The following is a 282,826-nucleotide window of genomic DNA, read 5'->3' on the forward strand; positions in this document are numbered from 1 at the left end:
TTGCGCTGACCTGGCCGGACCCGGGGCATCGCCACGTCACATATTTTGGACATGGCGTCCTGGAGCCATCTTGCTTCCTCGTCGATGTCGGCAGGCCTGTCCGGTGGTATCACCCAGGCCTGCACGATTGCGGCTTCCAGGAAAAGCTCCCGGTCCAGCTGTCTCAGCGCCCAACGCGGGCCATATGGGGCCTGTCTGGCTGGCGGGTTCGCGGCCTCGGTGGAGACGTCAAACCGGATGTACCGGTGGTCCGAGAACGTCTCCACCTCCTCCATAACGCGCCAGTCAACGACACGAGGTGACAGAGCAGGGCTGGCGAACGATATGTCCACCACCGATTCGCCCTGCATCCGCACGCACGTGGGGACAGAACCCCGGTTCAGGACGACTAGGCCTGTCTCCAGAGCCCAGTCTTCCACCATCCTACCCCGAACGTCAGTGAGCCGGGAACCCCAAGCCAAGTTTTTGGCATTGAAGTCCCCGAGGACAAGCACGGGGAGGGAACGGAACCCGACGACGACGGCGACCAACTCCCTCAGGGAGTTGTGGAACTCGGCGAGAGTTCGGTTCGGAGAGAAATACACGCCCACCACAGCGATCTCTCCGAACCGTGCTGCGACACAACCCCGGCCTCTCCGAGCATTCTCGAGAGTCGGGGTACCGGCGGCGGCCGACGAGATGATGGTCACCGAGCCGTCCAAGTCCGCAACCCAGTGATCCCTGGGCGGGACGAAATACGGCTCGGAGACCACAGCGACATTTATTGACCACTGCGCCATGCTCTGGAGTAGAAGGTCCTGAGCGGCGGCGCAGTGGTTGATATTCGCCTGGAGGAGGCGGAATGGAGTCATTACTGACAATCCATCACAACCTCCTCCCTGGCGGCATTACGGCCGGCGGAGACCGCGGCGGCGGTAGCAGTGGCGACTGCGGCGGCGGTGGCGGAAACGACGGGGGCGGCGGAGGGCCTACCCTTATCCCTGGGTTTGGTAGGGGGAGCAGGCCTTGCTCCCGACCCGGTGATTGGCCGGCTTGCCGGCCGCTGCACATGCGTCGCAGTGCAGCGGGGCGGTACACGTACCGGCCTTGTGACCGGGCTGACCGCAGCGGAAGCAGCGGTCGCTGCGGTCAACCTCCGAGGTGCATTTAACGCTCACGTGGTGGCCCACGTGGCAGCGGTAGCACCTCAGAGGCCGGACCTCGAGCAGCTTGACCTGCGCCGAGACCCACCCCACCAGGAGCCTTCTGCCCTCCTTAATCTTTTTGGCCGCTGTCACGGGGCAGCTTACCACCACCGTGCGCAGCCCCGAGTTGTCCGGACGGATGGTGCCTGCCTTGACCTGGTCAACAGGGCACCCTCCCGTCCTGGCGACAGCGGCCACCACTTCGTGCTCCGTCACGGAGTCGTCCAGACCCAATATACGCAAGTCAAGGCACTTGGTGGGCCTGGACACGCGAACCTCTTCCGCACCGAGACACGCCCTAATCCTTTCGGCTAGGGCGTCGGCGGATGAACCACTGGCCGCGCCGGGGACCTCAAGTAGACGGGCTCCTGTTGCCGTCACCTTCATTGAGAACCCGTCAGGGGCCCCGAACTCCGCGGGAGTCACCGCCCCCTTCAATTTGGCGAGAACGTCGCCATACGTTACACCCCTCTGGACTGCATCGGGCTGTAGCGTAATAACTACAGCCGCGGTCTTAGGGGCGAGAAGCAAGGCCGCAGCGCGCTTCTCCTTGCGCTGCTGCTGACGCCGCTGCCGCTGCGCTTTTTGCGGCGCTTCCTCGCCTCTTTGGCGACTCTCCTCGCCTCGCCAACTACTTGCCAGTCACCACTTGCCGGCAGGGTGGGCTCGCTTGTGACTGGGGCAGCTTGTTGAGCCGCTGCACCCCTCCTCCCTCTTCTGCGTCCGGTAGACGCATTTACCGCCTGCCCGCCAGCCGGAGCCTGCACCACTGGAGGAGCTGGGGCCCTTGTTGGGGGAGCCGCTCGTGGCCTTGCCACCGGTTGAGTATCGCGGCTAGTCCGACCAGAGGAGGTCGAGGGCCTGGCCGCAACGGCCGCGTATGACCTCGAGGTCGCTGAACTCGAGGCCGCTAGCGGGGGACGGAGGAGTTTGCTCTCCAGCACATTAAAACGTTGCTGGAAAGCAGCCATCTCCCTGCGAAGTAGCTCCACCAAATCAGGTTCCGCCGGAGGCTGAGGTTGACGTCCTCGGCAAACGGCAAGCTCAGCCTTAGTGGTCCGGAGCTCGGCCTCCAGCGCCGCATTGGAGGCCGACAAGCGCGACAGCTCCCGCCGCATGTCGGCCAGCTCCCGATGTACTTTTCCCGCCGAGGGAACCCTACATATATCGAAGGCCGCCGCCATAATTTCGGCCTCCACCGACTTCAGCTGAGCGGCTCCGGCAGGCTGGGATTTCTTTCCTGCTATCTGGCGAAGTCCCTCCCTGACAGCTTGACGAAGGGTCTCAGAGCCACGCTCACCATTCAAGCTCTCGGCATCCACAACCTCCATCACGGAGGAGTCCGAGTGGACGGCACTGATTAGAGCGCTACCCTCTGCGGCAGGGCGCTCAGCCGGCTTGGATCGGACAGTACCTGCCAACCTCTTGCCCTTCCCCTGCCTCCACCCCGCGCGGCCGTGGGGATTTTAGGGGGGGCCGGGGCCTCCTGCGCGTTGGAGGACGAGGACAATCCCCGACCCTCCTCCGTCCTGGGGCGCTTGAAAGCCGCCCTTGTCTGTCGCTGAGAGCTCACGCTCGCGGCAAACACTGATGAGGAGTCGGACTCCGAGTCCGACGCCTTCCAGCTTGGGACCCGTGTGTGGGACTTGCTGGACGAGTCCAGCGCCTCCCCACGGGTATCAGAGCCATTAAGGCTCTCTGCCACAACAACTGCAGGCGAGCTAAGCTCACCTGCCCTCTCCTCCTCTGGTGGTTTTATTGATTTTGTTTTCTTTCCCATACAGTTCCCACGAGTGTGGGGGAAATATTCAGTCCACCCAGGCAGTGCCCCCTGTACCTGGGTAAGTGTATATTTGTATCCCAACTAGAGGGTCCACCGGTCCCCTAGCTGGGGGTGCGCTCGAGACTGACACTACTCCTCAGCCACGCATACCCTCGCCGCGCACCAGAACTTGGTATTGGAGGAATTTTTTATAGAGGTTAACTTCCTCGCGGTCCGGGCGATCAAGCCAAGACCCTCGTCCCGTTCAGAGTCATAAAACATGACCATGACCTCTTCACGGATTACGATATCAACGGTTGCAGTCAGGAACAACTTGTGCCCCGATGCTGCTCGTTGGCAGGGTGAGTGCACAACGAGCACCGTCCTTGCCTCTCCGCCACGCTCTCTGCTAAGTCAGAGAGACGGGTGGAAAGACGCTCCCTCGGAGGCGCAGGCCATGTGTCAGCACAGAGCCTGCCGCCTTTGGAACCCATCTCGGGTCCTTCCGCTTCGTCCAGAAGTTCGCTACAGGCAATAGCCACTCCAACCCTATCACCCCCGTTAGGGGGACTATTACCTGTACCCAGGGTGCACCACGGGGAGGTCTTCTGGCACCGCACCCCAGACTTGAGGCCCTGGGTGTCTTCAAAGCCCGGGTGAATAGATTGCTTATGGGCAGACGTGCTCCATCGTAGGCCGCATCATCACTTACCATCAGGCGAGATAGCGGCCAAACGTCGGCCCATTTAACATAAAAAAAATAAGGAATATTTCTATTTTCAAATGAAGCAGTTTATTAAACATTTGATTATATTAAAGTTGAAAACTTCTCAATTTTCCTTATAAAGGAACATCTATTCAGACAAACAAACGAACAAAGACGCCATTTTGTATAAAGTTTTTGTGAACCTGTTCTTTCAATCCTAAACAAACCCGTTGAGGCATCATCTGTCATTGGAATTTATTAAAAACTAGTTTTAAACTCGATAGGTTTATAGTTCAAAATCCTTTGTTTCCTTCACCATGACTTCCTTGACCCCTGACATATTATTTGTAATATCTTTTGAAAACATTTGTGTGTACGAAACGACCGAGGGCGACCGCGTCTGTTGATGATCGATAAAAAGCAAAAATAGTTCTTATTGTTCGTGGCATAAGTTTAAAATAAAATGAAGAAAATGGTGATTGGAATAAAGGTATTCAATCTCTTTGTGTTGTGTATTGTGTGTAAGACTAAATCAGATCAGTGTAATATGAAAACAATAGGTTCTGTTAAAATAGGAAACAGTATACTTTGAATAACTGATACTACTACTATTATATAAAATAATAGGACTAATTTTATTTATACAAACACTTCGTACTGCCTCAAACATTTTTTCTCCCTGTTTTAAACCTTCCCTGGACTTCCCCAAATAATTTAAGAGCATTAGCTAAATCGGTCCAGCCGTTCTTAAGTTTTAGTAAGACTAGCGAACACTAATTGAGTTTTAGATATACAGACTCACACATAACTCTAGATGAATGTCTTTTTAGGAGAGATTTAAAAGACGTAATGAATGATGAAGTTTTGAACTAAAAATACGTGTGCAAACATACATAACACACTGCTAATCATCATTACTTAAACCAAAATAACTTGACCTTTAAAATAACATTTCTGTCAACAGATTGCAGTTCTTATCCTTCTGGTGATTATATCAGTATCATATGAACAGGACACCCCAGTGTATCCGTCACCATGCCCACGTATCTATGAGTATGAACCACCAGAGACTGAGCCAGACCTCTGGTCAGCCGTTGTCCTGATATCGACAGATAGCCTTTTGTACTATTTATGGCTAAACATTGTCTTGGATCGACCAGCCTTGCATTTGAGGGTAAGATACTTTTAACACATAAGTAAAGATTAATTGAGTTTCAATGAGTGTGTATGATACCAGTCTTAGAGCTAATAGTGGAACAGTAGGTACCTACAGTTTTAACTAAAGATTCAAACCTACGAATTAATGGTGATTTCCCAGCAGAGATGTGCTATGTAGCTATGCTACGAAGATGTAATAGCTAGGCTGTAAAACTATGTGACCGTTCCTACTTAGCTGTTGCGAGGAATATGCGATGTGTCATAACAGGGAAGCCATCGATAGCACGCATTTTTCCATATAAAAACAATACATATACAATGTGATAGGGGCGAGACTTCTAACCCGTTAAGGCTGAGTACTACATCTAATTTTATCTACAAAAAAAATAATATGGGCGGTTGAACCCCTAATTGAAAATATTGAAAAATAGTGATTTTTTCGGTAAAAATAATTCACAAATGATTTTTTTTCTCACCAAAACATTATCAAACATATGAAAAAAGTAATGAATTAGTTAGCCAAGGTTATTAGCTACCGTTTGTTGTTTTTTTTTTGTTTCTACGACGCATACAACCTTTGATATCAAAAAAAGTAAAAAAAATATTAAAATAGCCATAACTTTTAGGGGAGGGGATTCGGCCACTTCGACCCCCAACTTTTGTCGATAAAATTAGGTGTAGAACTCAGCCTTAACGGGTTAGAAGTCTCGCCCCTATCACATTGTATAACATCACCCATAACCATCACACCTTAGCTAAATGCGTTTCCACCGCTGCTAAGATATATGTACCAATGAATCTGATTGGTGGAAGCCAAACGCATCTATAGCAACGTAGCATATCATATACTGGAGTTGAGGACTACCCAGCGGGTTTACCGGGGTTCCGGCTCGAAAAGCAGGAGTAGGAGCGGGATGGTTTTTAGTCAGTAGGAGTCTGACACTCCCTTATCGTCCGTTGAAGGCGGGAAAAGTCATTGGCATTTCCCCCTCAAAAAAAGCATATCATATATCTGGTGGTAAAGCACCTGTGCAGTAAAATTACGAAGTTAAGATGTGTAGCCTGTATTACAAAATTGGTGACGGTGAATTATTTTAATGCAATAAAATATTTCTTTCTGTTTGCAGAATCCAATAGGAAAAGTGGTCACAAAAAACAACATTGATTTCAGAATTGAGAGTGACATACGCGTATTCCCTGGTCAACCTATCCCACTGCGCTTCTCAATTAAATATGATCCTACCAATGGTGTCCCAAAATTAAAGGCTATAAGGCTCAATGGGAAGGTGATTTGCAAAGATGACACATTGGAAAATACTGCAATCAAACCTGCTAAGATAATGGAAGAGACCACTGTGTCGACCACAACCTCTGCTACTATCTCGAATATAAATACTGGTCCCGATTCAAATTATTTTATGCCTTTTGAAGAAACTCCTATTGAAACTTTCAAGTTTAACAAAACTTTCCTAGAAATGACGGGAAACCTCAACCTACCGTGAGTATCAATAACAATTTTGTGCCAATTTTCATCAAGATCCCATCAAACGATATTTTTCTTTCAGCTGGGTTCAGTCATTTGGAAGTGAAGTCGGTGGAGTCCTTACAACAACCCAACGGAATCCTTGGACAACAATGAGATCTGATACAGACGAGGTCGAAGACTATAGAGGGTAAGTAAGGCCTGGGGCCTTAGTCTGCTATTACAATTGTGTCGAATGGTCGATCATTGAGGAATGCAAGAGGAGCTATGTAGGTTGTATAGCTCCGTCTCTCTTGCACTGCTCAATGATCGATCATTCTGACACAATTGTAATAGCAGACTAAGGCCCCTGGACTAGAGGCTCAGAGCCAAATATCACTTAGCACTTGTCCACAAAGAGAGTAGAGAATAAAATTATATGGGATTGTCGTAAATTTTAACTCTTGTCAGTGTCATCCCCATACATTGAGTTTTCTAATCTCTGGGTAGACAATCCAAATGCCACTAGGGTATTATGAGTTGAGTTTGCGTGTTGAGTTTATTATGCTATCGTACGTAAAAATTTTCCGCTCTTTCGAATGCGTTTACTCTAATGGCTCTACGATGATATTTTTGGCGTTTATACATTTTCCTAGTATTCTTTCGACGACCGACGAGTTTAAACGGCTCTCCTGAACATTTCATTTTTTGTCGCTTATACCCTATTTCCTTTTAACCGTCGATATGCAATCGATAGTACTCTTATTAGTACCAATGCAAAGCCTTCTATTCAAATGTAACATAGACTCCTATTTAATTATATTTGCAGTTACCGTGTTGATGAATTACATAGTTCAGAGACATATCCAAATGGCGGAGACAGTTATTTTATGTACAACCCTCAAGGCAGCTACACACAGGCGCCACAACCAGGAGTCGTAGAACCGGTGAGATTAACACTCATAGTAACTGACCACGCAACGTCACGCCTTTTATCCCCGAAAGGGTAGGCAGAGGTGCACATTACGCCATACACCCACTTTTCACCATTTGTGTTATAAGTCCCATGTAATAGGGGGTGAGCTTATTGCCATATACCGGGCATAATTCCGTGCTACTACTGGAAAATTTTTCGAAAAACCGAAAAGTCCCCAGAAACTGACAAATTCATAGAAAATATAATTTTAACGTTTAACATACAAATGGCGAGCTATAGAGGGTCTTTTTTTGATGAGGGAAAATCATCCAATGACATTTCCCGTCTTGAGCGGAAAAGAATGTTGTGGCGTACACTCTAACAAGTGACAGATGACAGAAGTCGCACAATAGAGTCTATCGACGAGCATAGTTAATGGATGACGTCACAAATATCCTGCATCGCACATTTGAACGTTTACATGCGAATTAATACGGATAGAAAATCCCAACGGACAACAGTTGGGCAGAAAGGCCAGGCTGATCACCTCGCCTGTTCGGAAGATCCTCTTTTTCTTAGGGAACTTCTCTGTTCCCTAAAATGTCAAAGCACCGCATTCGTACTCCTACTTCTAGCCGGAGCTCGAACTCGCTAAGTTATCCAGGTTCTTGGGCATCAGCCCCACTGGGCTCCATTTGTGTTGGGCTAAACTAAAGGGTTACGCATACTCAGTGTTTCTTTGCGAGATCGAATCAGGGGCCTTAATGACTATTACAATTGTGTCAGAATGGTCGAAACTGAAGTGCGAGAAAAGCTGAACAACCTACACAGCTCCGTCCCTCTCGCACTGCTCAGTGATCGCTAAGTTCTGACCAATTGTTAGCAGACTAAGCCCCCTGGGCTCCATTTGTGTTGGGCTAAACTAAAGGGTTACGCATACTCAGTGTTTCTTTGCGAGATCGAATCAGGAATGACGAGATTCTCAAACGAATAAAAAGCATTAACCAGATGAGCAAATAACAGCACGGTTGGTGCGGTGGCTGGGCAACTGGCTGCCGTGCAACGGGTAGCGGGTTCGATTCTCGCACGGAGCAACTCTTGGTGTGATCCACAAATTGTTGTTTCGGATCTGGGTGTCATGTGCATGTGAACTTGTATGTTTGTAAATGCACCCACGACACAGGAGAAAATCCTAATGTGGGGCAAAGTTTAAAAAAAAAAAAAAAAAAAAAAATTGAAGGGGCAGCCGGTGGGGCACACTTGCATCTATGTTTATAGATACTGATGATGACGTATTCAATCTTGCAGCCATGTGGTACTCCGACAACAAAGAGCCAATGGCCGTGGAGGGCAGCGATTTATAAACTTGAGGTACGTAAAGAACTTCAAACAACAAAACACTGAATTTTTGCGGACATATTACATATGTGTAATAAAAATTATAGATATTGTACTAAGCATACTTAACAGTAATACATTGAACGCCGTGGTGGTCACCGGTGACCGACGTTAGCGGAGGATTTGCCTTCAACAGTTTTCTATTGGCAGTTAAAGACCTAGTGGACTCGGTAGACGAAAATGTCAACTTAAAAATTGTCAAATTAACTTTTGAACCATTTTTAAATGTAATTTTATTATTACTTTCGTGAGATATACTAAATTAATTATAATGTTATCGGCTTATTCACGTAACTGTTTGACGAGGAACTTAACTAGTTTCAAGCCATGCTAGAGGCTCATATTCATGAGCAGCATTCCGCGATACACGACGCGGCGATTGTCGCGCTGCTACTGGTGACTCGAGTTTCGCGCCTATCGCGCCCTCTGCCTGGAATGTATGAATATGAGCCTCTAGCATGGTTTGAAACTAGACGAGTTCCTCGTCAAACAGTTACGTGAGTAAGCCGATAACATAATAATTATGTTTAAAATGTGTTCTTCTATTTTATAGGGAGAGAACCACTTTTACGGGTGTGGGGGGTCCCTAATTTCCCATAGACATGTCATCACTGCAGCACATTGCGTTCTTATATACGGAGAAACCAACGTAAAGAGTCTCTTCAAGGTCTATCTTGGAATACAGAATTTGCTAACTTCAATAGAGGGAGCGCAGAGTGGGCTAGTAAGTAAGGACTTTGTTTAATTGACAGGGCGGTAAACGTGCAGACGGATCGCCAGATGGTAAACCAACAGCGCTGTTCATGGTGTACACCCGCCAAACCAACAACAGAGGAGTTGTAAGTGCGCTGCTAGCTTTGAGGAGTTTTAGGTCGCCGAGACCTACAGAATGCAGGTCGCATCTCTGTCAATAAGTTATAGAGAAAGGCTTATGTTCAGCAGTAGAAGGTTTGTTGCTGAAATGGTTTGTTGATTTGTTTTTATGGTACAATCCGGTAACGAGCTTGCGGATCACCTGCTAGTCAGCAATCGCCGCTGTCCATGGACACCCGAAACACCATTGACATTACAAGTGCCGTTGCCGGCCTTTTGAAGGTAAGGAATTTAAGGGTTGTTGGGGAATCGGGGATTGGGAAGGGGGTAATTGGGCCTTCGATAACCTCACTTACACAACGCAAGCGTTGTTTCACGTCGGTTTTCTGTTAGTTAGGCCTATTCGTGCCGAAGCATGGCTTTCCCACACTTGTCATCAATTATCTACAGTTGTAAGTAGATGTGTTACGTAGAAGTTGCAGTCATATGGACCCATAACATAATTATAATAATTATGTATGCAATCTGACCTTAAAAGGGGCCATCCATTAATTAAGTCACACGTTAAGGGGGGAGGCTTAAATTTCGTGACGTCACATTTCAATTATTATAATCGAACTGTTAAAACACGAACTTGGAACTATTATCGAAAATTTAAAAAAAATCTAGATGTAATTTTTTTAAATGTGACGTCACACTAGGTAGGCGGAGGTCTCACAGATGTGAACAATTGTGACAAGGACGGGGAGGGGGGGGGGGTCATTCGTGTGACGTAAGCTATGGCCCTAAATGTCTCATTAATTTCAGGTACAAAGAATTATAAAGCATCCAGAAATTTCTTTGACCGACAATATACATAGGGATAACGTGGCGATTCTGGAACTTTCTGAACCCGTGAAGTATACAGAGTGGGTGAGACGTGTTTGCCTCTGGCCTAGACAATTCACAGAGCTAGAAAGCGTTGTTGGAAAGACGGGATGGGTACGTATAATACGTTTCAAAACTGCCTAATTAAGGATTAATTGAAATAAATGACTGACTAAAAGAAATAAATTAAATGTATATTGTCAAGTCTTTTATCCCCGAAGGGGTAGGCAGAGGTTCACATTATAGCACTATACAATGACAACCCCCTTTTCACATTTTATATTTTAAGTCCCATGTAATAGGGGTGAGCCTATTGCCATATACCGGGCACATTTCCAGACTCCGTGCTACTACTGAGAAATTTTCGAAATATCGAAAAAAGCCCAGCAATACTTTGCCCGAGTGTTACTACTGAGAAATTTTTCAAAAACCGAAAATAGTACCCAGTACTACTTCCACGAAACGAACTCGAGATCTCTTGCCCGGCAGTTGCACTTGCAACCACTCGGCCAACGAGGCAGTCAATATAATTTAATTATAATAAAATTAAGGCATTATTAAGGGCGGCCGTACACGGACTGCTCGAGCAGTTAGCGGCTGTGCGAAATACACAGACCGCTCGAGCGGTCGGCGTCGACTGCTTGAGCCGTCGGTTGTTGACTGCTCGAGCAGTTGGGTAGCGTGTACTCAACTGCTCGAGCAGCGAATGAATGGCTATAGTTCATCGCGCAGTCGCGGTTTCAAGCAGTCGGTTATAACTGCTTGAAGCAGTCCGTGTACGGCTGGCCTAAGATTTAATTTCTTATTTTTTACTATTTTAGTTGTTAGGTTGGGGTTTCACAGAGAAGTATGACGTGACAGGAAATGCTCACGCAGTCGAGATGACGGTACTGAGTACTGAGGACTGTGTTCGGTCCAATCCGGTTGCAAGACAATTAATCCCAAGTAATAGTAGCAAATTCTGCGCAGCAAGTAACGCAGGTGAGTTTTTAGTAATCTACAGTTTATAAATATACAGTATGGAGATCACTCATATAACTTAAACTAGCTACTTCCGCGCGGTTTCACCCGCTCTGCTCGGCTCCTATTGGTCATAGCGTGATGTTTTAGCCTATAGCCTTCCTCGATAAATGCACTATCCAACACAAAAAGAATTATTCAATTCGGTCAAGTAGTTCTGGAGATTAGCGCGTTCAAACAAACAATCAAACAAACAAACTCTTCAGCTTTACAATATTAATATTATAATCTTTATATATATAATTTTTCTGTAAGTGTGTATATCACTGAACTTCTCTTAAACGAGTGGACCGATTTTGATGAACTTTTTTGTGTGTGTTCAAGGGATCTGAGAATGGTTTAGATTCACAATTTTGTCCGCTGGACAATGTTTTTTTAATTAGTTTTTAATTTATTAATTTATTAGTAGTTGTTGATTTTGAAATGTTTTACATTGGATCCGACAGACGGCGCTACCATCGCAGTGTCAAATATTAATGACGTTAGATATTGTCATAACATTTGAATAACAATTTTCATCAAAAAGGTCCAGAATGTTTTAGCTTATTAAAAAAAGTTTAAAATTTTCAAATTAAAGACGTGTAGACAGGACAACGTCTGTCGGGTCCGCTAGTAATATAATATAAAAATATGTCGGGTTTTCCTTCCTGACGCTATAACTCCAGAACGCACGAACCGATTTCCACGATTTTGCATTCGTTGGAAAGGTCTTGGACTCCGTGAGGTTTATAGCAAGAAAATTCAAGAGAAAAGCAGGAAAACAGGGAAAATCATTGGTGGCGAAACGGAGTTCGCCGGGTTTGGCTAGTATAGTATAGATGAAACTACAAGTATTACTAGTCTGCAGAAGCATAAACCAACTAAATATTTCAACGAAAACAGAAATGAAATTTTCAAGCAAAATAAATAAATTAATTAATCAAGTATTAAATTCTGTATCCATGTTCCTTGTTCACAGAAGAGCTGTAATGTTGTAGGTTGTCTAGAAATGTTACGGACATGTGACGCGGCTGTTGCAATGCCGTATTTGTAGAGTGTTGAAATTAGTTCAAAGAGAAGAATGCACTTTTTGGATTATCTACTGGGCCTATTTCACTCACTTTTCGTATAATGTTAGCCAAGATGATAACAAATATGTGGTTTTAAATTAAGTTAAGAGGTCTCCCCGTACGGTATAAAGCTGAAAATTTTTGGTTTGTTTGTTTGATCGCGCTAATCTCTGGAATTTCTGTCTGTATTGTATCTGTATCCATAGATTATTTATCTGTCTGAATCTGAATGGTCATAGAATTAATGACGTTGCATCGCTAACTCCTATTCTTAAATTTTTATTTTCTTTTACGACATATTATTAATATTTTTTCATTACTAAACTGACGAATTAAATCGATTTTTAAATTTCATACCCCTATTTATGATTTACTAGCTACTTCCGCGCGGTTTCACTCGCTCTGCTCGGCTCCTATTGGTCATAGCGTGATGTTTTATAGCCTATAGCCTTCCTCGATAAATGCACTATCCAACACAAAAATAATTATTCAATTCGGACCAGTAGTTCCGGAGATTAACGCGTTCAAACAAACAAACAATCAAACAAACAAACTCTTCAGCTTTATAATATTAGTATAGATGATATTTTCCACTTATAGGCTGTTGATGTGGTATTTTCTAGATTCGGTATGCTGGGCGGCGAGTACCGGCAGTGGACTGTACTTCAAGCTGGGCCAGAGGTGGCACGTACGAGGTGCCGTGAGCCACGCAGTCAAATCCAAAGATCCTGCAAAGGAAATGTTAAGATGTGATCCCACACAAAACTTCATATTTACGGATTACGCGAAATATTTACCGTGGATTCGTTTGTTTACTTTTGATTTGTAATTTTATTTCGTCAAATATACGAGTAAATTGTTTACAGACCTTTTAGTTTTTATTTGCATGCAACATCACACCTTTTATTTTTTTGAGGGGGAAAATCATCTAATGCCTTCTCCCGCCTTGGGCGAGGCGAGAGAAAGTGTCAGACTCTTACTGACTAAAAACCACCCCGTTCCTACTCCTGCTTTTCGAGCCGGAGCCCCGGTAGGTAACCCACTAGGTAGTCCGCAGCTCCGGGGTAGTCCGAACGCTTCGCCTCTAAGAGCTCGCTATGTCCAGGTTTGTATAATAATATGAATATACAATGTGATAGGGATAGGATAGATAACCCCCCATATAATTTTTTTTGTTGATAAAATTAAATGTAGTACTCAGCCTTAACGGGTTAGCAGTCCCACCCCTATCACATTGTATAATAATATTTGTTAGGGCACGGATCATATGATGCTAAGCAATCGGGACGCCGCCCATGGACCCTGTAACACTAGACCCTTTGGTGTTTAAGAATTTGAGGATTCAGGATGTGTATTATTTGCTAATCGTAACGGATTACTAGAAATGTACTTAGGTATTCCTGTACTGTTCTAAAAAATAAAAATGATAAAACATTCCAAACTATTTTAGCTAATAATTATTTTACTCAAATAGGTATGCTTGCGTTGTGTTTCGGTGTGTGAGTGAGGTTACCGGAGGCCCAATTCCCCCTTCCCAATCTTCCCCATCCCCATTCCCGAACAATAACCCTTAAATTCCTAACTCCCAAAAAGCCGGTAACGCACTTGTAAAGCCTCTGGTGTTTCAAGTGTCCATGGGCGGCGGCGATTGCTTACCATCAGGTAATACGTCTGATCGATTACCGGCAAGTCCCATAAAAAAAAAAATGTATGCAAGTATTTTAAAGTTCAAAAAGTATCGTCATTTTTCTCTTTTCAGCCAATAAGAACTTATTTCACAACAAAATTACTTCGCTTAACTGAACTGAGAAGCTTCTTGCTAGTGTTATCCGTCGACACTAGGGATGTGGCGATTTACTTATCGAATTTATCGACATTTTGTTAACCATTATTATCGATACCTATTATTATTTCGTTTCATGTTAAATGTGTTATAGAACATTTTTTTTATTTCAAACTCCAGTTCAAAAAAGTGTGTTTTATTTTTATAAATTTTACGACTTAAAATACTCAACAGTTCTTACCATCTTGAAAGGTTTCAAAATAAATTTCTTTGGCAAAAATGTCGAGAATTTTGCAAAGGATGTGATCACTAAATGTAATATCGAAACCTTTTGCCTGGCGAACAGAGGTGTACGAACGGAATCCATTGTATGTGGCTGACAAGTTGACGGGTCCATCGGAAATGCAATTTTCACGTACTCGCGTACTTGGATTCTATAGCTGTGGCCTGCCGGTGTTGTGGATCCACTGTTCACCTGCCAAACCTTCATAAACTACGATTTAGTTTTACACAATTTTGACGTGGCCCAAATTGTGAGGTTAAAATCTGTTTTTTATATTTTTTTGTGACAATATGAATATACGGGGTGTAAACGGAACGCTCTTAAAACCGCATACGGGAGACGAAAAAAAGTAGTTTATTTTTTTTATTAAAGAATTCAATGTTTATTTTATGTAATAATAGTTGTAATCAACTGCTTAAGATTTATGTTGCATGAATAACACGAAAACTAAAACGATTAAATTATATATAAAAAAAACATTTTTTGGGAGAATTCCGATTACAGTCTGTGTGTGTTTTATTAGGCAGTGGTAAGCGGAAGTGTTTCTATTAAATGTAATATTATATAACTTGTTCTGACTTTTAAAATCGTGTGATTTTGAAAGTTACGTTATACCTATATGTATGGTGAGTTATCCCAAATTTGTATACTATTGATAATTTAAAAATTATAATTATAATTTGCCAACCCGAATATCAAACCGCTATATCCCTTACAACACACCCTATTCAAAAACTATGAAATAATTCACCAATAAATATCGATAATCGATTTCATTGCATCAGTAACATCACTAATCTTTCGCAGCTAATCTTCCATCGACATTCTGAGACGGATGGAAAGCGTCTGATCAGAACGATTAGCGACCGCACTCTCTAAAACAACACACACATCAATAAAGAACCTTATCACACTAGAAATAAAACCTAATATCTATTGTTCCAGACTTCAAGAAATATACTGCTAAAAACTATTACAACCATTCAAGTTAGAACTCTAAAGTTTAAGTTATAAGGTTGAAAGTTCTTTGATCTCAACACAAAGAACAGACTCAAAGCTCAGGATACGATTTTCTTATAAGTTGTCCAGTATAAAATGGTCTCTGTATCGTAAACAGATTCTTTGAAAAGTTGTTAATTCAGTGGATCTAGATAAGCTGGAAAGTCTTTCAGTATTAATTACTATAGTTTTAATAATTTAAACCGCCTTTCTTCCATTAATGGGAGGGATCAATGTTTTTATTTAATACTGGGACTAGTTTTAATTAGTTAGCTTTTAATATAACGACGATATTTCTCGAAGAGGTTAGATTATTGAATATTTGTTACGAATCTTACTTTAAAGATTTGGTAAGTATAATTAAATAGAAAGGTGTCCCACACCAGGATTTTCTCCTGTGTCGTGGGTGCGTTTACAAACATACAATTTCACTTGCACATGACTCTTAGACCCGAAACAACAATTTGTGGATCACACAAAGGTTGCTCCGTGCGGAAATCGAACCTGCTACAAGTTTCGCGGCAGCCAGATGCCTAGCCACCGCGCCAACCGTGCAGTCAGATACAATATAGGTATATCTACTTAAATTGTTTTAGGGGTGAAAAGGTTGAGGGGGCCTAAAAATGTAAAAGGCATTGGGTGAAACAGGATAATTACCTAAACCACCATAAAATGGTAACAATAAAATATAAAACACCAGCGGCGCAAGAATCGAACCCGCGACACGTTGCACAGCAGCCGGTCGCTCAACTATTGCGCCAACTGTGCAGTCACCAAGTCCCTACTTAGCTTTCCTTACCTTTCTCATTAATTGTTTTATTAGCAGGCATTTTGTGTAAGATCCGACCTACCAAATCCCAATGAAATGTTACCAAATCCGTTATTTTTGACGGTAAAACAAGAAAATAAATAAAATAGTCATCTTAACCTTAAGCCCATCACCATCGGAGTAATCCTAAAAGGTTCGACACAAGATTCTTATTATTTTCTACATATTTCTACATTTTCATGAAAAAACGTTACTTATTTGAGAAACATTTTGGATAAATAGGTAAGTATTTAAGGTATTAAACTGAATCTAATCCCCGTACTCAGAGTAATTTAATGGTTACTTAACCCACTCGTTAGCAATTGTTTTTGGAACAAATTAGTTACTCAGGAATAGTTTAAGTAATCATTAAATGTCTCTGAGTACGGCAGTTAGTCTTTGATTATAGTTAAACTGTTTAAAATACGATTTTGCAGCAGTTTAGAACACTTTCCGTGGGTATCGTCAGAGCGTAATCTACCAGCTTCTGCCAGCAGCTAAGCCCGCGATTTCATGGGATAAAAGTGTCCTATGTGCTAATCCAGACCATAATAATGCTACTATTCCAAATTTCATTCCGATCCCTTCAGCCATTTTGACGTGATTGAGTACAAAATATACAAAAACATTCGCATTTATAATATTAGTAAGACTAGCTTCTGCAAGCGGTTTCGCCCTCGTTCTCGTAGCATAAAAAGTATTCACCCAAGTCAGCTCATAAAATTAAATCATCATGATCATCATCAAAATCCGTTTAGTATTTTCAGCGTGATTGACGGACAAACATCCAAACAGATAAACTTTCAACGTCACGCCTTTTATCCCCAAAGGGGTAAGCAGAGGTGTACATTCACCATTTGTGTTATAAGTCCCATAGCTTTCATATTTATAATATTTATAATATTAATGTGATTTATAATATCAATGTGATGTACGTAGCTCCCTATTACAACAGTTGGTCCATAAATATTCAGTAGCAACTAGCAACGAAACTGAGCACAATTTGTCTCCTAAGTTTGAACCAGTATCTCAGTCAATTTGCTATTTGACAGCTAATAAAGCTTATCAGTAGAAAACAGTGGTCGGTCGCTCCGACCCAAATGTATGGAGTGTTGACGGATTGTGATCGATCATGGAAACACTGCTGTAATAGTAGGACGTTCACCTTTATCTTGGTACTTTGGTAATGTTAAGGAATTAGGGATTTGTTGGTTAATAATATAGACTATGTAGATATGCAAGTCATTTTTCTGTTATAATACAAGGTGTAAACGGAACGCTCTCAAACCATTCAAACGCTGAAAACAGGTGATGGTAATAAATGAGTTTTATTTAAAAAAAAAGGAATTCAATGTTTATTTTGTGTAATAATAGTTGTAAACTGCTGATGTTGCATGAATAAACGAAAACAAAAACGATTAAAATTAAAAAATATTGTATAGGTATATACACCAAAAAATGGTAGCGTCTTTCGCTTCCGTTTACAACACTGTTTTTTTGTCTGGTATAAAAGGATTGACCATAATATTATACCATGTATGAATTTCCAAAATTTACATTGATGGCATGGATTGATACGCTTGCTACATCAATAGCAAGCGTGTCACTCCATGCCACACTGTCCACACTCCACACTGTCACGGAACACAACATCTTGAAACACGACCACAACCTAAAATTATGATTATTTTAAGGAACAGTGAGTAAGAAAAGGAATATTCTAAGAAAAGGAATATCCTCCGACTAGGCGAGGTGATAGTGGGAATTGTCTATCCATATTTATTCGCATGTAAACTTCATATTGTGCGATGTAGGATTTATGACGTCATCTGTTCTTCGATGACTCGACGACTTCAATACACATTTCTTCAAAGTAATTGGCACGGTATTGTGTAAAGGTTCGTTATCACTGGTCTAGTCCATTGTGAAATACTACTCTGATCTCGATGCTCCACAATCAGATGCATTGCGTCTCTCGGAAATTGAAATTATACTGACATGCTCCATGCTTTCAGAGATTTGTACGGACAGTCTCGTTTTGAGAAATTTAATGGTGAATAAGATTACTAAGGTTTTTGTTTAATATAAAACTAGGTGTAGCAGACGGGTCAGAAATAGTATAAATTGTGGTATAAATAGTACTCAAAAAGGATGATGACGGGGTGTGAACATTAAAAATATATTTAGTCCGTCAGTTAGGTAATCTCAAAAATATTAGACACGCAATTCCATGTCGTATAAAACGAATCAAAGGAGATTCTAGGAGTGGAAGCAATGGGAGCACGTTACGTCATACTTCTAGGTACAATTTTCGTACTTAGAAGTTTGACGTGATACGACAAATATTTAAAATCAACATATCTCCGAAAGTATTTGTTTCCCTGTGAAAATAAAAAATACGTGTCTAATATGTATTTTAAAATAATCTACAAGACGGACATTAAAATATAAATTAGTCATCTACCCTATTTGAGTCTTTCACTGCCAACAGAAAACTGTTGAAGGCAAATCCTCCGCTAATGTCGGTGACCACGACGGCGTTTAATGTGTTAAGATTTTTACATAAAGGTCCCTAAAAAGTCTCAACTTTTCCAAAAACTATAGTCGTATCTCCAATAAAGGCTGTGCTCGCACTGGTGTTTGGTGTTTACCTGCAAGCGTTTCGCTGACGCTCTCTATCGATGTTTGCACCTCTCTATTCATATACAGCGCACCTTTATCGAATTAGTGTTTATGTGGCACAACCCTAATTTGTGCAATCCCTGTTGGAATTGATTCGATGGTAGGAAATTGAATACTAGAGTGCGTTTTGAATGTGACCGATTAGCGTGATACATCGTCCATAGAACGTGATAGTTTGCTATTCCAGAGCTAAGCTATTCTGTAACTATCAATTTAATTTTCGAAGTGGGCTTGATCGCATTCTCGCCCGTCATTGGTCGAGATTATTCTTACAATCAATGACATGGGGGTGGCGATAGAGTGCATTTCTATCTTTCGAGTTGAATGTTACACAGTAGTCTTGCAGGACTCGGAGTCCTATCAAAATACAAGGGTTTGCCATAATTTCCACGATTTTATTTTAAGTGGTGAAAAACATCCAATGACTTCTCCCATCTTGGGCGAGGCGAGAGGCAGTATTAGACTCTTACTGACTAAAATCCATCCCATTCCTACTCCTGCTCTTCGATCCGGAGTCCCTGTAACCCGCTAGGTAGTCCGCAGCTCCGGATCAGGCATCAGCGCTACTAGGCCTCATCTGATAATTTCCACACTTGGTGCCTGGACTGGAAAACAAGGACGTTGAAAAAAAAGTTTGAAATTGGTAAATCATTTACCAAAGAGGATTTATTATAAAAAAAAATCTGGATCTCAAAACGATGGCTTGACTTTTTCTTCCTCAAAATGTAGGTAATATTTTTTTATTAGAAAAAGATCAGCTGTCAATCTACAGTTAGTGTCAAAAATTGTACATTATATTTTCAATATTGTTTACAAAATGCCGAAAAGTACAACGGAGGATTATACGAGATCCAGTGAGAAACAGAGGAGTTTAAGCAGGAGTACTGCAGGATTTCAGGTCCTGAAACAATATTATTTACTTGTATTTATTGGTTACTGACTTTTACTTGCCAAGTTCAGTACTTCTACTCCAAGGTTCAGAAGGTGTTGCGTAAAAAGCAATCAGTAAACCAAATTGTTATTTTTTTGTAGATTTGGAATTCGGTCTACAAAAATCATTATATATTTTCTTTTTGTCTTAAACTGATACCGTATGAGAAAAACTCATACGATTTAATTTAAACCACATATCTTGGTTGATGATATACGAAAAATGAGTGAAATTGGCCCAGTAGTTAAGATAAAATGTTCATTTTTCTTTTTGAGTTCTCTCTCTCTATATACCCTTTACACATACGGCATTACAGCTCTTCTGTGGACAAAGATTTTAATATTTGATTCATTTAATTATATAATTTCTTTATTGTTTTTTATTTTGAAGAGCTGTAATGCCGTATTTGTAAAGGGTTTCGTTTAAGTCATATCAGTATCAGTCATGTATTAATCATGATGTCCAAACTCTATTAGTCAATACGATAGTGCAAAATACTTCAACACATAACATTACTCCTTGTTGCACGTCACACGTTAAATGTAGCCCCCATACAATAGCGAAGAACTTATTACCGCACTCTGAACACAATTACAGGCTCCATGCTAGCTAGTTCACGCTACAATAGAATTTTTCAAAGTTCAATCCAAAACGCTTGTTAAAACCACGGTAACTTCATTACCTTACCTTAGGTACCAACGTCTTTTTACGTCTTTGAAGTTACGAACTAAGGTAAAGGCGGTTTTAAACGGGTAACATAACTTGATTGTACGGTGATGGTAGGTGTTCCCATTTCTACATCGTGTTGCGGGTGTCGTTAAAGCTAATTAAGGGATGTTTGACAGAGACATAAGCGGTTTCTGATAAACTTGAAAGTCAAAGTCAAAGTCAAAGTCAAAATCATTTATTTCAAATAGACCAGGAAGGCACTTTTGAACGTCAAAGCAAATATAATAATATTAATAACGTCTGTCTGTCGGTCAGTCCTCTAGTGAAGCTATTTGCTCGTTCCAAAGTGTAGATTCCTATGGAGAAGAACGAGCAAGAAACTCCATAGGTTACTCTTTTTCAATCAGATTTACAATACAATTCTTGGTTACATTGTTTCGATTACTTCAACTATGTGAGAACAATGTAAAACTAATATACAGTCGAAGCGACAGAAAAAGAAAATAACCTAGAGGACAATAAAAATTAATGCAGTCCGGAGCTGACCAGTCCCAGTTGACAGCGCCCGTTCACGAACATGACACGTACACCAGCACCGCCCAACTCAACCATGTTGCAGGGAATCGAGCGATCCAATGCCCGTGCCACCGCCAATGAGACCTTTGAGTGAGCATGACAACTCCAAGCTGACATAAATGCATTCTACTAGTCTAATTTGATTTTAGTTAATTACAGGGCTCTCACATTTACAATGATTGTATAAAGTAGAGAACACATCGAAATAACATGGTTATATTACAAAAAATTTTCGTTATCCTGTGGAGCCGGACCAGCTTGCCTCCAAGCATTTTTATCTTCTATGTAATCATTTACTTTGTAGTATGCTTGTCTACATAACGTTTTTTTAATACAAAGTTTAAATTTTGATTCATTCAGATTCTGTATTTCCATTGGAACTTTATTATAACATTTAACACAGAATCCCATAAATGACTTACTTATTTTTGACAATCTAAAAAATGGTTGACTTAATCTATCCTTATGCCTAGTTTGATAGTTGTGTCTGTCAGATACTTTCGCAAACAAATGTAGGTTTTTTCTAACATACATAAGATTTTCATAAATAAATTGACATGGAACGGTCATAATATTGATCTCCTTAAACTTTTCTCTGAGAGATTCGCGACGACCTAGGTTGTAAATAGCTCTGACGGCTCGCTTTTGTAGGATAAAGATAGACTCAACATCAGCAGCCTGTCCCCACAGCAAAATACCATACGACATGATGCTATGGAAGTAACTGAAATATACTAGTCTTGCCGTGTCTATGTCAGTTAGCTGTCTGATCTTCCAGACAGCATAAGCTGCAGAGCTCAATCGTCCTGAGCTCGTCGTCGCTAGCGATGTAATGTGAGGACCCCATTGCAATTTGTCATCTACAGTGATTCCTAGGAAAGTAGTCTCTTTTACAAATTCTAATTTCTGACTATTTAATAATACATCGCATTGGTTAGTCTTAACATTTGGCAAAACAAATCTAATACATTTTGTCTTTTTATCATTTAATACTAGGTTATTTGATGTAAACCAATTTTGAACCTTCATTAGAGCATTATTTACGTCGTCATAATTATTTTTTCGTCTATTTATTTTAAAAACTAATGATGTGTCATCAGCAAATAATACCATCTGAGGTTCATTCTGAAATAAATGGGGCAAGTCGTTTATATATGCCAAAAATAGGAATGGGCCTAGTATTGAACCCTGCGGTACGCCCATAGACATGCTAGCACCCGGTGAGTTTATTTTATTTACTTGTACTTTAAGTTGCCTATCCCGAAGGTACGACTTCAATAGATTTAGTGATATACCCCGAATACCATAATGTTCCAGCTTCAGCAATAGAGTCTCGTGTTCAACGCAGTCAAATGCCCTCGAAAGATCACAAAATATTCCGATAGCATCCTGTGCGTCTTCCCACGAGGCGAACACCCGCTTAATTAGAGCTACTCCAGCGTCAGTTGTACAGCGTCCCTTGGTGAACCTGTATTGTTGATTGTGAAAGATAGAGTTTGTGTTGAAGTGATGCAGCATTTGAGTAAGCATCAGTTTTTCAAACACTTTACTGAGCACTGGTAAGATAGAAACCGGCCTATAGTTATTGGGCTCCGCACTATCACCGGATTTAAACAATGGAACAACTTTACTATGTTTCATTAAGTCTGGGAAGACTCCTTGATCTACACTTTTATTAAAAATTAAAGCTAAGTAAGGTGCTATAGTCTCTATAAAAGACTTACACACCTTAACCGACATTCCCCAGAGATCTTCAGTTGACTTAACTTTAATATCTTTGAACGCTTTTATCACTGTTTGGGGGTTTGTGTGTTGAAATCGAAACTTTTAAACTACAATCTTTAATCCGCTTGCGAAGTTCTACTTCTAAACTAGAATATATCCTGGACGATCTAGCCGTTCACACGGGGTTCCCGCTCAAAGCAGGAATAGAAACAGGGGGATTTTTAGTGTTTTCACTCAAGGCAAGAGAAGTCATAGGAAAATTATCACAAACCCCTAAAAAAAAATATTATGTTATCGGCTAACTCACATAATTGTTTGACGACCACCTTCAAGCCATGCTAGAGGCTCATATTCATGAGCAGCATTCCGTAACACACGACGCGGCGACTGTCGCGATGTTGCTACAGCGCTGATAATAATTAATTTAGTATGTCTCACGAAAGTTAGAATAAAATTATGATGGAAATTATAGCAGATGAGGCCTATAGTCTAGCAGGAAATTACTTAGTTCTTTTGAGCTAAACGAACAAAATTACAGAAACATAATTGCCTTATAGAGGCACCTTAAGAATTTCAAGTCAAAGGAACAAGCTTCGTGGCCACAACTTGCAAAGGCTTTAGACATAGTACGCGGTAACTTCGCAGTGAGGTAGTTCTGTACAAATGTGATGTATTGTGCTAGAAGAATGAGTGCACGCTGTATTCTTCTGGCTTCGTCTGTGTGTAGTAAAGGAACAAGGAATGCTTCTTGTGCCTTTTAGTTAGCAGCAAATGTTTGTTGATTTGTGTTTTCTTGCTCGTAGTTTTGCTTAAGGTCTAAAATAGGAAAGTGTTTGTTATTGTTAAGTTTGTTTTCACATTTTCTGTTTATCCCAATCTTCCCTATACCCGATACCCCAACAACCCTTAAATTTCTAACCCCCAAAAGGCCGGCAACGCCCTGCCTTGTAACGCCTATGGTATTTTGGGTGTCCATGGGCGACGGCCGTTGTTTACCACAAGGTGATGCGCGTTTACCGGCTTATACCATAAAAAATCTTACAAGTCATGAATTTGAAGTTAAAAAATGTTCTTAAGTGAGCGGTTAGCAATTAGGACATTTATTTTTTATATCAAATGCCAATTTTGTTAGTCGTTTCAGTAAGAAGAATTAGCAAACATTTCAATTGTATTAAAATAACTTATCAAACACGTTGTAATTTATAGGTATTCAGGAGTTTAGTATATTTTCGCTTAAATACCATCTAATTTATTTTTGTCTCTTTCACACAGGTCCCTCTACACTTCGCAATCCACAAGCCAGGATGTCACTTCGAGAGCTGCTGCGGCATCTGCAACCTGTTCCCAGGAGTACTCCTGATAGCCTTCACCCAAGTCCTGGTAGGCTCCATCCTACTGACCCTCATCCTGACACACGGACCACAGTATGATGAGATGCATATGACGCCTACTACACAGTGTAAGTGTTTTATACTGCTATCATTATGACAATGATGATGATTGATCTTTTTTTGTGGTATAGGTAGGGAAGGGAGTAGGCGAATGATGGTTAGTAATTTTTTTTTAAAACGTTGCCCCACATTATGATTTTCTCCTGTGTCGTGGGTGTGTTTACAAACATACAATTTCACATGCACATGACACCCAGACCCGAAACAACAATTTGTGGATCACACAAAGAGTTGCTCCGTGCAGGAATCGAACCCGCTACACGTTGCAGCCAGTTGCCCAGCCACCGCGCCAACCGCACACACAATTGACGTCGGCCATGGATACCTGCAACACCAGTGCGTTGCTGACCTTTAAAAAGCTGCAAATATCCCATGTATTTGGAGCTTGAGTATTGAGCATTAGGGATTAGTTCTAGGGATTGGGTCTTCTGCGGTTGCTTAATGATAAGCGGGTACAGTACATTTACAATACCAAAGGTTATTCAAGTGTGGGAGAGCCATGCTTCGGCTCGAATGGGCCGTTTCGACCGGAGTAATACTACGATCTCACACAAAACCGACGTGAAACAACGCTTGCGTTGTGTCTCGTTGTGTGAGTGCAATTTACCGGAGGCCCAACCCCCTTCCCAATCTTCCCCATCCCCATTCCCGAACAACAACCCTTATATTCCTAACTCCCAAAAAGCCGGCAACGCACTTGTAAAGCCTCTGGTGTTTCAAGTGTCCATGGGCGACGACGATTGCTTACCATCAGGTGATACGTCTGCTCGATTACCGGCATGTCTCATAAAAAAGGTGTCACAAATGCGTTGCGGCCATGTCTAAATTGTTTCATTGTGTCATCATTTTTGAACGAACTCTAATTCTTACACCTCTAAATCCGTTTTTTTTATTATTCTCTTATTCTCTCTCTTTTTATTACATGCAGTTATAAGTCTCGCAACAGGAATTGTTCTTAGCGGCATCACTGGTGCAGGACTACTACTCATAGTGGTTGCATTGACGGAAAATAATGCTGGTATGTACACATTATTGGATCTCGTCTTTGTACTTGCTTCAGTTTCCGACCACTGTTGGATCCTCATGGCGACCAAACCCCATTGAAAGTACAATTACTAATGAATCTTTTTTTTATGGAATAGGAGGCAAACGAGCAAAAGAGTCACCTGATGGTAAGCGATCAGCGCCGCCCATGGACACCCGCAACACCAGAGGATCTCGTATACTCTTGTAGAATAAAACTCTTCATAAAACTATTTTATCTTTAATCCAGGTGTACCTACTTGTGGCCACGATAGTCTGGTTGGGTCTGGTGTCGTTAGGCGTCACCAAGATCGGACGAGCTTGCGTCAGGTTCCAAGATGGTAAGTTGTTATTCTTCTCCGTGTCAGAAGAGGTCTTTGCTTAGGCAGTGGGCACTTATAGGCTGCTGCTGATGATAATGTTGATGAGTTTGATATCATTACTTCATAGAAGAATATTAATATACGTATGGCTATTTCACCATCACATGGGCGATCGTAACTCAGTTGTTTTGGGACCAACTGGTATTTGGAACTGTCTAATTCTAGGATGGCCAACCATTGGCACGCAGCACAATATTTTGGGCACGTTTTTGATCACAAAATCTGTCCTATGCTTGAGTCATTTTAGCCCCAAAAATGGGAACTGCCTAAACTAGGGATTGTGAACCATTGGCACGCGTGCTATTGATGGCATGCAGCACAATATTCTGGGCACGTTATTGATCACAAAATCTGTCCTATGCCTGTCATTATTATCAGATGTAAATTACCTAAGTTACCACTACCAGAAAACTTGCATAAGTTTATTCGTATGTCCATAAATGGCAATGTAGCACTGGGAAACATTTCCTTTAAATGGTTCTTTGTAATTGTACTTCGTACCATGTGTTTGCCTCAATCATTCATCTTCATCATCAGTCATCATCAGCCGAGAAAGTCCATTGCTGAACAAAGGCCTCCACCGTGTCCCTCGATACGTAAGAATTTGACAATCTTATACCATCTGCCAAGCCAAAACTAAATTCTACTATTTCCCATACTTATAAATTACACAAATTGAAAGGAGTCAGATGGTATGTACTCTACGTTATTTGCACCGATGTAAAGCCCTTTTTAAGGTCGGGGTCCCAAAATATCGGAAACAATGCGGTAAATTTTATTGTGTCTGTAGGAAGTCCTCATAATATATTTACTTGTACAAAAGTTTTCGTTTTCATATACGACAGCGATTCTAAAAGTTAACTAAAAATCAAGATTTAACCACGTGCATTAATGGTGAAAAACTCTACTAGTTTTGAGTCACTGAGGAAGCAGCGTGCGTGCGTGAGTTACCGTGATTTTTAATTAAATTAGTATGTCTCACGATAATTATTACAAAACGATTCTCAAAGTAATTTGAAATTGAACAGAATGTTGTCTTGTCTTAAGGCAAATCTTTTTTTTTATTCTTACTATTTTTTAGGGACTTTGATAACGCTCAGCGTATGTCAGACGGCAAATCATTAAAATTCTTGTCAAAGAAATTACTCAGTTGAAGTATGGGATATTCCGTACTCATGTATGTTTAGCAGAAAGTTACTTTTATTACAGGTGCCATAGTACAAATTTTTGGTTACATACTTTCTTGGTGTTCTTTTTTTCTTGCTCCTATATCTACTTCTTCAATTTTCCGCAGTTACGTTACTAACTAACTCTCTGTCTTTGTCACACATCCCTTCCATGTCTATTTTATTATAGTCAATATAGCCATCTCTCTTTTTATGCTCCCGCAAACAGAAACTTCAAAATTATTCATCTCCATTCGAAGCTACACTTTGGAACGACCACCTAGCTTCACTGACAAAATATCTAATGTAGGATTAATTGAAATAAATACTTTGATTTTGACTTTGACTATTAAGAAACTTTGAGCACCACAATCCAACAGTGTTCTTTATAACCGTTTTACATTACGCAATCGTTCCGAGCGGCCTTCACAAACATTTCCCGTATAGTAAGAGCCATTTACATAAATTCGCCGTGTCTTCCCCACTGGTCGTATCGGTTTTCGATATGTAATTGAGTATGGAACAAACGGATTCCTCTAGTCTTAATGTAAATGTAAGGGTTCTCTGCTACACGCGACTTCAGTTCAAGCTACACAAAACTAGTATAAATTGACCTTTGAGTGTGTGGAAAGATCATATAAAGTGGGACCATGATAAACTGGTTTGTGTAGCTTGGTGTGTGCGCTACAGATTCTGACGAGAATTGTCTCAGAAGGTTTGGTTTTTATGCGAATGGTGAATGTGATGGTTCTGTTCAGTGTGTTGGAGTATATTTTGACTTGTTTGCGGTATTTGTTGTCTGTATCTGAGGTATCAAGTTCGTTTTGTGAACCGAGAAAGTTAGTTTTGGGGTTTTTTTGGAATGGGAATGTCGAATGCCACCAGCTGATCAGGAAGTACTTCGGACAGGCAATATATTATTAAGCAGTAGATTAGCAATACAATGAATTTTCAGTTTTTAAATAAAACGAGAATTATGATTCTTTGAATTGACAAAATTTTCGATTTATTCGAGCTGCGGGAGCAACTTCATCAACAACTCCTGAAGATGGAGGAGCGAAACATATGTCAAGTGTTTCGTTGCGTCTCGTGTGTGTGTTTATATGTTGCACCTCTGCTGCATGATCATTTCATTACGGGCAGGAGGGTGGTGTTCCACACCGTATGCTGAAAAATCCATCTACAAGCGGAATAAAAACAAAAAAAAAAATGTATTGTTAGTGTATTAGCCAATATATGGATTTCCGCAAAGTAACGCCTGATTCTATTTTATATATCAGCAGTAGATGTCTTGTGGCATGAAAGTAACAACAAAACTAACAGGATTATCTCCTGCCGACCCTTGCCAACCGATACAGTGATACAACAAGCATGTTTATAATCCCTTACCTCAAGAAACGCTGACCACTACTGCCCTCTATTTATGGGAACACCACCGGGTATTTATTGGTGATCATCCTACGTAAACAGTCCGATACTGCAGGGGTTCCCAAGCATTTCTTGCTCAAGGACTGCTTTTATCTTGTTCTTGTAAGCTTACGGATCATTATTATTGCTACTGCCTTGTTGATCGATTAGTTGTAAGTGCAACTGCCTGGCATGGGGTCTCGGATTCGATTACCGGGTTGGACAAAGCATTGCTGGGCTTTTTTCGAAAATTTCATAGTAATAGCATGAAGTTTGAAATTGTGCTCAGTATATGCCAATATATGGGACTTATAACACAAATGGTAAAAAGTGATAAAAATTGTGGACTGTAGGAATCTGTTGCTCTTTCAGTTCTCATAGTCTCCTTTGATTTAAGTTTGATTCGAGCTCTAGAATATAGTCATTTGTTTGCATTGAATGTACGTCCTAAATAAAAGTTCTTACACAAATATTTCGTTCCTCCTACATTTTTATACTTAAAGCTAAACAAAACTTTGACTATTGGACAGAAATGTTGTCTTTGTACCTATTTTATGACTGCGGATCTCCAGTTGGGAACCACTGGGACTGTGATACAGGGTGGAATATTAATGCAACTAGCTGATGGAAGGACCCGGCTCATGTTTATATCCTAGCTGTACCTAATTGGAAACATGGAACGTTACTTGTGAACATACTTGCTTTAGCCAGCGGTTTTGACTGAGCTGCGGATACCTACCTAGCGGCTCCGGTGGCTTCCCTACTATCGATACATTGCATACGATCGAGTTGCGCATCTTTCTCGCACAGCTACATAGCTTAGTATCAGTTGAAACGGTCACATAGTTTCACAGCTAGTTTTTGAGGGGGGGGCAATCAGCAAATGACTTCTCCCGCCTTAGGCGAGGCAAGAGAGAGTGTCAGACTCTTACTGACTAATAACCATCCCGTTCCTACTTCTGCTCTTTGAGCCGAACTCTATTACATCTTCGTAGCTTAGATAGCACAGCTCTGGAGGTAAAGCAACCAAAGTTGAGTGTCGAATATCCTTTAAAAATTTTGCACTTCATTAAGAATTAATATGTTTATTTGGTTTCAGCTCCCAAGATAAAAGCTGAAGAGCACAGACTTGCAAACTTGGCTTGTGTCAGTGGACTCCTAACGTTCCTGGGTGCCGGTAAGATATAATAAAATAATTTGTTTATTTTTGGATAAGTATATTAATAATTTAAGCCGGTAAACGAGCAGACGGGTCACCTGGTGGTAAACAATCACCGCCGCCCATTGATACCCGGAACACCAGAGGTGTTACAAGTGTGTTGCCGGCCTTTTGTGGGTTAGGAATTTAAGAATTGTTGGGGAATGGGAAGATGGAAGGTTACAAGCGTTGTTTTACGTGGGTTTTCACGTTATCAAATATTATGTAGAGTATTTTATTTTAATGTCCGTCTAGTATTTTTTCTAAATATTAGACATGTTTTTTGTACGGAAACAAAAACTTTTGTCGATATATTGATTTGAAATATCGCGTGACGTCGCTTCTAAGTACATTTTATACGTAGAAATGACTGTAATTAGCTTCCACTCCTAAGCTTTGATTCAGTTTAGCATAGGAAGTGATGAAATAAACCCTACGAGATTAATAAGCAAATAACAAAGCTTATAACAAATTGTCGAGGGAAATATGGCGCGATTCACGCGATACAAACAGCTAATTAACATATTATTTTAACAACAATGTATCAGAAGATGAGTGAATAAATAATGTTCAATTATGAGGTACCTACCATCGTGCATTATATAAACCCTTGTATTCACTACGCAACAATAGACTGCACAGTTGGCGCGGTGGCTGGGCAACTGGCTGTCGTGCAACGGGTAGAGCGTTCGATCCCCGCACGGAGCAATTCTTTGTTCTTGCTTTATGGCTCACCCTCTATTAGATGGGACTTATAATACAACTGGTGAAAGTGAACGTACATTGTACAGTATGTACCTACCTCTTCGGGGATACATATTGTTGTTTTAGGTCTGGGTGTTACGTGTATGTGAAATTGTATATTTGTAGTGTGGGGCAACGTTTAAAAATAAAGTAGAGCACGTATCTTTCCATATAAAAGACATAGCTGAGTCGGTTTAGTACTAAGCTATGTGTAAAAAAATATGATTAATGGAAGCCAAACGCATCCATAGCAAAGTAGCATAGCACGTCTCTGTTGGAAAAACAGCGTTATGATGTCCTTTCGCATGTTTACAAAATTTTGTAAGAAGGGAAAGCTATTATTAGTTGTAATTCACATAACTTGTTATAAATTATAAGTCATGCTGTTGGTTTTCTAAATAAATAATTAATAAAAGATTCGCATTAGTTTGAGCATATAGAGCAACATATCCGACATATCGCGTCAAATATTGCTTAGTGTATACGAGGCTTTATTCAGACGTTTATAATGAAAGTGGATGGGGTGTACCGGCAAACTAATTATCATGATTGTACGCACGCCAGCATATAAAGCTATACCAATTTGTCAATCCCCCTTTAATGGACTTTCAACCTTATCTTTATAGTAATAAGGTTGGTTTCTGTATGAAAGTTCGACAGTGTAGTGTAGTTTGAACTGCTGGTCTGTACCTCCCTTCAAACCTCCCTCTTCTTCGTTTTTGCCCCCCCTGTCCCCCTTTTCCGCTTGATTACTTAAATATTATGTTAATTCAATTATAACGGTGACGATGCCATGCCCTGATTGGCTTATGAGCTGTGACGTGTTGCAAGTTTTTTAATTTTATTAATTTTCGCTCGCACTGACGCCATTTCATTTCGTGGGTAGTATAAAATTTAATGCAATATTGGTTGATTGTAAAGTAAATTTTAATGTAGTATTATATTAATGCTGTGAACTTTGTGCCTGGAAAAGTCAATTGTCGATTGAAGCGCGACTGGTTTCATTAATATAGTCATTATTTTACTAATTCCATTAATTAACGATATCTGAAACCACCATAAGACATTAGGAATTCAATAACAAATCTATTTAACATTTGGAAAATGCTTTCCAAACACCAGTATAACTGGTGTAGTTAATATCATGTTCAATAATGAAATAGTATTGGCGCCCAACGTGGGACCAGTAGGTACTAAACATAACGCACGTCTCCTTAGGGATTTACCGTAACAGGAGTTGCACCGTGGGGACTCCTGAGCAGATCTTCTGAGAGGACTCGGTGTCCCTGTGGTTTCAGTTAGGTAAAAATCCCACACACCCAAGTCCTTTATTCCCAAAAAGTTGGGCGCCTTTTGAAGGTTTTCCCCTGTCATCAAAAAAAAGGTACTAAATATGTTATCTGTTACGCGTGAAACCTGGTGTTTGACTTTGCGTAAACAATAAGGTTCAAATTCGTATGATAATGTGTTATTTTTTTATTTTACAGTTCTTTACTTCTTCTCGATCGTGGTGGTGTTCAGTTTCTACCACTTCAGATATGTCCGAAGAGCCATACTTCTGCACGAGAACGAATGCGAATGATTTCGGCTTTCGGGTCTCGGCCTCGGCCTCCCAACTGGCCGAACGTTCCGAAATTAATTATATTAAATGGATTTTTTATGACCTTTATAAAAAGTAAACGCTGAAAATGGCTAAGTGACTTTATGCGAAATGAAACATTAAATAAATGAGTTTTGATATCATTTTAGTTTATTATGGAGTTTATTTTAATTTTGTTTTCTATTAAAGTTTAAACGGAATATTTAAACTTATTAAATTTTGTTGTTGTTATTTTATGGTGTTTGTGTTTGGTAAATGAAGGATTTCGAGAGATTGATAAACAAGTGAGTAAACTGTGAAAGTTTCATGAATACAAGTCTACAATAGGTGACTGACGTAACAAAGATACTGAGACAAGCGTTACAGACGATACGGTAAGTTTCGCTATAATATGAAAAACAAAGTATATTTTGCTGTGCCCGACAGGGTCCATAATTGTGACTAAATACTGTATTTTTCAATGTGTACATTATGGATGCAATAAATACTTGAATATTTGAAAGTAATGCATCTTCCATTACAACAAACATCAGATGCGATTTTTATTTATTTAAGCAGTATACTGTAACATTAAATTCACCGAGAGAAGTGGAAACTATCGTTTTCTTTTTCTTCTCCCTTAATAAACTTCTAATTTATTTTGTTACGGGATCCTAGACAGTCAATCATGTCCCTGGGGCGCGCCGGACTTCAGTGTTCCGGTGTTTTCATGGTTGTATTTACTGTAGATCCTGGCTTACAGCACATATCATACTACTATTACAAAATTTAAAAATTTATGTGAATGTTTGTTACTCAATCTCGTTAAAACGGCTGAAGGGATCAAGATGGTATTTGGAATAGGGGTAGATTATGTTCTGGAATAACATACAGGCTATTTTTTATCTCACGGGAATTCGGGTGAAGCCGCTAGTAGAAATTAGTCAATCATATTTTCTTAAAGACAGCCGTAGCCAAAACCTAGTAGGTACAAACAAATGTGTTTCTACTAAACAGCACTTACCAAGCAACCTCCAAGAGTAGCAGAACTAAATTATTCTCTATGTTTTGATTTCTTAAAAACTTTTCTCCCATTTTGGGTAACGCGTCAAATAGTTTCGTAGTTTCGTAACTAGAATTGTGAACCGAAACGGAATTGGTTACGTTTTTGTCGAAACAATTCTTTAGCGACTTGGAAAGGTTTTTGTTTGGAATTCCGGTGTTACTTACATTTTGTTTTTGAGCTAAAAACACGACAAAGAAACTGTTTTACTTGAACGCTTTTATTGCTTGTGTTTTCTATTTGCGAACACGGTTTTGGATATAAAATACTGATCCTATTTTGGTATTTCTATTTATAAAATGTTCTGTTTTATTTTCTTTTTAGGATTTCTCTGATAGTTTAGTGGACGTCTTCAATCTTTAATAATTTGCTATAATAAAATTGCCTATGATCAAATTGACTGCACGGTTGGCGCGGAGGATGGGCAACTGGCTGCCGTGCAACATGTAGAGGGTTCGATTCCTGCACGGAACTCTTTGTGTGATCCTTAAATTGTTGTTTCGGATCTGGTTGTCATGTGCATGTGAACTTGTATGTTTGTAAACGCACCCACGACACAGGAGAAAATCCTAGGGTGCGAGACGCAATGTGTTTTCTATGATGTCTCATATATATAGGTACCAGCAGACGAAAGGTTAAAGATCATGCTAACGTATAAGATCAGAGCCATTACTATTACTGATAATAGAATGACAACGATTTCCTCTGAAATTTCCGAGGGATAATTTACTCGTAACTTAGTTAGTACATACTATGGATCGTGTGGTATAATATAATAATGTATGGAGTCTTTTGTAATGGTAATCGTATTATATCAACGAAATTATGCTTCACAGACTTTCACATTTTATAAAGGGTGGCTTTAAAATGGGTTCCGGGACATTGGGGTGGCATTTTAGACTTATTATACTGCCTGGTTGGTTGAGTGGTAAGCCCGACTGCTGAAAAAAGGGTTTCGGGTTTTATTCCCGGGTCGGGCAAAGGATTATTGGAATTTTCGGTTTTTGAAATATTTCTCAGTAGTAGCACGGTGTTTGGAATTGTGCCCAGTATATGGCAATAGGAAATATATCATTTTTGGGCGTACTATAAGCTACTCGCTGCATGCTCGATTCTTGGATCTCAACCAGTTTCAGGAGTTGAGTTCAGGAGGAGGTATCACTAGTAGATTTTTTCAAAGTTCTTTATTTATAATAGAAAAGAGAGAGATAAAGAGGGTGAGTATCATTGCTAACCGCTAAAACTACCTACGACAGGCAACAAAACGAAAGTAAGACCAAACAATATCTTCAACATAAATCGTAAATCTTCTAACAACGTCCTACACACACAGCAAAAAGCGAGCAGTACAATAATTTGTAAATTAAATCGTGTTTCATCCAACAAATCTTATAGGGTAAATCGTGGGTTAAGAACTAGAGTAGCGTAAGGGCAAAATGACAACTTCTCAGGAGAGCCGAAAAACAACTCAAATTTACCTACCGTCAACTTGTAGGTCTTTTATGGCAAAATCTATAGTATCTGTATATCTGGTTTTTACTTAAAATAAAGCTTTATTTATTGGCTACAGAATACTGTAAATTTATGGTAAAAAAACGGTTAAATTTAAAAAAAATATATTTTTTTTTCTAAAACTGGTTGACATACGTCATAATAACGGACTGCATTACTTTAATTATTTAGTGCCATAGTAGCGTAACCCACCCTTACGTTTTTTTGGCACGGAGAAAAATTACAGACGCGTACAAAACAAGGACCCATAAGCAGTAACGGCTCCTTACGTTTATTTGGCACGAAACAAATTTAGGCTACACAATCATAATTCGGTGTCCTATCCGCTCGTAAGTCGAGTTACGATCGTTGTGCTCATAATTTTATTGACAAAATAATGTCAAGATTATTGTAAGTAGAAACACTTCCTTTTGGCAATAAACAAACTTCTTTTTTTCTTATGCGTTGTTATTGTACTAAGCAATCTACATACTACATCGTTCCAGTTTTTCGGCACATACAAATATGGGGATTGAAAAAGCGAATGGTGAAAAAAAAAAAATTTTGAGTTTTTGCCCTTACGCTACTCTAGTTCTTAACCCACGAAATGCACACGTATGTGGAATATAAATCACAATTCGGACCGTCGATAAAGATTTGTGACTGGCCTCTGTAGCCTCCACCCTAATCCCTATTTTCTTTTATTGATAAACGTTGTTATTATAAGATTTTTACTCGAGTTTTCGCTTACAATGGGGATTCATGGAATGGTGACGGTTTTTATGTGTTCTCTGATATCATCGGAGATAATGGTTTTATTCTCTTGAGGGTGAGTGTTTCTGTGAAAATGTTCTTTTGAAGGTTAGTGATAGAATTTGTCATTTTTATTTCTTTTAAAGAGTTTTAAGGAGTAAGTAATCTTTGAGGGCATTATACTAAGAGTCTATAGGAGTAAATAATATTGACATTGTGTATGTTTTTTATAATTTTTTGCTTGATGTGGCCTCTTCATAGTTGAGGAAGCACATAGTTTTAATATTGATTGTATTTTTCTTGTGTTTTGTGTGCGTGTGCAAGTTTTCCATGTGTATTCATTGTTGAAGACCCTTATTATGTTAATAAATAAATAATACCAAGAGTCTAAAGGAGTATCTTTTGGGGTATTTATTATACTATAGTTACTATAGTTATAGTTCTAATTGGGAACGATGCGATTGTGTGAGCAAACGATGCATTCTTGTCACAAAATGAGATTACACTCACTGATTTCTTTGTTCCCGCACGATAATTTGAGGATATACTAAAGGTTTTCAATCGAAACGATGCCTCATCATTCTTCGCTCAAGAACTTCACAATAAGTCACGAATTCATTTTATTTTCCCTCTACTGCAAAAACATGGCCATATTTTCTTCACATAAATCGCACATTCGCTAAAATAAATAATGTTATCATTCGACATAATATATGTAGGTAGGTAGGTTACATAAAAAATATTTCACAAGTACTCATGAAATAGAAACTATTGTCATAAAAACCCGGGTTGGCCGACACGTGCTGGGTGCTGGTTTATGACGTCATAAACACGACGAAAGCGCTTTGAAAAGCGGCTCAAAAGTTTCTGCAACAGATTGTATTAAGCGCTTTACGCTTTAAGTTGTAGTAATGTACTTGTTGGCTGTAGGCGGATTGTGATCTTTGTGGTTTTTGGCGCTTGATATGAAGATTAACTGTAGGAAATAAATTTTTCCTTACGGCTTTTGTAGGACAACTGAGTATGACAGTAGTTTTGGATTAGATTCGGTCGGGAAAAGAGCTATTCGAATTTTTGATCCCTTTTTACTTTTACATGTGTAGAGAATAGTTCACATGTATCACTCCTCCTTCCATGGTGTTCGAAAAACTAAGGGACTATACTTATAAGTACATTGATAGGAGCCGAGAAGCAGCGCTCCCTGATAAACCTGAATTGCGAACTTGAACCTGCCTTATCCATGCTACACACCTCACAATTTAACTGTACAGTCTAACTGTACAAGTCAATTGTTTGCTCTATACACTTTACGATTTAACGGATCGAGTCAACGAGACGACTCGAACTGTGCAGATTTAACTGCACAGTTAAATCGTAAGGTGTGATAGCGGCTATAAGCGCAGAGATTATGGCAAAACCTCTTTCATAGAGTAGTCTATTGCAGTATTGGTAATTTTTAGTCATGAGTTACTGATGTTCTGCTAAACAGTGAGTGTTCAACAACTCTTACCAACATTTAATAAATGAAACACAGTTGAAAATTTACATAATATCGTCGTATAAAAACTCGTGTTAATCCGTTGTTTGACAAAAACATGTGAATTTATGTTCCCGACATGTGTAAATGTGTACCACTCGTATGAGAACTGTGTCAGGTATACTCCAATGTAAATGAGTTTTTACAACCCTCCGTAAACCGTAAAAAGGGTTGTGTATCACATATGTGTGCCTAATATGTTCTATGGCATGTTTTGTCAAATAAAAGTTTTAATTTTGTGGTTTCCTTTTCGCTGACTCCTTTTTTTTAGTGGTTAATTTACGTTTCTATAGGCCGGTTTAATTTCATGTTCAGGCCATTATTTTTGTGTGTACTGCCCACTCGATAGGCAGGTTATTTTTGTGTGTCCGTACGATCGATAGGAATAAAATACCATCTTAAATAATAAAGCCTTTCATCTAGCACCCAGCACAAATACAGATAAGTAAATGTTTCAAAAACAACAGTTTATTTAAATTACGTTTACCGATTTGTTACCTTATTTGTTAAATTGGTGTTTCCGACATAACCTAAAGGATTAGCAAGCTGAAGTGGCAGTGGACCGGTCCATTCGTCGAAAAACCGATGACCGTTGGGGTAAACGTGTTATAGAGTGGAGATCGCGTCTAGGCAAGCGTGCCCTTCAGCTAGGTCACTTCCAGCTAGAGACGAGACGACGAGGCTGGAGTGACGTGATCCACAAGATAGTGGATACAGGCAGGCTGGTAGTGGTTGAATGCGTAGAGCTAAAGATCGAGCTCAGTAACATGCAACTGGAGAGGCTTATGTCCAACAGTGGACAAGAACAGGCTGACGATGATGGAGACCAAGATCCTCCTACGCTCGTTGAGTCAACAGCATGAGTGTATAAGGCACTACCTATTTTGGGAAGCGAAAAACCATAATTTTAACAAATAATTCATGTTTAAAACTCCCGCTTAAGCCGCAACAGGACAATTAGTTAGGAATGTAAACACAATAAGTTTTAAACTTTGTCCCACAGTAAAATAGTGCGGAATAAACTCCAACTACCACCTACGCACATCAAGCTATAAAAACCAGTTTACCATGGTCTCGCTTTGTACGATCTTTTCGCACATTCGACGGTCAGTTTATACTGGTTTTGTATAGTATGAAGTGGAGCCATGTATACATATGGCAGTAAATAATTACTCACACATGTGTCGCGGTCAGTCGACTGAAGTTAGTTTATATGCTCTATAACCACGACTATCTGGACATGAGATGAATTCTGAACTGCGATAATAATATTATGTTATGGTTGTATTTGACTTTTGTTGAAGTGGTCGGTAAAAGAGTCAAGTGGTCGGTAATTGGTAAGTATTGAACAATGGACTTCACATCATCATTACAGATCATCAGTTTATAAGTAGCCACTACTGACCAAAGGCCTCTTCTCACACAGAAGGTTTGAGCATTACAACTATATTATTATATACTTACTAGCTTGCCTGGCAAAGTTCGTACCGCTTCAAACATTTTTTTTCTCACTATTTAAACCTTCCCTGGACTTGTACAAATAATTCAAGACCAAAATTTGCCATATCGGTCCAGCTGTTCTGCAGTTTTAGTGAGACTAAAGAACAGCAATTGTTTTCTTATATATAATTGTAACTTTCGTGAGACATACTAAATTAATTATTATGTTATCGGCTTACTCACGTAGTATAGACTATAATTATATACTTACAATGTTATTTCAGCTTTTCACCGGTAATGTTATGCATCTGCCTTGTTTGTCGAGTGACTTTTTTACTACAAATCCAACTGACCCTATTAAAAATTAATTACCGATTCGATCTGGATGTAAAGGTTATAGTTTAATCCGGTAACGCTGATCCCAATTTATGAAGCCAATAATGACTTCATTTTATTAACAGCGCGTATTAACGTGAATGTTTATTTTGTTGTTAATTTTTACGTGTTATTGGTTGATTGTATAACATAATTAACACAAATATATCATTACCTTTTAATCCTCGATAGAGCGTGCAGCTATACGTATTGAATATTGTACTAAAATTTTTATTCGATACATTTAAGAAATGCCAAATTAAAAGTACCCTTATCCCACGAGCATGCATGAAAATGCTAATGACTGTTGATGAAGCGAAAGAGGTATATAAGATTCGTAACAATTGGCGTTCCATAGTCTCTGCCTACCTACATGGGAAACAGGCGTGAAGTTATGCATGTATGTATGTGAAAATGTCGTTCATTACCAGTTATGTTATAACTATACCATTATGTTATTGACCACATACCATCCATAACTACATGGCATTCCATACAATTCCATACCCATCGTTTTTACTATGAATTTTCGACCCCTTACCAAAGCAACAGCCAATCAACCCATCAACCATTATACCTAAAATACTAAAAGCTAATGGCCTTTACACAGAAATTCATTTACCCATCACTCCTTCGACAGGGGTACAAAATTAAAGCCTACATTTTGAGTTTTGACCCCACATCTGTTGATTGGAAATGACCCCAGTTTGACCCACATTTCCAATCACGGGACTGCGGGACTGAATGTGAGCCTATTGCCGAAATTAGGGACCGGAGCTTATTTCGATTGCTGCGATCGCTGTATTTTTGGCTGATTAGTCTCTCTGTAGTTTCGAATAGTTGATGGATTCTGTTTTGAACAGAAAGGGTTTGGCCATTTATTGTGGGTCCTTGCTTTAGACGTTTGCATAATTATTGAATTCAATTTATAATTTAGTCACAAGAACTTCGGTGTTGAAAAGTACTAGGGAATTGAACTCGACGTTTTGTTTTCTTGCATTTTGATCACAAGTTATGCAACGTCACGCCTTTTATCCCCGAAGTGGTAGGCAGAGGTGCACCTGCACATTACGGCACTTAATGCCACTGTATAATGTAAATTCACTTTTCACCATTTCTTTTAATGAACAATACTGTACTTAAAGTATTCATTAGCAACGTTTTTGTATTAAAAACAACTGCTAAGGACTTCGTTAAGTAACCAGTAAATGACTCTGAGTTTGGCGGCTAGTCCAATTCGAGATCAAAGAGAATCTTAGTACCTACTCAACAACATACGACTATCACTTAGATTACGATAAATTTTCTACACACCCACTGGGTAACTGCTGACCCCAAAAAGGAATTGAGAAAGAAGGATTAACGATACTGATATGGTCTGCAAACCTCGTTTTGTTTCAGCTCGATTAAGATTTTGAATTCTCTTTAGTTAGTTGCTAGTAGTCTGATACAAGAACTCACTCATTATGCTTACTCATGGTGCCTGATATTATAATCTATGACATAAGTTGCGGTGAGATGAAACCACGGTTTGAAAGCTACGCATCTATATATATATATATATATATATATATATATATATATATCGCGCATTTTCATCCGCTCTGCGCGATGTTTTATAGCCTTATAACCTTTTTCGATAAGTAAACTATACAACTATTGGGAATACAAAAATAACTATTCAATTTGGACCAGTAGTTACAGTGATTAGCGTGTTCAAACAAACAAACAAACTTTTCAGCTTTACATATAATGTAGATTTCACAAATTTTAAAATCCGCGTTACCTTTCCCCGGAAAACAAGTTGATCAAATCAAACTTTTACGTAGGTATTTCTCTAGAGATCTAAGAAAATAAAAAAAGTATGATGTTTATCCATCTCTACCTTTGCAAGTCGTTTTTCTTCTCAAGAATTGTAAACTGGAGTTTTACGGTAAACTTTTTTAATAAAGCAATACAGGGTTCTAATGAAAAAACTAAGGTAAGGTAAGTACCTACTGTAGGAAGATTCTTACCTTAAATTGAGCAACACTGAAAGCAATGAAATATCTAAAAAAAATATATATAAAAACAACGAGCAAATATTTTGATTACAGCAGGTTGATGTGATGTAGTGGCTGGGCACCTAACTGTAGGACTCTTTTGTATTTTTTTTAAACTTAGCTCTACACTTGGATTTTCTCCTGTGTCGTGGTTGCGTTTACAAACATACAAGTTCACATACACATGACACCCAAGCCCGTAACAATAATTTGTGGCTCACACAAGGAGTTGCACCGGTTAGCGTAGTGGTTGGGCAACCAACCTGCAACACGCTGCGGGTTCGATTCCCGCACGGTACAAGTCTTTATGCGATCCACAGATTGTTGTTCTGGATCAGGATGTGAACTTGTAATTATGTTTCTAAACGCACTCATAACACAGGAGAAAATTCTAGTGTGGGCCAACGTTTCTTTTTATTTATCAAACTTAAATTTTATTTACCAATCAAATTCAAAATCTCATGATTACTTGGACCCACTGGACACTCCGATTTTCCCTTACACATTAGAAACACAATTGTTTTAATAAATTCCTCTAAATTGGTGACCCTGTATTGTTTGGGTCGCTCCTGAGGGAACTATAATTATTAATTACTTACTCGTTAGCTTTATTGTTGGTCTGTTATGTAAGTGGTGTAGACGCCATTTTGCTCTCCACCACTGTCTAAAAATATGTTATTTGTTGCTTGTTATGAATGATTTAGGGAGCGGCTTTTCTTCAGCAAAGGACGTCCAGTAAATGAGTATACCTACATGTATAGATTGATGTATAATGAAGAAGTGGAAATGGTACATAGCTTTTTTTGAGAGGAAAAAACCTCCGGTAAACCCACTAGGCAGTTCGTAGCTCCGGAATGGTACACAACTAAGTAGGTGGTCAGAATACGTACTTTTTGAGGAGACTATTCACAGAATAACTGCTTTCTGTCTTGGGTGAGGCGAGAAGGAGGTCCGATCTTACTTACCACCTCGTTCATACTCTTGCTTCGAGCCAAAGCCGGTATATGTTTAAGTAAGCACAGCAATGCCTCACATAAAACCAAACTTGTAGGTTTGTGAACTGCGTATAAAACTTTAGTGAACTGTCAATACTGAACCTTACTGCACGGTTGGTGTGGTGGCTGGGCAACTGGGGCCTTAGTCTGCTATTACAATTGTGTCATCACTGACCGCTGCTCTGGCAGAATGATCGATCACTGAGCAGTACGAGAGGGACGGAGCTATGTAGGTTGTATAGCTCCGTCCCTATTGCCGTGCAACATGTAGCGGGTTAGATTCCCGCACGGAGCAACTCTTTGTACGGACCGCAACTTGTTGTTTCGCGTCTGAGTGTCAAGTGTATGTTTGTAAACGCACTCATGACACAGGAGAAAATCCTAGTGTGCGGTAACATTTAAAAATAACATTCCAATAACATAATATTGAAAGAATTAAACAACAAATCATCAAATTAAATGAGCCATTCAATTAAATATCCTAAAATGGTATTCAGTTTTTTATTTGTATCACAGAAATAAATGATGCAAAACATGTTTACGGAGCGACTTTATTAATATATTCCATAATATAACCTCTAAGATATTTTAGATACAAGCATAATAAACTAACAGGTTTTTTTCTCTTTCTAACACATAGAACACGTTATATATCTATCTCTTTCGAACACAAAGAATATTTTCCTCAGATCCTCTTCATTGGAAGTTGAACTTTAAGAATATCTTTATATGTCATTCGTGCAAAAACATGCGTGTGCGCCGACGGTGCTTAGATAACATAAAACCTTTTTTGTAAATAGAGAACTGTTATTAGAGTTCAAAATGGTAAGCTTTGTTTGTGGTGATTAGTGACAGTGCTAGTTCGGTGATTAGGATATGTGGTGATTATGTCAAGTGTGGTGATTAATTCTATACATGGACCGGTTTTTTTTAGTATTTTTGCTGTGGTATTTTGTTGGAAGATTTCCAAGAGACATGGAATGTCTAACATCAGGTTTAGGAGGAAACAATGAATAATTAGACTTACATAATATCATTATAATAGATTCAACAGGTTTATAATCAACTAGCTTCTGCCCGCGTTTACACCCACGTAAATTAAAAGTAGCTGATGTGTTATTCCAAACTATAATCCTATCTCTGTTCCAAATTTCATCTGGATCCTATCAGCCGTTTTGACGTAATTGAGTAACAAACAAACACATACACACTTTTACATTTATAATATTAGTATGATTGATATCAAACGCATTATTTGGAGTTTACAGATTCCTATCCTAACAGTGCTTATGTTTACTGAATTCCCAAAAAGATCAGTGTTGTCAATGATTAAACGTGGGTGGTGGCTTATTTTAAGGTATTGCCGTAAACACTATAATCTTCTATAATATAAAAATAAGTCGGGTTTTCCTTCTTGACGCCATAACTCCAGAGCGCACGAACCATTTCCACGGTTTTGCATTCGTTGGAAAGGTCTCGGGCTCCGTGAGGTTTATAGCAAAGAAAATTCGGGAAAATTATTGGTGGCGAAAAGGTGTTTGCCGGGTTTGCTAGTTAGGTTTAAAAACCTGTGAAATCAAGTGCGTCGTACTTGATAATCTGCGGAAGACGAGTTAGACGAGTAAATACAAGTTGATATAAATGGCTATATACGGCATGTTTTATCAAAATTTATATTGAGCCCATAAATTGACTTACTATGTACGAGTTCGAATAAGTATCAATGTTTAAATACTATTTTAACACCCAACAACAACTAAAAAACTGATAGACGAATGAACTTTAGACCATTTGTAATATTTGGAATATTTAGCAATTTAGCTTACCGTTACCCGGAATTGCAGACTACTTAGCGAGTTACCGGGGCTCCGGTTTGAAAAGCAGGAGTAGGAACGGGGTGGTTTTTAGCCAATAAGAGTCTCACATTTCCTCTCAACTCACCCATGGCGGGAGATGTAATCAGATGATTTTCCTCCCTCAAAAATTATTACCAATAGTAAGGTTACCGTTAAAATATAACAATTTAATTTAGTTAAAGGCTCTTATAAAAATGTGGAACACACAAAAACTCAATCGACAACCCACTACCTCTTGAAATTCTTAAAAGAATAATTGAAATCTCTGCGTATTGCGTATATGACTATAACTACCAAACGACTGCACCAAATTCGATACTCCTTTTATTAGGGAATGTTATTGTTAGACCATAGTTTAGATGAATGGAATATTCGAAATTACTTGAAAACTCAAGCGAGAAGAACAAAAGCATGTTTACGTCCGTTTAATAAATAATAAACTGGTCACGATCACCATGGGCTGAAAAAAATACCTTAGAGCATTAGAATATTTATGGAATCCTGTTGTTATTTACATATTTATATCTAAACAATAACAAACAGAGCTATTATAATGGAAGAATGAACGGACCTTTTGTCAGTACCTATTATAAAATACATCGGGTTAAAACGGAGCCAGTCTTAAGTGAACTTATAAGACATGAGACGACGAATACAGTGGCATAATAATGAGTATATAGATAAAGAAAATGACATGTCTAATGTGACTTTACAGATTCGGACTGTGACCTCCATGCTGGCTCTCATAATGTCGGTGACGGGGCATGTGGCTGAAGCCTCGGATTTTGTGTCGCCCTGTCCCAGTGTGTTCAAATATGAACCGCAGGGCAATGAAGTTGGCAAGTGGTATGGTGTCGCTAATTTTACTTCGGAGTTTACCCTCTACGGACTGTGGATGAATATCGTGCTTGATAGCAAGGCTGATATACTTGGGGTGAGTCGATTTGTTATTTTTTATTCATTAAAAAAATTGCACTAGGACACTAGGATTTTCTCCTGTGTCATGGGTGCGTTTAATAAGTAATTTCACATACATATGACACTGAGACTCGAAACAACTATTTGTGGATCACATAAAGATTTGATCAGGGCATGAATCGAATCTGCTAACCGTTGCACGGCAGCCAGTTGTCCAGACTGACATGACTGACAATAATAATAATAATAAATAATAAATTCATTTATTTCAGGTTTCAGGACCCATAAAAGTTTGACAAAATTCTTGCATGCTTTATAAAATACATACGTTAATAAAAATACAATGTTCAATGTTTATAAATTATGTCAAAAGAAAAATAAAAATAAAAATAAATAAAATAAAATAATCAAGATATATGTCCAGAAATTTAAATCCATCCATAATTAAAGTCAAAAATTTTGATACAATAAATCAATTTACAATAAAAGTCAAAAAATACACAGTACACAGACACAAGACTACCGTTGTAACTTTTGAATTAAATAAATAAAATAAATAAAGACTAATAACGCCTGCAAAATGGCTCTGGCTGAACATGTCTGCTGCAGCAATGCAGCATGTAGGCGCAGTCCAGTCTGTCAGCAATCATCGCCAGGACTGTGTTGGAGCTGGCCCGCACTCTGCGCACCAGAGACATACTTCGCCTGCGCATAGATGTATAAAAACAGGCGGTGCGCTCCTGCGCGAACATGCCCGAGGCGCTGCAGAAACGAGGCAGCCCCACCACAATCCTAAACGCATTATTGTAGAGAACGCGGAGGTCACTATAGCACTTTTTTGTATAACGAGCCCACAGACTGCAAGTGTATAGGGATGTACAATACGCTCTAAATAGCGTGACTTTTACCTCCCTTGAACACCTAGCAAACCTGCGGGCTATCATGTTTGCTCGTATTGAAAGCGACCTCCGCTCTCTCTCGATACGATAACGATAACGATATACAACGTTATTGTAGATTTGATATTGTTTGTTTAGTTCGTAGACATGTACTTGTAGTTAGATGGATAGGTTAACGTTAGGAGTATTCCGCAGTTGTGTTGTAAGTCATAAAAAGCTGAGATTGTTCAGTGGTGAAGAAACAAAACATATTTGTTAAATCACATCAATGAAAGTCATATTTTGGTGATTTCTTAAAATGTCATTTAAGCAATATCGAAATATTTATAATTATTAAATGTGACCTTCATAATCCACACGTAATTCCAATTTTAATATACACCTAAACTTATGTACTTTTCCTGTTACAACTTCGTCTATCTTGCAGAACTGGATAGGCGAGGTAACGACCGATGACAACATAGACTTCAAAATAGAAAACACTAAAACGAAACTCAGTGCCCAGGAACCTCTCAGTGTACGTTTCTTTGTTCAGTATAAATCTCAAAATGTGACACCTAAGTTAAAGGCCATAAGGGTCAATGGGAGAGAAATATGCAACATAGAAATCCCTCAAGTTACTGAAGGTCCAAAACCTATAACTGAACAAGTTGTGTATGATGTATGGTCTAGAGACACCGATAAAACTACTGTGAGACCCACAGTTACATCAACAACAACTAGTTACAAACAGCAGACGACATCAACGCAACAATATTGGTACCAACAAATTGACAAGCAACGAACTACTACAAAATCTTATTGGACACAAACAACAACGCCAAATGTTTACCCAGTGAAATTAGTTGATAGACAAACCACAACAGTCAAGCCACAATTCTGGACGGAGGCAAAAACTACAGAAAGCACAACGCAAACCACTTCAAAACCCCAATACTGGCAACAAACGACTCTAAAACCAATATATTGGGCTAAAGGTGAAGACAAACTACAGACAACTGTTAAACCTCAAGTCTGGCCTTACGATAAAGCGGAGAACACCCAACAAAAATCTGAAGATAAAATAAACGTTACTACGGAAAAGAATAAGGTTCAAACTTGGTCACACAGCAGAGTTACTAGTAACCAACACACTAAAACTCATGATCATAGGAACAAAACTAAAGGCCACAGCCATGGTCATTCTCAAAATTCAAACAACTGGCCCAAAAACAACGAAGTACAAATTGTAGAAAATATTCAAACAAATACATCAGTCTACATACAGACTGCAAATGACAGTACATACTATACTACAGATAAAACTGTAGTTTGGCCAGTTGTGAAGGTAACAGAGAATCAAACTTTATTACCTGTAAATAAAATAGAAAACAGCTCACACGCTCTGGATAAACAAAAAGTACATATAAAGCATTGGCCCAAAATTCCAGCTGACAACAGCACTATAGTAGTTCCAAAACAGACTGGAGTCGACAGTTCATCTTTCATTTGGGTTGAAAGTCAACCGACGTATAGCGGAGCTGGTCACTACATTCGGACTGAGACTCCGGCTCAGAATTCTCCGATTTACGTTCGGCCTGAAGATAAGGAAAGGGTGTCAGACAAGAGATATGAGACCGCACAATATTCACATGACACAACTAGGTACGAACCTGAAAAGGCTCAAAGAGTAAGTCCAGTAAACACTTACCAGAAGAAAGATCAGCAATATGACAATGAAGAAGATCATTTAGTAGTGAAACCAATAAAGAGAACTGATGAAAATGTGCAGAAACAGAACTGGTCTGGTGAAAGAACAGTAGACTATTATGGAGATAGCCCGCAGAGTTTTGTTGGTCATCATACTAAAAACAAAATGAGATTGGAAGCAGAGGATGATGGCTATATTAAGTAGTGAGTATTGTGACTTGTCATTATTGAACTACAAAAGAAATTAAGAACAAAAATAATAGTTTAGAGAGTAATTTTCATTTTCCAGTTTTTTAACAAAGATTTATTTGGGTTAGTAATTTATTTTAAATAAATTAACTAAAAGTAATGGTTTCCTCACATATTATTAATGGAGAAAAAGTCTACTAGTTTCAAGTCACAAAGGGACTCTTCTTCATGAGCAGCATGCGCAGACGCGGTGTCGATGTCGCGATGTCGTGATGTCGCGCGGAGACGTTGCCGCGTTTGCGCCTATATATCTTACGATATCTGTCACCATTAGCTGTTCCCAATTTTTGTGTTAGAGTTATTGAAGATTTTGAACTAATATTTTTTTTTAATTCTTCTTCATTTTATACATTACTAATGTTTATTTTGTCTTTTTCTCAGTAGTGATGACATAATGAAGGTTTCGGGTGAGAGCACAAATTCACACTTTAATAGCTACCAGCTGACCACAGATGCACCAGCAGCTTTGTTCTACAAGTCTGAAGATTATGATATTCCGAGGTACGATTTATTAATTAATTTATTTGATCTCATTTTAAATAAGCTTTTTTATGATATAAGCCGGTAAACGAGCAGACGGATCATCTGGTGGTAAGCAATCGCCGTCGCTCTTGAACACCCGAAACACCAGAGGCGTTACAAGTGCTTTGTTCTTGATAGTGATTTGATTGTTTCAACACAAGATGCAAGCATTCGTTTTGCATTCGTCAGTTGACGGAAACCGTGCTTTTAGGTGGACATTTACGTGTGATATCAAAGTAACTGCAAATTGAAACGAAATCAAAATCAGGTAACTCGTATGCTCGTTAGCCTCCTATTCCATAAAAAAATTAACATTTTAATATATTAAATTTCATTTGTTTAACCCCTCAACAACACGGGAGAGCCAACAGACCACACAGCGTCACCAGCTGGTAAAAATTATTGTGACGCAATTACTGAACAATACAATAAAATGCTGACCATAGTTCAGTCAAATTTACTGCGCATCCTTACCTTGATTTGCAGCCTTTCTCGATTTACCTTGATTTATCCTACTGCCTGTCTCGTTGGCCGAGAGGCCGTGCGACTTCTGGACAAGGGGTCTCGGGTTCGAATCCCGGGTCGGGCAAAGTATTGCTGGGCTTTTTTGGTTTTTCGAAAATTCCTCAGTAATAGTAGCACGGAGTTTGGAACTGGACGTTGCTATCTGTTGCTCTTTATCCTATTGTCAGCTATTTGTGGACTAAAGTTACTGTGTTATATGTTATGTTTTGGAGCAAATAAATATATTTCTATTTCTATTTCTATAACTTGTTAAGTTTACTTTCCAGGAAGGAGGATAAGATCGAGTACTATGTCGGTGGGCTGCCCGTTTTCTACATACCCAACCATGCGCCTCGGCCTAAGATGGAAGTGAGTAGAAAATATATTTGTTTGTTTTGGCTCTACTCTTGTATTTTTTTTGTTTAGTACTAACTTTTGAAGAGGACAAAATTATCTGATTACTCACGTAACTGTTTGACGTGGAAGTCGACTAGTTTCAAGCCATGCTAGAGGCTCATATTCATGAGTATGAGCATTCTGCGACACACGACGCGGATTGCTGCGCTGCTACTGAAAATAGTCGAGTCAAACAGTTACGCGAGTAAAGGGAAAATACTCAAACGTCACTAAATTTTTAGACGCTTTCAAGAACAGTTCTGTCAATACAAAAGCAGAGATGGAACGATATTTAAGTACAACTTAAAATTAAGTAACGTTTCAGTATTCGGACGTAAGCAGATAACATAATAATTAGCTTAATTTCTACTTATTTTGTAAATTAGATGTGTTTATGTACTTGTACCAGCGCTGTCAGTACACACAAACATAATACATAACATCAAATATGTATAATTATGTACATAATTAATATTTAAAGCATAATTAATCATTGTCGGGAGCAGGATTAATACAATATGCGGCCTGTTATAATTAGGCTCAGACTCAATTAAGCATTTTTAGCGTCTAACAAATAAGCGCTAATTAATTACCTACTTGTCTGTTGTATATTACATACATATATTTATCTACATAATATAGCTTTATATTTTAAGGATTGCGTTGGCCAAGGGATATAAACGGAATCCCATTGTCCATCTGTCAGCAAGCTATAAGTATTTTTTGAGTCGTGTTGACACTTAGGAAGAGCCTTGTTTCGGCACGAATAGGTCGGCTCGACTGGATTGATACCACGGCTTCACAGAAAACCGACGTGAAGCAACGCTTATGTTATACATATTTCGTTGAGTGAGGTTACCGGAGGTTCTATTTCCCTTCCCAATTTTCCTAATTCCCCACTTCCCAACAATCTTTGAATTCCTAACCCCCAAAAGGCCGGCAACGCACTTGTAATGCCTGTGGTGTTTCGGGTGTCCAATGGCGACGGCGATTGTATACCATCAGGCGATAAGTCTCCTCGTTTCCCGGTTTATACCATAAAAAAGACTTTCCCTATTTTGGAAATAATAGGCTTACGTATACTTGTATTATATTGGTACCTTACGTACTCGTATGACTTAATTAATTACCAAACCCAAACTCTGATTATTTTTAATTGACCTCACAAGAGAGGGATTCTCAATTCGTTTGTTTATTATTTTATATCGAATTGAATTTACTATTATAGGGCCATTTCTCATCCCATTGTCTTTTAACTCTAAACTATAAATGAAATAAACTTCTGACGAAATATTCAATATTATTTATTTGTTTGTAAATCAACGAATTGAATTTACTAATAGGGCCCTTCTTACCCTATTGTTTCTTTTACCTACTTCTATAGTAGAGGAGAAATAAGTCGCATATTTGAGCTGGATAGTCACATATTATAAATAAACCTGATTCACCATTTTGCATAGATTTCAATCATGATGGGAAAACCGGTTTCTGTGACGGTAAAGATCCTCATAGAATGCTAATTTAAAATTAGATTCTTTGTAGACTTACATAATAAACATTATATTTTATATGAGTTTGCGTCAATATCAAATATTGATTGCATTGTTTTTTTTTTGGAGAGCGGTCTAGAACTACCGAGTATTGGAATAGATTCTTAGTTTGTACAAATTATTAAAGTATTTTTTCGGTTTTGGCAGTATTTCTGTAGTAACACGGAGTTTTGAATGGAGCCCGGTGGGTGAAACTAGGTTCGTTTCTATTGCATGAGTTTTTTAAGGTGGCTTTTCCACCAGAGATGTGCTATGTAGCTATGCTAAGAAGATGTAATAGCTAAGCCGTGATACTATGTGACCGTTTCCACTGATACTAAGCTATGTAGCTGTGCGAGGAAGATGCGCAGCTCGAGTATGCGATGTTTCGTTTTGTACAAGGAAATATTAATGTGTACCTACAATATTATGTTAATATATGTTCTAAATGTTAATAAGTATATGGTTTCTTTTCAGCTGATATGTGGAAACGTTTTATTGAATAAGGATAAGAAGAGTAATAAGAGTTTAACGGCTACTTTGGAAGGACAGTGGCCGTGGCAAATAGCATTGTATCAGCAACAAGTAAGTCATTTGTCATTGAAGTTAACAATTAAAAGCCTCGTTGGTCGAGAGGTCGAACTTTATCAGATCGTATAGACGTATCTCATTTAGCAAGATCACGTTGTTACAGAGAATTACGAGACCTATATAATATATTTATTATAATATTCTACTTAATATTACTGACTGACATTGGGTCTCTGGGTCGATTCCCGGGTCATGCGTGTCGTAATGTACAGCTCTGCCTACCCCTTCGGGAATAAAAGGCGTGACTTTACGTTGAAAAATTAAATCATTAGTTGAATATTTAAAAAGAAAACGTCTTTCAGAGAAGTATTTTTCTAAACGTTTTCGTAGAGTAGGCTAATCTTTTCACTGTATCGTAGGTGTACCTATAAATACCAACCTAATCCTTTAAAAAGTTTATAAAGGTCAGAGTAAATTACCTACAACATTTTCCAAACTTATTCTATCTAAGTTGAACAAACTATATCCATCATCCATATTTCCAGACTTCAGTGGACTTCAGATACATTTGCGGAGGTACCCTGGTATCGAAACGGCACGTCATCACAGCTGCCCACTGCGTCACCAAGAAGTTTTCCACCAGAGTCGTCAACCAGAACACCCTGACAGTATACCTGGGGAAACATAACTTGAGGAACTCCGTTGAAGGAGTACAAGTGAAGTTTGTAAGTAGTTTTGAATGTTTGTGTGTAAGATGCTGTCCAGTCAAGAGGTGGCCCCTTCTTCAGGGGCGTAGATAGCTGCTGTATCTGTTGTATCAATTATACGGAGATGTGTGTAAGTAAACAATAAAAACTTCCTATTTTTTTATTTCAGTTCAGAAATTACAAAGGTCTAAATAATCAGTTACTTTTTTTTACCGCGTAATCCGTACGTTCAAAAGTTGGCAGCAGCTTTTGGAAAATTAGGTCCCTAGTTTGAAAGAGTCTGAGTCTCTCGTCTCCCTCTCATCTAATGGCTCCTCACACAAGGCGGGAGAAGCCATTAGATGATTTTCCAAACTAAAAAAAAAAAAAAAATTATTGCTTAAAAATATCGGTTTAAAACTTTGAGGTTTGTTTATAGAGTAGAGTGTTGGAATAGTAAAGGGTCTTTTATCTCCTTAGCATAGTCTAGATTTTTATCATACTAAACTATTCCGCTTATTTCATTCCCTATTTACTTTGCGCAGTTTGATTTGTCATAGCCACTCGATCTGATTTGCGTAAAATAGATTAGTACCCTTTGTCCGCACCAGTCGAGAGTTGGAACCGGTTGAAACCAGTTTAATTGATTGAGAGAACTTGGGTCATGTGTGTGCATAGCTAATTTGGAACTGCCCTTCAAATTTCTATTGTGAATTAGAACGGGACGGTATGTTTTTATGTATTTTTAATGTCTAGCAGAATTGCATTATTTATTACTTCCTATTTATGTCTAGCAGTGACCGTAGTATCTTTACTTCCTATAAATGCAACCTTTTCAAAGTTCATATAATATTTTACAACATTTTGGAACATCACAGCACACAAAAATGCGACTGGGCTACCAATTTAAGGTTGCACAGCGATCTATGGAGAGGGCTATGTTCCGAGTCTCTGTGAAAGATCAAATTAATAACGAAGTGATTCAACAGAGAATTAATGTTACCGACGTGGCTCAAAGGATTAGTAAGCTGAAATGGCAGTCATATTTTGTCGAAGAACTAATGGGATAGACGTGTTCTGGAGTGGAAAACGCGTATAGGCAAATGTAGTGTAGGGTGCCCTCCAGCAAAGTGGAGTGACGATATCCGTAAGGTGACTGGTAGGAGTTGGATGCATGGAGCTGAAAATCGAGCTCAGTGGCGTGCCATTGGAGTGACCTATGTTCAGCAGTGGAAGAGAACAGGCTGATGATGATGAAACATTGATTGCACTGATCTTATTCCCATTTTTTATATTTGTATTTTTCCAGGTAAGCAGAATATTCGTACATCCAGAATATAACTCGACAGTCTTCAGTTCGGACCTGGCAATCCTGGAGCTTAGAGATGAGGTGACATACTCCGAGCGAGTCCAGCCTGCCTGTCTCTGGCCCGAGAATGAGAAGGAACTCAAATACGTCGTGGGAGAAAGGGGATCCGTATGTATTTAAGTTGATATTATGGTGTAGCTGCTAAATTATGATTATTAATATTTATAATCATCCGGAGCTGTGGACTAGTGAGTGGGTTTACCGGGGCTAGTCAATTTGGCAATATTTTTTTATGGCCGGCAAACGTCACCTGATGGTAACCAGTCGCCGCCACCCATGGATACCCTAACACCAAAGGCGTTACAAGTACCTACGTTGTTGGCGTTTTTCGGGGTTAGGGATTTAAGGTTTGTTAGGGAATCGTGGATTAAGGAATTGGGGAGGGGGTCACTAGTATGGGAGCGGGTGGCGCTGCAGTGCGCACGTAAACAAGTAGTACCGCGTATTTTAAATTTTAAAAATAGTTAAAGTGCATCTATCACCTTAAAAACCCGATAAAAGTTAATACATAACAACTATAAGTGTTTAAAAAAAGTAGTTCAAACGAATTTTTGGAAGAAAAGTGATAAAAACTAAGAATTTGTGTTTACGCCAACGAACTTTTTCAAAAATTACGATTCAAAAATTAAAAACAGTTAAGTGCCGGAAAAGTGTAAATTATTGAACCACAAGCTACGAACATATTCAAGAAGTATTAAAAAGGTATTAAACAGCTATTTCCTTATAATATATTAATAGAAACAGAAACCAAAATAAAATTACTAAAATCAAAAACACAAACAACGCCATCTAGCGACGAGTAGCAAAAACAACTGCGCTGTTTTTGACAACAAGACATTCCTATGCGATTTATCGAAGCCGAGACGCTATTACACACTAGAGGGCGGTTACTACAAAATCTCTAGAAATGGCAACTGTGTGCGGAGGATGTCAACAAGATTTGCCTAACTTAGAAAACCTTGTTTGTTATTTTTGCAAAGACAAATACGACCTACAATGTGCAAATATTTCTAAAATAGGTTTTCATAGTATGACCCCAGAACAAAAGAAAGTATGGAAATGTCAAGCATGCCGCTGTAAAGTACCAAAAACCGGTAACTTAAATACACCTATACGACAGTTTGAACATAAGTTAACCAAACCACTAAATACATCCGTAGAACAAACTAACACCCCTGAAAATAATATTACGATTAGAAAGAAGCCAAACAACAGTACATTCAACATGACACTATCTGACGACTCGAGCTTTCTGGGCGATACCCTATGCTCAGACGATAAGGAAAACGATACTCCTACTAATCCTTCCTTTCAAAATCTGAGTGAACTCATAATGCAAAGATTAAAAGAAAACAATAAACATATAATTTCCGAAATAAAGAGCACGATTGAGGACGAAATAAAAAAGGCAATATTTAAACTGAAAGAAGAACTAGAAGGAAGAACCAATATACTATCTAAGAAAAATGATGAAAGAGCGTTAGAAATAAAAGACATTAACAAAAGGATTGAAATTTTAAGCAAACAGAATGAAACCTTGAAAGCGGAAATTAAAGAACTACAAACTTCGAAAACCACACTAGAACCTAAACACGCAGAAAACAACTCGAAAAAAATTGTGATTTATGGTTTCTCTGAACAGCACAATGAATCCGAATGGGAACTACACAGCAGGTTGATAGATATGTTTCATGAAATACTTAATGTAGACCTGACGGGCTACATTGAAGAGATCTATAGACTAGGAAGGAAGAATACAAAAACTCGACCTTTAGTAATTGAGCTCCTAAGCAAAAGAATGTGCAAGTACATAACTGAGAACGGTAACTACTTTCAAGGAACTGGGATATTTATAACCGAATTCTTAAATGAAAACGCGCGAAAACATAGAAATTTACTTCGTGAAGAAATGATGAAAGCACGGAATAACGGCCAATATGCAATAATTCGAAACAACAGACTATTTATAGACGGAAAACTAGTTACACTAAAAGATGACAAAGAAATCTACCTAACTTCAACATTAAAAACAAACCAACAAGAAAAAGCAACTCAACAAACCACGAACATAAACTATACACCGGTCAACAACGAAGCCCCTCCTAACAATACATTTCGTAACTACAGAACAACAATTTAAAATTCTTTACCAAAATATACAAAGTATAAACAATAAACAACACCTACTCGAAGCTTTTATTAACGAAAAACCAGAATATAACGCCATATGTCTAACTGAAACGTGGCTATCCCAGGAGAAACTAGAGCACCTACACATCGGCGGCTACACAACTGCAGCATCCTACTGCCGGCGCACTCGAGGAGGCGGCGGCGTCTGCATATTGTTACAAGAACATATAGAATGTAAGGAACTATGTGATATTAGAGATATGTCTATAGAATATTGTATAGAAACATGTGCAATAGAACTACCTAAAGAAAATGTACTAATAGTAACTATTTATTGGAACAAAAAAGAAGAAGAAATATTTATGTGCCAACTAAAACAAATTATGCATTATATAAATAATAAATACTCTAAGTACAATGTTATTATAGGAGGAGATTTAAATATAAATATTTTAGATAATACTTTAAAGACTGTTAAGTATTTGCGCGGGAAATCGGGAAATGACATTCGTCAATCAAACTCGCTAGTTTGTTGCACACTGCTTTAATATTTTTTAAAATCGAATAGAATGCGCGGGACGCAGCCTGCGCAGTAATACCAACATAAGGGCGCGCAGTAATACCAAGCGCGCATGCGCGACAGGAATACCAATATAACATCTCTCCCCCCTAAGATGGGGAATATACTTATACTAACTAATATCTACCTACTGTGGCTGGGTATGCAGTAAGGGGTTAATCTATTTAATCAATCTAATGGTAAGGTCGACTGAGGAGTCGAAAAGATTGGGCTAATTGCTCTTCGCCTGTGGGGCGTAACGGGCCGGGCGGCGCGTGGTGAGGTCCCCGGCGTGGCTAATGGCGGTGAAGTCTCTGGCGTGCTCGGCGGCGTCGCCGCAGCTGGTTCCAGAACCGTTGTCGCCTCTCCTTCCCCCTCTCGATGTGTGGCAGGTTCGGGGTGAGCGGTAGCAGGCGACGCTACATCCGGAATCACGTCAGGATCCCAGTCCTGGTCTTCACCAGTTGCCGATGATATTGGCGAAGACAGTCTTTTCCTTATTTGGTCCATGTGTCTAGTGACCTCACCATTTAATTGTGGCACGTATACGCTGTACATAAGATTTCCGATCTTCTTTGTGATTATACCCTCCAGCCAATTCACTTTGTTATTGTTAGTGTTTTTAGTTATCCAGACAAGGTCGTTCTCTTTAAATTCTGGTCTTAGTACACCACGGAAGTGTTTAGCCTGTAAGGACTGTTTACGCGCGACGGTTTGAGTTAGATCTGTGGACGTCGATGACGACGGTGCGTTAGGGTTCAATAAATCTAGCCGTGAGCGCAGCGAACGCCCAAACACTAACTCCGCGGGTGACTTGTCAGTGGTACTATTTTTAGAGTTCCTGTAATCGAATAAATATTTCGCAATTTTATCATGTATTGTTAATTTGTTACAACCCTGTAAAATTATTGCCTTCAGCCCCTTTTTTACAATTTTGACAAAACTTTCGGCCTGCCCGTTACTAGCCGGGTGATAAGCCGGCGATAACAAGTGTTTGATACCGTTAAGGTTACAGAACTCTTTGAATTCCAATGATGTAAACGACGTACCATTGTCACTCACCAAAGTATGTGGAATACCAAACCGTGACATAAAATCGTGCATTTTACTTATAACTGTCTTTGAATTATGAGTTGAAGGCATGTTATAACACTCGACCCATTTACTGTAAGCATCCACGATAATTAAAAACATGTAATTATGAAATGGACCCAAGAAATCTAAATGAATTCGGTAAAACGGATGCGGTGGCAGCGGCCAAGGTGCAAGAGGGGCGTGTGGCGGCGCGGGCCGCAATGCCGCGCACACCGTGCAGGCGCCCGCCACTCGTTCCAGCGCAGCGTCCACGCCGGGGAACCATAACCGTTTGCGAGCCTCTGCCTTCATCTTTACGATGCCGAAATGCGAACTATGCAATTCCCTGCAAACATTTTCTTGCAAAGTTGTAGGAATAACTACTTTATGTCCCCGCATTAATATACCGCTTTCGTAAGATAACTGAGTTCGACAATTGAAAAATGGTTTTAACTCGGCGTCACTAACCTTCCTAGGCCAACCGTTTAACACAAAATCCTTTACAGTACTCAGGTTAGTGTCGCGAGTCGTTTCCCGGCGCAAATCGTTTAACGTGACAGGCAGATCGCCGTCCGTTACGAAATTCACGTAAGCCGCGCGATCCTCGCATTCCGTGAGCTCGTCTGTTGTTTCCGTCTCATTGTCGCCGCTGTACGCGCGAGATAAATAATCCGCACTATTTTGTTTACTACTAATATATTCAATCACGTAATTATACGCGGCTAAAAATATGGCGTATCTTTGTAGGCGATTTGCGGATATCTCGGGAATACCTTTATAAGGGCCAAATATAGCCAACAGGGGTTTATGGTCAGTTCTAAGGACAAACGGCTGAGAACGGCCATACAAGTACTGATGGAAACGTTTAACCCCAAAAACGATTGCAGTTGCCTCCTTTTGGACCTGTGCGTAGTTTTTTTCCGCCCGCGAGAGCGTTCGGGAAGCGTACGAAATAGGCCGCTCCAACCTATCTGGACCTATTTGCGATAGTACTGCACCTAGCCCGGTCGGTGAGGCGTCTACCGTTAATATTAATTTAGCATTCGGGTCAAAATGTGCCAAAGTTCTATCGGACGCTAAAATGTTTTTTATTCGGACAAACGCGTCATTGTGCCTATGAGTCCATTCCCACTTTTTATTTTTATTTAACAGATCATATAATGGACTTAATATAGATGACGCATCCGGCACGAAGTTCCGGTAATAATTTGTTAGACCCAAAAACGACTGTAACTGAATTATATTTGTTGGCTTAGGAGCTTGTAAAATAGCTTTGACTTTATCGGGTGATTTTCTGACTCCGTGTTTATCTATGACATGACCAAGGTATGCAATCTCATCTTTAAAAAATTCGCATTTACTCATTTGTACTGTTAACCCTGCATCATTTAAACGTTGTAAGACTGTAGAGAGCCTTTGTTTGTGTTCGTGTCTATTTGAGCCCGTTATCAGAATATCGTCTAATAGAAAGATAATTCCGTCGATTCCCGAAAGTAAACATTCCATAGCGCGTTGGAAAATAGCTGGTGCGCTAGACAATCCGAACACTAATCGGGTGAAATTAAAAAGACCGCGATGAGTATTGATACACGTTAGTTTTTGCGACTCTTCGTTCAAAATAAATTGATTATAAGCCATAGATAAATCTATTTTACTAAATTGTACGCCTCCGTGTAGCTTAGCCAACAAATCATTCACCGTTGGTAAAGGATATTGATCAATTATCAACTGTTTATTGATTGTAACTGAGTAGTCCGCACATAGTCTAAGGCTACCGTTCTTTTTTAATACTGGTACCACGGGCGACGCGTAGTCTGAATGTTCCACGGGCTTCAAAATGCCTAACGTTAATAACCGGTCGAGCTCCTCGTCTAGTTTCCCCCTGAGAGCATATGGAACAGGCCTCGCCTTAAAAAAAATTGGCTGTGCATCGGGTTTTAAATGTAAATCAATTTTGTATTTGTTAAACGCCCCGAGATTGCCTGAGAAAACCTTAGGAAACATTTTACAAAGCTCTTTACCGACACTCGTATCAGACTCGCAAGGTGTTTGTTGGTTCACGACGTGTACGCGCGCCTTCGTGGGCTCCGCCGCCGCCGTAGCCGCTGCCGGCGCTAGCTCGAGATTAAATTCCCGAATAAAGTCGCGGCCCAGTAGCGGAGGCCCGTCTGCGCGTACTACGTACACATCCAGTGTATGTGTGCGACCTAGGTATGATATAGGTAACGCAACAACTCCAATAGTTTCGATGTTTTCCCCTGTATAACTAAATAGTCGTTTTTTGGTGACTGACAATGGCAACCGCTTAAAATTCGAGTTGTAAGTACTTTTAGAGATTACGCTAACTGCTGAACCGCTATCAATTTCGAACTCTAAGGCTAGACCACTGACCGTCACTCGCTCTGTCATGGGTTTCCCTTTTAGGCACCGAATATTATAAAAACACTCACCGTCGTCCCCGCAGTCCAACATACCTTCCTCCACGTATTTCACTTTTCCCTCGTTAGGGCACATTTTACGCAAATGACCTTTATTATTGCACTTTTTACACTTGAAGTTTTTATACCGACACTGATTAGATTTATGGTTGGTGAAACCACACACACTGCACTTCTCTTTCTTGGAGATATTGAAGACGCTATCCGCGGCCGCTGTGGCCGCACCGGCCGCCGCGGTCGCCTGCGCCCCCGCTGTCGACGACGCCAGGCGTGCACAACGCACGCTTTCCGCCAAGTCGATCGCTTTTGCAAGAGTCAGCTCCCGCTGATCCTGCATGAACAACTTGTCGCGCTCACGTCCCGGTGTCATGCCCATGATGAACCTATCCAGCAGAGCTTCCTCCAAATTCTTGAATGCGCAGTGAGTTGCCAAACCTCTAATCCTAGCGGCCCATTGAGTGTGCGTTTCGTCTTGCCACTGCGTTGCTGCATAGAAGATTGACTTCTCTGCAAACCCGAACCTTTTGGAGTAAAATGGTTGTCGAGGAGTTTCACGATCGCCTCGTAACCCAATTCTTCTACCTTGTTCGGTAGCGCCAAATCGCATGCAAGTTTGAACGTTGATTCACATAATGACGTTAAAAGTATCGCCCGACGCTTGATAGTTGCCTTGTCGGTTTCGAAAGTAATGTTGTTAGCGATAAACCATTGTTCTAATCGCAACTTAAAGTTGTTCCACTCTTGTGATGAGTGATCAAACGTCGTAAGAACGCCATAAGTTGTTCCCGTGGACATATTTTCAAATGTAAAATCCGCTCGTCGCCACTGTTATGTATTTGCGCGGGAAATCGGGAAATGACATTCGTCAATCAAACTCGCTAGTTTGTTGCACACTGTTTTAATATTTTTAAAATCGAATAGAATGCGCGGGACGCAGCCCGCGCAGTAATGCCAACATAAGGGCGCGCAGTAATACCAAGCGCGCATGCGCGACAGGAATACCAACATAACAAAAACTAACCTATTTTTAGATTTCATGTTAGAACACAAATTCATACAACATATAAAATCACCTACACGAATTTCTACAACAACTTCAACATGTCTAGATTTAATATTTACCAATTTCAATAACAAAAACAACTACACTACCATTGAAGAACTAGGTTTCTCTGACCACAGTGCAACAATTTTACACATGCAAATAAAGAACACCAATCACAGTAAACAGATAATCTGGTATACTAAAAAAAGGATCTTTAACGAAGATAACATAAATAAATTCAAATTAGAAATAGGAAAACAAAAATGGCAGGACATAATAACAACTAATAAAACAATCGATGAAAATTATACTAACTTTAAAAACATATTAATAAAAAACTTAAACCAGTGTATACCTTTACAAAAAATTAAATTAAAAACAAATCTCAAAAAACATTGGCTAACAAAAGGCATTAAAATAGCGTGTAAAAACAAAAGACTACTTAAGATTCTAACAACGAAAACCAATGAACCCATCCTAACAAACTACTATAAACAGTACGAAAAAATACTAAAAAAAACGGTAAGAACATCAAAAAAATTGCTATATATCAACAAATTAAACAAATCAACAAATAAAACTAAAACGATGTGGGGCATAATAAACGAAAAAACAAACAAAACAATAAAAAGAGAAAAAAATAATTTAAAACTTAACATAGACAATAACGCAATTACTGAACCTAAGCATATAGCAAACATTTTCAATAACTTTTTTGTATCTATAGGAGAAAATAACAACCCTTCTGGGACCGAACCAATGGGGGCTCCGGTAGTCTGTCCTACAGAAAATACAATGTTTCTCAGCCCAATGGACGGATACGAAGTAAACCGTATTATTAAAAACCTAAAAAACAAAAGAAGCCATGGTATTGACGAACTACCCCCTTGCTAATCAAACATTGCGCTGACGAACTTACACTACCCTTTTACCTTTTAATTAATCAATCATTCGAAGAAGGACTATTCCCAAAAGAATTAAAAATAGCTTTAATAAAACCTATCCATAAAAAAAACAATAAAACAGACCCCAGTAACTACCGCCCCATAGCACTACTACCTACGGCATCAAAAATTTTTGAGAAGGCAATGAGCAACCGCGTATATTCGTTTTGCGAAAAATATAAAATACTAGACGATTGTCAAAATGGTTTTCGTAAAAATAGATCCACAGCTTTAGCAGTTTACAAATACGTACAAGAAGCCCTGAATATAATAAATAATAGAAATTACGCAATAGGTATACTACTTGATATGACTAAAGCTTACGATAAGGTGAAATTTAAAATACTTTTAAATAAATTACACGGGATCGGGATACGGGGAAATGCTCTAAAATGGTTTGAGTCCTATTTAAAAGATAGAGAACAAATAGTAGAAATAGAGTATTTTAATAAAAACAACAACGAAATACAACAAATCAGATCTGACCATAAAGCAGTAAACGCGTCAATCCCACAAGGGAGCGTCATAGGATGCCTTCTATTCCTCATCTACATAAACGACCTTCCCAAAACAATAAATGGACCATGTGTATTATTTGCAGATGATATCTCAATACTCACCTCGTGCCAAGTAACTGAAAATATAAATGAAAAACTAAATTCCTTACTGACCTCAACATTTAACTGGATGGAAAACCATAACTTAGAAATAAACTTCTCCAAAACTAAATTAATTACCTTCCACCCCCATCAAAAAGCCCCAATAAAACTAAACTACTCTTATAATAACATAAAACTAGAACAAGTTAACGAATTCACTCTCCTCGGTTTAACAATAGATACACATGTAAACTGGAAAGCACATATACAAAAAATTAGAGCGAAACTTTCAAAATTCTCATACGCATTACACGAAATCAAAAAAACCACCAACCTACAAACTGCACTTGTTACATACTATGCCTACGCCCAAGCGTGGCTTAGTTATGGCATCATATTATGGGGAAATAGTACCGATACACATACCATCTTTACCTTACAAAAGAAACTGATCCGGATAATAACCAATATCGAACAAACAGACAGCTGCAAACCACATTTCCAAAAACATAAAATTCTCACACTTACCTGTTTATACATACTAGAAATATGCAAATTTGTCCGACTTCACCCAGAATTCTATAATGCCAGACAAGATATTCAAAAAAAATATAGTCTACGACACAAGAATAGATTAAATCTACCTACATCCAACCTAAAAATACACTCTTCCGGTCCGTTAATCATGTCAATAAAAATATACAACAACTTGCCTAAAATGCTCAAAGACGAAACTAAAACCTCTGTATTTATAAATAAATTAATAACTTTCTTACACTCCAAATGCTACTATTCAATAAAAGAGTTTATGGACGATATATCAATAAAAAAATAACACACACACACACTCTCACACACACACACACACACACACACACACACACACACACACACACACACACACACACACACACACACACACACACACACACACACACACACACACACACACACACACACACTCCCTCCCCTCTGTCTCTCTCTTACACACACACGCATACACACACACATAAGTATTCACCTACAAAGTATAATTTTAAGTTCTCAATAATTATAATTATTTAAGCATTTTAAACTAAGATACAATATAATAATATAAAATTATATAATTATTAAGCCTGAATTTTTATATCTTTAAAATTGCTGTGCCCAAACTGGGTCCATAATTGTTACTTTTACCTATAAGAACATCTATGTACATACATTGTGGAAAGCAAATAAATGAATATGAATATGAATATGAATATAGCACAACGAAACACAATGCAAGAGTTGTTTTACGTCGATTTTTCTAGAGGTCGTGGTATCACTACGGTCGAGCCGGCCCATTCGTGCCGAAGCATGGCTCTCCCACACATATGTTATGAGTGCTGTATTTATGATATTGATCTATAATGTTTCCAGGTGGTGGGCTGGGGCTACGAGAGTACAGGGAAGGCGAGAGAGGAGCTGACACTCCTGGAGATGCCTGTGGTAGACCAGCAGACCTGTCTGAGTTCTTACGAAAAATTCTTTGGAATTTTCACCTCCGATAAGACGTATTGTGCTGGGTATAGAGATGGTAAGCTTTGTGTGATGGTTTGATTTGTTGTTTTTTTATATAGCGTTGGCTACCATACTAGGAATTTCTCCTGTGTCGTGGGTACATACAAAGTTCACATACATCACCCAGACCTGAAACAACAATTTGTGTATCGAATATTAAGCTATTATCGAGATATATTTAATATACTTAATGAAATACGTAGAATAACACAACATAGAATTTCAAGTTCCTAGTTGGCCGGACAAGGGGTTTGGGTTTGGGTTCGATTCCCGGGTCAGTATACTGCTGAACTTTTATCGGTTTTTCGCAAATGTCTCAGTAGTAGCACGGAATCTAATATCGTGCCCAGTTTATGGCAATAGGTTCACCTTCTATTATATAGGATTTACAACACAAATGGTGAAAAGTATGTATACATTGTATAGCGGCATTACGTGCCGTAATGTCTACTTCTTCACCCTTTCGGGGTTAAAAAGGCGTGACGTTGTACCTATTGCAATACTGACAAACACCCCAACAGAGAGACAGAGAGACATTCTACATCATATAACCTTTAGCCTTTGACTCCATTTATACAGGTCTAACAAGATATTCTATCCAGTAGCTGCATGCACAGACATAGCATAAATCATTTACCTTGTACGCACAACAAGCTATAAAAACCAGTATAAATTGACCCTTGAATATTCGGCAAGGTCATACGAAGCGAGATCATGATAAACTGGTTGTGTACAGCTAGATATGGAGCTGTGTATACACTGTGGTTTCGTGTCCGTCTTTACGTCTGAGTGTATTCTATTGAGCTCTGTTGATTCAATTTGAATGTACAATGGAGACGGTGTTTGTGTTAAAAGTGAATATTGTTTGTATCAAATTGTGATAGAATTGTATCAAATGATATTACGTAACAAGTTAAAAGTTTTCTTAAAAATATAAGTAACTATATGTAACTAGCTTCTACCAGCGGCTTTGTCCGGTTCCAGTGGGATAAAACGTGCCATATGTGTTATTCCAGACCAAAATCTACCCCTGTTTGATATTTCATCTCGATGTCTTCAATCGTTTTGACGCTAAGGTGTAACCTACAAATAAAAATACAAACTTTCGCATTTATAATATTAAGTAGGATAGTATAATAATTGTATATAGGTCTCGTAATTCTCTGTAACAACGTGATCTTGCTAATTAAGGTACGTCTAGATCTGATAAATTTATGTGACGGTCGCGAGACGTTCGCGGAACCTATTTCGAGAATGCATTCGCTAGATGTGGACGCACCATAACAATAATATGGGATTATTACAATGTCACGCTTTTTATCCCCGAAAGGGTAGGCAGAGGTGTACATTACAGTAAGCCTTTACGACTGCCTCGCTGGTCGAGTTGTTGCAAATGCGACTGCCGGAGAAGGGGCCTCGGGTTCGATTTCCGGGTCGGGATAAGTATTTCTGGGCATTTTTCGCTTTCGAAGATGTCTCAGTCGTAGCTACGAGTCTTGAATTGTGGCCTGCATATGGCAATAGGCTCCCACCCTGGGACTTATAACACAAATAGTGAAAAGTGGGTGTACATTGTATAATACACCCTGGTCATTTGAAAATGAGAAACTTAAAAAATATTTTTTAAATTTCAGTCGGCTCAGCATGCAACGGTGACAGCGGAGGCGGCATGGTCTTCCAAAGGGATGGCTCTTGGTACCTCAGAGGAGTGGTGTCCCTCTCTGTAGCTTTGAAGGGGATCTACAGATGTGACCCGACTCATTACGTCATATTCACTGATGTTGCCAAGTTCTTACCCTGGATAGAGGAGCATGTTGAAGATTATAGTATATAAGTGTAACTGTACCTGTGTGATTGTTGCTATATAAAGTGTAAACAATATACAGTATGGAGATCATTCATATGACTTAAATGAAACTACAAGTATTACTTGTTCACAGAAGCATAATACAACTAAATATTTCAAGGAAAACCGAAAATTAAAAATATTAAATTTTCAAACAAAATAAATAATTAAATTAATCAAGTATTAAATTCTGTATGAACAGCTCCATGTTTCTTGATCACAGAAGAGCTGTAATGTTGTAGGTTGTCTAGGAATGTTATGGATATGTGGCGCGGCTGTTGCAATGCCGTATTTGTAAAGAGTGTTCAAATTAGCTCAAAGAGAATAATGCACTTTTTGACTTGCCTACTGGGCCTATTTTGCTTATATTTCGTGTATCGTCAGCCAAGAGGATAACAAATATGTGGTTTAAATTAAGTCATAAGAGGTTTCCCCATACGGTATAATTTTGAGGTATATTTTTGTGTAAAATAGATAAATAGATAGTGTGGCGCGATTGTACAATGTAAAACATTGTTTTCTCACAAATATGTATCATTGCAATGTTAGCTAGTTATCTGTTTTCTCTAAAAATACGCATTCTTTGGTAATAAAATAATCAATCTTATTATCATTAGAACTTGATACGGGATATTTACCATGTTTATTTATGTCGATGAGTTCCCGATATTTCGGCACTATTGCAAGCGCCATTATCACGGATGAACTGTTCATTCGTGGCGCTAAATAAACATGGTAAATATACCGTCTCAAGTTCTAATGATAGTGTTAGTGACCATGTCAGTTTAAAAACTTATAACAATCTTATTGTACATACACATCTATATCTATATCATAAATTGTTAATGTTATACGAATAACTTTTTTAATGAATGACCTGATGGTGAGCTGGCTATCGCCGCCGCTCGGACATCTGAAACACCAAATGTGTTACTAGTGCGTTGCCGGCCTTTTTGGGGGTTAGTAATTTAAGGCTTGTTGGGGAATCGGGGCTTGGGAAAATTGGGATTACTCCCCGTATTTGGGCCTCCAGTAATGTCATTCACACAACGCATGCGTTGTTACATACATACACTAAATGAATAAAACTTTTTATAAATATAATATATAAATAATTTAAAAAAAAACTGAAAGCGTCTTCAATTTTCTTTACCGCCTCCTTTTTTACGTCAAGTAATATCCCGAAATCCTTCTCCTAAGTCTGAAAAATACTATGCTGAAAACCGCGTCAAAATCGGTTCAGGCAAATGTGAGAAATCACGCACCAGCACATATACATAATATACATGTCGGGATCGAGGGTAGAATTGAAACACAGGCGTCCACCCTCGGCGCTCGACGGAGTCAAGGATTCATCGGCTGAGCAGCGTGTCGATCACTTCTCGTGCAGCAGCCGACCAGTGCGGTCGAATATTGAACCGTCGTGTGTTTCAACTGTATACCTAGTCTGTAACCTGTTAGTTTGATATTGTAACAGTTAATTGCCTTTCATGTACTTTGTAACCATGTTTGCACTTTGAGAGTGACTGAGACCTCTGAGTTTGTTTCGGTATTTCTTCTCAGAGTAGTCGGTAGGAAATACCGGCCCCATCAGTAGCTTAAGTAAAGTAACAGTGCAATGTACAGAATTAAACAATAGTTCCATATCGAAGACTTTATTATTTTACTGCTACCTTCGTCATAACGCCCACAAGTATTCCTGACATGAGTAGTGAGATTCTCCTTTCACCGACATATCGAAAGTGAGAGATCTCCTATCTCCGACATCAGAAGTGAGATGGACCCGGACGATTGAAGATGTTGAAATCATCGGAGCTGATTCATCGAGAACTACTTGCATTCGACCCCAACAAAAAAACTGCGATGCAAGGCAAGCGCAGTACATCGTCATCCGGTACACGAGCAACGGCGGCGGTGGCAGCGGCAGCAGGCCAGGGACACGGCGACGGCAGCGGACCAGGAGACGCGGCGACTGTAGCGGACCAGGGAACGCGGCGACGGCAGCAGACCTGGGGACGCGGCGACAGCGGCAGCGAACCAGGGCGCGCGGTGGCAGCGGCAGCGGGCCAGGTGACGCAGCGTAAGCGCGGCGTATGGTGAGAAGCGTATTGATGTCTGCAGTTGGACACTGCATCATCGGGAATATTCAGGTGACCTTGTTCCTTTTATTATGATTCTGATACCAAATACTTTATAGGATGAAAATGAGTCAGCGTTTCCAGTTTAGGATTGTTGATTTTGCGATCAGAAGTATTATTTTACTTTTGTCGGGTAGTCATAATAAAAACTTAGTCGTGATGTTTTAGAACCGAGATCAGTTGAAGAGTCATTAGAATGACGTCTGTTGGGTAATGTTATTCTGTGTTGTATATTGTTAGGTTGAGATTTGTAATGTGTTAAGCAAGAATAGATAGTTCTAAACAAAATTCATGACAGTTATCTAATCATCAGGACCGGTGTACTTAGAGCCTAATGTAGTAATTCTAGAGATCGAAACATTCCGATTTATTGTACTGTACCGTGAGGGTTTATCACAGTCGTTACTGCGACGGGGGCTCGAGTCCATAACACAAGTCGTAGCTGACTTGTAGTGGCTTGGGAGTCCTTGCGAGTGACTATCATGTGGTAACCTTGAAACGATCGATGTTGGTTACTAATCATTTAATTTGATTTTGATTGAGGGTACCCAGACATAAGATACGTTTCCGAAAGTACATTTTAGTACGCTGATAGACTGTTAGGTAGTTATTCTAAATTTAGTCGATCAAGTTGAGTTTGCCTAGTAAAGAAAACCGCGAAGTAACCAGACGCGGCATTTCATTTTGATATTGCGTCTAGTTTGAATAGTGTACAGGACCACTATCAAAAGCCAATAGTTGATATTTTGTTAGTTAACTTCATTAAACTGGCGCATAGGTTGTAATCGTAACTATGAACCGACAGCACGATTGGCGCGGTGGCTGCGCAACTGGCTGCCGTGCATCGTGTAGCGGGTTTGATTCCCGCACGGAGCAACTCTTTGTGTAATCCACAAATTGTTGTTTCGGGTCTGGGTGTCGCGTGTATGTAAAATTGTGTGTTTGTAAAGCATACCCACGACACAGGAGAAAATCCCAGCGGAGCATGATTATTTTAATTTTGTATGTAAGATAGTAGGTACATTGAGAATTATTTTAAAAGATGTTACCGACATTTGTTACCTTTTTACCATTATGAGTATTGTAGTTGTAACTGTGGGTAGACTGGTTGTTTAAGCGGTAGTTCGGCATTTTATTTTGATTGTGCATCTGAATTGAATAGTTTTGAATAGTTACAGTACAGTTCTGACGAATAAGGACGAGGAGGATATCTGATCACCAGGTTCCTCGAGAATTTTGTGAAATGTAAGTGGTAGAATTTCCTGTACACATCGTTACTACTTGTACTCAACACTCATCATTCACACTCATGCCCTTAACACTCGACATTGTGAACCGCAATGGACCGCGCTCATGAAGAGCATGAGGCGATGGTCAGTGTACACACCAGACCGCACTCATGAGGAACATGAGGCGATGGCTCTATGCACACACTCACACTCGGACCGCACACATGAGAACCATGTGGTGATGGGTCTGCACAAACTCGCATTGAGACCGCACCCGTGAGGAGTTGGGTCTTCACTCACAAGCACATACTCACACTTACATCATGTACACACACTCACATACACGTAGGTACTTAGAAAAATATGCCGACGAATTAAAGTTAAAATAAAAGTTGACATCATTCTGATAAAGTAGTTCAAATAGCACCTTAGAGGGTAGATTATTAGAGTAGTTGAAGGTAGTAGAACCTGTGTTTGAGTTTGCAAGGTGATCATAGTTTAAAATATGTTTGTTAATGAGGGTTTCAGTGCAAACCATGGAGTCTAGCAGAGACTCAGTGTTCCCATGTGGAGTTCACGTGAGACAGAATAACTGTGTGTTACTGAACTGTGCGTAGCCGTGATCACTTGTAAAGCTTGAATGCTTTGAGTTACTTGGTAGAATCATTATTTTGCGAGTAACTATGTTTGTGAAATGTCAGTTTTACTGGTTTTGATACTGGAAAGTTGTAGTTAAACAATAATTTTGATATTATTGGTTTGTTTCGATTCATAGTAACGAGTTAAGTAACATTTTTATGAGGATGATGGTTCAGGTTTTAGAAGGTCACGCATCAGCCGAGATTGGTTTTGATGAAGTTAATGAAGCTCGGTAGAAACTCGGGTAAGGGGACTCTAGAAGCCATTATGTGTTTGTGCTGTCTGTGTTCGGTATGTTTGTGTCCGATCACCTCAGTAGCGTTCACGTATTCGCAACCCGGTCGCAAACGGAATCTCCGAGTGTCGCCTCGAGAGTCCGTTCGGTGCGCGGTACGAGTTTGGCTCTGACGGGGGTCGGCGGCTGTCTGTGTTCGGTATGTTTGTGTTCGATCACCTCAGTAGCGGTCACGTATTCGTAACCCGGTCGCAAACGGAATCTCCGAGTGTCGCCTCGAGAGTCCGTTCGGTGCGCGATGCGAGTTTGGCTCTGACGGGGGTCGGCGGTTGTATGTGTTCGTTTTGTGTTCGCCGGCCGGGGCCGGAGCCGGGGCACTGGGTGCATTGCTCGTGGACTCGAGTAAGGGCATGCCAGGGGCCATTGTTGGTAGTTGCGTGGTTACCAGGTGGTGACGCACGGGAGATCCATGTGATGGATGTCAGCAATGTGATTGCTGGTCGGCTTGAGAGCCGGGGCACTAGGTGACTTGCTCGTGGACTCGAGTAAGGGCATGCTAGGGGCCATGTGATGGAAGTCAGCAATGTGATTGCTGGTCGGCTAGAGAGCCGGGGCGCACTAGATGTCTTACTCGGGAGTTTCTAGAGTTGTACTGAGTAGTTTGTAATTTTTGTTGAAAAGAACGGCTGTGATGCGTGAACCTAACAGTTTGATGCTTTTGTAATTGTGTGTGGAATGTGGTCAGGAATGACCGAGCTATATGATACTTTGCGTGTAATTTTCTGTCACAGATGAGCTGTCACACGAGGACGTGTGCAAGCAGGATGGCCGTGTCGGGATCGAGGGTAGAATTGAAACACAGGCGTCCACCCTCGGCGCTCGACGGAGTCAAGGATTCATCGGCTGAGCAGCGTGTCGATCACTTCTCGTGCAGCAGCCGACCAGTGCGGTCGAATATTGAACCGTCGTGTGTTTCAACTGTATACCTAGTCTGTAACCTGTTAGTTTGATATTGTAACAGTTAATTGCCTTTCATGTACTTTGTAACCATGTTTGCACTTTGAGAGTGACTGAGACCTCTGAGTTTGTTTCGGTATTTCTTCTCAGAGTAGTCGGTAGGAAATACCGGCCCCATCAGTAGCTTAAGTAAAGTAACAGTGCAATGTACAGAATTAAACAATAGTTCCATATCGAAGACTTTATTATTTTACTGCTACCTTCGTCATAACGCCCACAAGTATTCCTGACATGAGTAGTGAGATTCTCCTTTCACCGACATATCGAAAGTGAGAGATCTCCTATCTCCGACATACATATATATATATACATACTTACAGGTCAAACTGAGAACCTCCTCTCTTTTTTGAAGTAGGTTAGTAAACAAGTAATACATTAAAATACTATACAAATTGTTATATTGCAATATAGGTTTATATTAACCGATTTTGATTAGTTTTTTAATAACTGGTTTTAATTAGTTCTATTCCGGCAATCAAGCCCTTTCGTTTGATATCCATAATGGAGGTAATTAAAAAAAATATTAAAAAGTATTGTGTACTCATCAAGATTAACAGTATGTGTCAGATATTAGATCGATCTGTGTTTACGGAGGGGGTAAAACTCCAATTACTAAATTTGAGTGTTCAAACAAACAAAAGGGGTAAGTTGGGTTATATTGTGCCACTAGGGTGACTTTGATCCAAAACCTATAGCCAATAGAAATCTAGAACAAAGCTTTTATTAGCATTTCATTGGTCTAAAAGGTTGGGTCAAAATTACCCTGTAGGGTCCAACAAACCCGATTTTACCGTGAGTCAAAATTAATAAACCCGTTTGCTAAACTGCTAAATACCGCTAATCAAAAGCCTATTCTCACACGGAGGTTTGAGCATTAATCACCAAGCTTGCTCAATGCGGGTTGGCGATTTCAAAATAATAATTAGAAATCAATGTTTTCCTTTCACCGTTAGTCTAAATAATTTTAGAAAGTACATATAACTAGGAAAAGTCACATTGCTGATGGTAGGTTTCTAATCCGCACTCTCATGTATGAGAAGCAGGCGTCTTAAGCATCATACGCAACGGATTTCAGTTTGCTTTGTATAGAAACTCTTACAACTGCGTCCACTGATTCGCATCGCACAAACCGCATCGTTCGGCATTGCCTACATGCGATGCGTACTGATGACGTCATAAGGAATACGCGCGACTGTCACATCGTACGCATATCTCCTGAGGACGCTTACCTTTAAACCTCCTCTTCATATACTTTTTTGCTATTATTTTCTTATACGAAATTGAAACTGCTTAGTCGTAACAAAAGTCAGCTATAGGGTTCTCTATAACAGTTTTATAACAAGTATAACCCACAATTTTATAGGTTGAAACATTAATGTAGTTCGGTAAGTGAGAGACGAAGCTTGGAACTAATCTTGCGCACTAAATTGAACTGGAATTCGACGCGAGATGGAGTTTACATATTTTATTATGTTATTATCATCTTTCGTCTTGGGAATTTAAAATTAATGCGGTTTCCTTGATTTTCTTGGGGTCTGGTTTTGTAAAGGATTTAAGGTGCATTTTCTTGCAGAGGTGTGCTATGTTAGGTCGCTGTGGATGCGTTTGGATACAACCAATCATATTCATTAGTACACGTAGTTTAGCACTGGTGGAACCAGACTCATTTAAGCTATGTTTTTATATGGAAAGATGCGTGCTATGGATGGCTTCTCTACTATCGATACATCGCATACTCGAGCTGCTTAGTTTCAGTGGATACGTTCACATTGTTTCACAGCTTAGCTGTTACATCTACGTAGCATAGCTACATAGCACATCTATTTTTATAACGTCACGCCTTTAATCCCGCAAGGGGTAGGCAGAGGTGCTTATTATGGCACATACTGCCAATGTACACCCACATTTCGCAATTTACGTTTTATGTCCCATGTAATAGGTTGTGAGGATATTGCCATATACCGGGTATACTATGCCATATACATAGCACATTTCTTGTGGAAAAATACCCTTACTCTTATTCTATACACGAACAGAAATAGATATGCTACTCCAAAGGACAGTTAAGTCTACAATAGTTTGAGGTAAATATCCCAGAACTTCACTTCTAGTTCTCCGTGCTAGGTAACGATCCAATTCGAGACGCGTTTAATCTCCGTGTATTAACGTGGTAGTTACCTGCTCACACCTGAGGTGAAATACACGGGCGATATAGAATAGATGGGACTTATAACATAGAATTAGTTATCTAGATGTTGGTAGGTTTCAAATTCGCACCCTCATGCAGCGGCGAGAGAGAGAAGCGGGTGTCTTAAGCCTCCGCAACAATAATTTAGGACGACACGACTTAAATTATTACATTTTATATACAACGTGTAACAAAAAGGGGGTATACATATCAATTGCACGGTTTCTAGATAACATAACAAACTATACGGGAAGGGTTTTTTAAACTCATGTTTTCATGGTACCAAGTTATGAATTTTTCCAATCGCGCCGCCGCGCGAATCAAAATTAGGTAGACAGGTACTAGGCGATCAGATTGACAGAAGAAATGTTTCGTAATATTAGCGAGTGATCCCTGTAGTGTTGTGACACGTTTGTATTAGTATGATTTGAAATCAAGGACCATGCGATTACCTACCAAGTACTCGGAACAATTTTTTTTAAACGTATTTTAAGCTGAAACTTCTTGTAGAGATTCTATTCAACCTGTATTCATCAGCGCTTCTTGATGTATATGGTCATTTTGTTACACGTTGTATAGGTATAAAACTGCTAATTCTCAAACACTGGATCTATATTTAGCTAGTTAGCTAGCAACTAGCAAACAACCGATTAGAAATTTCATCTGCAATAAGTACCTACAAAATAGACAGACAAACTCTCACCATTTAGTACTGAGTTAGTGATTAGTATCAGTAATTAACAGCGAGTACTATTACTTAGTTAGACCATTAGAACAATGGAGCTATTATCACTAACTTGATTCAGTAAGATTGCCTCGTTTGTCTCATCATCTGGTCTATTAGTTACAATTGTAACAGTTACTACTGTTGAACGGAAAGTCCTATTTGTTTCTTCCTTCTTTTTACTTTTTTATTCGTCACGCCTTTTATCCCCGAAAGGGTAGGCAGAGGTGCACATTACGGTATGTAATGCATTGGCATTGTTACAGTGTATTTTACTTTACTGTAGTGTACTTTGCACAATTTGTGTTATAGTATAAGTCCCATGTAATAGGAGGTGAGCCAATTGCTATATACTGGGCACAATTCCAGACACAATGCTACTATTGATAATTTTTCTTTCGAGAAACACAAACAAAAGCATTCATATTTCTAATAGTATGAAGTAGGAAGGATAACATACTTAATACTAGCTTCTGCCAGCATCTTCATCCGCGTTCCCGTGGGATAAAAAGTATCACCCAAGTCAGCTCATACCCTGTCTGTATACTTTGGTATACAGGCGTTCAGTAGTTTCAGCGCGATTGACGGACAAACAAACTTTCATATTTATAATATTAGTGAGATAATACATAGCTTAAGGAGTTGCATGTAAAACTTTATTTACTTACACATTGATTATAAGTTTCCTCATTAAATAAATGAGTAATAGCGAAGAAAAGAACTGCTCGCACGGAACATGTAACACAATATTTAAGTGCGAGGTAAGTTGGAAAGTAACTACTGTTCCATCGACTCACATTATACGAACACATTCAGAAGTTAAACTACGTGGTTATTACCACGAATAGGGACGATGACGGGGTACGTATGAAAATTAAAAATCTACGTCGTCCATCAGTTAGGTAATGAATGAGTAATTTTTATTTTAATAATCCGTATTCTAGATTTATTTAAAACATTAGACCCGTGTTGTTTTTTCTTACAGATACAAATACTTTCGAAGATGTAAGTACGTTTTATACGCAGAAATGACGTATTTGCTCCTACTCTTAAAAAATACGTGTCTAAATTATTCATTACCCAACTGACGTACTAAATAGATTTTTGATTTTCATACCCTATCATCATCCCTAATATGAATTAACGTAAAAAAGTATAGGTAATCGAAAAAACTTCACGCACCTGAGACATTAGACTTAGCAATACATGAATTAACATAAAATAAGTATACAGTAGAATTATATTAATCATACAATTTACTACATAATAGTTAGAACTTCTGTATAACCTATAGTGTGACGTCACGTTGTGGGAGACTCATTAAGTATTTAATTTAATGGAGTTGACTGCACCCTGGATTACGTACGTCGGGGCGCACTGTGCACCGTGGGCCGTGTTTTATGCCATACAGAAACAAAATGGAGTACGCTCGATATTTCTAATGAACATGTAATGAGCTCTCGTTTTTGCGTTCCATAGATGGCGTAACTTTCGAGTTAGGATATTAGGGGATGTATATTTATAGTGTCATTAGTAAAAACAATTTAAACTATGTGTATAGTTTTAGTGAATATTTTTTTAAATATATTCGACGGCCCGACGTAAACTCATTACTTGTGTAAATTGTATAAAAAAATATCAGGTACATTAATATACAACTTAATGCAAAGAACAAATTCTGGAAAAAATAACCAGCAAAAGTCATCCTGAGACAGAAATGTAGAGTTGTAATTTTGTGTTCAGACAAGTTAGTTCATTCGAAGACCGATAGATGGCACTACATGCTACATGCGCATGAGTGTTCGTGATTTAGATTTTCTAGTTCAGAGGCATGCTTAAAGTATAATTCTTAATGGTTATATGTTTTAATGAATCCTTAATGAATTCTAATTGTAGAGTATTTTTGTTTGGTTGTTTAAAATATATTTGTTGAAATTATGTTGTAATAATTATCGGGTTAGTTAAGGTTGATTCTTTTTTTATTTAATAGATTTCGTTGTCCTCAGTATATAGCTAATATTTTGAGTTATTGATATTTATTTTGATCCGCAATACCTTATTAAAGAGAAAAGAGAATTAATTCCGATTATATTTGCAGAGTACCAATCTCTAAATTCATAGACAAAAACACGATAAAAAAAGTTATCAACTACAAATCTACGCCCATAAAACAACAATCACAAAAAATATTATCTTTCAAATTAAAAACGTCAAAAAATGTCAATAATAAGGTGATACGTAAAATTTTTAATGTAGCACTAAAATAGCAAACGAAAGCAATACCTATAAATACAAGCTCAAGTGTACAGGAGACGAAAATGGGGAGTCCACATGAATTTGACTTTAGCAAAATCCTGGATCAAACACAGTACACATATTTGTCAGAAAGTTTGACAAATAAAGATGAGTTCGAAAGGCCTTTGGGAAGGTCTACGAGGGGGGAGAAAAGTCCATGGGCTCCTCCGTTGAAGGACTCCTTGGTGAACCGTCTCCGACCCATGGTGGTGATGGTAGGTGCCCTCGAAGTGGTCATTGGACTGACCCTGGCACTTGCCGTCATATTGTACGAACATGATTACAATGAGCTGTATGATACTGTTGATACTGGTCGTATGTATTTGGTTCCTATTATTATTCCATATATTTATTTAAAAACATCATAAAATACAACATCAAATAATATTTAAAAATAGGAGCCGACCGGTAGCAAGAGCATGGTCCAAGCTACTAGTGGTTAGGGCTCTAGAGACAGAAACCTCCTCACAATGCGTACCGTTTCCAGGAGAACTGCCTTCTGTATCAGGCCCTTGACCTAATCATCCAACGTTAGCCTACTCAGGTGTTCTTGAGGCTTTTGGATATGAAACCATTGACAGATATGACTATCGGCACAATTATTGCTGAATCTACATTGGTTCCTATTATTATTATGTAACTAAATATGAATATGTACATATGTTTTTTAAAAGTCTCTTTTTCTACATTAAAAAACGTAAAATATCATTCAGTTGTAGGTTTGATGTCATGTGGTGGACTAGTAGTCCTAACTATCAGCGGAATAATGCTGTTAACTTCAGTATTCTATGACAAAAAGAGACTTATGAGGGTGAGTAACTATAATATCCATTTATTGTTTATTGATATTGTAATATCGAGTGACTGTCACGATTGGCGTAGTAGCTAGGTGACCGGTTGCTGTGTAATGAGTCGCGGATTTGATTCCTGCGTCGACCAAAAAGTGATAATGGGAATTTTCTGAGGTAAAAAGAAAGCACGCACAGCCGTTGATCATAAGCCTGACTTTTCTCCAGTCGTTTCGGTCTGCCGGATTTCAAACGATCGGGTTTAGAGAGTGAGGGAACAGAAAGTGCCCCTGTGTGTGTGCACACACTTGTGCCCTATGATAATCTCCTGCATAGTGAGCTAGTCTAGTTAGACTTGCCACCAAGATCGAAATCGATCGGGGGATTTTATATTATAATATCGAGTCTTCAATATTGTTGGTCACAAAATTATAATAGTGCAAGATTCCATAAAAAGCATATAATTTTCGGTTCTCAGTAGTATTGTGTGTATTTTTTAATAACTGAATGTTTGTGACGCTTGCCCGGTGACACCTGCAACAAATCAGAGTTAATTAACTTACATTTTTATGACTAATTTTTACATATTTTCAGTATCACATTTTACTATCAACAATACTATGCGTGTACATATTCGCATTATCTGTTGTGAAGATTCATTTTGCTATTGTCGTACTTGAAAGAGGTAACACAGTTTTTTTATCACTTTTATTTAGCCGGTAAACGAGACGACGGATCACCTGATGGTAAGCTATCGTCGCCACTCATGGACACTTCAAACACCAGAGGCGTTACAAGGGCATTGCCAGCCTTTTGTGGTGTTAGGAATTTTAAAATTAGAGAATTGGGGATTGGGAAGATTGGGAAGGGAGGTAATTGGGCCTCCGGTAACCTCACTCACACAACGAAACATGTCGAGTCTGCTCATTCGTGCCGAATGGCTCTCCCACATTTTGTAGATTTTGATTTAGTAAATAATGTAAATAATACCGAGCTAGGTATGCAGTCTTGAGTCAGGATATGAAAATTAGTCCGTCAGTTACATAATTAAACATACAAGACACGACACGTCATATAAGGACACAATACTTAATAAAATGGAGTTAAGTTTAAGGAGTGTGAGATCGTTACGTAGAACGAGCACCAAACGCGCTCTCGTTTCGATTACTTTAAACGTAAAGCAAACTCATGCTAAGAGTACTGAATACATACTAAGAGAATCCAAATAAAATAGTTCTATCTTCCAAGAACTTTACACCAAGCTCTATTCATCAAGTTGCTAGGTACTAGATATTTCACGGAACTTGAAGATTCTAGAAAATTCCACAAACTTTTGCACCTTATTCTCGAAATAAACTTACACAAGGAATAAAACGGTAGAAAACTTTGTGATTTGTATCAATATAAAATTACGTTCTTATTCATGGAAAAATGTACCTAAACTTTATGTAGGTAAAGATTGTTTTTATTTAATTCTGGAAATTTATTAGGAAGAAACTAGTAGTTCATTAGAGCATAGGGTTTTTTATTCAAGGAAGGATAAACAATATTATATAAGCAGGCTAACTGCTATACCCCGGTGACCGTGACGCAAGTACAAAGATGAGATGCCACTGTTACTGAGTAACTGTCTGACAGACAACCTACTACCAAAGCTACTGGTCGTATAGAGCTGAAATTTGGTTTGTGTAATCCGTGGGGTATGTAGGATAGCACGAAAGAGAATTACTAACTATATGTTTTTAATTGCATTCCGCTGTATATGTATTTTCAGCAAACAGTGAGAGTGTGAGTGAGTGTGAGTGAGAGTGAGAGTGAGAGTGAGAGTGAGAGTGAGAGTGAGAGTGAGAGTGAGAGAAAGAGAAAGAGAAAGGATGAGAGTGAGAGTGAGAGTGAGAGTGAGAGTGAGAGTGAGAGTGAGAGTGAGCGATGACACCTCTTTGTGCTTGCTTCATGCCGGTGACTGATGTTAGCGGAGTATTTGCCTTCAACAGATTTCTATCTGTAATCCCGAGTATTTAACAGGGTAGTGATGATAAAATTAATACCTCAATGTTTCCTTTTTAGATATACGCAAATTAATTCTACCAGAAAGCAGACACTTTCTGGTGAGCAACGCGTGTGTTATTGGCATCAGTACTATGTCTGGATCAGGTAAAGTATGTTGCGACTAAATTGTGTAGTTTAGATGTAAGATTTGTGTTCAAGGAGCCCTTAGATGCAGGTCGCTTCCAACCAGTCGTTCTTGAAGTCATTAGGAGAGCCGTAGGCCGTAACAGGACGCAGCGCGTCCCTCAAAGAGTTATCAGACCACCACAGATGGGGCCCAGTAGGGCTAATGAATGAATGAATGATGAATGATCCGGAGCTGCGGATTACATAGCGGGTTTACCTGGGCTCCGGCTCGAAAAGCACAAGTAGGAATGGGGTGTCTTTTAGTAACAGTCTGTCACTTCCTCTCGCCATGCCCAAGGCGGAGAAGTCATTGTGGTCTGCAGACCATGTACTAATTAGACTTTTCTGGTGACTGATAAAGATATGCGAAAAATATCTGTTTGAAAATAATGAATCAGTAAGATCAGCCTCTATAACACACATTTAGAACGAGTAACATTAGCTGACGGAAAATATGCGTAAAAATTACTTCGCGGAATATTAATGATGTATGAAAATAGCTTCGAAATATTGTGTTGTAACAGTTTTGCCTGGAACGCGCATTAGCCATTTTAATTTCGCTAAAATGTTGGTGGTGCGAGGCTCGAACAGGCAGTCTGAATGCGATTCAGCAAAACGTGCCGGTTCCAGCAACGTTTGGCTCGCTGGCTAAATCTGAATTTACATTGCATGCTGCCGGATTTTATATTATACTAATATCGTGGCTCGGATTGGTATGATTGTGATTCCCGACTTTTGAAATTGAAGTTGTCTTTCCTACTGCAGCTGATGCTCACTTAGTTATTGATACAACTATTTCTAATTTAATCCCTAATCATAATATAAGTATCCGGAGCTGCGGACTACCTAGCGAGTTTAAAAAGCAGGAGTAAGGAACAGGGTGGTTTTTAGTCAGTAAGAGTCTGACACTCCTTTTTGCCTCGCTCAAGGTGGGAGAAGTCATTGGATGATTTTCCCCCTAAAAAACAAGGGACTCGAGAAACTCAACTAGCTTCAAGTCATGTTAGAAGCTCATATTCATGAGCATCATTCCGCGACACACAACTGACTTATTTTTTTCCACCCCCAATTGATCACGTGGACAAACTCAGTGTAAAAAAGCTAGTAAAATAATATTGATCAGTTTCTTATTACATGTTATATTTTCTTTATTGTTTCAGTGATTCATTTCATCGCAAATGTAACTGTGTTTACATATTACAATTTGAAGTACTTACGGCCGATTTTATTCAATTGCGGACCTTAAACGATTTTATTTGTAAATATTAAGTTTTTATTGACCTAATAAAGTTCCTAGCCTTAGAATTTAAGGCGTACTCAATCATTTTGTTTGTTTTGTAATTATGATTTGTAATTTAATAACTTAAAATAATGTGTTTAATGTGGTGACCTAAGGTTTTAAAATCCAAGTTTAAATCAAAATTGCCTACACACAACTAGCCGAGAGTTTGAGAATTCAAGCTAATTAATATTAATAATTATCAAATAATCTACGTTTATAGAAACCAACTTCAATCTCCTTTTTTAAGTGTTTAATGTAAAACCTGTTCCTAATTATAACAAACGACATTTCTGAAAACCGCATCAAAATCAGTTCATCCTATTGCGAGATGTACGCAGACAAACATGCATACATTACAGGTCAAACTAAGAATTTCCTCCTTATTTTGAAGTCGTTTAAAAAGAGACTTTAAAATATTGTATTTAGGTGTAATTCGTTAGTGCCTATGTTACTTAGTCACACCAACCGCGACACAATCCAAAGTTGTAAAATTCCTCAATTCCAAATCAGCATTCAATGAATCGAGACGATTTTAAAAAAAAAGGTCAGGCAAATAAAAATCCCTGCAAAGGGAACTCTCTTATTTTCGGGCACGAGTACCTCTGTATTAGCAAGTAAGCAACAATGCGAGGTATTTGGGCCGGAGATAGGGACACAGCTGTTCCCATTCTTGCTGGGGCCGACCCCTAGCTATGGCATTCGAATCTCCATTGAAATTTTTCGTTTCAATTCTTTAGAGTAGGTAAATGTTTGAGCTTGATTGTAACAAAGAGTGAGTTTGTTTGTTGTTGGTAGCAAATTGTATTGAATTGTCAAGTATGTTAGTGATATTGGGTTTTAAGATTTTTAAAGTTTACAATTGGTAGTAGCACAGTTATTTGTTCAAAGGAGAATTGCCAAAAAATGTTTATATTATTACTGGGCTTTGTTCGGTTTCGAAAATTTCTCAGCAGTAGCATGAAGTCTGGAAATGTGTCCAGTATATGGCAATAGGCTCACCCCCTATTACATGGGACTTACAACATATTATACGTGCCATAAAGTGCATCTCTGCCTACCCCTTCGGGGATTAAAGGCGTGACGATATATATGTATGTATGTTTCTATATTATAACTTTCGTGAGACATACTAATTTAATTATTATGTTTTTCGGCTTACGTAATTATTTGACGAGGAACTGGACTAGTTTCAAGCCATGCTAGAGGCTCATATTCATGAGCATTATACAGTTGAAAAAATGAGAACAATGTTAAATGTTACGTTGGTTCATTGCGATGAATAATCTTTTTTGTTAAAATTGAATGGATTATAATATTTGAATATCAAATAATTATAAAGCGAATGGAATAAAATTGACTACTCAACGCCGATATCACAGGCATTTTAAGTAACACAACTTCTGAGAGTTGACCAGTTTTACTGACAGTTTTTAGCATAAGCCGGTAAACGAACATACGGATCACCTGATGGTAAGCAGTGCGTTGCGGCCTTTTGTGTGTTAGGAATTTAAGCGTTGTTGGTGAATCGGGGATCGGAAAGGATATATTGGGCCACTGCTAATCTCATTCACACAACGAAACACAACGCAAGCGTTGTTTCATGTCGGTTTTCTTTGAGGCCGTGGTATGATTTTGGTCGAACTGGCCCATTTTGCCGAAGCATGGCTCTCCCACACTTGGATAGGTTATAAGAACTGGCTGTAAGTGATTACCAGTAGTTGTATAGTTACGACCATTTTTTTAATTAGGTATTCTGTTTGTAGTCCAGTTAAACTTAGGTATTTACGTAGTGAATACTACTTTTACTATTAGTTATTCAAAAATGTTTAATTATACCACTATTTTAGGTGTATAGAAAGACTGTCTGAAGTCTAATTGATACAAATTGGTCATTGACTTGTAATTGTGATCACCAAATAAGTTATTTTGAGTTGGTGGCATATTTTTGGGTTATTCAATATTAAATTATATTGTCGTCATCAACAGTCCACGATAGTTCACTACTGAACTATAGATCTGCTTTACGTTTGATGATTTGACATAATCACCTCGCTTGGTAGGCAGTTTCTGGTTTAACAGGGAAGCTATGCAATGTTTTCTCTGTAAAACGTATGTTCCTTTAGGTCGTTAGTGAAAATTATATGCTACTTTACCAGACTACTCGGAGAGCCTGCTATAGTTTGAAATGAGCACCTAGCTTTACTGACAGACAATTGAATTTGCCCTTTCAAAAGTGCCTAAAACGATTAATTGAAATAAACGCCTTGACTTCTTTATGTACTGCATTTTTAATAACATAACTAGCGAACATATACTGCGTGTTACATTAACCACCTCTTCGAGGTATATAAGTGCGATGTAATTGTGAAAAGCCTTTATCAGCTGTGCTAACTGGAGTCTGCGGCTCGTCTAACCACTTGTCTGCAGTCTGCCAGTCTACATAAACAGGTTGAAGTAATTTACTCAGCTGTACGGAGCCCCTACCAGTGGAACTATGAAGTAATTTAAATTTATCGTTTCCCCACATTAGGATTTCGTTATTAAATCGTTGTTTTGTTTTATCGTTTATTAAATCGTTGCCCCACATTAGGATTTTCTCCTGTGTCGTGGGTGCGTTTACAAACATACAAGTTCACATGCACATGACACCCAGACCCGAAACAACAATTTGTGGATCACACAAAGAGTTGCTCCGTGCGGGAATCGAACCCGCTACACGTTGCACGGCAGCCAGTTGCCCAGCCACCGCGCCAACCGTGCAGTCAAACTCAATATTAAAAGTTGTCTTGAAAAATATTTTTAACGTGGTATAGAGTAGATAGTCAGTCGTGGTACAGAATACGTAGCGTAGGCAGACCTCCCAGTAGATGGACCGACGATATCACCAGAGTCGGGGGAGCCAGTGGATGTAGGTGGCGACTTGTCGTTCTGCGTGGAGGACCATCAGGTTGCTTGTCAGTTTTTTTGTTCATATCTCATTAAAAATTAAGTATGATAAGGACTTAAGCTTCGTGTCACATAAGTACAACATCTTGTCTGCGTAACTATTTTGAAAGTATCAAGTATTTGCACTTCAAATATTTTGCTTTTCACAATTAATGTCGATTCTAGAATTATACGAATATGTCTTTTAGTTCATAATAAAATCACCGGTTTACAGAGGCAACATATCGCAACCAATGAGGTTGATCCGATTTGCGATTATTGCTAGTTGAAAACTCTACCAGTTTATAACTCGAACATCAATGTCTACACTTGTACATCTCGTATAAATGTTCATTCCCAACAATTTTTCAAATATTTCTCGACTGTAACTCGGTTCAAAAGCATCGAATAGTGACTCTAAGGTAGCAGTAGCGTTTTATAAGGTAAGCTATGAATGGCACGGAATGAAAGCACACGCGTACGGAGCCGAGTGAGACTATCATTAAGGAACTAGAATTGACATACTGCGCACACTGGTGGTTTATTTAATGTAGATCTAGGGGAGAATAGAGGGGATTATATTTCTAGAAGAAATTAGTTTTATTATTTTTATATTTTGATAAATCTAGTGTCACTATCACAGTAAATACGAATCCAACAACTCCTCTCCAAAATCCATCAAGCCATTTAGGCTGCAGAGCGTGCCAAACAATTATACATACATACATACTCTCGAATAACCCTCTTTCTGGCGCAGTCGGGTAAAAACATAACCCTCCTTCTGGCGCAGTCGGGTAAAAGTAACCGCACGATTTTTGATGTTTTATGAATCCCAGTAGTATATATTGTCGCTATCCTACTTTTCTTGTATTACAGAAAAAACTAGAGTAAGTACTTGGAATATAGAATTTTATTGGAATTTTTGTAACGAATCATCAAATATAAAAGAAATGTGGTGGGAAGACTATGTTTTTCACCATATATTCGCGTAACAGTCAATTCTATTTGCTACAAAACTCATTTCACTTAAAAAAATTGGTTAGTTAAAATAAAATTAAACGACTTTATTCTGAAGATGTACTTATTTGGCGTGCAACTATCATGCATTTAATATACTATACAGTATATTTTTTGTGTGTTTATAAACATATTATGTAATTGTATATTACCTAATTAGATTCTAAATAGTTAAAATTTATTCTAAGTTATAAAAATACATAATCTACATACAATTGATATGTAAACAATAATACTTGTGTCATTAAGAAATTTTAGCAACAATATTTGTCATTAGATATTAGACCTTAAGTTGCTTGCCCGACAGGGTCCTTAATTGTTATCCATATATTATTTAAGAACTAATATCAAATCTTGCTCATTTGCTTCCTAAGGCAAGCAGATAAAGATTTAAAATTTGAATGTATTAACGAGATTTGTACTATGTGACTGTCTACTTAATAAAATATAAGAAATTTCCCTCTAGACTTCCCTAGTTCTACCTTATCAGGCATGTTTGCACAGCAAGCGACTCGTTATTGAATTAAGCGCAGTTCGCACCTAAAGCCGAGTGTCATACTATTCTTATACCTGTACGTATAACTTTATTGTGCCATGTGGGGTCTTACAATATTCTGCACATTAAAGTATAGCCATGTGGGGTCTATTGTCAACTGTAGGGGGTCTGCTTTGAGTCTACTATGGGTAGATGCATAATGAGTGTATGTAATGTACTTGGTGGTATGTAATTTTGTTATGAGGTTGGAAAAGATGAACTTAGGTGAGACTTTATTCTGATAATGTCTTCGTTAGAATAGATTTTGGTATTTTTAGAGGAAAAGATTAGGTTAAAATACATTGGACTGCTAAAACTGTAAGTTTTTGGCTCAGTTCCTTTAGTAAAATTAGTCCAAATTAATGCCTAAAGCAAAATATGCGGACTGAAGTGGCAATGGATAGGCCACGTCGCTCGAAGGACTGACTTGGCCGATGGGCCAGGAAGACCTACCTACCTGGGCACACCTCTCACTAGGTCAAGTCGCGGGGAGCCAGAGGATAAAGGTGGTGGCTTGTCGTTCTACGTGGAGGACTAAGGAGCAGGCTTTTGTTCAGCAGTGGACATCTCTCGGCTGATGATGATGATGAATACTTAAAGCACCTAGGTTGACTTAACAGGTAACCCTTAATTACTTTATACCCACTAATTCAGGAACAACACCAATACAACACAAAACTATCCCAAAAAGAAGGAAAAGGCAATAAATACATAGGTGATACAGCGCTAGACAGACATAGAGTTGGGTGACAATTACAATTTGTAGCGAAGTAGCGAAATAGCGAAACGCTACAACAAATAGCTGCGAGTGAGATATTGTATTAGCTCCATAGACGAGTCAACCGCTGCTAATATTTTACCGTAACTTTCAGCTACGAAGTATTGGAGGAAAGGGATTTGGTAGAATATATATATATATATATTTTTTATGGTAAACGAGCAGACGTATTATCTGATGATAAGCAATCGTCAATCGCCCATGGACACTTGAGACACCAGAGGCGTTACAAGTGTGTTGCCGGACTTTTCGAGGTTAGGAATTTAAAGGTTGTTGTTCGGTTGCCTCGTTGTTCGAGTGGTAGCAAGGGGTATCCGGTCAGGCAAATTATTACTAGGCTTTTATCGGTTTTTCGAAAATTTCTTAGTAATAACACGGAGTCTGAAGTTGTGTCCAGTATACCCTGCAATAGGCAATAGGCTGACACCCTATTACATGGGACTTATAGCACAAATGGTGAAAAGTGAGTATACAGTGTTATTACGTGTCGTAATGTGCACCTTCTGTCTATTCCGTCAGGGATAAAAGGTTTGACGAAACGATAAACTTTATTAAATTTTACGTAACACGAAAGTAATAAAAATTTTTGTAGTGTAAAAGATATAAACAGCAAGTTATTGTATTTTCCATTTTCCAACAATTTTCCAGTTGATCTGACTACGAGTAAGAATAGCAGAAAAACATAAATTATTGCTTTTCCAATATTCGGGTTCACAAAACAAAATTTTGATATCAAAAATTACCACGGTAACGGTAAGTAAAGGTGTATAAATACTATGTTACACTTTGAGGGAGTGTCATGCTTCGGTACGAATGGGCTGGAGTGATACCACGGCCTCACAGAAAGCCGACGTGAAACAACGCTTGCGTTGTATTTCGTTGTGCGAGTGAGGTTACCGGAAGACCAATTACCCCTTTTTCCAATCTTACCGATCCCCGATTCCCCAACAACCCTTAAATTCCTAACCCTCAAAATGCCGGCAACGCACTTGTAACGCCTCTGGTGCTTCGGGTGTCCATTGCCGGCGGCAATTGCTTATTATCAGGTGATCTGTCTGCTCGTTTACTAGCTTATAGGTACCGTACCATAAAAAAACATGTGCTTATGCATAATAAGCAAACATTTCTTCATCCAAAAATCTCTTACATTTTTTCGTAGCTCCAAGTCCCGTCAGTTCATTACTCGCCAGAAGACGTTAGCTCCGTTCGACGGTGGCGCCCCCAAGCGGCGTTCGACTTTTTCCGATTATTCAATTACACCCGTCGCCGACTAATTAATGGTTTTGTAATTAATTGTTAGTTTAATTGGATTTTCGTTTTTTTTTCTCAATGCCTCCCTGTCTTTCGGAGTTTAGGGAATTGTTAAGTCATGTTGCCAAATGTTGCGTTATGTAATATTGCGTAATGTTTTTGTTACGTAATGTTTATGATTGTTGAGGAGAACTTAGGGTTGTGTAATAGTTGTGTAGGTAAACAGGAGTATTGAACTTTAGTTTTCGGGGAAGGTTAATTCTATCTTCCTTGTAATATGAAATCAAATTTATACCTAGTTATTATTATTAAATGGTTTTATTTAGCTTAACTTGTTTATTAGTTTGTGTTAAATATAGTGATTGGAATTTTTCCTCTTTCAGACGACAGAACAAACAGATTTTTGGTACACACTCTCATTCTTGATGACCGTACACATTAAAACTTAACATTAAAAATATATTTTATGTGTTACTTGTTTTAAGGATGCCATTTGAACCATAAATTGTCTCAATCGATCGTACAGTGATTGTAAGTGCGACTTATTCATTTAGGGTGATTTTCAACCAAATGTGCTATGTGGCCATGCTACGAAGATGTAATAGCTAAGCTGAAACTATGTAACCGTTTTCACTGATACTGAGCCATGCGAGGAAAATGCTGCGCTTAAGTATGCGATGTATTGATATAAATATCTCAAAAAAAAATCTATATAAAAAACATAGCTTCGCTGAGTCTTTTTCCACCAGTGCTAAGCTATGTGTACCGATGAATATGATTATCAGTAAGGGTCTGATACCCTTGCCTTCCGAAGTTTTACTAAAACAATAAAAAAATCGTCGTAGAAACAAAAAAGGAAACTGAACAATAGATTTCATAAACAAGAATGAATTATTTACCGAAAAAGTATACATATATGTACCTACAATCATACATATGTAAGTACGTAGGTCGCAGTATACATGAGCGATGTTGTAATATTATGAATAAAATATAGTACATTTCCAACGCTTGCTAATTACGCTCCGATCGTGTTTTGTTCAAATATCAGACGGAAGGGATTGGCTCTTGTTTGCGTATGAGTTTATGTTGATGGGTACCTATTATATTCTTGGTATTTATTTATTTATATATTATTTTATTTCGCATCGTTGTTAAAATTTGTCAGCTCTTAAAGGTTTTGTTGCTGCGGTTTTATTATTCTTGGTTAGATCCATTGTCAGATCTTTTAGTTATGAAAATTGAACTCTTAAATAATTGACTTTAAAAGGAGGTTTTCCATTTGATCTGTCCTATATGTGTTTGTGTGCGGTTATCTCGCGTCTTCTTTACACTTTCGTGCTTTGATGCGGTCTTCCGCATAGTATTTTTCAGACTTAAGAGAAGGTTGTATTCACATTAAATGACCAAAAACTTAGGGCGATAGAGAAAATTTAAGGAGGTACCCTATTTAGTTTATTTATCATGATTGGGTGGTATCTTTTAATACTTAATGGTTAAAATCGCATAGCATTCGAACAAAACGGTAAATTCCTCATTATAACTTCTAATTACCTATAGTCCTTAGTAGGTACCTAAGTATATATTTTTTATTTATATTTGTTCTCCACGGACTCTTGGTCCGTGCCGTGCTTGTTTGGTGCCCTTGTCAAACATTTTTTTTACGATAAATCTAATCAATATTAAGTATAGTACCTATGTTACACACTACTACTTAACTATTCTAGTAACTTTAGCATTTAATAATCAAGTCAGTATAAAAACTAATATCCTACCCAACATTATATTCCTATTTAAATATGAATATTAACACGTTAGCGCGAAACACCGGGATATTCAGTATATTCACACCTCGGCAAAGTGTCACGTTTTATGAGACTTCATAAATTACCAGCCACTAAGCGCTGAACACTGCTAAATGAAGAGAAAACGTTTGTACCACGTCACAGTGACGCACTAGGCTGTTTCTACGTCACTGGATAACAGCGTATGACGGAAAAAAAGTAAAATTGTTATTGTGAAACAAATTACTTAAATACCTATAGGTAAGTAGCGAAAATATCATAATATCATATATCTCCATCGTAGGCCGCATCATCACTTACCATCAAGCGAGATAGCAGCCAAACATCGGCCCATAAAATATATATTGAAGATTGCAACGGGATATTTACCATGTTTTTCTATTATGAATCAGTTTACCTTTGATCGATATTAAGAACTAGCTGACCTGGCAAACTTCGGACCGCATCAATTTTTTTTTCTCACCTTTTAAACCTTCCCTGGACTTCCACATATAATTCAAGACCAAAATTTGCCAAATCGGTCCAGCCATTCTCAAGTTTTAGCGAGACTAACGAGCAGCAATAGATAAAATAATCTTACATGGTTATTTCACTTGCAAAATGCACTAATTACTGCACCAATATAACACTAAAAATGTTACGAATTTTCCTCCTAAAACGACGTCATCAACAGCTCATAATAGTCCACTGTAGGATTGCATAGGCTTCCTCTACAAAATAGGAATATGTCACAGATGATGTATGTCATACATAACCTCACGCCTGTCTCTCATGGAGGTAGGCAGAGACAATGGAACGCCAATTGCTATGAATCTTACATACCTGTTTCGCTTCATCAACAGTCATCATTCTTTTCATGCATGCTTGTCGGGTGAAGGATACCTACTTTTAATTTGGCTATTCTTTAATATATCAGAAATCTGTTTTTTACAAATATGTCCGTCTAGGGCGTCCTCTAAGCTTTATTTACAACTTTTTTCTTTTATCCAAAGCAGATATATGAAATTATTTCTTTTGTTTTTTTCCACATTATAATAAATAATATTATAATCAACTTATGTAGATCTAGTCTAAAATCAAATCATTTTTTTTAACCACTACTTCACGTCACGTCACGTTTTTTCATCTAAGTGCGTTACCATCTAAACGCGACGGTGTTATTTAGTTAATTAAGCATATTTCACAATACAGCTCTAAGCTTTCTCCTTCAATGAGCTTGACAGTGATGGAAATTATTATAAAATGCCAATATTTCTCTTGTCGTATTAATGTCTGTACAATCATCTTCATTGCGTTAGTCATAAGTATTCGTTTGCATCTATATATAATAATTATCATCATCTTAAATAAATGACGTCTATTGCTGACCATAAGCCTATAATATCGACAACAATTACATTAAAATCACAGTACAATGCTAGCCGGAGCTGCGGACTACCTAGCGGGTTACCGGGGCTCCGGCTCAAAGAGCAGAAGTAGGAATAGGGTGGTTTTTAGTCAGTAAGAGTCTGACTCTCCCTCTCACCTCACTTTGGTTGATTTTCCCCCTCGAAAAATAGAATACTAGACTATAGGTCTACTCTTAATTAAAGCGTTTGCTATAATCGCTATGCTTGGCAGGCGGGTTGGAGATCATTATTAATCGGATTATTGCTAATTGTTCATGCCCTTTTGGTATCTTTTTTATGAGATACGTCCGTAAACGTTATGTGCGTGTGGAGTATGTAACGAAACGAGCAGACAGATCACTTTTTGATGATAAACCAGTAATCGGCAGTCGATCACATCACACCCGAAACATACAAGTACACATACACATGACACCCAGACCCGAAACAACAATTTGTGGAACACACACAGAGTTGCTGCGTACGGGAATCGAAACCACTACACGTTTTGTGGCAGCAGGTTGCCCAGCCAATCGTGCAGTCAATAATTTACAAAGCAAGTTTAAAGTACAGTTAGACGATTGTCGAACCAAACGGCTGAGGTCTCAGTCCAATGCAGCTATCGAGTAACATTATACTACCAAATATTTCACACATACATAAATTAACATACAACTTGAATATTGATACGATTCGCTTCAAATTGTGTGGCCTTTGGTTTATTGAAATGTGAATTTATTCTATTCTAGCAGTTCTCATTGTTTTCGTTGTAATCCAAAATGTTGGTTGAAGTTTTGTGTTTGTAGGGAGATTTTGTTTAAAACTAGTTTCTGCCAGCGGCTTCGCTCACGTTTCTGAGGGATAAAAAGTAGCCTATGTGTTGTTAAAGAGTATTATCTACCCCTGTTCCAAATTTCATCCCGATCCCTTCAGCCGTTTTGACGTGATTGAGTAACACACACAAACTTTCGCATTTATAATATTAGTAAAAACTAAGAAGTAAGATACTCATAGTTGCAAGATTCCATTTCACAGACAATTAAAAAAAAAACTGGTCAGAAAGATTATTGCTTAGTACCTAATCTAGAAATATGTGGTAGTATGTGTACCCCAGGCTTAATGGGGTTCATTACCATAAATTAAATATACACCTAGTCTATTTGACTTAAAAAAGGTAACTTCCCGTCGATTTCATCCCCTGCTCGGCTCAGCTCCTATTGTTCTTAGCTTGGTTTTTTATATCTATAGAACACTTTGTTCTATAAATGGACTATCCGATTCAAAAAATTATTCAATTCGGAGCAGTAGTTTGGTAGATCAATACATGAACAAACTCGTCAGTTTTATACATTAAATTCAATAAGTAAATATTTTGTAGATGTTCAATATTTCTTTACTACTAGCTGACACGGCAAACTTCAACGCGCCTCAAACATTTTTTGATTACTTTTTAAACCTTCCCTGGACTTCAACAAATACCTAATTCAAGACAAAATTAGCCAAATAGGCCCAGCCGTTCTCGTGTTTTAGTGAGACTAACGAAACGCAAATCATTTTTATTGAATTTTTTATTGGATATTGGATTTTTTATTGAACAAACATTCATTATATATTGGTATGACCTATCATAACAATTATGTTTTAATATCACCGTTTACTTACCCAATCTATGACATCTAAATAAGCCACACTTACACACACGTGATAAACTTTATAACACATCCCCTCCCATCATCTTTCAAACGGCGCAGCTGCTTAACTTAGCCCCCTATAACTAAGTTACCAACTTACTTCGAAACTACATACGAAGCACACTTTGATTACAAAACTTATTTCGATAGTAACACAGGTGATTTTGTAATGTACATAATTAGTTATTAGTTACAAAGTCTATTTATAGACGTTACTGGTACATTAAAATTACTATAGCTTTTTTATCGTTGAAGTCAACAACCACGGTAGGCATTACCTGGCGGGTTACCAGGGCCCTGGTTCAAAGTAAGAGAAGGAAAGTTAGTAAGTTTGAGTTTAACGTTCTCTCTCGCCTCTCCCAAGGCGAGGGAAGTCAATCGATGATTTTTCAAGTTCCAAAAAAGGTTTCGAATTTGGAGAGCCAGTAATTTCTATCTATGTATGATGGGATAGAAATTACTGGTACATTTAGTTATTGTTAAAGTAACTTCTTGATAATGTAGCTTTCTATTAATGAAGGAAGAGTCTAAGTGACTTCAAGCTATTAAGAAATTTCTGCTTTATAAAATTGAGTAAAGAATTACAGAGATTAGTAAATATGAATAAGTTTGAAACTCTCACCTTACCTAAGGCCGAAGAAGTCATTGAATATTTTTTAGGTACTGTGTGAAATCACCTATGTCGTCATCCAGGTAGAGTTAGCACTAAATACTTGTTTAGGATGCAAATAGTCATACAATAGGTACTTTTTATAGATTTTCCATTAAAATATACTTAAAATCTGTTGAAATTGTCTGCACTGTGTTGTTTACCACATCTCCCTTGTGACAGTGATACGGATGAGTACCTACTTACTCTGACGTCATATTAAATCTGTGTAGATGTAATTGAACAATTACGTGACAATATTTTTATAGTTAAAAAATTAAAGCCTTATTTATTCTAATAATTCTGTTGCTAAATAATAAATAAATAATATGTGATATATTATTTTTTTTTTTATTTCTTTTAAGGTATTTTTAAGTTGTAAACATTTTAGTTATACTTATTATTTAGTTAACTAGCTTTTGCCCGCGACTTCGTTCGCGTGGAATAGTGACTTCCGGCAAATTTTTGGTTTTAACCACATAGTTCCCGATCTCGCGGGATCTCTTCAAAAATGAGATGTGGAAGATATTCCAGGGAACTCTTCAAAAATCAACATAATGAGCTCTGCGTTTGAATTTAATAGATGTATACTCACTTAGGGCATTGAAAAAATAGTTTAAAAACGGACTTAAACTAACTTAAAACTAAAGAAAGCTACGAATTACGAATTTATAACAATTAAAAAAGAAACTATATTACAACCTATCCTCTATGCTATAATAACCAAGCTTAAACTAAATAATTTAAAAGAAACGACTTAAATCTATTCTAATTAATTTATAAATTAGACTTACAATTTTATTAAAAAAACTAACTACAGTAACTACTAATAATCGATATCAAACTAAACCTACGTTAAATAGTTTAACCAAAAAACCAGGAAAACCCAACAAATAAACTTATTAATTGACAAATACAACGAAACCAATTTAGAATATACGAAACAGCAGGACCACTACAGACAAATAATCATACGACTGATACACTTTTTCTACGATAGTACCGAAGCGCTCGGCCGATACCCAACCAAATGAATGTAACGAAACCATAGCGCGATCTATTTCGATCCCAACGCCATCTATCGAGGATAAAGACAACTTGGATTATTTATTTATACTCCGTTCGGGCATTTTCTTTGTACTAAAAGTTTAATTATATTGATATTATTTTTTTCATACCTTTTTACTATTTATTTACTTTTTTTCGATGAATTAAAACAATAACATGAGCCGAAGTCGTGTAACGATCGACATAGAATTATTTATAAATAATTTATTTCTTATTTTTATTTTTTGATTTTTGAAATAAAAATATATCTATGTCCTTTCTAAGGTTCTAAACTATATCTGTACCAAATTTCAACCAAATTCGTCAAATAGTTGCGGAGATTAATGGTATAAGCATAGAATGTTCGACGTGATTCTTTAATTTGACATAACTTTTTTATTTATGAACCGATTGACATGAAACAAACACTAAATGTAAAGGGGATTGACCAACTTGTATGGGACTTTGGCTATTTTTGAACAAGCACTTCAGCTAATAATATATGTTTGATTTATTAGTTCATATCAGTAAGAATGAAGATACAAACTTAGTTTTGTATCAAGATTTATATTTAGATATTTTTTTACATTTTATTGAAACTGATTATGCGTGAAATAAAACATTTTTTTCTATTAAATTGCATTATTAATCCGATTCATATGTAATTAAAATATGGTCAAGGAACTCGGCAGATGGATTAATAATTTTCTGGTACCTTGCCCAGCTTAAAAACCAAATAATAGTTATTATATGTGCACATCAACCTACTGTTCTATGACCCACCATGCAGTTGCAGCAATAATGTTTTATGGCTGTCCTGCCTTTAGTGTTATTTTCATATAATATATATACAAAATATGTTTTCCTACTAATGTGTCTACTTTGTATTTTCCCACGCAATAAATTGGAGTTTCAACACTCACAATGCAAAAGAACAAAGCGAATAATATCTGTCATTTTGACGAAAAACATAACAGATTGACAGCAGGTTGGCAGTACTAAAGTCAAATTCAAAGCCAACTACTACAAATACTTGGTCTTATCATAACAAATACCAATAAAAATCGATTTTTTTAAAGTACAAATTGATACAAAGTTATTAGCGTCAGACATTTACTAAAATATAAATAAAATACATTTTTGTTGAGCAGCCTGTTCAAAAATAGCCAGATTTGGACAATCTCCTTTAAGCATCCCACAATATATTCGTGAAAACCGCATCCAACTCGGATCAGCCGTTTCTGAGATTAGCGCGCACAGACGAACAGACAAACAGACAAACAGACAAACAGACAAACAGACAAAAAAAAAGTTAATTACATTTTTGGGTTCGACATCGACATAACAATAACCCCTGCTATTTTTTTTATTTTTATTTTCAATGTACAGACAGCACTTTTCTACGATTTTATTATATGTATAGATATAGATGTGCAATTATTAAATGAATCCTTGTTTATTAATTAATATAGTTTGCGAAATTAATGTATATTAAATAATCTTTAAAAAAAGATTACTTACATCTAATATGTTATATTGGTATGTACCTAATATGTGTATTTTTTTAAGGGGAGGAAATCATCCAATGACTTCTGCCTTGAGCGAAGCGAGAGGAAGTGTCAGACTCTTACTGACTAGAAACCACCCCGTTCCTACACCTATGGGAGACAACCAAGAGGTTATGTATCTACATATGTATGTATGTATGTTTTGTGTAGAACACACTTCCTAAGCTATGTAACAATTAAAGTATTCGACACAATGTTAATGCTTGAATAGTAATTCTTTGTCCAACGTCATAACAATTTGCACGTGAGTACTTGACATTGCAAAAACACGTGATTGTACTCGTACATCTAAATATTCCGATACGATGTTTTTGGTGGTGAACTTTTAGGTGGAAAAATTGTTGAATTTGTAGTTATAGGTATACCAATAATGATCTTGATCATCATTCTATAATCCTTTAATGCACGCTGCACACCTTGTGATGTACGGTAACTGTGTAGTTGTAGCTGCAGATACAATTTTAATCTATTCTTAATTCAGTTAAAACATAGTGTACAATTCAACTGTTTGTTCTACACTCCTTACGATTTAGCTGTAGGTACAGTTATACAGTTAAGTCTGCACAGTTAAATCGCAAGGTAGCCAGAGCTGCAGACTGCTTAGCGGATTACCACCGCTCCGACTCGAAAAGCAGAGTTAGAACAGGGTGGTTTTTAGTCAGTAAGAGTCTGACACTTTGTTCTCTCGCCTCACCTAAGGCGGGAGAAGATGTTGGTTGATTTAACGTCAACAAAAAAAGGTATGGTGTATCAGTCATACTGTCATCGCTTTTGGTAAAATTGGCTTTTGTAACAGTGTTTGAATTTTGAAAATGGAATCCTAGAAGTTAAAGGCCAGTTATTGATTGTTTTGATAAAAAAAAAATAACATAAGGCAGAATAACAAAAAGAATGGTCTTTGAAAAAGTACACATAGAAAAAGTAAATAATATTGGCTCTGTTCTCAATTCATCGTCTCTTTCATATAAATAATTACGGCTTATGATACACATTTCAAAAAATAAAATGATTAATGATTGTGATAACCGTACATATTAATATCAATGCTTTGTTGCTACTTGAAAAATATACTTTTAATATAATTAAATTGAAATTGTCCTTGATAAACTGAACTTGTTGTTGCGTATGTTCGACTTTAACCAATAAATACCTTTTGACCTTTGCCAGTGTAAAACATTTTACCGAACATATTCAAATTAAAATTATTTATTTATAATTTTCGCAATGAAATACATAAGTGTAATTATTTTCTTTAAAATATAACGATATCAAAATATGTATTTCAATTAAAAACACTAATTTATTTATTTTCACCATATTAAAAAACTTTATAGGCATAATGACATGTTGACCTTTGCCTTCAAACAGTTTGACATTTCGAACTGCATGCGAAACAAGTGACAAGCGTATTGACAACTGACATTACTTTTGGCGGGAACGTTGCAGTTTGCTAATGTCAAATCATTGTCTATTTTTATCTATTTTCTGTGCACTTTTCGTTAAAAATATCTGATAGTAAATAGTATATTTAACGTTATTATAGTGAATACGTTGGCTACTAGTTAAATGCTTATGGTAATTGAGTGGCAGGTCAGGGGATGCTTGGAATTGAACTGAAAACATGTCATTAACAAACAAAGCAACTTTAATGCCGTAATGTTACTGTCAAAGGGGAATTATTGGGAGCTTGTAGTTATTACTCGGTATTTTGGTGAGTATTTTATTGATATTATTATACAACTATATAACATTTTAAGTAAAATAAAGGTCATATAGCTAGATGGTAATTTATTATGTAATTCTTAAGACGTGATTTTTATAAGGTAATTTAATTTAATGATACTTAAATGATATTTATTTTTGCAAATAGGTTACAAAGTTACTCTTTAACACGTCAATCTCTGAGAAAAATGATCATAAAACTAACTGAAAATCCAGTTTAAGATTTTTAAGTCTAGTTAGTCATTTGATTGTAAAGCGATAAACTCAAAATTAATTTTAAAATGCCACACGTGTTTGACTTAAGCTTAATTTTCACATTAGGTACTTTTTAATGTGACACAAATGTCTAATAAACATACATAATTTGGTAGCTATGTAGTAAACTCTGCCAGTGACTTTGTGAAAACAATGAAATTGAAATTAACTACGACACGTGTGACGTTAAAATCAGAAGTAACGTAACTTATATACAGGCTGTTGTTTATTTGGTTGAACGAAATGTGTAGTATTTAATTTATTATATTATGTGTATATTTCCATGATAATGACCTATGTATGATAAGTTTACTAATTGTATTTATAATGGAGTTCAGAATGATACCTAAAAATCTGTTATTTGGATGTGGTTAAGTCTTTGACTGTCAATATAAAACTGTTGAAGGTAAATCCTCTGCTAACGTCGGTCACCGGTGACCACCACGGCGTTCAATGTGTTAAAGTAAATATCTTTTTATTGTTTTTAGGAAGAACGGGACCAATGTGGCGATTAATCAATACTAGTTGGTTATTAAATTGCCACCATAATAATGCCACGAATTCAAACACACCTAAGAATTATTCCATTATTTTCAAAATGTCATCTAAATATGGCTCATCGAAATTTCCAACTTCCATATTTGAAAATACGTGACAATGTCAAACTCAAGAGGGATTACAAGACTATTGAAACTTGGAGAATGTTGAAGTTTGGCGTTAATTATTAATCTTCTGACATCACGATCGGCATTAAGTTTATGTTTCGAAGAAATTACGCGGGTAACACTCTGTTCCTATAAAAGTTATTTTTAGATGATTAAATTTCAATTAAGACAATTTTTCTTTTCAAACGAGAGGAGGATATGAAATTAGTTTTAGTGATAAATGAGTTTTTAAAGTTCTAGCGTAACTCCTAAACGACGCTTTAGTTCTTGATATTCCTACTATTACTGTCGGTTTCGATTATGCGTTTAAGAAAATCTTTTAAGAATTTTAAATATCTAAAACTTAAAATAAATGCTTCTACAACGTTCTATAGACGTAATCAATGACAGTTACACAGCTGTCAAAAAGTGTAATTTTGTGAACAACCTGTATGTATATTTTTTTAATCATTTGTTTTAAATACTACAACGCGTTCGTCACGGAGTCCAGACGAGTGGTTGTCGGCTGCCGGTACCCACGTCCCAGGATCGTTTCCCAGACTGTGATTTTTCATATATTTTGTAAAAGGAAAATAGAAAGGTGAGTGGCGGATCTTTCTTAATTTTCGTTTTTTTAGTTTTTACTTTCGGTATTTTCTTTTTTGTTGATAGGATGGAATAAAATTGAAATTGTTTTTGCCAGTGTTTCATAAATAATAATTAATTAGAATGGTAGAATGTGTGATTTTGTATACAGTTAGTTTTTTAATAGACTTTTAATGTGGTACAGTTTAGCTTTAATATCCGTATACCGATTCTCTGAATAGGTTTATTGACAATATAGTTTACTATATTCATTTATAAAATAACGCAAATAATTTCGTAGATATCATGGCTGATAGTGCTTTAGTGATGTTTCTTTTACAAATCGAACTAGTATTAGAGCCCGTTTCATAATGTCTGGATAGCCGCTACGTATCAAACTTAAATTAATAACGTAATTTGTAGGAACTATCTACTATATTCGTTTCTGTCTGGTAAACTATACCTACCTACTTATATGGAGGTGGTAAAACGGGCGCTTAATATCATACCATTTATTCTACACGTACTTATTCATTCTGGGACTAAAGAGTGTCTTCCGATATCTAGATACCTAACCATATTGTTCGCGATAAATAATAGAAACACTTTCAATCGTATTTAAATTACTTTAATAGTTATTCAAATTCAGTAATAGTACGGCATAGTAGTACTTTGGACTGTTTTTCAAATGTTCAAATGGTGAAACGTATTATTTATTTAATATTATAACACCTAGGAGGTTTTTGCTTTAATCTGACTTACGTTACAAACAAAAATCTCACAATTTCGACATCCAATTTTGAACTTTAACGCGTTCAAACTAAAAATCAAAGTACAAATCGATTACTCAATCACTATTTAGAGTATTATAATAAAATTGCCCTTTATGACGCAATAAATTGGAACAGTTTTAACAAATTAACAATTAAATAAGTCTAAAAAATACAAGTTTCCGATACATTGTTTAACAAATAACTTAACTTTAAATCAATAATCAATTCTACGCTTGTTACTCAATATTTAATCAATACTTGTCGAATGGCCGTGAATTGTATAAGAATTTTGTATATAATTGTATGTATATTTATAGTACCTACATACATCTATATGTATCACTTAATCACATCACACAACAATAGCCTGTGAGTGGCTATACGTTTACTCAATGCAATTTCATATGGCAATTTCAAACTTATAATTAGAAATTATAAGCCCAGGTTTTCTCGCGCTGTTTTTCTTCACTGTTAGTCAGTGGTCTCTAAATAATATTAGAAAGTACATTATAACTCGGAAAACATCACATTGGTGGTCGTCGTTGTTAGGTTTTGAACCCTCTTTCGTATCATCACGCATGAGAAGCGGGCGTCTCAAACTTTCGGGCTACCACAACATATAGTTTCATTAAACGATATTATCATAACATAGTACCATGTAATGCCACGTGAATGTTCCTGAAATTTTGTTTTTTATTTTATATTACCACATACCTAGTAGGTATATACTTAGTCATTTAAGTAGTTTCATATTATTTTATTTACTGTCAAACCACATTACACTTAAAAAAAAAAAAAAATAGGTATGTGAAATAATAAGTAAACCAACAATTAAACTGCAATAACCTTCTGAAATGAAGTAAAAAGTCGAAAACAATAATGAATTATACTTCATATTTTTTAGGTTACAAAGTCCGATAACATCAACGTACAAGTTACAGAACGAATGGTTGGTAAAAAGTAACAAATTAAAAATAAATAGTATAAAAACGTCTGAAAAGATTTTTCCCACGCGAAAAACCCACATTGTTTATCATGTTAATTTAAAAAAAAGGCATATTCAGAATCCATATTTTCCACAATATATTATAAATAGAAGCAAAATAATATCATTGTAATTGTTTATAATATCATTGTTCGGAAATAAAGAAAGCATCTTAAAGTATTAATAAAAAGCCAACGCGGTTTTAACAGAGGTACATCTCCATGCTTGTTTAGACTCGACAAGCACATACAAACTCCAAGCGCACCCATATCTCGCTTGGTATTTTGAATGTCGTTTACATGCTTGTGAATGCTCAGAGTGCTACATACATTCAAGCAAGTGCCCTTTGATCTATGTCCAATAGCCGATAGTAATCCGGATCCTGTACAAGCGTCTACAAGCTCACGTAAGCCAAGCCAAACGGTATCTTGATACACTTGTGCTTGTAGACGCTTGTCGAGGCTTGGCAAGCATGAAAACGGACCTTGAAATTTATCTTTAACAGTTTTCTGAAGGCATTCAAACATTGCATGCTAGGTTACAAACACGTCCAAACACAATAAATATACATAAAAATTAACAATTCAACGCAGTAACACACCTATAGCCTTATAAATATATTAAAATACTGTAAAAAAAACACATTTTCCGTGAAATTGAATCGGACCAGTATCGGTGACAATCGGCAACCCGTAGGTCAATTACGTTGCCATTCATTTGCATATAGTTTGAATAATATGTCTTGTTTACCGATTCAAATATACGATTTATATCGATGTAAATCGGTCGATGTCATTCATTTTGGATGAGGTTGGATACTTTATACTATATGTATATTGTTACCGTTATATTGTATAATGCATTCATAGGTATTTTGATTGTTCCGGTAGTTAAATAAAGCTGGCTTGTAATTTTTGAGTGAACTTTTGGATTGTCAAGTTCGGGCAAATAGTTCTCAAAACAATATTGAGTTTACTAAGAAAAAAACCATCTTTTAAATCTGTTTCCATATCACTTCTATTCATACAAATATTATCAAACAGTTGTACTAAATGTTGTACCTTCTACCTAGAATTTGATTGCCAATCCTAATAGCAACGAATGGATTTATCTAAAATGTTGCAATGTCTGTAAATGGCCACTAAGTCTTAACACTATAATAATTCTGTGACTATCATTTGTACACTTAGTTGCAATACACGTTTTGACTTTGACTACTATACTGGTCCACTTTCGATCAAAAGGGCTTATACCTATAGCAAAATTCGCCGAAATTGATTTGCCAATTTAGAACTTAAGGCGTAACACGTAAATAAATTTTGAGTTATATAATATACATTAAAATTAGAACAAATTTCCGTGTAATCTATATACAATCTGCCATCAGATCAGACTGATTTCGTAACTTAAGTGATTCAATGCTACCAAAGACGAGACTCAATCTAAAACTGTATCTATTTGAGCTCCAGAAATATATCTCAAGGATTTCCAGTTCAATAAAACACCTGGAAATGGAATCGTATTACTAAAAGGCTTCTGCAGGATTTACTGGTTTCAGGGTATCGGTGTGACGGTATTTGCTAGATAGAATGAAGTCTCACATTTTGTACCTAGATGGCTGATATTGTAAAGTGCTTTATGGTCAGATATAAAAATAAAACTACGTTTAAAAAAAGCGACTTCAATGACAATAGGTAAAACACGTGTTAAAGTTTGAACCTCCAACCAACCTTCATTTTTTTTTTAAGTCTGGTAATGAGTGTTAAGCTGATATAATAATTCATATTATGTGCGATGTAGGATTTATGACGTCATCTCAACTTATGTCATCTGTCACTTGTCATGTGTCATGAAAATAACTGTCGTGATACTACTATTTTTACTACTACTACTAATACTAAATTAATTTAAAATAGCAGTTTACTTACGTGAAATTATTGAGACTAGCTCTACTAATTTTAAATTACAATGGGGCTCTTATTTAGAGGTGTATTAGAATTTGACATTATACGACATTTTGAAAATTAAGAGCATGATATTCTGCTGATATTAATTTCTTTTGCTTGAAAATTCACATAAACATTTGATAAAAAATACGATGACGTCGCCTCCGACCGTCTTTACGAAATAAGATGAAGAGCTTATAAAGAAATGCGTGATGAGCTCAATTTTTCTAAATCGAATAATATAATAACTCCCTAATACCCATTCTGAGAGGATTCCAGGGTTATTTTCTGTGTTCCATTATCAGTTTCAGAAAATTTATTTTTGTTTTCCTGTTTGTCGTGATATTAATGTTCTGTGATAGCATAAAAGCTTCTTGTGTTTTTATTCTTTGTATAGTCATTTTTTTATTACTGTCTACACTCAATCATGACGGGGTATGAAAATTAAAAATCTATTTAGACCGTCGTCGATTACAAACATTAGGTAATGAAAATATATTAGACAAGTATTTTTTATTTCTTTCTAGAAGTAACTTCATGCGATATTTCAATTCAATATATTATCAAAAGTATTTGTTTCTGTAAGAAAATACAAAAATCGTGTTAAAATAATAAATTATCTTGATTATTCCTATTAAAATAACAGGCATTGATATTTAATCGTTTTAATTCTAAAATACAATATAGGTACTAGACTCATGAATAAATACTTAGTTCAAATACAAAATACCATTAACAAACATCACTCCAAATAGACCCAAGCACCTATTTTAATTGAAATTTAATATAAATTATGAATGCAGCGCGCTGTAGTGTTGACATGGGGTTAGATACCATTGTTACACACAATAACTACTTACGCAGTCGGTTAAATTGTAGCCGTATAATGAATATTGAATAGTAAACCACATGTGGTATTAGAATTTCTGGAACGTGTATAAACAGAATTGTATTAAAATATATATTGACTACTTAACTAACATCAGTATGAAAACTATTTTAGATAAAAAATAGTGCCTTGGCCCTTGGGGTTTCGGTTCGAAAAGCAGGAGTAGGAATAGGGTGAGTTTTTAGTCCGTAAGAGTCTGACACTCACTCTCACTTCGCCCAAGGTGGGATTATCCCTCTTAGAATTTTATGTAAGTTTATAGAATAGATGATGCATAAACTTAAAGAATAAATATAACAGGGTAATTATGCTAGTAGCAACTGTTAAGCTAAATATAATTAAAATAAAATTAAAACGATAAACAGTATAAGTAATCAAAGTTAATATAAAACCAAGAAAAGCATGTAGGTTTATACAAAAAAACAATTCCTGTACAAAAAAAATGTTTTTGTCACAATATTATTTTCACATACAGCATTTACAATTCATACGTGAATATAAATGAAATATTAATGCGTCGTTTAAAGTTATTCGCAGTCGGGCAAATATTTAAATTCAAGTGTTTCAATGTGAAAGTTTAAAAGTAAAATTAACAAGTTAATTGATTAAAACTACGTTCATGACGTACGTATGTACGATGTGGAATTTGCCATAGCAATTTTGTATACAGTTACGAAATGTATTTAGGTATGAAAAGGTTCATTTGTTGCTTGTATTCGATGAATTAAAAGTCGTATTTTGAAGAGGTGGTTTAGCTTCAGATCTGTTGTATTTTACTATTATCACGGCTTTAATTGCTTTTAACTTTTAGATCTTTCTTATATATTAATTGTTTAGTTTTTCGATTTACTTAGTTTTTATAGTCTACTAAATTTATTGTGGCAATGTGACGATTTGGTTTTGACCAGTCACACAATTGTTTTTACTCCTACTGATAAATTAAGAAGTTTTTATTATGTGTTTCAGCTTACTCACGTAACTATTTGACGAGGAACTCGGCTAGTTTCAAGTCATGCTAGATGATACTGGTTGGATGAGTTGTAGCTCGACTGTCGCCGCGTAGTGTGTCGCGGAATGCTATTCATGAATGTGCCTATAGTATGGCTTGAAACTAGTCGAGTTCCTCCTCAAATAGTTACGTGAGTAAGCTGAAACACATAATAAAAACTTCTTAATTTATCAGTAGGAGTGAAAACAATTGTGTGACTGGTCAAAACCAAATCGTCACATTGCCACAATGGCACAAAAAATTTAGTGACATAGTTATAGAAATATCATTCTAAATCCAATATCCTAATATTGTTTGTGTATTTAAAGATGGCGCCGACAACTATAGCTGAGGATAGGCTGCAGTCGGGACACCGGCTGTCGCACCCTCCGCCCGGAGACGAGGTCCTCATCACAGGCGTGTCGGGATACTTCCCCGACTCGGACTCCGTCATACACCTGCAGGAAAACCTTTTTAATAAGGTACGTTACTACCAGTACATTTTAGACAAGTGATTTTATTAATCCTGATACTATTCTATTGGTAGCCTACTAGCCTGCAGCTAAATGACACGAGTGATTGTCTACCGAGAGAGTAGAAAACTAAATGTATGGGAATGACACTGACAACTGTCAAAGTTTTCTATTATCTTTATGGACAAGCGCTAAATGGTATTTGGTACGAGATACTACAGTGCAGTGGTTTCCAAACTCAGGACCCACCTTCAGAGTATTAAACCGTTACAAATATGAAAAATAAAATATAGAACGAAAGATCCACCTTTCTATAGATATGCCCACTAGAAATTTGCTTGTGCGACCCATTGTTTGGGTAGCCCTGCTATAGTTCAGTAGGGCTGATGCCTGATCCGGAGCTGCGGACTACCTAGCGGGTTTACCGGGGCTCCGGCTTGAAAGCAGGAGAAGGAACGGGGTGGTTTTTAGTCAGTAAGAGTCTGACACTCTCTTCCGCCTCACCCAAGGCGGGAGAAATCATTGGATGATTTTCCCCCCTCAAAAAAAAATGCCCAGCTATAGTGCACAAGTGATTACTTAAACATAACTGCCATGCACGGTTCCTGTAACCAGATAAGACCACATAGATCCTATACATCATTAATCATTCTTCGCAGGTGGACTTAATCTCCGGTGATTCTCGTCGTTGGACGCTGGCCCATCCTGAGATCCCACAGCGTACCGGCAAGATCAACAATGTCAACAAGTTTGATGCTTCCTTCTTCGGTGTCCACTACAAACAGGCACACACCATGGATCCCATGTGCAGGATCCTTCTAGAAAAGGCTTATGAAGCTGTCATTGATGCTGGTGAGTTGAATTTGAACTCTAAGATTACCTACACTAAGTCTCTTTTTCGTTTAAACTCAGGTATAATATATTTAAAATGTACGAAAAGTATTAGTCCAACATTAAAATTCTTGATAAAAAACAGCATTTTCATGTGAATAAATGTGGGAAATTTTAAAAAGGACACAATAGTAACATAATTAAATTTAGCGATTCGATATTTAATATTTATTTCAGCAGTTTCTTTTTTATATTTAAAGAATTTATGTAGTTTGTTATATAAGCATTATTGTAACAAACATCGTATATTTTTTATTTGTGAGAAAATGAATTTTCATTGTTTAGCTATTTTCAGTTAATTTTACAGAGTAAGATAGGAATTTTTATACTTTTTATAGATAAAGGATGTTAAAATGAAAACAACAACTATTCACAACTGTTTTTAAAACCTAAAAAATATTATGACGTGCACGGACCAACTACGTACAGATTTCTTTCAAAAAACGACACAATAGGTGTACGCGAAAATCGACATTCAATGCTCTGTAGATTCGAGTCCGCGTCCAACTGTATGGTTCAAAGCCGTTCTCTGTTATATAGATTTTATTTACTGTAATACCAATCTTCGGTAAGAAAACGAAAGAGCTTATGTTGTCAAGGAAATAGAAAACCCAACTATCCGTAATATTGTCTATACAAATAGAAATATTGAAAGGGAAAATACAACGAAATAAAGAGAAAGATATTCCCCCAACCAGATATAGCTGAAAAAGTAACGTAGGTACAATCACGATTCGGTAATGGAATTTGAAAATTATTAACCAATTCGTTAGTCGGTACTGCGTTCAAAAATCCAATATACAGTAAGTTAAGATTAAAGAATCGAGTCCTAAGGAGTGATCAGTCGAATGGAAAACGGAACATTTTGGCATCCCTCCCACCCTCGCAATCAGTTACATTGATTCTGGTTAACTTTCAAAATTCCTTACCTTACACCGTTGCGAGCACTCTTCCGTAATCAAATTTAAGAGAATAGGGTAGATAAAATTTTTTAGTTAAATGTCCGTCTTATAGATTATTTTAAAACATTAGACACGTATCTTTTATTTTCTTACGGAAACGAATACTTTCGAAGATATATCAATTTGAAATATCGCGTGACGTCACTTCTAGGTACGTTTTATGCGTAGAAATGACGTATTTGCTCCCACTCCTAAACTTTGATTCGTTTTATCTAAGTATATTGTTATCTTATATGACAAAATAAAAGAATTCGTGTCTTATATTTTTTCATTACCTAACTGACGGACTAAATATATTTTTAATTTTCATACCCCGTCATCATTTCTATTATACGTGACGCTTTGTTCTGTATACATGTGTTAAAGTCGGTAAAACAAAAGTAGACGTTAATTTCGAATATGGAAACAACAAAACAAATCGTGACTCTCGCATTAAAACAAACAACTTGCTTAACAAACAAACAATTAGTAATATAAGGGTACCGACAATACAATGTACAAAATTCTATAACTTGTTTGTACTTAACAGCTTTCAAATGTGTTTCATACAGATATAACATCACTACATAGTATAAAACAAAGTCGCTTTTTCTGTCCCTATTTCCCTTTGTAATCTTAAATCTTTAAAACTACGCAACGGATTTTGATGCGGTTTTTTAATAGATAGAGTGATTCAAGAGGAAGGTTTATATGTATAATACATGCATAATATATCACCATTGCACCCATGTGAAGCTGGGGCGGGTCGCTAGTATTAGATAAAAATCTACGATCTATCGTAAAAATTACATCGTTCAGGTACTTACAATGGTAATAAAATAAAAACTACTGAACCAATCTGAAACAATTTTTTATAGGACCAAATTTCAGATAATCTGCGTCGAACAAAAAAAGAATCACGCGAATCGGTCTATAAACCTTGACGTAATCGGTGTACATAAATAGAAAAAAACAAGTCAGCTAAATTGAGAATCTCCTCCTTTTGAGAAGTCGGTTAAAAACAGTCGGGTATTAAAATCAAAACTCATTATTTTAATCCTTACTTTGTTTGCTTTGGTGTAAACGCAGCCACCACTTTCCACAATGTAGGCATTTCAATCGATTGCTACCTTTCTTTGGCGGCAATGAGGCCAATTTGTCTATATAGCAAGTCAAACCACTCGGATGAATTAAATCCGTCACGGGAGCTGCTTTTAGAACCGCACCCTCAACTCCCAATGTTATTTGAGAGATTCGTAGCAAGGAAAATATAGGAGACTGTTTAAAGCGACGAGTATGGGATCGTTTAAATATTTTATACGGTAAATAAAGTATTGAAGAAAGAAATTTAAATACACCCTTAGACGAACTCAGTTCCAATATTTTGTTTATAGAAGTTTTTAGATGAACACATTTGATGATGAATCTTAGCTTGCTATATTACTGGAACTGCGAATGGCCTAACCGGTTACCGGGGCTCCGGTTCGAAGCAGGATTAAGCACGGGGTAGTTTTTAGTCAGTAAGAGTCACAGTCTATATCGTCTCACTCTGGATTACAGGGGCTCCCGCCTCGAAAAAGGAGTAGTAACGGAGTGGTTTTTAATCAGTAAGAGTCTTACGCATTTCGTCTCGTCTCAAGGCGGGAGAACACATTAGATGATATTCCCCTCAAATAAATCTTACTATATTAATAGAAGATTCCATCTCACATTAACTATTCCACTACAAATATCATCACATACAAATGTCCCAAAACCTTCAGCAAACTTGTATTCATAATCTAAATTCGCCATCAAACTTCCTTGAATATTGTTTTGCTAAAATAATTATACCTACGTAGTGATTCAAAACAGATTGTACCAAATAATTCGCGCAACACTTCTCGTTCGCGTTACTTGTGAACTCATCTCGTCTAAACTTAGTTTCAATTAGCTGTCGGGAGTTTTCCGAGCCAATTACAAGTTTAATCATAAGTAGCAGACCAGACCACGCAATATAGAGAACTTCTTGTGAGTGTTCTTTATTTATAGGAGGGAAGGGAGTCAATGAAGTGTCAATTATGGTCCCTAACTGCCTTGGAGCGTAATGTCTTGTAATCGCAAATGTGATGTACGAGCTGCTGAGTTCTATTTTTAGGATGAGTAAAGATCAGAGGCGTTTTCTGTAAAGAGTGAATGTATCTATATACATAAATAAAAACAAACTTAACTTGGAGATATGTAGTTAAAATTTTAAACTGTGTTTAATATAAAACTACTTACGACGCGAACTGGACCATTATTTTTTAACAGATTCAAAAAGCAAAAAAAGAGACACTTCTTTCTTCGTTCTCGAACCGTACATTTTTACAGTATTCACAATACATTCGCACGATACCTGGACAAACAGCCTATCTCCAATCTCATAACATGAAAACATGCTGACTACACGTCCCCTTGCTTTGAGGCGCTCGAGCCATACAATGTCAAAGAAACACATGGATCTCATTAATTCTGTGTCCCAATTAAGCCCGATTTTTTGCCAAAAGCAAGTTGCCGTTCTTTCCTTTGCCTCCATTCACAAATACGTTTCACAGAACACCAGATACCGTATAGCACATTGCGTTTAAAACGAGCTCATTAAATTTCTTTCTATTTTATTAAAGGTCCGAGATCTGAAGGGACAGTTATAGGAAATGGGAAGTAGGTATTGCTTGTGGACAAAAGTCCACTTTTGTTAAATATATCTCATTAAAAATAATATGTATTATATCGTAGCCCTCCGCCGCTTATCGATAAGACGAAAGAATCAGCAAACAAAAAAGACAGACTCAAACAAGAAAATATTATTATTCAAGCATAATAGTGAACAAAATTTCGACAACATCGAAAATAAATTCTTTGAAGTACGTATAAGAATTGTTATCTGAGGCACAATAAAGCAATTGTAAAACTGTCATTTCTCGAACCACGCCAGAAACCGTGCCGTTATCTTTTACATCCATTAAAAGTTCCATTCCACAGGGTAATTATAACTCAATATTGCCTTTGCGACAGCCTCCAAGAATTCAAATTTGATAATAAAACTTCAAAAGTGGACTCGATCACGTAGATTTCTTGGGTAGTTCAAGAAATTGAAGGTTCGACGGTTTTTACTACGTAATTTTAGACTACATTGTTATTGGCGCCCACCGAATGGTGTCCCACGTTGGGCGCCAATAAATGTTGACTCAAGAAATTAAATGGCCGTCTGAATGAAACGTAAAAGATAGATGAGACTTTGCTAACTACTAAGTTGAATCAGACAATGTTTTATATTACAGTACTTAAGTAATGATTAAACAGAATTCTTATTAAGTACTAGCTTTTGCCCGCGACTTCGTTCGCGTGGAATAGTGACTTCCGGCAAATTTTTGGTTTTAACCACATAGTTCCCGATCTCGCGGGATCTCTTCAAAAATGAGATGTGGAAGATATTCCAGGGAACTCTTCAAAAATCAACATAATGAGCTCTGCGTTTGAATTTAATAGATGTATACTCACTTAGAGCATTGAAAAAATAGTTTAAAAACGGACTTAAACTAAAGAAATATTATAATCTTTCCGAACTTAAGATGAAAACTAACTTAAAACTAAAGAAAGCTACGAATTACGAATTTATAACAATTAAAAAAGAAATTATATTACAACCTATCCTATATGCTATAATAACCAAGCTTAAACTAAATAATTTAAAAGAAACGACTTAAATCTAATCTAATTAATTAATAAATTAGACTTACAATTTTATTAAAAAACTAACTACAGTAACTACTAATAATCGATATCAAACTAAACCTACGTTAAATAGTTTAACCAGAAAACCAGGAAAACCCAACAAATAAACTTATTAATTGACAAATACAACGAAACCAATTTAGAATATACGAATCAGCAGGACCACTACAGACAAATAATCATACGACTGATAATACACTTTTTCTACGATAGTACCGAAGCGCTCGGCCGATACCCAACCAAATGAATGTAACGAAACCATAGCGCGATCTATTTCGATCCCAACGCCATCTATCGAGGATAAAGACAACTTGGATTATTTATTTATACTCCGTTCGGGCATTTTCTTTGTACTAAAAGTTTAATTATATTGATATTATTTTTTTCATACCTTTTTACTATTTATTTACTTTTTTTCGATGAATTAAAACAATAACATGAACCGAAGTCGTGTAACGATCGACATAGAATTATCTATACTCCGTTAGAGCGTTTTCTTTGTACTAAAAGTTGTATTATATTATATTTTTCATTGCTTTTTACTATTTTGTAAAAACAAATTTCCAATGGATTAAAACAAAAACAATAACATGAACTGAACAATTGTAATGACACCATTGCGCGATCAACGCCATCTATCTACGGAGTATAGGAACAGCCCGACATTGTTCAATTCCGTACTATAAGTACGGAATTGAACAATTGATGGCGCTGTATGTCCGGAATAAATGTATTTTTTATTTTTATTTTTAGATTTTTGAAATAAAAACTATCTTATGTCCTTTCTAAGGTTCTAAACTATATCTGTACCAAATTTCAACCAAATCCGTCAAATAGTTGCGGAGATTAATGGTATAAGCATAGAATAGTGTTCGACGTGATTCTTTAATTTGACATAACTTTTTTATTTATGAACCGATTGACATGAAACAAACACTAAATGTTAATTGAAGCATATCACAATATATTCGTGAAAACCGCATCCAACTCGGATGAGCCGTTTCTGAGATTAGCGCGCATAGACAAACAGACAAACAGACAAAAAAAAAGTTAATTAAATTTTTGGGTTCGACATCGACATAACAATAACCCCTGCTATTTTTTTATTTTTATTTTCAATGTACAGACAGCACTTTTCTACGATTTTATTATATGTATAGATTTTTGGTACGTCTTTAGTAGGTTTTAGAGTCATAACATGAACTCAATTCTACATACAAACAACCAATGTACAGACAAGATTTTGACGGGATATCATCGTACATGATAATTACATCAAGATAATAAGATTCTCATCCAAACCTCAAGATTTCTGATATAATATTTTAGATAATAACACGGCGTAAATAGATTATTATATCATGACAGTGCTCGTGAATAATTCAAAGATAAAAAATAATCCCAGGATAAGCATTAGTACGAAATGTTCTGAGGCATTCGATAATCCTTCTGATGGAAAATTTACAAGAACTGACACACGGAAAGTTTTTACCGTCTTTTGTTAAGATTAGGACAAAACAAAATATGTTTATTTGTGGAAAAAAAATATCGAAAAAATCGTGTTGTTGATTTGGAAAGATGTTGTATAAAAGATAAAGGATGTGTAGAGGTAGATATAAATACAATATAATGTGTGTTGGTCACTGTACGTCAATGTCACGCTTTTTACTGTTGAAGAGATAGGTAGAGGTGCCATTGCTCGTTTTAGTATATGATTATTTGTATTTTATTGTAGTTGGTGAGATTGTGTACTTGGTTTTGGGTTAATTATAATCATCTTCATGATCAGTCGCTATAGTTGTCACGGCATTTAGGCTTCTACCTATGGCATTAGCACGGTACCGAATCTCCAGCCTACTTAGATTTTAAACTACGCTATTAATTGTGGGAGAGCCGGCTCGACCGGAGTGATACCACGTCCTCACAGAAAACCGACGTCAAACAACACTTACGTTGTGTTTTGTTGTGTAATTGCGATTACCGGCTTATACCATAAAAAATATTATACTGATTTTATTTTTAAAACCTTCTAAAACGTACGTACCATTCCTTCAGTAATAAAATCTTTTAAAATTTGTCTGCTACACTTTTATCCCCCACCATACTCTGTAGGTTTCCGCAATATTAATCAACATTTCATTAATCTAGTTTTTGAAGTTGAGTTATGAATAGAGCCACTCCTATCTTCCAGTGCTTTCACGAGAGCTGCTTTGTCCAACTCAATGTAGTACTCGTAGTGAAGTTAGATTTCATCTAGAGCTACATTTCTTTTTGAAAAATTGTTTTTAAACATTGGTAGCATGGTATAATCAACCTACTCGTATACTAGCATAAGATATTCTATTTTAAAGAAATACTAGCGGACCCGACACACGTTGTCCTGTCTACACGGCTTTAATTTGAAAATATTTTTTTAGTAAGCTAAAACATTCTGGACCTTTTTGATGAAAATTATTATTCAAATGTGACAATATCTAACGTCATAATATTTGACACTGCGATGGTAGCTCCGTCTGTTGGATCCAATGTAAAACATTCCAAAATCAACAACTACTAATAAATTAAAAGTTAATTAAAAAAAACTTTGTCCAGCGGACAAAATTGTGAATCTAAACTATTCTCAGATCCTCATGAACACACACAAAAAGTTTCATCAAAATCCGTCTAGTCGTTTAAGAGGAGTTCAGTGACATACACACGTACAGAAGAATTATATATATAAAGATGTTTATACTTTGCTCTATGAAATAGTTTCTAGGAATATATTATTGATGGCTAGCTGGCCCGGCAAACTTCATTCCTTGGACTTTAATTTTAGACCAAAATTTGCCAAATCGGTCCAGCCAAACAGATTTTTATATAGAGATTTTGGTTTTTGATTTATTTATTTATTTTTTGTTTGACGCGATTGTCGATATTACTTTTAAACGTAGCAGATTAATAAATTTAAATTTAATTTGACTATCTTTTTGGATAATAAATTGTGATATTTTGATAGTAAGCGTATTCAAGGAATTTTCTTATAATGGAATTTTCCGAACTTCGTTTACTAGCACATTTTCTTTTATAAAACAATATATTTTGTCTACAGGTGTGAACCCAAAGGAGCTTCGTGACACAAAGACCGGTGTGTTCGTCGGAGCTTGCTTCTCAGAATCAGAAAAAACATGGTTCTACGAAAAGATGCAGGTCAACGGTTTCGGTATTACTGGGTAAGTTTGATAATTTTGGAAACAGTTTATAGTATTATGTATTGTAATGTGAAGTAACCAATAATGTTGTCATACAACGTATATTATAGCTCTACTGTTCGAGTCGAGTGAGTACTTTAATCTTTTTCGGACAAAGTTGGTGTTTAGCATTTTTTATGCTGTTTGTTATATTAATACAACTGAAAACAACTAGTATTACTTTACTTTACTCGACCAAGGAAACAAACCTGAAACTTTTGACTACAGTAATCAGGTTTACGATCACACGACAAATGAGGCATTGAGCAAGTATGGTGATTAATGTTCAAACCTTCTCCGTGCGAGAAGAAACCTCTGGTCAGCTTTAGCCACTTAATAGGCTGTTGATGTATGATGTGTGACCAATGAGGCAGTTTTAAGAGACTTTTAACAAAACATCGGTGTTTGTCAATAAAGAAGCAAAAATATATTACAATACCCTTGTAAATAAACCACATAAACATTTGCCTCAATCGTTTCACCGGTACAGAAATAAAGGCAATAAAATTGTTCTCGACGCGACGTTAGCTTTTGATTACAACTTTCTGAACTCACTAAGCGTTGTTCAAAGACTTGTAAAGGAAATTGTTGTCAATGATATCAAAATAATAACCTTATCTAACTTTTTATAACGGTTGCTTCGATCGGATGAACGATTTTCTTATTAGAGAACACATTTGGAGGTATAAAAATACAACAGTGCTACGGCAGATCGTATCATGCATGAGGGAATTGGAATTGATCTTTATGTTTGAAGAAATATTTCTTTATTTATTTTATCAACTAAAAATCACGGTTTACTCACGTATTGTTAATGGAGAAAAGCTCTACTAGTTTCGAGTCACAGAGTGATTTTTAGTTAATTTGTGATGTCTCACGATAGTTATTTATTTTATATTAGAGCAACCAACAGCTTACAAAGTGCTTGCGTTATGTTTCATTTTATGACAGAGGTTATCAGAGACTACCAATCTCCTTCTCAAAATGTACTAGCAACTTCTCTGGTATTGCTGGTGTTCATAAATGGAGCTACACAATTTTGTTAGCGGGTGATTTGCAAGCTGTAGTTTGCCTCAATACCCCATAAAAATACTTATTGCAAACCGAAGAGACGACGGTAAACGTTTTTGAAACTTTCAAACCTCAAAATTAATTTTCCAAATTCCCTACCAACCAAGTAATACCCAAAATGAATCCAAACTATTACAACATCATCCTACATAGTCATTAAATTCATTTGAACATAATCGTTCTGGTATAAAGCGATTAAATGCAACTTCGCGCCTCAAACTTCGTTCAACGTTCATTATTACAATTGCTTTGTTACAAAAGCGTTTAAAACTTGTCACAGTTATTTTATAACGTTATAATGTTTCCTTAGAATGGTCGTGTTTTTAGTTTTATGACACACAGTATGAAGGAAAATTGTAAACTTTTTGTGAAGCAAGTAATGTTATTAAAAACTAGCTTTTGCCCGCGACTTCGTTCGCGTGGAATAGTGACTTCCGGCAAATTTTTGGTTTTAACCACATAGTTCCCGATCTCGCGGGATCTCTTCAAAAATGAGATGTGGAAGATATTCCAGGGAACTCTTCAAAAATCAACATAATGAGCTCTGCGTTTGAATTTAATAGATGTATACTCACTTAGGGCATTGAAAAAATAGTTTAAAAACGGACTTAAACTAACTTAAAACTAAAGAAAGCTACGAATTACGAATTTATAACAATTAAAAATGAAACTATATTACAACCTATCCTCTATGCTATAATAACCAAGCTTAAACTAAATAATTTAAAAGAAACGACTTAAATCTAATCTAATTAAAAAAAAATTAGACTTACAATTTTATTAAAAAAACTAACTACAGTAACTACTAATAATCGATATCAAACTAAACCTACGTTAAATGTTACCAAAAAAACCAGGAAAACCCAACAAATAAACTTATTAATTGACAAATACAACGAAACCAATTTAGAATATACGAAACAGCAGGACCACTACAGACAAATCATACGACTGATAATACACTTTTTCTACGATAGTACCGAAGCGCTCGGCCGATACCCAACCAAATGAATGTAACGAAACCATAGCGCGATCTATTTCGATCCGAAATCGAAAGACAACTTGGATTATTTATTTATACTCCGTTCGGGCATTTTCTTTGTACTAAAAGTTTAATTATATTGATATTATTTTTTTCATACCTTTTTACTATTTATTTACTTTTTTCGATGAATTAAAACAATAACATGAACCGAAGTCGTGTAACGATCGACATAGAATTATCTATACTCCGTTAGAGCATTTTCTTTGTACTAAAAGTTTAATTATATTGATATTATTTTTTTCATACCTTTTTACTATTTATTTACTTTTTTTCGATGAATTAAAACAATAACATGAACCGAAGTCGTGTAACGATCGACATAGAATTATTTATAAATAATTATTTCTTATTTTTATTTTTTGATTTTTGAAATAAAAATATATCTATGTCCTTTCTAAGGTTCTAAACTATATCTGTACCAAATTTCAACCAAATCCGTCAAATAGTTGCGGAGATTAATGGTATAAGCATAGAATGTTCGACGTGATTCTTTAATTTGACATAACTTTTTTATTTATGAACCGATTGACATGAAACAAACACTAAATGTAAATTTAAGCATCCCACAATATATTCGTGAAAACCGCATCCAACTCGGATCAGCCGTTTCTGAGATTAGCGCGCACAGACGAACAGACAAACAGACAAACAGACAAACAGACAAACAGACAAACAGACAAACAGACAAACAGACAAACAGACAAACAGACAAAAAAAGTTAATTACATTTTTGGGTTCGACATCGACATAACAATAACCCCTGCTATTTTTTTTATTTTTATTTTCAATGTACAGACAGCACTTTTCTACGATTTTATTATATGTATAGATGTAGTAGCAAAGATACTTTTTGGCATCAATATCTCATAGGTTTTGGTAGGGTGTAGGGTTAATGTCATGGTGGCCTGGTGGTGACTTTTGCCTAGTTACGTAATTTCTAAGATTATTTAGACACCACTGACAAACGGTGAAGAAAAAACATCGCGAGGAAACTTGGGCTTATGATTTCAAATTATAAGTTTGAAATCGCTAACCCGCATTGAGCAAGCGTGGTGATTAATGCTTAAACCTTTTCCGTGTGAGAAGAGGGCCTTGGTCAGCAACGGTCACTTATAGCCTGATGATGATGATGATGATTTGCAGGGCATATTTCACATTAACGGATTACGTTTTGTATAGAGAATAGAAGATATGTAGGTACATAAAATATCCGACAGTTAGACTAATAGATTTTTAACCAGACATTTTATAAAACCGGTTTTTTTAGAGTATTCTTTATACAGTGAAATGATAAAGAATACTCTACATTAAACATAAACTAATCATATAGAGTTGAGACAGAGTGGCCTGAATTCATGTATGCATACAGAGTTGGCTCGCAGCCAGGTTCATATTTTCGCTGACAGGTACACTCGTTTTAAGTCAACATAGAACTTATTAACATACTAGATCAGATGGATATTCGTATAGAAATTGGCTGCTCACAAATCCCCATGACTGGTCACATTTGTAGCAAAACCGATTGGCATTTATCATAAATCTGTTCTCAAATTGAAACTATTACTAGACAGATTTTTTTAACAGTGGAAATTATCCAATATCTTTTCCTGCTTTATGCGACGCAAGGCTTTTAATGACTTAAAACCACCCTGTTCCTTCTTCTGCTCTTTCCGCTAAACCCGCTAGGTAGTCCGCAGCTCCAAATCAGGCATCAGCCCTACTGGGCCCCATCTGTGGTGGTCTGATGGCTCATTGAGACACGCGCGGAACGCAACATGCCACACTTACTAGATAGACTTAGGACAATCTCAGAACTAAGTAGTTTCGGTTTAGTATTTCAGCCTAAGCCAGGCCCTAACGTGGCCATAGATATAATAACTATGTATAATATTTCTGTGTATGGTACAAGCCACTTAAACTGAAGCAGAGCCTAGCCTTAGGCAGAGCCAAACCTTTCGGGGAACAAGAGCTTATAGGTACATTCTAGTAAACAATTTCCAATACATGTAGAATCTTCTCTTCATCTATAATACAGGTGTTAAAACTATATTTAATATACTAAGTATTTAATAGCAAAACTATCGACGTGTAACACGATACGCCATATTGAAATTTGAGCGCAGACGTTATTGCTTCGTGTGGTTTCTTGAACGGTTGGAATAGTTTAAATCAGTATTATATTTGATGGGATTCCTTTGGTGGATAGTTCCATGATTATGCCTCTAGTGTAATGTGAGAAGTTTGATCTTATTATTATAGTAGCAATGGTAACTAAATGAAGCATTAATGAGACAAGAAGAATATATTTGCTGCAAACTTTACAGTAGCGTAATGGTGCCCATAAGTCTGCATATAACGTCACACTTTTTAGCCCCGAAGTGGCAGGCAGAGGTGCACATTGCACCATAACGCTATAAAATGTACACCCACTTTTCGCCATTTGTATTATTAGTCCCATGTAATATGGGTAGAGCCTATTAGCATATACTGGGCTCAATTCCAGACTCCATGCTACTACTGAGATTATTTTCGAAAATCCGAAAAAAGTTCAGTAATACACTAGTCTATTACAATAAAACAAAAATAAAATAAAATGAAGATAGACAAATAACTATTAAGAAACATGAACGAAATCTCTTATCGAATACTAACAAACAAACTACATTTTGGGTCGCTAAACCAACGGACTAATCTTTCCCCCTTAATTCCAGATGTTCCCGTGCCATGTTGGCCAACCGTATCTCCTACTGGTTGGGAGTGACTGGTCCCTCGTACACCGTGGACTCTGCCTGCTCCAGTTCCTTGTACGCCTTGGAACACGCCTTCAGAGCCATCCGTGATGGTCACTGTGACGCTGCCATCGTCGGAGGATCCAACTTGTGTCTCCATCCTTATGTATCACTGCAGTTCTCCAGGTAAATAAACATTAAAATAAAAAACAAACGATATTTTTAGTGCCAATAATATATATCAGTGTCTTTGAGCGGTGCTGATTGCTTAACACATTGAAGACCGTGGTGGTCACCGGTGACCGACGTTAGCGGAGCATTTGTCTTCAACAGTTTTCTATTGGCAGTCAAAGACGTAAAATCTGGTGATCCAACTGATGGTTTGCCCCCTATTCCATAAAAAATAATGATAAAATACGTTTCAAAGCTAGACTTCAATATCTTTGTGTTTTTTTAAAGTTGATTAATATACTAGAACCTGTTGCTAAGTGCAACAATTATTTTTCTTAAAACTGCATAAACATCTGTTCAGCTAAACGCGAACAAACTGAGAACTTCCTCCCATATTTTGAAGTCAGTTAATTATCCATATCAAAACTTCGTATATGAAGTTGTTAGTGCCAAAAAAATAGATAAAATAACTTATTAATACTGAACTAAAAGATTGAAACTCACAAATCCAAAGATTTTAAAAGGCAAAACTACATTAAAGCTAATATAGACTCTTTTACGTGCCAAAAAATCACATATCACCTTCTGTGTAGTGGCATGCATTAAAAATGTATACAGAGAGTGACCTGAGAGCCTCTGCTGCAAGTTTTTGTTCACTAAGCAAAGTTAATGTAGTGCTATCCTGGGCAGGACATTATTTATTAAGTTCTTTTTGCGACCCAGACTTTGCAGACATGTTAAAAATTCTAGAATGCAGACTATAAAGTAATTTTTAGGATTTACGGCTTGAAATGGGCGGTGAAAAGTTAAATATCTATTCGTATGTAAAATATAGACAATGTTAAATACGGTTAATGCTAATGTTTAATGCTTTTATTGAAATAAAGTCAAAAACGATACTTTTATATGAATTTTGTTGATCGCAATCATAAAATTCGTAAAATTCGTATTCATAAAATTTTTGCGTCAAAATAGCATAGGCACTTCTCAAAAATTTACCTAGGATTAAACTACCCGTTTGGGGGACACCTTATGATCAGCAGTAGACGTTTTACGGCTAATGATGAAGTCTATTTAAACTCTTTAAGATTTTAGGAGTGGTATCTTCATACTGAACTTTAGCAATGTATATTTTGTATTCTAAGTATTTAATGTATTCTTTTGTTTCCTAGATTGGGAGTATTATCACCTGACGGTAGATGTAAGAGTTTCGACAACAGTGCCAACGGTTACGCTCGTTCAGAAGCTATCGTAGTCGTCTTCCTACAAAAGGCTAAAGACTCCAGAAGGTAAGCCAACTTCAAAGGATATTCGACTTTATACTATTTTATTATAGAACGTAAATTTGCATCTACAATTCAATATTTATTTTGCCAGGGTCTACGCTCAACTCCTACACGCAAAAACCAACTGCGATGGTTACAAAGAACAGGGTATCACATACCCAGCTGGTCACATTCAGAAGCTGCTCCTCAGAGAGTTCTACGAGGAGTGCTCCATCCCTCCGTCCATTTTGGAGTTCGTAGAGGCTCACGGCACAGGTATGTTAACTTATTTTTATAAAGCAAAAAAAATTTTCAATTCAGACGAAGTGTCCAGAAATTAGTACATAAGAATAAATGACGAATTATAACAATAATAAATAAGAACAAACAAGGAGTAACGAATAGAGTTTCTTGTTCGTTATTCTCTATTTGAAGCTAAAAACTACATAGTTATGGTTTAATTGGAATAAATGATTTGACTTTGAGCTTGACCATAATAACGTAGAATTTAGGAATGTCTCAATTAAGATTAGTGACAAGCTATCATTTTCTACTACTTTTTTCTGTAAATTTTATATTTTCAGACAACATAAAAGTGTCACTATCTGGACGTAAGTCTGTCAGCTACTTCAGTGCCTTAGCAAAAAAATATGTTCATATAAAATACCAACAAACACATTTACCGTACAATCCGAAAAAAGACATACTTCAAAACGTACCTCTTTCCGAAATACCTCGAACCTCGGCTAGACAGTTTATTGTTACATAGGCTTCTATAAAAGTGTCCTTATGTACCTAATATGGTAGGGTTAAATGCGGCTGACCACAATAATTCCTTGGGACAAGATTGAACCCTCTGACCTTTTGGGTGGCGATCTAATTCTGCCCTTTAATATTTATTACTGGCTAAATGGAATTCTATTTCAGGGTCCCCTGAAACAATTCCTGTAAATACGGAAATAAAACTTGTGGTAGACAAATGTATTGTGATTAGTTCCCAGAAAGAAAGGTCATATTTATGATTAAAATCAAAATAATATAATATATATTTATTTTAAATCGTTGCTCACTCACTCACGATACAGGAGAATTCTTATTCTACTGTGTCGTGAGTGCGTTTACAAACATACAAGTTCACAGACATTTCACATCCAAACCCGAAATAACAATTTGTAAATCACACAAAGTATTGCTCCGTGCAGGAACCCGCTCCACGTTGCACGGCAGTCGGTTGCTCAACCACCGCGCCAACCGTGTAGTCAAATGGAAATTGAAATTGAAACCAACCTTAAGGATTTTTTTAAAACATAAACCGAAACCAGCCTCTATCTCTACAAATCTTATTTTTAGTTCACAGTTAAAAATTTAAATCCCACATAAACTTCAACAAAATTCACTTGGTCTCGCGAACTCGACTAAAGAAAGTGCTACTAAAAAATAAATAGAGAAACTCAAATAGACCATTTACTACGCTTAACACCTTATTAGTCACAAACGCGGCCATTTTGCAAAACTTTAAAGCATCTGCAGTAAAAGAGTTTCACATTAATTCGACGGAGCTAAGTGAGAACTTGGAAAGAGTGAGAAAAAAAAATAAATAGAAAAAGTTAGCAAGCAAGCAGACTTACTGGTGCACTATGACGAAAATTAAAAAAGAGAACTATTGTTTACGGTACAAAGAGTTGCGCTTGAAAACCTTTTGTCGAATGGAGCGTGGAATTAAAAATTAATTTTCATTGAGGAGTGGTTGTAAGGGGGACGTAATGGGTGTTGTCGAGAGATTTACGCCGGTGCGAAACAAGCTTTAATGCGCGTTGCCTTTTTAAAGGACATTTTCTTGCACTTGTGGTTTTAAATTTTTATATATCTTTATTTATTTAGAGGCTTTGATTTTTAAAAAAAAAAGTTGCCCCACATTAGGTTTTCTCCTGTGTCGTGGGTGCGTTTACAAATATACAAGTTCACATACACATGACACCCAGACCCGAAACAACAATTTGTGGATCACACAAAGAGTTGCTCCGTGCATAGGAATCGAACCCGCTACACCGTTGCGCGGCAGCCAGTTGCCCAGCCACCGCACCAACCGTGCAGTCAATTTAAATTTAAATTTAAATTATGAGTATTGTAAGGTGAAGGAGAAAATAAAAATAAAATTATGTGTTTCTTTTTTATTAAAACTAGACATCACGTTACGCTTAATTTAATATACATACTTTTCGAAGTGCAATATGCTACTATACTCTTAAAAATAAGTACATTTAGATCCATTTCTCGAACCTACTAACAACAATAAGGCAATAAGGAAAAGCATTGACTAAAAAATAAACACGAACATTTGAAAATGGCAGCATCCAAATGACCATTAAACGATTAAAACCAACACTTACATTTCCTGTAGCCACGATTCCTATTTGTATACGAGTTGTGAAACTAAAATGGCTGCCGAAAGGTAAAAAGGTACATAGAATTCTCGAGTGCTAACAATTAGTTTTGTTTGTTCACTCTCTTTCATATTTACACTGGCTTTCCAACTGGCCTCATTAAAGAGTTAGAGCGTCGACAAGTTTCGCAATTAATGCGAAACTATGCAACTATGTGGGTGTACAATTAAATAAAAAATGCAATTACCAAAATGGGGATGGTCGACCATAGCAACGTCACGCCTTTTATCCCCGAATGGGTAGACAGAAGTGCTCATTACGACACGTAATGCTGCCATACAATGTACACCCACTTTTCACGATTTTGTGTTATAAGTCCCATGTAATAGGGGTGAGCCTAATGCCATATAATGGACACAATTCCGGACTCCGTGCTACTACTTGAGAAATTTTCGAACGACCAACGAGGCAGTCATTATGGTCATGGTCGACCATCTTGTTTTTATTTCCCCAAAAGTAATTACTCCTTCTTTTAGTACTTCTAATATAGTTTCATTGTAATAGTCGACTCTATTGTTGAACAACGGACTCAGTGCCAAACCTCATACTATTGTTGAAACCAAAATGAATTACGGAAAAAACCGGTAACGGATTTTTTTTTTGTAATACTACATGAACCGAATTACAAGTACAACTTATACATATGAGTACTAGCGGGCCCGACAGGCGTTGTCCTGTCTACACGTCTTTAATTTGAAAATTTGTCGGATCCAATGTAAAACATTCCAAAATCAACAACTACTAATAAATTAAAAATTAATTTAAAAAACATTGTCCAGCGGACAAAATTGTGAATCTAAACCATTCTCAGATCCCCTTGAACACACACAAAAAATTTCATCAAAATCGGTTCAGTCGTTTAAGAGAAGTTCAGTGACATACACACTTACAGAAGAATTATGTATATATAAAGATAAAAATAGCATTTTTCTATCCCTTCCTGCAAGTGTATTACAATAGAGATTCCCATTAACATATTCATGAATGTATAAAATAAATATACGTGGCAACCACATTTTTCTAAACCAGACACACCGCTGGTGCAGGAAATATAATATTTCAACGTAAAATACGAAATAAAACATTTTTACGACAAAAACGTCGCCCACTCATAACTGTTGAGTATAAAAGTAAAGTTTTACAAGCTTTCAGACCGTTTTGATTGCTAAAACATTCGGTATGGCACTCTGAATGAAACATTTGTGTTGTCACATAGGTGGTATCTTGTTTTAAAATGTGTGAAATGCAATAACTGCGGTAATAGTAAATGTATCTTACTATTGAAGTGTGCACGTAACTTCAATAGGTAGTCTCTACTGGAGGTAAAGGTGACAAAATACATAATTTTTTTCAATGTTCCTTTAATAATGTTATTCTCTAAGGAATTGCGAGGCAATCCAGGCAAGGTTACCACAAGTTTTATGAAACTATTAATTATTTTAATGTCTTTGTAATTAAACATCACAAAAAACAAATCTCAACATCATTTACTTATTGTGTATTTAATAATATACATTTTATTATTTTTCTTTATTTATTTCTTTTTATTCTCTTAGTTTAGTTTTATTGTTTTATTGATTCATATTTTGTAATATGAGAATAAAGATATGTAGAAAAAGGACGGTCATAAATAAAAAATAAGCACAATATTATTAAACACCAATAAATCTTGATTATCAAAATTGCAATACGCGTTAAGCTGTTTCTTTTCACAAGTGCAAAAGAATATTCTACCATACTGTTCCGTATATTCCACAACACGAAAGCGAGATTTAGTTCACGGATTAAGTTCGTATGCCCAGCAACCCACAATTCTCTGTTTCTATATAAAACTGTCAGTTGCGTCGGGACCCAAGCTCGGGATATTTATACCCAGCGCCCTAACTTTGACAAATCACGGACAAAACGCTTGGAACAAGCCAACCGTTCCTGCCCCCGGCCAGTTAGCGAGTATTTCACTAAATGTCCTTAGCAACTTACCTCATATTTATATAGCAAGTTATAAGGTACTTAATGTAGGTATTATTCTTTTTTTGCTGTGTTAAATTGTTTGCTAAAAATGATCCGCGAGATACACTAGCACTAATTTTGGAACAGTCATCCTACTATGCCCCACACTAGGATTTTCTACTGTGTCGCGGTTGCGTTTACAAACATACAATTTCACATACACATAACACCCAGACCCGAAACAACAATTTATGGATCACACAAGGAGTTGCTTCGTGCGGGACTCGAAAGTGCTACTACTCAGAGTAGTCCGATAGGAAATGCCGGCCTCATCTAGTTATTTGAAAGATTGACGTGTAAAAGAGTTACATTGTAACCTATTTGCAAAAGTAAATATCATTTATCATTTGCTACACATTTGGCGGCAGCCGGTTGCCCAGCCACCGCGGAACCGTGCAATCAACTGGCCTACGCCTTAGCATAGAAATGTATTATTTGCGTCTAATTATTGCGTTAATCATTACAAAAATAATAATCATATAGTATTAATGCTTCTAATTTACGTGTATTAGGATGTTAAACGTATATTTAAGACACATTTAAAAGGGACTTAATACAAACGTCTGTCGGAGAATTACTCATCATCTCTATAATACTGAATGTAGGCTCAAATTCAAGACAGAATTTTATTCAAATATATTCTCAAGCTAATGAGTTCAAAAACACCTTTTATGAAGCATTTAAGACAGAAATTAAATTAATATGAGAGCCAGCGTATACCTTCATGCCCTTTCACTTATATTATTAATAGAATAATTATATTTAATTATCTTGAGAGCATTTTGACTTAGAGGAAATTAATAAAGTTATATTTTATCGATACATTATGAAAGTAGGGCGGCGACGGTACGAAAGTACTCACTAATACAAATGGAAAATTATCGAGACGAAATGTTCCCTAATAAGGAGGTTTTCTCGATAAAAATAAATTGTATTGTATTGTATTGGCTTGTTTCTTTATCTAATGAATGGAATAGGCTTCTTTTTATGTAGTGATAGAACTAGCTTTACGCATGCCGTGTTACTTGTTATGAATTTTGGATATAATTCGAGTAGATTTTGATTCTGTATGAATCGCGAAAAAAGTATGGTGAGAATCAAAATTTATAGAAAACTATCGTTATAAATATGAGTTAATAAATCAGACCCATATTCAATGTAGGCACTATTGGTTCAGGAGCTACGGACTATCTAGGAGGTAACTGGGCTCCGGCTCGAAGAGCAGAAGTAGGAACGGTTTAGTTTCTTTTAGTAAGATTCTGACACTTCCTCTCGTTTCACCCAAGGCGAGAAAAGTCATTGGATGATTTTTATTCTTCAAAAAAGGGCAATATCGGCAAACACAAAACTTAACAATCGACTGCATAGTTTTCTGTAAAAGGCTATTCTTAGGCAAAGAGCACATTCTCAGCGAGTCTAACAGTTTTGGCAGCGAAACAATGCAAGTCACTCACTAGCTTGAAACTAGTTCAGCAAAGGAAATATTCAGGTCATACTGTGATGTTTGTTTCTGTTGAATCAAAGACTTGGTTTTTAAGTTCCAATGATATAAAGTAAAATAGTTCTTATTTTTCTTTTATGAAGTTTGGTTTTTCATTGACATGGTAAAACTTTAGATTTACCTAATAACAGGTAACTTCCGTAGCCTATGGTTATGTTTGTAACAATAGAGGTATAGTACGTTTGTTGCCGATATTGTAAAATTGTAGGCCTTTTTAAAATATATAATGGACGGTAAATGAAATAAGATACGCAGCAAACCTTATCACCTATTGCCATAATATTCAACCGTATTACTATGTATGTAGGTCAGAATTTTCTTCAATAATTAATGAATCTTTACTTTCTTGCCACCAGGTACCAGAGTCGGTGACCCTGAGGAGTTGCTGGCTATTGATGAGATTTTCTGCACGGGCCGCAAGGACCCACTACTGATCGGTTCCATCAAGTCAAACTTGGGACACAGTGAGCCTGCCTCCGGTCTCTGTTCTATTGCTAAGGTAAGATCATTTGATTTAAGGGATATTTAAGATCATTTAGAAGATCATATTTTCTGGAGATTTATTTTTAGTTAATGACTGCATCTTTAGGCGAGACGACGCAATTGCGACTGCCGGGCTAGGGGTCTCGGGTTCGATTCTCGGGTTGGGCAAAGTATTACTGGGCTTTTTTCGGCTTTTCGAAAATTTCTCAATAGTAGCACGGAGTCTGGAATTCTAGATAAAAAAGGCGTGACTTTACTTCATTTTTAGTTTTTGTGGCTGTCACCTTTAAATACTCGTATTGTATCGTATTGACTGGTATTGGAATAGAATTCGATAAAACACTGTTACTCCATTCAAAAAGAAAGCCCAATATAGTAGAAACAAAAGCAATAAAATTAAATTCCATTCCCAATATCACACGAATGAAAGAGCCAAAAGTCCTAGTACATGATAAAGCCTTATCAAAGCATACATTGAGACGACACACGTTCCCATAAATTATAAAGTAACTTTGTCGCAAGAAGCATTAATTACAACGCGACAGTTTCCTCTGATAGGATTGAGAGCAGCCTCCTTTGGGAATCGGACGTTGCAGATCCAATGAGGGTAATCCTCAGGGCGTTTTAACAGAATTAACTCTGATGGTAGATAATTATTTTATTCGGATTAAAAGTTGGATTTTGCGTCAGAAATTCGAGATTCAATAAAAATGGGTCGCTTTTATTACAGGACCTTGTGATCGACATATTTTGACAAGGTTTTAGAACTTTCTGGTTATCTTTGCGTCTTAATATTTTACCACGTGTTTATACGAACACTGTTTTAAATGATGGCTTCATTGGTCAAGTTGTCGCAAGTGCGATTGTCTGACAAGGGGTCTCGGGTTCGGTTCTCGGGTCGGGCTAGGTATTGCTAGGCATTTTTCGGTTTTTTGAAAATTTCTCATTAATAGCAAGGAGTATCTCCGGTATATCCGGCAATAGGCTCACCCCATATTGCATGGGACGTATAACACAAATGGTGATTACGTGCCGTAATGTGCACCTCTGCCTATCCCTTCGGGGATAAAAGGCGTGACGTTGTGTTTTAAATTAAAAACTCATTAGCACATTCTCTAACACAACAAATACAAAAACTCAAACCCTATAATAACACATTCAAATTACAATTCTATCTTCAATCTTCTTAACTAAACAGTGTCATCACTTGTCAATACATATTATACTGCAACGTCATATGTTTAGGCTTTAATTAACACAGGCGTATGGAAGCTGAGATATGTCATCTCCGCCAATTAAGATGGGTTGTAATGACGTCTCGACATGTGCGGTATATTCTATGCATATTTTATGAATATTAAAATTATTAAACGCGTTGAAAGTGATCGTGTTATGAGGTTGAATATGTTTTAGTATCGATTTGTATATCAAAGTCAATGTCAAAATTATTTGTTTTAAATAGGCCGGGAAGGCACTTTTGAACGATAGAAATAATTAGAAAATGCTAGCACAAATCTTGGCGTTTTGAGTAATGCCTAAACTTACTGTAAACTTTTGTATACTTATTTTACTTTTTACTTGTCTATCACGAAGTTAAAGAAGAAATGATTATGATTTTTTCTACAGAGTTAGTCAATTATACACAAGTGAATAGGAATAGGAATGTCCAGAAAAATGCATGAAACGGTTTATAATCATGATCAAATCAAATAAAATAAAATGATGTACAATTCTAAACAAATATTTTCTTTCGCAGATGTGCATCGCCTACAGCACTGGTTACATTCCACCCAACTTGAACTACAGCGTGCCTCGTGAAGGAGTGGCAGCCCTGGCTGAGAAGAGGCTGTCAGTAGTGACTGACAAGACTCCTTGGGGCAGGGGCATGTCAGGAGTCAACAGTTTCGGGTTCGGAGGAGCCAACGCCCACGCTCTGTTGAAGGATGTCGCTAGAGCAAAGGTAAGACAATAAAAATTTGTCATAGGTTTAAACGACCTGATTAAGGTCGCAGGGAGCCACTGGATGTAAGTCGCTTCTAACTAACCTATCTAGAAGTCATTGGGGGATGTCTGTATTTAGCAGTGGACGTCTTATGGCTGATATTATGATGATAATGAAGGTCACGGAAAAATAGATACCTCTTCTAAAGAGGTTTTTCTAAAAGACACATGGCGTTCTAATACGAGTTTGCTTTTTGTTTAAGGTAATCGAATCGAGAGCGCGTTCGGCGCTCTGATTCGTTGGTTAAATCGAGCTGGCCAATCAGAGTGCGGAACACACTTTCGTTTTTATTATTTTAAGCGTAAAGCAAGCTCATACTAATGTCACAAGCGATACAAAATGTTCTTTTGGTGTTGCGAATGGTTCTCTAGCTACAGTAACTTTGAATAAACTTCTTCAGTGTAAGTTTTTTTATAGCTCAAGGGTACAAAAATAGCAATGTCACTACTTAAATTTATTCTTTGTGAAATACTCACCGTCGTTTACCATATCAAAAAAAAAAATACTAATATTCATGAGTGTCTTCACCCAAGAGAGAGATTTTCATATTCCCTGAAGTTTCAATCAGCAGGAGATAAAAATATCTATTATAAATAATAATAAAATCTTCCATACCCAATTATTGTTACGTTGACAAATGTTCTTCGTCAAATGTTATAATTCTCATATAATTGGTTTGGAAGCTATTAGCAGAACGCTTTATTATAATGACATGGATTTTCCAAGAAATAGTAAAGAGCTCTCCCACACAAATCGAAGTCATCTTATTATCAAATACCAGGTACAGATCTAAACTTCTATGATATTCACAGAATTTCGCTAAGCAATTTCCCTTTCTATAATACTAATAAATATATTTTAACGTTTGTTTGAACGCGGTAATCACCAGAACTGCTATTTCGAATCGAATAAATATTTTTTGGATGTATAGTCTATTTATCGAGGAACGCTATAGGCTAAATAGATACGCTACGATAAGTAGTCGAGCAGCAAGTGAAACCGCCCAGAAGTAGCTAGCTAGTCTTAGTATAAATAGGCACAAATCTAGAGTTAGGGTTTTATAAAATCCTGAGAATTTCACAAAGCAATTTCCCAACAAATAAATATAAATAAGTGGATGTATTAATTATCAAGTAAATTGATCTGTCCATCATCTGCCATCAATCTTACTTTAAAGCCGCAGTAATTAATTCCATTTAGTAAAATACTTTGAGTTTGAAAGTTTTGAAGTTCGATCAGATTTGATTGGCGATCTATTGATTATTTTCGGTCTATTGTTTTCGTGATGGAACATCAAATAAAATGAGTTTCAGAATGTTTTTATTGAAATCTGGTGGGTAATTAGCTTGATAGACGTTTTGATTAAGTTGATATTGTGGTGACTGATTACTTATCAGATATTTTCTTTCTTGTGGACGCTTTTTTCCAAGTGGAAGTTAAATGAATACCTGTTCTAGTACTGAAGTATAGAGCTCGGAATTGTGCTTTGCTGTTTAGGTCCTTATCTAATTTTCATAACCTAGAACTCCTAATAAATACTACATACCTAATTAAGACTTTGACTGCCAACAAAAGTCTGTTGAAGCCAAATCCTTCGCTAACGCCGGTCACTTTTGCCCCCCATGGCGTTTAATGTGTTAATGTTAATAATGTCTGTTTTATAAAACTCTTTCTGCCGCTCTGCTTGTATTTCTTCGACTTGAAAAATATCAAAACTCTTCAGTAAATTAAATAAAAGCTAGTCTTTGATTTTAAAACACAACTTTCGCATTTCCTCCATTCCCTTTCCTAGAGAATTTCATTCAACTGTTCCACTAAACACGTCAATTCTAATCTTTGGAAATGAATGTAAGCGGTCACTTGACGGCAACACACCTGCAGACATACTTCAAGCCAATTTATAACGTATCCCCTAACTATAAAGTCTGAAATTGCGGTTTCGTGTAAAATTCGTACCTAATCCCACTGCATTGCTGGCACGATATTCTGGCTTAATTCTTTTTTATTTTGTTCTTTTATGTAAGGAACAATGTGAAAGCCACACCAATGCTTGGTCGTTTTACGTTAATTATTTAAAATTCTACTAGTTTTAGCTTAGAAGTTAATTTCTAGCAGAAATTAGATTTTTATATGGGAAGATTATGAACAAAAGTAGTCTAAATTCTCCTTTTAATATCCCTTTTCAAAGAAGAAGGGTCATAATATGGTATCAAGGCGTTGTGTTATGCTCTACTAGTCAACTATCGGATGATACAGAGGAAAACAGTCTTAGATGCAATTAAAACATAGGATAAAAGCAACATTTTTGCATATCAACAACCATTACTCTATGAAAGCTTAGAAAATTGATGTACTCCAATCTTATCTTCTCAAATTCTATTCACCAGGTCAACAACGGTATACCAACAGACGACCTTCCTCGTCTCGCCTGCGTATCAGGCCGTACGGAGGCAGCAGTAGCCAGGATCCTGGATGACCTGGAGTCCAGGACCGTGGACGCTGAGCTGATCCGTTTGCTCCACGCTATTCATGATGATGACATCTCTGGACATGTCGTCAGAGGATTCACACTGTTGGGTAAGTAGACTACTAGATTATTTTAAAAACCTTAAGAATATTTGTTTTAATCACTTGGTGAACTCTTAACAGTAGTATTAAAGATGACTGAAATGTCTTGTTTAACATGTTGGATACAAATGACATTTTATTAGATACTGGTACTACTCTTTTATAACTTGAGCCAGCTAATCCAATTCTTTTTTCTAGGTTCAACCCCAACCAAGAGCGTGCAGCTAGCACGTGAGATCCAGTACTTCTCAGGAGTGCGTCGCCCAGTGTGGTTCGTGTACTCGGGTATGGGCTCCCAGTGGGCCGGTATGGCCAAGGAGCTGATGAGGATCCCCGTCTTTGCTGCTGCTATTGAGAAGTAAGTTGTTTCAAGGTTTCTATAGCTCATCAATAATAGAAGAAGTGGGTACAAAAGTTTAATTGGAATAATTACTAATGTCTTTTATCATCCTCCCAGGTGCCACAAAGCTCTAGAACCTAAAGGCATCAACCTGACGAAGATCGTCACTGAGAACGACCCCAAGATCTACGACAACATCCTCAACTCCTTCATTGGTATCGCCGCTGTACAGATCGGTCTCACTGATGTACTGAAGACTATCGGCATTGAACCTGACTACATCATTGGTAAATTTAATTTTAAAGACAAATTTTTGAATAACATTTTAAAATTTTGCTAAGTGAAAATGTCATTTAGAAGCAGCAGATAATAATTAGTCGTAAACCTATAGTTCTCTCTATCCTATTTCATACAAATAAGTCACAGTGTATTAACAAATACGAAAATGTCAGTGGTCTTTGGATGCTTTCCACCAGAGATGTGTTATGTAGCTGTGCGAGGAAGATGCAGAGCTTGAGTATGCGATGTATTAGTAGGTAGTAGCGAAGCCATCCATAGCCATCCATAGAGTGCATCTTTCCAAATAAAAACAGCTTACCTGAGTCGGTTTCCGCCAGCGCTAAGCTATGTGTACCAATGAATATGGTTGGAGGAAGCCAAACGCATCCAAAGCAACATATGATGCATAGCACGTCTCTGGTGAAAAAGCACCCATATAGTCGTTTGATAATCATCTTAAGGTCGTCCAATATTCCAAAATCTGACTCTAATAATTATCTTTCCCGCAGGACACAGTGTCGGTGAGCTTGGTTGTGCGTACGCTGACGGTTGCTTCACCGCCGAAGAGATGATCTTAGCTGCATACAGCAGAGGCTTGGCTTCCATTGAAACTCCCTTCATCAAGGGATCCATGGCTGCCGTCGGTCTTAGTTACACCCAGGTAATATTAAGCATATTATGGTAAAAGTATGTTTTAAGTATAATTATGATACTGTCCCATAAATACATGATACTGTCTTAAAATATACACTCTATAATCGCAAAATGCTAGCAATGCATTTGTAAATTTCTCTTGTGTTACGGGTATCAACCGATGAAACCGTAAGCTCGTTTGTCGTCCTATTATATTAAAGAAAAACATCGCCATCTACTACTGTATTCTAATCTTTTACGTTTCATATGTGTCTTGTCATAGCCTCTGCAGTATTAAGTACTCTACTATTTTTCATTTTTAAGTAGGTCTCCATTGAAACCCGAAACTTTTACTAACATGGCATTTTTTCAGGTCAAAGCCATGTGCCCACCGGAGATCGAAGTGGCTTGCCACAACGGACCAGACTCCAGCACCATCTCTGGTCCAGCTGACATCATGAAGACCTTCGTTGCCAAGCTCTCCGCTCAGGGCATCTTCGCTAAGGAGGTTCCTTGCTCCAACATCGCTTACCATTCCCGTTACATCGCTGAGGCTGGTAAGGAACATACATTTCTAGAAATATATTTAATTAATTGGTGAAAGGTTTTTAAAATTAACTTTTAAGGTATTACGTTTGTTACAAACAGACAAGTTTTCTATTCTCTCTCTCTCTCTCTCTCTCTCTCTCTCTCTCTCTCTCTCTCTCTCTTATCTCTCTCTCTCGCTCTCTCTATTTCTCTCTCTCTTTCTCTTGGCGATTCATCATCATCATCAGCCGATTGAACAAATTCCTCCCCTTTAATCCTCCACTCTGATTATATTATTTTAATCCAGTTTGATTTAGGCTTGTTATTTATATTCTCAATTATAATCTTCCAAATGACATATTTCTGTGTAAAAATTAATCTCTCTTGCAAATCTTAAACTTCCCCAAATACAAAGTTATTAACGTTTGAAAAGTTTCGAAGCAAACTCGCCATTTTCAAAATAACTTGTTGTTTATTATCCTTTCCTGTAATTTCTCTAATTTGTTGATCTAAAACGGTTACTTCAATCCCAAATAATAAACTTTCCCAAGTTTACGAATCAAATATTTGTTGATTCAAATCTGTTACTTTGGATTTAAAAATGATTTTTACTTAATCTTTATTTCCAACTAGCTTTTGTCAGCGGCTTCGCCCGCATTCCCGTGGGATAAAAAGTATCCTATCACTCAGTCATATCAATATTAGTTTGATTACTTATAAGTTGAAACTCTACATTTTTGCTATAACAATGGTGAACACTTTAGGATCATCTAGATTGTTCTGGCGTTCTGATTGGTTGGTTAATTCGAGCCGACCAATCAGAAAGCCCTCCTCGTTACGCAAAGCATATTGGTAAGGCTACCAAAATGTACTTATGTAGCAGGTAATTTCAAATAAAATATTTCTCCCAGGCCCAACCCTGCTGAAATACTTGAAGCAGGTGATCAAGAACCCCAAGGCTCGCTCAGAGAAGTGGATGTCCACATCAGTGCCTCAGGCGCTGTGGAAGGACCCGAAGGCTGAACTGTCTTCTGCTGAATACCACACCAACAATCTATTGGTAAGTTTTCATTTGTTCTACATAGCCTGATACTTGCTTACCTTAGTCAAGTCTTACTTTTGGTCAGAGCATGACTAAGTTACTGGTTATGATCATAATAAATTTTGGTTCAATCAAACTCTTGAAAGGATTGCCAAAAATGTTTACGTAGAACAAAAGATGTTTTTGCAAAAAATATGACTGAATACAAAGAAACCGTAGTGGGTTTCGGATTTTGGACGCACATTTTTAAAGCAGAGATACTTTAGTAGTAGCTTTTTGCCGTTTGCTTGCAGTAGTTGTCATAAATACTCACAATTTCCCTTTTTATACAGAGCCCAGTACTATTCGAGGAGACAGCTCGTCTGATCCACGCTAACGCGATCACCATCGAGATCGCCCCCCACGGCCTGCTGCAAGCTATCCTGCGCAGGTCTCTGAAGAAGGACGTCGTCAACATCGCTCTGACACAGAAGGCCCACCCGGACAATGTCCAGGTTCTGTTCACTGCCTTCGGAAGGTAAGTCAACATTTTCATTCCTCTCATAGGTAAACAAAAATTGTTCGGTTATTTTTAAACGGTGTCTTTACTCCACAGGCTGTATGAGGCCGGTCTGAACCCACATCTAGCCAACATCTACCCACACGTGCCATTCCCCGTGTCACAGGGTACGCCTATGCTTGCCCATCTCGTCGAATGGGAACACAGTGAAGATTGGTGAGTTTTTCTTTATTAGAGTTTTTAATAGGTGATAGTTCATCTACACATTGAACGCCGTGGTGGTCACCGGTGACTGACATTAGCGGAGGATTTGTATTCAACAGTTTTTTATTGGCTATCAAAGATTAAATCCGAATATCAAACAACTGTTCAACCACTAGCTATGAAAGAAATTACGATACCATTAAGAACCTTGATTGATTATTTGTGATAGTTTTTAAAACGTGGGTTTGTAGCCTACATTTACATGTCCTAGGATTTACTTCTGTCTGTGATGCTTAAAAACAACAGCTGAGTAATTAATTTTCTTCTGTCATTGATGCTTATAAACAACAGACAAGTAATAATCACTGGTAAAAATAAATGCCGCTATAAACAGTCTAGACACAAAAATACCAGTCATCATTTCACAACAAAAAAATGATCCACAATAACAATCCATAATATAATATTCAACCACAAAAATTTACCTAAGCGAAAAATCCGTTCCATTTTCCACAATACACACACACAGAAGTTAACCCTCGAACCTACGCAGCCGAAACTTCAATGCAATAAAGAGCTTGGTATATTAATTGCCGTCCATAAGTCAGTTGGCCACAAACAAATCGCTTGGCTGTGATCTATAGTAACCACTTTGTACAACTTCAATATACCGGGACGTTAGCGAAGCATTTTTCAACGCAGCCCTATTTCATTTTTGTTATGATTGATGACCTTGAATTGCTGCAGTGCGGTTCGAAAAGGATTAGTAATGCCATTGATGCATGTGGGAGATTTATGGGGGAAATATTTATTGTTCGGTTCAATGGGTCTTTTTTCCATGACAATGTGGTTGGACTACTTTTTTATGTGTGGAATATTATGTTCCAGAAACTAATGGTTTGGTATAACTACATTTTTTTTGTATTAAAAATATTGTGTTTTTTGCCCCACACTAGAATTTTCTCTTGTGTCGTGGGGGAGTTTACAAAGATTCAATTTTACACATACATGACACCCGGACCCGAAACAATAATTTATGAATCACAGAGTTTTTCTGTGCGGGAATCGAACTCGTTATACTTTGCGTGGCAGTCGGTTGCCTAGCCACCGCGTCAACTGTACAGTTATATCACGGCCTAGATTTCTCATGTTTTTTGATACCTTATGCCGGAAAGTTATTTCGATTTGGTCTTTTTAATACAATACAACTTACTAACCTAAAATACTTACACTTCAATTGTAAACCTTAATCACACTATTTTGTATGCCATCAAAGAAATTATCGATTGTTACAAAATCAAATCCAATCTTACATCGCTCTGAATCTTTAAACGCCCTTAAGATCACAACTTCAGTTACAAACAGTAACAATTTAACGAGCTCTAACTTTATACAAATTACATAAAACGATGAAAACGAAACATTTTGTTTTAAACATTTCATTTCATAAGTCTTCGGATTTTGGGTCACAGTTATTAAAATAATAAGGACTTCATATTACATAATTTCATTTATTTAAACAGTAGGCACTTTTAGTATTTCTTATGAAACTTTTGTCTAGACAAAATTAGTATTTCTTCACGGTCTGCTTTCCTTAGAATCAAATAGGTAGGTCCTTTGCTAATATTACGCAGAGGTCTTTTGTTAGGCTACATGGTAAACTTATTTAACAATAGATAAACAAAGATAATTCAATAACATAAATAGACTGCACGATTGACGCAGTGGCTGGGCATTTGGCTCCTGCGCGACGTAGATCTTTTGTGTTATTCACAAATTGTTTTGGGTCTGAGTTCTAGCTGCCATGTTTAAAAAATTATGGAAACTAGTAAAACGAATATTAAAAAAGATACGAATTCTAATTTAACTAAAAAATCATGGTTAACTCACGCAAATATATGGAGGAATGCTCTACTAGTTTCGAGTCACAAAGCGCGACGCGCTGACGCGTCGATGTCACGCAGCATCGGTAGGCTCTCTGTGACTCGAAACTAGTAGAGCTTTTCTCCATATACTTACGTGAATAAACCGTAACTTTTTAGATAATTTAGTAAGTCTCAAGATATTGATATCTAGAGATAATGGGTAAAACAAATAAATATAAATAGACAAATAGGAACAAAGCAACAACTAATTTATCTTTGTAGGTAAACACAGTTCTACTATCAATCTTAAGTTCTAAGGAACTTCAATATGGCTGGACGAAGCTCAAACTCTTGTTGAAAGTTAGGAGTAATTGTGCACTGAATACTATTCCAACCGAAACTATAGATTAAATGCTATTGAGAATAGATTGGTAACAGTTTCTAGTTAGTGCAAATCTAGGGTAACTAAGGTAGATTATAGAGTAGCCACAAGTCCTTCCCTGTAGCTAAAGGTAATGAACTACAATAGGGTAGATGACTAATTTTTATTTTAATGTTCATCTTGTTGATTGAGTGCGATTCGTTTTATCTAAGTATTGTTATCTTATTTGACAAAAAAATAAATACATGTTTAATATTTTTTCATTATCTACCTAACTGACGGACTAAATAGATTTTGAATTTTCTTACCTCGTAGTTACTTAATTTATATATTATGTTAAAATCCATAAAATCAAATATTACAATTTGCAAACTGAAGCAACTGATTCTAAGTAAAATTACAATAAAATAGTCTTCTACACAGCTGTCTAAGTTATATTACATACATACATAACCTCACGCCTGTTTCCCATGGGGGTAGATTAGAGACAATGGAACGGAAATTGCTACAAATTTTCCACACCTCTTTCGCTTCATCAACAATCTAAGTTTTATTATCTTTGTTCTTTTCTACATTTTGCTACTTACAGTTCTATTGTACTTTGAAAAGTTGTTAATGTGTAAAATGTTTTGGTCCTTAGGTACGTAACATCATACAAGGCGCAAGAAAAGATGAAGTCTGGTGAGAGGACGGTTAGGATGTCCATCGTGGATGAGGACTGCGAATACATGGCTGGTCACGTCGTTGATGGTAAGCACTAATTACCGAGGATGGGAGGAACTAGCCAATTAACATCTGTAGTGTTTCTACCCAATCTGTTCTACCCTTTCTGTTTAAAAAACTATAGTTTCATCCCAATAGATTATAGAAAATCTCAACGAACAACAGTTGGGCAGAAAGACCACCAGGAATGATCACCTCGCCTGGCCGGAGTATCCTCCTTTTCTTAAGAAACTTTACTCACTGTTCCCTAAAGTTTAAAATAATTCCTAAACTTGTACTTACTGATTTGGTTTAAGCTCATATTAAAGACAATTAATGCTTAAGTGAGACCAATTTATTTTATACAGGCCGTAACTTATACCCCGCCACCGGTTACCTGGTGCTGGTCTGGGAAACTCTTGGTATGATGATGGGAGAACTCTTCACTGAAGTATCAGTGGTCTTCGAGAACGTGCGCTTCCAGAGAGCCACCAACATTCCCAAGGAAGGAAACTTGGAGTTCATCATCATGATCCAAAAGGGCAGCGGTAACTTCGAGGTGAGTTTTTACAATTTTTTGAGCCCAAAATGTGACCGAAGTGTTATGAACTTCTTTGCTTGGTATTATTCTTGAAGATCGAAAAGAATGTTCTATCGAAACAATGTACCTAACCAAGAATAGTATTGTGAACCTGATTAATAAAGATTAACCTATAGAGTTTCTTACTCATTCTTCTCCATAGATCACAATTTAAAACGAGCAAATGGTATCACTAGAAGACTGATCGACAGACAGATTGTTTTTAAATATTGTAATATTTGTTTTATCATTCAAAAGTAACTTCCCGGTCTATTTGAAATTAATAATTTTGACTTAGACTTTTGCTATAATATCTACAGATTTTTCTACTTAGTAGTTCAAAAGTCGTATCTAACTTTATTGGGACTCATTTATTTATCCTTTCCTCTTAGATCGTAGAAAGTGGTGCTTCCATCGTGACTGGTCGTATCTACGCCAAGAAGAATGTCGGCCAAGACTTCAGGGCACTCCCACACTTGCCAGAAGCCAGTGGCCCTGGCATCAAGCACTTGCTGACCAAGGACTTCTACAAAGAACTGCGTCTCAGAGGATACCAGTACAGGTAACGGTATAGTTCCATGTTTGTTGTTAGAATATCAGAAGCTGGTTGAATCTGTTTGTTTCCTTTAACCCGTCTTGTGCCAGAATGGAGATCCACGCGAAACACAATGTATTATCTATTATTGTCTTATTATAACATATACGAAAGGCTAAAGACTTGTATTTATGCAAGCATTTTTGTTTAACTCATATCTTCAAATTCTTTGGAAATTTGTTTGTGTTTTGTGTGAGTGAGGTTACCGGAGGCCCAATTACTTTTCTCAATCCCCGATTCCCCAACAACCCTTAAATTCCTAACCCCTAAAAGACCGGCAATGCACTTATAACGCTTCTGGTGTTTCGGGTATCCACAACAACGGCGATTACTTAGCATCAGGTGATCTTCTGCTCATTTTGCGGCCTATACCTTAAGCCTTTCACTGCCAACAAAAAACTGTTAAAGGCTCCACTAGTGTCGGACAACGTTGTCCGACATGGCGTCTAATGTGTTAAATAAAGGCTCTGATAAAGTAAAGTGCAAACAAATTTTCTTTTCCGAAGCCTGAACCAGTCATAATTTATTGATCTTTCTGATCGACACTACCCTAGAGACATTTGCATAAAGTATCAAGCTCTTTGCTAATCTTGCTTTAACAAAGACTTCGACCATTTTAATAGAAACACGAAATATAACTTCGAAGTTTTAACTAACATTAACTTAACAATTTCAGCTGAAACCGTTGAAAGGATAGCATTGTATACAAGTTGTTAGTCTTTCAATGTCTTTGTCCTAACTAAGCCTTAAAGTTTGCTTAGGCTTATACTAATAGAATTAAACTCTTTAAATAAAATATCATTGAGCTGAAGTAATGTTCGGAAGAATATCATTAGGAATTTAAACTTGAAACTCCCGAAGCGTTACATAAAATTGAATCTATATTAGATTGTATTTTTTTGTATGTTCAAAATCTTTTATTAATTGTTTTGATCTACATTCTGGTTTACTGCGTTTGTCTCACTATTGCGTTTGTCGTTGTCTTCAATTTCCCTACTCTGAAGGCCAAATTCCCCTTCCCAATCCCCGATTCCCCAACAACCCTTAAATTCCTAACCCCCAAAAGGCCGGTAATGCACTTGTAACGCCTCTGGTGTTTCAAGTGTCCATGGGCGGCGACGATTGCTTACCATCAGGTGATACGTCTGCTCGTTTAACGACGTGTTCCATAAAAAAAAAACGCACAGAATACTCAACTGTACAAAGAACAATTCCAAAAATCCTAACATCACTAACCTCTTTCTTATCTACAGCGGTCTCTTCCGTGGCGTCCTCGGATGCAACGTCGAAGGTACTCGCGGTCGTCTCTCCTGGGTCAATAACTGGGTCACCTTCATGGACTGCATGCTGCAGATGAAGATCATCGGCCAAGACACCAGGGGTCTCTTCGTACCCACCAGGATTGAGAAGCTCTCCATCGATGCCAACATGCACTATAACGCTATCTCCAAAATGAACCCTGATTCTAACAAGAATTCGTTCGAGATTCGCGTGTACCCTGATGTTGATGTTATCAGGTGAGTTTTCTTTTTTAAAAGGATATATTATGTATAAGTTTTCAAAGGATTTATATCACTATATAGTATAAAACAAAGTCGCTTTCTCTGTCCCTATGTCCCTTTTATGTTTATATCTTTTAAATTATGCAATGGATTTGAAGCGATATTTTTTAATAGATAGAGTGATTCAAGAGGAGGGTTTTTATGTATAATACATGCTTAATATATCACCATTGCACCCATGCGAAGCTGGAGCGGCTCGCTAGTGTAACAAAATTCACATTGTGTTTGATCAGTCTTTATTAGTGATCATCCGTAAAAGAATAGAAATCTTCGCTCTAAAACTCCTCTTTAACTTTAGTTAATACTTATTTCTATTTAATACGTTAGGATATTACATGCTATTACTAAGTAAGGTAAACAAATAACACAATTGTAGACAATTTTAAGACCTTAGAAAATACTAGTCTTATACAGTACAGCATATTTCTAAAAACCATAACGCCATTTACGCCTCCATTCTCCCAAAATGAAATGAAATCGAAAACATAACCGAAAGTGCGTTCTATTACGTCGCCATACAGTACAGAGTAGATTAATTACCCCGTTTCAGAGAAACCCCTTAATAAATTACGTATTTAATCAACCCTTTCTGGAGTTATTGTACAATGTATTGGTAACACTCGATGAGCAAAATTCACGCACGACTGAGCTTTGTTATACATTTACGTATTTGTAATACATTAGTAACATTTTGTGGGTTGAAGGTACTTATAATTTTATGAACAACTTTTACTTGTGGGTGGGACTTATAGGAAAACCGCTGTTTAGTAAATTGTATTATATTTTATTCAAGTCAATAATTTAATAATTTTGAAAAGGCGTATTGGTCAGTACTTAATTGAAATGGGCTGGTATGATAATGACGTTGTTAATTAAACATAGGCGTTATCGTAAGGCCACTAATAAATGACCTCGATTCCACTATAATTCTAAGTTTGAAATCGCCAATCCGCATTGAGCAGAAGTGGTGATTAATGCTCAAAACTTCTTTGTGTGAGTAGAGGCCTTTGGTGACCACTTATAGGCTGATGGTGTGGTATGGTTCGCCACACCACCAAAAGGTACATGTAAATAGTTATTACTATTTCTAGCTGCACAAATAATCCATATCTAACTATAAAATAAACTGCTAAAACCAAATTCAACTTTAATGGAATGTATAACTAACTTTATACGACACCCATTTAAATTATTCTCTAAAAAGTGGTAAATGAACACTATAAAATGATAGTACCGACAAAATGTGTATCACGCACGTATAGTTTACGAGCTGGTACACAAAGTTTGGTCAGTACACTCTCCGGGGATGAAAAATTAAATATTTAGCAATGGAGCAAACGTAGCCCAATTTTATACGTCATACGTTGCCCAGGAAAAATAGTTTTTCTGATGTTCCCTCGGGAATATATCAATTTTCTACAACAAATATTGGAATCCTTACCGTTTGTAAAGGTAAAAAATAACATGAAATAACAATATGCTTGTTAAAAATACAGTAGGTAGGAATTTCCCTACACTTTCAATAGTGTAACAGGCTTTTACGAACACAAATTTATTCCAGTCTCTGTGATATTAAAAATACAAAGAACGCAACATACATAGGTACTGTTAGCCAACCTGAAACTAGAAAATATTCATTATTTTGTTATCGACTTATTCACGTAACTATTTGACGAGGAACTCAACTTGTTTCAAGCCATGTTAAGGGCTCATATTCATGAGCAGCATTTCGGGACACCACTAGTGGTAGCGCGATAGTCACCACGTCGTGTCACAATATTTATCTCAGTCGCGTTTACGCTTCATAAAGTCATCAATTAAAATTATTATTTGCAATCTACCACCGAGCAAAGCCCTGACCTGTTCAATCCGAACACCCACATAAAGCATCATCAATAATTTTAATGAACTATCAAAATGTGCTAAGTGTACTACAAACAGATTTACCGGGGACCAATACAAACGTTTTGCAAACACCGTTAGCATTTATAATTTAGTTAGGATCACTTTCAGCAAAGCCGTAGATAGCTCCAAATTTATTGCCGGTACGTGGTGCGATTTTAAGATACGGCAAAATGCCGTTTATTAGATGTAATCTAATTTAAGTTTCGCCTACGTAAAGTTAACAGTACCTATCTTTATCCATTTACGTAAACGAAAATCTTTTAAGTTTTTTGCGAAGAGCAAAAGTTTTAAGAACAAACAAGAGGCAAATAATGAGATGAAGGTTATATAACTTTTACTGTAAATATCCTTGTTATGAACAAACCAATATTAGTTATAGAGATTATATTTAGAATCTTTTTCGGGCGCCCAAAGAAAGTTCCATAGTAATTTGGTTTTGCTGTATCATAAGAATGGGGCTACTGTGTTTGCTCACAAGCTGGCGTTAGTGAACCCCTCGTTTTTTGTCCAATAGGGAATAAACTAGTGTCACATCATTGGACGTTTAATATTTAACACAGTTGCAGTTATTCTATAAAAAACATCTTGCTAGATTTGCGTCATTTGATGGCCAAAAAAGCGGCAGCTGTGCTTATGAACTGAAACCTTACTTAGTTTCGTTAAGACACTATAAAATGTACTGAAGAATGTGAGCATACTGGCTAGTTTGGCTAGGCGGCCCGTTCCGATATATTAGGTAGAAAACTTAGTAATTACTTTAAAAATAAGTAAGGTGTGGTGGCTCTGAGATCTCAGTATATTATAGTGTTCTACATAGGTTATGTAGATATTGTCATTCATAATATTTGCTTGGTTTAGGGCCGGTGGTGTCGAAGTCCGAGGTCTGCACGCCACCCCCATCACCAAGAGGCTGCCTCTCGGTGTGCCTGTACTTGAGAAGAACGAGTTCATTCCTAACTACGGAAAGTCTAAAATGAAGGTAACGCAAATCAATAAACATAATTTTATTGTTGAATTATGAAAGGAAAATTTGTCTTTAACGATTCTGTCCCTTTGTAGATTGAAGACATCCTCCGTGCAAACATCCAATTGATCCTCGAGAACATTCAAACATACAAAGTCAAGAGCATTGAGTTAGTCGACGAAGAATACAAGAAGAATGATCTGACACCTATCCTAGAAAATGTCGGAGACATGCTTGGAGATCTGCCTTTAGTCCAGGCTGAGTTATTGCTGATCTCTGAGGAGCCCATTGAGATGCCTTCCAACATCACCGTTGAGAACAAGAAAGTGGCCGGAGAGAGTAACACTGTCCTGTTTATTGGTGCTAATCTCCTTGGCAGACCTGAGGTAAGCAAAATTCTATAAGAAATTTATTTGGTGAAAACTAATAAGGTGTAGTATATATGTATAAGTAAACTGATGTCATACAATTTTCCTTTAAACAGGTTCTAACTACAGCGGTCAACACCCTCCGTGACAAGGCCTTCGTCATCAGTCGCGAAAAGGAACGCCCTAACCCTAAGGATTACTCCGACAAATACGACATCGTGACCATTCACGACACAGGCGTCGAATACATTGTACTGTTGAGAAAACGTGTGGGAGCCAGACCAGCCAAGTTCGTCAGGATCTTAGCTTCTGATGACACTTTCGCATGGATCGACAAAGTCAAGGAGGAAATCAAAGAAGGCCAGAAAGTGGTCCTCTACACACAAGACGAACCTATCAACGGTCTCCTAGGATTAGTGAACTGTTTGAGGAAGGAGCCTGGTGGTGAGATCGTGTATGGTCTCCTTATTTCTGACCCATCTGCTCCACCATTCAACCCTGACTTGGAATTCTATGAAGAACAGCTGGACAAGGATTTGGCTCTGAATGTGTACCAAGATGTGAGTAAAATTTATTTTAAAAATGGTTATTAATTGTAAATGCTCATCCAATCTCTGAGATATTTGCATTCAATAACGAAGTAACCGACAAGCAGCTTAATTAAAATCCAACGTAGTGATAAATTGGTGTACAAACATGTCGAGTCGAATGGAAATTTCATTGTTATTTATAATGGACATTACTGAAATTACCAATTAAGTAAGCTTTGTCAATATTTTTTACATTCTTCTTTATAGGGCCAATGGGGTACATACCGTCATCTTCTGTTGGGTGACTTGGAAACGGTTCGCGCCAACCACGCCTATGTCAACACCACTACCATCGGAGATCTTTCCTCTCTGAGATGGATTGAAGGATCTATTAGGGAGAACCATGTGTTCAAAGACAAGGAAAAGGTTCTAGTCCATGTAAGTAAATGACTCTCTATTTTATCTTAGATTACTTTTGTGTGAAAATAGTAGCTAAAAAGTTAGCATTTTTTCTTATACAAAGTAGTATTTATTTTGTTATGAGATTCTTCTTAACATGATAACCGCCACGCTTAGCCGATGATTTACCTTCAACAGTTTTCTTTAGTCAGTTAATGCTTTAACAATAAGTTAAAGTTATACATATTATTTCTCAACTTCTAATTACATTTTTTCCACCAGGTATACTGTGCTGCGTTGAACTTCCGTGACGTCATGACAGCCATTGGTCGTGTCACAGTAGACGCTGTCGCCCGTGGTCGTCTTGCACAAGAGTGCGTACAAGGTTTCGAAATCGTCGGAAAGACCAGCAAGTAAGTTCATTTGATACTTCGATTATCTTTTTTATGGCAAAGGGTGGTATTGGAATACGAGCAGTTGGAGCATGATTGGGGCCGTTGATGGACACTCGAAACTTCAGAGAAGTTATAAGGGCGTTTCCTACTGATTGGAGATTTCTCCTAGCGATTGGAGATTTTTCCTAGCGATTGGAGATTTGGGGATTGGGGATTGGGGATTTGGGGGAGAAGATTGCCTCTTAATTTTTCCCTTTAATACACACATATCATTATGTATCTTATCCCTTTAAGTATAGGTCTATTTCACCTTGACTTTTCATTAACATTATCGGTTCTTTTAACAGCGGTTCCCGTGTCATGGGTATGATCCGTAACCGTGGTATGGCGAACTTGGCTGAGGGAGACAGGTTCCTCCTGTGGGCCGTTCCTGATGAATGGAGCTTCGAGGAAGCCGCTACCGTACCAGTTGCTTACGGAACTGTTTACTATGCTATGGTGAGTTTATGTTTCTCATTATTTGTATCCTTAAATAAGACCCTGTTTAGAGGCAGCTAGAGGGAGTGTCAGATTTTTATTGACTAAAAACCACCCCGTTCCTACTTCTGCCTTTCAAGCCAGAGCCCCAGTAAACCCGCTAGGTAATCTGCAGCTCTAGATAAGACGCTAACTTACTTATGAAGATTCTTTTTTAGTGAGTGGTTTGGCATTTGTAGATCGAGGCTTTGAGAATCGGGGAGGGGGGAAAGGAATGATTGGTACTTGATTTCATCCATAAACCCTTTTCATCGTCATCATTATCTAAACACTATATTATTTTCTCACAGGTCATGGTTGGTCAAATCCAACGTGGTGAGTCCATCCTCATCCACGCAGGTTCCGGAGGAGTAGGTCAGGCCGCCATCAACGTGGCGCTCTACTACGGCTGCGAGGTCTTCACCACCGTCGGTACCGCGGAGAAGAGAGCCTTCATCAAGAAGCTGTTCCCACAACTTAAAGGTTGGTGAAGATGTACATGTAACATGTGTTTTTTGAAATGGGAGCTAAACCACCTAACGGATCACCTAGGCTTTACGCAATACGGATGCAATGAACTCTAGTGAACCAACTCAAGAGTTGTTTTCAAAATATCAATGTCGATCGATCAGAATTGGATTCAAGAGGACCCCGTAACACCTGAAGGGTTATAGATGTATTTAATTCTTTAACATTTCTTAAATATAAGAGAACTGCGTCATTACTGAAATAATTGTTTTTTCTTCTCTACTTCTCTTACTTTACTATTATTTTCTATTACTCATGCATTAGTTACTTGCGTTACTCTTATTTATTTATTATTACTTACTTAATATATTTATCTTTGTCCACAACAGACAGTCACATCGGCAACTCCCGTGACACTTCCTTCGAGGACATGATCAGACGCGAGACCAACGGCAAGGGTGTCGACATGGTGCTCAACTCCTTGTCTGATGACAAACTACAGGTAAGCTATCAAACATTATAAAAACCAACCTTATTTTTTATAAAATATGATCTAAATTCGTTAATACTTTACTTAAATTACACAGTTCACCATTATTTTCAACTAAGTCATCTTCATTATCGTTTTTAAATGTATTCACATAACTGTTGTGGTTCTTTCCTCAAAAGACCACTACAGAATCGTACGGTTCTCTCACATCTTTATTTGATTTATCTGGACTTTAAAAGAGACTATAATTTTGTTTCGGCATTTCTTCTCAGAGCAGTCCGATAGAAAATGCCGGCGTCATCTAGTTATTTAAGAGATTGACGTGTAAAAGAGTTGCATTGTAACCTATTTGCAAAAATAAATATCATTTATCATTTATGGGAATGGCAATATGCTCACAACCTATTACATGGGACTTACAACATAAATTGTGAAAAGTGGTACACAGTGGCATTACGTGCCATAATGTGCACCTCTGCCTATCTCTTCGGGGATTAAAGGCGTGAATTTGCAAGTATTTTCAACTACTTAAGTCAATTTCAATTAATGTCAATTTATTCACATAATTTATGTTGTCAACAGGCGTCAGTCCGTTGCTTGGCGTACAGAGGCCGTTTCCTCGAGATCGGTAAATTCGACATCAGCAACAACACTCCTATTGGCATGTACTTCTTCTTGAGGGAGACTTCCTTCCACGGCATCATGTTGGACTACATCTTCGACCAGAACCATCTCTTCAGGAAGGTTTGTATCAATATTTTTAGTATTGTAGTCTTATTAAAGGTAAAGTTTTATTGTAATGTTTCTTGTCATTTTATAGCTTGGATTAAAATTATCAATTTCTTCAATATTTTTGTAATAACTATCGTGATACATATAGTAAGTTATCTAAAAATTAATGTTTACTCACGTATATGAATAAAGAAAAGATTCACTATTTTTGAGACGTCGCCGCATCTGCGCACGCTGCTCATGATGAAGAGTCTCTCTGCGACTCAAAACTAGTAAAGTTTTCTCCGTTAATATACGCTAGAAAACCGTGATTTTTAGTGTATTTTATCAATGACTTTATTACTTTTTAACCTTAACGTGTATTTAAACACATTGTTTAATAACTTTGTCTTGATTTCTCAATCTTTTTCATCTTTTCCTTCAATTTCACGCTGTAAATTGATTTGACCATATCTATCTATTGTTTTATCTAGCGCCTGCAAGACCTGCTTCTAAGTGGTATCCAGAACGGAGCCGTCAGACCTCTGACTTACTGCACGTTTGAGGCTAATGAAGTTGAAAATGCCTTCCGTTACATGGCTGCCGGTAAACACATTGGAAAGGTAAGATCTTTGACTAAAGAACGTTAATGTGCCGTTACATTTATGTCGTTTTCTTTCTGCGACAAAACAGCTAGCCTTTAGGTACCACTTAGTACTTTCAATACGAAAAGTAAAAACAAAAAAATAAAGATATTTTTTTTACTTTAATAATTAATATTCATCGACTTACGCCCATGAGATAGTAGACGTGTCTTTGTAGACACAATTCGCATCGCATGTGCCCTCTACTAGGAGATACCTCTTCTAGAGAGACACCTCTCTATGCACTTGTTTTTTTATGGATCATTGTTTATTTTTTGGTAAAACTATTGTGTTACCGAGATAAAACCATTTGACATCGGGACGACAACGAAATAAACAAGTATATGGCATTTTTGACTAATATTGCATTGTCTTTTCACAGGTGATCGTCAAGATCCGCGAGGAAGAACGCAGCAACCGTGCAGTCAGGCCTGTAGCCAAACCTATTGACGCTGTACCTAAGTAAGTAACAATAATTATGAATGTGACAGTTTTGTGTGTTTGTCTGTTTCTCAACCACGTCAAAACGGCTAAAGGGAGTGGCATAAAATTTAGAAGAGGTGTAGATTATGGTCTGTAATAACACATAAGCTACTTTATATCCCACGGAAATGTGAGTGAAGTCGCTGGCAGAAGTAAAGCTATCTGAAATACTTTCTTTAGTTACTTCTACTTCTTTATCCTACTTTATTAATAAATCTTTTCTACCAGATACATCTGCCACGAAGACTACGTGTACATAGTAGTCGGTGGTCTCGGAGGCTTCGGTCTAGAGCTGGCTGACTGGCTCATCATGCGAGGCGGCAGGAAGATCCTGCTCACTTCCCGCAGAGGCATCACCAACGGATACCAGTCATCACGTCTGAGGTTTGTTATCATGATCATGGTTTGAAGCATTTGAGAACTTATTTCTTTACTTTATGATTCATTTTCACTTGTTCGCTGTTATCTTCTTTAGGGCTTGGGCAACATACGGTGCTGACGTCCAAATTTCAACACATGACGTCACCACTGAGTCTGGATGTGAGGAGATGCTTAAGATGGCGCTCAGTATGGGACCAGTCTGTGCTATCTTCAACTTGGCTGTGATCCTGAAGGACTCCATCTTCCAGAACCAGACCCCAGAGACCTTCAAGACATCGTTCGCACCAAAGGCTCTTGCTACCATGCATTTGGACAAACTGTCGAGGAAGATGTGCCCTGAACTGAAGTAAGTCAATAAGTTAATGTAGCTATGTATCTCTAATATGTAATGTAACCTAATCGTCGTACTCAGTCATTTAATGGTTACTTAGCCCAGTCTATAGCAATCGTTTTGATACAAAATCGGTACTAAGGAATAGTTTAAGTAATCATTAAATGTCTCTGAGTGCGGCAGTAAATGTAATATAAGTTTTTCCTTAAATACTAATATTTAGACTTACAACAACAACGTCACGCCTTTTATCCCCGAAGAGGTAGGCAGAGGTGCGCATTATGGCACGTAATGCCGCTGTATAATGTACACCCACTTTTCACTATCTGTGTTGTAAGTTCCATGTAATATAGGGTGAGACATAATTAAATTCTGGGCTATATATCTATATACTATAGACTTTAGGTCATATTAGTGAATATTTAATTACCAAACAAGCGAACCAGTTCAAACTGTTACACAAAAGTATACCACTTAAAAGAATAAGTGGAGAAATTTAATAAAATCTCCCACGCTACGCTACCTATATTTTATGCTGGCAACATTGAAGTATCTCACTTCAGTAGATTATTGAGCAAGTTTTATGAGTGAAGTTTCACCCCGGGAGTTCAATTATAGTGTCCAGAATTTATTTATTAATCCCTAGTGAATGGAAAAACAAAGGCTGGCCGAAACTTGACGCGTAGTTGTGTTTTTGTTAAACAAGGATTTTTTGGAGTGCTAACTTTTGAGCAAGAGTACCGTTCTACTGTCTGAGAAGTTTGTAGTTTTATTTAAGTTTCTTCACCTAAATAACTTTGTGTTTTCAGCCTGAGAACAGAATAAATTATAATAATTTTGATACTGTTAATAGGGTAGATGACTAATTTTTATTTTAATGTCTGTCTTGTAGAATAATTTAAAATATTAGACACGTATTTTTTATTTTGTTACGAAAATCAAATATTTTATGTATGATTTATACGTGGAAATTACGTATGTGCTTACACTCCTAAACTTTGATTCCTTTTACCTAGGCATTGTTTTCTTATACGAAAAAAATTAAAAATACGTGTCTAATATTTTTTCATTACGTAACTGACGGACTAAATGCATTTGTAATTTTTATACCCTGTCATCATCCCTATTAATGTATATTGTATTAATAATATAAATCCCTATAAGTATAAGATCTAGGACTAAAACATTTCTTCTATTCTTAGGGACTTCGTGATCTTCTCATCCGTGTCCTGTGGTCGTGGTAACGCTGGACAGACCAACTACGGTCTCTCCAACTCCGTGATGGAGAGGATCTGTGAATGGAGGAAGAAGCTTGGTCTACCAGCTTTGGCCGTGCAGTGGGGAGCCATTGGTGATGTAAGTATAATAAATAATACTTCATGAATAATTTTGTTCTAGAGTTTTCTTTGAAGGAATATTCTATGAACTTTGGGTATAAGATTGGTAGATGTTAGTTAATTTACATTTAAGTTTTTGAATAATTAACTTGGTTAGCATTTTAGTTCATCAGTGCCTAATTAAGTTTTTTAAATTTTATTGTTGATTTTTTTTAACAGAATGTTACAAAGCGTATTTACGAAATATAGTATATCTTTATAGATAAAGTATGTTGTGAAAATATTTTCATCAACTTTATACTTACTTGTGCCTCCTCTAGTGTTCATGGGTGGCACTGATCGCTTACCATAAGGAGATCCGTCTGCTGGTTTGCCCCCTATTCCAATAGTGCACAATCGAAATTCAGGGATTAAGTCAAACCCACCCATGATCTACAAAACTCCTTACCTCCTCCAGGTGGGTCTAGTAGCCGACATGCAGGACGATGACGTCCAACTGGAGATCGGAGGAACCCTGCAGCAGAGGATATCTTCCTGCCTGACTGCTCTCGACAAGTTCATGAAGCAGGATGCTCCTATCGTGTCTTCCATTGTGGTCGCTGAGAAGAAGGCTGGAGGATCAGGATGTGGCAACATTGTGGATGCTGTTGCACAGATTATGGGTAAGACTGACTTTGATTTTGACTGATAGATTATAAATAAAGCCTGTAAAAATTAGTAGAGCTTTTCTCCATTGAACTGCCTCGTTGACTGAGTGGTTGCAAGTGCGACTGCCGGCCAAGAGGTCTCGGGTTCGATTACCGGGTCGGGTGTTGGGCTTTTTTCGGATTTTTCTAAAATTTCTCAGTAGTAGCACGGAGTCTGGAAATGTGCCCGGTAAATGGCAATAGGCTCACCCCCTATTACATGGGACTTATAACATAAATTGTGAAAAGTGGGTGTACATTGTACAGTGTCATTACGTGCACCTCTGCCTACCCCTTCGGGTGTAAAGGGCGTGAAGATATATATACTTTTCTCCATTAATATACGTGAGTTAAAACCTTTAAGCAAAGCGTACCTGATCTAGCAGTTGTAAGCGTTACTTGTAAGGATGAGGTTTATCTCAAAATAGTCTCAAGAAAAATAGGTATTCTACACACAAACAATTTATACACGTTGTCTGGATGAGTGTATAAATAAATTGTGTGTGAGACAAGAGAGTTACATTTGAAAGATAATGTAACTAAAACAAAACATTTTTACGTTGTATTTTCATTTGTTTGTAAACGTGTCATATCGACACCAGCAATTTATACTGCGCTAACTCAAAAAGCGTACTTTACAGTAGAGGCGTTTAAAGGGAAAAACGTGATAACTTTTACATTAATTAAGATACTTTTTTGAAATTTGGTATGCTTAATATTTAATTTATTCATTGTAATATCTCATATTTATATTTCCTTAATTATTTCTATTTTTTGATTTAGCGCAAGTTAGCCGTATATAAACGTAATTCATCAAAAAAATGTTACATCTTATACACGTCTAACTAACGTTAGCGTAGTGTAGTACGGGACGTCGTAGTGCATGATCAATCATCTGATGCATATTTCAATATTTTATAAAGAACATGTACTTACTTACAAAAAGAATAGTCAACGTACCATTAATAAACTAATTAATACGTTAACACATAAGTATTTACTATGTAAAAGTCGCTAAGTCGTTCATTTTACAAACGAACAAGTATACACACGCACGCACTAAACTACGCTAACTATGAGTTAGTGCAGTGTTGCACAGACTTTGACCAAAGTGATCCGCGCGCACACTCCGCTAATAATAGTTGGCGTAATATAAATCGAGTGATTTCAAAAAGTACCTTTACTTAGCGTTTTATAAGATTTGTAACTTTCTTATTTTTGCTTACTTACACACACATACTTTATGACGTATGTAAACACACATTTTAAGCAACTTGGCATAAAAAAGTTTTTTCCAAATTTCGAGTTAGCGTAGTATAAATTGCTGGTGTCGATATATAAACGACTGTATCAATTTCGATATTTAATTTAATTTTTATCGACTTCGTTTTTCTTTGGGAATCATTTATAAGGACATAGAAAATTTACGAAAATTCAAATGTTTAAGTATTTATTGCACCCATAATGTACACAAATGTTGGAAAATACAGTATTTAGTCACAATTATGGACTCTATCGGGCACAGCAAATTATAAAATTCATAGGAGAGAAGAAATGCGTTTAGATAGTCAATAATAATGAAAATAGTCAACTCAAATTGGCATATTGCACATGGGTAAAGCCGGGGCTGGTATCTAGCTAGTACTTAGTAAATAATTACTAATTACTAAAGACAGATAGGCTTAGCATCACAGCCTCGTTGCCAGAGCATATAATTAAACAACAGTAATGATAGCTTCACTCGGTTACCGTAATGAATATAATCTGTCGCAAGATTACATCCCAGTAACTCCTTTAATTATTGTTCATAATATATTTACTATTGATTATAATTTCGTTACAATAAGGCCTTGAGTTCTACTACTCACGATTATACACAAATCTTTATTTCAAAATGTCGTACACATTATTGCGGCAAAACCAAATACGGCTGCGGAGGATAAAATCATCCAATGACTTCTTCCGCCTTGGGCGAAGCGAGAGGGAGTATCAGACTCTTACTGACTAAAAACCACCCCGACCCTTCTCCTGCTTTAAGCCGGAGCCCTAGTAACTTGTTACGTTATCCGCTGCTCCTGAAAAAATCGAGCCATATCCAGAGATTTTGAGTTAATTTCAATAAATAAGTCACCCTACATATTTTGTGACAAACAATGTCAACTTTTATCCAATGAATACCAAACATACTCTTTTCCTTCCACCAGGTATCAAGGACTTGAAGACTGTATCCCAACAAGTCTCCCTAGCCGAGTTGGGTATGGACAGTATGATGGCTGTGGAAATCAAGCAGACCTTGGAGAGAGAGTTCGAGATCTTCCTCACTGCGCAGGACATCAGAACGTTGACGTTCGCCAGGTAAGATTAGTAGGAAACCTTCCTTTAGTTTTAAAGTTGACAACGGTGAAGCTTGATAATCTATTACATAGTTTTAAAGTCGATGGTGGTGGATACATAATATAAAATAATAATACAAATTTAAAAAAATACGGTTTAAATCTAGACTAGATTCTAATTAGACTTGTTTTCTATTGATTTTAGATTGATATGGCATAACCGGAATTAACAAAAAAAAAAAAAAACAAATCTTTTAATACGGGCGGAAAAATGCTTACCACGTGATTACTCGCAATTCACGAAAAGACGACTACTCTAGGGTTAAATGTTTCCCTATCTTAGCTTAGGTTTTCCTTAAAATTTAAGGAACGAGTAATTACGAGTATCGTAATCTAAATCACCAATTATTCCTTCTTTAGGCTGGTAGAACTAACAGCGCAGCGTGAAGCGGCGGCGTCTACGTCAGCGTCCCGTCCCGCCAACATTGAAGGAGCCGTCGGTCTCCGAGTCCTCATGAGGAACTTCGGAGAAGAGAACACGGCTTCTGAACCTCTTGTGTACATGCCTTCCATGGTCAGCGATGGAGTTGAGGTGAGTTTAGTAAGACATTCGTGACTTTTTTACATTTAATGGGCCGACGCTTGGCCGCCATCTCACCTGATGGTAAGTGATGGTAGCTGATGTTTGGTTCGACAACCGATTTTGTTTGATGACCGATTTCAACTTTTATTGGTAGGTAGCTGATGTACTAAGAAGTAACCCAGGCTACTATAATTTTTTCTAAACAATTTTATTTTAGAAAAATCAAAAGCCTATATTATGCTGTCGGATGTCATTATTCTACATGGACAAAGCCGCGGGCAACAGCTAGTCAAGGGACAAATGTTAAGGGATATTAATAAGTAATGAGATCTTAAGAAGTCTGGCATAGTAGCTTACTATAATATTGGGGATGACTCTGATATTTTGAAGTTCCTTCAGTTTTACTATACTTTTTTTCAACTTGTCTGTTAATAAAATACAGCCTATAAGCTTCAAAAGTATCACTACTATTGATCATGTATTAATATGATAGTTAAAAATAACCAATTCTACTAAGGCCATTAATTAAGCTAATTTACATTTTAAAGTAACTAAAACTTCTCTCCAGTTTACTCTTCAATTGGCAATAGCAGCATTCTGAACCAAGTACCAAGTTTTCTAATAGATCATTCAATGAGAAACTGGTGCGAAGTTGCAGCCCGTGATAAATGTGTAACACCTCGGGGGCGCAAGTTCTAAACAACTTTTGTACTCCGACCAGATTCCAAACATCCTTTTACTTGTTACTTTTATTTTTATAACCGTTTCTGGGGGCCTACTCCGGTTCTCGAATCCGACGTTTCGTTTAATCTTCGGCCGTAGGTTTTATTGATTTACTAATAGAATTAATTGAAAATAACTATAGAATTACTTATTAGAATAACTATAGAATTACTAAAGAATTACTATAGAATTACTATAGAATTACTATAGAATTACTATAGAATTACTATAGAATTACTATAGAATTACTATAGAATTACTATAGAATTACTATAGAATTACTATAGAATTACTATAGAATTACTATAGAATTACTATAGAATTACTATAGAATTACTATAGAATTACTATAGAATTACTATAGAATTACTATAGAATTACTATAGAATTACTATAATAGAATTACTATAGAATTGCTATAGAATTACTATAGAATTACTTGTAATAATGTTTTATTTTTAATTTCATATCAAATCTATTTATTTATCTTCATTACATTCGTTCATTTTTGTTCACGAAAGTTCGCAATAAATATAATTGTAGTATGCAATCTGCGATGATTTTTCGTTCGTTCGTTGAATTAGAGTAGGCATAGGCAAAACATACTTCCTTTCGTAAACAGGGGTTACGAAAGGAAGTATGTTTTGTGTTTTGGTTGCGTCTATTTATATTCTGCGTGTAACATATTGACAGGCGTGTCCCGAAGCTAAGGGCTATTGTGTTTGTTTCGTGAAATCATTTTTGTTGGTAACATTTTTTATTAATGGCGTATTTGGGTTTTGTATATGTGTATTGAATTTTATGATGATTGAAAGAAGTTACTTGAACTAATTGTGGTCGGGCTTTGCTGCTTAGTAGAAACTGGGTAACCTTACTCTTCCAGCGTATACCGTTAGAGACTACAAACTCAAAACAAATCAATAGCGTCCTTTTATAAAACTGAACTTTTAAAGGATTATCACCAAGCAATATGTAGCAAGCATATAGACTATGGTAAACCCCTGTTATTCAGTAGTGGCCCCTATTCCATTAAGGGACTTTTAGCAACGAATGAGTCAAAAATAAATATAAAAAAATCACCATAATTTCTCCGCTTTTACCAGTTTAGTAATATATCTTTGTTTCCCCCAGGGTGAGGAAGCTATCCACGTGATGGAGCGTGTGATGTTCATGCTGCCTGGTCTGGAAGGATGCGCGGCAGTGCTGGAGCCTCTCTGCAGGAGACTGAAGATCAAGGTCTGCGTGCTGCAGCTTGGTGTCGAGCACAAGAACGAGAACATGGACCAGATGGTCAACAGGTTACACCAGGTGAGGAAGTTATCTCAGATTTCCATGTTACTAGACTGCCTTGTTGGCCGAGTGGTTGCAAGTGCGACTCGACAAGGGGTCTCGGGTTCGATTCCCGGGTCGGGCGAAGTATTACTGGGAAAATTTCTTTTTTCGGTATATGGCAATAGGCTCACCACCTATTACATGGGACTTACAACATAAATTGTGAAAAGTGGGTGTACATTGACATTATGTGCCATAATGTGCACCTCTGCCTACCCCTTCGGGGATTAAAGGCGTGACGATATGTATGTATGTTTCATGTTACTATCGCCATTTTATGGTAACCTTTCAGGAAAGTGTAGTTTATTACGGGTACTATTTGATGTCCAAAATTCAATATCTTTTGTATCGTTACTTACGGTAAATAATATGTTAATCTTGTGTTCTCTACAGACGGTCATCTCAAGGTTAGCTCCTGGTGCTCCATTCTGGCTCCTCGGATACAGTTACGGTTCTCTCCTCATCTTGGAGCTGGCTTCTAGGCTGGAGAAGGAAGGTAAGGAAACGAAAACACCATCAATAATCCAAAATATTGTATTAAATGTGCTCCAAGTTTCCTTGATTTTGCTAAAGTCACATAAAACTAATATTCTTCTTACTTCCAGGTTTCAAGGGAACAGTATTCTGTCTGGACGGTGCCCCCGACTTCCTCTACGCTCTCCTGACAATGACCATCAGCTTCAAGAACGACTTCCAGCTGCAGAACAACTTGCTGTGTCACACCGTCGACATCGTCGCCCCCAACAATGACGTCACCAAGGGTCTCTTGGAGAAACTGAACGAGATCGAGTCCTACGACGAGAGAGTCGCTCTGACCATCAAGACGTCGCCAGTCCAGAGCAAGTACTCCGACAAGTTCATCGGCAACATGGCCAGAGCTTCCTTCGACAGGCTGAAGACCATCCTGGACTTCGACCCGAAGGCCTTCAGGAAGCTGCAGTCCCCCGTCATCCTCCTTCGTCCCAAGGAGAACCCGTCCTTCGTAGCGGTAGAAGAGAACTACGGACTCGACAAGTACACGGAGAACAGTGTCACCGTGCACTTCCTGGAGGGGAACCACGTGTCCATCATTGAGAACAAGGACTGTGCCAACATCATCAACAGAGTTCTGGTCGAGAACGAGAGGCAGGATGGCAAAACCGCTGACAATGTGGTCACTAGCATCGTTGAAAACGCGAGAGAAGTCGCAGTCTAAACATAAGGTTTAATTATTACATTTTGTATTTAATTTAAATTCTTCATTGTATGCTAAAAGAGTATTTCGTAAGGTGATCTGTTGATGAAATATAAATGTTTTAATTTATTAATTGTTGTGTATAAAAAAATATTTTTTAAAATGGCCGTATTTTAATGCTATAACTTACTTAGTAACTGATAGGTTTAAGTCGTTTTTAAGAGTCCCAGGACACCAGTACCAAACAAAATATTCATTAAGTTGTAGTTTAAGGGGTCTAGAGAACAAATAACTTGAACTTGAAGTTGTTTATTTATTTATACTTAAGTAACAGAGGGCAATATTTGACAAGGGGAATTTTATTATAGGTAGGCATTCTACTAGCGTTAAGTATTAAATTATTATTTATATACGTTTAAAACAAAGGGTATTTGTACATGGGAAAATTCAATATATTAATTTTAATGATAGTTTTGTTGTTTTATTGTCTTACTTTATTCAAACACTTAATATTAAGATCGTTTTGATTGTCATGTGAGCATGATAAAAATAAGCAAAACATATTTGGCAAACAAGGAGGAGATTTCGAGATTTCAGGTTTAGCCTTAAACAAGATTTTTTAAGAATTTCTCACTTAACTTAAAAGAATTTCTCACTTTCTTCAACAGCCTATAAATGGCCACTGCTAACCAAAGCCTCTTCTCACATGGATAACGTTTGAGCATTAATCACCACGCTTGCTCAATGCGGGTTGGCAAGTCGAGGTTTCCTCACGATGTTTTCCTTCACTGTTAGTCATTTAGACATTAAATAATCTTAGAAAGCACATAACTAGGAAAATGTCGCATTGGCACTTGCCGTTGGTAGGTTTCGAACGAATTATGAGAGGCATACGAGTTGATGGATCACCTGATGAAGTAAAAATGAATTTAAGTTTAATAGAAAAGGAAAAACGTAACTTAGTTTAAGATAGGATTAGTAGAGTATATTCTGCACCTATTGTAACGTAACATAACTGGCTATGTTTATTGAAAATAAATAAATAATCATCAGACTATTACAGATTCACATTTGTGATTCTCATTCACAACAAGGCTGATGCCCGAACCATGTTGATGATCGATGTTGTAGAGGTAATTACAGTTTAAACATCAATCATCGCTTCCTATCAGGTGACATAGTAGACAAACGCGAGTCCATTTGCAATAAAACAAAATCCCTAAAACATAGCAAGTATTTTTACCACCGAACATGACACAATGTACAAAAAGAAGCCTAATTAACCACATAACATGTATCACCAAAAAATATTTCGAAGTTAGTCGAGGAAGTTTTGTGAAAATCCTTCAGGATAGTTAGTGGGTGTCACCGTAACTATAATTTACGGCCTCGTATGAAGTCCCAACTTGTGGAACAACAGTTAGATCTGAGGATCTGAACACAAAGGAAGGAACGATGTGGGAAGATAATTTTGATGTGGTCAGTACCCTTAGTAGTTGGTTTATTCGAGCCGGCCAATCAGAGCAAGAGAGCAAGTTACAAAATAAAACGTCAAAAACGATAAACAACATTTAATAACTAATTCGAATACTAAACCTTATTGTTTAATCCTACATATGCATATTTCTATCTATCCTACCCATAAAATACATCGGGTTATCACTAACTTACTAAGTAATTAATGGATAACTGCCGCACTCAGAGATATTAAAAGATTACTTAAACTATCCCTTAGTAATGATTTTGTATCAAAAATAATTGCTAAGGACTGAGTACGGCAGTGAGTTATGTTAAATTATAATGTGAAATAATTAATTGTACAACTACGATTTTTTTATTGAAGGTCCATTCTCCACCTTATGTTTAGACTGCGACTTCTCTCGCGTTTTCAACGATGCTAGTGACCACATTGTCAGCGGTTTTGCCATCCTGCCTCTCGTTCTCGACCAAGACTCTGTTGATGATGTTGGCACAGTCCTTGTTCTCAATGATGGACACGTGGTTCCCCTCCAGGAAGTGCACGGTGACACTGTTCTCCGTGTACTTGTCGAGTCCGTAGTTCTCTTCTACCGCTACGAAGGACGGGTTCTCCTTGGGACGAAGGAGGATGACGGGGGACTGCAGCTTCCTGAAGGCCTTCGGGTCGAAGTCCAGGATGGTCTTCAGCCTGTCGAAGGAAGCTCTGGCCATGTTGCCGATGAACTTGTCGGAGTACTTGCTCTGGACTGGCGACGTCTTGATGGTTAGAGCGACTCTCTCGTCGTAGGACTCGATCTCGTTCAGTTTCTCCAAGAGACCCTTGGTGACGTCATTGTTGGGGGCGACGATGTCGACGGTGTGACACAGCAGGTTGTTCTGCAGCTGGAAGTCGTTCTTGAAGCTGATGGTCATTGTCAGGAGAGCGTAGAGGAAGTCGGGGGCACCGTCCAGACAGAATACTGTTCCCTTGAAACCTGCAATTAATAATTATGAAGATTAATTTGTACGGTGTGAATCTCGTCGAAATTAAAAATAAGTTTATGATAGTATGCTTTTATTCTGCTTACCTGCTTTCTCCAACCTAGAAGCCAGCCCCAACGTAAGGAGTGTGCCGTAACTGTATCCAAGAAGCCAGAATGGAGCACCAGGCGCTAGCTTTGAAATCACCGTCTGTAAAAACACATAATTAGCATACTAAATTAATTATTATGTTATCAGCTTTCTCACGAAACTGTTTGACGAGGAACTCAGTAGCAGCGCGAAAATCGCCGCGTCGTGTGGCGCTGAATGCTACTCATGAATATGAGCCTCTAGCATGACCACGGAATGCTGCTTATGATTAACATGGCTTGAAACTAGTCGAGTTTCTAGTCAAACAATTACGTGAGGAAGTCTATAACATAATAATTAACATAACAACAGCACAAAAGAGACAACTTATTTTTTTATTGTTAAAAAATATTCTCTCTTATCCTCACTCACCTGGTATAATCTATGTACCATCTGATCTATATTTTCGTTCGTATGCTCCACGCCTAGCTGAAGCACGCAGACTCTGATCTTTAGTTTCCTGCAGAGCGGCTCCAGTGATGATGCAAAGCCCTCCAACCCCGATACCATGAACATTATAGGCTCCAGTACATGCAGATTAGCTTCCTCATCCTAAAAGAAACAAATCACTATACCTAACTGACTAATGTATCAATTTTAAATAGTGACATTTAGAAACCATCTTATAATCCATATTAATATTTAATTTGTCTCCAGTTATTACTGCTAATTGTTTATTTCGAATGGTTAGATGTCCTGCTTCTTTTTAATTTGTATACCACCTAAGAAATAATGCATGTTGTGCTTATCTATAAGGGATGAATGCACTTGTATTTAAGTTATTCATAAATGTAACCTGTGTATTGTATCTGTGTATTCAATTGTTGGTGAGCCAAATAAATTAAAAAAATAATAATAATCCACTAATACTATTTAATAAACTCACTTCGATTCCATTTCTGACCATGGAAGGCATGAACACAAACGGTTCTGAAGCTGTTTCCTCATTTCCAAAGTTCCTCATCAGCATACGAAGACCGACGGTTCCTTCCACGTGGTTTGATGCTGATGTAGATGATGATGAAGATTCGCTGCTGCGTTGTGCTGTTAGCTTAGCCAGCCTGGAAGAAGCGAGCGATTATTTATTGTAACATTGAAATTCAACTAAGTATAACATCAACGTTATCAAGATGAATCCTATGCGCGTCCAGTGTGAATTTCAAAAACAAAACAAAAAAGAGGTTGTAAATATTTTAGCAATATGAAAGTCTTTGTTTATATAGATGATGACAAAAAATAAATACATGAATTTACCAACTATAATTTAAAACTAAAGCAAAGAAAAAATTATTAATAAAAAAAATGTATGACCAGAAGGCTGGCTTTTTCTTTGGTTAGAAGATAAGCATTGCCATTCAACATGACAATGCGGCCAGTCTTCTGGGAACAGTGATGCGGACGAGTACTTTGACGCCAAATAGAGGATTTTTTTTTTATTTTAGCAATAGATATAAAATAAATGACATACTTTGCAATTTCAACGATGCAAACGATTTTGCGATTCTTACCTACTGAAAGTCAAATTTCTAATATCACAGACAGTGAGGAATATGTCAAATTCTCTTTGCAAAGTTTTTTTGATCTCCACAGCAACCATACTGTCCATACCCATTTCGGCTAGAGTGCTTTGTTGCGATATCGACTTCAATTTCTTGATACCTGAAGAAATACCTAGAGTCAGTACAATCTCTTCACCCATGTGTGAATGAAGGTAAAGTCGGCACGTGACAACTTAAGCTATTGGAATAGTTTTGCAAATGTATTAATTTATTAAGAACTAAGAACATCAAATGAAACGTTGTATTAGTGCTTGATCTAGAATATTACTACATATTGTGTTTGTTGTGTTCTTAGCACCCTGTGGTCCCGACAGGGTCCCGGTTCTTTGGAAGGCGTACGAGGAACCGAAGCCAAATTGCAGAGACCCGTTGTACTATTTTATTCTAATTGAAATGGGACATCAGCCGACAATGATCCCCGTAATGGAAGTACACCCTGGTTGATGCAGGACTATTGTGAGATGTGGTGAATATGGTGATTGGGTTATGGATGTAGGTAGCTATGGAATAGTTAACTGGTACACTATGGAATACTTATTAACAGATTATTATAATTTTCATACAAAACTTAAAAAACAAACCTTACCCATAATCTGTGCAACAGCATCAATTGCATTAGCACATTCTATGCTTCCAGCCTTCTTCTCAGCCACTACAATACAAGACACGACAGGAGCATCCTCTTTCATCAGCTTGTCGAGAGAAGTCAAGCAAGAAGATATCCTCTGCTGCAGGGTTCCTCCGATCTCAAGTTGGACGTCTTCCTCCTGCGTTTCAGCCACTAAACCCACCTGTAGGGCATTATAGTCAGTCTCTAAATGACTCAAAGAGAATAAAAGATTTTGGATCATTTAGTTAGACACAGAGTCGTACTTTACATTATTTAGAATACGCACATAATCATAGATCAAAATTTAGCTTTGTTTATGGTATAAGCCGGTAAACGAGCAAACGGATCACCTGATTGTAAGCAATCGCCGCCGCCCATGGACACCCAAAACACCAGAGGCGTTACAAATGCGTTCCCAGCCTTTTGGGGGCTAGGAATTTTAACGGCTGTTGGGGAGGGTTGGTAGGGAGGTAATTGGGCATCCGGTAACCTCACTCACACAATGCAACACAACGCAAGTGTTCTTTCACGCCGGTTTTCTGTAAGGCCGTGGTATCACTCCGGTCGAGCCGGCCCATTCGTGCCGAAGCATCTTCCACACTTTGCATATATTCGTAGATAAACATTTGGCCATGTCATTGGGTAATTTAACTACATTTTAAAAGAAACATTATATAGCTATCATGTATTTACATCTGCAATAGCTCCCCACTGCACAGCCAGAGCTGGGAGACCAAGCTTCTTCCTCTCTTCACAGATCCTCTCCATCACAGAGTTAGAGTAGCCGTAGTTGGTCTGTCCAGCATTACCACGACCACAGGACATGGATGAAAAGACCACGAAATTCCTATGAACAAAACAAATTGGTAAGATTATTATTATTTAACACATTGAACACCATGGTGGTCATCGGTGACCGACGCTAGCGGAGGATTTGCCTTTAACAGTTTTCTACGAGCAGTCAAAGACTTAAGTAGATTTCCATCGCCCGTTACTTAGTTTTTCCTTACATTATATTGCATACATTATATAAATGTTGCAAACCTCATTTAAATATTAATATTCCATAAGTCAAGAGCCCTATTGGCGACTAAGGACAAGCTTAAACACTTACTTTAAGCCTGGACACAGTTTCCTCGACAGTTTATCCAAATTCATGGTAGTAAGTGCCTTTGATGCAAACGATATTTTGAAGGCTTCAGGAGTTTGATTCTCGAAGATGGAATCCCTCAGGATGACAGCCAAGTTGAAGATAGCACAGACTGGTCCCATACTGAGCGCCATCTTAAGCATTTCCTCGCATCCAGACTCAGTGGAGACATCATGTGTTGAAAATTGAACGTCAGCACCGTATGATGCCCAAGCCCTAAAGAAGATTACAGCAAACAAGTGAAAATGAATCATAAAGTAAAGAAATAAGTCTACAAATCCTTCAAATCATGATCATAATAACAAACCTCAGTCGTGAAGACTGGTATCCGTTGGTGATGCCTCTGCGGGAAGTGAGCAGGATCTTCCTGCCGCCTCGCATGATGAGCCAGTCAGCCAGCTCCAGTCCGAAGCCTCCGAGACCACCGACTACTATGTACACCTGGTCTTCGTGGCAGATGTACCTGGTAAAAGGGATTTGATTATGTGAGATGAAGAGATATTGAGACTGGTAGAGGTAAAAAACCAACGTGAAACAACGTCCGCGTTGTGTAAGACCAGGGGTCTCCCAATTTTCCTAATCCCCGATTCCCCAAAAACCCTTGAATTCCTAACCCCCAAAAGGCCGGCAACGCACTTATAACGCCTCTGGTGTTTCAAGTGTCCATGGGCGGCGGGGATTGCTCACCATCAAGTGATCCGTCTGCTCGTTTACCGGCTTATTCCATAAAAAAATCCCTTGAAGATGGAAAATACTATACAACTCTTACCTAGGTATAGCATCAATGGGCATCGAGACCGGTCTAATGGGATGATTGCTGTGCTCTTCTTCACGGATTTTGATGATCACCTGCGACAAGGCAGTTGATGTATCATTTGATGGAATGGTCGAATGAGAAAAAAGAAAAAGAATAGTTCATCCGTGATCATGACGCTTGCAACAGTGCCAAAATATCGGAAACTCATAGAAATAAATAAACATAGTAAATATCCCGTCTCAAGTTCTAATAATAGTGTTAGTGACCATGTCAGTTTAAAAACTTATATAAAGAAAAAGAAGTGTACAAAAATCTTAACTGTCTCTCTATTCTACCAGTATACTACTGCAAAATTAATAGTGGATCCCTTACCTTTCCGATGTGTTTACCGGCAGCCATGTAACGGAAGGCATTTTCAACTTCATTAGCCTCAAACGTGCAGTAAGTCAGAGGTCTGACGGCGCCGTTCTGGATACCACTCAGGAGCAGGTCTTGCAGGCGCTAGATAGAACAATGAAAGACACATTGAACGATTGATACACATTACACGTTCTAAAAATTTAAGGACTTCTGTATATCATTGATTATAATCTTCTTATCGTCACACCTTTTATCCCCAAAGGAGTAGACAGAGGTGCACATTACGGCACGTAATGCGACTGTACAAAGTACACCCACTTTTCACCATTTGTGTTATAAGTCCCATGTAACTTTTGCCAAATGCCGGGTACAATTCCAGACTCGGTGCGACAACTGAGAATTTTTTGAAAAAAAAAACCAGCATTTTTTGCCCGATCCGGGAATCGAACTTGAGATTCCTTGTCCGAGTCGCACTTGCAACGACTCGACCAACGAGACAGAGATTAATGATTATTGTAAGTTGTTAAAAGGAGCTAGGAAAAATTATTAATCTAAACTAAAATATGTAAAAAGTGAATATTTAACTGACCTTTCTAATCATAACATCCTGATTGAAGATGTGGCTCAGCGTGATCCCTCGGAAAGTGAGTTCCTTTGATGAGAAGTACATGGCAATGTCGGTGTCGTTACTCATATCGAACTTGCCGATCTCGAGGAAGCGACCTCTGAACGCCAAGCAACGGACGGACGCCTGAGCAATTTATGCAAAACTATAGAAGCTTTAGAAGATAAAATATTACTTTTGGTAATAATATTGAGGGTTGTTTAACTGACCTGTAGTTTATCATCAGACAAGGAGTTGAGCACCATGTCGACTCCCTTGCCGTTGGTCTCGCGCCTGATCATGTCCTCGAAGGAAGTGTCACGGGAGTTGCCGATGTGGCTGTCTGTATTAACATAACAATTTGACTTGATTAGCAATCACGGAAGCCAACAACAGCATACACTGTTTTTTTATGGAACACGAACGTATCACCTGATGGTAAGCAATCGCCGCCGCCCATAGCCCCACCACACGAAAGACCAGAGGCGATTCAAGTGTGTTGCCGGCCTTTTGGGGGTTAGGAATTTAAGGGTTGTTGGGGAATCGGGGATTCTTCTTATTAGGACTCCAGTAACCTCACTCACACAACACAAGCGTTGTTTCACGTCGGTTTTGTTTTTTACCCAACTGTTTCATTCAGAACTTCACCAACCTTTAAGTTGTGGGAACAGCTTCTTGATGAAGGCTCTCTTCTCCGCGGTACCGACGGTGGTGAAGACCTCGCAGCCGTAGTAGAGCGCCACGTTGATGGCGGCCTGACCTACTCCTCCGGAACCAGCGTGGATGAGGATGGACTCTCCACGTTGCATCTCACCAACCATGATCTACAAAATAAAAATGAATCATTATGTAGACGAAACTTATGCCACAAAAATCATTTTTTATCTCTCCCTACCACATAGTCTATATGGTCAATAACAGAATAATCTATATGAAACTAGCTAGCCCGCGAACTCCGCTTTGTCACCAATGATTTTTCCTGTAATCTTGTTTTTCTCTTGAATTTTTCCTGAATTTTCTTTGCTATAAACCTCACGGAGCCCGTGACCTTTCCAACGAATGCAAAACCGTGGAAATCGGTTCGTGCGTTCTGGAGTTATAGCGTCAGGAAAGAAAACCCGACTTATTTTTATATAATATAATAATAATTTTATATAAACTACATGGAAAACTTACCATAGCGTAATACACAGTTCCATAAGCGATAGGTACAGTAGCCGCTTCTTCGAAGCTCCACTCGTCAGGGATGGGGCACAGGCTCTGCCTGTCTCCCTCAACCAAGTTCGCTATACCACGGTTACGGACCATACCCATGACACGAGTGCCGCTGTACAAATAAAATGTTAAGTAGCTTTACGTTTGACTTTTGCTTAAATCATGGGTATGTCACTGTTGAGCATGAATTTGATTCGTTCAGGTCAAATCAAAACAAATCACTTTAATACAGCCATAGCATACAGTGTAGTCTACAAATTTGAGACAGTAAAATGTCCAAACTAGGAGCCAAGTCAACTTAGATGAGAGCACTGGTAAACATAACACAATTGCACATCAAAATAGTTGAAAGATATCCAAATTAAACTTACTTGATGGTCTTTCCTACAAATTCTGTCCCTATCACGCACTCCTCTGCAAGACGATCGCTAGCCACAGCGTCTACTGTGACACGACCGCTAGCAGTCATAATGTCACGGAAGTTCAATGCAGCACAGTATACCTGATGGAAAATAAAGAGTAGAACCAGATTTTCTCAGACGTCAGATAACATTAAAAACTACTGTTTGTACATGTAGTGACAAGAATTGGATAGGGAATGTTACGATGATATGGACATGTAGAAAGGATGGATGAAAGCTGATTTACGAACGAAATATATGTACAAGGCGGATATGTGGATAATGGAGACCTAAGTAAAGTGCGCCCTAGTCGGACATATAGTGACCAAATTGGCGATATATTAAAGAAGGACCAAATTAAAAGTACCCTTAACTGACGAGCATGCATGAAAAGACTGATGACAGTTGATGAAGCGAAAGAGGTATGTAAGAATCGTAGCGATTGGCGTTCCATTGTCTCTGCCTACTCCCCTAGGAGACAGGCGTGAGGTTATGTATGTATGTTTGTGCATAAATTGAAGAAAGGTTCGCTCACGTGGACTAGCACTTTTTCTTTATCCATTAAAACATGGTTTTCCTTAATCGTTCCTTCTATCCATTTTAGTGAGGAGAAATCTCCGATGGTAAGAGCATTGACATAGGCATGGTCGGCACGAACTGTGTCCAAGTCCAAAGAAAGATGTCGGTAAGTCCCCCATTGACCCTAGAAATTTACAAAAAGAAATTACAAAAATGACGCATGAACTTATAGCTACATCATGTATCAATATTTTCTTAAGAAAACTTATATTTACGTCCTTATATACGTTGAAGATCAAATCCTTATTGAGCTGTTCTTCATAGAATTCCAAGTCAGGGTTGAATGGTGGAGCAGATGGGTCAGAAATAAGGAGACCATACACGATCTCACCACCAGGCTCCTTCCTCAAACAGTTCACTAATCCTAGAAGACCGTTGATAGGTCCATCTTGTGCATAAAGGACTAGTTTTTGGTTTTCTTTAAGTTCTTTCTTGATTTCGTCTACCCAAGAGAAAGTATCATCAGCCGCCGAAACCCTGACGAATTTGGCTGGTTTGGCCTCCACGCGTTTTCGTAACAACACCAAGTATTCGGAGCCAGTATCGTAACACGTCACGATGTCAATATCTGAGTATTTTTTAATACTGGGGTTTTCCTTTTCACGACTCATAATGAAGGCATTATCGCATAGTGTCCCGATTGCTTGTTGAAATATCTGTTAACATATCAATGTTTATTTTTAAGAACATTCAGTATACATAACATTTACAACTAAACTAGAAAACATAATAACTAAAAGTTATTTGCTATTTCCAAAGCATTCAAGAATTCTTCCGCATCAAAGTCAATAGGAAAACTTCCCAGAAGGCTGTCAGCATTGCCAAGTTGTACGGTAAATGTTTGAATGAAATTCAAGTCTACGATGTTAACTGTTCATTAGACTAATAAATTTAAATTACAGAGTCTTATGAATATATATTTTATACGTACCTTGGGTCTACCAAGGAGATTAGCACCAATGAACAATATGGTGTTACTTTCTCTGAGCAATTTTCTATTATCGACTGTTATATTTGAAGGCACATTAATCGGTTCTTCAGAAATCATCAGAAGATCGCCTTGAGCGAAAGGCAGATCTGCAAGAATACTTCCAATGGTTTCTAGGATAGGTTTTAGATCATTCTTCTTGTATTCTTCATCGACTAACTCAATGCTCTTGACTATGTGTGTTTGAATATTCTCGAAAACCAACTGGACGTTTGTACGCAGCACATCTTCGATCTAGCAATCAGAGATTTATTTACAGTTATACATATTATATGTATATCGATTTCTATTTGGTATTTAATAAATATAATTAAATTTTGTTTTTCATTACTTGTACCTTCATCTTGTATCTTCCGAAGTTAGGGATAAATGAGTGTTTCTCATATACAGGTACTTCTGGAGGTTGTCTTTTAACAATGGATGTAGTATGAAGACCTCTTATTTCGATACCGCCAGCCCTGAGCAAAACAATATTATTGTATGGTTATGGTAAGTGATGGTTGAGGATCTACGCGAGATGCAAGTGTTACAAGTTCTAATGTGTCTAAATATACAGGCATACAAAAGGTTAAAGTCACTCCTATTTTTCCATAATGAAGCAAATAGATATCATTACAGTACAAAAGGGTTTTAATAAAAATCTTACCTAATAACGTTAAGATCTGGGTATACGCGAACCTCAAATGACTTGTTATGCGAGGCACGATTCATCTTTGATATCGCATTACAATGCATGGGAGCATCGATAGAGAGCTTCTCAATCCTGGTGGGTACGAAGAGACCCCTGGTGTCTTGGCCGATGATCTTCATCTGCAGCATGCAGTCCATGAAGGTGACCCAGTTATTGACCCAGGAGAGACGACCGCGAGTACCTTCGACGTTGCAACCGATGACGCCACGGAACAGACCGCTGTTGGAAAAGAAAGTATGGATTCTTTTTAAGTATTTGACTGCCAATAGAAAACTGTTGAAGGCAAATCCTCCGCTAACGTCTGTCACCACGGCGTTCAATGTGTTAAGTACTGTTGAAATTACCTATCCATGAATCTGTCAGTATAAGCGACAATAATTTATAAATAACTAATGACCGGCCCCAGCTTTGCTTGGGTGTAATGGTGATATATTATGCATGTATTGAATACATATAAACCTTCCTCTTGAATCAATCTATCTATTAAAAAAAACTTAATCAAATCCGTTGCGTAGTTTTAAAGATTTAATCTTTCTCTTTTCTTTCTCTGTAGAAAGTGACTTTGTTTTATACTATGTAGTGATGCTAATGATGAGCTACAATAAATAACCTTTTACACATAAAGTTGATTACGGTCTTCTTTCATTTCTTACTTCTAACCTGTACTGGTATCCTCTGAGACGCAGTTCTTTGTAGAAGTCCTTGGTCAGCAAGTGCTTGATGCCAGGGCCACTGGCTTCTGGCAAGTGTGGGAGTGCTCTGAAGTCTTGGCCGACATTCTTCTTGGCGTAGATACGACCAGTCACGATGGAAGCGCTGCTCTCTAAGATCTAGGGATCATAATTAAGATCAATGCAATGCAAGAGGAGGACAAATAACTTTTTTAATGACAGTCAGGAATATAATTATGAGATTTTACCTCAAAGTTGCCAGTCTTTTTGTGAATTGTGATGGTAAACTCCAGTTTTCCTTCTTTAGGAATACTGGTGGCTCTTTGGAAGCGCACGTTTTCAAAGACTACTGATACTTCAGTGTAAGGTTCTCCCATCATCATTCCGAGGGTCTCCCATACCAAGAACAGGTAACCGGTGACAGGGTATAAGTTACAACCTGTGTGAAGAAGAGAATTATTTTCTTTGAATTTGTCCAACTCATCGTATCATCACCATATCAGCTATAAATCGTCCACTGCTGGACATATGCCTCCTCCAATGGCGTCCTACCCTGCGCTTGCCGGTACTTGAACCTTTCTGCCTCAGTGGCCGTTGGTTCTTCGTGCTATATCAGCCCACTGCTACTTCAGCTTGCTTATCCGCTGCGGTAGGTCAGCAACTTTTGTTGTTTTGCAGATTAAAATTAATTTAAATTCTTCGATTTTGTTATTATTATAGTATATTGATATCTGTCTAACTAAATTATTCCAATTCAATTCTTTGATTTTGGATTTGATTTTCTGAACTAATTTGGGATATTAAACAAGTCTTATTCGAATCTCTGTATCTGTTTATACAAAGTGTTATATTTACCATTTATGACGTAACCAGTCATGTACTTGAATTCATCATTCATAGACATCGGAACCGTCCTCTCACCAATTTTTATCTTGTCCAGGTCTTTAAAAGATGCTACAAACCTAAGGACAAAACAAACCTGTAGCCAAATTGTTACCAAGATGACACTGTTAAGTAAAAAGTCCCGATTTTAATTCCCATATCATTATTCGGTTATATGGGTAATGGGTACCTTATAGACTTACCTTATTTGGTATAATTATATGTTATACCTTACCAATTCTCACGATGTTCCCACTCAACGAGATGAGAAAGCATAGGCGTACCCTGTGACACGGGAAATGGCACATGTGGGTAGATGTTGGCTAGATGTGGGTTCAGACCGGCCTCATACAGCCTGTGGAGTAAAGACACCGTTTAAAATAACCGAACAATTTGGTTTACCTATGAGAGGAAAGGAATGTTGACTTACCTTCCGAAGGCAGTGAACAGAACCTGGACATTGTCCGGGTGGGCCTTCTGTGTCAGAGCGACGTTGACGACGTCCTTCTTCAGAGACCTGCGCAGGATAGCTTGCAGCAGGCCGTGGGGGCGATCTCGATGGTGATCGCGTTAGCGTGGATCAGACGGGCTGTTTCCTCGAATAATTCTGGAGTCTGTTCAACATAAGGTTTTGGTTCGTAGGTTAAAATGTTTAGGTTTAGATTAGTATATTTTTTTATCAGAATTTGCATACAACTGAAGATTTGATTACATACCTCAACACCATTCGTGTAACTATTGGCGGATGGCTTCAGATTTCTACATTCTTTCAGTAATGGCATGGAAACCCACTTCTCTGAACGTGATCGTTTGAAATTTTTAACCACATCCTTCAAAGGAGTAAAGGAAGACATAAAATTACGGTCATTTAAAATGAAAACTTAATTCATAACAAATATAAATCAATAAAATGAGTTTTCTAAACATTTCAAGTAATTTAACCAAGCAGCTATTGTTAGTACCTGATGGTATCCAATACTGATATCAGCCATTGAATCCTTGAAGTAAGGTTTATTCACTAATGCTAGACCTCTGTTGTAAGCGGATAATATCACTTCCTCTGTAGTTAAACAACCATCAGCGTATGCACAACCAAAATCACCAACACTGTAACCTATTAAAAGAACAATATCTTCAGAGCATACGAGTAAATATGGTGAGTCTTAATTATTATGTTATCAGCTTACCCACGTAAATGTTTGACGAGGAACTCGACTAGTATCAAGCCATGCTAGAGGCTCACATTCATGAAACTAGTCGAGTTCTCTCGTCTAACTTTTACGTGAGTAAGCCGATAAAATTGTAATTAATTTAGTATGTCTCACGAAAGTTACAATAATATGGTGAGTCTTTTTGACGACAAGCAAAAAATTTTGTCCAGAATTTTCCAAAATTATTCAAACGGAAGTGTGCACTATGGCTTTTTTTAAATATGACTACATAGTTAAATTTTATACATAGAACACTAAATTTAACTTTATAATGCGCATTAGAAATGATAATATACTTGAATTGATTACATTAGGCGAGTATGCATTTACAAAACGTGATGGAAAATTACCAAGATTTAAAGTAGTAATATTTCGTCAGGAAGGTGACCTTTTATTATTATAGATGTAACTTACCAATAATGTAGTCAGGTTCAATGCCAATAGTCTTCAGTACATCAGTGAGACCGATCTGTACAGCGGCGATACCGATGAAGGAGTTGAGGATGTTGTCGTAGATCTTGGGGTCGTTCTCAGTGACGATCTTCGTCAGGTTGATGCCTTTAGGTTCTAGAGCTTTGTGGCACCTGGGAGGATAGTAAAAGACATTAGTAATTATTCCAATTGAACTTTTGTATCCACTTCTTCTAGACCATTCTTGATGAGCTATAGAAACCTTGAAACAACTTACTTCTCAATAGCAGCAGCAAAGACGGGGATCCTCATGAGCTCCTTGGCCATACCGGCCCACTGGGAGCCCATACCCGAGTACACGAACCACACTGGGCGACGCACTCCTGAGAAGTACTGGATCTCACGTGCTAGCTGCACGCTCTTGGTTGGGGTTGAACCTAGAAGATTGTGCTTTAATTGATATAATTTATACCATAAAGAATACTTATTTAGCATGGTAAAAGTACCAATTTCAGGTAGATATTTAATTATATTATTCGTATTATATCTTACCTAGCAGAATGTATCCTCTAAAATCATGCCCTGCAATATCATCATCATGAATAGCATGCAGCAGACGGATCTGATCAACATCTGCTGTCCTGGACTCCAAATCATCGAGAATCCTGGCTACCGCGGAAACCGTACGACCTGATACACAGGCGAGACGAGGTAAGCTGTCTGATGGTATACCGTTGTTAACCTGATGAGCAAAAATAATTTACAAATTGATGATTCTCATCGTCGTCACCACACACGACTAGGTACTGAGCGGATATCAATCATAGAAAGTTAAGTGTGAGAGAGCCATGTTTCGGCACGAACGGGCCGGCTCGACCGGCGTGCTATCACGGTCTCACCGAAAACCGACGTGAAACAACGCTTGCGTTGTGTTTCGTTGTGAGAGTGAGGTTACCGGAAGCCCAATTCCTCCCTTCCCAATCTTCCCAATCCCCGATTCCCCAACAACTCTTAAATTCTTAACCCCTAAAAGGCCGGTAACGCACTTGTAACGCCTTTGGTGTTTCAAGTGTCCATGGGCGGCGGCGATTGCTTACCATCAGGACATACGTCTGCTCGATTACTCGTTTATTTGTTCCATAAAAAAAGAACACATGTTCCAAAAAATACTTACCTTCGCTCTAGCGACATCCTTCAACAGAGCGTGAGCGTTGGCTCCTCCGAATCCGAAGCTGTTGACTCCTGACATGCCTCTGCCCCAAGGAGTTTTGTCAGTGACCACTGACATCCTGTTCTCAGCCAGGGCTGCTACTCCTTCACGAGGTGTTTTGAAATGAATATTCGGAGGAATGTAGCCAGTGTTGTAAGCTATACACATCTGAAAACAAAGGCTGAGTCAATTTATAAAGGACTTAATAATCAAGATAAATTGTATAAATAAATTGATACCTTAGCAATAGAACAGAGTCCAGAAGCAGGCTCGGTGTGTCCTAAATTGGACTTAATAGAACCGATCAATAGTGGGCCCTTGCGATCGGTGCAAAAGATCTCATCAATGGCTTCCAACTCCTGAGGATCACCGACTTTAGTACCTGGGGATCAAATTCTGATATTGAGTACAAATTATTATCATTAGTTTGTTACTCTAGCCTATGAATATTATAGCACCAGACTTTACACACTGAATTTATTTGCAAATTAAATTCTGATTAGGCGTTTATGAAAGAATTAGCTTTAAACAATTATGCACTTCTTTCATCTTATAAATATGTAATTCTATTGTGAAACGGTACATTACATTACAATAATAAATAAACATTGAACTGTATTTAGTTTAATTGCAATGTATGTACTTAATGGAAGGAATTATATTATATACTACAGGTATGAAAAGACAGAGAGAAGAGCAGAATATAAAAATGAAAGCAGATTTACGGAAGAAATATACAAGGCGAATATTAATGGGACTGTCAGTAGAGGACGCACTAGACGGACATATAGAAGACAGATAGGCGATATATTAAGGAAGGGCCAAATTATGGCATGAAAAGACTGATGACTGTTGATGAAGCGAAAGAGGTATGTAAGATTCGTAGCAATTTGCGGTCCATTGTCTCTGCCTACCTCCATGGGAGACAGGCGTGAAGTTGTGTATGTATGTAAGGGAATAATACTTTACCTGTGCCATGAGCTTCCAAGAATTCTACAATGGATGGAGGTATGGCACATTCTTCGTAGAACTCCTTTAGTAGTACTTTTTGAGTAGCACTAGCAGGGTACGAGATGCCGTGCTCTTTGTAACCATCACAGTTGGTCTTTCCGTAGACTACTTGAGCGTAGACCCTAACGAAAGGAGGATATTAAAATCTAGTAGGTAATTAAAGTCATCTAAAATATCTCCATTCAACCAGTGATTAATGTTTAGTTCCCATACACATGACACCCAGGCCCGAAACCACAATTTTTGGATCACGAAAAGAGTTGCTCCGTGCGGGAATCAAACTCGTTACACGTTGCGTGTCAGACGGTTGCCCAGCTACCGCACCAAATGTGCAGTCGACGACTCTGAGTTGTGTGTTTACAATATTTATCTGCTTTTGAACACACCTTTTCTTTAATGCATTATTTTAATCAAATGTATTATTCTCAGTGAATGAATAAAATTACTCATTAAAATCTTTAGTATTTGTGAATGAGTCTCAGTGACTTCTGTATGGTTCTGCATGATGTCTATAGAATAGGTAGCTGACTTACCTTCTGGAATCCTTAGCCTTCTGTAAGAAGATAGCAACAATCGCTTCAGAACGAACATAGCCATTGGCACTGTTGTCGAAACTTTTGCAAGCACCCTCAGGAGATAACAATCCCAATCTAAAAAGATAAGTCTTCATTAGTAAAGAATTATAAAAGAAATGAACTTAAAAAAGTGAGCTCTTTTAATTTTCTTTACTTTAAGTCAGGTAGTAAGTAAACTAAGCTAAAAAATACTATGCTGAAAACCGCATCAAAACTTAAATACATACGTACAGGTCAATCTCAGAACTTCGTTTTTTGAAATCGCTTAAAAATAATCTAAAAATGTGAATAAGCCCGAATTAATAGTCACTTCTACTCAGTAATGTAAAAACTATACGTTCAAGTGTTATTGTTGTTTCCAGCAGCGAAACAACTCTAATCATCGTGAACAAACAAGCGTCTCAGGAATGAGTAAAAGTTTTTTGCAGCCTTAAATATAATCTTGATAGAAATTATTGATGAATTTCATACAAATCTTTGTACTAATATTCTTTAAACCCTTCTTACCTCACAAACTGTAATGACACATAAGGATGGAGGCACAAGTTGGTTCCCCCGACAATGGCAGCATCACAGTGACCATCGCGGATGGCTTTATAGGCATGCACCAGAGCGTAAAGGGAACTGGAGCAGGCAGTGTCTACGGTGTACGAGGGACCGGTCACTCCCAACCAGTAGGAGATACGGTTGGCCAACATGGCACGAGAACATCTGGAATTTGAAAATAGTTAATTTCTGTTCTATTCATTAATCCTCGTGTTCTATGTTCTCCCTTCACCTCTTTATCCATCTTCGGGTGGACGTCCTGAGATGAAGTTAAGGAACTTGATTACGTTTAAAAAAAGAATACTCATTATTTTACAAGGAGTTTATTTCTGAATTTGGTGTTTGCCAGAGATGTGTTATGTGGTTATGCTACGAAAATATAGCAGCTGTGAAACTATGTGATCGTCTCCACTGATACCAAGCTATGTAGCTGTGTGAGGAAGATGCGCAGCTCGAGTATGTGATGTATCGTTCTATACAATGTGATAGGGGTGGAACTTCTAACCCGTTAAGGCTGAGTACTACATCTAATTTTATCGACAAAAAATATTATATGGGGGTTGAACCCCTAATTGAAAATATTGAAAAATAGTGTTTTTTTCGGTAAAAATAATAAACAAATGATTTTTTTCTCACCAAAACATTATCAAACATATGAAAAAAGTAATGAATTAGTTAGCCAAGGTTATTAGCTATCGTTTGTCGTTTTTTTTTGTTTCTACGACGCATACAACCTTTGATATCAAAAAAAGTAAAAAAAATATTAAAGTAGCCATAAGTTTTAGGGGAGGGGATTCGACCCCTTCGACCCCCGACTTTTGTCGATAAAATTAGATGTAGTACTCAGCCTTAACGGGTCTCTCAGAAGTCTCACACCTATCACATTGTATAAAAAACATAACTTACCTGCTTCGGTTTCCAACAATGCTATGCTATGTGTACCAATGAATATGACTGGTGGACCAAGCCAAACGCATCCACAGCAACTAAGCATAGCACATCTCTGACGGAAAACCACACTTAGACCCTTTTTTATTTAAAAAAGTTTCCTGAAAATGTTTATAGTAGTAATTAACTGACCCGCTAATGCCATAATTATTAATCTGCATCTTCTCGTAGAACCACATTTTCTCTGATTCTGAGAAGCTCGTTCCCATAAACACGCCGACTTTTCTGCCACGGAGTTCTTTGGGGTTTATACCTGCAAACCATTTAATTTGTGTACAGCAGTTAATTAATTTATTTATTTATGTTTTTATATACTTTATTGCACACATACATAAAACACATTTACATTGTAATTAATAGTAATTAAAGTACAATGGGCGGTCTTATCACAAACGGCGATTTCTTCCAGACAAACTTAGGATGGAATTTATCATATGATCTGGGAATGGGTTGGAATGGTTAATTTCTATGGTATAAGCCGGTAAACGAGCACTGATCACCTGATGGTAATCTGTCGCTACCGTCCATGGACACCCGAAACTTTTTGAGGGTTAGGAATTTAGGGGTTGTTGGTGAATCAGAACTTGGGAAAATCGGGGTAATTGGCCTCTGTTAACCTCACTCACACGATGAAACACAACGCAAACGTTGTTTCACGTAGACGGTTTGACTTGTTCGTCAACTGGCGAAGTTTTCTGTCACTCTTGTATAGCTACAGTAACCAGGGCAGGTGCAAGCACGACTTTGCATGCGAGATTCACTAACAAGAAACGGGAAAACATTTAAACTAGCTGTTAGTTAAATGTACGTCAATCTATAATTACTCACCAGCGTCATATACAGCTTCATAAACCTTCTCCAACATCATCCTGCACATGGGATCCATCGTGTGTGCCTGTTCGTAGTGGACACCGAAGAAGGATGCGTCAAACTTATTGAGGTTGTTGATCTTGCCCGTACGATGCGGGATCTCAGGGTGAACCAGCTTCCAACGACCAGCATTATTACTTACTAAGTCTACCTACAAAGAAGAAAAAGAAGCTTGCAATAATGTAGGTAAACAATTTTTGGTGTGCTTTGTTAAATTTAAGTTTGTTGAAAACAGCAGCATTAGTTTAAGGGTGAATTTCCCAAATGACTTTTTTTTTGTCTTTAGTGAAATTCGTATTTGAAAAAAGAAATATTGTTCTGGATTATTTTTTTTTGTATTCAATAGGCAGTTATTGGGTTGTGGCAAAAATATAATTTGCCTAGGACTATATATAAGGGTAGAAAAAAATACATAAACCTCAATTTTTCTCATATCGGTGGCTGTCCCTCTACTTTTTTTACTGACAAAAATGCTTATACACTTGTAAACATAAGTAAGTTAAGTATGTAACTAATTTTATTTAATAGACTATTAGTTTTATTATTAACATAGAGCATATTTTAATACATAACCGACGTTTATAATTACTGAGAGGCACAAACATACTTGTCTCGAAAAATGCTCTCATATCGGTGGCCAAAAGTAATTTAAACCTAACTTTACATCGGCGGGTCCGACAGCGTCCCCACCCCAATATTATTTCCCTCGTTAGTGTGCGCTAGCGCGCAGTGAAGACGGACGCGTGTCAAGTCGCTGCATTTTCCCGCCAATAACGTAAGTATGCCATTTCAGTTGCTCCCGGACAATTATTTTATGTTATCGGTGGTTCCATTTTTTCAGTGTAATGAGTAGTTTTATTATTATTGTTTGGTTCTAACAGCATCAGCAAGTGAATTAACTACATTGGCTGTTACTCAATTTATCCTAAATATAATACATTTTCTTTAATCTTCTAAAACGTGTGTTTTTTCTCACGTCGGTGTTCTCATATCGGTGTAATCGGTGGCATTTTTTACCACCGATATGATAATTTACACCGAAATGATAAGAAAATTCAATCGGTGTCCTAGGTTATCATATCGGTGTTATGGACGTACAGTTTCTTTCACATCGGTGTATGCTTTATCATATCGGTGGATTGTTTTATCATGTCGGTGGATTGCTTTATCATAACGGTGGATTGTTTTATCATCTCGGTGTCTTTTTATCATATCGGTAGATCCTGTGTAATTTCGTGCGGTGCGGTCGCGGCGCCAGCGCCGGAGCGATGTTGATGTGGCTGCGGTTATTATAAAAACTTACTATATAATACTAATAATGATTTATTAGTATTGGGTTATTGGTAAAACACTAACAACCTCTCAGGACTATATTAGTGACACCATAAACAACAACTTTTGTTTTATGACTTTTTACAAAACGTTATTATGATGTTGTTATGATTTTTTATTTATCTTTGTGCTTCATTTTAATAAAGACATTGGTAATACAAATGTATATTCTTTATTAAAACTCTAAGAACCTATAGTAAAATAATTAAAAAGAAAAAGTAGAAAGTAAATATAATAAAATAGGTAAGTATAATTTATTTTTAAATCAATTCTCGTTGGATGTATTCTTCTTTCATGAGACCAGACAGTTCAGGTCTTCAGTTCGTTCACCCTTGTAAAAATATATAGGCACCTATACTAACTATATTTCAAAGATAGATAGATTATCATATCGCTGGATATGTTATCATTTCGGTGGATAAGTTTATCATTTCGGTGGATAAATTTATCATATCGGTGGATAACCTTTTCATATCGGTGTACATAAAAAAAAAATCGGTGACGGTTTATCATATCGGTGGAAACCAGAATTCAAACTGATTTTTCTTCTAAGTTTTACATGATATGTTGATGATGTTAAATTTGGGAATATATACTATCCTAAAGATTACATAAAACCTAAAAAATAAGCAAAATATGTACATAAACAAAAAAAGCACCGATATGATAAAAAAATGGCATTTGTTGAAATTCACCCTTAAGCAACTTTTTGAGGTGGAAAATCATCCAATGACTTCTCCCGCTTTGGACGAGGTGAGAGGGAGTGTCAGATTCTTACTGACTAAAAACCACCCTGTTCCTACTCCTGCTTTTAGTAGTCTTATTACAACTACTGCATACTAATTTGGTTTCTTATTTTGATTGTTCATCCACAATCATTTGGTCATATTATCGTGGGCCATAAGTTTGCCAACCAAGCAAGCAAACCAACCAAGAAACAAATGTTTAGTATAATTGTACAAAATCTTTGGAGTATTGAGAATAGCTGTTAGTAACGTACCTTATTAAAAAGGTTTTCCTGCAGGTGTATGACGGAGTCCGAGTCGGGGAAGTATCCCGACACGCCTGTGATGAGGACCTCGTCTCCGGGCGGAGGATGCGACAGCCGGTGTCCCGACTGCAGCCTGTCCTCAGCTATAGTTGTCGGCGCCATCTTTAATTACACAATAACTTTTTTGGTAAACAATTATTTCACTCAGATTATCCTATTCTACTTTTTGCAATTAACGTAATGTCTTGTGTACATTACAATTCAATGCTTACTAAATAAAATGTACGAGTTTTATTAAAATTTTTAAGTTTCTCCGCTTTAGTGTAATTTAGTCAAGACGAGTATTGTTTAATTTAATGAATTAAAATATCACATGCGTAGTGAACTGAAGATCAAGGTCTGTTTATGTAATCATTGTATACACACTTTGCAACATTTGGCGCGCGATATGTTGCACAACATGTTGCTTTTTTAGGGGGTAATATCATCCAACGACTTCTCTCGACTTGCTTGAGCGAGGCGAGAGAGAGTGTCAGACTCGTACTGACAAAAATACCCCGTGCCTACTCCTGGTTTTAGAGCCGGAACCCCGGTAAGCCCGCTAGCCTGCAGTTTCGGAATTTTGCTTAATATTTTAAAAGATTAAAGAAATTTTGTTTGCCAACGTTATCTGTCTATAAGATTTAGCTTGCAGTAGTCGTTGACAACATCTCATCTGAGGATTGTTGGTTGATCTTAACTAGTATATTGATTGTTTAGTAATCTTTTTTATTTCAAAACTATTTAAAAAAGAAATCCACCTTCAAAGGTAAATGTATTTTCCTTGGACACGTTCCTAGATATTTCCATAACGGTAATAATAAACTTTCACTAACAAATGCCATTCATTTTAATTAAACCATCAATGTTTTTTACACGTGAGAGTTCAATGCTTCGGCACGAGTAGACCTGTTCAACCGGAGTGGATACCATGACCTCACGGATAGCTGGTGTGAAATAATACATGCGTAGAGTTTCACCGTGTGCTTGATGTTACTGCAAGGATTGCCCCTCTCCTCAAGTTTTCAAATCCCTAAAAGGTTGGTACTGCGTTTGTAATTCCTCTAGTGTTGCGGGAGACACCGATTACTAACCACCAGGTGATTTGTCTGCACATTTGCCGCTCTATGTAATAAAACTATTTGAAAACTGCAATTGATTTACAATAATTAGCCATCCGCCAGCGGCTTTGTCCACGTATTCAAAAACAAAAATAGCCTTTATCACTCTCCATTCCTTTCTGCGGAGCAATCATACTCTTGTAGCACCATCTCAGAATTGAGGATCACGTGACGATCTCTGGCCACCGTAAATGCGGTTCTGCGGATGGCGAGGACGGTAGCTCGCCATCCGACCAGAACCAGACCCGTGGCTACGAAGCGTCGCGTTCCACCGCGCCCCAATCAGCCACCATAGATATAGCCCAGTAAGGCTGATGCTCGACTTGAAATTAACGTGTTACCGGGGCTTTGGCTTGAAGAGCAGGAGAAGGAACAGGGTGGTTTTTAGTATGTAAGAGTCTGACAGTCCCTCGCTTCGCCTTGTTTCACCCAAGGCGGGAGAGGATATTGGATGGGTTTGCCTCCTCAAAAAATATCACTCTCCATTCATTTTTAATTCAGTGATGTAAGTATATGTAGACTATAAATTCACAAAAGTTAATCGTATGATCTTCCTTCTGACTTAACTGGTATGAGGCGAGAAGATCAAGATCTTTAACAGTTTCAATAAAATTAAAGTAGAAGTTTAAATTCAAGCAAATGTAATATTATCAGTATACCTATATACAGGTATTATTACCATTTATTAACATATAATAGTCATAACGTCAATGTCAAACGAGCGTGTTTGTTGAGGTTATTTTTATGAAAGTTACGGGATTCGTACCTAGAAGGCGTATTTCTTATTTTGTGCTAATTAGCTGACGTCGGTATTGTGTTCGTTGCGCCCGGTGACCGACCCGGTGACCGTTGGCGCTTGGTCGACGAGTACATTACTATGAGTAATCTCGTAACTCATATTATAAACGATGGCGGATAATAATAAACAAATAAGTAGTGAAAGTATATGCCTTACCAACGGATCGAGCTACAATTCACTTAGTGAGAATGATATTAACGAAATTATAGAACAATATCATGAAGAGGAGGAGATGAACTTTGAGATGAGTAACGATACAAAATCCGGGAAGCGAGTTAGATCCGATACAGAAGAAGAGACTGATACAGAATGGCGAGTACAAAGAAAGGGAAAGAAGATGAAAGAACAAGATAAAATTGAATTGTATATTTCATGGAATGAACAGTTACCTAAACAATTCGCGTTAGCGAAACTCTTTAAACAGGAAGACATAAAAGATATTATAAAAGTTAAGTATATAAACCAGTTCAAGGTACGAGTTGAATTTAGTAATGAGTTGAGCGCAATAAAGTTTGAGCAGTGTAAAACTTTTATTGAGAAAGGATGGAGAATTCATAGGGCTATGGAGAAAAGTTACTCATACGGAGTAATAAAAGATGTCGATATGGATATTTCTGAAGCCGAAATACTAAAAAGTATTACTTGTCCGAATGACATACAGTTGGTGTCAGCTCTTCGACTTAACAGACGTAATAGAATCAAGGATTCGGATGAGCGATGGTTACAGAGCGAAGCTGTTCGACTTTGTTTTAAAGGAACGAATATTCCCGCTTACATTTACGTCGATGAACTAAGAATAAAGGTGGATCCTTACATATTCCCAGTTACACAATGTACAAGATGTTGGAAATTCGGACACTCATTAAAAACATGTTCGTCGAAAATAGTTTGTCCGAAATGTGGCGATAATCATGAGAATTGTGTTACTGAAAATTTTAAATGTGTAAATTGCAAAGGAAAGCATATACGGCTATGACGAAAATATGCCCTGGTTTCTTGAAGGAAAAGAGGATCAGAGAACTTATGGCTGAATTTAATTGTACTTATCGAAGAGCCCTTACAATGTACGTGCCTCCTGTCAGACCGACCATGTCAGTCATGAAAGAAAAGGAACCAGATGATGTAGACATTCAAACCGTATCAAATACTCAGCAAAATTTTCAACCTGATTACCGCAGTACACTATCATTTGCGGATGTTGTTAAATCTAAAGCAACTGTTGAAATTCATAAAGAAGAATCTCCAAAATACATAGCCAAAAGTTCTAAAAAGCCGGTTAAATCAGAGATACCAGAATTTAATTTTCAAGCGGAGTCTCCTGTAAATAGTCAAAAACCCGTCAACCTCCCTAAAGATACAACTAAAGAAGAAAAAAACATAGAGAAATACATTTTCATGAATTATTGTTTAGACTAAAGGAGATTTTATTTTTAAAAAGTGATTCATATCAAACTAAGTTTTTTAGGATGATTAAATGTTGTGTTGAATGGGTAATTTTAGTTGTTGCGGATAACATTGCAGACTGGCCTATAGTTAAAAATCTTTTTGAATTTGTTAATGGCTAAAAGTCATCAAAAGTTAAAGATCAATATTATCCAATGGAATTGTCAAAGTTTAAGGCCTAAAGTGTTGCTATTTGAAAATCTATTGTTACAAGAAAAGATCCACATTGCTGCGTTAAGTGAAATATGGTTAGAACCGGAGAGTTTGCTTAAGGTAAACGGTTACAATGTATTTCGTAAAGATAGGGATGATGGTTATGGAGGCGTAGCTATACTCACTCATATGTCAATAAAAGCCCAGTTACAAAGTCTTCAAATTAGAAACTCAGGGATAGAAATTATTAGTGTCAAATTATTTAACTGTCAAGATATCACCAATGTAGTTTCAGTTTATTGTCCCCCGTCAGTGTCTACCAGTCAGAATGACTGGGATGAAATATTCTCTATTATGCCGAAGAACACATTAGTATTGGGCGATTTCAACGGACATCATAAAAACTGGTCGTCTAAATCGGATAGTAGGGGTAATCAGATTTTCGACGCTTTAATACACCACCCATTTATTATTCTGAACAACGGAGCACCTAAAATGTCTTCCTATATTGAATGCTTAGCGAAAAGTACGTTACGTAGAAATTTCAAAAACGCGGACTGGGATGCGTATAAATACATACTATTAAATCTTTTTAATGAATTTAAATATTCGGAAAGTTTACAACTTAGTTATGATCTTTTCATTGAGAATATTAATATGGCAGCAGACATATGTATCCCTTTTATCAAAATTTGCGAAAACCCGAACTCAACCTTTTCTCCCAAACCGTACTGGAATGCAAACTTGTCGAAATGTGTAGCTGAACGCCGGTTAGCTTTATCAAACTTTAGGAGGAACCCAACTCCGCGGAATCTTGAAGTATTGCAACGAAATATTAGTATCTCACAAAAATTAATTCGTAATGCTAAAAACAAAGCGTGGCAATCCGTTTGTTCCGCTTTAGACGAAGCAACTTCTCCAAATGTAGTTTGGTCAAAAATGAAATGGTTGAAAGGATACAAATCTCGAAAAGAATATGTAGATACAAATAAAGTCAATCAGTTGCTTCATAGTTTAGCGCCGGATTTTGTAAATCCATTAGATCCGTCTTTTTATTCTCGGAATCCTACATTAGATGTTATTATTACAAAACAGGAACTAGATAAAGCCATTAGATCTAAAGATACTTCACCAGGTCATGATAATATTTCATACTCAATGATTAAAAATCTTCCAGATAATGGAAAACAAATATTACTCTATTTTTATAATCAAATCTATTTGACAGGTTTTGTGCCCAAACAATGGCGTGATGTTACGGTGGTGCCAATACCAAAACCCGGCCGCGATCCCAACAGTCTTTCTTCGTTGCGACCAATCTCGATGATCTCTTGCATCTGTAAAGTTTTTCATACCATTCTAATGAGAAGGTTAGAGTGGTTTGTTGAAAAACACAGCATTTTATCTGATGACACAACCGGATTTAGAAGGTGTCGCTCAACAATAGATAATTTAAGCAAACTATTATTGAAAATACAAATAGGTTTTGCAAGAAAACAGTCAACGATTGGATGTTTTATAGACATTAAGGACGCATATAATAACATCGACATTAGCTCCCTGTTACAAATAATGGATCGACTAGGCGTAGGAGATAAAATGTGTAGATATATTTGGAACTATTTAAAAGAAAGAAATCTTAAGATTAATGTAAACGATGTGTTGTTGGGCCGTAGGGCGGTTCGGGGATTGGCACAGGGTGACCCACTGTCGCCTCTATTGTTTAACATTGCCATGCCACATTTTCTTTGTGCAAGGATATAAGTCTCGTAAATATATCACAATATGCTGATGATTTTGTTTTGTATATCACCGGCAGTAATATTTCAGAAACAGCTTGTAATTTACAATTAGCCTTAGATCAGTTTACAAATATACTTTCAGGTCTAGGATTAGAAATTTCTACGTCAAAAAGTAATATTTGCATTTTTAGAAGGGTTTTTAGGAAAGATTAGCAGAAATTAAAGTTAAAAATATGTTATTGCCAGTGGTAGACAATATAAAATACTTAGGCCTGTGGCTTGACCGATCTCTAAGATGGTCTAGACACATTAATGAAATTAGAGACAAAATTTTGAAACATGTTAATATTTTCAAATTTCTTGTAGGTTCTAATTGGGGAGTACATCCGGTGCATTTAAGACGCTTATATATATCTCTAATACGAAGTAGGATAGATTACGCTAGTTTCCTTTATGACGATGCTAGTGATACGCATTTAAGTAAATTGATTAAAGTGCAAAACGTAATCATGAGACTTATCGGTGATTTCGTTAAAACCACTCCTATACATATCATGGAAAATGAACTTTATCTTCAACCATTGCACATCCGTAGGTATTATTTAGCAGGAAAGTATTGGCTTAAATCAAAATCTTACACCCGTGATGCAGTTATTTCTTTGTTAGATAATTTGAGTGATATTATTAATGATAATAATTCATATTGGTATCGGAAGAAAAAACCTTTGTTGATAACTGTTCATCAATTCCTTAAGACGAAGGCGATTTATGTAAGTCCAAAATTAGAAATGTTTTCTTTAAACACTTGGGTCAGCAATGTGGATTTATCTAATATTATTAGACTAAAGATTGAATCTGTAGACAAATCAAAAAGATGTTATAATTCCTATAATCTTCATCGAATGTGTACGCAGTATATTAATCAAAATTATATTAATTATGGTATGATCTTTACTGATGGTTCAAAAGATGGAAGTGGAGTAGGAGCAGCGTTCTTTGATCCGCATTCGAATACCCACATTAAGTTAAAAATAAAATGTAACATTAATATTATGTACGCTGAACTTATTGCAATAGCAGAAGCTTTGTCATATATTAACTCCCTTGAAAGCGGTAATTACGTCGTGTTCACGCATTCGAAGAGCGCACTCCAACATCTAGCTCGATGTACCTCGAACTTTCGAGGTGCACCGATAGCCTACACGATTCTTCAATCTTTGTGTGAACTTGTGGATAGGAATAAAAATATTGTTCTCCAGTGGGTACCAGCTCATATTGGCTTGATTGAAAATGAGAGAGTTGACCAGTTAGCGAAGGAAGCTATAGCAGATGGTATTGATGTGGATTGTTTACCATATTTCTCCGATCTGTTATATATTATTAAAAACCAGTGTGTAAAATTGTGGACCGAATACTTCGACCAAAGATCGTTAAGTAAAGGGATCTGGTATAAAACGATCCAACCAAACATCCACCGCTTTCCGTGGATAGATCAAGCCAATATGAGCAGATCTGAAATAGTCACAGCTTTAAGGCTTCGCTCAGGACATATTCCGACCAATGGTTTTGCATATCTAATGGGCAAAGTCGAGTCGCCTGACTGTGCAGTGTATAATATAGTTGAAGATGTGCACCATATTCTGTCGGAATGTGTTCGGGGCGAAGTCGAAAGAAAACAAATTTTTCCTAAATTAAATTATAATGTTGGCAAATTTAATAGTGTTTTGTCTGTACCTATCAGACATAGCTAAAAAAGTGTATTTATTAGTTAAAAATATTTTGATTAATAGAAATTAAGTTATATATTTTGTTAAAGTTCCTATGAGGGTGACATAATCATTGTGTGATTAAACCCTCCAACATATGTATTTAATAAAGATTAAAAAAAAACATATAATAGTCTTGACTATTATTGTACTCCTACAAAATAGGATAGTATTATTATTCCAATGTATTATTGCTATTCTATAATGTTTCGGATTGCATTTTAATATTTTACTTCGACTTAACCGCTGTATAAATTATTACTCCAAAAATTGGTACGTTGGTATAATAATAATATGAATATGTATACATTTTTGATACAAGTAGGTAATAAAATAAAATAACAAGACACAGTAAACGAATATTTATTAAGTTGTATTTAAAACTATTATACTATTTAATTATTTGTGTGAATCCCATGCCCCATCTGTAGTGGTCTGATGGCTCTATAAGGCGCGAGTGGAACGCACCGCGCCGTCTGCACGGGTCTGGTTCTGGTCGGGCGACGAGCTACCCTTGCTCGCCATCCGCAGACAAATCTTAAGACTATCATTTAATTAACTACTAATAAATAGGTTATATTTAACAATTTAATAGGAGATCTTCAACACGTTTTATAGTTAGATTGTAATTTTTAATGATTTAAAATTTCATTACAAAATATTTTTTTATTGAAGTCGTCTACAAGTTCTGCTTACATACAATATTGAAGATATTGAGTTATTAGCTTCTCTTCTCATTGTTTTCGACCAAGACTCTGTTGATGATGTTGGCACAGTCCTTGTTCTCGATGATGGACACGTGGTTCCCCTCCAGGAAGTGCACGGTGACACTGTTCTCCGTGTACTTGTCGAGTCCGTAGTTCTCTTCTACCGCTACGAAGGACGGGTTCTCCTTGGGACGAAGGAGGATGACGGGGGACTGTAGCTTCCTGAAGGCCTTCGGGTCGAAGTCCAGGATGGTCTTCAGCCTGTCGAAGCAAGCTCTAGCGATGTTCGCGAAGAACTCGTCTGAATATTTGTTCTGTATCGGTGTCATTTTGACCGCCAAAGCAATTCTTTCTTCATAAGACTCGATTTCATTGAGTTTGTCCGTAACCTCGTTGGCAACATCTAGGGTAGGGGCAACAATACTCACAGCCTGACATAGCAAGCTGTTCTGCAGTTGGAAGTCATTGTTAATGTTCATGGTCTTCGAAATTATAGCGTAGAGGAAGTCAGGGGCACCGTCCAGACAGAAAATAGTTCCTCTGAAACCTAGAAATAATACAACAGTAGTCTTAGTACTTGATGCACATTCTTGTGAATATGAATCATTTTGGTCTTCTCACCTGCTTTTCCAGCCTCGAAGCCAGCTCCAAAGTGAGGAGAGAACCGTAACTGTATCCCAGAAGCCAGAATGGAGCACCAGGCACTAGCTTTGAGATCACCGTCTGTAGAAAAATAAAATTAGTAAAATGTAAGAAGAAAGTGACTGCCTCATTGTTCGAGTGGTCTTCAAGATCCCCTGCCAAGCTTCTTCAGAGGTCTTGGTTTTGATTCCCGGTCAGGCAAAGAATTTCTGACCGTAGTTTTTCGGTTTTTCACAAATGGTGAAAAGTTGGTGTACATATTATATACGTGCTGTAATGTGCACTTCACCTCTGCCTACCTCTTCGGGGATAAAAAATCGTGACGATACGATGCAAGAAGCAGTTTGAACAATATTTGTGTAAATCATAAATAACTTCAAACAGCAATAGCACGCGTTAACGTATTCACCTTGTATAACCTGTTGACCATCTGGTCCATGTTCTCATTCTTGTGGTCCACACCGAGCTGTAGCACACAAGCTTTGATCTCTAGTCCTCTACAGAGCTGCTCCAGCGTTGCTGCATAGCCTTCTATCCCTGGCAGCATGAACATCACGCGGTCCATAGCGTGGGTAGTCTCTAGTCCCTCATCCTGACAAAATCAAAGCACAATACATTACTAGTAAAAGATGATATTTTGAACCTATCTCATCATCAGTATCATAGGAAATTGAAACGGGATATTTACCATGTTTTTCTATTTCTATGAGTTTCCGATATTTCTGCACTTTTTCATAGAAACTTTGACTTTTTATAGAAATAGAAAAACATAGTAAATATCCCGTTTCGAGTTCTAATACTAGTGTTAGTGACCATGTCAGTTTAAAAACGGTTAGTTTATCTCATCATCATCGCCATAAAATATACACTCGCCTCGATTCCATCGCTGACCATGGTAGGCATATACACATAAGGTTCTGAAGCGGTTTTCTTATCTCCAAAGTTCCTCATCAACACACGAAGACCAACGCCTTCCAGGTTAGTAGGGTTAGATGCTGATGCAGAGGATGAAGCTTCATGTCGTTCTGTAAGCTCTGCTAGTCTGGAAGAAGAAACTAATGAATTCTTGCCTAGAAACATGGTAGCTGTAGCTGTTATATTGGTGCAATAATATGATAATTTAAAACATAAGTTAATTTAACTGTACTGTTTGAATAGCTAGCAGCTGAATTTTCACAAGGTGTTTTTTATTGTTTGGCGTTTAGCTATCTCGCCTGATGATAAGCGACGACGGTCTTTTTTATTACGGGGGAAACCTTTATAAAGGCACCAAAATTTTTTTTGGGAAAAGGCTAGGAAATGTGAACTTTTTACCACACTAAACCACCTGGCGGCCATTCAGCACCTATAAAGGTTCACCGACAACCTCTAATTAGACCTACTCCGGAGCCCCCATGGTACAACGCCTGTTATGGCCCATCTATGAGTGACGTATGTCTTCCATGAACTTCAACGGTGCAAGTTGCACGGCAGAAGCGGCATTATACGCCTACAATGGACTCCTGGCCTTTTACAATTACAATCATCATATTTATAAAAAAAAAACATCCGAATGTTTTTGTTATAGAATTACCTCGTAAATGTCAGGGTTCTAATATCTTGGGCTGTTAGGAATATCTCGAATTCTCTCTCCAAAGTCTGATTGATCTCTAAAGCCATCATGCTGTCCATACCCAACTCAGCCAGAGAGCTTTGTTGTGATACCGTCTTCAAATCTTTGATACCTGGCGAATCAAGAAACATAGAATCGTTACCGGTTCTTCTCTTAAAGTGTAGGCAAAAGTGTATATTTATTTTTAAGCCTTTCAGGGTGAATTCCCACCAGAGATGTGCTATGTAGCTATGCTACAAATATGTAATAGCTAAGCTGTGAAACTATGTGACCGTTTCCATTGATACTAAGCTATGTAGCCGTGTGAGGAAGATGCGCAGCTCTAGTTTACGATGTATCGACAGTAGGGAAGCTATCCATAGCACTACTAATTAAGGTTCTGATGTAGTATGAATAATGATTTAGTATTTAGAACTTTACACTAACTTATCAACAATTACATCCACCATCTCCATCCATCCACCCCACCATTACATCCACCCCATATTGATGGGGAAACTCAGTCTTACCCAAAATTTGTGCCACTGCATCTACTGCATTGGTACATCCTTCGGCTCCAGCCTTCTTCTCAGCTACCACGATGGAAGACACGATAGGAGCATCCTGCTTCATGAGCTTGTCGAGAACACTCAAGCAGGAAGATATCCTCTGCTGCAGGGTACCGGCAATCTCAAGTTGAATGTCTTCCTCTTGTAAGTCGGCTACCAAACCTACCTGTAGGATTTGATCTTTAAATCCTTTGGAAAGCAACGTTCCGTAACTTATACTTGTTTCTGATTGTGTCCTTTTAATCACTTAAATTTTTGATCAGTGGATTAATACGCAAAACATTTTTGGAATACTTTAAAAGTTCGATTATTTCCTTGTATTTGCTCAAAGTTCAACCGTAGCTATTAAAGACAATTTAAGAATAAAAATTTTTCAAGCTCGGATGAATCGCTTCATAAATCGGTTACCAACATCTGCAATAGCTCCCCACTGCACAGCCAGGGCTGGGAAGCCAGCACTCTTCCTATCTTCACAGATCCTCTCCATCACGGAGTTAGAGTAGCCATAGTTGGTCTGACCAGCATTACCACGACCACAGGATACAGATGAGAAGATCACAAAATCTCTAGGGTCAGAAAATGGGATATATTACGCTGTTCGTGGTGAGATTTTTATTGAGGAACTATCTGAAGATAATATCCGGAGCTGTGGACTACCTAGTGGGTTTACTAGGGCTCCGGTCCAAAAAGCGGGAGCAGGAACGGGGTGTTTAGTCAGTAAGAGTCTGACACTCCCTCTCGCCTCACCCAAGGCGGGAGAAATCATTGGATGATTTGACACCCCTTTAAAAAAATTTGAAGATAATACCATACATTTATAATATCATCATCATCAATGGGTTATTATTACGTTATACAAACCCTGAATGAATCTATAGATACTGACTTGATACTCACTCTAAGTCTGGACACAATTTCCTCGACAGTTTATCCAAATGTATGGTACCAAGCCCCTTTGGTGAGAACGATATTTTAAAGCTTTCTGGAGTTTGGTTTTCGAAGATAGAGTCACTAAGGACAACAGCCAAGTTGAAGATAGTGTGCACAGGTCCCATATTGAGCGCCATCTTAAGCATATCCTCGCATCCAGACTCAGTGGTGACGTCATGGGTCGAAATCTTGACGTCAGCACTGTATGTTGCCCAGGTCCTAAATAATGACCAATAGATTATTAGTTGTTCTGGGGTAAACTCGTTTTAACATAATCTAAATTACTTTGAGTAAAAGTAAAATAGATTTGGGTAATTGAAAACAAAAAAATAAATATCATTATTTTCAGTGAGATACGTAATTATCATTAAATATATGAAAAACGCCAGAGTGATCACATGAATACACCCATTTTGGAGCTCGATCCATTAGAAAGGCATATACCTCAATCGCGATGACTGGTATCCGTTGGTGATACCTCTGCGAGAGTTCAGCAAAATCTTTCTTGCGCCTCTAATGATGAGCCAGTCAGCCAGCTCCAGCCCGAAGCCTCCGAGACCACCTACCAATACATACACGTGGTCTTCATGACATATATACCTGGTGAAAGAGACGTTAGTACGTTGGAATAAAGAAGAATTTGGAATGGCAAAATTATAACCTATAAGGAATAGACATAGTTAAACTGAATTTAAAATTGCAACGTGGCAGCTTGATTATGGTTTGTGTCAAACGCACGCGAGCAACACTAGTGGCATCGCCACATCCCTAATCCACTTCCCCGTTTGATGACCACTAGACGCTTGCGTAGAAGCATAGCGACATGTGCCGATCTTTATATCATCGCCTATCGTCGATTAATACAATAAAACAATATGTTAATCACACTATTACTACTGTAATGTTGTACCTAGGTACAGCATCAATAGGTGTTGGGACTGGTCTAACAGGACCATCACCGCGTTCTTCTTCACGGATTTTAACGATCACCTGGAAAGACACAAAAAACATGATCAAATATCAGATTATTTCAATCAAATAGCATCGATAGAACAAACAATGAAATTTTATAGAAAAGAACTTGCGGATAAAGGAGTAAAAAAGAATACGAATAATGAAAATCCAATTTCTGTATCAATATATGTACACTTACCTTTCCAATGTGTTTACCGGCAGCCATGTAACGGAAGGCATTTTCCACTTCGTTGGCCTTAAACGTGCAGTAAGTCAGTGGTTTGACGGCGCCATTTTCAATACCGTTCAGGAGTAGATCTTGCAAGCGCTAAATAACCAAATTAAATATACACTCTGGATGATTAGAATTCATTATGTAGTCCATTTTTCACAGATATACGTATATAGTACAGTCTTAGCAAATGATTTTTATTAGCAGTTAGAGCTATATTATGCTTGTTTAAAATAAAAAGGCAGAATAAAAGTAATTGAGTTTAAATTAACTAGATGACCGATACATCGTATACTCGAGCTGCACATCTTCCTCGCACAGCTATAGCTTAGTATCAATGACAACAAACATATAGTTTCACAGCTTAGCTTATTACATCTTCGTAGCATAGCTACATAGCACATCTCTGGTGGAAAAGCACCGTTAGTCTCTGTAATATACGATTTAGAGTAACTGACCTTTCTGACTTTGACGTCCTGCTCGAAAATATAGTTCAACATGACACCAAAGAAGCTGATTTCCTTTGATCTGAAGTACAAGGCGATGGCAGTGTTGCTACTGATGTCGAACTTGCCGATCTCGAGGAAACGACCTCTAAACGCCAGGCAGCGGACGGAGGCCTGCACAATTTACACAAACAAAAGGAGCTTAAGTGTAGTGGTTGGATGTGTAGAATTGAAGATCGAGCTCAGTGGCGTGCCATTGGAAAGGCCTATGTCCAGCAGTGGACGAGAACAGGCTGATGATGATGATGAATAAGAACTTAAGAGGACTATACAGATATGGTATATTATACATCTGCCAATATCTGCTACGGGTTTATCTGCACCACCTCCCATTAAAACATTATATAATAAACTTTTATAAATGCAGTTCTAGGATTATTACTTACGAATAACAATGCGACAGTAACTAACCTGTAGTTTATCATCAGACAAGGAGTTGAGCACGATGTCGACACCCTTACCATTGGTCTCGCGTCTGACCATGTCTTCAAAAGAAGTATCACGAGAGTTACCGATGTGACTATCTTTAAGTTGTGGGAACAGCTTCTTGATGAAGGCTCTCTTCTCCGCGGTACCGACGGTGGTGAAGACCTCGCAGCCGTAGTAGAGCGCCACGTTGATGGCGGCCTGACCTACTCCTCCGGAACCTGCGTGGATGAGGATGGACTCTCCACGTTGCATCTCACCAAACATGACCTAAGAGGAAACATAGCAAAGAAAGGTATAGGTTTTTAATTTCCCTTCGACTATCCTTTCTGGTCTGCAAAGTTTGAAACAGCATTTAATGAACCAGATTTTTTTTAAATACTTCGACTTGAGTGAAAAATATACCAATATTTTTAAATTTTGATCTGCAGTATGCGGAAAGTCTATTTGGGTAGTTCTTCAGAGACAAAATTTTCGATGTCTATGGGAATATTTTTGAAACCAACTAACAAAACGGCATGTAATATTTTTTTAGTATAGTTTAGCTATAACAGTTCCTAGGACAAATAATATTTTTTAGATAATTGCAGTCTAGGTACAAAATATTTTTTTTTAAAGCTTGTTCTTCTGATTCATATGGCGTGTCCGTTTGCCATTTTCCGGAACAAAGTAGTCGATTTCGCATTTTCCCTTTGATACTTCAATATAAATTATAATTACATCGAAAGGAGATGAGTTGTCCTCTTCAAAAAAAAATATGCATTCGTTATAACTTTGTTAGTATGATTATAAATAAATAAATAAGAAGTGTCCGGCGTATAATACTGATTTGACTGATTAATATAGCGTAAGCTGCGAATGACCATACTTGGTCGGGTATTAATAATGAGAGTCTGGCTTCCTGTGCGGAGGGAAACCAGGCGTGCAACGGACAAGCTAGGAGGCAGACATGCGGCTGGGTGGCTTAGATCCAGGTGTTACTAAGGTAAATATCTGATTCATCTGTGTTTGGTTTACATGGCATCCTAATTACAATGCCTATTTTTTTAAATTTACTTTACAGTTTTAAAACTTCAATCTATGTTTCGTGTGAAGCTTTTTGGTTAATACATTCGTGTAGAAAAATGACAAGAATGAAGTCTGTATATACGATGAGTTATGCATTGTAAGCAAAATCCTGACACATCTGTGCCTGATTCGTATGGTCAAAACCGCATATGAATCATAAAATAAATTATTGATTCTGCTGTACATTTTTTTACTAGTCTTATTTTTAAATTAACTTAGCTATAAAGGTTATAGCTATAATTTAAAAACTTTTTTTTGAGGAATGTAATTAATATGAGTCTGAAATTGCTAATCCGCCCTGAGCAAGTGTGATGATGAATGCTCGTGACTTCTCAGTGCGAAAGTACTCGAATGTGGTATGCTAAAAAGAAATTAAAAGAACCTGAAATTAAAATAAATACAAAGCTCATTTACATACAATTTTCAATTGTTCAACAGATTCATCTGTAACAATTTCTGATTCATCTGAGCAGAAAATATTCGAACGTCGATATCTCGAAAACTATTTTTTAAAAACGAGTCCCTCTTTCGAATATACGTTATTTGGTATACCTAATTTCATATGAACACGTGTTACAGATCTTAAAGTGGAATTAAATTTTGGCCATATGAATCAGTCGAAGAATCGAATTTCGAAGAACTACCCATTTAATACTTAGTACATTACTGTACACATAGCATAGCGTACACGTACCATAGCGTAATACACAGTTCCATAAGCGACAGGTACAGTAGCCGCTTCTTCGAAGGTCCACTCGTCAGGGATGGGGCACAGGCTCTGCCTGTCTCCCTCAACCAAGTTCGCTATACCACGGTTACGGACCATACCCATCACACGAGTACCGCTATACAAATTAACATCAATGTTAATACGCTTTAACGTATTTAGAATATTAACTAAAATGGAAGAACAGAATTTATCAATATAACATGTGACAGCCATGCTTCGGCACGAATGGGCCGGCTCGACTGGAGTGATATCAACGCTTGCGTTGGGTTTCGTTGTGTAAGTGAGGTTACCGAAGGCCCAATTACCCTACTTCCCAATCTTCCCATTTCCTCGATTCCCCTACAACCCTTAAATCCTTAACCCCAAAAAACCAGCAACGCACTTGTAACGCTTCTAGTGTTTTAGATATCCATGGACGGCGGCGATTGCTTACAATCAGGTGATCCATCTGCTCGTTTACCGGCTTATATCATAAAAAAGAATAACATAAACTAACTTGACGGTCTTTCCGACTACTTCAATGCCTTTAACGCATTCCTGTGCAAGACGACCGCTATCAATAGCATCGACTGTGACACGGCCAATGGCTGTCATGACATCACGGAAGTTTAAGGCAGCGCAGTACACCTGATGATGAAAGATAATTATTTTATATAAAAAAAAACTTTCCCCCACATTAGGATTTTCTCCTGTGTCGTGGGTACGCGCCCACTATGTAATGTAATGTGTCAAACATACAAGTTCACATACACACGATCACCAGACCCGAAACAACAATTTGTAGATTATACAAAGAGTTGCTCCGTGCAGGAATTGAACCCGTCACCTGTTACGTGGCAGCCGGTTGTTCAGCCACCGCGTCAATCTTGCAGTCAAGAAAAGATGTTTCAAGAAAAACTTAGTTGTTCCTTACGTGTATTAGCATTTTTTCTTTGTCTTTGAACACATGGTTGTCCCTAATGGTTCCTTCGACCCATGTCAGCGAGGAAAGATCTCCGATGGTAAGGGCATTGACATAGGCGTGGTGGGCGGAAACTGTATCTAAGTCATCCAATAGAAGATGACGGTAAGTGCCCCATTGGCCCTAGGGAAAAAAATAATTTAGAAAGTACCTATTTACTCTGACCTTGAAAAGACCCGGGTTGTATTTCTCACGAAAGATAGAAGCCGGCAGGTTGTTCCAATCCGTGGCTGCAGGGATTAGGAACATACATAACATTTTCATATAAATCGTTGAAAAATAATAATTATGCAAATATATTACTTACATCCTTGTATACGTTGAAAGCCAAATCCTTTTTCAGCTGTTCTTCATAAAACTCTAGATCAGGATTGAATGGTGGAGCAAATGGGTCAGAAATAAAGAGACCGTACACGATCTCACCACCAGGTTCCGCTCTCAGACAGTTCACTAATCCCAAGATACCGTTGATAGGTTCATCTTGAGCGTAAAGTACCACTTTCTGGCCTTCATTGAGTTCTTCCTTGACTTTGTCTACCCACGAGAAACTATCATCAGCAGCTAAGATTCTAATGAACTTGGCTGGTCTCACTTCTACACGGTTTCTTAAAAGTACCATATATTCAAAGCCTGTGTCATAAACAGTTACGATGTCGTATTTGTCCGTGAATTAGGTGAATTAGGATTATAAAGGCCTTGTCGCGTAGGGTACTGGATGCTTGTTGAAGAATCTATTTAGAAAAAGAGGTAGATAATTAACAAGCATTCAACTATACGAACTTATCAACTTAGGTTCTATATGTCCGAAGCTGTGGACCACCTAACGGGTTTACTGGGGCTCCGGCTAGAAAAGCAGAAGTAGGAACGCGGTGGTTTTCGGTCAGTAAGAGCCTGGCGCTCCTCTCGCCTCGCCAAAGGCGGGGCAAGCAATTGGATGATTTTCAATTAAAAAAGGTTCTATACGTACCTCAGGTCTACCAAGTAGGTTAGCACCAACAAACAGTGCTGTGTTACTCTCTCCGACTAGTTTCCTAGTTTCGATGACGGTAATGTTGTAAGGAACCTCGATGGGCTCTTTGGAAACCATCAATAGTTCGGCCTGCATGTAGGGCAGATCTCCGAGCATTTGGCCAATGTTTTCTAAGATGGGCGTCAGATCATTCTTCTTGTATTCTTCGTCGACTAACTCAATGCTTTTGACTTTGTGTGTTTGAATGTTCTCAAGAACCAGCTGGATGTTCGCTCGAAGAATATCTCCAATCTAGTGATTAGAGATTTACTGATTTCGTTTAGTAAATAATTACTCTCCCATCTAATGATTTACTGATTTTGTTTAGCAAATTAGCATATTTGTATAAACAAATAATTCTATGTATGTAATTTGCTTTACCTTCATCTTAGATATTCCAAAGTTGGGGATAAACTCGTATTTCTCAAACACGGGTACGCCTAGAGGTTGTCTTTTAGTAATGGGTGTAGCATGAAGACCCCGGATTTCGATACCACCAGATCTGAGCCAAATACAACATTAGCTGCAGATAAGTAGTTCAATTGTAGTGAACAAAACAGTAACTAAGGTCCTACACAATCTTCTGTTAGGAGGTTTTAAGCAGATATTATTAAAGTAGGGAATTTTTAAGGAATTTTCTCACCTGATAACGTTGACATCTGGGTACACACGAACCTCAAAGGACTTTCTGTCTGAATCCGGATTCATTTTTGATATCGCATTACAATGCATGGGGGCGTCGATAGAGAGTTTTTCAATCCTGGTGGGTACGAAGAGACCCCTGGTGTCTTGGCCGATCATCATCATTTGCAGCATGCAGTCCATGAAGGTGACCCAGTTGTTAGACCAAGCGATACGACCGCGGGTAGCGTTGACGTTGCAACCGAGGACGCCACGGAAAAGGCCGCTGTAGAATTTATTTATTTTTGTATGTAACGTCACACCTTTTATCCCTGAAGGGATAGGCAGAGTATAGTATATAATGTACACCTAGTTTTCACCATTAAATTTGTGTTACAAGTCCCATCTAATAGAGGGTGAGCCTATTGCCATATACTGAGTACAATATCTGACTGAGAAATTTTCGATTAACCGAAAAAAGCCCAGTAATACTTTGCCCTACCCAGGAATCGAACCCGAGACCCTTTGTCCGGCCAGTCGCACTTACAACCACTCGACCAACGAGGCTGTCAGTTTTTTTTACCCATAAATACTTGAACGAATCTCACTTTTTTCGTTTTATTCTCTTCTCACCTGTATTGATATCCTCTGAGACGCAGTTCTTTGTAGAAGTCTTTAGTCAGCAAATGTTTGAAAGCAGGATTTCTAACTTCTGGAGAGTGTGGGAGTACCCTAAACTCTCGACTGACATTCTTCTTGGCGTAGATACGACCAGTCACAATGGAAGCACCACTCTCAAAGATCTAGGGAAGGTTATTATATAAATGAATGTCGTGTTTTTTTCTTTGCGGTTTAAAAAGGGTCTCTAACAAGATCTTACCTCAAAGTTCCCACTTTTCTTGTGAATGGTAATGGTGAACTCCAGAGAACCTTCCTTAGGGATATTGGTGGCTCTCATGAAGCGAACGTTTTCGAAGACTACTGATACTTCAGTGTATGGCTCTCCCATCATCATTCCAAGGGTCTCCCATACTAGGAGCAGGTAACCGGTGGCAGGGTATAAGTTACGTCCTGTGTAGGAAAAGATACATAAAATATTTTCTTCAGGTTTGTTCTACTGAATAATAACAATACATGACTAAGGGCGAGTAGGTAAGTCCAAATAATATTTGATCTGAGTCCCTGACTATTTTTATCTTACTTTACTACCCTTTTCTGACTCTTTTCTGTTCTTTAAAACTGAAGAACAGCTGGACCTATTTGGCTAAAAAAATTTTGTGGCGGTGCGAAGTTTGCCAGGTCAGCTAGTAGGTTATATTTTTTCAATTGTTTTTGTTTTTTTTATGGAATAAATCCATAAAAGGGCAGATCACCTGATGATAAGCAATTGCCGCCGACCTTGAACACTTGGAACACTAGAGCTTTACAAATGCGTTGCCGGCATTTTGAGGGCTGTTGAGGAATCGGGGATTGGAAAGATTGTGAGGGGGTTATTGGCATTTATTAAAAATAATTATTATACTTGCCATCAACAACATGACCAGTCATGTACTCAGTTTCATCATCCTCGATCGACTTCCAAACAGTCCTCTCATCAACTTTCATCTTATCCAGGTCATTATATGATGGTACAAACCTAAAAACAAAATATAAACCAGTTATGAAAGGATTCTGGGAGAGATTTCCATTATTGAACAATCCATGCATTGAGTTGACTTACCAGTTCTCACCGTGTTCCCATTCGACAAGATGGGCAAGCATAGGCGTACCCTGTGACACGGGGAATGGCACGTGTGGGTAGATGTTGGCTAGATGTGGGTTCAGACCAGCCTCATACAGCCTGTGGAGTAAAGACACCGTTTAAAATAACCGAACAATTCTTCTTTACTTATGTGAGGAGAGAAGATGTTGGCTTACCTTCCGAAGGCAGTGAACAGAACCTGGACATTGTCCGGGTGGGCCTTCTGTGTCAGAGCGACGTTGACGACGTCCTTCTTCAGAGACCTGCGCAGGATAGCTTGCAGCAGGCCGTGGGGGGCGATCTCGATGGTGATCGCGTTAGCGTGGATCAGACGAGCTGTCTCCTCGAATAGTACTGGGCTCTATTCATAATTCAGAGAGTTGTAGTTGAAGATTTGTTATTTATTTAAAAATAAATGAAACGAAGACTTGAACACGCACCTCAAAACCGTTTGTCTGGCATTTAGTAGAAGCTTTCGAATGTTTACATTGAGCCTGTAGCAGTGGAGAGGACACCCACTTGCCTGAATGTTGTTTGAAATTTTTGACAACCTGTTTTAAAGAAGAAGACTTAAAAAGCAACTCATAGATAAAAATAGTATTATGAAATTTTAATACAGTATTGCACCTGTTTAATACCGATGTCAGCTATGGAGTCTTTGAAGAAAGGCTTCTTATTGTAAACTAGGCCTTTGCTGTACGCGGACGACATCATTTCCTCTGCTGTTAAACAGCCATCTGCATATGCGCAACCAAGTTCACCAACATTGTTACCTATTCAAAGAAAACCATTAGTCTTAATCACAATGTAGAAATGTGAATGTCACATCAGTTAGTCGGACTTCCCACTTTCTTTAAATTTCTTACGATTAGGTTTTTTAGAAGAATGAAGAATATTAACAATCTTAACAACTTACCAATAATGTAGTCAGGTTCAATGCCAATAGTCTTCAGTACATCGGTGAGACCGATCTGTACAGCGGCGATACCAATGAAGGAGTTGAGGATGTTGTCGTAGATCTTGGGGTCGTTCTCAGTGACGATCTTCGTCAGGTTGATGCCTTTAGGTTCTAGAGCTTTGTGGCACCTGGGAGGATAGTAAAAGACATTAGGTAATAATTATTCTTAGACCATAACAACCCTTAAATTCCTAACCCCCATAACCCCAAAAGGCCGGCAACGCACTTGTAATGCCTGTAGTGTTTCCGATGTCTATGGGCGGCGGCTATTGCTTATTATAAGGTGATACGTCGGCTCGTTTACCGGTGTGTTCGATAAAAAAACCACTCTTGATTAGCTATAGAATCCACAACTGAAACAACTTACTTCTCAATAGCAGCAGCAAAGACGGGGATCCTCATGAGCTCCTTGGCCATACCGGCCCACTGGGAGCCCATACCCGAGTACACGAACCACACTGGGCGACGCACTCCGGAGAAGTATTGGATCTCACGAGCTAGAGACACGCTTTTGGTTGGGGTTGAACCTAGAACATCATTATTTGTTGACTCTTCAGACGGTCGATGCAAAGCGAGTATACTCTTGACGAGATATTTTAATTATATAGTTGAAGTAGATCATTAGTTAACTAGACATTTTAAAGCATTGTTTAGACTAGGCTTATATACAATATCGTAAACACACACACACACACGAATCTAAGGCATTTCAGACACTGTTTAAAATTCCATAATACTCCTTTTACAAAACTCACCCAACAAAGTGTATCCTCTAAAACCATGTCCTGCTATGTCGTCAGCATGAATAGCGTGTAGTAAACGAATCAGATCAACGTCTACTGTCCTGGACTCCAGGTCATCCAGGATCCTGGCTACTGCTGCCTCCGTGCGTCCTGACACGCACGCGAGACGGGGAAGGTCGTCTGATGGTATACCGTTGTTGATCTGATAAAATAGTTTTCCAGAAATAATAATAAAACAATAAAAAAACGTTTATTTTCTCTACACATAATGAAAAATACATTACTGGGACTGGAGTCTGTACTAGGAATACCTGTGTTACAGGTCTCCAGAGAGAAATGACACGAAAGCATGATAATTTCGTCTGTTATACAATAATACAAAGGTCCATAAATATATTTCCTTACCTTTGCTCTGGCGACATTCTTCAACAGAGCGTGAGCGTTGGCTCCTCCGAATCCAAAACTGTTGACTCCCGACATGCCCCTGCCCCAGGGTGTCTTTTCAGTCACCACTGACACCCTGTTTTCAGCCAGCGCTGCTACTCCTTCACGGGGCGTTTTAAAATGAATGTTAGGAGGAATATAACCAGTATTGTAAGCTATGCACATCTGAAAAAATTACGTTGTATATTTTTTAGTCGAAGTCAAAGTCAAAATTATTTATTTCAAATAGACCGGGAAGGCACTTTTGAACGTCAAAACAAATATTACAATATATAAAAAAAAACAATATGTCTGTCTGTCGGTCAGTCCTCTAATGAAGCTATTGGCTCGTTCCAAAATGTAAAATCTTATGGAGAAGAACGAACAAGAAACTCCATTTACTAAAGGCTTATGTATGTATGTCAAAACAAGCAGTATGAACAAATTCATACCTTAGCAATAGAGCAGAGACCGGAGGCAGGCTCGCTATGCCCCAAGTTAGACTTGATGGAACCAATCAGTAGTGGTTCATTGCGGCCCGTGCAGAAGATCTCGTCAATAGCCTGCAACTCTTGAGGATCACCAACCCTAGTACCTGTGATAAGATTTTCGTCCTTAGACTCAATTTTGGAAATCGGGCTTAAAAAATTAATCAGAACCGAGAAATGTTGTAGGTGCAACCTAGGGTATATTTTGTAATTTTTTTTAACTTTGCCCCACACTAGGATTATCTCCTGTATCGTGGGTGCATTTACAAACATACAACTTCACATACACATGACACCCAGACCCGAAACAACAATTTGTGGATTACACAAAGAGTAGCTCCGTACGGAATCAAACCCGCTGACGTTGCGCGGCAGTTGGTTGCCCTGTTACCGCACTAACAGTGCAGTCAATGTAGGAGTCAAGTCAGTCAAGTGAGTGTAGAAGTCACTTACCGCTTACAACACTTGTGTCAGTAAAACAATAAGTAGTATACCTGTGCCATGAGCCTCCAGATACTCCAATACGGACGGAGGAATGGCGCACTCCTCGTAGAACTCTTTCAACAGTTGCTTCTGAATAATACTCGCCGGGTACGAGATGCCCTGCTCTTTGTAACCGTCGCAGTTAGTCTTGCCGTGAATTATCTGAGCATAAACCCTGGTAGAAAAAAGAATGTGAGACGTAAAAATCAAACTCAAACCTTGATGCTGTTATGACGAACGATGGATAAAACTTAATTAAATTAAAAATGAATGTTTATTTCTAAATGAGTTAATATGAAGATTCAATTTTATTTCAGGTATTCAAACATAATTTATGAGTTTTAAAGACCTGTTTACGGCCATATTCTTGAACAATAATAATATAATCAAACCGTACTTTATGTAGATCGCTGTAACAATGACACATAAATCAACACAACAACAGCAGTGAATTACCTCCTAGAATCCTTAGCTTTCTGCAATAAGACGACAACTATCGCTTCGGAACGAGCATAACCATTAGCGCTATTGTCGAAACTCTTGCAAGCACCGTCAAGCGACAACACTCCTAATCTAAAATGAATACATCATTTTAAGATAAATTCCGCGGAATAAAATATCGATCTTCATGATTAATTATTATGTCATCGGCTTTAACTGTTTAACGAGGAACTCGACTAGTTTCAAGCCATAATAGAGGCTACTACTGTAGCAATCGCCTCGTCGTGTGTCGCGGAATGCTGCTCATTAGTATGAGTCTTACATAAGCTTGACGTGAAACTAGTCGAGTTCCTCGTCAAACAGTTGCGTGAGTAAGCCGATATCATCATAATAAATTTAGTATGTCTGACGAAAGTTATAATAAGATCTTCATGATATGAACATCATTTCTTAATAAAAAAAAAACCATCATCATTAATTATTACATGACTAAAACATGATCTATGTCTTATTGTTAAACTATGTAGTTCAAACTCAAACTCAAAATATTTATTTGCATGTTAAGGTTTTGGGTAGGTTGGATAAAATCTTAATCCATAAGTTTTGTGTTATTCTTTCTCACCTGGCAAACTGCAATGACACGTAAGGATGGAGGCACAAGTTGTTTCCCCCAACAATGGCAGCATCACAGTAACCTTCCCGAATGGCTCTATAGGCATGCACCAGTGCATAAAAGGAACTGGAGCAGGCAGTATCTACAGTATAGGAGGGACCAGTCACTCCCAACCAGTAGGAGATGCGGTTGGCCAACATGGCTCGAGAACACCTGGAATAAAGAAAAAGCTTTAATAGAAAAAGGCATTTTTTGACGGGCAAAATCCAATTACTTTTTCCGCCTTAGGCGAGCCCACAAGGAGTGTCAGACGCTGACTGACTAAAAAACACCCTTTTCCTATTCCTGCTCTTCGAGCCAGAGCCCCAGTAAACCCGTTAGGTAGTCCGGAGCTCCAGATCAGACATCAGCCTTACTGAACCCCATCTTTGGTGATTTGATGGCTCGTGGAAGTGTGGAACTCGACGCGCCGTACGCGATACCCGATCTCGGTCTGTTTCTGGTCGAGCGGCGAGTTACCCTTGCTTGCCATCCATTGGAAAAAGGCTAGATAAACATATTAACTTTTAACTGTTGTGTAGGTACAAAGTTAAGTGCAACGCTTGGGAAATATTATATACTTCGTTCGTATAATATTTCATTGTCTACTGAATGTCTGCTACAATTTCTCTCCTTATAGTCCAGTCATTTGGTAGTTTTACCTGGAAAGTTTTCCGGGAGTTTTGAAAATTGTTGAATTTATAGATTATTAGAACCTCAAGATTTGCCACCTCGTATAACCGTATAACCTCGTGTAACCATATTGAAAAAATGGCGCCTTAAAACGGTTTTTTATTAATATCTCGGTTCCGACGCATTTTACGAAAAAATATTTGTCTACAAAATTAAACTAGAAAAAAAATATCCTACAATTTATGTATTGATAATTTTTCATAAAATCAATAGTTTTTGGCGTACGAGCGCTGCAAAGTATTATTCATCTGCACCACCATGTGTACAAACAATGTGTGTTGTTTGTACACAGGGTGGCAAAGTTGAAATTCGAAAAGAGCATACCCAAATCTATAAATTCAACAATTTTCAAATCTCCCGGAAATCTTTCCAGGTAACCCCTTTTTATCTACCAAATAACTGGACTATTAGTGAGGTCATTTATTTCTAGAAGTTATCAACTTACCCACTAATAGCATGATTATTGATTTGCATTTTCTCGTAGAACCATATTTTCTCTGATTCTGAGAAGCACGCTCCAATAAACACGCCGACTTTTTTGTCGCGGAGTTCTTTAGGGTTCATGCCTGGGACCAAAAAAATTTTAGCTTTAGAATCTTACATTTCACATCTATAACGGTGTAATCAATTTAATAGCTAAGGTAGTCTAACAAGAGCCACTTGGTATGGAAACTATCATATTATTTTTTTTTTCTCCTATAATAATAATATCTTCTGATTTATTTCGTTGCGGTATCCTAGAGAGTCATTCATATCTCTGGGACGCGCCGGACTTCAGTGTTCCAGTGTTTTTATGGTTGTATCAAGTGTAAATCGTGACTTACAGGAGTTGCAGTGGTTTGGAAGGTTGTGGCGGGCTTGTCTCATTAAAAAAAGGCAGTTGGCATGTAGTAATTAAACAAAATCTCAACTCACCAGCATCAATGATAGCTTCATACGCCTTCTCACATGGGATCCATAGTGTGTGCCTGTTCGTAGTGTACACCGAAGAAGGATGCGTCAAACTTATTGAGGTTGTTGATTTTGCCCGTGCGATGTGGGATCTCAGGGTGAACCAGCTTCCAACGACGAGCATTATTACTTACTAAGTCTACCTACAAAGAAGAAAAAGAGACTTGCTTGTAATGTAGCTAAATATTTTTTGCTGTGCTTTGTTAATTTTAAGTTTGCTGACAACAGCAGCATCAGTTTTAGCAACTTTTTGAGGGCGGAAAATCATCCAAAGACTTTTCCCGCTTTGGGTGAGGAGAGATGGAGTTTCAGTCTCTTACTGAATAAAAACCACCCCGTTGCTACTCCTGATTTTCGAGCCGGAGCCCTGAGCCGCGGCAGCACCTAGCGGGAGGTTCGCAGCTCTGGAGTTATAGCACCCTACTAATTTGGTTTCATATTTATATTAATCAACCACAATAATTTGACCATAACCCAATATAAATTCAATAATTTGGTCAGGAAAATATCCTTAATTTTTATAATAACTATCGTGAGAAATTCTAAATTAAATAAAGTGACTTTTCTTCATGTGCAGCGTGTGCAGACGCAGCTTCGTCGCACAGACTACTCTCAAGAGTCCCTCTGTGATCCAAAACTTTTCTCCATTAATGTACGTGAAGAAACCATGATTAAAATATAAGGAAAAAAATTCGTCCAATATTTAGGTTCTTCATTATTTTCTTGGAAAAGCTGAATGAAAGCGGAAAAAATGAACAGTTGGTGGCAGCAAATGAAGGAATATATCGTTAGACCACAATGGGGTAGGCAGAGTTCGTAGTCACTCGAGTGTTGGTTACAAGTGAATGCTTCAAATAATTGCGTTTCTGAGATTACAGGAAATAACAATTGCTATGGTTTTCCTTGTAAAGACATTATTAAAGGAATAATTCAAGATTTTTGTAATATGCTGCTAAACGCTATTTTGTCCGTTTTGCTTAGGTTTGGGTGATTGTGAGTTTGTGATTTTCCTTAGTTTATTTGTTGTGTGTTTGGTTTAATGGTGCTTTTTCACCAGACTTATGATATGCTACGATGCTGTGGGTGCGTTTGGCTTGCACTAATCATTTTCATTAGTACACATAGCCCTTAGCACTGATGTATACGGACGTAGCTCAGCTATGTTTTTTATAAGGAAAAATGTGTGGATCCTACTATCGATTTATCGCATATTCGAGCTGCGCATCTTCCTCGCACAGCTACATAGCTTAGCATAAGTGGAAACGGTCACATAGTTTCACAGCTTAGCTATTACATCTTCGTAGCATAGCTACATAGCACATTTCTGGGGGACAAAAAATCCTCCCTATTTTGATAGAATTATGTTTAAAAAAGAACATTATACACATTGTATTCCCCGTAAAGATTAAGAAAGGTACTCGTCTTAATACATAACATCAAATTTCTCAAACTTTGATTTTCGCCAGTTGAGTCCCAAGCAATTTAGAGCGAGCTTATTCCCATATTAACAAAAGAATTCATGCTATTATAAACTGTATACCATTAGTTTCAAAGCACAAAATGCTAAAAACACAAAATATCACCTTGATGGGAAATTAATGCAGCTGGTTTCCTTGGAAGCCAGGATCGCAGACTCTGCTAAATAAATGCCGAGGTAAAATGATCATCAATCATGGGGCACGGAGATATAGGTCGATATTTTATGGTTCCCCGATATTAGTAATATTAGGGGGCTTTTCTACCAGAGATGTGATATGTTACGTTGCTGTGGATGCGTTTGGCTTCCACCATACATATTCATTGGTATACATAGCTTAACACTGGTGGACACGGGTTTTACTAAGATAATTATGTTTTAGTATGTGAATGGTAACATTGCGTGCTATGGATGGCTTCCCTACTATCGATACATCGCATACTCAAGCTGCGTAGTGCGTATCTTCCTTATGAGGCGGATCATCTTTATACCACATCTTACTCGCACCACTAGGTAGCTTAGTATCAGTGGAAGCGGTCGCATAAATAGTTTCACAGTTTGTTTAGCTATTACATACTGGCAGTATAGCTACAAGCACATATACATTTCTGGTCAATTTTACGTCTATAAGTTTTTAAACTGACATGGTCACTAACACTAGTATTAGAACTCGAAATACAGTTCATCCGTGATCATGGCGCTTGCAACAGTGCCGAAATATCGGAAACTCATAGAAATAGAAAAACATGGTAAATATCCCGTTTCGAGTTCTAAAACTAGCTTTACGTCTATTTATTTATTTTTATATTTTATTAATAGTGGTAAGAACTTTGCAAGCAAATGTCCGTCCAGTGGTAAGCTGAGTTCAACAAAACTTTGTTTAAAACTCTCGTTGGTATTTACTCGACTGTGTGGGAAAGAAAAATATGAGCTGCGTTGGTACCTAGTTTTGTTTGACGTTTTGTAGTTTTGAATTAGTATTTAAATTGCTGTAAGTAAATACTTTATAATGTGCATTTTTCACTTAGTTATGTTTGAAGTAATAGAGGGTGAGTAAAAGGCCGTATATCTGTAGTAGTGATGTAAAGAATGTCATATTTTAGCATTAACATTCGTGAATGCGAATGTTTGCCGACGTAATTCGCGAATGCAAATGCGAATATTGATTTAAGAATTTGGACCACTTTGTCTTCTTATCATTAAAACATTCATTTTTGAGAAAAATCCAAAAAGTATGTACGTAGAGTGACAATGACGAATTATTTTTATTACTAACGGTGAACCCAAATTCTCCACCAAAATAAGCTATCTTTATTAGTTGTGAGACCGAAAGACAGACATTTTGTTTTCTCCATATTGCAATATTATTTGCTTTGACTTTCAAAAGTGCCGTTCTCCAAAATTATTTATTTGAAATCAATAATTTTGACTTTGACTTTTTATCATCCATTCGTTTTGAAGTCCCATACTAATATCCCTTCCGACACATGCATACCTATTCACAAGGAACATGTTGGGCATGTCCTGAAATCTACCTATTTATATTGATAAGCGTACAAAGTTATGTGATTACCCGCCACATCAGTGTCATGTCGCGCCATGGTGACAAATGTGCAGACATACATCAGCCCACCATGTGTTGCTTGCCATTAATAAACATTTCGCGTAATCATGGTATAGTAGGTAGGTATAGTGTCTTCAATCTTGTTAGAATTTTGAACTGAAAAAAATTAATTAGTTGAGCTATTATGAGTTTTTTTTTATGGAACACGCCGGTAAACGAGCTGACGTATCACCTGATGGTAAGCAATCGCCGCCGCCCATGGACACTTGAAACACCAGAGGCGCTACAAGTGCGTTGCCGGCCTTTTGGGGATTAGGAATTTAAGGGTTGTTGGGGAATCGGGGATTGGGAAAATTGGAAAGGGAGGAAATGGGCCTCCGAGTCCCAATTTAAGTTTGTCAAATTATGTTGAATAATAATACACTTTAATAATGAATTAATAAGGTTCCTAATTCTCATAATCTGCATTATATAACACCCAGAAATCGACTGTAAGCTTCTCCTCTATTATAAAGAAAATGAAGATATTGGCATCAGACTGCACTGCATCAGGTCGGCCGGCGCGGTGGCTGGGCAACTGGCTGCCTTGCAACGTTTAGCGGGTGTCCCGTACGGAGCAACTCTATGTGTGATCCACAAATTGTTGTTTCGGTTCTGGGTGTGATGTGTATGTGAACTTGTATGTTTGTAAACCCATCTGCGACGCAGAATTTTTTTAAGAAAAAGGATTGGTCATTGTCTATTATTATTCCACTAATATGAATGCTTCAAGTTAGATTGGTTCAACCTATAAACTTAAAAAATTAATTCTGAATGAAAACATATAAAAAAAGTTAGACATTCCTTTCCATACTCCAACATACTCCTTCACAAGTCAACAGCAATGATCAACGAAATATCAGCAACATAATAGGATTTAGAATTAAAGCCAATAGCAACGTGCAATGATTAACGCGCACCTCGTTAACGGTGGCACGGGATTAACTACACTGTAATTGATGTACTGCGGTTTGTTACACTGTGGAGTGTTCACTATAACCTGTGTGTTGTGGTCGATTTGATGGCGGATTTTGGAGTATGGTTATCGTAATATTCATTATTGAATCTATACTTAATATTATAAAGCTGAAGAGTTTGTTTGTTTGCACTTTTTGTGTTGGATAGTGTATTTATCGAGGAAGGCTATGGGCTATAAAATATCACGCTATGACGAATAAGAGCTGAGCAAAGCGAGTGAAACCGCGCGGGAGTAGCTAGTTCTGTATAATATCATAGAATACATATATTGTTTAGAATGATGGTGCCATTGCGTGCAAGTTGTCGTCTGGTATGGAGGGGTTCCGAGGACATTGAAAAGTTTACTCATTCTTTGCTCGATCAAGGAGTAAAAATCTTCTCCCCGTTTATTTACGATTCTGCCTCTGTCAAGATACCTTAAGTTCTAAACACCTCTAGAATCCGGATGGTGACGGGGTATGAAAATTTAAATTCCATTTAGTCCATCAGTTAGGTAAAGAAAAAATATTAGATTAAAATTATTATTTTTTGTCATAAAATCGATACTTAGATAAAACGAATCAAAGTTTAGCAAATACGTCATTTCTACGTATAAAATGTAGAAGTCACATCACGCAATATTTCAAATTGATATATCTATCTCCAACAGTATGTATAAGCCTACCTAATGTTTCAGCAAGATAATTAAAAATACATATCTAATGTTTTAAAACAATCTACAAGACGGAAATTAAAATTAAAATTAGTCATCTACCCTAGTATTAACATTAGCAGAATGACGACACACGATACTCGCAACGCGTTACGCAACGAACGTCTAATCAAGGTAAAACAAAGACAAGTAAGTAAAAGATACACAAACAACACATTCCGTATTCCTTTCATGTCAACAAACAAAGTCTCCGTATCTTTCTTCAGCAAACAGTTGTCCAGGAGTATTTTAAACTGGATTGTCGTCCACCGGTTTCGCATGGCGGTCTCCCCCCCTAATACAGATGTTCCCAAACTTTTTCACATCAACAGCCTGTAAGTGGCCACTGCTTACTGCTTCTTTTGTACGGAGAAGGTTTGAGCATTCATCATTACCTATGCTTGCTAAAATATGTGGGTTGACGATTTCAAACTTATAATTAAATATTATAAGTTTCCTCACGACATTACAGGTTTCCTCACGATGTATTTCATTGATTAAGTGCGGTTTTCAAAAGTGTTTCAAACTTTTTTTTTCCACGGGGAAAAGCCATCCAATGTCTTCTCCCGTTCTCTCAGAATGTCAACTCATATTGACTAAATCGACTAATCATCCACAGGCCCGTATCGGACGCATCGGATTTTATTTTGTCGTGTATAGAAACTCAAACAACAGCGTCTACTGGTCCGCATCGTACGGACCGCTCATCGGCAATGCCTACATGCGATGCGTACTGATGACTTCTAAACAATATAGTCTACAAACTTATGGTCTACACAATTACACATTAAGCTGTGTAACTTTTTTGCCCTATCACAAATTGGGAAAGCAAGGCGGTGATGTCATCTTTTGTAATATTTTACACATTTTGTCTTCGACAGTCCCCGGACCAGCGGTTGAGAACCGCTGTCTAACACAATTTGTTCGCACCGTCGAATTTGCATGTATATTGGCACACCGTCCATTTATTTCACCCTGATAAGGATGGAACCAAAATTTTGGCTTCAGAAACGTCCTTAGGAATTTTTAGAAAGCACTTTGGTGTAATACCGAGTTACATTCTGATAGCGATGGGACAATCGTACCGAGATTATAGTTTTTGAAGAGTTTTCTGCGGTTTTGGGATCGTTTTTATGACAGAAAGATTTTGATGGAGTTTTAAAAGTTTATCTCAGGATTGAAATTGGTTGGGTATAGATAAAGGTGTGGTTGTAAAGATAGGGGAATAAATCTATACATATAATAAAATTATAACAACTCCATGTCTGTACATTACAGATATTTAAGAAAAAATAAGATGGGGGATCTTTATTCAACCAATAGAAGCGAAAAACATGATTTAAAAAATTTTTGTCTGTCTGTCTGTCTGTCTGTTTGTTGTTCGCTTTTCACGCAAAAACTACTGGACGGATTTTGATGAAACTTTTTTTGTTATATAGCTATTAGTCCTCGCTAACATATAGGCTATCCTTTTTTTGGAAATTCGCCCTTTAAGGGGGTAAAAAGGGGAGGAGTAAGTTTGTATGAAACTCCGTCAGTTTTGAAGCTAATTCGATTAAAATTAATAAAGCAAAAGCGCTTAATTGATCTCCTCACAAAAGAAAAGATATTTGGGTCAGTCCGCTGCTACATGTTTTCGATAGAGTGGCAGAAACGTGGATTGCCTCATTCCCATAATCTTTTGTGGCTAGAGGAAAAGGTCAGGCCAAACGAAATCGATCGTCTTATTAGTGCGGAAATACCTAATCCAGACACAGACCCTATTTTACACAGAATCGTCAAAACGAACATGATACATGGCCCATGTGGCACATTTAACAGCAGTTCACCCTGCATGAAAGAAGGCCGTTGCACAAAGAGGTTTCCAAAAAAATTTTGTGATGAAACCGTTACTGGTGAAAACGGATACCCATGGTACCGCCGTCGGAGACCTCAAAATAGTGGTTTTATTGCTGAAATAAATATGCGCGGACAATGTGTCACAGTTGATAATCGGTGGGTAGTGCCATATTCACCAGTACTCTCACGTGCCTTTGAAGCTCACGTAAATGTAGAGTACTGCGCGAGTGTAGAATCAATAAAGTACATATGCAAGTACGTAAACAAAGGAAGTGATCAAGCCACATTTGGATTGCAGAGCAGTGATCGTGATGAAGTGACCAAATATCAATCTGGTCGCTATATCAGTACCTCGGAAGCGGTGTGGAGAATACTTGGATTTTCTATCCACGACCGACACCCAACTGTAATGCATTTAGATGTCCATCTAGAAAACGGACAGCGATTATATTTCAATCCAGAAAACGTACGGGAACGCTTAGAAAATCCACGCCGTACCACACTCTTAGCATATTTCAGTCTGTGTCAAGAAGACAGTTTTGCACGAACGCTCCTATACAATGAAGTACCGTCGTATTACACGTACAATAAGCAACAAGGAGTATTTAATAGACGCCGACGGGGACAGCCGGTGGAGGGGTTTCCAGGAGTATATCGCGAGCATGCACTAGGACGAGTGTACACGATTCATCCGAGTAATAATGAATGTTATTACTTGCGTCTTTTACTGCACACAGTCCGGGGAGCTACTTCTTACACATATTTAAAAACTGTTAATGGTGTTGAGCATTCCACCTTTCACGAAGCTTGCAGCGCATTGCGTCTGCTAGATGACGATCGAAATTGGGACGACACTCTTGAAGAGGCCGTAGTCAGCGACACTCCCATTGCGACATTTGTTTGCAATCATGATAGTGTTCTGCGGACTTGCCCATCCAATGCAGCTATGGGAAAAATACCAACGGCATCTATCCGAAGATTTTCGTTTTGCGGCTAGGCGCGCTGATGGAGATAGTGTGGCAGAGTCTGACGAGCGTATTATTAATCGTTGCCTTTGTTCACTTCAAGATATTGTGATTTCAATAGGTGGCAATCCTTTGAGTCATTATGGTCTTCCAGAGCCGCAGGAAACCACTGAAGTTCGGCGTGTTGGTCGAGAGTATGCAGCGGAGACAAATTATGATCGTGCCGCGATGGCCGAAATCGTGAACAATAATATTGGCACCCTCACAAATGAACAAAAGTCTGTGTATGAACGAATTTTGAGAAGTGTCAGTCAACAGGATGGTGGAATATTTTTCTTGACGCCCCTGGTGGTACAGGAAAAACGTTTTTAACTAGACTGCTACTTGCTGAAGTGCGAAGACAAGAAAAAATAGCACTAGCAGTCGCCTCTTCGGGTATTGCAGCCACTTTACTTCCAGGAGGTAAGACCGCCCATTCCATGTTTAAGATACCTTTGGACCTAGATATAAATGAAACACCAGTTTGTGCCATATCCCGAAATAGCGAAAAGGCAAAGATTCTTGCAGAGTGCAGCCTAATCGTTTGGGACGAGTGTACGATGGCGAACAAAAAGGCCGTGGAAGCCGTTAATCGCACTCTACAAGATATCCGGCGAAATGATCACGTTATGGGAGGGTTACAGTTTTATTTTGTGGCGATTTTCGTCAGACTCTACCCGTGATTACCAGAGGAACTAGAGCTGATGAGGTCGGGGCATGTCTAAAACGCTCCGTGCTTTGGCCTCGGATAGAAAAATTGAGCTTGACGCAGAACATGAGGGCTCACTTAGGTGGAAACCCCAGTGCGCAGGAATTTTCTGGAGTTTTATTAAAAATCGGCGAAGGCTCATTTCCCGAATCAAGTAATTCAGTAACTCTACCCGACAACCTATGTAAAATTGTTGCTTCGGTGGAGGAACTCATTGATTTGGTTTATGGTGATGTTTCCCAATTAATAGGTCAAGACAATTCATGGCTTTGTGAGCGAGCAATACTTACGCCCAAAAATGACCAAGCCGCTGCCATCAACCAAATTATTCTAGAGCGAATTGAAGGAGACCAAGTTGTATACCGGTCTATAAATACAGTGGTAGATCAAATGGATGTTACAAATTACCCGGTTGAATTTTTAAACTCTCTCGCTGCACCTGGACTCCCCGCACATAATATTACTTTAAAAGTAGGCATTCCCATAATGTTGCTTCGTAATTTAACACCCCTAAGCTGTGCAATGGAACTCGGCTAAAAGTAATTGCACTTCGAAGTAATATCATAGAAGCCGAAATTCTCACGGGTTGTGGATCTGGTGAAGTAGTATTTATACCACGCATACCGCTAATCCCAAATCATTTCCCATTTCAATTTAAGCGCGTGCAGTTTCCCGTTACTCCATGTTTTGCGATGACCATTAACAAGTCACAAGGTCAGACACTTCGAGCCGCTGGTGTCGATCTTAGGACGAGCTGTTTTTCACACGGACAGCTTTATGTGGCTTTCTCGCGTGTCACTAGCTCCGATAATTTGTTTGTATTGGCTCCTACAGGTAGAACATCAAATGTGGTGTATAAAGAAATTCTTTAGGCTTATTGCGATGTATTTCGACGTTCGGTATGGTGGAAGTACAAAGTGTCCTGATCAACATATATGAGAAGTGGTTATTTAACTGGCATGCAACACCTTCACTTTAAAAACATACGGAAATGACTCTATTATAATAGTTTTTTATCTTCTGTTGGCGCATTAACATATCTTGGCGAAACGGAGTTCGCGGGCACCAGCTAGTAGTTTAATAAAAATTGGTAGGGAATTAATAAATGAGATATTAAATTGATTACTAATCCAATTTGAATTTGCTTATTATCATTAGTCTGTTTTTTAAATGGAAATATGCGTGGATGCGTGCTATAGATGTGTGCTATGGATGGCTTCGACTCGAGGTGCACATTTTCCTCGCACAGCTACATAGCTTAGTATCGGTGGAAACGGTTACATAGTTTCATAGCTTAACTATTACATCTTCGTAGCATAGCTACATATCACAATTCTGGTGGAAAACCACTCTTATACTATTCCCATCAGTTATTCACTATGTATTAAATTATAAGTACCATGTATTGTGGCAGAAAATTAACCCATAGATATTATTATACTAGCGACCCGTCCCAACTTCGCATGGGTGCAATGGTGATATATTATGCATGTATTATACATATAAACCTTCCTCTTGAATCACTCTATCTATTAAAAGAAACCGCATCAAAATCCGTTGCGTAGTTTTAAAGATTTAAGCGTACAAAGTGGCATAGGGACAGATAAACTAACTTTTTTTATATCTACATTTTTCATACATTGCAGTTACCAGTCCATTACCAAGACTGGCAATATTGTTTTAATTGTAACTTGATTTTCCTTTGCCGCGCCAAAGATGGCTATGTAGGAAATATCGTCGTTAATTACCCAATGTCTGATCAACTGGAAGAAGCAAGGAGCGTTGCGAACGTTGCTGTATTGCAGCAAAAACAATCGATAATTTTAACTTAGAAAGGGAGTAAAAAGGAGCTTCTCACTATATTGAAATTTAAATATTGCTAACTTCGTTGGTCGAGTGGTCGCAAGTGCGACTGCCGGGCAAGAGTCTCGGGTTCGATTCCCGGGTCGGTCAAAGTATTTTTGGGATTTATTCGGTTTTTCGAAAATTTTCAGTAATAGCGTGGAGTCTGAAATTTTGCCCAGTATATGGCAATAGCCACTTACATGGGACTTAACTCTATAAAAAGCGTATTCTTCCTTAAAAGGCCAGAAACGCATCTGTGACTCCTTTGACGTTGCGAGTGTCCTTGGGCGATACTGATTGCTTACCATCAGGTGACCCATGTTGTTTACCCCTATTACATTAAAAAAACAAAAGAAAAATGAACTCTTAGAAGATTATCATGCGCAGCTAACTATAGTTCCCCACGTACTATAAACTATAATACTAGATAATTGATGGTACATTATTTGGCTTAACCAATAGAAACCAAACGTTCCTTTACTGAATTTTGAATAAGAGTTAATCTATTTAACACTAAGAAGAGAAAACTTCCTAATCTTCACTTAATTTAACAAAAACTTCTTATTACGTGGCTTCCCCTATTACGTGGCAATTAGGGGGAATAATGGTAATAATCAACGGGTCTGCCGGAGTTTGGAACAGGGAAGTTGCCTTAGAACCAACCGACAATAGGACGCGAGTGACTGCAACTAATTACTAACAAGATTACTAGCTACGTCTATTTGTTTTGTTTAAAGTAATTGTTCTCTGTTTGTGGGCTTTTTAGAAAGGTCTATTGTTGAATTTTGTTTGGATTGTTTTCCTTTTGAGGTGGTCAGTAAAGATTCTTTTAGAGGCCTTTTTATTAGCAGTGCAGCAGCACTGATCAACTTGATGCTGCGCAACGTGTTTTTTTATGGTATAAGCCGGTAAACAAGTAGACGGATCATCTGATGGTGAGCAATCGCTGCCGCCCATGGGCACTTGAAACACCCGAGGCGGATTACAAGTGCGTTGCCGACCTTTTAGGGGTAAGGAATTCAAGGATTGTTGGGAAATCGAGGTTTATTGAGAGGTAATTGGGCCTCTGCTAACTTAACTCACATAACAAAACACAAAGTAAGCGTGATTTCACTTCAGTTTTCTGTGAGGCCGTAGTATCACTCCGGTCGAACCAGCCCATTCGTGCCGAAGCATGGCTCTCTCTCACTAAAAACTACTGTTACTGTTTCTTTTCCCACAAAGAGTAACAATTTTGGTTCATAAACGGTTAATGTGATGTGTTTGTGAACAGAGACAATCCTAATGAGGATTAAAACGTTTAAAAAATATCAATTATGCGAGAAATGCAAGTACATAACAAATTAAACATTAAATTTTTCTAACGAAAGGTCAAAAAGCTTCTACGCAGGGTAAACCACGGCAGACCGCAAATCTAATGATGGTATTAAACCTGAATGAAATGGTGTAGGTCCTCAAAGTAATGTGGGACCCGATTTTAATTATGTACGCATACTACAGCCCTACAGCCCGCTAGTAATTTTGTCCGTGCCAGAGATTCGCGGTCAAAGGTGGTAGGAGAGGAATTCAGTGTATCACACAACGTATATTGTACCTGCATGGAATTTATACTGTCTATACTCGTATGTTGTTTTATCGTTGTATGAAATTTTGATATATTCATGTTATGTAGCTTGCAAGTGATGCGTTGGTGGAGGAAAGGTGTATTGGATTTTGATTTGATGTCTTTAAATGAAATAGAAAGGAAAAGAGAAAAGTTTGGAAAAGTTTCTTGAGGTTACAATAATTGAGTTAAAATAGCCTGTTATGGTGGTGACGTGGTTTAAGACGCCTCCTTTTCATGCATGAGAGGAGAGTGCGGGTTCGAAACCTGCCAACGGCAAATACCCGCGTGTCTTTTTCCGAGTTATATGTACTTTCTGAGATTATTTAAACACCACTGACAAACGGTAAACACCGTAACAAAGCATGGGCTTGAAAGTTTATAATCACCAACTCGCATTGAGTAAGCGTAGTGATTAATGCTCAAAACTTCTCCGTGTGAGAAGAGGCCTTTGGTCAGCAGTGGCCACTTATATGATGATGTAATGTGAGTTAAAATATTGAAGGCCTTTTTCGCAAAGTCTAATAAGATTTTGCGAAACAGGTCTTAAGCATTTTAGTATATATTTTAGCAATGTAATAACATTGCTGTTAGACTTTCATTTTTTAAAATTGAAACTTGATAATTTAATAATTCAATCTTATTTTTCAATTTAGTTCATAAATCACGTGAAAACTATACTCAGTCCTCATCACAGAAGAAAGGTAACACCTGGTGCAGAAAATCTACTTATAACACCAAATTGGATATCAAAAATCTAGCTTCATATTTGATCAAACTTAAATTTAGTTTTAATCAAAGAACTAAAGCATATTTGAACAGTCTGTCTCTACTGGTGACAACGTAATTATTTCGGCAACTAGTAAAACTTTTGGACAAAGTAAAAGGGAAGGCAGTCCTTTATAATTTTCGTTACAAACTCGACGTAACTACTGAATCTGAATGAATGTGGATTTCTGTAGAAGGCGCGCGGCGCGTGGCGTACCGTCAACGGTTTTAATTTAAATTTCCTCTGTTAAAATAGAATATTATGTTTTTAAATGTGGAATTTATTCATACATTAGCTTCTGCCATTGGTTTTGTCTGCATTCCCGCTGATAAAAAGTGTCAATATCACCCAAGTCAGTTCATACCGTATCTGTATACCAAATTTCATCAAAATCTGTTCAATAGTTTCAGCGTAATTGACGGACAAACATTCAAACAAATTTCGTGACAAGGTATTAATATAATTAAGAAAACAAGTATCTTTTCTTACGGGAACGTGACCGAAGCCGCTGGCAGAAGCGTGTATGTTACAATTTTGACCTTAAGATCAATAAATTCGACTTGCATGAATTATTAATTATATTATTATATTTAAAGGACATGGCTAAACCAAAGTATGGACGTCGTAACCCGTACAAATAAATATTGTATAAATATGGTACCTAGCAATAAAAATAAAGCCGCATAATTAAAAATTGATATTTTGTAATTAAGAAGGTCCATAAACTAGGCATATCTGCGCAATCCTGAAAATAAAGTAGCGCTCCTACGTCAAACAACGTTACAAAAACTTCAAACCACAACATTGCTGTGAACTTTTATCAAGGCGTTTTGATGTACTTGAGCCAAAAGTTATTTATATATGAGGTAGATAGGTAAACAATTCTGCTTATACTAGATAATGAACACAAAGTAACCAAGGACAGACACAAAATATATAGTAAGATTGTGCAATCTTATACAAAATATATATTTTGTATCGATCAAAACATTATCAATTATTTGGTTTCAGAAAAAAGTCATTATATTACCGTTATTAAAAATTGATGTTCGTTTAATTATTTCGATTTGATTTTCGGGGAAACTAATGTCCTAATAATAGCTTGCAGTACCTACTTCCGTGTTGTCATGTCAAAGCACAACAGAAAAAATCAATTATGAAACTTATTTTTGTTAATTTTTGTTCACCAAGTTATAAGAATTAGTTAAACATAAAATAATTCATAAGTGAATATTTAAATGATACGGGTTAGCGTGAAATTCGTATTCTTGTTATTATGCCTGGGTCAGTCATTTAGCCATCTCCTTTAATAACATACCTCTAATAAGAAATTTGTTCACGCACTGCAGATGTACAATACGTTCCGATTTCCTTCTCTAGAGGTGTTAATGATCTGCAGTTGCGAACTACCTAGCAGGCTTACCGAGTGGCGTTACGGTTACGGTTACGGGGTGGTTTTAGTCAGTAAGAGTCACGCCACTTCTTCTCGCCAGTCGAGAGAGAGATGTCATTGGATGATTATCCCCCTTAAAAAAAGAGGTATTAATGATACAAAAAACATTAACATTAAACCTGCTAATAGGTGTTGTTACGATATAAAGGGTTTTTCAACAAGAACTTTGTTTTTTATTAGAGCAACACCAAGAACGTGGCAGTTTTTGACATTAAATTTTTGGCGGTATTCGTAGTAGGTGCTTTGGCAATTGCTACAATGAATTCAATTTCGCTCAAAAATTGCATTAAAATAATTAAAATTCACTATGAAAATGGTCGTTCTGTTAAAGTTACATTTCGTAAAATTCGTGATATTTTCGGGCAACATAATCGTCCTTCTGAGATCGCTATCAAGAATTTGGTCGCGAAATTTGAGTCGACAGGCTCGGTACAAAATGTGCCAACACCAACACGTGTTCGACCGGGTCGTTCAACAGAAAACATCGCTGCCGTGAGCCACAGTGTTGAAGAAGATCAAAAGTTATCAATTTCACAACGTTCTCAACAATTGGGGTTATCCAAAAGCACAACATGGCGAATTTTGCGAAAGGATTTGGCTTTGAAGCCTTACAAGATTCAACTGGTGCAGGAATTGAAGCTGACCGACCATTCAAATCGCCGTAGATTTGCTCAGAACAACCTGCTGGTTTTTCTCAAAAATCATTTTTTCAGACGAAGCACATTTTCATTTGTCAGGGTATGTCAATAAGCAAAATTGCCGCATTTGGGCTTCTGAAAATCCTAAAGCAATTATTGAGAAGCCTTTGCATGCTCAACGTGTCACTGTGTGGTGTGCAATGTGGTCTGGAGGTGTGATTGTTAGGGAAGTGATTAAAATTTTTTATGAAAGAATCAACATCTGTCAGCGTGGTCCTGGTGGACATTTGTCAGATATCATTTTTCATTCATAATTGCCAAACTTTTCTCTTTTTAATACAATAAAAAATTTATTCATTTTCCACCAAATTCTTTATTTTATTTTGTTTTAAAAAACAAAGTTCTTGTTGAAATACCCTGTATTATACAAACTGCTAAGTATTGGAAACAATTAAATCTAAATTAACTAAACCAATTGGTTTAATTAATTTAACTTTAAAGTAATTACTTTGTTAACATTGTATTTAACAAGATTAAGAATAAATTACAGTTTTCTAATTGGTATTTTATTTATTTACATTGATTAGATTTGATTAGACTATTTAAAGTAGTTAAAAAACATTTGTTAGTGAAAACCACTACTTTTACTGTGTAGGTACGATGTCTATCATAATGTTAATATGACATTTTAAAGGAAAACATAAGCTTTGCCTGCGACTTAGTTCACGTGAAAATTGCGATTTAATTTTTGTAACTGATATGGTATTAAAATGCGTTCTATGAAATATGAAGAAGTAACCAAATTGAATTTAAGGACACGATGGATGAGGCAACAGATAGTTCCAGCATGACCCCAGAAAAAGTAAGCTTTCCATGGAAAACAATGAGTAGCCTTCTTCTGCGAATAGGTACCGATATGTATATGTCATTTCATAAAAGAGAGTTTGAAAATGTAGAGGAAGGTGCAGTTCTCCAACTTGGTACAAAAATGTTTTCTCATATGAGCTGAATAGCAAACACTAGCACTGAGCTAGGTCGTTTGAAAACTGGTCGAAGTCGAAGTCAAAAATATTTGTTTCAAATAGACCAGCAAGGCACTTTTGAATATCAAAGCAAATATTACAATATTAAACAAAATATGTGTCTGTCGGTCAGTCAGTCATCAAGAGAGGTCTATATTTAGCAGTGCATTTTGTGTTAATGCTACTGACGAAAATAATAGTTTATATAATATTTAATTACGAGATATGTGTACATTACCAGCTCTGTAATAACTATTGTGGCACCTGTATTAGCTTTAATTTTTAATAACTGTATTGATCGTGGTGTGTTTCCTGATCTCATGAAAAATAGTAAAATAACTCCGTTATTTAAATCGGGTAGTACTTCTGACCCCACTAACTTTAGACCTATTTCAGTACTACCTACATTCAGTAAAATTTTTGAAAAAATTATTCTAAATCAGATGCAAAGATTTTTTAATAGAAATAAATTATTGCATGGTAACCAGTTTGGATTTACAAGGGGTCGTTCAACAACTGATGCCGGTGTTGAACTTCTTAATCACATATATGACGCGTGGGAGGACTCGGGGGACGCATTGGGTGTTTTTGTGACTTATCCAAGGCGTTCGATTGTGTCCTTCATGAAACACTGATCAGGAAGCTATCCCATTATGGAATGCGGGGCAGCTCTCTGGACCTACTTATCTCTTACTTGAGTAATAGAATTCAGAGAGTTGAGATTAACGGGAAAATTTCTGCCGGGTCTGTTGTTAGGATGGGTGTTCCGCAGGGGTCAATTCTCGGTCCGTTTTTATTTCTTATTTATATTAATGACTTACCTTACCTTGTATAAGATAACCATGGGATAGTACTGTTTGCTGATGATACCTCTTTATTATTTAAACTCAAACGTGGACAATTAGTCAGTGATCATGTAAATAGTGCTCTCTCAAAAATAGTACGCTGGTTTAGTGCCAATAACTTGCTACTTAATGAATCAAAAACTAAATGCATTAAATTCACAACACCAAATGTTAGGCATGTCAAAACCAGCGTGCTAATAAAGGGCGGGGAATTGGACCCTGTAGATTCAGCTATCTTTTTAGGTATAACCCTAGACGCTAAGCTACAGTGGGCCCCACATATAGATAAGTTGTCGAAAAGGCTCAGCTCAGCAGCATATGCCGTTAATAAAATTAGAAATTTAACTAATGTAAATACAGCGCGTCTAGTATACTTTAGTTATTTCCATAGTATCATGTCATATGGTATTCTCCTGTGGGGGAATGCTGCTGACATTCAGTCTGTCTTTGTGCTGCAGAAGCGAGCCATTCGATCAATTTATAATCTTAGTCCGAGGCATTCTCTCAGGGAACTATTTAAAGAAATTAATATAATGACTGTTGCCTCTCAATATATCTATGAAAACTAGTGGTCGCCTAGTGGTCGAAATTCGACCATATACGATTTAATTTACAATACCACTTAACATACGTTCAAGGATAATTTTTATTTAACTCAAACTCAAACAAACTCTTTTATAAAACTCTATTCATATGAGACGTCATGGTCCGAGATCCCAGAGCTGTCAGACATATCTTATTTTTACAAGCATTTAACCTTCGGCTTACAGTAGTCTTGTATGTACTTTTTAATGCCTGAATGTTTGTAAAGCTTGCCGAGTGACACCTGCGCAGGTACCAGGTGAGAAAGGTAACTAAAAATTAGACTCACTTAACGTAAATTTTTATGTCTGATTTTTATATATGTTTTGTAGAATATAATTACTTTGAAATCATATTAAAAAAATCAGACACTTTCCATGGACCAAAACTTTTATCAGACGGCTTAAAGCTCTAAAAAATAGTGCGCCTTACAAAATTGTAATAGCAATATATGGTGCCCCTGTAATGCAAAACAGTAGTACAAATCATCATAGTTTTACCAGATAATTTGCACGAACGTGATTACCCTCGTGAATGTTACAAATGTGCTACTGCTTTGCCGAAAAGATATTTCTCTCCAACCTCACATATATTGCTATTACAATTTTGTAAGGCGCACTATTTTTTAGAGCTTTAAAGCGTCTGATAAAAGTTTTGGTCCATGGAAAATGTCTGATTTTTTTAATATGATTTCAGAGTAATATTCTACAAAACATATATAAAAATCAGACATAAAAATGTAAGTTAAGTGAGTCTAATTTTTAGTTACCTTTCTCACCTGGTACCTGCGCAGGTGTCACTCGGCAAGCTTTACAAACATTCAGGCATTAAAAAGTATATACAAGACTACTGTAAGCCGAAGGTTAAATGCTTGTAAAAATAAGATATGTCTGACAGCTCTGGGATCTCGCTCTATCAGAATATCATCGCAATGTCTATTGATTTTGACGTTTTGTCAAATACGATCAGATACTATGCATGTGTGTGTAATGTTTTATTTATTGATTTAATGTACTTTATAAGCATTATTTTTGAAAAATATTAGCGTTCTCCACTTCTCCTACACATAAACTATAAGTGTACCAAATTTTATGCTCCTTCGTCCGCGCAATTTTCGTAAAAAGCGGTCCAAAGTTTTTGCATCACGTATTAATATATAGATATAGTGTATGCTCATAAAAACATAAAATTATTTAAAAAGTACAGTGATATACACAATATCAACACTAGAAATAAAAATAAATATGTTGTTCCTACTACTAGACTTAAGAAAATAAGCGGTTCGTTTAGATGTCAATGTATACGCTTTTACAATAAAGTTCCCAGCCATATTCAAAGTTTAAACCTAGGTAAATTTAAAAATGTTATTAAAGAAAAACTTTGTAGTAAAGCTTTTTATAAAATAAAAGACTACTTGGAGGATAGTCAGGCTTGGGAATGAACTGCTATAATGTCCACACAGGTCTTGCTGACATGTTTGTAACATATAGTTACATTTTTTATACAATTTGACATTAACATAATTTGACATTGTTTTATATATTTTTTTTCCTTTTATATATTTATATATTCTTTTAAAATTGTTAGTTTGAGGACCGTGTGAGACTTTTGCTAGTCATTTTATTTTTAGTAAATTATATTCTGACAGTTTGAGCATTTGTGTGGCCTACCCAAATGTTCTTTTGGTTGGTGTTGTTCGTCGGATCATTCAGCAACAGCCGTCAGCTGAGCTGATTGTAAACTGACACATGCGTGCTGCCATCTGAACAGGTCTGCTCAAACTGTTGTGGTTCTTACCAATCTTTCCTCAAAATGCCACTACAGAATCAACTTGCACACTCTGGACTTTAAAAGAGATTATGACCTCTGAGTTTGTTTCGGCATTTCTTCTCAGAGTAGTCCGATAGGAAATGCCGGTCTCATCTAGTTATTTAAGAGATTGATGTGTAAAAGTGTTATTTTATAACCTATTTGCAAAATAAATATCATTTATCATTTATCATTTATGATAAGTGGTAAGAAAAAATATAGTCGATGAAAAGTGGCATTTAAAAATAATGTAAAGGATTTGTATGACCAAAATCAAAAATTAAGCAAACAGAATTGACCTTAACGCCCATTTCACATAATGTCATTGAAATTCATTAAATGCAAAACAATACTGCAATGTCACTCGAAACTGCAAAACCAAACACGTTTCAAATTTAAATGCAACTCTGAATATTTTGTTCAGTAGACCTTAGGCTGCAATGTGCATAACACCTAATAGTCCGGTCAAATTAGACCAAAAATTAGGGTGAAATTACATTAATTCGCAACAAGCTGAATTTTGGTACAATTGTTTAAAACACGATTATAAACAATAGCTGAAAGTTCCCCATCATTCCCGTGTGTGGAAAAAAAGTTATTCAAGGTCAAATGTCAAAAAAATGAGTTTTTCGCGATTTTCAGCAAAACGGTAAGTTTTGTCAGAAAAATACCTCAGACTAAAATTGTAGATCATTAAATTATCTATAAAAAATATATCAATACTTTTTTCTTCATTGTTCCAAAGTGGAAAAATGAGTGTCACCCCGACACTAATTTTTCCACTTTGGAAGCGTCTAACTTTCAAACGGTTGATTTCGACGAAAAATGGTTTTAGGAACCTTAATGTCTTTTTTAAAGACCTATCCATAGACATCCATAACGGATACGTTAGCTGAAAAAAATTTTTTTTTGAATCAGTTCCATGTATGGAGTGCCCCCTTTAATTTTTAAATTTATGAATTTTTATTCAAAATTCGAATAGCGGTTATCGAAATACATCAACCTACAGAGTTTCAACTATGTACACCCAATAGTTTCGGAAATAAATGGCTGTGACATACGGACGGACGGACGGACAGACAGACATGATGAATCTATAAGGGTACCGTTTTTTGCCATTTGGCTACGGAACCCTAAAAAACGCGCTAAGTACACTACCTCATAGGTGGCGTGGAAACGTGTGCATTTTATGATAATTGCAACTGTTACAACTTTTTACACTGCGATATCTCCGAAACGGTGTCTCGTGAGAAAAAAAGTATTGATATATTTTTTATAGATAATTTAATGATCTACAATTTTAGTCTGAGGTATTTTTCTGATAAAACTTACCGTTTTGCTGAAAATCGCGAAAAACTCATTTTTTTGACATTTGACCTTGAATAACTTTTTTTCCACACACGGGAATGATGGGGAACTTTCAGCTATTGTTTATAATCGTGTTTTGAACAATTGTACCAAAATTCAGCTTGTTGCGAATTTATGTAGCACCGAATGTCTAATTTGACCGGACTATACTAACAACTAAATTATATTCAAACAATACAGCCTTAAGTCAAACATATTAATTTGAAAAAGTCTTAGTTTGGCTTAAAGATGGCGCCGACAACTATAGCTGAGGATAGGCTGCAGTCGGGACACCGGCTGTCGCATCCTCCGCCCGGAGACGAGGTCCTCATCACAGGCGTGTCGGGATACTTCCCCGACTCGGACTCCGTCATACACCTGCAAGAAAACCTTTTTAATAAGGTTAGTATTATTAGTGGAGTTTACAATGCTATACATATAAAGGGACTGCACAAGAGTGAATTTTAAAGAATAAATTCAGAAATTGTTGAATCAGTTTGGTTGCATTAGTTTATTCGCCTGATTCTGAAATTAATGAAGCAGAGGGTATGAAGCAGAGCTGCCTCATTAGGGAGCCATGGCGACATCTCTAGCTTCGTATTCACTTGACATTCTGGAGTCTTGATACTACTGAATAGTTCTTAGGGTTCGTTCATATCTGACGGAACACGCGTTGCGTATCATCGGTCGCGTAACGCCAGAACAGACATATGTATAAAAACACACTCACACCCAACCGACGATACGTAAGTGCTACCAATGATAAGATCGACGTATTTCACGCCACATACTAATGAACCGACCCTTAAGTCGCTAATTCTTTATAGGTAGACTTAGTCAGCAATGATGCTCGTCGTTGGAAGCTGGTTCACCCTGAAATCCCACATCGTACGGGCAAGATCAACAATCTCAATAAGTTTGACGCATCTTTCTTCGGTGTACACTACGAACAGGCACACACTATGGATCCCATGTGCAGGATGCTGTTGGAAAAGGCGTATGAAGCTATCATTGATGCTGGTGAGTTGAGATTTTGTTTAATTACTACATGCCAAGTGCCTTTTTTAATGAGACAAGCCCGCCACAACCTTTCAATCCGCTAGAACTCCTGTAAGCAAGAATACAGTTGATACAACCATAAATATACCGGAACACTGAAGTCCGGTGCGTCTCAGACACATTAATGACTGTTTTAGATCCCGTAATAAATCAGAAGAAATAATAACAGGAGAAGAAAAAGAAAACAATAGTTTCCATACCAAGTGGCTCTTGTTAGACTTCCTTAGCTATGAAATTGATTACACCGTTATAGATGTGAAATGTAAGATTGTGAAGCAAAATTTTTTTGGTCCCAGGCATGAACCCTAAAGAACTCCGCGACAAAAAAGTCGGTGTATTTATTGGAGCGTGCTTCTCAGAATCAGAGAAAATATGGTTCTACGAGAAAATGCAAATCAATAATCATGCTATTAGTGGGTAAGTTGATAACTTACTTAGAAATGTAATAAATTACCTCACTAAGGAGAGAAATTGTAGCAAATGCCTTCAATAGACAACGAAATATTATACGAACGAACGAAGTAGATAATATTTACCAAGCGTTGCACTAAAGTCCGTACCCAATAGATTTAATTTGTTTATTCAGCCTTTTTCCAATGGACGGCAAGCAAGGGTAGCTCGCCGTCCGACCAGATACAGACTCGTGCGTACAGTGCGTCGCGTTCCGCGCGCGAACCATCAGACCACTGGTAGGGCTGATGCCTAATCTGAAGCTGCGGACTACCTAGCGGGTTTACCGGGGCTCTGGCTCGAAGAGCATGAATAGGAAAAGGGTGTTTTTTAGTCAGTCAGCGTCTGACACTCCCTCTCGTCTTGCCCAAGGCGGGAGAAATAGTTAAAAAAATGCCTTTTTCCAGTAATTTTTTTTCTTAATTCCAGATGTTCCCGTGCAATGTTGGCCAACCGTATCTCCTACTGGTTGGGAGTGACCGGTCCCTCATACACTGTAGACACTGCCTGCTCCAGTTCCTTTTATGCACTGGTGCATGCCTATAGAGCCATTCGGGATGGTTACTGTGATGCTGCCATTGTCGGGGGAAACAACTTGTGTCTCCATCCTTATGTGTCTTTGCAGTTTGCCAGGTGAGAAAGAATAAAACCTAATTTTCCAGTTTTGGTTTAGAATTTCATAACATAGGCAGGCAAGTTCATGTTTTACTCATATAAGAAAAAAGAAAGGAGCGTATATTCCTTTTTAAACACCCAACTACGCACCTACGACTCCTGTGGTGTTGCGGTTGTCCATTGCTCGTTTGCCCAAAAAATATTATTGATGATGATAATGAAAATTCAAAAAATAAATATTAATGATGTTGTTTTTTTTAAATAAATAATCATGAACATCATGAAGATCAATATCCACTACAAAAATTGTATTATAATTTTATTCTATGAATTTTATGTTAAAATGTTTTATTCATTCTAGGTTAGGAGTATTATCTCTTGACGGTGCTTGCAAGAGTTTTGACAATAGCGCTAATGGTTATGCTCGTTCCGAAGCGATAGTTGTCGTCTTATTGCAGAAAGCTAAGGATTCTAGGAGGTAAGTCACTGCTGTTGTTGTGTTGATTTATGTGTTGGGTGTTATAGTGGTCTACATAAGGCACCGTATGTTTTCATTGTTATTGCTTAAGTTGTAAGTTGTTGACTGTTTCAGTTTCTGTAATAATGTATAATTTTCATATTAATTTAACATTCATTTAATTTACAGTTTCATACATGTATCATATCAGCCTTTGAGTTTGATTTTTACGTCTTCTTGTATTGATTATTAAGTCTTGAAACTATATTTCAAATTTTTTTCTATACCAGGGTTTACGCTCAGATGATTCATGGCAAGACTAACTGTGACGGTTACAAAGAACAGGGTATCTCGTACCCGGCGAGTATTATTCAGAAGCAACTGTTGAAAGAGTTCTACGAGGAGTGCGCCATTCCTCCGTCCGTATTGGAGTATCTGGAGGCTCATGGCACAGGTATACTACTTCTTCATTTATTGTTAACAAGTATTGTAAGTGGTAAGCGACTGACTTGATTGACTTGACTCCCACATTGACTGCCCTGTTGGTGCTGTAGCAGGACAACCAACTACCGCGCAACGTGAGCGGGTTTGAATCCATACGGACCAACTCTTTGTGTGATCCACAAATTGTAGAGTCGCGTCTGAGTGTATGTGAACTTGTATGTTTGTAAACACGCTCCCGCGACACAGGAGAAAATCGTAGTGTGGTGCAACGTTTCAAAAAACAAACAAATAAAACATTAGGTAGGTACAACATAATTCGGTTCTGAATTTTGAATCCAACAAAATACATTTGAATTTCCAAATTGACTATAACGACGAAAATCTTATCACAGGTACTAGAGTTGGTGATCCACAGGAGTTGCAGGCCATTGATGAGATCTTCTGCACCGGTCGCAATGAACCACTGTTGATCGGTTCCATCAAGTCAAACTTAGGGCACAGTGAGCCTGCCTCTGGTCTCTGTTCTATTGCTAAGGTATGCATTAGCTCATAATACTTTATTTGATATACATATCCTCATCCTTAAGTAAATGTAGTAAATGGAGTTTCTTGCTCGTTCTTCTCCATAGGAACCTACACCTCGGAATGAGCAAATAGCTATAGCTGGAGGACTGACAGATAGACTCATATTTTTTTTTATATATTGTAATTTTTGCTTTGACGTTCAAATGTGACTTCCTGGTGTCCCGGTCTATTTGAAATAAATCATTTTGACTTTGACTTCCACTAAAAAATATTAACGTTTTTTCCAGATGTGCATAGCTTACAATACTGGTTATATTCCACCCAATATTCATTTTAAAACGCCTCGTGAAGGAGTAGCAACGCTGGCTGAAAACAGGGTCTCAGTGGTGACTGAAAAGACACCCTGGGGCAGGGGCATGTCGGGAGTCAACAGTTTTGGATTCGGAGGAGCCAACGCTCACGCTCTGTTGAAGGATGTCGCTAGAGCGAAGGTACGGAAATGTTTTTATGTACCTTTGTATAGAGATATGAAATTACCACAGTTTTGTACTATTTCTGAATAAAACAATTTTATCAGGTCAACCACGGTATACCATCAGACGACCTTCCCCGTCTTGCGTGCGTGTCAGGACGCACGAAGTCAGCAGTAGCTAGGATACTGGATGACCTGGAGTCCAGGACAGTTGACGTTGATCTGATTCGTTTACTACAAGCTATTCATGCCGATGACATAGCAGGGCATGGTTTTAGAGGATACACTTTGTTAGGTAAGTTTTTTAAAAGCAATATTATAGAATTAAACAGTGCATGTATCATATTCAAACATTGTGTATTTTACGATATTGTATGAGCTTAGCCTAAATAATGCTTAAAACGTCTAATTGGCTAATGATCTACTGCATACGACAATAACTAAATAATTAAAATAGAACATCAAGAGGATATTTGCTTAATATCGATGGTCTGAAGAGTCAACAAATAATGATGTTCTAGGTTCAACCCCAACCAAAAGCGTGTCGCTAGCACGAGAGATCCAATACTTTTCCGGAGTGCGTCGCCCAGTGTGGTTCGTGTACTCCGGTATGGGCTCCCAGTGGGCCGGCATGGCCAAGGAGCTCATGAGGATCCCCGTCTTTGCTACTGCTATTCAGAAGTGAGTTGTTCCAAATTAATTAACCACTTGTCTGTCGGTATATAAGACACAATAGAAAACACATTGTGTCTCGCTTAGATCTGTGTTCCGACAGACAACGGGTTAATATAAATTAGTGGTATTCTCAAAAACCTCCCAGAAATCCAGTTTACTTACTCCATTCTATTCATTAGGTGCCACAAAGCTCTAGAACCTAAAGGCATCAACCTGACGAAGATCGTCACTGAGAACGACCCCAAGATCTACGACAACATCCTCAACTCCTTCATTGGTATCGCCGCTGTACAGATCGGTCTCACTGATGTACTGAAGACTATCGGCATTGAACCTGACTACATCATTGGTAAGTAGTAGAGAGTACATAGAGAAAAAGTAGGTAATATTTCAGATATGTTTCCTTTTATTTTGTTTTTCCTAACAGTCTAATGTCAAACAAACGTGAATTTTCTTGTAATAGGTAACAATATTGGTGAACTCGGATGCGCATATACAGATGGCTGTTTAACAACAGAGGAAATGATTCTGTCTGCCTACAGCAAAGGCCTAGTTTATAATAAGAAACCTTTCATCAAGGATTTCGAAAAGGTTATCGAAGGTTTCAAACAACGATCAGGCAAGTGGGTGTCTTCTCCACTGCTGCAGGCTCAATATAAACATTCAAAAGCTTCTACTAAATGCCAGACAAACGATTTTGAGGTACGTGTCGTGTGCGACTACACTTACATTTACTACTTCGTTACATTTATTTTTAAATAAATAACCAATCTTTTGGTAGAACCCTATAAATTTTGAACAGAGTTCAGTACTATTCGAGGAGACCGCTCGTCTGATCCACGCTAACGCGATCACCATCGAGATCGCCCCCCACGGCCTGCTGCAAGCTATCCTGCGCAGGTCTCTGAAGAAGGACGTCGTCAACGTCGCTCTGACACAGAAGGCCCACCCGGACAATGTCCAGGTTCTGTTCACTGCCTTCGGAAGGTAAGTCAACATCTTCTTTCCTCTCATAGGTAAACAAGAATTGTTCGGTTATTTTAAATGGTGTCTTTACTCCACAGGCTGTATGAGGCCGGTCTGAACCCACATCTAGCCAACATCTACCCACACGTGCCATTCCCCGTGTCACAGGGTACGCCTATGCTTGCCCACCTCGTTGAATGGGAGCATGGTGAGAACTGGTAAGTCAACTCAATGCCTGGAATTTTCAATAATCCTCAGAATCCTTTCGGAACAGGTTACATGTTGTCTGTATTTTGTTTTTAGGTTTGTACCATCATATAATGACCTGGACAAGATGAAAGTTGATGAGAGGACAGTTTGGAAGTCGATCGAGGATGATGAAACTGAGTACATGACTGGTCATGTCGTTGATGGCAAGTTTAATCTTTATTGTAACAATACCGATAGAAAAAAATATAACCTACTAACTGACCTAGCAAACTTCGTATCGCCTCAAACATTTTTTTAGCCAATCGGTCCAGCTGTTCTTGAGTTTTAGTGAGACTAACGAACAGAACAGAATCAGATCAAGGTAGTAGAGTAGGATAAAAAGGGCCAGAGATTCTGATCGAATACTATTTGGACTTATTTACTTGGTCGCCCGGTAGCTATGCATTTGTAATTTTTCCGTCGAACAAACCCGATGAAAATATTTTATTTATGTTTCCGTACACAGGTCGTAACTTATACCCTGCCACCGGTTACCTGCTCCTAGTTTGGGAGACCCTCGGTATGATGATGGGAGAACCATACACTGAAGTATCAGTGGTCTTCGAGAACGTGCGGTTTCAGAGAGCCACCAACATTCCCAAGGAAGGTTCTCTGGAGTTTACCATTACCATCCACAAGAAAAGTGGGAACTTTGAGGTAAGATCTTGTCAGCGACTCTTTTTAAATCCCCACAAAATAACACGACATTAATTCACATACGTTTCTCTAGATCTTTGAAAGTGGTGCTTCCATTGTGACTGGTCGTGTCTACGCCAAGAAGAACGTCAGTCGAGAGTTTAGGGTACTCCCACACTCTCCAGAAGTTAGACGTCCTGCTTTTAAACACTTGCTGACTAAAGATTTCTACAAAGAACTGCGTCTCAGAGGATATCAATACAGGTATGAAGAATAAAAGGAAAAAGCTCACTTTTATGCGTTAAAGTATTTATATATAAAAAAAAACTGACAGCCTCGTTGGTCGAGTGTGACAAGTGCGACTGGCCGGACAAGGGGTCTTGGGTTCGATTCCTGGGTTGGGCAAAGTATTACTGGGCTTTTTTCGGTTAATAGACAATTTCTCAGTCAGAAATTGTACCCAGTATATAGTAATAGGCTCACCTATTAGATGGGACTTATAACACAAATTTAATGGTGAAAAGTAGGTGTACATTATATACTATACTCTGCGTACCCCTTCGGGGATGTAAGGTGTGACGTTGGATACAAAAATAAATAAATTCCACAGCGGCCTTTTCCGAGGCGTCCTCGGTTGCAACGTCAACGCTACCCGCGGTCGTATCGCTTGGTCTAACAACTGGGTCACCTTCATGGACTGCATGCTGCAAATGATGATGATCGGCCAAGACACCAGGGGTCTCTTCGTACCCACCAGGATTGTGAAACTCTCTATCGACGCTCCCATGCATTGTCATGCGATATCTAAAATGAATCCGGATTCGGACAGAAAGTCCTTTGAGGTTCGTGTGTACCCAGATGTAAACGTTATCAGGTGAGGAAAATTCATTAAAAATTTCCCTACTTTAATAATATCTGCTTAAAACCTCCTAACAGAAGAACGGGTAAGACCTTAATTAAAGTTTTGTTCACTACAACTGTTACTTATCTGCAGCTAATGTTGTGTTTTGCTCAGAGCTGGTGGCATCGAAATCCGGGGTCTTCATGCTACACCCATTACTAAAAGACAACCTCTGGGCGTACCCGTGTTTGAGAAATACGAGTTTATCCCCAACTTTGGAAAATCTAAGATGAAGGTAAAGCAAATTACATACATAGAATTATTTGTTAAATTATTAAATAAAATCAGTAAATATCTAATCACTAGATTGGAGATATTCTTCGAGCGAACATACAGCTGGTTCTTGAGAACATTCAAACACACAAAGTCAAAAGCATTGAGCTGGTCGACGAAGAATACAAGAAGAATGACCTAAAGCCTATCTTAGAAAATATTGGACAAATGCTCGGAGATCTGCCCTATATGCAGGCCGAAATGTTGATGGTTTCCAAAGAGCCCATCGAGGTTCCTTACAACATTACCGTCATCGAAACTAGGAAACTAGTCGGAGAGAGTAACACAGCACTGTTTGTTGGTGCTAACCTACTTGGTAGACCTGAGGTACGTATAGAACCTTTTTTTATGGAGGAAAATCATCCAATTACTAGTTTTGTCTTGGGCGAGGCGAGATCCCTCTCGCCAGTGGCAGACTATTACTGACTAAAAAATAATGCGTTCCTACTCCTGCTTTTTTAGCCGAAGCCCCGGTAAACCCGATAGCTAGTCCGCAGCACCGGACGCATAGAACCTAAGGTCGTATAGTTGAATGCTTGTTAATTATCTACCTTTTTTTCTAAATAGATTCTTCAACAAGCATCCAGTACCCTACGCGACAAGGCCTTTATAATGAGTCGTGAAAAGAAATACCCCAACCCAAAGAAATTCACTGACAAATACGACATCGTGACTGTTTATGACACAGGCTCTGAATATATGGTGCTTTTAAGAAATCGTGTAGAAGTCAAACCAGCCAAGTTCATTAGAATCTTAGCTGCTGATGATAGTTTCTCGTGGGTAGATAAAGTCAAGGAAGAACTCAACGAAGGCCAGAAAGTGGTACTTTACGCTCAAGATGAACCTATCAACGGTATATTGGGATTAGTGAACTGTTTGAGGGCCGAACCTGGTGGTGAGATCGTTCATGGTCTCTTTATTTCTGACCCATCTGCTCCGCCGTTCAACCCTGACTTGGAGTTTTATGAAGAACAGCTGAAAAAGGATTTGGCTTTCAACGTATATAAGGATGTAAGTAATATATTATTTGCATAGTGACTATTTTTCAACGATTTATATGAAAATGTTATGTATCTTCCTAATCCGTGCAGCCACGGATTGGAACAACCTGCCGGCTTCTATCTTTCGTGAGAAATACAACCCGGGTCTTTTCAAGGTAAATAGGTACTTTCTAAATTATTTTTTCCCTAGGGTCAATGGGGGACTTACAGACATCTTCTCTTGGATGACTTAGAAACGGTTCCCGCAAACCACGCCTATGTCAATGCCCTTACCATCGGAGATCTTTCCTCGCTGACATGGGTCGAAGGAACCATCAGGGACAACCATGTGTTCAAGGACAAAGAAAAAATGCTTATTCACGTAAGAAACAAATAAGTTTTTCTTAAAACATCTTTTCTTGACTGCAAGATTGACGCGGTGGCTGCACAACCGGCTGCCGTGTAACGGGTAACGGGTTCGAATCCCGCACGGAGCAACTCTTTGTATAATCTACAAATTGTTGTTTCGGGTCTGGTGATCGTGTGTATGTGAACTTGTATGTTTGACACATTACATTACATAGTGGGTGCGTACCCACAACACAGGAGAAAATCCTAATGTGGGGGAAAGTTTTTTTTTAATATAAATTAATTATCTTTCATCATCAGGTATACTGCGCTGCCTTAAACTTCCGCGACGTCATGACAGCCATTGGTCGTGTCACAGTAGATGCTATCGATAGCGGTCGTCTTGCCCAGGAATGCGTGAAAGGCATAGAAGTAGTCGGGAAGACAGTCAAGTTAGTTTATGTTATTATTTTTTTATGATATAAGCTGGTAAACGAGCAGATGTGTCACCTGATGGTATAAGCTACCGCCGCCGTCCATAGACACTTGAAACACTAGAAGTGTTACAAGTGTGTTGTCGGCCTTTTGGGGGTTAGGAATTTAAGAGTTGTTGGGGAATTGGGAAGACTGAATAAGGGCTAATTGGGCCTCAGGTAACCTCACTCACTTAACGACACACAACGCAAGCGTTGATATCACTCCAGTCGAGCCGGCCCATTCGTGCCGAAGCATTGCTCTCCCACACTTGAAATTATACATGTAAATAAAATACAAATTTAATAACTTTTCAAGCGTGGATGTATTGATAAAATAGTGTTCTTCTATTTTAGTTACTTTTCTAATACGTTAAAGCGTATTAACATTGATGTTCATTTGTACAGCGGCACTCGTGTCATGGGTATGGTCCGTAACCGTGGTATAGCGAACTTGGTTGAGGGAGACAGGCAGAGCCTGTGCCCCATCCCTGACGAGTGGACCTTCGAAGAAGCGGCTACTGTACCTGTCGCTTATGGAACTGTGTATTACGCTATGGTAAGTTGTGTGTATAGTAATGTACTATGTTATGAAATATAGATGATCTTCATAATAAAGATCAAAATTTAAAAATATTGGTGTATTTTTCACTCAAGACGAATGATGAGGTTCATTTAATGCAGCTTCAAGCATTGCAGTCGAAACCACCTTATATTTCGTTGCTATTTTTTTCCTCTCAGGTCATGTTTGGTGAGATGCAACGCGGTGAGTCCATCCTCATCCACGCAGGTTCTGGCGGAGTAGGACAGGCCGCCATCAACGTGGCGCTCTACTACGGCTGCGAGGTCTTCACCACCGTCGGTACTGCGGAGAAGAGAGCCTTCATCAAGAAGCTGTTCCCACAACTTAAAGACAGTCACATCGGCAACTCCCGTGACACTTCCTTCGAAGACATGATCAGGCGTGAGACCAACGGGAAGGGAGTCGACATGGTGCTCAACTCCTTGTCTGATGATAAACTACAGGTCAGTTACTGTCACATTATTATTCGTCAGTTGCAGTTATAAAGGTTTATCTATATATTTGGTCCTCTAAAGCTCCTATTCATCATCATCATCATCATCAGCCTGTTCTCGTCTACTGCTGGACATTTGCCTATCCAATGGCACGCCACTGAGCTCGATCTTCAGCTCTACGTATCCAACCACTACCAGCCACCTTGCAGATACCGTGACTCCACTCAAGCTCCTAATGTTTTACATAAATTGTTCAGGCCTCCGTCCGCTGCCTGGCATTTAGAGGTCGTTTCCTCGAGATCGGCAAGTTCGACATCAGTAGCAACACTGCCATTGCCTTATACTTCAGAACAAAGGAAATCAGCTTCTATGGTGTCATGTTGAACTATATTTTCGAGCAGGATGTCAAAGTCAGAAAGGTCAGTTACTCTTGTTATTTACTTTAATTTGTATGCTGCAGAGACTAACGGTGTTTTTCCACCAGAGATGTGACATGTAGCTATGCTGCTACAAAGATGTATGCAGCTAAGCTGTGAAACTATATGAACGTTTCTACCGATACTAAGATGTACTATGAAGATACGTCGCCGCAAAATAACTGTGCGAAAAAGATGCGCAGCTCGAGTATGCGATGTATCGGTCATCTAGTTAATTTAAACTCAATTACTTTTATTCTGCCTTTTTAAACAAGCATTTAGCACAAACTGATAATAAAAACCATTTGCGAAAGTTGTACTATGTATCTGTGAAAAATGAAATACATAATGAATGCCATAATAATTCAGAGTATATTTTAATTGTGTTATTTAGCGCTTGCAAGATCTACTCCTGAACGGTATTGAAAATGGCGCCGTCAAACCACTGACTTACTGCACGTTTAAGGCCAACGAAGTGGAAAATGCCTTCCGTTACATGGCTGCCGGTAAACATATCGGAAAGGTAAGTGTATATCTATTTGTATAGAAATGGGATCTTAATTTCTTTATTCGTATTCTTTTCTATATTCGCAAGTTCTTTTCTAAGAAATTAAATTGTTTGTTCTATCGATGCTATTTGATTGAAATAATCTGATATTTGATCATTTATTTGTTAATTTGTGTCCTATCAGGTGATCGTTAAAATCCGTGAAGAAGAGCGCGGCAGTGGTCCTGTTAGACCAGTCCCGACACCTATTGATGCTGTACCTAGGTACGATATACAGTAGTAATAGTGTGATTATAATATTGTTTTATTGTATTGTATAACGGACGATGGGCGATGATATAAAGATCGGCACACAATTGACTGTGTCACTACGCTTCTACGCAAGCGTCGAATGGTCATTGGCGCGGAAACGGGGAAATTGGATTAGGGATGTGGCGATGCCACTAGTGTTGTTCGCGTGCCATCAAGATGCCACGTTACAATTGTTAATTTTAAATTCAGTTTAACTATTTGCTTTTCCCCATTAAATGATAATTCTGCCATTCTAATTCTTGTTTATCCCAACAAACGTCTCTTTCACCAGGTATATCTGTCATGAAGACCACGTGTATGTATTGGTCGGTGGTCTCGGAGGCTTCGGGCTGGAGCTGGCTGACTGGCTCATCATAAGAGGCGCAAGGAAGATTTTGCTCAATTCCCGAAGAGGCATCACCAACGGATACCAGTCATCGCGGTTGAGGTTTGTTGTTATGATCATGATTTGAAGTATTTGAGAACTTATTTCTTTACTTTATGATTCATTTTCACTTTTTCACTTTTATCTTCTTTAGGACTTGGGCATCATACGGCGCTGACGTCAAGATTTTGACACATGACGTCACCACTGAGTCTGGATGCGAGGATATGCTTAAGATGGCGCTCAATATGGGACCTGTGCACACTATCTTCAACTTGGCTGTTGTCCTTAGTGACTCCATCTTCGAAAACCAAACTCCAGAAAGCTTTAAAATCTCGTTCGCTCCTAAGGGGCTTGGTACCATACACTTGGACAAATTGTCGAGGAAATTGTGTCCAGACTTAAAGTGAGTATCAAGTCAGTATCTATAGATTTTCAGGGCTTTTATAACGTAATAATAACCTACTGATGATAATGATATGATGTATGGGGCATTTTTTTAAAGGGGTCAAATCATCTAATGGCTTCTCCCGCCTTGGGTGAGGCGAGAGGGAGTGTCAGACTATTACTAACTAAAAACCACCCTGTTCTTACTCTTGCTTTTTGGGCCACAGCCTCAGTAAATCCGCTAGGCAGTCCACAGCTCCAGATATTATCTTCAGTTAGTTCTTTAATAAAAGTCTCACCCTGACCAGTGTAATATTTGACCCGTCTCATTTTCTAACCCTAGAGATTTTGTGATCTTCTCATCTGTATCCTGTGGTCGTGGTAATGCTGGTCAGACCAACTACGGTTACTCTAACTCTGTGATGGAGAGGATCTGTGAAGATAGGAAGAGTGCTGGCTTCCCAGCCCTGGCTGTGCAGTGGGGAGCTATTGCAGATGTTAGAAACCGATTGCTTAATTAATTTTTATTTTTAATTTTTTCTTTAATAACCCTGTTCGGTGTAACGAGCTCTTTGAGCATATACTATAAGGAAATACTCGGTTTTTTAAAGTATTCCAACAATATTTTACCCACTGATCAATAGCAAAAAGTTGATCTATGAGTGGATGCGTGGACATAATAAGAAAACAATATAAATAAAGGAATATTGACTTCCAAAGGATTTAATGTTCCAAATCCTATATAATGTCCTACAGGTAGGTTTGGTAGCCGACTTGCAAGAGGAAGACATCCAACTTGAGATTGCCGGTACCCTGCAGCAGAGGATATCTTCCTGCTTGAGTGTTCTCGACAAGCTCATGAAGCAGGATGTCCCCATCGTGTCATCCATCGTGGTAGCTGAGAAGAAGGCTGGAGCCGAAGGATGTACCAATGCAGTAGATGCAGTGGCACAAATTTTGGGTAAGATTGAGTATCAAGACGGCTTCTTTTAACAAAAGTTATCCCATAGTAAGGGGTTTTCAACCAAAGTTGGGCTATGCTACGTTGCTCTTAATTCGTAGACATAGCATAGCACTGGTGGAAACGGATTCACTTAAGCTATGTTTTCTATATGGAAAGATGTCGGCCATGGATGCGTACTATGAATGTGTGCTATGGGTGGTTTTTCTACTATCATACATCGCGTACTCGAGCTGCGCATCTTCCTGCGCACAGCTACATAACTTTGTATCAGTGGAAACGGGTATATAGTTTCACAGCTTACCTATCACATATTCGTAGCATAGTTACATAGCACATCTCTGGTGGAAATACACCTACACTAAAATGCTTAAATACAATCTACAATTTCGCCTACACTTTAGGGAAGAACCCGTACCGATTCTATGTTTCTTCACCAGGTATCAAAGATTTGAAGACTGTCTCACAACAAAGTTCTCTGGCTGAGTTGGGTATGGACAGCATGATGGCTTTAGAGATCAATCAGACTTTGGAGAGAGAATTCGAGATTTTCCTTACAGCTCAAGATATTAGAACCTTGACATTCACCAGGTAAGTCTATATCAAAAATATTCAAATGAGTTTTTTGAATAAGCATTTTGAAGACAAATTTTATTATAGCTAAAGCGTAAGACGTACTACATTAATAACTGTGTTATCGGCTTACTCACGTAACTGTTTGACGAGGAACTTGACTTGTTTCAAGCCATGCTAGAGGCTCATATTCATGAGTGGCATTCCGCGGCACACGATGCGGCGATTGTCGTGCTACTCCTGGCAGTAGTTGACAGTTACGTGAGTGTGCCTATAACATAATAATTATTATATGAAGACTACAATTGTAAAAGGCCAGGAGTCCAATATCCAGGCCATCGTCGCGAAGATAAGAAAGCTTGGGAAAAATTCCACTGCTACTTATTTAAACCGTGCGGTTAAATTGGCTTTTGTTTTATATTTAAAACATGTTGCACCAGTGTAACAGACACATCTGTCTAGAATTAATCAGTTTCTTCTTCCAGACTAGCAGAGCTTACAGAACGACATGAAGCTTCATCCTCTGCATCAGCATCTAACCCCACTACCATGGAAGGCGTCGGTATTCGTGTATTAATGAGAAACTTTGGAGATGAGAAAACCGCTTCAGAACCTTATGTGTACATGCCTACCATGGTCAGCGATGGGATCGAGGCGAGTGTATATTTTATGGTGATGATGATGAGATATAAGTTTTTAAACTGACATGGTCAGTAACACTAGTATTAGAACTCGAAACGGGATATTTACTATGTTTTTCTATTTCTATAAAAAGTCAAAGTTTCTATGAAAAAGTGCAGAAATATCGAAAACTCATAGAAATAGAAAAATATGGTAAATATCTCGTTTCAAGTTCTAATACTGATGATGAGATAGTTTCAAAATATCAATATTTGGCAGTAATGTTTTGTGCCTTGATTCTGTCAGGCTGAGGGAACTACCCACGCTATGGATCGCGTGATGTTCATGCTGCCAGGGTTAGAAGGCTATGCAGCAACGCTGGAGCAGCTCTGTAGAGGACTAGAGATCAAAGCTTGTGTGCTACAGCTCGGTGTGGACCACAAGAATGAGAACATGGACCAGATGGTCAACAGGTTATACAAGGTGAATATTTTAACTATGCTATTTTGTTTGTAGTTATTTATGTATGAGTCACAAAATATTGTCCAAAATACTTTTGCATCGTATCGTAACGCCTTTTTAATCCCGAAGAAGTAGGCAGAGGTGCACATTACGACACATAACACAATTACACAGTGTACGCCACCCACTTTTTACCATTTGTGTTATAAGTCCCATGTAATTTGGGGTGATCCTATTGCCATGCCATTGGGCACAATTCCAGACTCCGTGCTACTACGGAGAAATTTTCGAAAAACCGAAAAAAGATACAACCGGAAATCGCACTGAAGACCACACAACCAACGAGGCAGTCACTCACTTCTAACATTTTACTAATTTTATTTTCTCCACAGACGGTGATCTCGAAGCTAACGCCTGGTGCTCCATTCTGGCTTCTGGGATACAGTTACGGTTCTCTCCTCACTTTGGAGCTGGCTTCGAGGTTGGAGGAAGCAGGTGAGAAGACCAAAATGTTCACATTCACAAGAATGTGCATCAGCTCTACCAAGCCATCTCATCTCATCTCTTAGTGGTTTTTTGGTTGCTATTTGTTATTTATTGTATTATTGTTTTGTGTAAAGAATAAATAAAGTAAAAAAAAAAGTATTACACTAGACATACTAATCTGATTTATTTCTTCCAGGTTTCAAGGGAACAGTGTTCTGTCTGGACGGTGCCCCTGATTTCCTCTACGCTATAATTTCGAAGACCATGAACATTAACAATGACTTCCAACTGCAGAACAGCTTGCTGTGTCAGGCTGTAAGTATTGTTGCCCCTACCCTAGACGTTGCCAACGAGGTTATGGACAAACTCAATGAAATCGAGTCTTATGAAGAAAGAATTGCTTTGGCGGTCAAATTGACACCGATACAGAACAAATATTCAGACGAGTTCTTCGCGAACATCGCTAGAGCTTCCTTCGACAGGCTGAAGACCATCCTGGACTTCGACCCGAAGGCCTTCAGGAAGCTGCAGTCCCCCGTCATCCTCCTTCGTCCCAAGGAGAACCCGTCCTTCGTGGCGGTAGAAGAGAACTACGGACTCGACAAGTACACGGAGAACAGTGTCACCGTGCACTTCCTGGAGGGGAACCACGTGTCCATCATTGAGAACAAGGACTGTGCCAACATCATCAACAGAGTTCTGGTCGAGAACAAAGAAGAGTTAAGCAGCTAATAACTCAATATCTTCAATATTGTATGTAAGCAGAACTTGTATTGTAGACGACTTCAATCAAAAAATATTTTGTAATGAAATTTTAAATCATTAAAAATTACAATCTAACTATAAAACGTGTTGAAGATCTCCCATTAAATTGTTAAATATAACCTATTTATTAGTAGTTAATTAAATGATAGTCTTAAGGTTTGTCTGCAGATGGCAAGCAAGGGTAGCTCGTCGCCCGACCAGAACCAGACCCGTGCAGACGGCGCGGTGCGTTCCACTCGCGCCTTAGAGAGCCATCAGAGCACTACAGATGGGGCATGGGATTCACACAAATAATTAAATAGTATAATAGTTTTAAATACAACTTAATAAATATTCGTTTACTGTGTCTTGTTATTTTATTTTATTACCTACTTGTATCAAAAATGTATACATATTCATATTATTATTATACCAACGTACCAATTTTTGGAGTAATAATTTATAATATAGCGGTTAAGTCGAAGTAAAATCGATTGGAAAACATTAAAATGCAATCCGAAACATTGTAAAATGGCAATAATACATTGGAATAATAATGCTATTCTATTTTGTTAGAGTACAATAATAGTCAAGACTATTATATGTTAATAAATGGTAATAATACCTATACAGGGTGACTTTGAATTCGACGTATTCCTCTCGGGAGGTGATAATACAACTAATTTCCCACAAAAATAGCCCTGAGGTCCTTGGGCGGAAAGTGGCTAGTTTCTGAGATATTCAACATTTTTGGTTTTGGTAAAAATATCCCGAATTGATTACAAAAACATCAATAAATAAAAAAATACTGGTTGGATTTTAGTTATTTTAGTTTTAATCAATTGCCAATACATCATTTATCATTTATAAATACTAATAATGGCAGAAATATCATTTGTTTTAAAATAGCAAGTAATTTCCTATGAAATTTTGTTTTGTTTCACTAATTTGGTCAATAGATAACTGGATTTATTTCGAAAAAAATATATGACACTAAGCGTACAAACTATAAGAAAAACTTCCTTGGTTTATTAGCTACCCAGAAACGTAAAATTATCTATACATATAATAAAATTATAACAACTCCATGTCTGTACATTACAGATATTTAAGAAAAAATAAGATGGGGGATCTTTATTCAACCAATAGAAGCGAAAAACATGATTTAAAAAATTTTTGTCTGTCTGTCTGTCTGTCTGTTTGTTGTTCGCTTTTCACGCAAAAACTACTGGACGGATTTTGATGAAACTTTTTTTGTTATATAGCTATTAGTCCTCGCTAACATATAGGCTATCCTTTTTTTGGAAATTCGCCCTTTAAGGGGGTAAAAAGGGGAGGAGTAAGTTTGTATGAAACTCCGTCAGTTTTGAAGCTAATTCGATTAAAATTAATAAAGCAAAAGCGCTTAATTGATCTCCTCACAAAAGAAAAGATATTTGGGTCAGTCCGCTGCTACATGTTTTCGATAGAGTGGCAGAAACGTGGATTGCCTCATTCCCATAATCTTTTGTGGCTAGAGGAAAAGGTCAGGCCAAACGAAATCGATCGTCTTATTAGTGCGGAAATACCTAATCCAGACACAGACCCTATTTTACACAGAATCGTCAAAACGAACATGATACATGGCCCATGTGGCACATTTAACAGCAGTTCACCCTGCATGAAAGAAGGCCGTTGCACAAAGAGGTTTCCAAAAAATTTTGTGATGAAACCGTTACTGGTGAAAACGGATACCCATGGTACCGCCGTCGGAGACCTCAAAATAGTGGTTTTATTGCTGAAATAAATATGCGCGGACAATGTGTCACAGTTGATAATCGGTGGGTAGTGCCATATTCACCAGTACTCTCACGTGCCTTTGAAGCTCACGTAAATGTAGAGTACTGCGCGAGTGTAGAATCAATAAAGTACATATGCAAGTACGTAAACAAAGGAAGTGATCAAGCCACATTTGGATTGCAGAGCAGTGATCGTGATGAAGTGACCAAATATCAATCTGGTCGCTATATCAGTACCTCGGAAGCGGTGTGGAGAATACTTGGATTTTCTATCCACGACCGACACCCAACTGTAATGCATTTAGATGTCCATCTAGAAAACGGACAGCGATTATATTTCAATCCAGAAAACGTACGGGAACGCTTAGAAAATCCACGCCGTACCACACTCTTAGCATATTTCAGTCTGTGTCAAGAAGACAGTTTTGCACGAACGCTCCTATACAATGAAGTACCGTCGTATTACACGTACAATAAGCAACAAGGAGTATTTAATAGACGCCGACGGGGACAGCCGGTGGAGGGGTTTCCAGGAGTATATCGCGAGCATGCACTAGGACGAGTGTACACGATTCATCCGAGTAATAATGAATGTTATTACTTGCGTCTTTTACTGCACACAGTCCGGGGAGCTACTTCTTACACATATTTAAAAACTGTTAATGGTGTTGAGCATTCCACCTTTCACGAAGCTTGCAGCGCATTGCGTCTGCTAGATGACGATCGAAATTGGGACGACACTCTTGAAGAGGCCGTAGTCAGCGACACTCCCATTGCGACATTTGTTTGCAATCATGATAGTGTTCTGCGGACTTGCCCATCCAATGCAGCTATGGGAAAAATACCAACGGCATCTATCCGAAGATTTTCGTTTTGCGGCTAGGCGCGCTGATGGAGATAGTGTGGCAGAGTCTGACGAGCGTATTATTAATCGTTGCCTTTGTTCACTTCAAGATATTGTGATTTCAATAGGTGGCAATCCTTTGAGTCATTATGGTCTTCCAGAGCCGCAGGAAACCACTGAAGTTCGGCGTGTTGGTCGAGAGTATGCAGCGGAGACAAATTATGATCGTGCCGCGATGGCCGAAATCGTGAACAATAATATTGGCACCCTCACAAATGAACAAAAGTCTGTGTATGAACGAATTTTGAGAAGTGTCAGTCAACAGGATGGTGGAATATTTTTTCTTGACGCCCCTGGTGGTACAGGAAAAACGTTTTTAACTAGACTGCTACTTGCTGAAGTGCGAAGACAAGAAAAAATAGCACTAGCAGTCGCCTCTTCGGGTATTGCAGCCACTTTACTTCCAGGAGGTAAGACCGCCCATTCCATGTTTAAGATACCTTTGGACCTAGATATAAATGAAACACCAGTTTGTGCCATATCCCGAAATAGCGAAAAGGCAAAGATTCTTGCAGAGTGCAGCCTAATCGTTTGGGACGAGTGTACGATGGCGAACAAAAAGGCCGTGGAAGCCGTTAATCGCACTCTACAAGATATCCGGCGAAATGATCACGTTATGGGAGGGGTTACAGTTTTATTTTGTGGCGATTTTCGTCAGACTCTACCCGTGATTACCAGAGGAACTAGAGCTGATGAGGTCGGGGCATGTCTAAAACGCTCCGTGCTTTGGCCTCGGATAGAAAAATTGAGCTTGACGCAGAACATGAGGGCTCACTTAGGTGGAAACCCCAGTGCGCAGGAATTTTCTGGAGTTTTATTAAAAATCGGCGAAGGCTCATTTCCCGAATCAAGTAATTCAGTAACTCTACCCGACAACCTATGTAAAATTGTTGCTTCGGTGGAGGAACTCATTGATTTGGTTTATGGTGATGTTTCCCAATTAATAGGTCAAGACAATTCATGGCTTTGTGAGCGAGCAATACTTACGCCCAAAAATGACCAAGCCGCTGCCATCAACCAAATTATTCTAGAGCGAATTGAAGGAGACCAAGTTGTATACCGGTCTATAAATACAGTGGTAGATCAAATGGATGTTACAAATTACCCGGTTGAATTTTTAAACTCTCTCGCTGCACCTGGACTCCCCGCACATAATATTACTTTAAAAGTAGGCATTCCCATAATGTTGCTTCGTAATTTAACACCCCCTAAGCTGTGCAATGGAACTCGGCTAAAAGTAATTGCACTTCGAAGTAATATCATAGAAGCCGAAATTCTCACGGGTTGTGGATCTGGTGAAGTAGTATTTATACCACGCATACCGCTAATCCCAAATCATTTCCCATTTCAATTTAAGCGCGTGCAGTTTCCCGTTACTCCATGTTTTGCGATGACCATTAACAAGTCACAAGGTCAGACACTTCGAGCCGCTGGTGTCGATCTTAGGACGAGCTGTTTTTCACACGGACAGCTTTATGTGGCTTTCTCGCGTGTCACTAGCTCCGATAATTTGTTTGTATTGGCTCCTACAGGTAGAACATCAAATGTGGTGTATAAAGAAATTCTTTAGGCTTATTGCGATGTATTTCGACGTTCGGTATGGTGGAAGTACAAAGTGTCCTGATCAACATATATGAGAAGTGGTTATTTAACTGGCATGCAACACCTTCACTTTAAAAACATACGGAAATGACTCTATTATAATAGTTTTTTATCTTCTGTTGGCGCATTAACATATCTTGGCGAAACGGAGTTCGCGGGCACCAGCTAGTTTACAATATTCCCAAAAACAAATGAATTAATTGATGATAAGTAGAGTGTAAAGAGAAAAGCGCAATTTCAAAAACATCTTAATTTGCAAAATTTTGTTCAAATTGATCTCCCCTACGACGAATACATGCCCGTACACACTTCCTTATCCCTATGACGTTCACTCTTGGGCTGAATATGCGTGTTATTTCGTAATTATCTTCAAATATGTTTCGGAGAAGAATTACGATACACGGCCAATTCCTTCTGTATAAACAAGGGACTTCATGTAAAAATCAACCGGCGTTAGGTTCTGGTCATTGTGCATGCCATGTAGTTGAACCGCCCTACCAATCCAATGCCTGAGAATCAATGTTTTCGACCATTGCCGCACAGTACCTAGTTCGATAATGCACTTGACAATCGTCATGTGGAATAAATTCGTCAATCAAATTAATAAATTAATTCAATAAGTAGAAAAAGTTCATTTATCTTGTTTCTAAATGCAAATTTAAAACAATGACCCTAGCACATTCCTTAATTTTTTTTCATAATTCTCACCATTTAAATTGTTGGATGAAAAGTAGGGTCCAATCATATCATTATTTATGATACCCATGCAAACATTTGAATTAAAACCGCGATGTGCTAACGATGGTTTACTTTTTTCGGATTTTATTGACTTTTTTGTGGCTAATAATGGATATTTTGATAGTTTATCCAGCGCACTACGAACTACTGTGGGGCGATGGTTAGATACCTTGGTTCCCAGGCGTTATATTGGCATGGGGGTCCAACTACATGGCAAGCGCGGTGTCCAGAATCTAACACTTTACATGATTTTTACTTGTTTATACAGAAGGAATTAGCCTTGTATCGTAATTTTTCTCCGAAACATATTTGAAGATAATTACGAAATTAAACGCATATTCGGTCCAAGAGTGAACGTCATAGGGATAAGGAAGTGTGTTCGGGCATGTATTCGTCGGAGTGGAGATCATTTTGAACAAAATTTTGCAAATTAAGATGTTTTTGAAATTGGGCTTTTCTCTTTACACTCTACTTATCATCAATTAATTCATTTGTTTTTGGGAATATTGTAAATAATTTTACGTTTCTGGGTAGCTAATAAACCAATGAAGTTTTTCTAATAGTTTGTACGCTTAGTGTCATATATTTTTTTCGAAATAAATCCAGTTATCTATTGACCAAATTAGTGAAACAAAACAAAATTTCATAGGAAATTACTTGCTATTTTAAAACAAATGATATTTCTGCCATTATTAGTATTTATAAATGATAACTGATGTATTGGCAATTGATTAAAACTAAAATAACTAAAATCCAACCAGTATTTTTTTATTTATTGATGTTTTTGTAATCAATTCGGGATATTTTTACCAAAACCAAAAATGTTGAATATCTCAGAAACTAGCCACTTTCCGCCCAAGGACCTCAGGGCTATTTTTGTAGGAAATTAGTTGTATTATCACCTCCCGAGAGGAATACGTCGAATTCAAAGTCACCCTGTATATAGGTATACTGATAATATTACATTTGCTTGAATTTAAACTTCTACTTTAATTTTATTGAAACTGTTAAATATCTTGATCTTCTCGCCTCATACCAGTTAAGTCAGAAGGAAGATCATACGATTAACTTTTGTGAATTTATAGTCTACATCTACTTACATCACTGAATTTTAAAATGAATGGAGAGTGATATTTTTTGAGTAGGCAAACCCATCCAATATCCTCTCCCGCCTTGGGTGAAACAAGGCGACGCGAGGGACTGTCAGACTCTTACATACTAAAAACCACCCTGTTCCTTCTCCTGCTCTTCAAGCCAAAGCCCCGGTAACACGTTAATTTCAAGTCGAGCATCAGCCTTACTGGGCTATATCTATGGTGGCTGATTGGGGCGCGGTGGAACGCGACGCTTCGTAGCCACGGGTCTGGTTCTGGTCGGATGGCGAGCTACCGTCCTCGCCATCCGCAGAACCGCATTTACGGTGGCCAGAGATCGTCACGTGATCCTCAATTCTGAGATGATGCTACAAGAGTATGATTGCTCCGCAGAAAGGAATGGAGAGTGATAAAGGCTATTTTTGTTTTTGAATACGTGGACAAAGCCGCTGGAGGATGGCTAATTATTGTAAATCAATTGCAGTTTTCAAATAGTTTTATTACATAGAGCGGCAAATGTGCAGACAAATCACCTGGTGGTTAGTAATCGGTGTCTCCCGCAATACTAGAGGAATTACAAACGCAGTACCAACCTTTTAGGGTTTTGAAAACTTGAGGAGAGGGGCAACCCTTGCAGTAACATCAAGCACACGGTGAAACTCGCATGCATTATTTCACACCAGCTATCCGTGAGGTCATGGTATCCACTCCGATTGAACAGGTCTACTCGTGCCGAAGCATTGAACTCTCACGTGTAAAAAACATTGATGGTTTAATTAATGAATGGCATTTGTTAGTGAAAGTTTATTATTACCATTATGGAAATATCTAGGAACGTGTCCAAGGAAAATACATTTACCTTTGAAGGTGGATTTCTTTTTAAATAGTTTTGAAATAAAAAAGATTACTAAACAATCAATATACTAGTTAAGATCAACCAACAATCCTCAGATGAGATGTTGTCAACGACTACTGCAAGCTAAATCTTATAGACAGATAACGTTGGCAAACAAAATTTCTTTAATCTTTTAAAATATTAAGCAAAATTCCGAAACTGCAGGCTAGCGGGTTTATCGGGACTCCGGCTCGAAAAGCAGGAGTAGGAACGGGGTGGTTTTTAGTTAGTAAGAGTCTGACAGGCCCTTTCACCAAGGCGAGAGAAGTCATTGGATGATATAACACCCCTTATAAAAAAACAACATGCTGTGCAACAATGCTTACGTAAACAGACCTTGATCTTCAGTTCACTACGCATGTGATATTTTAATTCATTAAATTAAACAATACTCGTCTTGACTAAATTACACTAAAGCGGAGAAACTTAAAAATTTTAATAAAACTCGTACATTTTATTTAGTAAGCATTGAATTGTAATGTACGCAACACCTAACATTAATTGCGAAAATAATATAATCTCAGTAAAACAATTCTTTACCAAAAAAGTTATTGTGTGATTAAAGATGGCGCCGACAACTATAGCTGAGGATAGGCTGCAGTCGGGACACCGGCTGTCGCATCCTCCGCCCGGAGACGAGGTCCTCATCACAGGCGTGTCGGGATACTTCCCCGACTCGGACTCCGTCATACACCTGCAGGAAAACCTTTTTAATAAGGTATGTTATTCTCAGCTATTCTTAATGCTCCAAAGAATCTGTAATGTTGATTAATATAAATATGAAACCAAATTAGTATGCAGTAGCTGTAATAAGGCTATTAAGAACTAATCCGGTACGAAAAGTAGGAGTAAGAACGGGGTGTTTATATGAAGAGTCGGACATTCCATCTCGCCTCGCTCAAAGCGGGAAAAGTCATTAGATGTTTTCCCCCTCAAAAGGCTGCTTAAACTGATGCTGTCGTTATAAGCAAACTTAAAATTAACAAAGAAATAGTTTACCTACATTATTGCAAGCTTCTTTTTCTTATTTGTAGGTAGACTTAGTAAGTAATGATGCTCGTCGTTGGAAGCTGGTTCACCCTGAGATCCCGCATCGTACGGGCAAGATCAACAACCTCAATAAGTTTGACGCATCCTTCTTCGGTGTGCACTACGAACAGGCACACACTATGGATCCCATGTGCAGGATGCTGTTGGAAAAGGCGTATGAAGCTATCATTGATGCTGGTGAGTTGAGATTTTGTTTAATTACTACATGCCAAGTGCCTTTTTTAATGAGACAAGCCCGCCACAAACTTCCAAAACGCTAGAACTCCTGTAAGCCAGGATCTATAGTAGATACAACCATAAAAAACACTGGAACACTGAAGTCCGGCGCGTCCTAAGGACATGAATGACTGTCTTGGATCCCGCAACGGAATGGCTCTTGTTATACTACCTATTCAATTTATTACACCGTTGTAGAAGATGTAAAGTCTAAGATTCTAAAGCTAAAATTTTTTGGTCCCAGGTATGAACCCTAAAGAACTCCGCGACAAAAAAGTCGGCGTGTTTATTGGAGCGTGCTTCTCAGAATCAGACAAAATATGGTTCTACGACAAGATGCAAATCAATAATCATGCTATTAGTGGGTAAGTTGATAACGACCTTAAGTCATTTATTACGGTTCTAGATGCGAAATTGTAGCTCGCCGCTCGACCAGAAACAGACCCGTGCGTATGGCGCGTCGCGTTCCGTGCGTAAGCCAGTCAGCTGCCTGATCTGTAGCTGCGTACTACCTAGCGGGTTTACCGTAAGTCTGACACTCCCTCTCGCCCGCCCAACGCGGGAGAAGTCATTGAATTATTTTCCCCGCTCAAAAAATGCATTTTTCCAACACAAGTTTTTCTTAATTTCAGATGCTCTCGAGCAATGCTGGCCAACCGTATCTCCTACTGGTTGGGAGTGACTGGTCCCTCGTACACCGTAGACACGGCCTGCTCCAGCTCCTTCTATGCATTGGTGCATGCTTATAGAGCCGTTCGGGAGGGTTATTGTGATGCTGCCATTGTTGGTGGAAACAACTTGTGTCTCCATCCTTACGTGTCATTGCAGTTTGCCAGGTGAGAAAAAATAACACAAAACTTACGGGTTTTGGTTTAGGATTTTATCCAACCTACACAAAACTAGTTTAACAATAAGGCATAGACCTTGGTTACCTCATGTAATAATTAATGATAATGTTTTCTATTAAATAATCATGAACATCATGGAGATCTTATTATAACTTTCGTGAGATATACTAAATTAATAACTATGTTATACACTTACTCACGCAACTGTTTGACCAGGAACTCGGTTGGTTTCAAGCCAAGCTAAAGACTCATACTAATGAGCAGTATTCCGCGACACACGACGAGGCGATTGTTACGCTGCTACAGTAGTAGCCTTTATCATGGCTTGAAACTAGTCGAGTTCCTCGTCAAACGGTTACGTGAGTAAGCCGATAACATAATAATTAATCATGAAGATCGATATTTTACTCCGCGGATTTTATCTTAAAATTATGTATTCGTTCTAGATTAGGAGTATTGTCGCTTGACGGTGCTTGCAAGAGTTTCGACAATAGCGCTAATGGTTATGCTCGTTCCGAAGCGATAGTTGTCGTCTTATTGCAGAAAGCTAAGGATTCTAGGAGGTAAGTCACTTTGTTACGTCGATTTATGTGTTTGTTGCTACAGCGGTCTACATAAGGTACGGTTACATTATTATTGCTTAACACTTTAACTGCCACGTAGGTCTCCGGTGACCTAAGTTAGTGGAGGATTTGCCTTCAACAGTTTTCTGATGGCAGTTAAAGGCATATAGAATATTTCCCTAAACAGTACTTTAGGAATCATAAAGTAGATTTGAATCCCTAAAATAAAGTAGATTTTTTATATTAAGTCATTTAGAAATAAACGCTAGAAATTACTACATGATTGGCGCAGTGGCTGGGCAACCGGCTGCCGCGCAGCATGTGGTGGGTTCGATTTACGTACTGATCAACTCTTTGTGTGATCCACAAATTGTTGTTTTGGGTCTGGGTATCATGTGTCTGTGTGTAATTGTATGTAGTTTTACGTCTTCCTGATTATAAATTCTTGAAACTATTTTTCTACACCAGGGTTTACGCTCAGATGATTCATGGCAAGACTAACTGTGACGGTTACAAAGAACAGGGTATCTCGTACCCGGCGAGTATCATTCAGAAGCAACTATTGAAAGAGTTCTACGAGGAGTGCGCCATTCCTCCGTCTGTATTGGAGTATCTGGAGGCTCATGGCACAGGTATACTACTTCTTGTTTTACTGTTACAAGTGTTGTAAGCGGTAAGCGACTTCCACACTGACTTGACTGACTTTGACTCCCACATTGATTGCATTGTTGGTGCGGTAGCAGGGCAACAGGCAGCCGCGCAATGTGTATTGGGTTCGATTCCCATACGGAACAACTCTTTGTGTGATCCACAAATTGTTGTTTCGGGTCTGGGTGTCATGTGTATGTGAACTTGTATATTTGTAAACGTGCCCAGGATACAGGAGATGATCCTAGTGTGGGGCAACGTTAAAAAAGCAAAACAAAACACTAAGTAGGTACAACATATCTCGGTTCTAATGTTTTAAGCCCGATTTCCAAAATTGACTCTCAGGACGAAAATCTTGTCATAGGTACTAGAGTGGGTGATCCTCAAGAGTTGCAGGCTATTGACGAGATCTTCTGCACCGGCCGCAATGAACCACTACTGATTGGTTCTATCAAATCCAACTTGGGGCATAGCGAGCCTGCCTCCGGTCTCTGCTCTATTGCTAAGGTATGAGTTTGTTCATACTGCTTGTTTTGACATACATACATACATAAGCCTTTAGTAAATGGAGTTTCTTGTTCGTTCTTCTCCATAATCTTCACTTTGGAACGAGCCAATAGCTTCATTAGAGGACTGACCGACAGACAGACATTTTGTTTTTTTATATATTGTAATTAAATATTTGTTTTCAAAAGTGCCTTCCTGGTCTATTTGAAATAAATCATTTTGACTTTGACTTTGACTAAAAAATATTAACGTTTTTTCCAGATGTGCATAGCTTACAATACTGGTTATATTCCGCCTAACATTCATTTTAAAACGCCTCGTGAAGGAGTAGCAGCCCTGGCTGAGAACAGGGTGTCAGTGGTGACTGACAAGACTCCTTGGGGCAGAGGCATGTCAGGAGTCAACAGCTTCGGATTCGGAGGAGCCAACGCTCACGCTCTGTTGAAGGATGTCGCTAGAGCGAAGGTAAGGAAATGTTTTTATGTACCTTTGTATAGAGATATGAAATTACCACAGTTTTGTACTATTTCTGAATAAAACAATTTTATCAGGTCAACCACGGTATACCATTAGACGACCTACCTCGTCTAGTCTGCGTGTCAGGACGTACGGAGTCAGCAGTAGCTAGGATCCTGGATGACCTAGAGTCCAGGACAGTTGACGTTGATCTGATTCGTTTACTACACGCTATTCATGCTGCTGACATAGCAGGGCATGGTTTTAGAGGATACACTTTGTTGGGTGAGTTTTTTAATGCAACGTTCCACCTTTTATCCTCGAAGTGGTAGGCATAGGTGCACATTACGGGACGTAATGCCGCTACACAATGAACACATTTCACCATTTGTGTTATAAGTCCCATGTATAAGAGGGTAAGCCTATTGCCATATTCTGCGCACAATTCCAGACTCCGTGCTACTACTTAGAAATTTTCGATAATCTGTAAAATTGCCTAGTTATACTTTGGCCGGCCTAGGAATCGAACCCGAGACTCCTTGCCCGGCAGTCGATTCAAGCATTGTGTATGTTATAATATTGTGAAATCCTAGACTAAATAATGCTTAAAACGTCTAGTAAGCTAATGCATGATATACGTCATAAGACAATAACAAAATTTTTAAGATCTTCAAGAAGATATTTGCTTAATATCGATCGTCTGAATAGTCAACAAATAATGATGTTCTAGGTTCAACCCCAACCAAAAGCGTGTCGCTAGCACGAGAGATCCAATACTTTTCCGGAGTGCGTCGCCCAGTGTGGTTCGTGTACTCCGGTATGGGCTCCCAGTGGGCCGGCATGGCCAAGGAGCTCATGAGGATCCCCGTCTTTGCCGCTGCTATTGAGAAGTAAGTTGTTTCAAGGTTGCTATAATATTGCTCATCAAGAATAGTCTAGAAGAAGTGGATACAAAAGTTCAATTGGAATAATTACTAATGTCTTTTACTATACTCCTAGGTGCCACAAAGCTCTAGAACCTAAAGGCATCAACCTGACGAAGATCGTCACTGAGAACGACCCCAAGATCTACGACAACATCCTCAACTCCTTCATTGGTATCGCCGCTGTACAGATCGGTCTCACTGATGTACTGAAGACTATTGGCATTGAACCTGACTACGTCATTGGTGAGTTACATTTATAATTACAAAAGGTCACCTTCCTAACAAAATTTTACTACTTCAAATATTGGTAATTTTCCATCGAAGTTTTGTAAATGCATACTCCGATAATGTAATCAATTCAAGTATATTATCATTTCTAATGCGCATTATAAAGTTAAATTTGGTGTTCTATGCATAAAATTTAACTATGAAATCATATTTAAAAAAAGATACACTGCACACTTCCGTTTATATAATTTTGGAAAATTCTGGACATTTTTGCTTGTCATCATAATGACTCACCATATTTATGAAGATATACAAGCTACTTCTGCGCGGTTTCACCCGCACTGCTCGGTTCCTATTGATCGTGGTGTGATGATTTATAGCCTATAACCTTCCTCAATAAATGCGCTATCCAACACGAAAATGATTATTCAAATCGGACAAGTAGTTTCGGAGATTAGCCCGTTCAAACAAACAAACAAACTCTTCAGCTTTATAATATTATAGTATATAGATTATTTTTTTAATAGGTTACAGTGTTGGTGATTTTGGTTGTGCATACGCTGATGGTTGTTTAACTACAGAGGAAGTGATATTATCCGCTTACAACAGAGGTCTAGCATTAGTGAATAAACCTTACTTCAAGGATTCAATGGCTGATATCAGTATTGGATACCATCAGGTAACTACTAACAGTATACCTTGTTCTTCCATCTTTTATTTCTTGCTTCTCGTTCTATCTTCTTCTTGCTCGTTCTATTAAATTACTTGAAATGTTTAGAAAACTCATTTTATTGATTTATATTTGTTATGAATTAAGTTTTCATTTGAAATAATCGTCATAATTTTGTGTCTTTCTTTCTCTTTGAAGGAAGTGGTTAAAAATTTCAAGCGATCGCGTTCAGAGAAATGGGTGTCCATGCCATTACTGAAGGCGAAATGTGAAAATGTGAAATCATCCGCCCAAAGTTACACGTATGGTGTTGAAGTATGTAATCAAATCTTCAGTTGTTTGCCTATTTTTATAATTTTATTATAGTCATCTAAACGTGAACCTACGAACCAAAGCCTTATTTTAAACAGACTCCCGAATTATTCGAGGAGACAGCTCGTCTGATCCACGCTAACGCGATCACCATCGAGATCGCCCCCCACGGCCTGCTGCAAGCTATCCTGCGCAGGTCTCTGAAGAAGGACGTCGTCAACGTCGCTCTGACACAGAAGGCCCACCCGGACAATGTCCAGGTTCTGTTCACTGCCTTCGGAAGGTAAGTCAACATTTTCATTCCCCTCAAAGGTAAACAAAAATTGTTCGGTTATTTTAAATGGTGTCTTTACTCCACAGGCTGTATGAGGCCGGTCTGCATCCACATCTAGCCAACATCTACCCACACGTGCCATTCCCCGTGGCACAGGGTACGCCTATGCTTGCCCACCTCGTTGAATGGGAGCATAGTGAGAACTGGTAAAGTCAACTTAATATCTGGATTGTTCAATAATGGAAATCGCTCTCAGAATCCTTTCGTGATAGGTATGTATTTTGTCTTTAGGTTTGTACCATCATACAATGACCTGGACAAGATGAAGGTTGATGAGAGGACGGTTTGGAAGTCGATTGAGGATGATGAAACTGAGTATATGACTGGTCATGTCGTTGATGGCAAGTATAATCATTATTGTTACAATAGGCCAATACTTAAATATTCCCAACCTAAATTCCTAACCCTCAAAAAGGCCGGCAAAGCATTTGTTTCAAGTGTCTAAGGGCTGCGGCGACTGCATACCACCGGAAATCCGTATGCTCGAAAAATTTTAAAAAATTAACTTACTAGCTGACCTGACAAATTTCGGACCGCTTCAAACATTTTTTTTGCCAAATCGGTCCCGCTGTTTTTGAGTTTTAGCGGGACTAACAAACAGAACAGAATTAGATAAAATTAGAGTAGGATCAAGAGAGCCAGGGACTCGGTCGAATATTAATTGGACTAAGTTACCTGGTCGCCCTTAGCTATAGTTAAGGGCAATTTGATAATTTTTCAGTCAAACAAACGTGAAGAAAATATTTTATTTATCTATTCTTTCACAGGTCGTAACTTGTACCCTGCAACTGGCTATCTGCTCCTAGTATGGGAGACCCTCGGTATGATGATAGGAGAACCATACACTGAAGTATCAATAGTCTTTGAAAACGTGCGCTTTCAGAGAGCCACCAACATTCCCAAGGAAGGTTCTCTGGAGTTTACCATTACCATCCACAAGAAAAGTGGGAACTTTGAGGTAAGATCTTGTTAGAGACCCTTTTTAAACCGCAAAGAAAAAAATGTAACCTTAATTCCAATCACTTTCTCTAGATCTTTGAGAGTGGTGCTTCCATTGTGACTGGTCGTATCTACGCCAAGAAGAATGTCAGTCGAGAGTTTAGGGTACTCCCACACTCTCCAGAAGTTAGAAATCCTGCTTTCAAACATTTGCTGACTAAAGACTTCTACAAAGAACTGCGTCTCAGAGGATATCAATACAGGTGAGAAGAGAATAAAACGAAAAAAGTGAGATTCGTTCAAGTATTTATGGGTAAAAAAAACTGACGCCTCGTTAATCGAGTGGTTGCAAGTGCGACTGGCCGGACAAGGGGTCTTGGGTTCGATTCCTGGGTAGGACAAAGTATTACTGGGCTTTTTTCGGTTAAAAGAAAATTTCTCAGTCAGAAATTGTACTCAGTATATGGAAATAGGCTCACCCTCTATTAGATGGGACTTGTAACACAAATTTAATGGTGAAAACTAGGTGTACATTATATATGTACTATACTCTGCGTACCCCTTCAGGGATGTAAGGTGTGACGTTACATATAAAATTAAACAAATTCTACAGCGGCCTTTTCCGTGGCGTCCTCGGTTGCAACGTCGACGCTACCCGCGGTCGTATCGCTTGGTCTAACAACTGGGTCACCTTCATGGACTGCATGCTGCAAATGATGATGATCGGCCAAGACACCAGGGGTCTCTTCGTACCCACCAGGATTGAGAAGCTCTCCATCGATGCTCCCATGCATTGTAATGCGATATCAAAAATGAATCCGGATTCGGACAGAAAGTCTTTTGAGGTTCGTGTGTACCCAGAAGTCAACGTTATCAGGTGAGAAAATTCGTTAAATATTTCCCTACTTTAATAATGTCTGCTTAAAACCTCCCAACAGAAGAACGGGTAAGACCTTAATTAAAGTTTTGTTCATTAAACTATTACTTACCTGCGACTAATGTTGTATTTGGCTCAGATCTGGTGGTATCGAAATCCGGGGTCTTCATGCTACACCCATTACTAAAAGACAACCTCTAGGCGTACCCGTGTTAGAGAAATATGAGTTCATCCCCAACTTTGGAAAATCTAAGATGAAGGTAAAGCAAATTATATATATATAGCATCATTTGTTAAATCTATACATATAATAAAATTATAACAACTCCATGTCTGTACATTACAGATATTTAAGAAAAAATAAGATGGGGGATCTTTATTCAACCAATAGAAGCGAAAAACATGATTTAAAAAATTTTTGTCTGTCTGTCTGTCTGTCTGTTTGTTGTTCGCTTTTCACGCAAAAACTACTGGACGGATTTTGATGAAACTTTTTTTGTTATATAGCTATTAGTCCTCGCTAACATATAGGCTATCCTTTTTTTGGAAATTCGCCCTTTAAGGGGTAAAAAGGGGAGGAGTAAGTTTGTATGAAACTCCGTCAGTTTTGAAGCTAATTCGATTAAAATTAATAAAGCAAAAGCGCTTAATTGATCTCCTCACAAAAGAAAAGATATTTGGGTCAGTCCGCTGCTACATGTTTTCGATAGAGTGGCAGAAACGTGGATTGCCTCATTCCCATAATCTTTTGTGGCTAGAGGAAAAGGTCAGGCCAAACGAAATCGATCGTCTTATTAGTGCGGAAATACCTAATCCAGACACAGACCCTATTTTACACAGAATCGTCAAAACGAACATGATACATGGCCCATGTGGCACATTTAACAGCAGTTCACCCTGCATGAAAGAAGGCCGTTGCACAAAGAGGTTTCCAAAAAAATTTTGTGATGAAACCGTTACTGGTGAAAACGGATACCCATGGTACCGCCGTCGGAGACCTCAAAATAGTGGTTTTATTGCTGAAATAAATATGCGCGGACAATGTGTCACAGTTGATAATCGGTGGGTAGTGCCATATTCACCAGTACTCTCACGTGCCTTTGAAGCTCACGTAAATGTAGAGTACTGCGCGAGTGTAGAATCAATAAAGTACATATGCAAGTACGTAAACAAAGGAAGTGATCAAGCCACATTTGGATTGCAGAGCAGTGATCGTGATGAAGTGACCAAATATCAATCTGGTCGCTATATCAGTACCTCGGAAGCGGTGTGGAGAATACTTGGATTTTCTATCCACGACCGACACCCAACTGTAATGCATTTAGATGTCCATCTAGAAAACGGACAGCGATTATATTTCAATCCAGAAAACGTACGGGAACGCTTAGAAAATCCACGCCGTACCACACTCTTAGCATATTTCAGTCTGTGTCAAGAAGACAGTTTTGCACGAACGCTCCTATACAATGAAGTACCGTCGTATTACACGTACAATAAGCAACAAGGAGTATTTAATAGACGCCGACGGGGACAGCCGGTGGAGGGGTTTCCAGGAGTATATCGCGAGCATGCACTAGGACGAGTGTACACGATTCATCCGAGTAATAATGAATGTTATTACTTGCGTCTTTTACTGCACACAGTCCGGGGAGCTACTTCTTACACATATTTAAAAACTGTTAATGGTGTTGAGCATTCCACCTTTCACGAAGCTTGCAGCGCATTGCGTCTGCTAGATGACGATCGAAATTGGGACGACACTCTTGAAGAGGCCGTAGTCAGCGACACTCCCATTGCGACATTTGTTTGCAATCATGATAGTGTTCTGCGGACTTGCCCATCCAATGCAGCTATGGGAAAAATACCAACGGCATCTATCCGAAGATTTTCGTTTTGCGGCTAGGCGCGCTGATGGAGATAGTGTGGCAGAGTCTGACGAGCGTATTATTAATCGTTGCCTTTGTTCACTTCAAGATATTGTGATTTCAATAGGTGGCAATCCTTTGAGTCATTATGGTCTTCCAGAGCCGCAGGAAACCACTGAAGTTCGGCGTGTTGGTCGAGAGTATGCAGCGGAGACAAATTATGATCGTGCCGCGATGGCCGAAATCGTGAACAATAATATTGGCACCCTCACAAATGAACAAAAGTCTGTGTATGAACGAATTTTGAGAAGTGTCAGTCAACAGGATGGTGGAATATTTTTCTTGACGCCCCTGGTGGTACAGGAAAAACGTTTTTAACTAGACTGCTACTTGCTGAAGTGCGAAGACAAGAAAAAATAGCACTAGCAGTCGCCTCTTCGGGTATTGCAGCCACTTTACTTCCAGGAGGTAAGACCGCCCATTCCATGTTTAAGATACCTTTGGACCTAGATATAAATGAAACACCAGTTTGTGCCATATCCCGAAATAGCGAAAAGGCAAAGATTCTTGCAGAGTGCAGCCTAATCGTTTGGGACGAGTGTACGATGGCGAACAAAAAGGCCGTGGAAGCCGTTAATCGCACTCTACAAGATATCCGGCGAAATGATCACGTTATGGGAGGGGTTACAGTTTTATTTTGTGGCGATTTTCGTCAGACTCTACCCGTGATTACCAGAGGAACTAGAGCTGATGAGGTCGGGGCATGTCTAAAACGCTCCGTGCTTTGGCCTCGGATAGAAAAATTGAGCTTGACGCAGAACATGAGGGCTCACTTAGGTGGAAACCCCAGTGCGCAGGAATTTTCTGGAGTTTTATTAAAAATCGGCGAAGGCTCATTTCCCGAATCAAGTAATTCAGTAACTCTACCCGACAACCTATGTAAAATTGTTGCTTCGGTGGAGGAACTCATTGATTTGGTTTATGGTGATGTTTCCCAATTAATAGGTCAAGACAATTCATGGCTTTGTGAGCGAGCAATACTTACGCCCAAAAATGACCAAGCCGCTGCCATCAACCAAATTATTCTAGAGCGAATTGAAGGAGACCAAGTTGTATACCGGTCTATAAATACAGTGGTAGATCAAATGGATGTTACAAATTACCCGGTTGAATTTTTAAACTCTCTCGCTGCACCTGGACTCCCCGCACATAATATTACTTTAAAAGTAGGCATTCCCATAATGTTGCTTCGTAATTTAACACCCCCTAAGCTGTGCAATGGAACTCGGCTAAAAGTAATTGCACTTCGAAGTAATATCATAGAAGCCGAAATTCTCACGGGTTGTGGATCTGGTGAAGTAGTATTTATACCACGCATACCGCTAATCCCAAATCATTTCCCATTTCAATTTAAGCGCGTGCAGTTTCCCGTTACTCCATGTTTTGCGATGACCATTAACAAGTCACAAGGTCAGACACTTCGAGCCGCTGGTGTCGATCTTAGGACGAGCTGTTTTTCACACGGACAGCTTTATGTGGCTTTCTCGCGTGTCACTAGCTCCGATAATTTGTTTGTATTGGCTCCTACAGGTAGAACATCAAATGTGGTGTATAAAGAAATTCTTTAGGCTTATTGCGATGTATTTCGACGTTCGGTATGGTGGAAGTACAAAGTGTCCTGATCAACATATATGAGAAGTGGTTATTTAACTGGCATGCAACACCTTCACTTTAAAAACATACGGAAATGACTCTATTATAATAGTTTTTTATCTTCTGTTGGCGCATTAACATATCTTGGCGAAACGGAGTTCGCGGGCACCAGCTAGTTATTAAATAAAATCAGTAAATATCTAATCACTAGACTGGAGATATTCTTCGAGCGAACATCCAGCTGGTTCTCGAGAACATTCAAACACATAAAGTCAAAAGCATTGAGTTAGTCGACGAAGAATACAAGAAGAATGACCTAAAGCCCATCTTAGAAAGTATTGGACAAATGCTTGGAGATCTACCCTACATGCAGGCTGAACTATTGATGGTTTCCAAGGAGCCCATCGAGGTTCCTTACAACATTACCGTCATTGAAAATAGGAAGCTAGTTGGAGAAAGTAACACAGCGCTGTTTGTTGGTGCTAACCTACTTGGTAGACCTGAGGTACGTATAGAACCTTTTTTTATGGGGTAAAATCATCTAATTACTTTTCCTGCCTTTGGTGAGGCAAGAGAGAGCGCCAGACTTTTACTGACTAAAAACCACCGCGGTCCTACTCCTACTTTTCTAGCCGAAGCCCCGGTAAACACGTTATGTAGTCCGCAGCTCCGGACATATAGAACCTAAGTTGATAAGTCAGCACAGTTGAATGCTTGCTACTTACCTATTTCTTTTTCTAAATAGATCCTTCACCAAGCAGCCGGTACCCTACGTGACAAGGCCTTTATAATGAGTCGTGAAAAGGACTACCCTAAGAAAATCACCAACAAATACGACATCGTGACTGTTTATGATACAGGCTTTGAATATATGGTGCTTTTAAGAAACCGTGTAGAAGTCAAACCAGCCAAGTTCATTAGAATCTTAGCTGCTGATGATAGTTTCTCGTGGGTAGACAAAGTCAAGGAAGAACTCAATGAAGGCCAGAAAGTGGTACTTTACGCTCAAGATGAACCTATCAACGGTATCTTAGGATTAGTGAACTGTTTGAGGAAGGAGCCTGGTGGTGAGATCGTGTATGGTCTCTTTATTTCTGACCCATCTGCTCCGCCGTTCAACCCTGACTTGGAGTTTTATGAAGAACAGCTGAAAAAGGATTTGGCTTTCAACGTATATAAGGATGTAAGTAATATAATTGCGATTGCAAAGATTTACATGAAAATGTGAAGAAGTATCATTTTTATTAATTTCTCTCTAGGGCCAATGGGGGACTTATCGTCATCTTCTCTTGGATGACTTAGAAACAGTTCCCGCAAACCACGCCTATGTCAATGCCCTTACCATCGGAGATCTTTCCTCGCTGACATGGGTCGAAGGAACCATCAGGGACAACCATGTGTTCAAGGACAAAGAAAAAATGCTTATTCACGTAAGAAACAAATAAGGTTTTCTCACAACATCTTTGCTTTAACTGTCCGTAACTGTATAAAATAATAATCTTTCATCATCAGGTATACTGCGCTGCCTTAAACTTCCGCGACGTCATGACGGCTATTGGTCGTGTCACAGTCGATGCTATTGATAGCGGTCGTCTTGCACAGGAATGCGTTAAAGGCATTGAAGTAGTCGGAAAGACCGTCAAGTTAGTTTATGTTATTCTTTTTTATGATATAAGCTTTTAAACGAGCTGACGTGTCACTTGATGGTAAGCAATCGCCGCCACCCATGGACACCCAAAACACTAGAAGCGTCACAAGTGCATTGCCAGCCTATTGACGGTTAGGGATTTAAGGGTTGTAGGGGAATCGAGGAAATGGGAAGATTGAGAAGAAGGGTAATTGGGCCTTCGGTAACCTCACTTACACAACGATACACAACGCAATCGTTAATATCACTTCAGTCGAGCCGGCCCATTCGTGCCGAAGCATGGCTGTCCCACACTTGAAATTCTGCATGTAAAATACCAATTTAATAACTTTACGAATGAGTATATATTGATAAATTCTATTCTTCCATTTTAGTTAATTTTATAAATACATTAAAGCGTATTAATATTGATGTTAATTTGTATAGCGGTACTCGTGTGATGGGAGATGTCCGTAACCGTGGCATAGCGAACTTGGTTGAGGGAGACAGGCTGAGCTTGTGCCCCATCCCTGACGAGTGGAGCTTCGAAGAAGCGGCTACTGTACCTGTCGCTTATAAAACTGTGTATTACGCTATGGTAAGTTGTGTGTATAGTGATGTACTATATTATTAAATAGATTTTCCGCATAATACAAAATATTAGTAACTCAAGTCGAAGGATTTTGCAGACCAAAAACGAAGGGATATTAAAAATCTATATTTTTTGCTATGTTTTCTCTCAGTTCATGTTGGGTGAGATGCAACGTGGAGAGTCCATCCTCATCCACGCAGGTTCTGGCGGAGTAGGACAGGCCGCCATCAACGTGGCGCTCTACTACGGCTGCGAGGTCTTCACCACCGTCGGTACTGCGGAGAAGAGAGCCTTCATCAAGAAGCTGTTCCCACAACTTAAAGACAGCCACATCGGTAACTCTCGTGATACTTCTTTTGAAGACATGATCAGACGTGAGACCAACGGTAAAGGTGTCGACCTGGTGCTCAACTCTTTGTCTGATGATAAACTACAGGTTAGTTACTGTCACATTATTATTCGTTATTAATAACCGTAGTTGCATTTATAAAAGTCTATCTATATATTTGGTCCTCTAAAGCTCCTATTCATCATCATCATCATCAGCCTGTTCTCGTCCACTGCTGGACATAGGTCTCTCCAATGGCACGCCACTGAGCTCGATCTTCAACTCTACACATCCAACCACTACCAGCCACCTTGCCGATACTGTTATTTCACTCAAGCTCCTAATGTTTTACATAAATTGTTCAGGCCTCCGTCCGCTGCCTGGCATTTAGAGGTCGTTTCCTCGAGATCGGCAAGTTCGACATCAGTAGCAACACTGCCATTGCCTTATACTTCAGAACAAAGGAAATCAGCTTCTACGGTGTCATGTTGAACTATATTTACAAGCAGGACATCAAAGTCAGAAAGGTCAGTTACTCTTGTTATATGTATACTTTAATTTGTATGTTACAGAGACTAATGGTGTTTTTCCACCAGAGATGTGCTATGTAGCTATGCTACGAAGATGTAACAGCTAAACTGTGAAACTATGTGACCGTTCCACCGATACTAAGATGTGCTATGAAGATGCGCCGCCGCAAAATAGCTGTGCGAGAAAGATGCGCAGTTCGAGTATGAGATGTATCGGTCATCTGGTTAATTTAAAAAACTCAATTACTTTTATTCTGCCTTTTTAAACAAGCATTTAGCACAAACTGATAATAAAAACATATTTTGCGAAAGTTGTACTATGTATCTGTGAATACATAGTGAATTCTAATCGTTAAGAGTATACTTATTTGTGTTATTTTAGCGTTTGCAAGATCTACTTCTGAACGGCATTGAAAATGGCGCCGTCAGACCTCTGACTTACTGCACGTTTAAGGCCAACGAAGTGGAAAATGCCTTCCGTTACATGGCTGCCGGTAAACACATTGGAAAGGTAAGTGTGTATTGATACAGAAAGGAGAAGGGGACTTCTCTATACGTTTCTGGGTCCAGGTGTTAACTGAATCAAACTAGTCTTATTTGTAAGAGGATATAATAACAAGGCCTCACTGAAAATTTGGTGAAATTTGGCTATCCAGAAATCAAGTTATATGTACCTAATGTAGTAAAAGTGAGGTTATATTACATACAACATTTTGTTTTTTGTGTTTTTTACGAAATACTTTTGAATAGTTTTGGTTGTGTTATGGTTTTAAGCAAGGAGCGTGTGTGACGTGTCGAAGATCTGACACGTTTGGCTCTCCAGCGCCCCGAACAGTCGCTACAGTCGAAGACAAGTTTTTACATTCAATATTCTGCACTTAGGGTCTATGCACACCACGTTTTATAAACGTTTTTCTCCTACAGTGCAGTTTGTTGTCGTTTGTATCGATACAAACGCGCGGCACCAGCGCGTGTGTATCGATAACACGCGCGTTTGCATCGCTTCCGCATCGCTACACACGCGCGTCAGGTGTGCAAAGGTCTACAGGCCGCGTCTAACTTGCGTGCGTATCGCGTCTGCAGCGTTACAGACGCGATACGCACGCAAGTATCGCGTCTGTAACGCTACAAACGCGTGTCGACGGTGCGTTTAAAAAACGTGTGCATAGGCCCTTAGAAGCAGTAGACACTAATCTTTTAAAAACTAAAAACCGGCCAAGTGCGAGTCGGACTCGCACATGAAGGGTTCCGTAACAGCAAGTAGATAATATAATATAAGTTGGTTTTACATAGTGTTTGTATGAACGACAAAGTTATATTTGCTGTTTTTGAAAATGTTTTATTTCTTAAAAACTAATGATGATATCTGGTTCAAACCAATTTTCGTTGTTAGTTTCTATTGAAATCTACAGTATAAATTTTTTTGAGTTTTCTCACTCTCTTATTTTAAAAGTTAGAGGGGGGAACACTCATTTTCCACTTTGGAAGCGTCTATCTTTCAAACGATTGATTTTGACGAAAAATGGTTTCAGGAACCTTAATGTCTTTTTTAAAGACCTATCCATAGACACACATCACGGATATGTTAGATTAAAAAAAAAATTTTGAATCAGTTCCATGTATGGAGTGCCATGGAGCCCCCTTTAATTTGTAAATTTATTGATTTTTATTTAAAATCTGAATAGCGGTTACCGAAATACATCAACCTACAAAGTTTTAACTATGTAGGCCCAACAGTTTCGGAAATAAATAGCTGTGACATACGGACGGACAGACAGACAGACATGACGAATCTATAAGGGTTCCGTTTTTTGCCATTTGGCTACGGAACCCTAAAAAGGGATAGGAGGATATATAAATAAAATACCAATATTAGTATAAATTATGTATTATTCATCTCTATATATAAAAATCAATTGCTGTTCGTTAGTCTCACTAAAACTCGAGAACAAAATTTTGGTCTTGAATTATTTGTGCAAGTCCAGGGCAGGTCTAAAAGGTGAGAAAAAAAATGTTTGAGGCGGTACGAAGTTTGCCGGGTCAGCTAGTCTTCAATAATTAGGAGAATGTCATCTAAGAATTGTGTAGGGGGTCGGGGTACGTATATTTTCTTGGTATCTTTCCCAACTCAGATACCATATTATACAGGCTGCACGCCACTGACGAATAACAGATAAAATCGCCACATCTTCCAAGACTCTTTTGCCAATAGAGTTACTGCGACCAGTCGCAATCGTACAATTTACACAGCGATCTATGTCGTCAATATCCGATTGATAGGCTTAAACAGTTGTCCAAAATAGAGAGTCAGGTAATTTAGAGATGCAAGATCCGTCAAAAGTCCTTTATAAAGCCGAGGTCGTGGGGTTTAACAATAAAACATGGAAAATACGTGCGCACTCAGAACGAAACACAACGAACGAGTGTCATCTGTCAATCGGTGACTGACTGATGTCAGACAGAAGTGTTTTAAGAAGTTTAAATCACAGAGTACGTTATACATAAATGATTAAATAATCATTAATGTTTTATAACTTAATTTAAGTTTTCTCGCTTCCCAGATAGAAACAAGGTACCATATTTTGTGATTTCCTTTAGAAAAATATGACGGTTTTTTTAATATACATTTCAACTAGTTAACTTCTTTGCCCAAAAGTCCCCTTCTCCGATCTTAATTTCATTATTTGGATCTTTCTTCATCCGCAACTTATTTTCTATTAAATTAAATTGTTTTTCTAACAATACCAGTTGATTGAAATAATCTGATATTAAACCATTTACTTATTTATTAATTTGTCTTGTTCTAGGTGATCGTTAAAATCCGTGAAGAAGAGCGCGGCAGTGGTCCTGTTAGACCAGTCCCGACACCTATTGATGCTGTACCTAGGTACGATATTACAGCAGTAATAGTGTACAATATTACCTTATCGTATTGTGGCAACACATGACAAGTGACAGATGATAGAAATCGCACATAGACGATCGACGATCAAATCAACTGATGACGTTACAAATCCTACATCGCACATATGAAGTTTACAAGCGAATAAACATGGATAATCCCAACGAACAAAAGTCGGGCAGAAAGCCCGTTTAGATGATCCTGCTTTTCTCAGTTCTCTTTGAGTATTGTAAATTTAGAATTTGGTTTAACTATATGCTTTACCCCTTTAGGTCATAATTCTGCCATTCCAAATTCTTCTTTAACCCAACGTACTAACGTCTCTTTCACCAGGTATATCTGTCATGAAGACCACGTGTATGTATTGGTCGGTGGTCTCGGAGGCTTCGGGCTGGAGCTGGCTGACTGGCTCATCATAAGAGGCGCAAGGAAGATTTTGCTCAATTCCCGCAGAGGCATCACCAACGGATACCAGTCATCACGATTGAGGTATTTGCCTTTCAAATCTGTTTTACTTTTACTCAAAGTAATTTAGATTATAATTAAACGAGTTTTCTCCAGAATAATTAATAATAATTGACTGCCTCATTAATCAAGTGGTCGCAAGCGCGACTGTCGGACAAGGGTCTTGTCGCGAGACGATCTCCGGCCACCGTAAGCGCGAGACGATCTCCGGCCACCGTAAGTGCGGGCCTGCGGACGGCGAGCAAGGGTAGCTCACCGCCCGAACAGAACCAGACCCGTGCGTGCGGCGCGTCGCGTTCCGCGCGCGCCTCAAAGAGCCATCAGACCACCACAGATGGGGCCCAACAGGGCTGATGCCTGATCCGGAGCTGCGGACTACCTAGCGGGTTTACCGGGGCTCCGGCTCGAAAAGCAGGAGAAGGAACGGGATGGTTTTTAGTCAGTAAGAGTCTGACACTCCCTCTCGCCTCGCCCAAGGCGAGAAAAGTCATTGGATGATTTTCCCCCTCAAAAAAAAAAAAAAAAAAAAAAAGGACCTTGTGTTCGGGCAAAATATAACTGGGCTTTTTTTCGGTTTTACGAAATTTTCTTAGTATTGGCGCGGAGTCTGGAATTGTGTTCAGTATATAACAATATGCTCACCGCCTATTACATGGGACTTAAAACACAAATGATGAAAAGTTGATGTACAATGTATAGCGGCATTACGTGCCGTAATGAGCACCTCTGCCTACCTTTTCGGGTATAAAAAGCGTGATGTTATTTATTATTATTTATTTTATTTTCAGCCATGGTCGTCCCACTGCAGGGCAAAGGCCTCCCTACCCTCCTTCCACTCGTCTCTATCCAGAGCTTTCTGTGGCCAATCCTTTTAATAATTAATAATCTATTGGAATTTATTTAGGACCTGGGCAACATACGGTGCTGACGTCCAGATTTCAACACATGACGTCACCACTGAGACTGGATGCGAAGAAATGCTTAAGATGGCACTCAGTATGGGACCTGTACATGCTATCTTCAACTTGGCAGTCGTCCTTAGTGACTCTATCTTCGAAAACCAAACTCCAGAAAGCTTTAAAATATCGTTCTCACCAAAGGGGCTTGGTACCATACATTTGGATAAACTGTCGAGGAAATTGTGTCCAGACTTAGAGTGAGTATCAATTATTTATTTATTTATTTAGTAGAAAACATGCATAATACATGCAATTACATTTTAAGCCATTATACAGTTAAAGTGATATATTGATAAAAAAATACCTACAATAATTTTAACAACTTAAAACTAATTCAACAGTGATTCATCTTCTCACACATTCTTAAACATTCACGACATATATCCTTCCATCTTGCTGCGATCAAGTCAGTATATACAGATTTTCAGGGTTTGTTAAACGTATAATGTATGGTATTATCTTTAGAAAGTTCTTCAATAAAAATGTCACCACAAACAGCGTAATATTTGAACCATTCCATTTTCTAACCCTAGAGATTTTGTGATCTTCTCATCTGTATCCTGTGGTCGTGGTAATGCTGGTCAGACCAACTACGGTTACTCTAACTCTGTGATGGAGAGGATCTGTGAAGAGAGGAAGAAGCTTGGCTTCCCAGCCCTGGCTATGCAGTGGGGAGCTATTGCAGATGTTAGTAAGCGATAGCTTAATTCATTTTTACTTTTATATTTTCTTAATTAACCCTAATCTGAATGGGTAACAGTTGATCTTCGAGTAGATCTAAGGAAATATTCGGACACCTAAAGTATTCCAAAAAATGGTTTTCGTATTTAAAATAACCCACTGGTCAATAGTTATAAGTTGATCTGTAAGTCAATGTGTGCACATAATCAAAAACCAATACAGCCGTGACCATTTTATACTGTTTTTTTTAACCGATATTCTTCAGTGAAGTTTTTTATTTATTTAAAAATGGAATGTTTGAATGATATCTATATTTCAGAAAGAATTGGCAGGTGATAAAAAACAGGCGGAATAAGTAAAGGAATGTTGATTTCCAAAAGATTTAAAGATCAAACCCTGTATAATGTCCTACAGGTAGGTTTGGTAGCCGACTTGCAAGAAGAAGACATCCAGCTGGAGATTGCCGGCACCCTGCAGCAGAGGATATCTTCTTGCTTGAGTGTTCTCGACAAGCTCATGAAGCAGGATGTCCCCATCGTGTCATCCATCGTGGTAGCTGAGAAGAAGGCTGGAGCCGAAGGATGTACCAATGCAGTAGATGCAGTGGCACAAATTTTGGGTAAGACTGAGTTTCCCCATTAATACAGCTAATTTTGTGTAGTTCTTAATACTAAATCATCATTTATACTACACTAGCAAACCCGGCGAACTCCGTTTCGCCACCAATGATTTTCCCTGGTTTCCTGCTTTTCTCTTGATTTTTTGCTGAATTTTCTTTGCTATAAACCTCACGGAGCCCGAGACCTTTCCACCGAATGCAAAACCGTGGAAATCGGTTCGTGCGTTTTAGAGTTATAGCGTCAGAAAGGAAAACCCGACTTATTTTTTGTATTATAGAAGATTAGATCCTTTGTTTAGCGATACATATTGTTCTTTTAACAAATGATAGCAGAAGTTATACCTACTAAAAGACTTACATAGCCTACACTTTAAATATTCAGATTCACCAGTACAGATTCTATGTATCTTCACCAGGTATCAAAGATTTGAAGACGGTATCACAACAAAGCACTCTGGCTGAGTTGGGTATGGACAGTATGATGGCTTTAGAGATCAATCAGACTCTGGAGAGAGAATTCGAGATTTTCCTTACAGCTCGAGATATTAGAACCTTGACATTCACGAGGTAAGTCTACAACAAAAACATTCGGATGTTTTTTTTTTATAAATATGAAGACTGTATGTAATTGTAAAAGGCCCCATTGTAGGCCATCGTCGCTTGTGCTGTGCTCCGTAGCAGGTCTAATTAGAGGACTCGGTGACCCTTTATAGGTGCTGAGGATAGTCACCGGGTGGGTTTTAGTGGGGTAAAAATCTCAAACTTCCTAGTCTTTTTCCCCAAAAAGCTAGGCGCTTTATGAAAGTTTCCTCCCGCAATAAAAAAGGCCATCGTCGCTTATCATCAGGCGAGATAGCAAAATGCCGACTAATAAAAAAAAGCTTGGGAAATATTCAGCTGCTAGGTTTATCAACTATGCGGTTGAATCGGCTTATGTTTTATATTTATAACATGTGAAGCTAGAATTCATTAGTTTCTTCTTCCAGACTAGCAGAGCTTACAGAACGACATGAAGCTTCATCCTCTGCATCAGCATCTAACCCTACTAACCTGGAAGGCGTTGGTCTTCGTGTGTTGATGAGGAACTTTGGAGATAAGAAAACCGCTTCAGAACCTTATGTGTATATGCCTACCATGGTCAGCGATGGAATCGAGGCGAGTGTATACTTTAAGGTACAATTCCCAGACGGGCTGCAGACTACAAACTGCAACCTCAACGTGCCTCCTGCAATGTGCGGCCGCGGCACGCAGCGACCGTAGACTGCAGCGCAAGTCTGTCAGTCGTTCTGCCTCGCATGAAGCTACTGGAATAATTGAGGCCCGGTTCAGTGCATTGTGCAGCGACGGCATGCAACCGCAGTTGGACCGGCCGCAGCCGGTAGCCACAGTGTCGCGTGCGGTTGCAGTCTGCGGCCCGTTTCGGAATTGTACCTTTATGATGATGATGATGATGAGATAGTTTCAAAATATCATCATTTACTGTATTGTGCTTTGATTTTGTCAGGATGAGGGACTAGAGACTACCCACGCTATGGACCGCGTGATGTTCATGCTGCCAGGGATAGAAGGCTATGCAGCAACGCTGGAGCAGCTCTGTAGAGGACTAGAGATCAAAGCTTGTGTGCTACAGCTCGGTGTGGACCACAAGAATGAGAACATGGACCAGATGGTCAACAGGTTATACAAGGTGAATATTTTAACTATGCTATTTTGTTTGTAGTTATTTATGTATGAGTCACAAAATATTGTCCAAAATACTTTTGCATCGTATCGTAACGCCTTTTTAATCCCGAAGAAGTAGGCAGAGGTGCACATTACGACACATAACACAATTACACAGTGTACGCCACCCACTTTTTACCATTTGTGTTATAAGTCCCATGTAATAGGGGGTGATCCTATTGCCATGCCACTGGGCACAATTCCAGACTCCGTGCTACTACTGAGAAATTTTCGAAAAACCGAAAAAAGATACAACCGGGAATCGCACTGAAGACCACACAACCAACGAGGCAGTCACTCACTTCTAACATTTTACTAATTTTATTTTCTCCACAGACGGTGATCTCGAAGCTAACACCTGGTGCTCCATTCTGGCTTCTGGGATACAGTTACGGTTCTCTCCTCACTTTGGAGCTGGCTTCGAGGTTGGAGGAAGCAGGTGAGAAGACCAAAATGTTCACATTCACAAGAATGTGCATCAGCTCTACCAAGCCATCTCATCTCTTAGTGGTTTTTTGGTTGCTATTTGTTATTTATTGTATTATTGTTTTGTGTAAAGAATTTAAATTAAGTAAAAAAAAGTATTACACTAGACATACTAATCTGATTTATTTCTTCCAGGTTTCAAGGGAACAGTGTTCTGTCTGGACGGTGCCCCTGATTTCCTCTACGCTATAATTTCGAAGACCATGAACATTAACAATGACTTCCAACTGCAGAACAGCTTGCTATGTCAGGCTGTGAGTATTGTTGCCCCTACCCTAGATGTTGCCAACGAGGTTACGGACAAACTCAATGAAATCGAGTCTTATGAAGAAAGAATTGCTTTGGCGGTCAAAATGACACCGATACAGAACAAATATTCAGACGAGTTCTTCGCGAACATCGCTAGAGCTTGCTTCGACAGGCTGAAGACCATCCTGGACTTCGACCCGAAGGCCTTCAGGAAGCTGCAGTCCCCCGTCATCCTCCTTCGTCCCAAGGAGAACCCGTCCTTCGTAGCGGTAGAAGAGAACTACGGACTCGACAAGTACACGGAGAACAGTGTCACCGTGCACTTCCTGGAGGGGAACCACGTGTCCATCATTGAGAACAAGGACTGTGCCAACATCATCAACAGGGTCTTGGTCGAGAACAAAGAAGGGACGAGCAGCTCATAACTTAATACTAGTGGTCGCCTAGTGGTCGAAATTCGACCATATACGATTTAATTTACAATACCACTTAACATACGTTCAAGGATATTTTTTATTTAACTCAAACTCAAACAAACTCTTTTATAAAACTCTATTCATATGAGACGTCAGAATATCATCGCAATGTCTATTGATTTTGACGTTTTGTCAAATACGATCAGATACTATGCATGTGTGTGTAATGTTTTATTTATTGATTTAATGTACTTTATAAGCATTATTTTTGAAAAATATTAGCGTATTGCACTCATCCTACACATAAACTATAAGTGTACCAAATTTTATGCTCCTACGTCCGCGCAATTTTCGTAAAAAGCGGTCCAAAGTTTTTGCTTCACGTATTAATATATAGACTTAATATATGTTTAGTATTGTATGTAAGCAGAACTTGCATTGTAGACAATTCCAATAAAAAAATATTTCGTAATGAAATTTTAAATCATTAAAAATTACAATCTAACTATAATGTGGTTATAGATCTGCCATTAAATTGTTGAATTTAACCTGTTTATTAGTAGTCAATAAACTGATAGCCTTAAGATCTGTCTGCGGACGGCGAACAAGGGTAGCTCGTCGCCCGACCTGGTTCTGGTCGGTATGTGTATGTATGACCTGTGCGTATGGTGTGCCGCGTTCCACGCGCACCTCATAGAGCCATCAGACCACTACAGATGGGGTCCAGTAGGGTTGATGCCCGATCCGGAGCTGCGGGTTTATTTTACTGAATTAATTATTGTTTACACAAATAATTAAACAGTTTATAGTTTTGAAGTTAATAAACATTTGTTTTCTGTATTTTATTGTTTTATTTTATTACCTACTAACTACCTATACTACTTACTACCTACTACTACATATTCATATGTATTATACCAATGTACCAATTTTTGGAATAATAATAATTTATATAGCGGTGGTGTCGTAGTAAACTCGATTCGAAAATATTAAAATACAAGCCGAAATATTATAGGATGGCAATAATACATTGGAATAATAATACAATCCTAATTTGTATTAGTCAAGACTATTATATGGTAATAATATTATAATATACTCGTTTGAATTTAAACTACTATTTTAATTGAAATTGTTACAAGAACTTGATCTTCTCGCTCCATACAAGTAAGTGTCAGAAGGTAGATCATACGATTATTTTTTGTGAATTTATAGTCTACATCTGTCCACACCACTGAATTAAAAATGAATGAGGAGTATATTTTTTTTGGGAGGGAAACCGTTCCAATGCATCTTCTTGCCTTGGGTGAGACAAAAGGAAGTGTCAGAATTTTTCTGTGTAAAAACCACCCTGTTCCTACTCCTGGTCTTCAAACCAGAGTCCCGGTAATCCACTAGGTAGTCCGCAGCTCCGGGTTGAGCATTAGCCCTACTGGGCCCCATATATGGTGGTCTGACGGCTCTTTGGGGCGCGTATTAAACGCGACGCACCGTACGCACGTTTCTGTTTTGGTCGGGTGGCGAGCTACTCGTCTTCGCCATCCCCAGAACTGCATTTATGGTGGCCGGAGATTGTCACGTGATCCCTGATGCCCCGAGTGTCAACAGCAGCCAGTCTCAACGGCTGGAGCGGGAGAAGGTTCGTTCCCTCACGTGCCCCACCTCCTCCTTAACTAGCATGACTGCTTCGCAAAAAAGAATAGAGAGTGATATAGGCTATTTTTGCTTTTGAACACGCAGACAAATTCGGATTCGTCGGCGGGCAAATTGGCTGGTAAAAAAGAGTTTAGAGTTTTCGAATAGTTTTATTACATAGAGCGGCAAACGTGCAGACAAATCACCTGGTGATTAGCAATCGGCGTCACACTTCTACCGCATTAGGCGAGGCGAGAGGGAGTATCAGACTCTTACCAACTAAAAGCCCCGGTAAACCGCTATGTAGTCCGTAGAGAAGAGTTGCAAGCGCATTGTCAACCTTTTGGAGACCAATTTGGAAACTTGAAGGGAGGGGCAATACATTATGCTCCCAATAACAGTTACACACTGTGAAATTATTTCACACAAGCTATGCGTGAGGCCATGGTATCCACTCCGGTTAAACAGGCCTACTCGTGCCGAAGCATTGAACTCTCACCTGTTATAAACATTGATGGTTTAATTAAAATGAATGGCATTTGTTAGTGAAAGTTTCCTATTACCATTATGGTAATATCTGGGAACGTGTCGAACGAAAATACATTTACCTTTGAAGGTGGTTTTCTTTTCAACAGGTTATTAAACAATCAATATACTAGTTAAGATCAATCAACAATCCTCTGATGTGATGTTGACGACGACTACTGCAAGCTAAATCTTGTAGACAGATAACGTTGACAAACAAAATTTCTTCGTTATCTTTTAAAATATTAAGCAATATTCCGAAACTGCAGGCTAGCGGGTTTACCGTGGCTCGAAACGCAGGAGTAGGAACGGGGTGGTTTTTAGTCAGTAATATTCTGACATTCCCCCTCGCCTCGCCCAAGGCGAGAAAATTCATTGGATGATATTATTACCCCCTTAAAATATGTTGTGCAACATATCGCGCGCCAAATGTTGCAAAGTGTGTATACAATGATTACATAAACAGACCTTGATCTTCAGTTCACTACGCATCACAGTGTTTTAGAAACCCCGATTTTGTCTCATGCCCTTTTTATTGTTAAAATCGTTAGTATATATCATTCTAAGCATCACAGCGAAAATCCGGCATCGATACGACTTTTAGTTTTGCCAAAAAAATCTATCGAAAGTCTCCCTATATCCGGGTCCGAAAAATCACAAAAATGTAAATATAAAATAAAATATACAATTATTTAAAAAAAATAAAATAAAGTTAAGTTGGCACTCAAAACAAGAATCATTCTGTCTATTTTTGGAATATGTAATGTTAATAGATTATGAAATAATCATTGTTTTTAGTATTTCTTTTATATTTTTTATTTCAAGTTTAACGCCATATTAGATTGAGATATTTATATAGTATTCTCTTCATACGTTAATCTATCAACATAAAAAAAATCACAATCTAATTCCGCGTTATTCAAAAGTTATTGGATTTTTTTTATTTTGGGTTAGGGTTGTCACCTCCGAATATCTGGATTTATATTTTTTTTATCGGCGGTTAAGACGCATGTCAGTAAAAGTATTATGGTTCTTAGCTTACATTCGGAAAAAAAATATTTTTAATAAATATATATATTTTAAATATAAATATATATACATATACATATATTATATATATAATAAATATATATTGTTTATTGTTGTCATGCTTTTTTAGGTTTTATAGACCGTGCCTGTATTTGTTCGTTTTTTAAACTTAAAAATACTGGCACATAACATAATTATTGTTTTTATATAGGGGCAACTACCCAAACGCTAGCACTGCACCAAATTATCAGCACTCTGAATAAATCAACGAATTCTAAGGTTTTCACTTACTAATATGGGTTTCTACACTTATAAATAAATAAATGCATGTTTTTGGAATACATTTATTGGGAAAATCATACTTTGAGACCTCAAATTGGTGGAAATTTTGTAAAAAAACTTTTGTGTCTTGCAGTTTCTTCTGTTTTTGGCGGTTTCTTGTGATCGCTGGTAATTTCACGTGTTTACATTTTATGATATATCGTATATTTTACAAATTTAATATTGAAGCTACTGATTTCTCTGATATTTGAGATAATTTTTGATGATAATCTGAAGAGTAGAATTTGAGGTTTTGGTGATTAATTGGTAAAATACGTAGTGCTGATAAATGGATCGAATATTTTGTAAATTCTAATTTATCAGCACTGGTGCTGATAAATGGAAAAAAGTACATAAATACTAATTTCATATTTTTTAATGTAAATTATGTTTATTTCATGCAAATAATAAATTTTGTTTTGTAAAAGTAGTTTATACCATCAAAATCCAAATGTTAGCATGGTGCTGATAATTGGATCAGAAGCATGCTGATAAATTGGTTTCCCTAGAATTTCATCATCTCTTCTTATTTCTTTTTATTTATTTTTTCTCTTCTTATTTTTTGTTTTATTACCAGTAATATTAGCAAAAGATTTTGTAGATGGTATGCAAGCTACGACAACTTCTAAAACAAATAAACAATGTTATAATAATACTGGAGATTGTCTTAGTAGTGCGCAATTGGTATGTCTTGATAGTCAACAATATTTACAAACACCAGTCAAATTACAGGACATTTTGATTACTGAAAACACATCTGAACGGAAAGGTGTTAAAAAATTACGTAATCGTGCAATAGACCATCGTAATTCATTGTCGTGAAATAGACTAAACAATTTAATACGAGAAAATATGTCAACAAAAGTAGGTATACTTGTGTTTTCATGCGATGGCCAAGTCAATCTATTTTATTTAAAACGTAAAATTAATGTAATATTGATATGATAACAATTTACATTATAACTTAAGACAGAAGGTCTCTTAAGTAGGGACTAAATAAAATAACCGACTTGGTATTACATGGATCTCACATTTTTTTACGGTACATAAACTGATGAGGTGTGCGACTTGGATTTTTTTACAGAACGTTTTTGATGGTATCTCACTTCTTTTTGTAGATTCAATTATTCCATTAAACAATAAAATGTAACTGCATCAATAACTTTTACAAAGTTATTCTCTCTTTATCTCATACATTTATATGGGTTTACAAAGTTATTGGTGTGATGAAATTGTAACTGTATCAATAACTTTGTAACCCCATACATTATTATAGGATTACAAAGTTATTGATGCAGTTGATGTATCTAAAAAACTGGACTGAATTAACAAAATAATTGATTTTTTACTTAATGTAGATACTAAATACTAATTTTATGCAAAAATTTTAAGCTTCTATGTCTGTTAAAAGTGCCTTATACTTTTGATGATCTGTCAAACAGTGACAAAATTTCGAAACTTTAACGTGTTATAATTCTTAAAGTAATGGTTAAAATTCAATGAAAATTCAAATATACCATGTTTGTACAATGCCTGCTTAGTATTTGGAAATTCATGCTTCTTGTTTTATCCACAATGAAGTTATAGGCGGTCGAAATTGGCCTGAATGGCTTCGAGAAAAGGATGGTACGGCAGTGACGCTTTTTTTTGCTCGACTTATACAGATAAAAGTATTATTAGATGATAAGTAATTGTCTTGTTATCTACTTACTAACTATATAAAAAATAAATAAAAACAGATTTTAATAATGTAACTAATTTTTTTTATGTAATTCCTAACAGTGATAGTTAGGTGCTGATAATTGGGTCACTCTATGCTAGTAATTGGTGGAGATGGTGCCAGTAATTGGTGACAGACCCATTTTTTATTCTTACTTGTCTAAATAATCTTGGATAGAGGTTAATCATGTTTTTCTTTTATTATCGTCTTCCTTATTACATATTATAACTATAAAATTTGCCTTAACGGACAAAAGCCTTTTTTTCACAATAATACATTGGCTTAAATTAGGACTAACTCTTAAAGTGCTGATAATTGGGTACTTTACCCTATTGGGTTACTATGTTGATATGGCGTCAATAAATTAAAAGCAAATCAATTAATAGAAGGCAAATGTTATGCGGAACTATAAATAATATTTTTATTTGTGATTTAGTTTTGTGACAACCCTAAGTCTAAAAAATCCGGATGTTATCAGGATATAACAAAAACTCTTAATAACTTTCGAATAACGCGGAATTAGATTGTGATTTTTTTATGTTGATAGATTAACGTATGAAGAGTATACTATATAAATATCTCAATCTAATATGGCGTTAAACTTGAAATAAAAAATACAAAAGAAATACATAAAAACAATGATTATTTCATAATCTATTAACATTACATATTCCAAAAATGGACAGAATGTTTCTTGTTTTGAGTGCCAACTTACCTTAATTTTATTTTTTTAAATAATTGTATAATTTATTTTATATTTACATTTTTGTGATTTTTCGGACCCGGATATAGGGAGACTTTAGAATTTTTTTTTGGCAAAACTAAAAGTCGTATCGATGCCGGATTTTCGCTGTGATGCTTAGAATGATATATACTAACGATTTTAACAATAAAAAGGGCATGAGACAAAATCGGGGTTTCTAAAACACTGTGCGCATGTGATATTTTAATTCATTAAATTAAACAATACTCGTCTTGACTAAATTACACTAAAGCGGAGAAACTTAAAAATTTTAATAAAACTCGTACATTTTATTTAGTAAGCATTGAATTGTAATATACACAAGACATTACGTTAATTGCAAAAAGTAGAATAGGATAATCTGAGTGAAACAATTGTTTACCAAAAAAGTTATTGTGTGATTAAAAATGGCGCCGACAACTATAGCTGAGGATAGGCTGCAGTCGGGACACCGGCTGTCGCACCCTCCGCCCGGAGACGAGGTCCTCATCACAGGCGTGTCGGGATACTTCCCCGACTCGGACTCCGTCATACACCTGCAGGAAAACCTTTTTAATAAGGTACGTTACTATCAGCTATTCTTAATACTCCAAAAAATCTGAACAATATTACACTAAAGGTTAGTTTAAATAAATAAAAATCGACACGTCCTAAGTATAAGTAAGTAACTGAAAAAGTTAAATTTTACAGGAGAGCGAATTTAAGATTGCAAAAATTATAAATTGTCATATCTTTGTCATTTTAAGGATTTATGGTTTGAAATTTGGTAACTGAGTTTAAAATTAAGTACAGTTTATGTTTACAAGGAAATTTTGTTTGTAAAGGTTTATGGTTTTGTTTTATAACACATAGATAATTTTACTCCGGTCTTAGAATGTATCAAAATACTCTAACTGCCACATCCACACTTTTTCAATGGAATATTTATCCTTGTAAATGCTTTAACTGCCAGATACTTACTTTTGACTAGATATTACAATGAAAGTATTTTATGTAACGGTTAGTTACCTATTTTATCACCGTGATTACAACACTAATGTTATTAATGTAACTAAATTTTATTAACTATTTTTTAATAAATCTTGTTATTTTGAAGTAAAAGGCTTAAGATACTTGATTTATTTTTATTAGGAATCAAATTAAAAACAAGATAGCAAGTAGAAAAATGAACTAAGGTCAAATTCGAAAGTGCGGCCAAAATGAAAACATATAATAATCTGTTAGTACTTGACTCCTTGAGCATTTTTTATTATGGCACCAAAACTGGGAAACCAATAACTTCGGTTTTATCCAGGGTTAAAATATATCATTTTGCGGTCATTTTCGGAAAGATTATTGTAACAATAATGGGTTATAGTATATAGTTATATTATATAGTTATGGAAAGAAAGTAAATTATAAAGGTAAATTATAAAGGATGGAATGGCTGACATTTGTCGGGCATGTCATCGCCCAGGGGAATCCATTCGACATATAATTTCGGGTTGTTCTCACTTAGCTAACGGAGAGTACTTGCATAGACACAAACTTGTAGCCAGGATTATTCATCAACAACTTGCTTTAAAATATTAACTTATTGAAACTGAAGTGCCGAATTATAAGTATCTGCCTGACCCAGTTCTTGAAAATGGAGATGTCACACTGTATTGGGATCGAACTATCATCACAGACAGGACAATTGTTGCTAACAAACCTGACATTGTGGTGATAGATCGACCAAGCCGTCGCATAATGATAATTGATATAACAATCCCACAAGTCGAGAATCTCCCGAAAGCTGAAAAAGATAAAGCCAGTAAATATCTTGATTTAGTTTATAAGGTTGTCGACATGGGGGATATAGATTTGGCAATAATTGTGCCGATAGTCGTATCTGCCAATTGCCTCAAAGCTAAAAGCCTCGACCAACATCTCGACACCCGCTAAGTATAAGTATGTATCTGCCAGATACACGAAATGGTTTTTATTGCATTTTTAGCTTCAACGTACCTGTATCTATCCAATAAAAAAATATCAAAAAAATTGTAACAGCCGAACATGGTTTTTTTCAGACGCATAAGTATTTATCTGAATTAGCTAGGAAATAAATACAACGTACAAATATGGAAGTTCCAGTTAAATAGTAGTACGCGGGGGGATCGAGACGCGGGGTGCGGGCATCTGCCGCTCGCTCAGTTCTTCGCGGTAACAGCGAGCGGCACGCGCGAGCGGTGCGTTATATTTTATTAACATAGTGAACGCTATAAATTCTTAGTATCGTTAAAGCAAAATGCAATTAAAAGGCGACAGAATCTCACCATGTCACCACCAAATGAGATTTATTCGTCACCTAGACAAAGTAAGTCCTAATGATAATTATTATGGAATTTTAGCCATTTCCGGTGCATAAGTGTGTATCTACGTAGTTACACATTTATACACTGGATTCAATTTTAATTGTAAAATGTATCTAGGCACTTAACTACTTATTCCATGGATATCGCGTAAAATTAAGGTAATTAACTAACTTATACATCGTTATACATTAAAATTCAACTAGAATATAAATATTTATCTATACACTTACATAGTTATGCTAATAATTATTTATCGTAAACAATGATGTTTAATCTGATTTTGATTGTTTTCAGATAGTTCAGTACACTACAAATACAAATGCTACAAATTGCAAGTGTTTGTGATCATGTGAACAATTTTACACCTTTTTTAAGGGTGGAAAATATTCCCCTGGCTTCTCCCGCCCCGGGCGAGGCGAGAGGGAGTGTCAGACTCTTACTGACTAAAAACCACCGCTAGCAGTCTGCAGCTCCTGGTCGGGACTTTCTCTGTGGTAGTCTGATGGCTGTTTGAGGCATCAGAACGCGGAACCCGAGGCGCCGTTCGTTCGGGTCTGGTTCCGGAAGGGCAGCGACCTTGGTTGCCGTCCGCAGGCCCGTGCTTACAATGGCCGGAGATCATCTCGCGATCCCCGACGCCAGGAGTATCTCCCGCGATGGCTGTGACATCCGGTTACATCGCCGACTACATCCAGACGTTTCCTCCCACCTTATCAGAAACAGACACCTACCGAAAGTCCCATCCCTGGCAAGCACCTGTGTCAGGCGGTATAGCGTCTCTCAAGCCGCTCCTCTTAGAGAGGACTTACTGCTGCAATAACAGCAAGTCCATGATATCATGCTGGACCTTGTCCCGGAACGCACTAATCTGGCACGGCAGCGGAGATTCGCCCTGACGACGCACATCAGCGCGCAAACTGAAGCGCTTTCGGCTCCAGATCCTACGGCGGTCATCCGGCAAGCTGCCGCCTCCTCGGAGATCGTGCGATATCCACAAATCACCCGGACTGCCTTTGAGACGTGAGCAGCTCCCGAGTTGGGTGCCGCATCAGGTTCGGCGCCGTCGCTACGCCGACGATCGATCGATCTCGATCATACCCTGAGTATGATCGAGCGAGAAGAACTGGGATGCCGTTTCCACCTTTTGCGAGGCAGTCATGCCAGCTAAGGAGGAGGAATGAACCACGTCATGCCGTAGTCATTGCGCGAGACACTCCTGGCGTCGGGGATCGCGAGATGATCTTCGGCCATCGTAAGCACGGGTCTGCGGTAGGCGATCAAGCTCGCTGCCCTTCCAGAACCAGAAACCAGGCGCCGTTTGTTCGGGACAAACGGCGCCTCGTGTTCCGCGCGTACCTCAAAGACTACCACAAATGAGGTCCAGACAAGCCTGACCCGGAGCTGCGGACTGACTAGCGGGGTACTGAGGCTCCAGATCGAAGAGCAAGAGTAGGAATGGGCTAATTTTTTGTCAGTAAGAGTCTGACACTTTCTCTCACCTCGCTCAAGGCGGGAGAAGCCATAGGATGATTTTCGCCACATTAAAAAAAAAACAACGAAGCGGGCCGTTTATCCGGTAATCGTTACCGCGTTAAACGTTAAACGGCAGCTACCTGGGCCTTCCTATTCAACCTATAACCCTTAATTTTCATAGGAAATTTTAAATAAGAAAAAAGAAACATTTAAAAATATAAAAAGCAGTAGCCCACCAGTAAATCCAAGCTACCGGCGGTCAGGGCTCAAGAGAGAGGAATTTCTGGACAATACGCGCTGTGTCCAGAAGTACTGCCTTCTGCATCAGGCTCTTGATCCAACCGTCTAACTTTAGCCTACTCAGATATTAATTCGGTTATTACTGTTATTGCTTTTTTGTTGTTTCGGTTATTTTTGGCGGTTTTGGGTATCTGTGTGCGTAGGATTGCTGATTAATTCTTAAAGATTTTTGGTGCTATGGGTTTTTGATTTCGAAATTGTCTCAAGGTGCACCGATAAACGGCTTAAGGTACGCGTCCACAGGCCCGTTTGTCTTGTATAGAAACTCATACAACTGCCCCCACTGATCCGCATCATCGGCAATGCTTACATGCGGTGCGTACTGATGACGTCATACGGAATGCGTACGATGCGTATGATGCGGGGCTGTGGATGCTTACCTTTAAACTGCGATAAATGTATTCTAAAATTTTTAAATTCGAACAAGCTTCATCCATGACCACCCCGTTTTTTAGAAAGAGGCAGTTTACAATAACTATACAGATCGAATATAATAGGGTAGATTAATTTTAAAATACTTTCAAAGATATATTGATTAAAAATATCGCGTGACGACACGTCTAGGTACATGTCATACGTAGAAATGACGTATTTGTTCCCACTCCTATATTATTTATTTATATATTTATTTACGCAATATTAAGATACACGTGTCTATTATTTTTTCATATTTATTTTATCATTCATCGACGGAATAAATAGGTTTTTAATTTTCATACCTCGGTGTATTTATTTATTATGTCCCCGTTATTTCATCCCTATATGTATATAACTATAATTTCAAAATTTAAATAATTTATATTTTATTCCAAGATGTTTATTAAGCACTCTTATTGCTCCATGAAAAATTAATTCAATCGAATTAAGTCCAAATACAGTGACGACCAACTCGTAAAAGGGACAGGACAAAGATTGATATAGGTACAAATGTAAAGAATAAAAATTCTTTCACGTTTACAGTTTCGTAACTTCCTGAAAACCCCTACTAACTTACTTGATCCATTTACTGGAAAAATCTGTCCTTCAAAGTTGAAGGCTCGATTGGGGAACCCTTTTTTATTGTTTTGAGCTCAAATACTATTACAGACCTACTCCTTGTACCCTGTTTCAGTTTAAAATACCTTTAGATATGAAAAGGTAGAAGCGAACAAAAAGTTACTAAAAGATTTTTACAAAGTTACTAAAATATCTTTTAAGTAATTTTTTGAAAGGGTTGTGAAGATATTACAGATACTGAGCTCATAGAATTCTTTTTCCTAGATTTTTCCAATTCAAGTTGCTTTTCCATACGAGATATGCTATGCTATGTCGCTGTGTATGCATTGGCTTTCACCAATCATATTCATTGGTATACTTACATAACTTAACACTGGTGGAAACTGTTGCGAATTTTCCTTACACAGCTACATAGCTTAGAATCAGTGGAAACTGTCACATACTTTCACATATTAGCTATAACATCCTTTCAGCATGGCTTCATAGCAAACTTAATCCACGAACGCGAATACGATATATATATATATATATATATATATATATATATATCGTATATATATATATATGTATATATATATATATATATATATATATATATATATATAGTGCAAGTGACTTTAGTCCTAACAAGGGTTCAAATCCTATATCTCTTACTCGGCTGTAGTTCTAGCTAAATTAGATAACACGTCTTTTCTTCTGCTTTAATTATTTCTCCTGATTTATTTCGTTGCGGGACCGGTTATTCATGACCCTGGGATGCGCTGGATTTCAGTGTTCCGGTAATTTCATGGCTTATACTGAAGATCCTAGCTCACAGGAGTTGGAGAGGTTGTGGGAGATTGTCCCATTTAAAAAAAAATTATAAAGACACATACATACCCATAATCATATTTTACTCATAAAAATTCAACAAAATTCTTCTTCTTCATTCAACCACTTTATACACTTCCAATTTTATCTCAATTTGCACGCAGTATCTTTAAGTACTTACGCATCTTATAAAACACCCCAAGCGATGAGATGCACCCCTTAGGGGAGGAACGGAGGGGAGGAACGTGACCACACATACGATATTGAAGTAATGTGCCAAGAAATACACAATTATTAATTATATTTTCTTATGGGACGAGAGAGTAAAATATATAAGTCACTATTCTTATAAATTTTTCAGTGTCGTGGGACAAGAGTTTGGAATACATTATGTCGCTATCTCTATAAGTCTTCCAATTGATTTCGATCACGGTGCCAATCTGTTTAAATAGATGAGCCCACTACGTA

General features: G+C 38.0%; 11 protein-coding genes and 1 long non-coding RNA gene across 17 annotated transcripts; 10 read left to right on the forward strand and 2 right to left on the reverse strand.

Moving 5' to 3' along the window:
* Positions 1 to 4,002: 4,002 nt before the first annotated feature.
* LOC118274841 (serine protease gd-like) lies at positions 4,003 to 13,202 on the forward strand. 5 transcript variants are annotated; one of them, XM_050697095.1, is made up of 11 exons: positions 4,003 to 4,142; positions 4,617 to 4,826; positions 5,938 to 6,308; positions 6,376 to 6,483; positions 7,102 to 7,219; positions 8,497 to 8,559; positions 9,140 to 9,253; positions 9,339 to 9,425; positions 10,207 to 10,380; positions 11,088 to 11,247; positions 12,959 to 13,202. In XM_050697095.1, exons 1-11 carry the CDS (start codon positions 4,116 to 4,118, stop codon positions 13,162 to 13,164), a joined length of 1,638 nt encoding a protein of 545 aa, XP_050553052.1. In that variant the 5' UTR covers positions 4,003 to 4,115; the 3' UTR covers positions 13,165 to 13,202. The 5 variants fall into 5 exon arrangements, with proteins under 5 accessions (XP_050553052.1, XP_050553055.1, XP_050553056.1 ...); XM_050697097.1 differs by having other exon boundaries at positions 4,015 to 4,142; positions 4,665 to 4,826; XM_050697098.1 differs by lacking the exon at positions 9,140 to 9,253.
* A 6,430-nt stretch (positions 13,203 to 19,632) lies between these two features.
* On the forward strand, positions 19,633 to 31,916 carry LOC118274843 (uncharacterized). The gene is made up of 6 exons (XM_050697100.1): positions 19,633 to 19,788; positions 24,064 to 24,250; positions 25,171 to 25,283; positions 25,516 to 25,606; positions 29,321 to 29,398; positions 31,651 to 31,916. The coding sequence occupies exons 1-6, from the start codon at positions 19,708 to 19,710 to the stop codon at positions 31,743 to 31,745; spliced, it is 645 nt and encodes a 214-aa protein (XP_050553057.1). The 5' UTR covers positions 19,633 to 19,707; the 3' UTR covers positions 31,746 to 31,916.
* A 10,205-nt stretch (positions 31,917 to 42,121) lies between these two features.
* On the forward strand, positions 42,122 to 65,352 carry LOC118274913 (uncharacterized). 2 transcript variants are annotated; one of them, XM_050697101.1, is made up of 10 exons: positions 42,122 to 42,263; positions 44,010 to 44,228; positions 45,539 to 47,004; positions 47,431 to 47,550; positions 48,363 to 48,444; positions 50,478 to 50,585; positions 51,077 to 51,256; positions 52,527 to 52,694; positions 62,780 to 62,936; positions 64,555 to 65,352. In XM_050697101.1, exons 1-10 carry the CDS (start codon positions 42,261 to 42,263, stop codon positions 64,752 to 64,754), a joined length of 2,703 nt encoding a protein of 900 aa, XP_050553058.1. In that variant the 5' UTR covers positions 42,122 to 42,260; the 3' UTR covers positions 64,755 to 65,352. The 2 variants fall into 2 exon arrangements, with proteins under 2 accessions (XP_050553058.1, XP_050553059.1); XM_050697102.1 differs by having other exon boundaries at positions 47,434 to 47,550.
* Positions 65,353 to 75,082: 9,730 nt separating this feature from the next.
* LOC118274986 (uncharacterized) lies at positions 75,083 to 79,516 on the forward strand. Its single transcript, XM_035592811.2, has 5 exons — positions 75,083 to 75,546; positions 75,945 to 76,042; positions 76,614 to 76,704; positions 78,087 to 78,173; positions 79,355 to 79,516. Exons 1-5 carry the CDS (start codon positions 75,255 to 75,257, stop codon positions 79,438 to 79,440), a joined length of 654 nt encoding a protein of 217 aa, XP_035448704.1. The 5' UTR covers positions 75,083 to 75,254; the 3' UTR covers positions 79,441 to 79,516.
* Positions 79,517 to 97,191: 17,675 nt separating this feature from the next.
* LOC118274609 (fatty acid synthase-like) lies at positions 97,192 to 155,931 on the forward strand. The gene is made up of 41 exons (XM_050696926.1): positions 97,192 to 97,352; positions 103,247 to 103,399; positions 104,050 to 104,242; positions 112,070 to 112,190; positions 117,036 to 117,239; positions 118,397 to 118,513; positions 118,602 to 118,765; positions 124,801 to 124,943; positions 126,684 to 126,887; positions 129,317 to 129,506; positions 129,696 to 129,855; positions 129,955 to 130,124; positions 130,626 to 130,777; positions 131,123 to 131,306; positions 132,189 to 132,337; positions 132,652 to 132,836; positions 132,915 to 133,034; positions 135,910 to 136,019; positions 136,340 to 136,530; positions 136,944 to 137,113; positions 138,400 to 138,663; positions 141,472 to 141,592; positions 141,673 to 141,963; positions 142,062 to 142,505; positions 142,743 to 142,913; positions 143,157 to 143,287; positions 143,617 to 143,767; positions 144,097 to 144,268; positions 144,643 to 144,755; positions 145,326 to 145,487; positions 145,949 to 146,077; positions 146,481 to 146,560; positions 146,810 to 146,965; positions 147,057 to 147,308; positions 148,496 to 148,649; positions 149,088 to 149,292; positions 151,521 to 151,671; positions 152,070 to 152,241; positions 154,087 to 154,263; positions 154,681 to 154,783; positions 154,893 to 155,931. Exons 2-41 carry the CDS (start codon positions 103,247 to 103,249, stop codon positions 155,480 to 155,482), a joined length of 7,269 nt encoding a protein of 2,422 aa, XP_050552883.1. The 5' UTR covers positions 97,192 to 97,352; the 3' UTR covers positions 155,483 to 155,931.
* A 1,086-nt stretch (positions 155,932 to 157,017) lies between these two features.
* Positions 157,018 to 177,836, reverse strand: LOC118274778 (fatty acid synthase-like). The gene is given in 40 exon segments (XM_050696928.1): positions 157,018 to 157,914; positions 158,008 to 158,110; positions 158,423 to 158,602; positions 158,937 to 159,111; positions 159,559 to 159,709; positions 160,196 to 160,400; positions 160,913 to 161,066; positions 161,334 to 161,585; positions 161,677 to 161,832; positions 162,139 to 162,218; positions 162,499 to 162,627; positions 163,076 to 163,237; positions 163,321 to 163,433; positions 163,743 to 163,914; positions 164,267 to 164,417; positions 164,677 to 164,807; positions 165,242 to 165,409; positions 165,501 to 165,941; positions 166,217 to 166,507; positions 166,611 to 166,731; positions 166,920 to 167,183; positions 167,625 to 167,794; positions 167,884 to 168,074; positions 168,491 to 168,597; positions 168,753 to 168,872; positions 168,948 to 169,068; positions 169,071 to 169,131; positions 169,234 to 169,347; positions 169,480 to 169,631; positions 170,143 to 170,312; positions 170,417 to 170,576; positions 170,692 to 170,881; positions 171,314 to 171,517; positions 171,589 to 171,731; positions 172,319 to 172,482; positions 172,894 to 173,010; positions 173,443 to 173,646; positions 174,562 to 174,682; positions 175,258 to 175,450; positions 177,632 to 177,836. Coding segments are annotated over 40 exon segments (7,044 nt in total). The 5' UTR covers positions 177,785 to 177,836; the 3' UTR covers positions 157,018 to 157,324.
* LOC126911216 (uncharacterized) lies at positions 175,797 to 176,793 on the forward strand. Its single transcript, XR_007705737.1, has 2 exons — positions 175,797 to 176,074; positions 176,520 to 176,793. It is a non-coding gene; the product is annotated as an uncharacterized LOC126911216 (long non-coding RNA).
* A 1,854-nt stretch (positions 177,837 to 179,690) lies between the features above and the next one.
* LOC118265347 (uncharacterized) lies at positions 179,691 to 180,557 on the forward strand. The gene has a single exon (XM_035578178.2). It carries the CDS (start codon positions 179,691 to 179,693, stop codon positions 180,555 to 180,557), a length of 867 nt encoding a protein of 288 aa, XP_035434071.2.
* A 4,683-nt stretch (positions 180,558 to 185,240) lies between these two features.
* On the reverse strand, positions 185,241 to 202,053 carry LOC118274989 (fatty acid synthase-like). The gene is given in 37 exon segments (XM_050697113.1): positions 185,241 to 185,961; positions 186,014 to 186,115; positions 186,444 to 186,620; positions 186,908 to 187,076; positions 187,608 to 187,758; positions 188,156 to 188,360; positions 188,607 to 188,760; positions 189,092 to 189,343; positions 189,569 to 189,724; positions 190,035 to 190,114; positions 190,278 to 190,406; positions 190,769 to 190,930; positions 191,228 to 191,512; positions 193,005 to 193,155; positions 193,537 to 193,667; positions 193,954 to 194,124; positions 194,309 to 194,672; positions 194,674 to 194,732; positions 194,969 to 195,262; positions 195,392 to 195,512; positions 195,654 to 195,917; positions 196,265 to 196,434; positions 196,512 to 196,702; positions 197,158 to 197,267; positions 197,352 to 197,471; positions 197,549 to 197,733; positions 197,813 to 197,923; positions 198,000 to 198,145; positions 198,289 to 198,458; positions 198,698 to 198,857; positions 199,086 to 199,275; positions 199,479 to 199,682; positions 199,949 to 200,091; positions 200,479 to 200,642; positions 200,924 to 201,040; positions 201,531 to 201,734; positions 201,938 to 202,053. Coding segments are annotated over 37 exon segments (6,633 nt in total). The 3' UTR covers positions 185,241 to 185,406.
* Positions 202,054 to 230,658: 28,605 nt separating this feature from the next.
* On the forward strand, positions 230,659 to 238,260 carry LOC126911242 (fatty acid synthase-like). Its single transcript, XM_050697114.1, has 17 exons — positions 230,659 to 230,840; positions 230,982 to 231,102; positions 231,174 to 231,467; positions 231,708 to 232,151; positions 232,332 to 232,502; positions 232,790 to 232,920; positions 233,350 to 233,500; positions 233,683 to 233,967; positions 234,216 to 234,377; positions 234,769 to 234,897; positions 235,067 to 235,146; positions 235,466 to 235,621; positions 235,713 to 235,964; positions 236,289 to 236,442; positions 236,702 to 236,906; positions 237,347 to 237,497; positions 237,965 to 238,260. The coding sequence occupies exons 1-17, from the start codon at positions 230,659 to 230,661 to the stop codon at positions 238,182 to 238,184; spliced, it is 3,288 nt and encodes a 1,095-aa protein (XP_050553071.1). The 3' UTR covers positions 238,185 to 238,260.
* A 106-nt stretch (positions 238,261 to 238,366) lies between these two features.
* LOC126911215 (uncharacterized) lies at positions 238,367 to 240,159 on the forward strand. The gene is made up of 3 exons (XM_050696927.1): positions 238,367 to 238,583; positions 238,955 to 239,057; positions 239,245 to 240,159. Exons 1-3 carry the CDS (start codon positions 238,428 to 238,430, stop codon positions 239,778 to 239,780), a joined length of 795 nt encoding a protein of 264 aa, XP_050552884.1. The 5' UTR covers positions 238,367 to 238,427; the 3' UTR covers positions 239,781 to 240,159.
* Positions 240,160 to 247,261: 7,102 nt separating this feature from the next.
* Positions 247,262 to 271,311, forward strand: LOC118274999 (fatty acid synthase-like). The gene is made up of 38 exons (XM_050696929.1): positions 247,262 to 247,521; positions 247,838 to 248,030; positions 248,314 to 248,434; positions 248,702 to 248,905; positions 249,364 to 249,480; positions 249,949 to 250,112; positions 250,493 to 250,635; positions 250,897 to 251,100; positions 251,187 to 251,376; positions 251,822 to 251,981; positions 252,091 to 252,260; positions 252,773 to 252,924; positions 253,114 to 253,230; positions 253,326 to 253,510; positions 253,588 to 253,707; positions 253,793 to 253,902; positions 254,329 to 254,519; positions 254,594 to 254,763; positions 255,114 to 255,377; positions 255,517 to 255,637; positions 259,107 to 259,400; positions 259,641 to 260,078; positions 260,155 to 260,325; positions 260,408 to 260,538; positions 260,970 to 261,120; positions 261,266 to 261,550; positions 261,808 to 261,969; positions 262,355 to 262,483; positions 264,780 to 264,859; positions 265,208 to 265,363; positions 266,244 to 266,495; positions 266,832 to 266,985; positions 267,394 to 267,598; positions 268,015 to 268,165; positions 268,585 to 268,771; positions 269,103 to 269,285; positions 269,657 to 269,759; positions 269,942 to 271,311. The coding sequence occupies exons 1-38, from the start codon at positions 247,369 to 247,371 to the stop codon at positions 270,478 to 270,480; spliced, it is 7,020 nt and encodes a 2,339-aa protein (XP_050552886.1). The 5' UTR covers positions 247,262 to 247,368; the 3' UTR covers positions 270,481 to 271,311.
* The last annotated feature ends 11,515 nt before the right edge of the window (positions 271,312 to 282,826 follow it).

Source organism: Spodoptera frugiperda, chromosome 11 (assembly GCF_023101765.2).
Source record: "Spodoptera frugiperda isolate SF20-4 chromosome 11, AGI-APGP_CSIRO_Sfru_2.0, whole genome shotgun sequence".
Taxonomy (NCBI): Eukaryota; Metazoa; Arthropoda; class Insecta; order Lepidoptera; family Noctuidae; genus Spodoptera; species Spodoptera frugiperda.

Excerpts from the sequence above, each read along its gene's own strand:
- LOC118274999 (XM_050696929.1), top strand. The coding sequence starts at position 247,369 with ATGGCGCCGACAACTATAGCTGAGGATAGGCTGCAGTCGGGACACCGG. Across the intron at positions 248,435-248,701 it reads AATAATCATGCTATTAGTGG|ATGCTCTCGAGCAATGCTGG; the intron begins GTAAGTTGATAA and ends TCTTAATTTCAG. Across the intron at positions 266,986-267,393 it reads AGTGGGGAGCTATTGCAGAT|GTAGGTTTGGTAGCCGACTT; the intron begins GTTAGTAAGCGA and ends AATGTCCTACAG.
- LOC118265347 (XM_035578178.2), top strand. The coding sequence starts at position 179,691 with ATGGCGGATAATAATAAACAAATAAGTAGTGAAAGTATATGCCTTACC.
- LOC118274913 (XM_050697101.1), top strand. Across the intron at positions 44,229-45,538 it reads GCAAGGCTGATATACTTGGG|AACTGGATAGGCGAGGTAAC; the intron begins GTGAGTCGATTT and ends TCTATCTTGCAG. Across the intron at positions 51,257-52,526 it reads AAGGAGTACAAGTGAAGTTT|GTAAGCAGAATATTCGTACA; the intron begins GTAAGTAGTTTT and ends GTATTTTTCCAG.
- LOC126911215 (XM_050696927.1), top strand. The coding sequence starts at position 238,428 with ATGGATCGCGTGATGTTCATGCTGCCAGGGTTAGAAGGCTATGCAGCA. Across the intron at positions 238,584-238,954 it reads TGGTCAACAGGTTATACAAG|ACGGTGATCTCGAAGCTAAC; the intron begins GTGAATATTTTA and ends TTTTCTCCACAG. Across the intron at positions 239,058-239,244 it reads TTCGAGGTTGGAGGAAGCAG|GTTTCAAGGGAACAGTGTTC; the intron begins GTGAGAAGACCA and ends TATTTCTTCCAG.
- LOC118274843 (XM_050697100.1), top strand. The coding sequence starts at position 19,708 with ATGCCGAAAAGTACAACGGAGGATTATACGAGATCCAGTGAGAAACAG. Across the intron at positions 25,284-25,515 it reads TGTACACATTATTGGATCTC|GTGTACCTACTTGTGGCCAC; the intron begins GTCTTTGTACTT and ends TCTTTAATCCAG. Across the intron at positions 29,399-31,650 it reads CCTAACGTTCCTGGGTGCCG|TTCTTTACTTCTTCTCGATC; the intron begins GTAAGATATAAT and ends TTTATTTTACAG.
- LOC118274986 (XM_035592811.2), top strand. The coding sequence starts at position 75,255 with ATGGGGAGTCCACATGAATTTGACTTTAGCAAAATCCTGGATCAAACA. Across the intron at positions 75,547-75,944 it reads TGATACTGTTGATACTGGTC|TTGTAGGTTTGATGTCATGT; the intron begins GTATGTATTTGG and ends AATATCATTCAG. Across the intron at positions 76,043-76,613 it reads ACAAAAAGAGACTTATGAGG|TATCACATTTTACTATCAAC; the intron begins GTGAGTAACTAT and ends ACATATTTTCAG.
- LOC118274841 (XM_050697095.1), top strand. The coding sequence starts at position 4,116 with ATGAAGAAAATGGTGATTGGAATAAAG. Across the intron at positions 4,143-4,616 it reads AAATGGTGATTGGAATAAAG|ATTGCAGTTCTTATCCTTCT; the intron begins GTATTCAATCTC and ends TTCTGTCAACAG. Across the intron at positions 4,827-5,937 it reads GACCAGCCTTGCATTTGAGG|AATCCAATAGGAAAAGTGGT; the intron begins GTAAGATACTTT and ends TTCTGTTTGCAG.
- LOC126911242 (XM_050697114.1), top strand. The coding sequence starts at position 230,659 with ATGGACTGCATGCTGCAAATGATGATGATCGGCCAAGACACCAGGGGT. Across the intron at positions 235,147-235,465 it reads CCTATTGATGCTGTACCTAG|GTATATCTGTCATGAAGACC; the intron begins GTACGATATACA and ends CTCTTTCACCAG. Across the intron at positions 237,498-237,964 it reads AGAACCTTGACATTCACCAG|ACTAGCAGAGCTTACAGAAC; the intron begins GTAAGTCTATAT and ends TTCTTCTTCCAG.
- LOC118274609 (XM_050696926.1), top strand. The coding sequence starts at position 103,247 with ATGGCGCCGACAACTATAGCTGAGGATAGGCTGCAGTCGGGACACCGG. Across the intron at positions 126,888-129,316 it reads AGGATGTCGCTAGAGCAAAG|GTCAACAACGGTATACCAAC; the intron begins GTAAGACAATAA and ends TCTATTCACCAG. Across the intron at positions 131,307-132,188 it reads CCGTTACATCGCTGAGGCTG|GCCCAACCCTGCTGAAATAC; the intron begins GTAAGGAACATA and ends TATTTCTCCCAG.